The sequence below is a fragment of the Vanessa cardui genome, chromosome 7 (assembly GCF_905220365.1).
Source record: "Vanessa cardui chromosome 7, ilVanCard2.1, whole genome shotgun sequence".
NCBI lineage: Eukaryota > Metazoa > Arthropoda > Insecta > Lepidoptera > Nymphalidae > Vanessa > Vanessa cardui.
In genome coordinates this window covers 6,888,312-7,134,308 of record NC_061129.1, presented here as the reverse complement: position 1 = coordinate 7,134,308, position 245,997 = coordinate 6,888,312, and the positions used below count along the sequence as shown (strand labels likewise).

The window sequence follows — 245,997 nt, the reverse complement described above, 5'->3', positions numbered from 1 at the left end:
TCGTAGTATTCATTAATAATTTATAAATAAATCTTTACAAAAAAGAACCAAAAGGTACAGTCACGGTAAGAAAAGTTTCGTCACCTCAAGATTTATTTTCGTGTGCTCAGTATTAGCGATAATCTGCTTCACCGATCGAAAATATATAACACTGTAAGACATATTTTGACAATTCAGTAAAAGATATCATAAATCATATCTTATTTAAATTTTAAATGACTAATTATGCGATTAAATGATTTCATTCTATGTAAAACTATACTCCAGCCACATTCGATCTGAAATCTTAGTAAACAAACCATGAGTCAACATAATTAGGGTTGATACACTCTTAATAAAAAAAATAATTATTATAATTACAACTATATTCATTATAACACAGTTTCCTGTTTAAACACAAACATTTTAATTTAATACAGAATCCAAAAATTTTATTTAGCTGGTCAATACATAATTTATATGAAAATTAGCTTAAAATAAAAGTTTAAAAATAAATAAAATATTACTACAAAACTAACAACCCTATATTTTAATATTGACGTAAAGAAATCGCAGGTTTATATATATTATAAAACACTGTTTCAAAGTAATATAAATGAGTCCTGTCGTTTGGGAGGCGATAGATAAATTATAAATTTATAAAGCGAATTAGATAACTACGAGGTAATTTCTGATACCATTTTAAAATTGGAGGTATTATTTTTGAGATCTACATTATTCCAGATGATCATAAGTATTATAATTATAACCAATAATGCGCTTAGTCCTTTGTCTTAAATATTTTATTATTAATCATCAATTTTAATTTTTATTAACATCAAAAATAATTGTTGTATATATTTCTAAAAATGTTTTGAGCATCTGCCTGACGTTGGTTGCTAAGCAACGCTTTGTTATTAAACATTCCACATCGAATTTGGCTCCGTTTACAGGCCGTACAGAATCGAAGCTTGCGTATGATGACCGGTTACCCGTTCTACATGCGCAACGTCGATCTGCACAGAGACCTAGGACTCGACTCCATCACGAAAGTGATGAAAGAAATATCGATAAGATATTTCGATAAAGCATCGAGTCATCCCAACCCGCTCATACTCAATACGAGCAAGTATAGCCCTCAGTGGCACGCCAATGCGATGCATAGACGTCCTAAGGACGTACTATGCGCCCCCGTCGATGCTATCACATCGGCGAACTCTAACTGTCCCACCTACACAGTCAACACACACCGACCCCGCCGGCGGGGTCGAGGTCCCTCTTACGTTATTCACCGTCCGCGCTTAGGCGCGTGACGGTTATCCGAGCACACACTGTCCTCCCTCCAGACGTCGACGGCGTCCTAAGCCGAGGTCCGGCCTCACAGGAGGCACCCTTAGGACGCGCGTACTCTGAGCCCTTCAGTGGGCTCTCATCATCCGGCAGAGTCTTCTGTGACTTGCCACCCCGCCCGGTGACGCTGTAGAGGCCACTCTGGCCAACAGTAACAGACAATTCGAAAAAAAAAAAAAAAAAAAATTGGCTGGAGTATAGACGTAGTCCAAAGATGTTACACTAATTTGAACTAAGTTATCATACTATGTAAGTTTAAATTTAAATACAGGTGTCAGTTTAGTGCTTTAATTTCAAACGGTACTAAGAGTTTACGATTTGATGAAGGAATGAATTTGAAAACTGACAAAGTTTTCCTGCTCTGACTGTACATGTAGCTGACTATTGGCATTCCTAAGAGTAGGTGGGCATTGAATGTACAAACTTAATAATTAACAGAATTTGTGCCAACTTTGCTATGTAAATAAATTAATTTATTTAAATAAATAGTGTTCTTTAGCAAAAATGTTCACATAAAATTGAAATTTCTCATTACAAAGTACTTAAATTTAAAGAAAATTAAAACTGGCAGAGTTAGCAGTCGCAGTTCAAAATTGTCTTGAATAATAATAAACTCATAAATAGTGAACAGTTTCGAATTGTTGATCAAAGAAAATTTAATACTTTAGTTACCATAAAATATACCAGTAATTAGATAGCCATTCCATTAAATGTTAAGAAAACTGCTAATCTTTGATGGTGGGGTTTTTGTAAGGGTGATTAGTTCAATTACTGATGCACTCTATTATGCAAATATATTTAATAGTTGCGATCAGCCTGGTATATCTCCTTACCAGATTAGCCGGTAAAGTTTTTCCAATTTTAAATCTAGTAAGTTTTCAGACCCCAATAACCATAAGTAAATCTTAAATTTCAAACAATCAGCAAATATTTGATAAAAATACCTTAAATCAATTACTACTTATTGAAAAAATCTCCTTCATGGAAAACAGTCAATCAGTATATTTGGAGAGAGGCATTAGAGGGAAGTCAAGGACAGATTTGTTTTTTATGTATGATGTATTGCTGTTGGCCCTACTGGCCTTTACAGCGTCAACGGACGTTCGGGCGAGAACTAACCTTAGCCCTGAGGTTGAGGGCGGGGTTCGAATTTAAAGTTCGTCCTGAGGGTGTCTCCTATGAGATCGCACCTCGCCGCAGAACATGGGTGTGATTCTAAACACTGAATGATTCTACTGACGTCTCGGCCGCCTACGTGACGTCGCTAGTTTGAGTCCTCGTTTTCGCCGGCGGAAACGCTGTGAGTGTTAGGTGTGTAGTGTGGTTTTCCCTACAAATGGCTCGTTTGCGATAGTGAAGCTATCGTCTTCGTCGTTCAGGACGTGCATAGGTCGCCTGAGTCTATCTAGAAGATTACCTCTGCGGGAGGTGTATTGACATGACTGAGCAATCAGTGGATTGTTGTCTTTTTTAGCTCTCTCAAAGTACGCCGTGGAAAATTTCAAGAAGATTCGCGATCGAATCGATGTAAAGAACAGATTTTTGACCATTTCTATTTATTATATACATAAATTACTTGACCATTGTTTAGAAAACAGTTACAGTGCAACGATGCAAATATAACCATCTCCGATATAGACTATGGCTTAGTGTAAAGAATCTTATGTTAAATGATAAGTAAATTTACAATTAACGTTTTTTTTACAGAATTACCTAATATTATTTTTGTTTACATCACCTTATGCTATTTTATCTTAGATACGATATTTGGGTTGCAGAGAAAGGCTATTCGCGCAATCTTTATGATATCGCACCTTAGTTAGTTACATTAATCTAAAATAAGAAACGAGACAAATATTTAATATGACATTTATATTTTTATATTCTATTAAAATATTAACACGTATTTACTATTTCTGATTATCTGTGCGCTGTTGCTGTTTTGATGTCAAATTTATACTGACAAGTGACAACTGACAGAAGTTTGCTAATAAATGCAGGTATTTTATTACTGTACAGTGTACATATAGGTGCCTACTACCTGGTGTATTGTGTATCTTTATAACTTATTCTCATTTCTTTTGTCTCCTTGTCTTATTGCGCGCAGTTCGTTTCGTCTACTGGATAAATTAAGTATTAAAACATGTTGAAATTGTGTAATCAACCAAACTTTAAACCATGTAATCAAAAGTATGTCAAGAATACTTTTTTTGGTAAGTTCAAAGATCTTTTTATTGGTGTCCGCTTATGCTTATAAATAAATAACTGTAAACAATGATGTGTTGATGTTGCTATTTAAACAGGTATTGCAACTGGTATGGAAATTTCCGTTATGATTACACGTAGTTGAGCGCCGTTATTAAGCTTTATCTTTTCTTTGTTAGGTGGCAATGCTCAAATCGGAAAGCCTATTCACAATACGCCATCAGTAAAATATCCTCAAGTTGCGTCTCTCAAGCTGCCTACCAATGTTGTTAACATAAATGAAGCTGAAATGGCTAGATTTTCTCCTTTAAGGGAAAGAGATTTATTAGGACCCGTCATAAACGCTTATAACATAAAGCATGAGATGCCTGTATTTGATATAACTCTACAATATGATCCACATATTAATAAATATGACTGCAGAGGTGCTGTTAGTTTGTCATCATCCATGCAGAGTAATGTGCCAAGTCCATTTAGCAGTAACCACACTCATTTGAACATGCCAGGATCACAGTGGGGTCAAGGGTATAAGTATTTATCGGACCACCTGCAGAATGCTCATTATCTCACTTTAAGAAATGAATATCGTGGAAAATTGTACAATAAAGGTATAGTTTACAAATTTTTTTAGTCAAGGTTTTTATTATTTAAATGTTAATTTTTAATATTAAATAATTGTACAGAAAGATTAAACATTTTTACTTTTTAAAATGTATGTGCTTGTGTAAGTATACTTTTCAGTATTTTGTCAGAACAAAAATTTATTATAAGAATAACATTCATTAAAAAAAATATTATACCTATTAACTTTTGTTGCATCATCAATTATAAAATAAGTTTAACAAGACATTAATAGCTTTTTGTGAGGTATTTTCTTATCATTATTAATATACAAAACATAAATAAAGAAGATTTTTATTTGCTAACAGCTTAATTGCTTATTTAATATTGATAAGTTAATGTTAATTTCATTATGTATATTTGTCCAAAGCATAGTTATAACAATTGGAGCAAGAAACATGAGTACAGAAAACAGTCCTCCATTGAGTGCTAAAGAAAAATTAAAAAAAGCTGTCAAAGATTATGGTTCAACCGTTATAGTATTTCATGTAACAATATCTCTACTGTCTCTGGGTGGATGTTACATCCTTGTTTCTAGGTATGTGGTGTTGTAAATAATGGCCTGTTAAATTGATATATTTATATATATATATATAAATAATTATATTCATTTTAGAAATTACCTTTTATTTGTACTTATTATATATACTATAAAACATAGTATATATAAAAGTTATTGCTTATTTTGCCATTTAAGATTAAACCATAATTTCACAAAAAAATATGATTTAGATACCTGCAACTTTTTATTTTATGTTGTTATGTTAACAATATTGTTGTTTGAATTATATTTTAACTACATATTTGCATGTTTTTTTTTATCAGTTTTCATATTTCATACTCTTTACTCTTGTCTTCATAAAATAGATAATAATTAAAAAATGGTGCTTCATATAACATGGTATATAATCTTTTTATTATCCCAGCATTAATAAGTCATTCAATTGATATAACTTTAATCTTAAAATTGTGATACTTAATAATATAAAGTTTTATTAAAATTATACATGAGTGAAGTAAGTCTTTAAAAATAAAGTATAAAATGAATGGTTTTGTGTGTCAAATAATTTATGTATATTTTATTTGTTTCAGTGGAGTAGATGTTATGGCAATACTGAAGTATTTCAATATTGGTGAAGGAGCACTCCTAAATACAGTCACATCAAATGCAGGAACTTTTGTTATAGCTTATGGAGTTCACAAAATATTTGCACCTGCAAGAATAGCTATGACATTAACAGCAACGCCATTTATTGTTCGTTACTTGAGAAATATAGGTTTTTTAAAGACCAATAAAGGAATAGGTGGTGGGAAATAAAACTAATTATGATGAACATGTATTTTATTTACGTTTAAATAATATTAAGATTGGGGAATAAATATTTTACTTTATTATGATTACTACTTTTAATTGTATATTCAAAAGTAAAATTTGATAAAATCTTTTGTAACAATTTCAAGAAGAAGTTAACAAGAGTCTGAGGATAATACTTTCTTACTCACCTAGATATAATATTAGTTTATATAAACACTTGATTAATACAAAAATATCAGTTTTGGGTTTTTAATATATCAAATAATATACTAAATATTAACGATTATTTGTAAACATATCTATCATTACAAAAGAAACGCAAGAATTGATGCATATGGTATATGTATTATCGTGCCTGTGTCATGTGTGGAAGACCATAATATTTATACATTACACATAATGCAACACATATGATGCGAAATACTTTGACTTGTTTAGTTGTTAAGTCACAACTTAGGAAAAGAATGCGCATTTGCCTACGCAATATTTATTTACATTGGGCATTGTTTTTCATTAATTTTGTGTTAATTTAATAGAATGACCTAGAGGCTAGACCTCAGTCCAAATTTGTTCATGTTCGAATATGAACTCCTTCAAGCTTCCTTTATGATCATTTCTTTTCGGTTGCTTTGAAATAAGTTCCTATACGTAATTTATTTTTGAAGAAATTATCTAAGAAAACGTTAGGTTTTTAAAATATTTCGAGAAGTTTCATAATGATTTTTTTTTGTTTTTGAGACATGTTTATTACAAAAATTAGTACTATTGAAATTACTGCGTTTCTCTTCATTACTCACTTAACTTATTTAAAAAAATAAGTGAGTAAGATTTTTTACATGGGATCAATGATATTCTAATAAACAGATATGTTATATCCATACTAAACAACAGAAAAAAGTGTGCCGCGCCGGGGACCGTTTATTTTTACATTTCGTTAAAAGTAAAAAGGATAGCTTGATAAAAACAATAAGTAAAAGGGATAACTAGATGTTTTAGTTACGCAAAACGTATTACTACGTAAAACGACTAAAGGCAAACGTCCCAATTAGGACGTTTTCTAGCCTTCACTTTTTGCGCGTTAATAACATATCTGTTTACTACAACATCATTGCATGGGATATTATTTTTAATTAATTTTGTGGAAACTTTAAAGAGTCAAATTCGTTCATGTTACGAATAATACGAATTCCTACCAGCATCCTTTCTGGTCATTTTATTTCGGCTGCTTTGAAATAAATTCCTTGTTTTTATACATTTTTGAAAACTAAGAAAACGGTTGTTTTTAAAATAATCTGCAGAACAAGTTCCATAATGTTTTTTTTAGTTTTTAAGGCATTTTTGAGGAAACATAATTTTAAAAGTATTGAAATAATATAGTTTTCCGTCTCCTATTTTTAAATTTGGGCTGATAATGATTATTTAAATATTTACAAATATTAAGTGTTTATTTGTTTTTACAAATCAGAAGAAAAAAAATAGAATTTTAGTGACATTTTTTTCTAAATAAATTTTTGAAGTTGCATTTTTGACAAATTTTGAACAAAGCTAACATGATAATTCAAAAATAAAAAAAATCAAATAGTCACCCCTACCACCTCCTAGCGGATGTAGGTCGAATTACCAATATGTATATTAGATTCTTAGTTCTTATATATAAAATTGACGCTTTGTACGGGAGGAATATTAAGCCAATTTTTTGTACAATATATTTAATTAATCAAAGTAGGTATGCACCGTTGTTATCTATGTACCTACTTTTGCAATCTCATAGGTAGGTCATTGATCCCTTCACTAAAAAAAAACTATGGGGCGAAAATTAATAAATGTATAAAATGGTAATCTGTTAAAGAAAGGCTGGGTAGTACGGTGGATGTCGCAGACATTCCAATTGTAGCTCATCTAACTTTATGATAGTTTGCTGTGCAGTTTGTGGTAAACAAATAAATAACTGTTTTCAAAACTCAAATGTACCAGCAAAAAAAATTATAAATTTGAATTTCGAATTTTTCAACTCTGAGGGGATATTTCAGATCAAAGTGGCCAGACAAGACGCTAATTTCATTTTCAAGGACCCAATATTATATACGGATTAATATAACAGTGTTTAAACTTGATTTTTGTTATGGTTTTATTTCAAATGGGGTTTTAATAAAAATTTGATTGCTTGTCATTTATTTATTGTTAGTCGTTGTTTATTTATTTCACTGTATCTGTCATTTATTTTATTACATAATATAAGGTCAAAACAGTTCCCCGTGAAGTATACTATAAATCCTACCCTGCTGAAAATATTTCTTCACCATTCTTCCTTTCTTTCTATTCTAGTGCCAAAAACAAATCTTAATGCAGCAAGACCAAGAAAACATATTTATATTTTATTATTATAAAATTCTACAACTTAATATTTGCACTTTATTTAATTCTGTTGTTTTTTTAGTACGAAGACTACTTTCAAACGTTGAAGTAAAATTTATTTAAAAATAAAAACAAAACACAATCATGAAATCAGTATTCAAATACAGCTTTTTTCTCAATTTTAATGTTTTAGAGCAGCGCATTAATGGTGTTCTATGTTATAGGTAAACGCACTATTTTATATAAATGCGTAACAAATAATATGACTATCATAATATAAGTATCAAAATTGGTGATAATAACACTGATTGATATTGTAGTTTTATTTCAACGATTCTATACTATACAAGAATTAAAAATGATTCTGGAGCGAAAATAATTCTCGTACCTAGCAACACTGGTAACCTACTTATCTCATTAGTTGTACAATTTGTATTTTGTATCTAATATACATACTTGTCCATGATGGTTGTATGTGTATTCAAAGAGTTAAAATCCACTACGTTATATTGTAAAAGTTTACCATTAGTGTAATGCGTATGTCTTCGAGAATTATTGTTGTCAAATGTTTGTGTAATTAGTTTTTAATTGTAAAGAAAAAAAAAAACATTAATTGTTAAATCGTAATCCTAGTACCAATTAAAATATATATCTTAAAAGCAATTTGTTAAACAATATATAATTAAGAAATATTCTATTCCTCAACTCTTTTTGTTTTTACAATAACTACTACGTATCTACTATCTACTATTAACAAATGGGCTGTTTTCCATAATAATTAATATGAGCGAATTGTATTTGTTGCATCATTTTTAAATGCCGTAGGCTCTATATATTTTTTAACAATCCGAGAAAAGATACCAAAAACAAGCATATATTTGTATGGTTCAGTTCTGGAAATCGGTGAGAGGTGAATGCAACGTAAACCTTGTTACACTTTATTAAGATTAGTTAAATACCTAAACGTAACTAATAAAAAAATGTCAGTGCCTAATGTTCCCGTAGGAGACACTAACATATTGCTAAATTCCAACCTAGATCAATGGTAAATATAATTACATTTTTATTTGAATTTAATTACCTACATAAATGAACTAACAAAAAACCTAATTTAAAATTGACCATTGTGATACTGCTAGACGTCAATAACATTAAATATGATAAGAATGTCAAATGCTCAGCAGAGTGGGTAAACATGTAATATAATTGTTTATACTTACTGATAATACCTACATTTATACATTACATACATTTTTAAAGTAGTATTTCATTCATTACAATTCAAGTTAGTAGGTCTTACCAGTAATTATTTCTACTTAGCGATGTTTCGACGTATTTTTCTATTAAATATTTTTACATTACAATGTTTTATTTTATTATTTCATATAAGTATCACGAGTACCAATGGGTAAGTTTAGATTAAATGAAAAAAAAAAAACTTTTTTTTACTTAATATTATTTTCAAGGATGGTGGTGAATATTCGGGACCTTTTAGTATATATGTTTAACTATAAACCTACCTTCTTTTTTTAAATATGCTTTAAATCATTTATTTAAATTCCACCAATAGAATTATAATATGCAATTTTTGTCATTGTACTTATTATAAATTAATTATTTAGATTACTTTGTATGAATTATAGCAAGTATATGTATTAATATTAATTATTATCTTTCAGCAGTATTTCGGGTACCGATGAAAAGTACTTATTTGATTTTACAAAAACCGACGATGTGGATGGTTGGCAGGAACAATCTGATACTGTTCGTAGTGTAGGAATGTCGAAAGCAGTATTTGTGATACTTAAGAATTCTGAATTTAGAAGAGCAATATTTTTTGCCTTACTTAATCCTCAGCCAAACGGTGCAGGTTTTGCTGGTATACGAGCTCTTGGCTCATATGACCTATCAGGACTCACAAAATTAAGCCTCCTTTGTAGAGGACAAGGTCAATTCAGTGGATTTAAAGTAGTTTTGAGACATAAAGGATTAAATAATGAGCCCAATTATTCGTTCGAACAATATTTTCAGGTTTGTATCATTTTATAGCGACACATAAATCATTCTATAAACATTTTACCAACATTTAAATAAGTATTATTACTGATATATATTGTTTGGAAATTACAGGCCCCCAAGGACGAATTTGCAGTACGTACCTTACCATTCTCGGAATTCAAAGCTTATTACAGAGGGAAACGTGTTAATAACAACGAGACCTTGGATTTATCACAAGTGACCAGTATTGGTATTCAGATGTACGGTGGAGTTTATCAAACGATTAAACAAAAAGGACCAGCAACTTTAGAAATTGATTGGATAAAAGCTGAATAAACTTAAAAAATTGAAAATACTAATAGATAAAGTACTCGTTATTTAGTGTCGATTATGGTTAATGTAATTATAAATAATAAAAATATCATTCAAAAGCTGATTGTGTCTTTTAAATAAATAAATATTTAAAATTTAATTTAATCGATGTAATTTTACTGTATGAGTTAATTGTAAGCAAGAAATAATTAGGTACTAGGCTCTAACATTTTTTCCTTCCTTCCATTATCATTTTTAATATTCATTCAATTTACAAGCAAACAGAATTTTGTTCGCACATAATCACAATTATATTATATAAAATGAGAAAATCGAGATTTTCCTATCAAGCTGCACCATTGCGAGGTGGGTGACAGGTTTCAAGTTATGTTACAATATTTTCGATAAGTGGTCAATCGTCAAAATTAAAGAACAAATCATAGAAAGGAAAAAGGCTCCGTAATATCCTATTTGTGTAGGTTAGACTAATATAAATCATTTATAGTTTCACCCTTAGAAACCCAATTTACTTTTTATATTGGATGCATTATTAAACATCATTGCACTTTCGCACATGAGATTTTTTTAAAGTATAGCAGTTTTTTATTGAGATAAATTTTAATTTTTACAATATTTCAAATCTTGTATGAATGTTGATTCACGTCGCATCACTCTTTATAATTAGAAAACTAGGTTGATTAAAAATATACTTGGTAAGGTATTAAATTCTATAATATGTTTATGAGTAATTTGACCAAATTTCATGTTTCACTCCAATGAGAAAAAAAAACTTCAATTATGTTGAAATCACATATAATGTGTTATTATATTGCCTAAAATACAGAACACCACTAGATATCCTAAATAAAAATGTTAACTCAATAGTCTTTATTACATTTAAATTGCTTTGCAGTAAATGCTTAAATTGTACGAATTTATCGTTGTCGAGTTGGTAGAAGCAACGTAAGTGCTGTCATCGCGTCAGGAAACAAGGAGTGGTAATTGACGAGAGGCACATATGCTGCAGTGATGACGCGACCTGCAAACCATCGCCCGTGTAGAGAGTTGACCGATGCCACGGCGGTTGCTATGGTTGGGCATTTGCAATATACATTCCCCTGGGGGGAGGCTTTGTCAACATAAACATGTAACACACCTCCATGTTTATTGCACTCACTGATAACATCATCTCTGATTTCAATATCCCAACTTGGATTTGTTTCTCTGTAATAAAAGAAGAAGAATAAATAAATTATTTTATAATGAGAGATAAAAATATGATATTGTTGAATTTCTTTGTTTATTAAGTTACTGTTATATCAACATACAAATAATACAAAACCAGATTATGTCACATTAATTAATATTATAATTATAACAAACTTTTTTAAAGTAATAATTTATTAAATACATACGTGGCTGGGTCAAACATGTTATTGAGCATGAAGCATTGAGTTGCTATTGGTGGGGCAACTTGTGGTTGTGGTGCAACTAGTGTTGATCCTGCACCCATGAGCACAGAAGCAGCAGCTGGAGGTATCTATTGTAATAAAAAGTTATTTTATGAAAAATAATGATACATTTGGTTAACTTTTATATTTTTAAACTCAATAAATCTTTACTAAAATTTGAGCATGTATATTTTTTTTAATATAACTCGTATATTTTAATGCAACAAAGAACAATGATTGCTTTCTTTATAAACATTAACTTACTTGAAGCCCAGTGCCTTCCGCAAGTTTGAACATGAGTTGCAAACGTCCTGTTGCACCAAGATCGACACCAGCTCTGTCTAGCTCATCTGCATCAAATCGTGTACTAGATCCTCCATCAGTTCTTTCTGTTACATTACCTACTTTCATGGGTCTGCCTGCTAATTCAAATCCATTTAGTTGTTCCATAGCTTTTTTTGCATCAGCTGCATGATGAAACTGAAAAATAATTTAGTAATATATTTCCTTGAAAGATAGCTCAATAACTACAATTATATGATTAATATGATAATTACTGTTAGAAATCCATAGCCCTTGCTTTTTCCTGTGTCAGGATCAGTCATTAATTGAATGTGATCTATTTTGCCAAAAGGTTCAAATATTCCCCTTAACATATCTTCAGTGATGTTAAAATGTAAGGAACCAACATACAATCTCGTTGGTCCATTGCTAGTTTTTGGTGCCAAATTTGGCAATGTGTTTCCTACTCTATTTTTCTCTGCCTGTGTATGTTGAACAATTATTGGTACACCAAGTAATTTTTGTCCTGTCAGTCCAAGTGCCTACAATAAAACAATTATAAATTAAAGCAAATTCACAAAATCATTATAATAATCAATAGTTACGGTGGATTTTTTTTAAAATAATTACCAATGGTACAGACTCAGCATCCTTAAATTCGATATATGCTATTCCCTTAAATCTTCTTGTTTTGTTACATGTAATAAGTCTGACATCTCGTACTTTACCAACAGAGGAGAAAAATTCTTCTAAATCCTTGGCTCTAATACGTTGCGATAATTGCATGCAAAACACTGTACGTAAATCTCTCTCTTCAGGTGGCAAGTCATCAAGTTTTGGCTCAACGCCTCTAGATTTAGACCTGTATTCAGTCCTTTCTTTCTCATCACTACGCTCCTTTTTGTTTGACCGGCGGTCTCTACTTCGGTCGCGTTCTCGGCTGCGCTCTTTGTCCTTACTGTTACGTCTTTTTTCTTTTTCTCTCTCACGTTCTTTTTCCTTGTCGCGATCTTTATCTTTGTTACTACGGTCTTTATCGCGATCACGACGATCTCGATCTCGGTCTCTATCACGTTCTCTGTCCTTCTTGTCATCTCTGTCCCTTGATCGGCGCGAATCCCTATCCTTATCACGTGATCTTTTTCCATCCTTTGATCTGCTTCTTCTACAAAATTTAATATATTTGTTATATTTCATTTTAAATACTCAAACAACATAGTCCCAAAAACTTAATTAAATAATCAACTCTTACCGTCGACTGCTTTCCTTTTCTTTATCTCTGTGCTTATCAGAATACTTGTCCGACCGATGCTTTGAAGAGGAAGTGTTATCCTGTCACACAAAGCACAAGGTAGAAGCAGCGCCACAGCAACACACGCCGAGTGAATAAATAAAAATAGCATTAGTTTATTGAATAAATTGTATGAAACAAAGTGTGAGTTTTCATTAATGACATCATATGAAACAATGTCATTAGATGAAAATCACATATGTGGTTTGTTTCCTATACTACAGACGACTGCTTTCACAATCATTGTTCATCCTAGAGGTGGTTGTTCAAGTCGGTCCCTGGTCTACACTTACCATTTGGAAAACCACTGACTAATGATGTACACAGCGCTAACATCACACAGGGATACTTCTGTAAAAGATTTACGACCCATCAGCGCATGGTCTGTTTCAATTTTTAAATACTGACTTGCAATGCATTTTCTATTAAAATGTTATGTTTAAAATATATTTCATAAATTAATGTAAGATGAAAAAATTAAGTATAGTATAGTCGATACCTCATTTCGGTCAGGTCGGTGAAGTATGCTGGACAATTACCACAAAGTTCTATAAATACAAGAAATGATTCGCAAGTTTAATTTTGTTTTATAAATTTTCAGTGCCTACATAACTGTTCAAAGATGCCATTTATAATCTATTTTGGACATCTTTAATCAGTTTAACCCATGGAGTTAAAATGCTCACAGCACCTGATGCTTAAATTTCGCATATAGTTTATGATTTGTTATAATTATAGTAGGTCTACAGATTAAGTATGAGTTTATATACCATATAATGTGTTTACTAAATAATTGATACTGAAAATTGTAATGGAACTAGAAATATCTGCCATTTGGAGAATAGAAAATATTTTTTAAAGAGAAGTAATTTCAGTTACAATACCAAAATATATGTTATATATTATGCTTATAATATATGTATAGAAAATGAGTATACTTTGGAAAAGTTTATCAAGTAACTATTTTTTATAATTATGATATAGAAATTAATTTAATCTATTTGTATAATTACTTTTACTACATGACAAAATTTTGACCAAAAAATATAAGGATAGAAGAGATCTATTTGCTTACCGATTTGTTATACGGCGCTTCTAGCATAGCCTCAACATCTAAATCTTCAGCCATCCTGAAATAAAATTCGGCAATTAATTACCTGTGTTTTCTGTTCAATGTTTGTTAAAGAAACTACATAATAAAAAGGAACATACGTAATCGATTATATGTAATAATGATGTAGAGTTGTTTTATACTTTTACTTATTATCTCGAAATATTACAGCAAGTACTAAATTGTGATTTTGAGATCCAAGTTTAGGCTAATTTGCAAGTCGGTAAAATTTAAATGATAAATGAATGGGAATTTGATTAATATACTGAAAAGAAAGAACCTAAAAATGATGTTTCTGAAATAATGCCATGTTGATGTCAAAATTAGAATTACAAAATGGCGTACACATTGCTGGATTTTTCGATAGCTACAATGATATTATTTTTATTTAATTTGTAGATATTTACCTTAGACTATAATTGTCCGCTGTTAGTGAGACAAAATTGTAATATTTGAATATATTACTTAGAGCAATAATCTGTAAATAAAAAGTAGAAACTCAAAGCTTTTTCCTTTAAAAAAATATCAGTTCAAGGTACGCGTTGACGGCTGACAGTTGACAATTTGAGTGTTGGACTTTGGAGAATTGAGTGATGAGTCTTGCCCTCGCTTGACACTAGATACAGATAGATAAAATTGAGTAAAGAAGTATTTTATGTGATATCCAATTATCCATTTATCTCAGCCTCTCAGGTAAGTGTTTGCTAGTGTTGCTAATGACTCAGTACTGACTAATAAATTTTATGAATTACGACGAATGGTAACGAGGTATATTTTAATATTTAAGGCGATTTACATAAACATGCACGAATTTGTTTTGGGTAAATGTTTTTTTTTTTTTTTAATACAATTATACGATTATAATTTAACTGAAAATTGTTTGTATTTTTATTCGAATTTTATTGATATTATATATAGTTTAACTCGCTTTTCAGACTAGTTTACTGTTAAATTTTTTTGTTATTGTATGTATTTAAATTCTACGTAAACTTTAAAGTTTTATTATTATTATTATTAATAAAAATAATTATTATTAATATTATATTATTATTTATTAATTACTGTGTATCGTAAAATATAAATCAAATTACAATTCCCGATCCTAATATTTTGAACAGGTACAAATTAATTAAAATTAATATATTGAAATCAATTAATATTAAGGCGATATTTCCGAAAAAATAGTACTTAATGGACTCAATTAAATAAAATTACAATATATATAATGCCACATTGTATATACATATCATTACAGGATTGTGTCCCAATTCGATATTACAGCACTTTAAAAAAAAATTTAAAATATCTATTCATGTTATAATATAATACTAAATTATATATTCCAAGCAGCAATTATTGTGAGTTGACTCAGGCTGCAACAAAACAAATCAACTCTCAATGTGATAGTTGTCTGCTAGTACAACGTGCTCGTCAGTGGTGCTTCCTTGAGCAACTTGGTTCGCCCGGTGGGCACCGATAGCAACGACGGTCGATGTCTGCGGCATACATATCCATCTGGGGCGCACAGACTCAACTGGCTTAGGACATCAGCATTATAGACTACACCTCTCAAACCCTTAAAAATATATATTACAAGGACTAGCTCTCTCCTTACTCTCAGGTGCATGATATCCAACCAAACCTAAGACAAATAAAGCTGGGTACATCAATGGGTAATAAAGATACACTCCATACTGCTCCATATACAAGTATCTAGTAAATTTATTCTGGACGTGCTCCAAATTCATACTATATTTGGTTTCATATGAAACCTAAACTTCGATATGCTTTTTTGCAATATTTTACTATGTGATTAAGAAACGTTAGCTCAGTCCTAAAACTTACGCCCAAATCCCTAACCTCTGAAACTCTTGTCACCTGTACCCCCTCAATAAAATAGTCATTTAGAATTGGAACATGTGCGCGAGAGAAGGAAATCACCGCAAATTTTTGCGAATAAAATTAAACCGATTTTATTTACTCCATTTAACTACTCTATCTATATCTCTTTGCAGCCTCGCACAGTCACTGAGTTGTTCGACTGTGAGAGATAACTGAAGAACTTCTGCAAACAGCAAACATTTCGCATTCTTCACTACGTTTGGTAGATCATTGATCATTAAAACAAACTGCAAAGGTCCTAGACTGCTTCCCTGACTTACACCGGATCTTGTAACATATGGTTGAGACTGATGTAACTTGTGTTCCACATATTGTTGTCTGTCGAAAAATGTAAGTAAATGTGGGGTGAACCCAAGTGATGCTTACACTACATCGACATCAACACATTGCTATCTACTAAATCAAAACCTTTTTTAAAATCAAAGTACGCTACGCCAATTTGTCCTCCTCTATTAATTGGTACAGTGTGAGACATATGCGAGAGAACATTATTGGTAGTGATTATTCTCGTTGACCGAAACCCGTGCTGAGAGTCTGATATTTGGGCTTTCACCTTTGTATAAATACTTTTGTAAATAGTTGACTCTAGTATTTTTGCTGGCGTTGGCACTGCAACAGGTCTATAATTATTCAGTAGTGTCCCCACTCCACCCTTTGGTACTAGGACTACCCGAGTAAGCTTCCACAAAACTGGAAATATAGCTATTTCTTTTCACAGATTACAAATATAAAGCAAAGGCTTTGCTAAAACTGATCCAGAATCACTAAAAATATAGGGTGGTATGCCATCTGGCCTTATAGATGTTTTGGGCTTAAGCTATTTTCTAAAATAGCTTAAGCACGCTCTAGCGTACCTTAATTCGTTCAATGTCAGTCGGTCTAAGTGTACTCGTGTTGCTCCATTTTCTCCCCCCGCAGCTGCCACCGCCAACTTCACAATGAGCTCAGCTTGCTCTGTGCTATAAACTGAATAGAAGTAGCTAGCAAATTCTACAGCGCCTTGTTGAGATGTTAACGGTACTCCATTCTGTACTGCTTGCGTACCTCTGGAATTTTTTTATCGATATTATATAATTCCTGAATGATAATGGATCTTTCAGTTACTGACTTTGAACATGTTCCCCATAAATTCTGTGCTGTAACAATGTCATATTTTTCACTTTTCTCCTACACTGAGCAAACGTTTCGTAATTATCATACGACTTAGTCATCTTATAGTTACGATGTAGAAATGCCTTAGATTTAATATTCCGAATAATTTCACCTGTGTACCACTCGGGGTAAATGTACCTCGATGTAACAGTACTTCGCTTTTTTCTTGGTACACAGTTATTAATAATAGAATTAATAGTTTTATAAAAGTAGTTTAAGCTTTCCTCCAAATTTAATTGATACATAGGAGCAAATATATTATAATATTGAGCTAATAATAATATATTATAATATATATACAAAACTCTGCTCGATTTTGGTCTTTCATTAAAGCTACACGTGGAAACTCTTCAAGTATTCCCAAAGAAATGAAGTACGCAAATGCAGATAGTTCGTTTGTTGCTGGAACTGGAGAAGAAATTTGTAACCTCTTCAGAATGAAATTTGCGTCCATATTTACACAAGATAATTGTAACAGCTTTTACAACTTACCTCTTTCATCTAAAAACTCTTACCACCAATTTTCTTTAAGCTCTGTACAGTTTGATGAACGCTCGATTAAAAATATTTTGAAATCGATTGACCCTAGTAAAGGAGCAGGTCCTGATGGGATTCCATCCATTTTTATTAAAATGACCTACAACAATATTACGCTGCCATTAAAACTAATTTTCGAAACATCTTTCAGAACCGGAGTATTTCCGTCAGCTTGGAAAATTGCTAATGTTGTTCCCATATATAAGAAAGGCGACAGAGATTTAGTTGATAATTATAGACCTATATCCATCTTAAGTCATTTTGCAAAGGTATTTGAGCGTATTATATGCCAAATAATTACAAAGTATAGTTCAAATGTTATCTCGGCAAATCAACACGGTTTCTGTAAAAATAAATCAACTGTAAGTAATTTAGTTAGTTACATTTCAGATATCTCTAATCACGTTGATAATGGTATCCAGGTTGACGCGATTTATACTGATTTTAGTAGTGCTTTTGACAAGGTTGATCACACTATCCTATTGCAGAAACTAAAACATTACGGAATACATGGGGATTTACTGCGTTGTTTAGAGTCTTACTTGAAAAATAGATTACAACAAGTAGTTATAAACGGTTTCAAGTCTAAACCATTTGTAACGCATTCTGGTGTTCCGCAAGGTTCCCATCTCGGTCCCATATTATTTTTATTTTTTATAAACGATATCGAGAACTACATTTGTCATAGTGAATACTCAATTTTCGCTGACGATTTAAAGTTATACAGGCCAATTAAAACTATTCACGATGCAGAACTTCTGCAACGCGATTTAAATTCCGTACAACAGTGGTGCTATAACAATAAAATGATACTTAATGAAAATAAATGTCAGTATATCAGATTCACCAAAAACAGAAACATCATTTCATGTAACTATACTATTAACAATAAAGAATTAGCGGAAGTTGAAGAGGTCCGAGATTTGGGCGTAGTTATTGACAAAAAATTACAGTTCAGTAATCATATAAACAACATTTTAGAAAAATCCTTGAAACTCGTTGGTTTTATTAAAAGAACATGTCATGACTTTAAAAATATTCAAGCTATTATAACGTTGTATCGTTCCCTGATTCGTAGTGTTTTAGAATATGCATCACCAGTTTGGAGTCCAAGTTACAAAATTTATAAAAGTCGCCTTGAAAAAATTCAACAGGGTTTTACAAGATTTTTAGCATGTAAAGACAGGCGCTGTCCATATCGAGCAGACTATGTGACACGTTTAAAATACTTTAAGCTAGATACATTGGAGAAACGACGGTCTCTGAACGATTTAATGTTTTTACACAAGCTCATTCACAACTCCATAGACTCTCCAAGGCTACTTTCTCAAATAAATTTATATGTTCCGAAAACCATTCCTCGATATCCAATTAAAAGCACCTTCGCCATTCCTAGATATCGCACAAATGTTGGAAAATTTTCGCCATTAATTCGTTGTATGAGATCCTACAATGAACTTGACTCCCATGTCATCGACATATACGAACTAAGTAGTGATAGTTTTAAGAAAAATTTAAATACTGTTTTAGTTAGTAATTAATATTAATATTTAAAAATATTAGTGTTATTGGTAAGTCAAATAATTATAATATCCTTTTTGTTATCAAAGATTGTTTGTTATCCTATTGTACTGATATTTTTTTTTGTTTAAAATTTAGTCTCACAGATTTTATTAAATGTTTGAGTGTAGTGTTTAGTTACCCTTGTTAACATGTAAGTTGTAAAATGTAAAATGTAAATACCTGTAATGGTGTATCACACTGTACAAGTTTTCTTTTGTTGTTTTTCCTAAATATGATTTGTGAATATGCCGATGGTATTTCTAAAGCAATAAATAAATAAATAAATAAATATATACAATGATAGATATCGAGAAGTCAATATATCGTATATATATTCAAATTATTAAGTTATCGAATAAAAAAAACACCTCTATGTCATTTTAACATTTTATTTGATTTAAAAAATCAACATATTTTTTATTTTGGTACAAATAATAGCCATATAAAAAAATGTTTACATTTATCATCTGTATTCACTATTCACTGTAATCTGTATTGACTTATATACTCTTTGGTACCTATTGACTATTGAGGTACATTGAGTACTTTGTAGTTTGTTGTTGTTCGTTAGTCAGTTAATCACATTTCACAATATCATAATTCACATATTTAATATTTCACGGTTGTTTGTCTTAACAGTCTTAATGAATTTATAAAATATCGTCCGCATCAGTCATTCTAAGTAAATAAAGTGTTTTGATATTTTAAACATCACATCTATTTAAAAACAGTTTTGTCCTAGGTACCATTCTAGATAATAAATTCCAATTATGAAATGACTGAACATAAATAAATTACTTATTGTTACAGGTGAACGAGTTGTATCAAATATTTGTTTTCTAAAAAACCTATACAATGACTACAGCTGCTAGACCCACTTTCGATCCTGCTAGAGGTGGTCAGGGACGTGGTGAGAAGGATTTAAGTGCTATATCTCGTCAATATTCAAGTAGAGATCTTCCTAGCCATACAAAATTGAAATACAGGTATGTTACAAAAATCTACTAATGTGAAGTTGGTTTTTGATTTATATTTTTTAAATATAGTGTAAACTCTTTATAACGTTATCCTTTATAACGATAAACTCCCTATAAAGTTGAAGTGAGCACAAATTGGTTGGTTTGCGTTAAAATCCACATATTGAAACACTCTTTATAGCGATACAGCCATTCTCTATTACGAAGAAATGTGTTCATAATTTTAGACAGTGACTATTTATTATCCTGCTCACCCAATCATATCCAATCTTCAAAGCTAGTAGTTAGCATTTTCAACAATCAGTATCCTTTTAATTAAGATGAACAAGATGATCAAGTGGTCGAAACCGAATCACCAACAATTGTTGCTAAGTTGGTAGAATTTTTTTGTTGTTTAATCAAGCCAATTCCACCACATACATTAGGTATGAATAGAATACATAAAATAATACATAAAGTACTGGCATAACAAAAAACGACACACAAAGTTATTGGACTATATGTGTAAACAATAATTTATAAGCAAATTTTCCTGTTTCGATTATGATTTGATCGATTTGGTGTTTTTTTGTTCACTCCATATAACTCTCTATAATCTATATCGATAACTCTTTATAATGACAAAAAATGCTCAGTCGCCTGCGTTTTGTTATAATGAGTTAACACTGTATATACTTTATTTTACAGGGAGCAAGGTCAAGGAACTACAGAAGAGTTACGTTCAAGGGATTTCCGTAAAGAACTTGATGAAAGAGAAAAAGAAGTGAAAGGCCTTAATGCGAGAAGACAAACTGAACCATCGGTAAAACGGCTAAAAATTGATCAAGTGCCAGCTGCCAGCTTAGATGCTGATGACCCTCTAGAAGGAGATTCAACTGATTCTGATGACTCGGATGATGACACAGCTGCTTTACTAGCGGAATTGAATAAAATTAAAAAGGAGCGTGCTATTGAACAGGCCAAAAAGGTAATAGTATATTTTTTGTTAACATTATGATAAGGTTTGCCTATAAGACATATCTTCGTCTACACTGTTTAAGCATTATATTTTACTGTTGGTTACATCAGGATAAGAATTTTATCTAAATTACAAGATCTATTTAAGAGATATTTTTGTTTATAGTTTCAACATTTAGATTTTAGATTAAATTAGCTTCATGAACACTTAAAAATCTATTGAAGATAGTGTTACCACATGAGCGTAATTATAAATGTTCTTATTAGTGAATTAAAAGATTTTTGCTTAACTTTTATGACAAATATGTAAGGTGATTTTAATGTAAGTTATCATGAACAAATTTAAAAGTTTTAATAATTGACTACCTATAATTAAATTTTTAGAACATTGTAACGTAATTGTGGCGCACGTTACATGTTCAATTCAATTCAATTCTTAGTTTAATGGCTTTTAGTTGTGCCGGCAGGGCACAGATTATTTCGCCAATGTCACGTAGGATGGAGAAGACACGAATGAGATTGATCGGTACGGTTGAGACACTAAACTCAATTGAATTTTAAAGTCAAGAATAGTAGTATTAATTTCCTTGTTAATCCTTAACCTAGAACAACACAAACATTAAGAGTTAATAATAAGATAATTAAAAAAAATAGTTGTTAGTATTCTAAACTATATATGTAACAAAATATGAAAAATTGGACTATTCACAACTTAATTTTATTTAATTTGATATATTTACATAAGATTGAACAAAATGGACTAAACACAAACGTCAACAAACATTCAACATTTATAGGGCGAGGGACTTTAGGAGGGAGGATGTCATAAATGGGACGAAGAAGTTTAGGGCAAAGGAACAGGATATGGGTTGCAGAGCCTTCGTCTAGGCCACATTCACACAGCGAGTGATCACGAACTCTGATTTTTGCTAGATGAGTAGGTGTGCATGAATGGCCGAGGCGTAACCGACAGATGGTGGAGGTGACCCAACGGTCAGCGTGCCTGTGAGATGAAAACCAAGGTCGCCTCGGAATTTCAGGTTGTAACGCCGAATAATATTTACCCTTGACCAATTTTGATGAAACCCAAAAAGAATTCCAGGATTTAATCATTTCAGCTTTGGCAAGAGAAAGCAAATCCTGAGATGTGTTGGCAAAATGCTCAGATGTACCAGATTGGATAGCAATCTTAGCATATGAGTCTGCCATCTCATTACCAGATATAGCTGAATGGCTAGGAATCCAGACCAGCAGGACTTGTAGCCCTTGTTGATGACAGGACAACAGGGCCTCTCTGATCTTAAAAACGATTGAAAGTCTTGATCTGCTACGAAAAGGATTCTCTTTAATGGCTAACAGACAGCTTAGTGAGTCACATAAAATAATTGTTTGCTGAATATTGTGTGACAGGGCATACTTTACGGCTTCCAGTAAAGCGATGGCCTCACCGGAGAATACAGAGGTTTCGGGGGGACATTTAAATAATAGTGCTATTTTAAATTTAGGAATCCAACAAGCTGCACCAACGCAGCCGGTCGGCGAGAGCTTAGAGGCATCAGTATATATAGGGAGATGATTAGGCCAATTTTGATGAAAAATTGTTTGAAATTGGATATTAGCATCAGGGGAACCTTTTACGAGTCCAAGATTTGTTATTACCGGAGGATTATAAATAAGTGCTTTAAAGGAGGTGGAAAAAAGAGGATTAGAGGGAAAAGTGGTAAGTGGATGGGGGAGTTTGGTATACTTGAGGAAACTGTTTAATAGGAATGGGGATGCCGGATTATCTGGGTTACAAAGGTGGGATAGTTTGTTTAATCTAATCAGTAGAGGATGGGAGGGTAGCTGTAACAATCTGATGATAAAGCGGTCACAAAGATATTGCCTCCTTATCTGTAGAGGAGGGTCAACACACTCAACCTGCAGAGCATTAGTAGGGGTGGATTTCATCGCACCCAATATAATACGGAGACATTTATATTGTATTTTGTTTAATTTTTCTGAAGCTGATTTATTAAAAGGATCTAGAACGAACAGTCCATAGTCCAAATGACTACGAACTATTGCGTTATAGATCAATTTTAATGTATAAGGGTGAGCTCCCCACCAGACTCCAGACACTGCTCTAAGGGCATTAATAGATTTTTCACATTTCTTGGCTATGTAATCGGAGTGAGAAATTCCGTTCAGTTTGTAATCGAGAATTATACCAAGAAATTTTGTTTTGTCTACAAAGTTAATGCATTGACCCTCATAAAACAGATCAAAGGCAGGAATACGTCTTTTTTTCGTAAAAATCACTGCTTGACTTTTGGCTATCGACAGCGACAAGCCATGGTCACAGAGCCATTGGGATAGGTAATGCAAAGCAGAGTTTAATCGAAATGATAAATTTTCAACGGAACTTGATCTATGATATAAAACTATGTCATCAGCATACTGGAGGATGTTACAAAAGTTGTTAACAGACAAATCGAGGTCATGAGTGTATATGCTATAAAGCAGAGGACTGAGTACAGAGCCTTGAGGAAGACCTTTCCAGACGAATCTGGGGGGAAGTGAGAGATGTTGGTGTCTTACCGTTATTGATCTGCAAGTTAACAGATTACATATGAAATGAACTATCCTCGGTGGAATACTCAGCTGTTGCATTTTCTGCCTGAGCAACGGAAGAAGGACATTATCATATGCAGAAGATATGTCTAGAAATATTCCCACAAGGTACTCTCCTTTCGCAAAGGCAATCCGAATGTCTGTTGTAAGTATGCTTAGACTATCAATAGTGCTCGACCCCTTCCGAAAGCCAAATTGAGAGGGAGCAAGTATGTTTCTGCTTTCCATTAACCATTCCAGGCGATTCTTCAAGAGATGTTCAGTGATCTTTGCCAAAGTAGATGATAAAGCTATAGGTCTATAAGAATTGCAATCGGAAGGGTTCTTACCCGGTTTAAGAATGGGAATAACAATTTGTGACTTCCAAGATTGCGGGATGATTCCTTTGATAAAAACCGAGTTTATAATATTTAAAAAACAATGTTTAGCTTTATCATTCAATTTGGAAATAAAAGAGTAAGGAACGCCATCTTCCCCAGGTGACGAATCGGATAAACCATTTAGTGTACACTGAAGTTCGGAAAAAGAGAAGGGGGCATCCATTTCATCCAAAGTAGATGCTGGCGTAGAAATTAGAAAACTGTCCTCATATGGGACAAAAGGGGGGGCAAGCTTATCAGCAAAATTGTTAAGCCACTCAGAAGGAGTATTTGAGGTAGGGTTGTCAGAGTTAAGGCAACGGCGGAATTTTTTAAGTTGGGACCAGACTGCAGAGGAAGAGGAACGAGGGCTCAGGGATTCACAAAATTGAATCCAACTGACTTTTTTCTTTTTAGAAATCAGTCGTTTTAATTTGGCGTCGATTCTCTGATACTTGTAAAAATTATCCATAGACATACACATAGTGTATGTTTCTTCAGCCTCTAGTCTCTGTTCAGTTAATCGTTTGCATTCCTCATCCCACCAGGGGGTGGAAAGCAAATGATTTTTTGAGATGTGTTTTTTTGGAAAATGGAGATCAGCTGCAGTTAAAATACCATTAACGAAAAGGTCGTAGCAAAGGATTACATTTCGATAGTCTTGCGACACAAAGAGGGAGTCAATCATGTCGTCAACAGATTCAGCATATGTAGACCAATTAACATGCTTTAATTTATATTTTAATAAAGGATTTGGGTTGGAGTATGGGATGGATCGGTTATTTAAAGAAAGGAGGATAGGGAAGTGGTCACTACCAAAAGAGGATGATAGGACATTCCAGGATAATTGAGAAGCAAGGGCAGGAGAGGTTAGGGATAGGTCAACAACGGATTTTGGGTTTTGGTTGGGGTATACTCTACGAGTTGGTGAGCCATTATTGAGGATGCAGAGGTTTGCATCATCAAACATGTCCATCAACAAGAGAGCAAACGAATCACAAAAATGTGAACCCCAGGAGGTATGGTGGGCATTAAAATCCCCCATGACAAGGATAGGATGAGGGAGATTAGAGAAGATGGCGGATAATTCGGGAATTAAAGCGGGATTAGGATGAGGGATATACAGGGAGAGAAAAGAGATGTTGAGGGCTCTGACAGCAACAGCATTAATATGCTGGCTGGACAGGGATAGAGGGATTTGGGAAAAGGGAAGGGAGTGCCGAATAAAAATGGCACTCCCGGCATAACCATCACTCCTGTCATCTCTCAAACAGGAGAAGCCCGGTACCCGGAATCGGGATCCAGGGATCAACCAAGTTTCAGAGATGGCAATAATGACAGGTTTATGGAGATTAATAAGAGAGAGGAGTTCGTGTTTTTTAGGCCGGACGCTCTTGCAGTTCCATTGAAGGAAGCTGATTGGGGCCATTTTTAAGGATTGAGAATAGTTGACCTAAGTCTTGAGCAACGTTGGACGGTAAAGGGATATCATTACAGGTTGAAATAATGCTTAGAAGTATCTTCGTTAACATTTCCAAGAAGTTGGGATTGTTATTTACGGGGAGAGGAGTATTTTGGTTGAGAGCACAACCGTTGGGAGTAGTAGAGGGACAATTGCTAACAATGGACTGGTGAGCCTGTTTATCGTATCCTTTTCCAAGCGGTGATCTTGGGCGAGGAGTACTTATAACAGTCTTACGATAGGATCTGACAGGTGAAGGGATAGATTTGTTTGGGATAGTTGGAGAATATATAGGAGGGGTAAACATCTCTTTTGCAATCTCTGCATAGGATCTACGAACAGGAGGGGAACCTTGAGGATGCTTCTATATATGACACATTGTCTTGGGACATAACAATTTTTATGGATTGTTGGCGTGAAAATTCAGGACAGTCCTTATCCGTAGTAAAATGAACACCTGAGCAATGTAAGCAAGTGGCGTTATCCTTACTTACATCACAAGACTCACCTGTGTGGGATTTGGAGCACTTAAAACATCTAGGTTGTGATCGGCACTGAGTTTTTATGTGTCCATAACGGCAGCAGTTCAGGCATTGGATCGTCGGAAGTTTATACATTTCTACAGGTAGGGAAGTATGATAGGAAAACACTTTATTGGGAAGCATTTGCCCCCTAAATGTGATAACCACAGATTGGGTTGGGACCCATGTGACAACACCATCGGTAAAAGTTTTCCTGTTAAGGCGTCTGATTTTTAAAACTTCACCACATCCAGAGGGAAGTTCGAGTGATGTTGCTAATTCATCCATTGTCCAGTCCACGGGAATACCCTTAATCAAACCCATTCTAGTAATATTGAAAGTCGGTACAATAGCTTTATATTTACACATTTCAATAACAGGGTTTGCTAGAAAGGAGTTTGCTGCCTTGCTTGTTGAAAACTCAACAGATATTTTATTGCGTCCTACATTTTTAAGACCATCATTAATAATACCACTAATTTTGTGAGTATGTAGAAATTGCCCAAATTTGATAGCCCGTATAGTAGTTCCTGAAGCAGGATCAGAGACTTCCCGGGACACATGAACAATGAAAGGGCCTTTGTCACTGTCTAAGTAACTCTTAGGGCCTTCAGAGTAGGAAGGATGGGTGTAGATTGTTTGGATGGAAGGAGTTGCGGTTGTGGGATGAATTACCGTTTTTTTTATGTTGGAGTCGGAATTAATCGATTCCTTATCACTTTGTCGTTTACGAGAAACAGGTAAAGAAGGAGAAGAACAATTATCGGGAACTAAATCTACTGAGCCACCTGGATCAGGGGGTTCGGGAGGAGTATCAACCTCCATTATAAAACTTAAAAACTACAGAATATTAAAATACAGCAAATACTCACAATATGAATAAATGTTAGTAACACCACTAACCCAAATATCAACTAATAGTACTATTAACAGTAAAATACACTACAGAACTAAACGTAAACACTCAAAATCTCTTAACACGTGTGTTAACCAACACTAACGCAAGCGAAAAAACCACGTTACATGTTTCATCCATTTTTAAATAATTTCGTCAAAAAATATTAAATTTCTAACATAGGTTATCGGATGTCATCTGTCATTTGACTTTGACAACCATTTCTAAGGTTATGTTTATGCGTAATTTAAAGATACCGCTAAATTTGACATTTAAAATAAAAATGCACTTTTTATGCATTATGCGTTCCTGACCTAATTGTGATTTATTATCTTTATATTATCTTTGAGATGATCTTTGACATTTGTCTAAGACCTCACTTTCCTTCCGCCTTTTAAGTCGAAATGTGACGCTAAATTATTTTCAAAGTTTTTGTAACTTTTATTTGGTTTAAACTATTGAATATTGTTGAAAATTGAAGTTTTAAGGCACGATATGTCTTAATTTAAATAATTGGAAGTAAATCCACGTCGGATTACAAAAATTAATTTGGATATTTGTCGCCTCGTGGTAAGTCGAAAAACTTTCTTCGAAATTTGAATGTATTTCAATTGTTCGGTTTCGTAACAACGATTGTGGTTCTTTACAGGGAATCTTTAGAATATTTCCCATGATGCATTTTGTTATTTTTCGAAAATAACCGGGATTGACCGGGTAAGTTGTTTGGATTATTAAAGTGAAACTTTTTCGAAATTCGTGTTAGGTTCTAATTAGAATTGTTTCTCTTTTGCAGTTATTTTCAATGGTTATTTTCAATAGTTTATTTTCAATTGGTATTTTTCTACCATTATTTTCTACAGTTATTTTCTACAACTGTGTTATCGTGGATGATTCCTCGAATTATTCTCTTTGGCTGTATCTTCGAGTGGATTATTTTTAACGCTTTTCGAAGAACTTATGGACTTTATTTCTTTGGATATTTTGAAGATTAAATTTTGGAAACCGTAAAGGAAGTGAAAACTTTATAACATTTATTTAACTTCTGGATTTCGGTATGTAATTTTACATATTTATTTTTACCGCAATTTTGGAACTTCGTGGGATTTAGTATACATTTTATAATCTTATGAAAATTTGGCATTCAAACTTTTTTTTTAAAAAATAATATTTATACATTGTTGTAACTTTATTTACACCTAATTCTAATAATTTATATTTGAATATTTTTTTGGAGAAACTTTTAATAACATAACTTAGTCTAACTTTAAAATAATTTTTGTTAACTTTGAAAAATTTACAATTTATAATATTTAATTAAATTTAATGTATTTTAAATGGATGTAAACATCCAGGCGCCCGATTTTGTTACTCTTTAAATTTAAGATTTTACAATTGTTAAAATTATTTTTTTTTATATTCTATTCTTGTGAATAAATTAATTTGGAACATAGATTTGCCTTTTCTGTAAATCTACTTGTAATGTTGAAGGGTTATTTAACTGACTTCCGGTGCACTTTCTTTCGAGGATTTGTTTAATTTAAAAACCTTGTCCAGCTCTACCGCATTTTTAGTTTACCTCGAAGAAAATTAACCTTTTTAAAATTTAAATTTATTTTTAGTCAATTAATTATTACAATTGACACCCCCTTCAAATTTTACATTACAATTGGCGCCTCAGCCAGGGACTTGAATTACAATTACTGCTCTTGTCTAGTATTGAATATGTACTATGTATTTACATATGTATAATTTTTGTTAGAATAATTTTGTACTAAATACTAATGTTAAGTATTTATGTAATTTGAATGCCAAGTTTATAACTTTTTTATGTTTTGAAGTAAAGCGTTCCATTGTCAATTCTATTTTAGGACATAACCATGACTGACAGAGATGAATTAACTCTTAAACCATCTATTGATGATAGCGGTGATAAAAATTTAACACCTAATATAAATAAAGCAGAACATTCTCAGATGTTAGAGACGAATATTTCTCAGGCGAAGCCTTCTGCTTCTAATGATTTAGTAGACTTGTCGGCAGACATGCCACAATTTTTTAGTAACACTTTATCTATGAATAATAAACAACCTCAATACTATAAACGAGTAGATTTGTCTAAGTTTAAATATAAATTTAATGGTAAAACATGCGTACGTGAATTTTTGTTAACGTTTGAAGAATACTGTGTGAGTCGAGATATTAGTGATGACCAAATATTGCCATGCTTTACTGATGTAGTAACTGACATTGCTCTCAAGTGGTTTAGATCTATTCGCAGTTCACTTAATTCTTGGAAACATCTTAAATTAGAATTACTAAAGCGTTTTGACAAACTAGATTTTGATTATCGACTTGAATACAATTTAAGAATTAGAAAACAGAAACAAACTGAAACTTTATCAGATTTTATTATTGAAATTGTAGATATGTCAAATAGATTAACTTATCCCTTATCTGAACATACTTTGTTAGAAATAATGAAACATAATATGCTGCCAAGCTACTCTATTCATTTGGTAGGTCGTTCATTGAATTCTATTGATGATTTAGTAAAACTTTCAAATCAGATTGATGAATTTCGCATATTAAATAATAAATCTAATTATAATAACTCAGATTTCAAGACTAAGCATATTAATTCAGTTCAAACATTAACTTGTTTAAAATGTAAAGAAATTGGACATACTTATAAAAAGTGTAAAAAGATTCCAGGCACTATATGTTTTAAATGTGGTAAATTAAATGTTATCACTAAATTTTGCAATAATTGTACTCTTTTAAAAAACGAGTAAGATTTTGTCAGGCTCAGGTTCTTAATAAAGAATCAGTTGATCTGACAAATACTAAAATTTCTAGACCCAATGCTTCCGAAATTCGTGAAGACTTCTCTAATTGGTGTAATTATTTAAAACTATTTTTCTCAATAAATAAATTTGCTCCCATTTTGTTTACTAAAAATAGTGACACACGTCCATTTTTAAAATTTCAAGTTTGTGGTAAATCATTTACAGGTTTATTAGACAGTGGTGCTAATAAAAGCGTACTAGGTTGTAATAGTCACTTGCAATTCCTCAACTTAGGATTCAAACTTAAGACTAGTAGTTATAAAGCTTGTACTGCTGATGGTAGTTCACAAGACATTTTAGGTACTATAGATATTCCAATTACTTGTGACAATGTAACTCGCATTGTAGAATTCATGGTAGTTCCCTCACTAAATCCAGAAATTATTCTAGGATTCGATTTTTGGCTCGTATTTAATTTAGCTCATGAATTATTTAAAAACATAACTTTTGAAAATAAGAATTCAATAATTGTAAATTCTGTAACTTCTGTAGTTCAACTTTCTTCTTCTGAAAAAGAACAATTAAATAATATTATAAAACTGTTTGGAGAAATTTCTTATGAAAAGAAAGGTTTAGGTATTCATAAAACTTTAAATAAGTTAAAAATTCACTATTATTGGCCTAATATGTTTAAAGATGTAAAAGATTATATTTCAAATTGTGAAACTTGTAAAGCTTATAAGCACTCAAATGCTCCACCTTTTGGTATAATGACGAATCAAAAGATTGTTTCTCAACCTATGGTTATGCTATCTATTGATATAGTTGGTCCATTGCCAAAATCATATTCTGGACACAGATATATTTGCACAGTATTAGATGTATTTTCAAAGTATTGTTGGTTAAATCCATTATGTAATGCTACCACAAAATCCATATGTAGATTTTTAGAAAAGGATATTTTTCTCAAATTTGGTTGTCCAAAAATCATAATTTGTGATAATGGTACTCAATTTACTTCTAAACATTTTGTAACATTTTTGAAAAGCTTTAATATAAATAAAATATTTTATAATACTTTATATACACCTCAGAATAATCCAGTTGAACGTTATCATAAAACGTTAGAAACTTGCATAGCATGTTTTGTTCATGATGATCATAGAACTTGGTCAAAATTTTTATGTCATGTTCAATTAGCTTTGAATAGCAGTATTAATTTAACTACTGAGTTTACTCCCAATTTTCTTATGTTTGGTCGTGAAGTCATAATTGATGCTTCATTACATCGTTTCAGTAATTCATTTACAAATTTGAATGAACTAGAATTTGGTAATCGTCGAACTTATGCACAAAGTTTAGATTCATTAAGTTCAATTTTTGATTTAGTAACCAAATCTTTATTTAAAGCTTATAAAAAGAATGCTTTATATTATAATAAAGGAAGGAAAGTCATTTCCTATGAGTCAGGTGATATAGTTTGGAGAAGAAATTTCATCTTGTCTAATGCTTCTCAATATTTTTCGGCTAAACTTGCTCCTAAGTTTATAAAATCTCAAATAGTAGAGAAGATTTCTAATAATGTTTATATATTAAAAGATTTAGAGAAAGGTACTGTTGGTCGTTATCATATTAAAGATATTATTAAAATATAGTTTTGGATTAACTCTAAAATATTTTGTAGAGTTATATTTAGATTTGGGTTATTGAGGCATTTGTTAGAGATGATTGAATGAGAAGTATGAAAGAATTGGCCTCGAAGATTTTGATAGATGATAGTATGATAGGATTCCCACTCTAGTATGTTTTCTACAAATATATTTTTGCTAAATTTAACTTAGGACATTTTGGATTCCATATAAAAGTAATTCCGAATATTTCTTTTGACTCATAAGATCTTATACATTTTTTTTGTAATATTTTTAGAATATTGTTTTTACAATATTTTTGTGTTTATACTTTTGTATATAACATTTTGTTTGTGTGTTTTGTACATAACATTTTTTGCTAGTTGTGTAGAACCTTATTACATATTTTAGTAATAAGTTATTTTTGGTTGAAGTTTTATAGAAATAATCCTTCATATTGGATTATTTCCTATGACTTTAGTCCAGCTTGGTTCTGTTTTGGATATTCCAATTTTGTGAATTTTCCAATAACATTTTTTTTTGGAACAATTGTATGTTGTTTTGTTCTGTGCTCGGGAAGCTGGTGGAGTTGAGCCGGTCACAGACATATTTTTTGGTAACTTTGTTCTGTGCTCGGTAAACTGGTGGTGTTGAGCCGGTCACAGACACCCAGTTTTTGGAAGTTTTGTTTAACTGTGTTCGAAAAGCTGATGGTGTAGAGTCGGTCACAGTTAGAACTATTTTTTGTATGCTCTCGTGTTCGGAAAGTCGTATTGTGTTGCGTCGGCCACGTTAGTCATATCTTTTGTTTTTGTTTGAAACCATTTTGAGGTTGGTGTTCTTGGTATGCCAATTAGTGTATCTTCCGTAGACCCAACATTTTATTAAAAAAAAAAAAAATTATTTTCCATCTTTCGAGTAAGGTAATACTTTATAATTTCCTACTCTAAATGAAACAAGTTTTATTAGACAGCTCATTGCTTTCGAGTGAGGCTATATTGAGTCCTCATCTCCAAGGTTAAGGTGTTTGATAAATACTTTTACTTATCACATATTCTGAATAGAGTTAAGTTAGACAACTTTTTGCTTTCGAGTGAGACTATATTAGAGTTCTCATCTCTAGGGTACTGTTTAACGATTACTTTTGTTTAGAATTTTTTAGAAATAACTTTTGCTACAGTTTGGTATGGTTTGTTGTTTTTCATATTTTTCTAACGTAGAGTTACTATTTGTTATGTCTCTCTAATATTTTGATTGATAGAGTCGGTCTCTACCTCTTTTGTAGAGTCGAATAAAAGAGTCTCTCAGGTTGAGCTCCTCTTTTATTTTTTGGTTGGGGGGTAATGTAACGTAATTGTGGCGCACGTTACATGTTTCATCCATTTTTAAATAATTTCGTCAAAAAATATTAAATTTCTAACATAGGTTATCGGATGTCATCTGTCATTTGACTTTGACAACCATTTCTAAGGTTATGTTTATGCGTAATTTAAAGATACCGCTAAATTTGACATTTAAAATAAAAATGCACTTTTTATGCATTATGCGTTCCTGACCTAATTGTGATTTATTATCTTTATATTATCTTTGAGATGATCTTTGACATTTGTCTAAGACCTCACTTTCCTTCCGCCTTTTAAGTCGAAATGTGACGCTAAATTATTTTCAAAGTTTTTGTAACTTTTATTTGGTTTAAACTATTGAATATTGTTGAAAATTGAAGTTTTAAGGCACGATATGTCTTAATTTAAATAATTGGAAGTAAATCCACGTCGGATTACAAAAATTAATTTGGATATTTGTCGCCTCGTGGTAAGTCGAAAAACTTTCTTCGAAATTTGAATGTATTTCAATTGTTCGGTTTCGTAACAACGATTGTGGTTCTTTACAGGGAATCTTTAGAATATTTCCCATGATGCATTTTGTTATTTTTCGAAAATAACCGGGATTGACCGGGTAAGTTGTTTGGATTATTAAAGTGAAACTTTTTCGAAATTCGTGTTAGGTTCTAATTAGAATTGTTTCTCTTTTGCAGTTATTTTCAATGGTTATTTTCAATAGTTTATTTTCAATTGGTATTTTTCTACCATTATTTTCTACAGTTATTTTCTACAACTGTGTTATCGTGGATGATTCCTCGAATTATTCTCTTTGGCTGTATCTTCGAGTGGATTATTTTTAACGCTTTTCGAAGAACTTATGGACTTTATTTCTTTGGATATTTTGAAGATTAAATTTTGGAAACCGTAAAGGAAGTGAAAACTTTATAACATTTATTTAACTTCTGGATTTCGGTATGTAATTTTACATATTTATTTTTACCGCAATTTTGGAACTTCGTGGGATTTAGTATACATTTTATAATCTTATGAAAATTTGGCATTCAAACTTTTTTTTTAAAAAATAATATTTATACATTGTTGTAACTTTATTTACACCTAATTCTAATAATTTATATTTGAATATTTTTTTGGAGAAACTTTTAATAACATAACTTAGTCTAACTTTAAAATAATTTTTGTTAACTTTGAAAAATTTACAATTTATAATATTTAATTAAATTTAATGTATTTTAAATGGATGTAAACATCCAGGCGCCCGATTTTGTTACTCTTTAAATTTAAGATTTTACAATTGTTAAAATTATTTTTTTTTATATTCTATTCTTGTGAATAAATTAATTTGGAACATAGATTTGCCTTTTCTGTAAATCTACTTGTAATGTTGAAGGGTTATTTAACTGACTTCCGGTGCACTTTCTTTCGAGGATTTGTTTAATTTAAAAACCTTGTCCAGCTCTACCGCATTTTTAGTTTACCTCGAAGAAAATTAACCTTTTTAAAATTTAAATTTATTTTTAGTCAATTAATTATTACAATTGACACCCCCTTCAAATTTTACATTACAACATATAAATGAAACTGTTTTTCAACTGTCATTGGTTTTTAATAAAGAAAGTACAAAAAGCTAAAATACTTGAGACTAGGTACACTATATAAAACTAAATTTAGTGTGGGATTATATTTTTATGAGTTAATTTTCATATATCACTTTATCTTTACCCTAACTCCTTCTTTACCCCAAATAAATAAAAAAATAGATAGAAATAGAGGGCCTATTTTGCAGATATTTGATATGCTCTCCTGTACTCAATTTAAATTGAATAACTTATTTTGAATAATGATTAAAGATATGTTTTTATTAAAGGAAGCTGAAAAGAAACAAGAAGAGGAAAGAATAAGAATGGAAAACATATTGTCTGGCAACCCACTTTTAAACTATTCTGCAGCAGGACAGAAAAATGACTTAAAGGTGAATATTAATTCTGTATTATGTTAATTGACTACTCAAAAGATTTCTTTTTCTTTCATTGTTATTTAATCTAATAGTAATAATTTTCGTTGTGACAATTTATTTAAAATTATTATAACATACAAGTTTTTTGGTTCATTCTGATTTTGATGGGACTTTCACTGGCAGATAACTGATATAATAAGGAGTAAGTTAGGCTACAATAGAATTTTTTTTGTTAAATTCAAACGCATACAAGGTTGCGTAAGTAAGGTAGTTAATACTAAAAGAGAGGTAGTTTATTATGTTTTTTTTTTATGTGTATGTATAAATTTACTCTATAAGATATGTCCTTATTAACTTTTTATTTTTCTTAAACAGGTAAAACGGAGATGGGACGACGACGTCGTTTTTAAAAATTGTGCACGTTCCGAACCTGAAAAAAAGGCAAATTCATTTATAAATGACTCCTTACGGTCAGAATTTCATAAGAAATTTATGGAAAAATATGTGAAATAAGTAGAATAATTATTAATTTACCTAGTACATAATGTTGGACCCACAAGTTCATCTAGATATTCATTGAATTTGTAAATACTTTTCATCATGTCAATAAAAGTTTTCATTCATAAAAATATATTACATCTATTTGTCATTTGTTTCTTTTATTTCTTTCTAAGATTGATTATTGAATTTGTATAATCCTTTAAGAAAATAAATAAAGTTGTTTGCTAAGTATAATAAAAAGAAACTTGATGCTACAAAACACCCCCAATTCAATTTATATGAAATGAAAATGTTAATTTGGTTTTGATGTTTATTGCGGTAAAGTTAATATTCCACTCACAAAAAATAAATAATAAAAGTTATTTTGAAAGTTGGTTGTTTATTTTTCAAAAGGATTATGAATTAAGACTTACTATTTATTTGGCTTGGTATATAATGTTAGTTTTAAAATTAAATTTCACTTGTTCCTTGTAAAGGTAATGCTTAAATGAATTGTTATGGAGCCTAGGAGCCGACTCCTACTCTATTGACCAGCAAAAATAAATATAATAATAAAGAGGAAAGAACCAAAATAATCAATTATCATTAGTCGAGAGCTTGAGTAATCCAAGATATTAAACATGTTTTTTTGCAAAAATCGCGTTTTCAGCGTCAATAACTTAGTAACTCACAATATAGTGGTGGTATTAGTAAATGGAATGGTAGACTTATTCATATGAATTCCTTCATCACTTGGAATAGGTTTTGTGTGTCGGTTACAATATATCGGAGGGTTGGTCAAATGAGCCCGTGTAACTAAAGGAACAAGAGACAAGTGACAAAATCTTTATTCACATGATACGTTCGTTCGTACGTCCGTTGTTATAAAATAAGATCGGAAAATTACCTAATTTTATGCTCAGACCTGAGTCGCCAAATAACTTTAATGCTAATTGAATAAATTTATAAAACACATTTGAAAACAATAATAATCCAATTTGGACTCGAATCTCTAAGGCTATCATGTCTAAAGATTTGATTAGAGCTTATGAGTCTCAACAAGGTTATTATTGTTTCAAAAAATATTAATTTATGAACCTTATTTGTTGATTGTTTTTTTTTTTAAGTAATAAGTTTGATATTGCTGATCTTCTTTTGTGCAGTGAACACTCAGTGTTTTTCTTCAACGTCTAATTCGAGATAATATAAACTTAAAAATAAGCACAACAAAATTTAAGGTGCTCACCGGGATTTTCCGTTAAGATTTTCGAATTCTAACCACTGGTCATCGCGGTATATTTAATAAGGAATAAAATTATACGAAATGCAAGCTTAGCTAATTGACATTGAGTAATAAAATTAATAGTTTTTATTTAAAACCAATTAATTTCGTGTCTTACTTTCTCAATTGCTTGTGTGTGCTTTTGCACTCTGGAATATGTGGCATTGAATTATCTCGGTCTCGCAGTGATATTTCGTAATTTTATTAATATTTGAGTAATGTGCATTTAAAATACTCGAATTAATAGTTTAAAGTATTTGATGTAGTAATCGGTTAAGTACTTACTATAATCTAAATACTAAATAGTACGATTGGATTGAAGAATCACCACAGAGCATTCGTCAGAAATACAACTTTGTATTAATATTTTTAATTAAGTTAAGGTAAGTAAGTTTAACATTTTATGGTATATAAACTATGACTATTTCCGGACCCCAAAAGGTTTCGGTAAAAATTCTGGTATAACTTAGGTTTTGATATTTAGTAATGTAGTTGTAAAACGGGTTAAAGACTCAGTTGTTATAACCGAACGTTCGGGTTGTATGCAACTTTAACAATGTTGTATCATTCGTTTGCTTCTAATCAGCTGCTTCCTACGCCTACGATGCCATACTAATTGTGTAATGCTTCGAGCAAATTAAAACAAAATGAAGGTAAAGTACACATTTCTAGCCATACAACATAATATTTATCATAATAGGATATAAAAACAATATTTTTGTAATATATAATGGATAGGTTAAGTAGTTAGTGTTGTTGATTACGTAAGTAGTGTTGGTCTCGTTCTTTGCATTTTTTTAAATTGATAAACTTTTTAGAATTTATAACATTTGATTTGTTTAGGCTATCGAATTAATGGTTTTATTATAGTACTTGTTTTGTACTGTAAATAAGTCTTGTTAGTAAATTATATACCTAGCTAAATTGCATTGGATATTCATTTGTATTAAAAATAATAATATAAACGATAAATTAACTTGATTTATTCGGAGCTAAGTAAGCTTTATAAAAACAATAACTTGTATTTTTTTTTAATATAACTCATAAATAATATTTTAGTAATTTCAAAGGTATCAATTATATACCTAGCTAAATTGCATTGGACATTCCTTTGTATTAAAAAAATATATATAAACGATAGATTAACTTTATTATTTGAAGGTAAGTAAGCTTTATTAAAACAATAACTTGTAATTTTAATATTAGTACTCATAAAAGACAAATAATATTTTAGTAATTTCAAAAATATCACAAGATGTTAAAAAGCCTGCAAGAAAATGTCAATCTGTAAGAGGTACTCGTATCAGAAACTTAATACGGCCGGAATGATTGTTAAATTTTCAAATGAAACTTGCGTCAGCAAAGTTTAAGTTTGCACGTAAAAATTGTCTTGAAAAATAAATTTCTAATATTTGCAGGTTTTATTGGAAAGAAAATAAATTCGGGCATTACTTGTTGATTAAATAATTGATGGCTGTTGGATATGATCGGCATATTTGCCGATTGGCCAACTAGACTGGCTTGTTTGATCTTCTAATTATACGATTAAAATGTTGAAAGAACTTACAAAATACGTATTTTTCTCTTTTCTAAATATTAAAGAGTGATAAGTGATCATTGGTCCGCCAATCTGAGTAAGACCTGGATAGTCTTTTAATATTCTGAAGAATTTAATAGGTAATCGAGTGATCGAATTCACAAACTGATCAACTGTAGAGACAGGAATGCGTACGGCTGTTCGGCTGCCGCTGTGATGTTTACATTATTTTATACGTTGTATGGTATAGTAGGTGAGGGAGGGGAGTCTGTGGCGAGCGCGGCGGTCGGCGGCCCACCTTGAGTGGGCAGGTTCAGTCATCAGTGGCTGCGGTTAGGTCCCGTCTCGGGCGTATTTGCGCCTTGTGCCGGTTTACTCGTCAGTTCAATAAGCGCGTTCACGACGTACACTAGAAGTTAAAGCCAGCGAATATGACTGTTTTGAAGTCGGCGTGGTTGTACGCGAGTTATACTATACTTTTAATCGTCGGCTCGAATGCTGCACTATCTGGACTTTATATCGATAATGGTGTCGATCAAACTATTATACATCATTCCATGACGCGACATGAACGGCAAGCCGTTGAACACGAAATCTTAGAGCTTTTGGGTCTAGGTGAGAGACCTCGGCGCTCACAAGCCCCTCCTTTAGATCGCTCGGCACCGAGCTTCCTACTTGATGTATATAAGCAACTAGCGGAGGAACATGAGCAGGCTAGGCCAACTCGCAGCTCTGAGATGGCTCTCAGTGGTGAAGAACAACATGCCATCGATGAAAGTGATCTTATTATGACATTCCAGAGTAAAAGTAAGTATCAAGACTGTTTAAGAAGTAGTAGTATTAATAAAACGTATTCTTTGTTTATAACATGTGTTGTTAATATACTTTATTAAACAACATTGTAAATATATGTATGTATATATTATGCGTAATGAGTGTTTTCTCAGAAGGTTATTTATGTTTAGCTTTATCAGTGAGTAAACACAACTTCAGTCAGTTTATATCGTCTGTTCGTTAAAATTAATTAGATTGGGTGCTATTAATTAATATATAATGATTCTGAAATGACACGTGCAATTTTTCCGTCTAATATTTTTAAAATATATACTTATCTTTAATATAATAATACTCTTAAGAAAGGGAAAGCCATATATACTCAGATTTATGATTTGATTTCTTCATATAATCTAATTGAAATTTCAAATTATTTCTATATTTACGATTGAATTAAAATTAAGTAGGTATATCTATACGATGTAATAATACGTAAGAAATTCAAATAATAAATAATATTTTTTATTCGTTGTGGTATTGTTTAGACGTTAATTAAGCTTTTCGTTTGATACGATTGGAAGTCCTCGTCCTTTAAGTATCTAAAATTCTAAAAAATTATCACCAAATATTAAATCGCCAAACGCCAATATTTAGTATTGTTTACTTCAGAAGTTGGTGGCGTATTGTTAATGTATCTAAAGAATGAAGGCGGCATGTAATAAAATCTATATACATAAATGTAAGAGACTAAAAAAAAAACTAAATTTCGACGGAATTTAAACTACAGGTCTGAAATCAAGACTTTCAATCAAGATTCGATTTTAATCTACACATTTAAGAGATAATCGTATTTCTTTTCATACATATAGAATGAAAACAGATCATTTTTGGATGAATTATCACAATTTATAAGTTTTCAGTTAAGTTGGTTGGGACCCCAATGTAATAAGTTTTATGTAAGTAATGTAGGGAGGTAATACAAAAGAGACTTAAGTACACAGTACACACTTATGGTATAATTATAATACAAGTAGTCAGTCGAAAAAAAAACAACTGTTGTCAATATTTATTACCTTTTTGACCATTACCATGTTATTTAGGAGTGCGTAATCTTCACATTAAAACTGGACCCTGCAGGTAAAAATGAGTCATTCGTGAAATGCTTCGCATTCCGACGAGCAGGGTTAACGATTCAGATGTTTTTTTTAATAACTAGCATTTATTTTCTTAATATTATAAATTTGATGTTCGTTATTTAATCTTACCAGATTGTTTGAACAAATCAGAATGGAACTTGGAACAGATATAGATTATAGTCTAGATTATCCCACTTGTCACACATGAGCGAAGTCGCTGGCGGATACTATTATATAAGTGATAAAATTGATGATTATTGATTAATGATTTTTTTTTAATTAACAAACAATAGTTTCGTCATTTTTGAATCAATTCACTTTACGAATGATGTAGGTATATATTAATAAAAACCACTAAACTTTTTTTGGAAAATTTAATGTTAAACCTATAAATATACTAAATGTAAATGAAAACACTTATTTGGTAGCCCTACTATAGTTGAATATTGAGGTCGGCATTGGCAAGACAGTATATTATTTTATATTATCTACTGGATTCAAACATTTGCCGTCCACCTAATTGGTCCTTATTGTTCTATTAGCATGTTAAACGGGCTCTTAAGAAATACATTGTTTTAATATTTCTTTGTTGGAGTCTTTATCTCGTTTTACAAACTATTTAAAAAAAATTACTTTGGTATTATTATTACTGTTTATTTAAAGTTTTTACTTATTTATTTAAAAAAAGTAGGGAGACTGACAAATGTGTCTAAATCTAATGGAAAAATTATCCGCACTACCCATCGACGTGTGCACCGAGTAATAAGTATATAGGTACCATCATTGCGATAATAACCTGCTAAATTAATATATACTTGGTGTTAGGGCTTTCACTCATCAGATATTCTACCGCTAAACAACAATAGTATTGTTGTGTTCCGATTTGAAGGGTGAGTGAGCCAGTGTAACTACAGGTACAAGGGATATAGCATCTTAGTTCCCAAGGTTGGTGGCGCATTGACGATGTAAGGAATAGTTAATATTTCTTATAGCGTCATTCTCTATGGGTGATGGTGACCACTTATAATCATCTGGCCCATATGCTCGTCCGCCAAAATATTCCATAAAATAAAAAATAAATGTCATATTCCCAGAGGTGGACTAAAGAAAGTCAGAGGCAAGGGTTGTCAAAGCTGAATGGGGCTCATAGTTGTTTTCATTTTAAGAGCTTTTTATTCCGTTATTATTTTTAGGTAAAAGTGTTTATGTTTATTTATTTTAAATTCAACTAAAATAAAAAACCACAGAACATGGATTTGTATGATTAAAATAAAATACGAATTGATCGGCAAATATCGAAGTACACTAAAAAGTGCAATAACACTTAAGTGAAACTGGATTTGAAATTTAATAGAAGTTATTAAGATTAATAATAATAGATCCTGGTATAGCTTTATGGTGTCTCATTACTCCAAACCACCTCTTAGAATATGAAGATTAGAGGCCACTGGGCCACTTCATTCGCGCAACAATATCGGCTCATACGAAACGGAACACAGTAATACTAAGTATTGCAGTTTTCCTAAATAACGAATATGTTTTGATTGGGAACATACCCAAATTGCATGCAACAAGTAAAAGTCAGTTCATTCATTTAATACATATTTTATAAAGGCAAATTATATATTAATATATGATGTCATAAATTTGTATGAATGACAATATATACATAAATATAACCATATTTATTCTGTTGGAGCGTTCCTAGAAAGAAAGATAAATGAAATTTGTGTAAAAAGTTAAATACTTTGCTTTAATTTAGATTGGTCGTTATGTAAGAGGCAAAATTTTCTCCACCATTATCTGAATTAAAAACAAATAAGGTATAAAAAATTTGATGACGCTTTTCGGGGTTTAAATTTAAATTTAACGTTCAGTTAAGAATCACCACTGGCCCATCTCGTAGAAATTGAGACAAAAACAAATGTTTTTTTATTAAGAGGGACAATATAGGTACATGTATATACTACAATGATCAGGATTTAAGGATGAATGTACAATATAAAAAAAATATTAAAGCGGTGCGTTTTAAATGACAATTAATTTGAATGTTTAGATTTACATGGTGAAATATTAAATAATACTTAGTAAAATATAATTAAAACACTTTGCTATAAAAATATCGATGATCTTATAGATAAATATCCTGTTTAAATAATTTATTTAATCAATCAAAAATATATAGACAACGTTTTATAGTAATTTATGCCAAATTCTTCAACGTAAACACGTACACGTGCATACAGAGTCAAGTTACATCAAGCTTGGTAGAGGACACGCCACCTGCGACGAAGTATTTAGTAATTAGCATATTATTAGTATTTTCTCGTTGTGATGTTGACAAATCGATATCTTTGATTACCAAAGGATTATCATAGTACCTATATATATATGTCTGGAATATCTCAAACTCAAATTAGTAAAATGTAGTAAAACTGTTAATGTCTACTCATTTTTTTATTACTTTGTATCTTTGTATATGTGACAGAACACCATAAATTAATATATATCTTGTTATTACTAGGTATATAATTAGTTATATAGACAATAATTTCTAATGATGAAGAAACAAAGCGAAACTTTAATTTCAATCAAACACTAGAATCTAGAAAACAAAGTTAACTAAAATAGGGTGAATCAGTTGCAGCAAAAAAAATTATACTTCATTATGTTAGTATCTAAGACCATATAAAATACCACGAAAAATAAGCTCTAAAGCTTTTCCTTTAGAGTCCTTAGTCACATTTAAGGGCTGTTATTACGTTAGTAGCATCGTATTGTCGATAGTGTCTGACTAATGCTTATAAACAATTCCAGAACATCACCTGGGTGCGTTACGCCACGGACACGGAAGACATGTCTGGTTTGATGTCGCGAGCGCTCCCGGAGACGCCTCATCTCTTCTCACAGCAGAATTACGCTTGCATCAGGCACCTGTGCATACAGAAGACCCGACGGCATTGTACACGGTGGTCGCGCATCGAGTTATAAGTGTAGATAACTTGGGGTAAATATAGACGTTCTCTTTGTGAAAGTAATCTAAGAATTCATATAACTTACATTTCTAACTGCCAGACTTGTTATATGATATGTAGTATATGTATTATGAAACTACTATCTATCCATAGTAACAACGTAATATCCACTCAACTGATCGTCATTAAAATTGACATTATGTTAATGTGGGACTTACATACAGACATAGGCAAATAAATCGTGGAATTTACGGGATTTCTTTCCTGTCAATTGTCACAGAAACGGCCGCGAATAAGATTGTGTTTAATTTAGTAAACTAGAAACTGACTAATGAAACAATCTGTTGATTTCCAGAGGCATTGAAATGGAACGTATTGCAGCAGTGAACACAAGTATAGGCGCTGAAGGCTGGTTGGAGTTAAATGTTACGGGAGCGTTGGCAACGTGGCTTGGTGCGCCAGCTGACAACCGCGGTTTCTTTATAACCTTACATCCGCACTCGCAGCCAGGTCAATATTTACGGTTAATTTGTTTTAGGTATTAAATTTGTAAGAAGTCTTTTTTCCACCTGTTTGTAAGCACCACCAGGAGGTTGATGTGCTCGTCTACCTTTCTAAATTGATAAAATAGAGATCTTTCATGAAACATATATAATCTGCTTTTTATATCATATAATAAGGCATAATTATATAAAATTAAAGAAACAACCTTGTTTTTTTCAGAACGTCATGTGAAACCAGAAGAAATCGGATTAGCAGAGACCCACGGTCCAAACTCTGAAGGAAAACAACCTTTCATGGTCGCATTTTTCAAGCATGGGCCCAAGCTTGGTAGCTCTGACACTGGTGCTCGACGAAAACGCGAGGCCAGACGATGGCGTAATAATGGATATTCTGAAAACTATTTAAGGAATCCTTTAACAGGCTAGTCAAGATAATTTTACCGATTTATCTTATAATTCATAAGCTTAAAAAGCTTGTTTTCAGTTACAACTTTAAATGTAACGGAAATTTTGTGTTTAAAACTTTGTTTTGAGAAAAAATCATTGTTTTACAAATAAAATAAAAGTGTAGGTTAGTGGTAGCCAGTTTCTAAACTGGAACTTTTGAATTTCCAAGAATAAAAAGGCCTTATGTACGAAGCTGAACCTCTAATTAAGTAATAAAAATGTCTCACCAAGTTAATGCAATGTTTTGCACGTCTTTACTTGCAATTAGCAATATTTTCTATTTTTCAGAAACAAACCGAATAAGACGTTTATTGAAATTCCAGATACGTCGCATTGGACGACCAGAAGCTGCGAAATACAAACGCTTTACGTTAGCTTTAAGGACTTAGAATGGCAGGTAAGATAATACAGGGCTTAGGTTCGCTCACATTATCAAATAATAACCATTTATTATCTAAAATAACAAGTATATAAAACATTATTCAGAAAATTCTTCTCTGATCATGAAGAAGATGTACTAAAGTTGCGATGGCTCTGATATTGATAAATGCCATTAAGGAAAAACAGTTTCTTTCTACGGTCATGGCTTTGTCCTTTATGATATACATTTCCTTGTCCAAAATATCGATTCTAAAGCAATAGTAACAGAATCAATATACAAAATAACATAAATAAATTTGATTATTAATATATGTAATAATAAATTACATTATTTATTAAAATTTTCGAGAAATGATCATGTAAATGTCAATGTCAAAGTAATTTGCTTGGATTTCTATACTACGAAATAACGGACGTCTTTATACAGTCAGAACGAATTCGGTCAAAAATTGACAGCTAACTGACCTATTGACTTTCAACTATATAATGAATCACTAGGTCTATAATTATTGGTTTCTACGCAAGTGATTTGTTTCCAAGTCTAGGTTGTTACGCGAATGTTACGAATGTGTCGCCGTCTTATTGTTGAGTGAATATAAAGACTAGAACATAATAACATTATTATATAGTAGTAAACGAGCATATATTTCTTACTTAAAAAATGGTTCCATTTCTGAAATGGGGACAAAATATTTTTATTTATATATCACTTAAGGGTTGCGATGTTTGATTGGTTACAAGACTTTTGCACATAATACTAATAAAAAAATATTAAAAATAAATTGAATATAAAGATTGAAGGTCAAGCAACTTGACCTGTTTCATCAATAAATAAATAATTTATTTATTATAAATAAATCACGCTCGTTCTAAATGTAAGCTGTACCGAGCTAGCGTGTTGAGATGTAGAATAAATTTCCGCTATCATTCATTTTACGATGACATTTATAGGTTTACTAGTCGCCCGCGCTTTGCTAGCCTTTTAAGAATCGGTCAGGTGTTACCTATGTATAAAAAGTAAATTTCATCAAATTCGGTCCAATGGTTTTGCCAATGAAGAGCATCAGAGGCATTGATAGACAGACTGAGTTATTTTAAAAGGGTATTATAATATTGTTTAAATTTTATGTTATTTTCATTCAGGATTGGATCATCGCGCCTGATGGTTATGGAGCTTTCTATTGCAGCGGGGAGTGCAATTTTCCACTGAACGCACATAAAAATGCAACGAATCATGCAATAGTACAAACATTGGTTCACCTTTTGAATCCCACACAGGTTTGAAAAATATATTGTATGCTTTATATTAAATATAGATGTTAAAATAAGATTTAAAAATATTCAAGATATTTTACATGGTATAAAGAAAGTATCACTTATAAACAAAACTATGACAGCCACCATCGTGAAGGAAGCTTACGGTACCTCTTACGTTGTACCTTCTAAAAGCAAGAGTGTATTCACGACTTGTACTACAGTAGCAGTTACTACAAAAAGTACATACGACATTCGTCAAAGAGAATTTGATTTCGTCTTAATTAGTCAACTGTTAACCGTGTGATAAAACAAATACACATACGTTTTATACAGAGATATATAGATATCATACATCGAAATCAATTACTAAGTGACATCTAGGCTCGCTGTAAGAACTAGCGCGCACTGGTAACTTTTGTCACGGTGACTGTTGCGTCACTCTTGTCAAGTCCGTGAATATGTACAGATGCAGACACAAATGTCACGTCGTAATATGCGCGCACCTCCATACATATTCATGGACTCGACAAAAGTGACGAAACACTCACCCTGACAAAAGTTACCAGTGCGCGCTAGTTCTAACAGTATACTTGCCGTATCATTAATTAACCTTCAATGGAATTATTTTTATCAAAGCAATTTTTTTCCAGGTTCCAAAGCCATCGTGTGCTCCAATCAAGCTCTCTCCCATTTCAGTCCTTTACTACACGGATGATTCAAATGTGATATTGCGCAAATACAAGAATATGGTAGTAAAGAGTTGTGGGTGTCATTAATTAAATAAAAAAGTCGTGGTTTTATATACTGACAGCCAAAACTAGTCGTGACGTTTTAATACATTGAATTAGGTAGCTAAATATAGGTTATCACGTTTTAATTAAACAGGTATTTTTAAATTATAATATTAATGTCACAAAAATTGATGTGATCCGCTTTTAAATTTTATAAAATTATTAAAAACAGTGACAATAATAAATCAAGAATTTAATTATCATTAGTTATTAGTATCTCATGTTTTAATGTAATTGTTTTTCTAAACATGCATATTCAACGATATCATTGCTCCGTCCGCTTATTTGATAGAGTATTTAATGTTTCAAATATCATGAATCATTTTAATGTACCAATAAGTTAATCTGTCTGCCGCTGTATTCATTTACATCAGTGGTTCTCAATCTTTTTGTTATCATGTGGTCCAGAACACGTAAACTTATTTTTAATTTGAAATGTAAAAACTTTCTATAAAATCTTCAAATTTAAGAATCTAAAAGTACTGATATACGAGTCTGATTTGGAAGTATAAAAACAAAACTTATCAAACGCCCGAGTTATGGCCACCCGTCCTCAGATATGGATATAAGAAATTTTATTATATTCGTGTCATTTAAGGGCCAATGAATATTCAAACATGTCCTTTTGTACTTAATTCTCTTACGGAACACTTGTAATGTAATGTTTTTATGAAGCATAGTCGTTTTGCGGACTATGAATTGAGAACCACTGACTACAATATAAAAACTTGACCTTTTTGCTGTCCGTGAACACTTGTTAAGACAAGTTCACAATTAATATGCATTTTCAGACAAGTATCGTAAACTTATTCCATACGTTTTACTTTTTATATTTGTCATAATTAAATATTGTACTTTATTGTAAATTTAAAATGAATATCATTTTAATCCTGTTACATTTACAAAACATATTATATGTTGTTTTAAAATTGCATTCACAAAATAACTTAAATAGATAGTGACTGATGGTGAATGATGCTTTAATATTTATATAAAATCTCGTGACAATTTTCAGTATGATTAAGGTTTGTTTGGTATACGTGAAAAATCGATGTTCGAAAATATCTACTAACTTTTTAATATTCAATTATGATATTTTAAAACTACTGTTTTTAATTATTAATTTATTCAAATTCCGACGACAACAATGTCCGATTTTTATTAACAACTTTAGCATCACAATTAATTAATGATTCGTAAATAGGTAAGTTTTTTAAGAATAAGGTTGTATTTATGTAAAGGATCTGAATTACGGCAAATAAATACATAATGAGAAATATAATGTTTTTTTTTTGGTATCGACCTCATTCTGAATGAAATATATGAAGAAATCTGGCAAAATCGGCAGTGCCCCAACCAAGTCTCGAGCAAAACGGGCACGACCGTACCATCTTTTCTCGAAGCGATTCGCGGCTGTTTCAAACCCCCCTATACCTTCGACGTGGACAAAGCTAGTAGTAGTAGTTTACGTTTGGTGGAAATAACATGCCAATTGAATTAATAGTTTAGGAGTTACGGTCGATTAAAATTTGACCATTTTGTCACTCTCTGACTCACCGACCGATCATCAAAAATCTAAGGTACTTCTAGCAGACTTAAAAATTTGAAATTTTACACCAAGATAGGTCATTAGCCACATATAAATGAAAAATTATTAAAACATTAAAAATAATATACCATAGAAAACAATTTCATATTTGTCGTTTGGCAAGAACATTGTGTATGGATTTAGACTGCATTGTTAACTTTGTTCGTTGTTTAAGTATTCAATTGGATGAATAGAAAAGAATAATATAAATGTAATACATAGACTATAATTGATACAAATTAATACATAAAGTTCATAATTCATTAAATTAATAAATCTAAAACTCCATTTTATTGCAATAAATATTGTATGCGCGCTCGATGGATGGCGTTGTACCTGTCTGAATCGTGCTAAGGTAATTCGATAAAATAATTCGATAATTTTCATATGATATCTATGAAATTTATGATATATAACCTATGAAAAACCATTTCGAAACTAAAAAAATATTGCAGTTGTTTACGTGTTATTTAGTTTAGTTATATTCAGTTTGTAAGTTATTAGTTAGATGAAGTCCAAGAAATTATGAGGTCACCTAAAAAAAAGAAAAAATACACTTACAAAAAATAAATGAGATCCCACCAAGAACATTAAATGTGAAAAAATGCCAAGTCTCTTGATGCAGTCTTTCTATAGTAAAAAGTTTTGAGATCTCATAGAAGCCAAGTCCTATTCAAATTATTTTGTAGTTATAAATCAACATTTAATAATTGTATCAATAGTTTTCTTTATATTATAATTATAGTGATTTGGAAATGAGCACAAGAAGAAACAAATAAAACAGCATATTTGGAGGAGTTGAAAGTTACACATAATCTTATCACAGGTCTCGTCAGCAACATTTGCTCACAATTCCAGGCAGCAAGCAGCTTTTAATTTGTGCTTATATTATACTCCAAATTATTCTATTTTTTTACAAATATTGCAAAACTTAACGATTTTAACAGTGAAACTTCTGCAAAGTATATAAACAATAAAATAAAGTTATAAAATAATACGTCGAAATATAAAGATAACTTTAAATTATAAAAATTGAACGCAGAGTCGCCCGAAAGGCAGAAAAAAACGAGCTATATCTATCATTAATAATTGAAAAAAAAAAAACCTAATCGAATTTCTACGAACTGTGTACAATGGACTGATAAATAATACGCGATTGGTTAACTGTATATATTACAACTACTGTTAACTCATAACAGTACCTGTATAGAGATTCCCGAAATTATAATACAATAAACTATGAACTGTTGTAGGAGATGAATCATTAAAAACTCTTTCTTAGTGCTTATCTACGTTCTACGAGTTTCTGCAAACTCTTTCACTATAGACCCACTGGTTAAGGCTGTGCGTTAAAATTACATAATTATATTACAGGTTAAATAAAAATAAAATCACATGGAGTTATAAATTAAGAATTGAGAAAATTTTGTTACCACTTTTTTTAGATATGAATCCTATTTAGATAAACATAGTCATGTTTTTCAGTGACAACTTTTCTTATCAATATACACTCTCGTATTTTTTTCTCGTAACATATGATAAATAGTAAAATTGTTAATTTTGCTATAGGAATTCTCCGTTACGAATTCAAATTCCAATTTTTCAATATTTTAAGAAAAATCATTATGAAATAGTTAAACAAAATTATTGTTTCAAACTAAGATGCATAATAAGTTGTATGATTCAATTATTTATGTTTTAGTCGAAAGGTTATTTACTTAGATTTCGAAGAAGCCAATCGGTCGACTAGCGATTATCAGTGCTTGATAACGATTGAATCGTCATCTTTGTCGCAATACTTATGATTCCACGTATCATACACGATACCAAGCGTTTAGTCGTAGTATTGTTTGGGGTACACATTAAGCAATAGTATATCGTTGTGTTTAACGAAAAGCAAATATTAGAATAGATATGAGGATGTTAAAGCTATAACTAGATTTATCACTGTATATAGTGCGTGTTTATGTGTATGTGTGTGTGTGAAACTTGCGGATACGACTTTTAGTGGGGGAGGAGCGGAAAGTCGAGTCAACAGCTTCAAGGGCGCTGCAGCCTCCCGCGAATAGTACTGATCATAGGAGCTTCGCAGCCGGCTTCATTCACCCGCCGCCGTTCAGCTACACCGCACGTTACATATTTTTCTTTCAAATAAACAATGCATTCCGTTACGATAGACATTCACCACCTGTTATAAGTTTATTTATTTGTGAAAATCACCGACTTGAGTTACGCTTAAACGATGTGGTCTTTGATTTTACTGTCTATAATTGTATTTGCAGTGGCGGGCACCATCGGTGCACTTAAAATAAGTGATGATCAGGAGGAACAAATTTTTCGTAAGTGTTGTCCTAAAAGCCAAAGCTTAATTAAAGTGTCTGAAGTTAATGAAACATTAAGTGAACGCTATGAATGTGTTGATCGTGAAAGCTTAAAGACAAGTTATAACATTTTTAGTGAACCTCTTTATGTTAGCAGTCGTGTCGTTATCAGAAATGGTCTTCCAGTTGATTGTGATGAATTACAAGCGGTACAAATTAATATATCTGAAACTGAAATCTTACCCTGGGAAAATGATTGCTACGACAGACTCGTAGCTGAAATCGTGAATGGAACTTTAAAACAAAATGTACCTAAAACAGTAGCTATTACTTGTAATCGGACTGAGATACAGATTTTAACTGACACAAAATTAAAAATACATGAATTTCGCAAATGTTGTCCTCGGGGGCAGCGTTTTGATACTGTTTACCACGAATGTCGAGATGTTGCTGATTTTCCAAAAATTGATGAAGATTGGTTAGTACAACAACTCAATGTTAGCTCCGGTAACATATTTGAAATAGAAAATGGCCTTCGTTGTAAATTTGAAGAATTCGCTGTGGAGTTACGTGATAGTGCTTACTTATTATCAGTTGAAGGAAGTACTTTATTCGCTTTAAGTAGAAGTGGAGAAAAAGACGGCAGATTCATGCCAGGTGAATGGTGTATGGACCAAGAATACGGGACTGATAGTTTAATAGCCCAAGTGTGTACACGAAATTGTGACACTTTCAGTGCTTTTTGTATACGTAAGTGTTGTCCTCTAGGACAACACTTTAAACTCCGCCGGTGTGGAAGTTATATTAGTACTTGTGTCCCTAACGAAGATCAAGAAGTATTATTTAATATTTCCACATATACACAACCATTACAAGAAGATTATGAAGATTTGTTGGGTAAGTGTCAATGCAGCAAAATATTATAAAAATATAAATTCAGTTCTAATCAAACAAAAAATAGTCTAATATTTCCTTGAACTCTTAAACTTTGAATGTGCTTCATAGTAGTATAGTATGTAAAGGTAGTAAAATTTGAAGATATGTTTTAATATTAGCAAACATTTTAAATTTAAACACATTGACGCCAATAAATAAAATATAGATAAATATACACAGAGCCTTACGTATTCCCACTATTATGACTAAATATTTTGTCACAAAATATTACAGCTAATAGCGGCACAACTTTTCAAACATCACACCTGATATCCACGGTATAGTTCTTTTTCATTTCATTAAATAGACAATTTTTGAAACAAAAAGTTTTATCAAAATCCGCTCATTGTTGTGTTCCCCGAGTTTAAAGCTTTATGTACTCGCCGTGAAGTGTCAATGATTATATATTAGCAGTAGATTATTTTTTAGAACGATTTGTACTAACGCAGTCGAGAACAATATATCGTATATACATATATATAAAATTAATGTTAATTTAAAAAATATCTGTGTAAAGAAATGTATTTTTATGTATTTGTTTAATACTACAAGTGCAATACTGTGACTCAAATTTTCACGATCTATTTTTGTTATCTGTCCTTATTACCTTGTGACTGGAAAAAAGTAAACATAATTAATAATAATTTAATTTGAATGTATCGATTGATTTGATAGTGTTTTGTAAGACAGAAGTTTTCTATAAATATAGATAAACCATATAATAGATAGATTATATTTATGAATTATATATAACAATTATATCTATGAATTTATATGACAGAATCAGTAGAATAAAACTGTAGTTGTTTCTTAAAATATAAGATATAACCATTCAATGAAAATGCAGGTACCTACTAAACTGAGTGAAATACCCAAAAGGCTATTGTGCATTCTTGTTTTGAAGCTACGCTATGGTGAAAGGTAAAAAAGGCTTGTGTTCTAAAATCTAATGCTTTACTTGTTTAAGTACGGGTATTACCTGTTTAAATTTTTCATTGCATTATAAAAATCACAAAGTGCCTTTTGTAAGGAAAATTATATCAAAGTTATAATATAAAGTAGAAAAAAAAATGTTATTGATGACGATGACGATTTTCCTGCGTCTTTGCGACATAAATATATCACGTTTATGTGTTTATTTATGTGTTTGTTTCTAAGTTTTCTTCACTAATTAAATATTAAAAGGGAATGTTTTATACAGTAAATCGTTACAGAGAGGCGACTTATGGACGCAAAGTAAATAGATTTATAATTATTTACTAATTAAAAATTACAAAAAAATACCTTGATAATAAAAACGAATAACATTATCACTTATTATTTTTTTATTTCCATTATCAAGTAAATAGGCGATAAATGAAATATGGTAAATCGGTTTTATCAAAATGTCTCGAAATTAATTTGCAAGATCTACATTCTCTAATACATTTTTCTAAAATACGGTACTGAATTAATTATAATTTTGTGCTGAATTTGCCTTTCCTTTTGTTTTAGACGTGATGGGCATGAGAATAGGCTTGCAATGTCCCGCGGGAAGATATGGACTCAATTCGTCACTTCCTCAAGATCAGCATCGTCTAACTCGAGAGTCTTACCTGGAGACGCCCACAGCTCTTACGAACAACTATTGTCTAGAGGTGTTTGATCGGCGGGAATGCCCTGGCAATAATGATGTCATCGTCAGCGGTGTGCTTTGTTTTTTACCAGCTACACAAATCAAGGATTTTCGTGTTTCTTTTATAGTAAGTAATATGGAAGCTACGATACGGGGAATTCTAAATACCTATGTATTATAATGCAATTTGTAAATAAAAATAACAAACTCCTTGGATATTGTTCTTTAAATGAAAAATTGTAGAATAATTCGTCAAAACGTCAATCATCATCTGAGGGCACGGCATTGCCCCAGCCAAGTCTCGAGCAAAACGGCCAAAATTGCCAAGTCACTATCATTATAATATAAAGAAAACTATTGATACAATTACTAAATGTTGATTTATAACTACATAATCATTTGAATAGGACTTGGCTTCTATGAGATCTCAAAACTTTTTACGATGGAAAGACTGCAGCGAGAGCCTTGGCATTTTTTACATTTAATGTTTTTGGTGGGATAATTATTACCCTAAAGTCAATAAGCAGTTGCCTCAATCTCATGTCAATTAAATTGCTTTAATAATAATAATAATTCATATAGCATCGTAATAAAATGTAGTTTTTTAAATAAAACAAATGCATGATCGTTTCAATGCATAAACTGGTGTTTATTTCAGCATGCATTTATTTTATTTAACACGTGATTTAAGAATTAGATCACAACGTTATTCGGCAATGACATAATGGTTCACTTTCTTGTAATAAACAAAATCTTTAATCTTTGTTTGGATAAATTAATTGTTTTAATCTTTATCTTAACTTAGTATTTTTATTTCACGCACATTAAATGTTCTTGATATGATTTTTATAATCTTCTTCGAAACGAGACTATGTGGCAAAAAATTGAAAAACGAAGATCTTAAACTTTCCTATATTGCTGATGAAAGATTGCTTTGAGATAATAAGTATATTTACATTAAATCTTCAGGGGTAGATGATCAATGGGTTGGAGATGAATTGGGTTATATATAATATTGCTTATTTAATAGTGAATCAGTTTGAGCTGCGAGCGGACATGGATATACTAGATATACATTATATATGTAGGATGTTTGTTTCAGTAATCTTTTATTTATAATCAAAGCTGTGTATTTATAGTAACAGTTAATCAAAAACATTTTATAGATAAAATATATTTTTAATCTTAAGCTTGTATGATAACATTATGCATATTTTGGGATATTGTTATTACATGACATAAACAACGTTAAAAGTTTTTAATAAATTACATTCAGGAAAATGTAAATAATGGTTTGCAAACTATAAATACACAGTTTGATTCGGAGACGATTCATTCAATTTCTAAAGAATCTCTCCTTCTTGTAGCAGATCCATAGTAGTTTTTATATTACGATTTTTTTAAGTTATGTATACATTGTGTTTATAATATAAATAAACCATGAAGGCAAATGAATAATATGCCTTATCATTGACCGTTGTTTAAGCGGCTTTAAAAAATAAGTCAAGTTTTGGAATGAATGAACATTTTAGTAGAGTAATTCGAAAAATGTTAAGAATCATTTTACTTTGTAGATAATAACAATTTCGAGTATATGCCTTGCATTGACTTTGGTCGTGTACTGTGCTTTGCCGGAGTTGAGGAACTTACATGGACGTACCCTGATCTGTCACGTGAGCATGATGCTGCTAGCGTGCTCGTGTCTCGCCAGGGTGCAACATAGTGCCGTTACAGACTATCGGCTGTGCACAGCGCTTGGTAAGCTAACTTCTATTTATAATAATTATAGTCGTATGTTAAGGACCTTTCAAATAGACTTTTTTTCCATTCATGATTTAATGTAATAAACGTATTTTGTTTGTTATTAAGTACAGACAGAAGCAAACGGAATAATGTTCATAGATTATTTTCATAAGAGCAATTATTTATAATGTTGAAGTGTCATGTATTTTACATGAATATAAAGATTTATTCTCTTTTAATTGATAAATTTTCGAAGCAACATTAATCTCTTTATAATATATCGCTCTCGGGCTATAAAACGTAACGGCTGTAAGCTTGAGCTACAATAAGGCTCTATATATTTTTTATTTATTAAGATGGTTTATGTGCAGCTTTTTTAAATTGTGGTTTGAAGTTACGGGTTCGCCTTGTTAATATAAGAACAATGGTACAAACACTTATTGAATACAAATTTTGATAAACAAGGATGCTTACTTGGTACACTATACACATATTAAAAAAAATTTGGAGTCTGTATATGTTGATTTTATCATTATGCAGGTTAGGAATTAATTTATTAATTCAAGTAACACTTCAATAAGATTTGATATTTTATTTCAATAGCGAATTGATTTAATCTATGTAGAAAGAGATTCTCCATCTCTTAAGTGTACTGAGCACATTAATGTAAGCCAGTGGACATAACACAGGGATCATTAAACCAGCATATTAATGTTTGTTTTAGGTATTGAGTACATTTGCGCTCTTTTTATATTCGACTGCGAACGAAAGTAAGAGTAGGACTGTAGGAGTAGCCTTTAATTAACATGATTCTTTCGGATTCGATTTGACGTAGCCATCAAAGCGTTCTGAAGTGCTTCATAAAATACGCTCCTTCTATAACAAAAAAATATTAACTCAGGCGTAGTGTATGTCCAGACTAGAACTGAGTATGTATTTTAATGTCAGTTCTGATTTTACAAAGAATTACAACATACCAACATCAATGTTAATACATAAACTTCTATCAATTTTACTAATGGAATTCTACGAGAGATATTTTGGTTTGATACATTTCTTAATTTAATGTCATTGTTTTGCTTTCACGTTTTATTTATTCAAACAATCTTCATAAAATTAGCATAGGCCGTATTACAGGGACGGGCAATGGATACTTTATATTCAAGTAAGTCACTTAGCTTTTTTGGTATACAGAAAAATGTACTGACATTCTTATTATAATATATCGTGATTATGTTTTGAATTGGTACAGACACGTTTGAAGCAATCAATATATAAATATGTGTATATTCTCAAATTTAAATAACAATTAAAAATGTAAATACCATATAGTATTAATATTTGACATACAGAGTTATATTAATATACAACATACGTACGTACGTAGTTTAAGTATTTAAATATTAAACTTGTAATGGTTGTGTTATATTTACCATGACGCCATTTTCAGAGTACCTATCTTGTTTAAGAGTATACTCGATAATCCGCCTCAGCTTTGCAAGGAATCCTTATGAGGGTTATATATCCGAAATTATTTTAAATATTTATTGAAAAATGTAAAGATTATTAATAAATTTCGTAGAAAGCAAAGCTGAATATAGGCTATTTTTTAAGTTGTCTGAAAAGATGTGTAATGAAGCTGCGTATATAAATACTTATAGAGATAATATATGAATGTTACAAAATTATGAACAAAATACACATCTCACATGTAGCCTTCATCATAAAGTTGAACAAACTGTGTAGAACTACTGACCTTTTTCATCTGTTAAAATAAATGCGTTAATATTATGCAATACTATATACGTATATAAATATAATATTAAGGTAAATAACATGTGACAAAATCAAAGTGCAAAGAAATAAAAACCAAAAAATAATAACTAGAACAAAAAAAAACAATTAATTTTCAGCTTGTATATGATCTTTAAAGAGGTAAAAAGAATGTGAACGTCTTATGTATACTGCTAAATAGATCGACGAAACGGAAAAAAATGTTTAGTACCTACTTATAATTAACACGAAAAAGTCTTTGATTAGGATAATAGTAATCTAAATAATTAGACTGTTCGTTTATAGTTTGGGTGTGTTAGAAATAACAAAAATATAGTAGAAAATTTAAAGAATAAAATGTTAGCGCTGCAGTATTGACTTAGCTTCAAGAGGTTTTTGTAAAAAAATAAAATACACAATTACACTTGAAATCAGAATCACTTGATTCACAATAATCATAACTTTCCAATGACGAAACCAAAAATGATATTAAGTTAAAGAGCGCAATGATCTTGTGTTGTTTTTAAAATAGTATTTAATATTATACATTCCCATTAATATATGTATAAGTACATATGAAGTTATGACTGTAAAATATTGTCAAAAGATAAAAAGTCGCCACTACTCTCATTATTCATTGTCATTAAAACATTATCTTTTTATCAGAACAATTCGAGTTACTGATAGAGATGATTAATTATAATTATTAAGGACTACTACTTTAATACTAGAGTGTTTTACTTTGTGATAAAGTTGCAGAAATACAATGAGAAACAAATTTCAGTTTTAATTATTTCATTTATTATAGTTATAGAATAATTAAGCCAAAGCTTTTCTTTATTTTGATAACAAATCTATGAGATGGAAAAGATTTTTCCAATCTTGATAAATATTTTATAAAATTCAATTATTGTTGTAAGTTTAAAGAGATTGATACATAACATACTTTTCTAATACAGACAACATTTTCTACACATTGTAAACATGTTATAAACACGTAAAATGAAAATAATCCGTGGCATGAAGTGTTTGAGACCAAATGTATGTTATTTTACCGTTTGCCGATGATTTGTTCATTGTTTGTACAGGGTACGGCATATACTTCGGTTTTGTGGCGGCGTTTGCTTGGCTCAACGTCATGTGCTTCGACATCTGGTGGACATTTGGGTAAGATTACTGTGTGTGCTAAAATTATAATGTAAATATTAATATCTGAATAATATTGATTGAAGTTATCTTGTTAAAGGAATTAATCTAACCAATACCTCTTTATATAATCCGTATAAAAACTAAACACTTAATAAGTAATATGCATATTTTGAGGATTGAAAAAAAGAAACATCTCCAAAGTACTTTGTCATTAATAAATACAAAGTTTAAGTTTTGAAAGCTTTACGGTATACAGCACTTGCATAGTGTAAATAAAATTAAATCCTTTCACATTAATAAATAAATAAGATAGTAAACTATCTCGCTAGTATTAATTTGTGGCTTTCATTGAATATTTACCGTAGCGTGTAGAAATCAATGGCGCTTGTTTCATCGATACTTTTAAGAAATTGTTGGCAATATCGTTAGTTATGTGTTTACATTCGTCCGTAGAGTTTCTTAGTAAATCTACAGAACTTCTTCAAACGGTTGCGTTTAATGTATACGATGTAATTATAGAATTATGAGATGATGAAACACATACAAAGTTTGTTATAAAAAATTGGAACAAAATGAATATAACATCATTTATAATAATTTGAAAATTAGGTAACTATAGAAATTGCGGTATTTTATCAAAAAAAGTATCATCACAATCCAAATGTTCTCAGAAATAATAGCGAAAGCTATTTTAAATCAACTATAACAAGATTACTTAAGTAATTGTGTCATCAATTCTTAGTAGGGAGTGGGAGGTTCACGATAATCTGTTTTGTCTTTTTACACCCTTGTGCCTCAATGCCAATGTCTCAACCAACGCCTAATTCTAAACTAGCCAAGTGAGTGTTCTCTACAAATTAATATTTGTTTGACCATCGTCTACATTGTGCTATATTTTTCTAGCAAACAATGTTATTGATAAATATAATCTGTGTTACAAATATTACTTGGAAAATTAATCAAATCAAATTATGTCAATAATTCTTTTGTTTGTACTGTTTGATGAAACGAAAATCACTTCTTGAGAATGAAGAATGAATGAGAATATTTATACTGAAAATATCTTTAATAATCGTTTTTAAGAGGCCATGCTGTCCTAGCCTACCCTAGGTTTGATTATCTGTCTGTGAATGTAAACTGTTGGACAATCGATGATGATGTTCGGCATTTGTATTCCAACCGCCACAAGCCCTTTTACTTATGTAGTTCGGTGACATTCTCTCTCAAGATTGCCAAGATATCATGTCTTCACCTATTCGAGTAGCGTTTAGCTTACTTTACATTAAAACGTTACTTAAATCCAATTGATCTAATTATCTTGATTTATATTTATTGTAATTTTATATTTTAGTAATTTAATTTTATTAATCACAGCAATTAATTTAAAAATAACGTGGATATACCACATACATATTTTGTCCGTGTTTGTAGAATTGTTTAGCTGTTATTGAATGAATCATTTTCAAATGTCTTACTATTTGCAGAGAACATTAGACACTAAAGAAATATCTTGAATTAATTTATTTTGTTACTGAGTAAAGCTTTTATGTACAGAAAATTAATTTATCATTTTATTAAATTATAAAATACTAATTTACTGAGTTGGTTATACTGGTGTAATAGTGTTGCTTTTCACAATATTTTTTTAAACATATTACTCTTTTTCTTTGAGCGTATATTGTACAAAATTAAATAAAAACTACAACTTACTATTAAATTCCACTTTAACAATAATTTATATTAGGATTTTATTATATATTTTCCTTCAACGGGGCCAGCGATAATAGTATTATAATTTTTCTTGTTTAGCGATAGGTAGCTTTACTATATTTAACGTTACCTGTCAATAACTCTTAAATTTTGGATGTGGATGAAGTATTCGCCTAAAAATCATTTCATATGTTACAAATTTGCCCAACTTAGTTCAGCTGAGCATTACATTAGGAATGTATACTCCGTGGGGACAGTCATATGAAGTAATCATTAAAATGCAATTTAATTTCTATGTTCAAATCTCTCTCTCTCTGATTAGTGATAAAAAACATATTCAAAGTGACATCAATAATTCTATTTTTAAAGCAGTTTACGGTATTCTTAGCACGATCTTTTATAAAATTAGCATTTAATATTCGTGCATTTTAGTATGTATTCGTAACCAGATTTTATAGCATGAGATTTTAAAGAATAATATTATTTAATTATTGTAGTCAATTATGTATTTCAAAAAATCATGTGTCCATTCTAAGTATTGCACAATATAGCAGCAACTGAAATGGAATTAGTCATCTACTTTAATCCAATTTCATAATTAGGATTATATAATGTATAATGCGACGTGTCTATTGGGATAAAATTTTGCACGGGAACTTTTTAGGGAAGGTATGTTGGTATGAAGCACTAAGAAAGGATTTTTAAAATAGGAAGTTATATATTTATATCATTCATTTTCAAAATTTGATGCCTAAAAATGATATTAGACTCATATTGATATTGATGTTTTTTTTAATTATAAAAAAATTTAGCCATTTATCAATTTTCAAACATAAAAATGTATCTATAGGCAACTATGGTTAGTAAAAACCTGTATATAATACTTGACTTAATTACTCACAAATTTAGAGAAATTCTGCATTATTTTTTCAATGAGAGTACAATACATTTTTTCGCATATTATGTGCATACTCTTTTAATATGAAATAAATATATTATATTTGCACAGTGTATAGTTGAATTAAAATACAATGAACTATACAGACATTAATAAACTATTAAAATTACATTTAAGATTTTTATGAATGGTTTCCTTTCATACGTACTTTGCTATGAATATGAATGTTAAAACGTGAGTCATTTCTCACGTATATAAATAAAGAATCTGTTCGTGTGTGCTGTTAATGTCAGTCAACGTTATATTTCAATTAAACAACAGAAAAAGCTAAATATCTAAGTTTAAGTTAATGAAAACCGACATTCACTTTACTTATTAGCCATAAAACAGGCGGGGCTCTAATTAACAAACATCACTGTCAGTTGGGAATTTTCGGGTATTACACATTAATTTGTACAGGTCGAATAAAAACATTGAGCTAAAATTAAACCGTGTGTGACGTGAGGAAGTACGTATCATAAAATTAATAAATGCTAAAACATTTGGTATATGTTAACGTGCGAGCTCAATTGTTTACAGTAGCGATACCTTCGGCGTGAATATTCAGGTGAAGTTTCTTGCGTGTACTATTGCAGGGTATTCGTTCATAACCAAAACAAAAATATCGCACGTTGAAAGATACAGTGAAATATTTAAAAAGAACACTTGACTTATTATACGTAAAAGTTTAGTTGTAATCGACTTTATTCAGATTCATTTGATACATTGTAGGATGATTTGATGATTCGAATTTCGAATGATAATTCGATATTGCCAAAACACGGACGATTAGACGAGAAAAGATTGCTCCATCTTACATATTTAGTTGAGCAACGTTGAGCAACATTGAGCGACTGAAACTATCTTGTCGGTTTCATACAACACCATGAAATCCACGCTTAATAAATGAAATGTTCAAAATGGTTAATCTGCAAACTACCAGCAAATTATTTATGACCTCCGACACGAGCGATTAATTATTTTTTTCAGTTCGGCATTACAAATAAGTCTCACTTATAAATAGATATATTACTGGCTAAGAGCTCGTAAATCGTATAACAATAATGATATTACTTCACAGTATGAGAACGGTAAGGCGTAAATTTTATGAGTGTATATTATGAGTAGTATTGATTTACGGTTTTATAGGTTTGTGCTTACTGATCGAGGGCAATAATTATCTAATAACAACGTTAGCTTATCGCCACTTTTTCGTTATCACTTATTTGCCCGCTATCAGATAATTATCGCAAAGCTTTTCGTATCGTTGAGCGCTTAATATCCGTGACTCACGGAGTGGGGGGAGTGGGAGGGTTGTAAAATTATATTGATGTAATACAAAACGTACCCATTAGTTATGATTATAACGCCTTTAATGTTTTTTCTCGAAAATCTCGAAATCGGTATTTTTATTAATATTATAAATATGTAAAAAAATAAATAGTTTGGCGTATTAAATATGTCCTTACCAAAATATTTGCAATAGTAGGTATATAGATAATGTTTGTTGTTTGATGGTCTAGTGCTCAATCAGATATATTTTTATCGGTTAAATGAAAACCACATTTGCCTTCTACCAAATTAATTAAAAATAATAAATGGTATAATATACTTAATATTACTACTAACCAATATTACACAAAAAATCATAATACCATCGAATTAATTTTGAGAAATTGTAGGTTATTAGATGAATATTGTGTAATCGAGTAGTTAGTAGTTTACTTAGATTATTATAATTATTCCGGTATTAATGATTTTTCTAAATTTCAAGGACAAATTTAAATATTGTATGTATTATTTATCAATTATCAGAGTTTGGCAAAAACTAAAAAAAGTTATATTAAGCTTTGCGCCTGCGATCCCGAGGTTACGTCACAAGCGTTGCGAGTCCATAAATTAAGAAAAGAATATCCATCTTACGCTTACGCAAACTGATCGTTTCTTCTGCTTGTGTGTTTTCTGCGTATTTTATATGAATACATTGTTTATACATTTCAGACATGTTATAACAAAGATACGCTCAGTCTTTTCTAAAATAGTTAAACTTTTTTGACAGCAGGTACATGAGATTCCCTTAAATAAAAAATAGTACAATTACAAAACAATTATAAAATATATTTTTTTATAAAATTTGTATATTACAAACTGAAATTTATTTGCCGAATCTATAGGTACATATGTTTATTTTTATTGGTTTGGTTGAATTAATATCTTAATTTGCAACGAATGTCCGATTAAACGGTTAAAAATATTATTTTTAAGGAATCAAAGCTAATATATCTATGCTAATGAGATTTTGAGATGGGCCGCTTTGGGTGAATTAAATTAAGAAAAAAATCTTTATTTTCCCGTTACTACGGCGTTGTGTAAACAACGTATGCGTCATATGTTAGTGATGTTAAATCGTAGAAATTGCTGTCATAAACTTATGTTGAATTATTATAATTTTAACGATTTTTTTTTATCTTAGGAGTGTCCGTACGGTGAAACCTTTGCGAAAATCCGGTTCAGATCGACGCAGATTCATCTGGTATTCTCTTTATGCCTGGAGCATCACGATCCTGCTTACATTGACGATGTTCCTTTTGGATCGATACCCTATCTCTCCTGATTTGGACGCTAATATTGGGACTGGAGCCTGCTGGTTCGGGACACGTAAGTTTATATTATGAATATCTTAGTAGTTACATTATGATGTAATAAAAACCGAATATTTACTTACTAAGCCTCAGATGTAAATGTTATGAACGTATGTTCATTCGAGATTCCATCAACACCAGTTACTACGTGTACGGTACTAAATTTTTGATGTATATTCATATGAAAATATACGTTTTTTAACGATACGATTTGGTATGATAACACATTGATTGATAAACCATAGATGTCACGCTAAGTAAAATATCTTACCTAATGAATAAAGAAATTATTATAATATGCAATTGAAAAATTTACATATCAATTTTATCAAGAATCCATTATGTAAATGCTTAATTTGTTTTTATAATCAGCTTTATGCTCGGCGCCGAAGGAAAACATCGTGAGGTAACATGCACGTATTGGATGATAATTTGTCACAAATGCAAAAAAAATAGCTTAGCCTTTTAGAGTAGACTTTGGCCTAGCGATGGGATATTTGCAGACTGTTTCTTTTGCTTTACAATTTGTAACTTATTTTCTTCGTTTCTAGTTCAAAACACACATTCGGACTGGCCGCATTATATATTTTTCGTAGTACCAATGGGCTTGGTGACGTGTACCAATTTCGTATTGTGGCTCCTTACGGCACGACATTGCGCCCAAGTTAAATCTGAAGTCCATCGCCTCCAAGCTGGTTCGGTGGGAGACCGCGCAAAGAGAAGATTTAGAATCGACAGAGCCAAGTAGGTTTATTTTATTTCTTTAAAGTAGAAAATAAGCTATTAGAGTATGAAAATCCAAATTATATTGAAGTATTCAAATAATTATACATTATGTACTTTTTGAATTCAAATTTGAATTATCTTTTCGAAGCCAGAAGAATAGTATTTTTTTAGTCGAGGTTTATAGGTCATGTAAGTTTAATTAATTATTTATCACGCATTGATCACGCATACGTACAATGTAAATACATACCGTACACAGACCCCTTAGAGACTTCCCTTAGAGATATGTTTGGTTGTTAATAATATATACAGTTAGTTTCGTTATGATACGAAATACCTAATGTTTATCTTATTTTTATCTGTCATAGGCGGAAGGCTTTTAGCAGTATCTATTGATAACAAACTATGAGAAGACAAATTCCCAACATGTATCTATAATTCACGTAAATTTTATATTCTATCATAAATGATTCATATACAACTATAAAGACACGACAAGACAAAATTGGTACTAAAACCATTTAACCGTGTCGATCATTATTAATGGTCTCTTTGCTCGTTAAATTGGTTTTGCCGCCGCAGAAGTGACGTTACCCTGAAATTAATGCTTACTAGTAGAAGAAAACCTTTAACAAATACACAAAAACATCGCCACTTTTCTTAATGAAGAATATTTTTTTTACCTGATTTGAAAGTGTATATTATGAGAAGATGATATTTTGAATATTTTTTTGATTTTAAATAATAAATTGAATATGGAATCTGTACTATTAATGAGAATCAATTTTTGACGTAATTATGACTGATGGACTGACTCATATACCACTAAACCGATCGCAATTAAATTAGATATAGACGTTACCTCGCTGTTTACACCGCTATATAAATTAGGGTGTTAATGAGGAAAATAACGTGAACACCGGCGAGTCATGTTCTGTAGGTACTCATCAGAAGAAACATAATTATATCTTCATATCCACAAAGTCTAGACACCAAATATAGTATACAATGATAACAATTTCCTTTGCGTTCAAGTACCTAAGTCTAATGTCTACGTCTATGTGATTACGTTGATTGGTTTTGTGTGAGAATAAAGTGACAATAATAGAATACGTGATACTATAACAAAATGTAAAATATCGTGAGGAAACCCTCAAGGGTCTAATTTCAATAAATTTTTTGTATATCTAACATGTTTATCCACCAACCCGTATTGGAGCAGAGTAGTTTAATTGGTTTTAAACATTTCCACAAAGGAAGAGGTCTTAGCCAAGCAGTTTATAGGTTTTAGTTTTAAGATTTTTTTTACTTTTATGTTTTTTTTTTATAGATATATTCTTACTGGAAAGTTATGGGTGGTGATGGGAGCAGGCTGGGTGTCGGAGCTCCTCTCGACCATAGTCTCCGAACCACAATGGCTTTGGAATATCGTGGATCTCTTCAATGAGTTACAAGGCGTGTTTATATTCCTTATTCTCATAGTGAAGCCGAAGCTATATTATCTTATAAGAAAACGCCTCGGTGAGTATAATTCTTGTGAATATTCAATTATTATAATATAGTAAAGGATTGTAATGTGGCTTACATGACACAAAGGCAACAGTCATAAATAATTATCTATGTATGTTATTGTCTATGTTTTTTTTGTCTAATGTCTTCATTACTAAAGTAAGGTTTATTTGTAGAGGTGATAAATTAAAGTCTTTGCATAGCTCTAACGTACAGCAACAATGTATGAATAATTCATCATTTTGATTAATGGGGATTCTTACACGTATTTAGCATCGCAGAATGTTGTGATGAATTTGATATTTATTAAGCTTTAAAAAAATTTACATAAATTTATACTTGGGGCTTGGAATTGGATTACTCTATGTAACATATTTTATTTTAATAGTATATAGATTATTATTTATTAAGGATATATTTTTTACAGTTCCTGGTTATTCTCGGGCTCCGATTGACACAAGTATATATTAATATTAATCGCTGTTGTTATTTTTCGTTATTAATAGCTAATAATATGTGCTGAAAGCAATGTATGCGTAATATTTTTTTAGTTATTTTAGTTTTGGTTTCGTATTCATCTAATAATTTAACAATATAAAAAATAACTTTATTAATGTGGGCGATCTCATTGTTAATATAAAAACTCGCTAAACACCGAACATGATAACATAATATTTGTAACGCTATCACGAAAGTAATGCGTTAATCACACTGATTTATCTGGCTTTGCAATCGTATTATAATAACCGCGACTGCGATTATAATTTCGTGCCCTTACTGATACTTCACACCTACGCATTAAATTCGTAGTGATTAATGTGCATGGATATGTATTATTTAATGTTATATTAGTTCAGTCATAATGGCATATAAATGCATGAGAACAAACAGGTCTGATTTTTTAATAGTGTATAGAGGGTGCTTCGAAATTTTTTGTCTAAAATTGTCGATCTAGATTTTCCAGCTTCTTCCACCATCTTGAAATATAAATAAATGTTGGTCAATGCAATATCCAAAAAACAGCCTTTCAGTTCACTTGCATTTTAAAATGTATATGATGACTGGACTATATAAACATGTAACACAATTAACTTGTACTAATATCACAGGGTTGGAGAAGCCGGACACGCGGAACAACGCCACTTCATCAGGTCGAACATCCTCCACCTTTCTCTCGAGAACTATCAGTTCAGACGAGCGAACAAATTTGCGGATATCTTTACCGAATAACATTAAGCAACCTTAAAAACATTCATATTTTTTATAGAGTTCTTACCACATGACATTTGAGTATATTTTTTTTAATTAGTAAGGACACGTTATATCTAAGCAACGATGTTTTTAATTAGCATTGCCTGTTTGATTCTAGTTGCACGTTTTATTGATCACCTAATTTAGTGACAGCAGGTGAGCTGTATACTTACCGTATACTCTGCGTGCGGCGTCTGGAAGTATGTGTAATTGTAATTTTAAAACAATCATTATTGCGATAAAACGATGTCAGCATGTGCTTAATATGATATATTTTCATTCCCTGTATTCATTCTTGTTTAGTTTCAATAAATATTGTAAACGTATAGGTTTAGTAAGAGATCTAAGAGTTTAAGACAGGTTAAGAAATACTGTGATTTAAAAGTGTGCTTAGTTCGGATTCTCAACTACCTCTTGTCATACTTCGTTTCGGTCGGGCGTCCCCATTTAAATATATCAATTTAAATTTCTTATTTGTGGTCGTACTTGTTCGATACGTATTTTGTCATATATCAATAGATTCGCCTCAACAATATTGTCGTACAAGAAAAGATCGAGGTCGATCGATTAATCGGAGAAGTACTTTTCGATGTTTTGCTTTTAATTTAATCATATATCCCTTATTCGTGTGTACATCATTAGATACATAAGTCATTTTAGCTCGTTGAATTGCGTGTTCGAGTTGATTAATATGGAAGTGCGAAAGCATGTTATAAGTATACAATTTCCGCTAACAGTTATTAAATATAAAATTTGTTACAAAGTATCCTTATACGAATCTATAAAGACTCAAAAAATACACTTTAAAAATGTTTTACAATTAAATTTTCCAATCATAATTTTTCATTATTTTTAAGATTACTTATTATAGCATTAGCATTTTTTTGTTTTTAATTTAGCATTTGTGTAAGTTTCCGTTGTAATTATAATGTAAGCGAACGATTGAGTATTATATATATATTAGTATTCTTATACGAAATTGCTGGATTACCGTCTATGCCGTTCAGTGATTCTATTAGGGAGATTTACATACTTGTAGACTATCTAGTCATAGAATAAGATATGAAATGATTTAACGATATTGATCTTGCACAGAATATTTTAATGCAAATGAAGGTGTTATGCTTTTTATTATTGCAATGATTATAAAAAAAAAAATATAATAAACTTTATGATGAGAAAAATTCTAGATGTTTTTTTTTACTTCTCTATTTCTATGTCTTAACCATTTAAACAAATGTGTTTTTAATATCATGACATCCAGCCAAGCTGGCCGTGTATTGGCCTTCGGAGTTGTACTAGTAGTATCGTTAGCAATGACAGAAATGTCCACAATACGTAGTGTTTGATTTTTCCTTGTTATTTAAAGATTGACTTAGATGTATTTTTATATGTTTCTATGACGTCAAAAAATATTTTTGTCTACTAAATAAGTTTTTAGATCAAAGGAAGTCAAAGATTTTAAATATGGTATTTTAGAGAAGAGAGCTAAAACATTATTTTTTTTAATAAGATTATCCCGATGATTCCTCATGCTACAACTGTATTTTGACTAATAGATTGATTATTCCTAAGTATTATTTATATTTAGATATTTTGTACATAAATACTTCTATTACAATAATTTAAATAAAAAAAGAAGTTATGCATATGTAATTATTTTAATAGTATTTTAACACATCGCGGGCTACTTAGCACCATTCCAACAATTAAGAATATGACACATTTATTACAGTAGTCTATGTTTAAGTGGTCCCAATTAGGAATGTGTTTGGTACAGAAGAAGTTCTTTATTTCTAAAAAGGCGCATATACATTTAATATATTATTTATATCACATTGTATAAGTACCACATTATTTTATCTCGGATAAGAGGATATTTATATGTTAGCTTTATATATGTATATATATTGTTTGGAATTAATATATCATAGTGTTCGTGTGATAAAAATTCTTAGGTTTCGTAAACATCATGTCTGTGATATACGTAAGGTTTTGTAAAATTTAATTCCATATTGTTCTAATGTCATGTTCAAATAAAATTCTTATATAAACACTGGTAAATTTTATAACACATATTGATAACCTCAAATATTTGTTATATAATATAATCATTTTTCGAATAGCAATTTTTTTATATAAAATACATATTTATCTATTTGTACATTTTTTTTTCACTTTATTCTAAAAGTAATTAATTTAAATAATAGTTTGTAGATAATCACAATACTGTTTAGACTTACATGCTATATTTATTCTACTGCTAATTTCAAAGTGCATTTAACCAATAATGGTAACATATTCTGACTTAACTGGGTTATTTTAGCGAGCAAATAGGCAAATCGTCTCAAGTTGCCTATTTGCTTGCAAAATTCTGCTAATTATTTTAAAACATAAATTAATTTATATTCAAAATGAAATTTTAAATTGTGGACTTAAGTCCTTTTAATTTAATTGTAATAGTTTTCCGATATTAAAATAACTTGAGTATTTACATCGTCGGTATTTTTTATATAATTTCAATGGGTAATATGAGAGATGTCTTATTTAGTTGCACTTTGAATTCTATACGCTATAACAATAAGATACAATTCATTTATTCACATTAATAGTTTAAATTAAATAATGCTTTTAATAACCTAAGTTTTACTATGATGGAAAGTTTATTAGCGAGGTTTTCTCTATGCTAACAGGCAACTGCTTTATGAAGTATTCTTATTATCACATAGTTATAAAATAAGACTTCTGTTTCTGTCACCTTTCATCACTAGTGCCATTTTAATTTTACATTTTGACAATAACTATTTCATAGCTCATATTGTATTTTTTCCGACACTTTGTTTAAAGACGGATAAACTTTAAGGCATTTTGTAGACAAGATTTTTCCTTATCCTTATGTTTTATTCATATCAGGGCAAGATGTAATGTACTACTATTTTTAATTTTTTTATAAATTGAGGAAAAAACGTTGATAACATTAGCTGGAAAAAAGGATAGGATATGCCCAAAACATCTTCACAATCAAATATTAGGAATGAAATTGTAAGATTGTATTAGCAGCAATTTTGTGGCATTTAATACTATTAATATGGCGCATTCCATCATTGCAACACGTGCCCATAAAACAGCTTGTTTGAAATATTAAAGAGTCTACTATTATAAAATTTACTTAACAATGTGGACGGGAACTCAAGTATTAAAAAACGATATTAGTCTCATGTGCGATGGTTAGGTTGTACTGTGACAGGGTTGGGTGTACTGTACGCGTTGGGCGTTGCGGTCGGCACGGGTGAGACAGGAGGTGAGACAGAGGTTTGTACTTCTGCCTCCGCTTCTGCGTCTCGTTCTGCAATTTCTTCTTCGTCGATGATAGAAATATCACGGATAGACGGCCTATGTGATCGTCGCCAACCTGGAAAAATATAATAATTGTGTTATGTATAGTTGGAAATTTACAGCCAAAGATAACATTATTCGTTCTAATTATTTTTTGTGTCGACGCTTTCTGAATTTCAATTATATAAAAGTTCCCATGGAACTGATAGAATTTTTTTTTGTTCAATATTTTTACCTAGATTAAAGTTTATTAAAAATGCAACAATATATGTATATATGTAACAGATTTTTTTTTAGTACATTTTATAAAGTATGCAAAGTAAATAAATTGTTTATAAGAAATGATAAAAAGGTCAAAGTGTATCTGCGAGTCGCTTTTTAGTAACATTTCTGTATATGTATTAGTTTGATTACAACAATGATCGTGTTTAAAGTGGTGAACTGTGCATCTATATCGATTCTAATATTTTTATTATTTTGTCAAAAATATTCAATCGTAGAAGCCAAAGAGAATGTGAAGTTTATTGAAACTTATGGCCAGGAAGAACTGCAAGACATAGATCCTCCAACGTTTATTGACATATGGGAACATGTATTGAAAGACAAGGAGACTAATCTACCTGAAAAAAGTAGAACACTCGAAGATGAAAACAGGGTTACGAATAGTGTACAAAACAATAAAAGATTCTCCCGACAAACAAACAATGGATACTCGTCACTTTATCCTGTCTTGACTACACCTTACCCAGGCGTGCAATTTAATCCTACTCCGTATAGACAACCAGGAGGTCAGCAGTATGGAGCCTCACAATATACAAGTAATTTTAATAGCTATCCTGTTCACCAAAGCTACGGTACCAATAGCACTATTTATAATCGACAAACATTTCAAAATGCTACTTCTAATTATCCACCATATAATTCTGTAAGTTTTAGACCAGCACCGGGACAAAATGTATTTTATGGAAATGCATCTAATTTCAATACAGCTCAAAGGCCATACAATCAATCCAAACCTCATTATCCAAATACGTCAGTTGCTCCACAAACTAGCTGGTCTTCTAGGCCTAATTATTTCAATTATAATAAACAAATTACAAATCAAACAACGAGAAATCCTAACTACAACCCACTCGGTAATTTAATTTTAAACGGATACGGTTCGAATTATACGAACCATAATTCAAATCCTACTACCGGACGCGCATATTATTCGCAAAATACGACACCCGTAGCGTCATGGTTCAATAGGACCACTTCCAGAAATCCAGTTAACAATGGAAATTATCCTTTTAACAATCAATTTAATCAACGAATTAACAATACAATAAACCATTATCAACATAATGGGTCACGTCTAAACTATCCATTTTACAATACAACGAATACAGTACGTAATAATACAAATTTTGGGCCATATCAGTGGACAACAACTAATTCGTATAATACTACACGTTTTAACATTCCAAACATCCCGCAAACAGGATCGTGGTCAAACAGTTCAGTGCCAAGGAACCCGATATATAATCAAAACAATTCATTCAACAGAGGTAATCAAAATCAATGGTCTTATAATCAGTCGCTTGATAACTCGGGTAATGTGGATAGAAATCCGTATTATAATAATGGGCCTCGATCAAGTATGCCAAACTATCCCGTAAATAATTCCAGTTATTCACATCAATTGCCGTATGGTCCATCTAATTATCCTTCAAAAACAGATTTCCAAAATAGTACGAGATATAACAATATTCCCCACCAAAACAACTACATGGAGCCAAATCATTTCTTCTATACTCCAGGATATAACATATCAAGTTACGATCATCGTAAGGATTCGGCTCAAAAGTTTTCATATGCTTAGTTCACAAAGTTATATTAATATTAAGATGAAAAATGTAATATATATCATATGGTTTAAATAAATTGATGTTTATTTAATACACATACATGGTTACTGTGTTTTATTTTTGTGATAATGTGAAATGATAGTTTAAAAAAATAACAAAAAAGTGATCCACGTAGATTTACCTTCTAGTACAGGTGGCTTAGTAGTTTTCGAAAGCAGTCTTGGTCCAGTGATTGTGATGACAATGGCTCCGAGAGGAGCTGTGATGACGATAGACATAATACAGATTGTGATGATGACTTCTGCGTAGTTCGTAAGTTCTGTCATCGTTTCATCATCCACTGCCATTTTGCGCACTTCATCCAATGCAACCGGAGCTAGAGCAGCCTTAAAATAAAAATAAGTTACATTTAATAATACACATACATAAACAAGTAGTTCCACACCTGAATATTCTGGCTTTTGCTATTATATTTTATCTTAATTTTTTTTTATAAGTATTCTACGTAAACTAATTACTCTCTGATTAAAGTTTTAGTTTAAAGAATATTTATTTTCTTGTTAGAAACAAACAGTCACATGAGAAATGAATATGTAAAAAAGAAAAACAGTGGGTAAAAATATAAAAACACAAAAAGTGTTCATCAGGTTACAGACACAAAGTAAATAAATTGTTTTGTGTGCTTAGGTTAACAAGGTTATTCTATTTATAATCATTTTACATTATTTTTATAACTAAGCAATTCATTATTCACGTATCATATTTAACTAATAAACAAATACATTATTAGACTCGCACGTTATTTCCTGTAATTTCGAGTATTTAAAATAGTTGAATTGTTCTGGATTATTCAATTTTTTTTTCATTTTACAAGATTGGAGGAAACCTCGTGGTATTTTACAATATTAAGTTAATCTGGATCATTCAAATCAAGACAAATAACAGATAATTGATAATGAAACGTTACAGAATATAATGTCTAATAACTGTATTTAACTAAGCTGACTGTATTTTTAAATGTTGAAATAGAGTAACTACTGAGCTTTTTGTCGGTTCAATTCGGTAGAATCTACTTTCCGAACCGGTGGTAGCTTCACTTAATGTAGTTGTTAAATGACGATTCAAAAGTGCTTATAAAAGCCTACTTGAATAAAAATTGAATAAATATTATTTTGATTTTTAATAAAATTGAACAAGAAAATCGCTTTAAGAATATTCTCAATTAAAACTAATAAAATTGTCACTTTACTATAAATAAATTCGTTACGTATGATTTTTCTCGTATTGTTTAAGTTTTAATACACTTTTAAGTTTATATTACAGAGTCAAATCAGAAAAAAATGAGTAGTATGGTTAAGTAAGCAATATTGTTTTTTGAAACATACCTGAACAGTGGCTTTAGCCATCCACGCTAAGCCTACGAAAATCTTTTCCTTCATGTTAAGGTTACTACGGACCGCAGAGATACTGGTGAGAAGAGCACGGACGACAATACACGTGATGATGATACCACCACCCACTAACACTAGATGTGGAGGTAGGTCTGCAATCTGTAAATATAAAGACAGGTGAAGGTGAAAACCATGCTTCCTAAAACATTTAAAACCTAACGGAAATAGGTAAGGTAAGGGGTTTATTATAGAACCAAGGAAGGCACGTTCAAATCCGTGAATCGAATTTACTTCTCATTTCATTAAAAGGTAGACTACACATGAATAACACATTAAGTAAATAATAATAAAACTAAAATAATACCTTGATTGTAGGTTGAAAATTCAAAACTTTACATCTGTACAAACAACTGAGGTATATATGTAGTTATGACATGAGAAATAGCGTCAATGATCATTGATCATTATTTAATCGTTTTACGGAATAATATTTTGATGGAAAGCATCTTATTATTACTGCTCAGTTTTATATGAATGCTATTAAATCTTGCTTAGCTGTAATTTCCTATATTCGCAATTATTTTGGACCTTGGTGCGTACTAGCAAAAATAATAAACACTAACTAATTAAATGCAGTGACAGTTGGACTGAAAATTTTACTATATTTTTACATATTTCTAACACTATCCATTTTTTAGCATATCTGAAATGGCAACCAAATATACCAAAGGCTGGGATCTTAGGACGATAGATTATTAAATGATGCAACATTTAAAAATATACTTAAAATGTTCTTCTTAAATTATATCGTCATAGTTTAAAACAACCACAATAGTAATAGGGCTTATAAAGGAATATTATTGTAATATTACTTTTTATTGAAAGTACAATATACAAGATTGCATCAATAATGGTTTTATTACGGTTTGTTTATTTTATGATTGTATTTTCATCGTTATTTCGAAGTAACTTGGGTACTTAATGAATTATATTAAATTAGGAATTTGCATGGCAGTCTGTGACTAATCGTTGAGCTAATTATATTGTATCACCGATATCGTAGGTTTCAATATGCGATAAATGGAAAGAGTTGAGGTATATTGTGTTCATTCTTCTAGTAAAAAGTATTAGTAAAATATTGAATAATATTTTGCCACATTTTATATGCCTTGGGATAAATAGAGGCTATTACTTTAAGCGCATATTATTTACGTATTAATTACAAGCAAAACCTTTGGGCAAACATCAAGTTTTACAAACTGAAACCTTTTTCCAAGCGCGTTGCGTCTCCTAGTAAGTCCTATTGATTTTACAATTAGGAAACAAAAAGTCTCTTCATTTTTAAATATTTATATATGTTTAAATACTACCCGTAGTAATTTTGTGAGACATCTATTGTTATGTATTTTTATTATTTTTTAACACTGTTCAATTCAGTAACGACTTCGGTAAGTAAATAATTTGAAAAAGAATGGTCTCAGATCAAAAAGTATATCTCAAAATTTTGCCTCGATACTATCGAAGACAAAATACATCATGTATTAAATTGATCGGCTTCTGAAAATCTAATCTAAAATAAGATATACATTTAATTTAAAATTTTTATAAATATTTAATTGTTACATAAATCAGACAGATACGAAAAGTGATTCATTTTTAGAAACTGCCAATTTTGTCTGCAAACTTTTAATATATTATAATGTATCATATATAGTAATATTAAAACATGCATGTATTATGTAGTAATCATTTAGCTAACACTGGGTGTTTATTTCGAAATGTCATAATGAAAGTTTTTATTAAATTAATTGGATATAATATATCATTTGATCATTTATTATGATATCTTATATATATCTATGTGTATATGTTTGGCTACCATTGTTTTATTAAATATATATAGTTACTAGACTTTCATTTATCAGTAGCGGGTGACTGAAGGCCAACTCTTGTAATTAAAAAAAATAACGACTTGAAATTACTTTAAGTTGATCCACTTACAACAACTTGAGCGCCAGTGATGGCGAATAACATAGGTTCGAAGAACATCCAGAATATTTCGAATGCAGTGGCGACGGGATTATCATCAAGTTCCCATCCTTGCTCTACCCACTCCTTGCAGGCCACAAAGGCAAAAGCTATCACAGCTAGCGGTCCTGAAATAATAAATTAATATTTAATAATTTAGCAGTGAAGAAAAAGTGAATCAGCATGTGCCGAATGAAGATCTGACCACCAATCTGAATTGGAACAGCGTGGTGCGTTATGTTACTAGCAATCTTGCTTGTGTGCATTTTATAAATAAATTAAGTATATGAAAAGATCGCTTACTAAGAAAATGCTAATTAATTTATTAGTAAGTATAAGTGTGTCTCATATATGAGAGTTATAAATAATATCAAAATTGTACTGAGCTGTAAATTCATATGAAACATAGATTTTCTCCACGCCTCATAGATTAATTGGGAATTTTAACAGTCAAGGTTAACATTTTATTATTACAGCCGGTCATCCGACCAAACGTTTCGCGTCGATAGATTTTTTGGTTGCACATTTGGAATAAATGATATTATCTAAATTTTCCATTCAAATGGTGGAGTGCAAAGGACAATGCAACTAAAAAATTCACTAATTTTAGGCAAATTCACTATTTATACTTTTTAGAATTGGAGATAAACCTTTCGTATTTTTATTAATGTAAAATAGGTAAAAATAATTATTATGAAAGTACGATAGATATTATTACGATAGATGGAATATATCTATTAAAGATCTACAATTTCAAGAACATGTATTTACGTATCTCCGAGGCGGGCTTGCAAAACTCTAGTTACATTAATTTACTTATTGTACAAAATTTATAAATATAAAGTTTGTGTATATAACTTATTCTACATATATACTAATAATATCGCGGATGTATAGTCTAAAACAAATAGCGATTTGGTTTTAATACTCTACAGATTTACAACCCATTTATTCTTCCAAATTAAATTATACTTATATAAAAAGTAGCTATACTGTACTAACTTGAAAAGACAATAATAAATACAAAAATGAGAGGGTTTTGTTACACGCCGTCATATGCTATGTCTCCGTTCGTACTTATAACATGGTATTGTTCGAGTGAAAGTACATAGGAGGTAATCTAAAAGTGTGCATACAATCATGAATCAATCACGCTATACGCGTGTGTTACTAATGCTTCGCTTTTCGAAACTATATTCAAGTTAGAAAACAATATTAGATATTCCGCATAAAAACACTGAAATTGAAATATTATCGAGAACTTGCAATCAGCAATTCACATTTAAATTAAGTAATTTATTGGCAAATTTTTATTATGTAAAATATGTGTTAGTTTAATACAAATTAAAATTTACTCACCACCACCACCCCAGCCAATTTCTTCCGATCCGAGCACAGACATAAGACCTCCAGTAAGTAGTAACAGAACTCTTATCGGTACTAAGAAAGCATCATTTCTTTCTGGAATGTATTTAACAAGATATCCACAGAAAACGCCAAATGCAACACCTCCTATAACACTAAGTGGACCCTGAAATTACATAGATTTAGCGATATAATAGTGTAATGTACGGTATTTGATTGATATTAGGTAATGATGTAGTCTATTCAAATATACCTGAATAATATTCGTTGTAAGTGAAGCACTGGAAAACATGATAGATGAAACAATGCCGAAAATAGCAACACTGGCAGCATCATCGATACCCGATACTGCGAGTACTAGTGTTGGTATACCCTTAGAGACACCGTAACCTTTTTCTCTAAGACGGAATAAGCAAGGCACGATTACCGCCGGCGACACTGCGGCGAAAATCGATCCCAGGAGAAAAGCTGAAACAATTGTTCTGTTAGAAATAAGGTCAGCACACGACAGTTTATCTTGACACCATTAATGATCTTATATCGACTCACCCCAGTCCCAAGGCAATCCAAGTAAAAGGTTACACATAACGGCGCACAGACCGCACTCAATCGCCCAAGGTAGTAATGCAAGTTTAATAACAGTGAAGAAGAATTTTTTCATTGCAGTTGGATCCAGATCGAGACCCGCTCGTGTTAAAATAATGGTTAAGGCTATTTTTCTGAAATTAAGAATTTATGAAATTATTTATTTTTCATTCAATACATACATTCTTGAGATAAATGTAAACGATTTAAATAGTATTTTTTATTACAAGATAATAAGATCAATCATATTTTGTGTTCGGAAAAAGTATTAAGCATGCATTTAAACGTGTCGTTTAAAATATCGTTGGTAATATACTATTTTTATTGAAAATAGATGAAAGACATACAAACTGTGCGTAGTCATTAAATGGGATCAATAAATAAAAATAGTATGTAATGTACAAACTTTAGGTGTAATCCTCTAAATCGATTTGTGCGAGTGTATATAATTTATTTAATTTGAGGGCAGTACAAACGATACGTTGAAGGATAACAGTCACGCAAATTACACGTACTTACAATTTTGATAACTGATCTAATTGCATACCTTATGTAGGACGCGACGTGCTGATAATCATCATCAAAGTTGACAAAGCCGATGTTCTTCATGATTATCCCTACAATAAGCATCCCTATAAGCGGCGGCAGCGTGGTGACTTTCATTATAAGCCAGCCTCCGAAGTGCGCGGCAATGGTGAGGACGGCCAGCATGAATAGTTGGCCACCCGGCGCCGCAGTATCCCCCAATACTATCCATACTAATACCCATACCATTATACCTGAAAAAGACCATATTGTAGTTTAATTGATACTACCTGCTATGTGATTGCAGTCATTTAAAAGTAATTGCGTAAAACATATTATAGTTCTAAAGTATGCGCACAAATATAGATGTATTCATATAATACGCTGCGACGGCTTATCAGCACGATCGGAAAGAAAGCAGGCGCATAACCAACAGCTTTAGGTGTTTATTAGTATCATTTCTCAAATATTTGGTAGTTTTACACTTTGGAATTAGTTCCGAGAAACTAAGATTTATACCAGATTTTAGATCATTTACGGTTTAATTTTATATCAAATATCTTTAATCCCAATAGTTTAAAATACCCCTACAACAACAACAACAGCCTGTAAATTCCCACTGCTGGGCTAAAGGCCTCCTCTCCCTTTGAGGAGAAGGTCTGGAACATATTCCACTACGCTGTTCCAATGCGGGTTGGTGGAATATACATGTGGCAGAATTTCTATGAAATTTGTCACATGCAGGTTTCCTCACGATGTTTTCCTTCACCGCTGAGCACGAGATGAATTATAAAGACAAATTAAGCACATGAATCAGCGGTGCTTGCCTGGGTTTGAACCCGCAATCATCGGTTAAGATGCACGCGTTCTAACCACTGGGCCATCTCGACTCTATTAATAATAATACCCCTAATGAGATTTAACAAAACTATCAGTATAAAATACACAACGAAAGTGTTATGGCATGTTATAATTCAGTTTCGCCATACATGTTAATATAATTACGTTTTAACTTCGATTTGATAAATCAAAATAACGCGCAGTAAGAATTCAACAACAATTAGTATAAAAGTGTTCCGTATGCGATTTATACGTAAATAAATAAATAATTCAATGTAATAGAATCATAAGATTAGGTACTCACCAATAAGCAATATGGAAACGTTTTGAGCAAATCGCCTGTACGACGGACACAAAGGATAGGGGCATATTTTCTGCCAGTGAGGAGGTTCCCACGATGGAATCCCGGATTCTTCTGTGTGACACTTTTGACAGCACGCGTACCACCAGGATCTATGACGAGTACACGAATTAAATTGAATAGTAGATAATTTTATTATGATAAAATTCTATATTATTCGAAGGAATGTTTATTGATTTAATTCGGACAGTAATTTAGTACTGCTTATATAACGAACACATTGCGCACTCGTGTGAAACGAATGGATTATTGTTTTGTTACCTTTCGATGTGTTCACTTTGATGTGATAAAGCTTTCTTCGAATAAATAGAAGATGTTGTTGAGTATTTCTTATATCTTCCTTCGATGTGTGCTGGTCGATCTGAAGAACAAAGATGTAGTTAACTCGCGTCGTATGTCAATAAAGTGCCGTCTATGATGGATGTAACCGTGTGATATTACAGGTGTTCCTTTAAAACATATGTCTGTTTCACAAGCAATTGTATTGTGTACAACGTTCTCAATAAGATTCGATTTCTGTTCTAAATATAAATGGTTTTATTAAAAATTGGGTATTCTTAAATGTACGTCATTTTTCGATGACATTTATGCAATTCATCCTTGATAATTAATAAATTTCTTAATTTATAAATCAGATATTATTAATACATTAATAGCGAAAGGTCATAATGAAAATAACGTTTTTGCGAAAATGAGAATATTATGAACAATTCATTATACATATTATATATATTAGTTATATTTATATCGACTTTATTTCTATACTGAAATATATATAAATGAATTATTATTAGTTTGTTTCAGACAACGCTAAGAATTTCAAAGTAATTTAGGTCGTATAATTTTTCAAGTCTTCTTAATTATACTAAATGCTTTAAATTAATGTTACCCCATGAGGTGTCGATTTCTGCCGCCATGGCGTTGTGAAGGTTACTTTTGCGGCGCGATGGCCCTTCTGCTTGAGCCGATACCCGGCCATTCCTGTAAACATATTTCGTACTTAGTAAATGGAATAATTTACAATTTCGTTAGAAAATGATGCAACACGCTTTACGCTCAAATTTCAAGATATTGGCAACGCCCAATTACGATACAACTTTTTTAAAACAAATTTACTTAAACGATCACCGAAACCAGTTTTAATTAAAAATAACAAGATTCAAATTGGGGTCACAATTTTATTTGTCGCACGTTTGGGGGATCGGTCTAATATCGCGAAGTATGAGAATACCTTTATAATCTGCTTGATTGAACCGATTTCATAATTTCATGCACGAATAACTTAAAAATAGAAAACGTCGTAACCTTTAACATTTGTTATGGTGTTCGAAAGAAGATTACAAAATAATAATCCGTTTAGTTTTTTATACACAGAAAACTTAAAAATATCTTACACTTAAAGAAATCTTTAAAATAATGATAACTATAGGAGCAGTAATATTAATTCAGAAATGTTCGTATTCGATTCAAAATGTGTATTTTTGCAGTGGTGATAAAATTTAAGATGATTATGTATTCAAGGGTAGATAAAGAATTTCTATCGAGTTAGAAGGTCCTAGGCCATGCACTTGCATAAGGCCAAACAGCTTTGCCCATAAAAGCAAGTAGCATGTGACTACGAAGGTTCAAACCAATAGGACTGTAGATACCTGTATTTCTTGACCTTCTATTTATTCTATAAATAAGTTTAATTTAGATCACTTTTAGTTGTCAATCAATCAATCAATTTGTAGTTTTCTAATCTTTCAAATGTTATTGTATAGAATTTAGTATTATTTTAATAATAATCTTAATCATAATTCATTAATATTGGGAATGACAATTGTAAATACGATTCGGCTTTTTATCATAATTATTAGATAAAGCTTAAACATTTAAGTTAGTCATGAGAACAACAATTCTTACTAGATATGTACATTTGGATGATATGAGAACTCATGCGCGCATTTTTAAAGTGACAATATGTTGGTTTTAAATTTTATTTTTATAGCATTCAAGTATCGTCACAAGCTCATTATTATTGTAGACGCTTGTAATCAAGGTCACCTATGGTATTAAAGTTATAAATTATTAATCGTAATAAGTACCCTTACTTAGATATATATTTTTAAATCTGTTTGGTTATGTTTGATTGTTAATCGTGATATCTGATGATCACAGATGTAGTTTGTGTGCTCTGAGAGCTCTGTCTGGTTGATTTTATTCGGGAAAAAACAACTTGCTATTATAATTGTTAGGAAACATATAAAGTTGAAGAGCGTGCTTATTGTAGGTTTGTAACTTTACTTTACACATGGCGAAAAAAATAATGTGGGGTTTTAGGTTAGGAACTTGAATCTTGCATATTGATGCGCATTTTTTTTAATGACTATTTGGTAGTTTATACTTTTTTCGTATTTTTTGACAATTAAATTCTACAATAATTACTTTTTTATAGAAGAATATAACAATGTTGAATTTGATTAATAATAGTCGCAATCTATATTATTAAATATAAATCAATAGGAAAACACATTAACATAATCGTTTAGAGGTTAAAAATAAGAATCAATCAATAAAAGTAACTTTGATAATTAAAATAATCATTATTTACTATTAATATAAAAACTATTTGCAGTTTATTATTACATGGTCAATGTTATAACTGTAAATGTTATTGGCCAACCTGTAATACAAGGTGATGCATGACTAAAAGTTTTATCGCTAAAAACTGCGGTATTATGGGTCAATGTTGATAATAATAATTGTTTTATGTGGCGAATGTCATGGCGAATGCGGCTTACTGAAGTTTATCGGCTACTGTCTGTGTGACGGAAGGATTGTTGATAAGCGATAGACTGGCAACATGTCGAGTCACCACATCGTCAAGTCAATGGAAAGAAATAGGTACTAATCATATGTGGGTCACATTGGAGATATTATGCGTTCCAGTACGTACGTTATGTCGCCGGTACAGCAATACGTGCCGACATGTGAACGATTCTAAATGTCACGGTTGCGATCGCTTTATTAAATTTATATCAATGGAAATTAAACGTAGGGGATATTCACTGATGTAAAGGCTAAATTAGGTACTGGCCCAAATCTATTGTGAAGCGATTGATTTGTCATGTTTTCACTCGCTTTGATAGTTACATTTTTTGTTATGTTTTTTTTTTAATACTATGGTCGTTACCTTGTCTCCAGTGGAATAAAAAATTGACTTTGTTTTTTTTTTACACTTTAGTTCAAGATAATTTTACTTATTTACAATGATATATATTTAAAAATTGCTGTAGTGCATAAGTTAGCTAAAATGTCTACGCAAATATTAAAAAAAAAATACCAATAAAATATATAATTTTTTATGCTTCTTTTGTGGATATTTGCAACAGGATAAACGTTATATTTAAACTTACCAATGTCGGTTAGTTAGTGCGTCTGTTTCGAGCGATGAATCTGATGGAAGATAGCTGTCATAGTGACAACTTAAGCTGCTGTGAGACATCCTACATGGCACTCAGTGAGTCTTATTTAATAAACTAGGATATTAACGTGCGTGTGTTACAAGAAGCTTGCGCGGGGGCATGCCGTACGAGTCAGCACGCTCCACACCTATGCCGCGGCGAGTGTGCATCTTATAAGAGAAGGTTCGGCTGCGAGTCGAGCCGCCCGCCGCGCCTCACCCCGGACACGTGACTGCTTCGGTGCGCTCAGTTTCGCCGGCCGGCTCCTCGGTCATTGGCCGTGCAAAAAATGGCTTAACCACAAATGTAAACCCTCAGATATAGGAAGCCATACTTAAGCACCGCCATGAAGGCGCCTCTATCTTGCTGAAGTGTCGAGCTACTGAACAGTGAACACAGACTGAATGGACGCACTGACTGCGAGTTGACTGTTTAAAATTCCTCTTTAAACATTTGTAATACGACTCGTGTGACACTATACGCGCAACCACTGCCACTTGCTTATCTACACACACCGACACACGTTTCAAAACTTCGAAGTTTGGACTATTAGTTTATTTTATATCAATCGCCATTTTGGTAAGAATCTATCAAAAACGTATAAGTTTATATTTTGTACGCTAAGTTCAACGTTATAATAATTTCAACTGAAACTTGTAATTGGAAATGTTTTTAATTTTATAAGGAAGAGTCGACTGAAACTCATCGATTTATGCTGGCATATGTACGTAGCTGCGCAAGCGATAGAACAAATAATAGGAACTTTTCCATGTCGAATGGCCATGAAACTGAAATATAACAAAGACATCATATAATATGATATCGTACGGAATGTTTATAGGGTTCAGTTTAGTAGGGACCTACTCACTGACACACCATTATAAGTGTACGTTTACACATAATTTACTTTAATAAAATAAAATAAAATACCACTTAAAAAGCTTTCGTATATATTTTTATCAGATAAGAGTATTATTCCAGTCTCATTTAGATTAGAATACTACTATGAATCGGAACTTACAAGCATTATTTATTTATAGCACGAAACATGTCTACCGCAGTCTCGGTAAGATTGAGGTAGGGCTTAATTGCCATCGTATTTATAAATAAGATGTTTCCACACCATCTTAAGTGATTTTGTAATTAATTACAGTGAAAACACTGTCATCACTTTCATTATATTTTATATTTAGTTACATCTCATTATTATCTGAGTCATGTTTCTCATTTATACTTCACATAAAATTCAGATACATAATATTTAACGCAATGTGCTATTGTAAGATAGGAGTAGGGCATAGTTGGTAGGTTGAGCTTGGTAGTTATTTAAATAGCGGTAATATGTACCGGCTCGTACATTATCGTTATCAATAATACTTGCACTGTGCATTTTTGCAGTAAACTTTCAGTTGATTCATCTTGTAATAATTAATCATTTGTTAACAAATTAAAAAACGTGCACGATTGGTAGCCTGTTAATATTTTCTTTTTATTTACGATTAAATTTTTAAGGTGTTTTGGATTGATTACGTACACCGCGGGCGGTACAAAGATCTTTCTCTTCGGTGTTGAAGTAAGCCGGGTATATGTATGATTACTAATGTCAGGGGAAGTTCTCCCACATCTGTATCAACTCGCGAAGTAATGTAATAATCTCTAAATGTTCCCTTTTAAAGAAAGAAACGAGAATTCTTTTACCTTTTAAATGAAACAAAAATGTCAACTAATTAAAACATAAACAATTGAAATACAAAGAAAACCCGAACCATCCAAAAAATCGTGTAATTTCTGGGACAGAGTACCTACTATGAGAAGGTACCTACTCAATACACTCGCGTTATTACTTCTCGGAATTACTTGAATAGATGATTTGAATTGAAAACTTTAAAAACATTACCGTACAAATTACCTGAATTATGTTCGTATTTTTTTCTCTACCAGTGTAAAGAAAATGCATTTTTTCTCGGTTTATAAAAATTCCATACTAATAAACGAAACGATTGGTCACGTTCGCTTTTCAAATAAATAATACGGAATAAAGTGCTCCTTATTAATGAGATATAAGTTTACAATACAGTATTAAATAATGTATTGGAAAGAGTTTGTGGCAAACCGTGAAGTTATCATCTCATAATCATTTTGTCTTTTAAATATACAAAAATCATGTGTTGCTGAAACCTGGTGGTTGGGCTGTATGCAAGGCCGACTAAGTAGGTACCACCCAATCATCAATCATCATCAAACGTATACTAAAGTTACACAGTAATAGTCAGTATTGTAACTCTAGGTACACAGGATATCAAATTATGAAAAAAAAATATATATATATATATATATATATATATATATATATATATATATATTCTAATTTAAATAATATAGCTTATTTATATATTATTTGAAATTGTATGTGTATATTATTTGGAAGTAACTTCGTATTATTATTAAATGGTGATTGTTCACAATTACATTATACATTATTATATACCATTACACAATAGATTTATTTAATTGGAAAACAAGAAAACCACAAAGTGTTTTTAATTCTTTTTAGATTAGAAACAATACGAAAGTGAAATAGGTCGTAATATATCAATATTCAAATGTGTAGATATTTAGATCTATATTTTGTTTTAATATTCTTTCGTATTTGATTACTAATTTTATGTTTTCAGTCTCTCGGTCTTGAAAATTCATTTTTTTAACTTTAATTTAAGAGTATAAGTAAAGTAATAATTTTCAAACTGTATAAAAATGTTGTATCAGTACACAGTAATAGAATGATTATCCTTTTTCCGTTTTTTCCTCTGAAACAACCCTCAAATATAACTGCAAAAAGGTAACGTACAGCTTATTCCAACCATAAAAGGACGAAAGCCACATATAGTACGACACAAATTAGATGTAGCAACGGAAAATGCAATGGAATGAAAATAAAACCGATCACTGCCGGTTTACACGACCAATAGAAATAGCTCCCTATCGCGCCATTCAACGCTATTCGTCGCTATAGATTCACGCGTCAGAGAAAGCAAGTGCATGTAAATCGACGCGTCAAATTGACGAATATATTAGGTCATATGATATTACAAGTTATTACGTTTGTGTAAAGATCATATTCGCATCAGAAATAAATTTTGATAATTTGGGATAGCGTATTCAATTCGGATGTGATGGGTTTTACGAATTTTGCCTATGCGACATCTAAGTTGTGTCGTACTATACTTAACTATATTATTGCACATGAAAAGTTTTATGTTTCGATGTTTGCCACACTATCATTATAATGGTTAAAAAATAGGCATAGCAATAAATTATGTCATGAAATAGTTGATGTATTTTTAGTCTCAATAAATCAATTAGGAAATCTTGTGACTCATTTTATCCCCCTAACCTATTGTCGTGTCTCCTCTTAACGCTTGTTGTGGAGTAAGTGGGAATATAGGTTATTTCTTGAAACATACATTGCTAGTTAGTATTTTTTTTTCTTCTTAAAGTTATTATATAATTTTTGGATGAAGGCCTCTTAAAGAGTTCTTACATGTTATATTTGTATATACCGTCTTATCTATGGTTTTATAATATGTATGTATAAAAATACTGACTCTTATCGTAGATTTTATATTTACATGTCGTAGTAACTATAAAGGAATAGTTGTAGTTGCGACTTTGTCAAAAATGTCTGGATTGTCATAGGTTCTGAGTTACATTATTATGTCATGTGACGTCATCAGTAATCTAAATGGCCAGCATGTCTTGTTGCGAGGCGTTCCTTTTTCAAATTTTAGAGTAACTTTTCGTGGATGTTATTTTTGCCATATTTTATGTAAGTATATAAGATAGGTGAGATTCGAATCTTAAAACTTGATTATATTATAACTGATTAACTTTCAAATATTGTATCAAATAATATCAAAACCGAAGGAAAGAAAAACCGTTTAAATAGCCTTTATCAGGTCGTAATTTTTCGGAAGTTTGACATTGTGGCACGGATGGCATTAGATCGCAAAGCCGTCATCATCATCATCATCATCAGCACGACTATAAAACGAAAAAATCGAAACAAAAATCAAGATCTACGAGTGAATATTGTAATATTGTTTTTTTTTTCTGGACATATCTTGCCATCGAAAAATATTCTGATTCATCGCAGAATATAATTATTCTATCGGCCCTGTCCTACACGGCCGATAGAATAACAATGAAGATCGCGAATATTTTCCACTATTGGCAATATTTTTTTCCTCACTGAATTTCAGCCATGGTTATCGATAATGAAAACACGGTTGATGTCCTTTACAATGCAAGGAAGTGTAACACTACCAACTTCCGAACTCCTAACTGCTTTCTAAAATACCTTATCACCAAAGACTATTTACTATTGACTCCTCGCGGAAAAGTAATATTGACTATCCCAAAAGTAACTTTTGAACATTTACTTAATAGGTGCAAATAGATAATATAATTGTCTGAAGCTCGTTTCAATTTGTAAAAGGTCACACACATATACTATAACACACACACACACTTAGCAAACATGTTTAAATCAGGAAAAGAAAAATATATGTTAGGAAATGGGATAGTGATGGGTTATAAATAACAAAATTGATACCGTAGCCACATGTAACAAGGAAAAAAACTGTCGCCTTACAATATATAGGAGTACGTCTTAACGTAACATTAATTACATTGCCAGGACTTGTAATACAATAAATAGCAACAAGAGTTATAAAACTCGTTATGCCTGTTACTTGACTACATACAGTAACTTTTTTTTGTTACAGAAAGTATAATCTAGTTTTAATAAAAAAAAAAATTAAATTTATGTTTGTGTGCGATAAGTAATATACAGTTAGAGTATTTATAGATGACAAGAAAATACTTCTAAGTCCGTTTACAGTGCGATGCATACTCGTATCTGTATCCTTAAAAACACATAATACGGTGGTAGTTATTTTTTCGTATATTTATATAACTTTGTGAGACAGACATTTACATCAGTACAATTGGATCAATTTGAACATGGTGATGATGACGAGACAGTGTACGGCACTTCTAAAAGTTTTTCTTAATTTAAGTATCTATGACATATATTTAAAACACTCTGTTAACTATATTCGTTGTTGCCTTTTTCAAGTACGATTGTAGATGTATTATCGCTAATTTTGTGCACCAACTTATAAATGTTTAGTAAAAAATGTTTTTCTTGGCAAAATGGCACATCCCATACAAATATGAAAAATAAAAACATTTTTTTCCTGTTATTTTGTTATTAGAATCTGAATCGAATTGAGGCGACATTATTAAATATGGCATAGACTGAGCATAGCATCTAGACTGAAGAGGGATAATGAATTTGATTCCCCAGGAGCAGCTGGGAACAGTTAGTAGTAGTATAATGCACTGCCAAAGTAACACTGCACTGCATAATTAAGCAAAAAACAAAACTTTATGTAATAAGGACAAGTGATAATTATGAGGTTTTTTTCTTAAAAAATGTATCCGTATACATATGAAAAGCGCCTACTTAAAATAATTTGCTATATATATAAGATAATAAATTGCGATTAAAAACGTCATTTATTTACCTTTAATCTAAATTTTTATGACTACAAAAAATAAATATTAGGCACCGCAAAACGAATATGAATATATATTTCTGGTTTCTTAATTAGAAACTATTAATTAACCCACTCATTTGACATTTTAATTTGACATGTGTTTGGATCACATGATTGAAACTAATCGAAATGAGGCTTTCAAAACATAGACAGTCATAATTCATAGAATCTTAATGATATATAACGAGCCGTACAAGCACGTGACTTAAGTATGTATATACATTACGACAGCCTTGTTCGGTGAGTCATGACGTTTTGTTTCGTACGTGAACGAATATTGGAACGTCCAAATAAATAGACCTCCTGTCCCAGCTTGCTAGAGTTATAACTTAAACAGAACCTTTAAGGTGCGGTTTGTCTCTGCGGGTCATAATATATCGGACATTGAATACTGCCTTTCATAAAATACAGTCACGTGATGGTTGTAAGAGAAGGATGTAAATTATATAAGTTAAGCGTTATTGTGTTATAGCAATGAGTGGGTACGCATTCAAGTTAATATAAAGTGCGTAGAGCATAAAAATCGATCAGTCTGGTAAAAGTCGTTAAAGACCCGAGACGTACAAGATTTAAATACGATATCTTTTTAATAATAATAAATGCTTTTGAATAAGGAATGAGGATTTACGATGATCAATATTTTATTGTAATTGTTAATAAAAAAAACATTAAAACTGTTCTTTATTAACGTAGACTTTATGATGAGTGTCTCTAAAATTATAAAAAATATTATGTACATTTCTACTCATTTAAAGTATTCTGCCATATATGACTTATATGCGTCATAAAATTGATCATTTAAAATTTTCCAAATAGTTTAATTGCATTATTTAGGTTAATATATCAGTATGAGCGTTGAAATCTTTTACTCGACCATAATAACAATATGGGCGAAGAAATAACTTATCGTTAAAATTATTTTATAAAAGATCTTATATAACAATATTATCTTGTTTAGAATCTTTTTACAAAAGTTTGTGCGGGTAAGAAAAATATATTTGAGTAGATGATACATAAGTGTAATTATGCCTTCTCTTAGACATAGTAGGGTATTTTTTATATTTATAAACAATATTATGAATATTCCGGTACAAACTGATGAACAAATCATTATTTTTCCGCGACAGAATAAATAATTTCTTGTGTAGCGATGATTAACTAACAATGTATCACGCAATTGCAATCGTTTTATTTTAATGAAGTAAATTTGTAGAGATATTTTCCAAGCCCATGAGAATCGGGACATTAAACATCTTTTAAGAATATGGAAAACTATGAGCAAAGCGCCCTCTATATTTCGTGCTTAGTGGAATCTGCCTTTCAAAACAATTATACAGCCAATTTTGGTTAATTCTTGTAAAATGACAATTTATAAGTAGGTGTATGAACTTACTTTAAAAGAATGCGATTTGATATTGATCCACTGTTAACTTTGATTAACAAAATTACGATAAATCATTAAAAACTGGCTAAAACAAAAGTAATAAATATGTCTTTTATTCTGTATAATATTTTGAAATCAAACCATTTCAACCATATTTAAAACTTACATTCTGTGTTTTATTAACATCATTTGTTTAGTAACTAAAAAGTAATATATAACTAACGTTTGATGAACGCTATATTAAAATGTAATCTTAATTTTATGCAACAAAATGATTTTAAAATATTTGTTGAAAAACTGTGCATAGGTCATATAAACAATTTATAGATTAATAGTTACTATTTTATATTATAATTTTAAAATAATTATTTATTGATCATGCCATGGAATTTATTTAGAGGTTACCGTCTATGCAATATTTATGAATATTTCGTTTATGAAAGGTATATTGATGTACCCTTACAGTGTGATTAATTGATTACGCTATTAAAAAAAATCCTTTATATTATTTCAAGTAATAAGGCAATGTATATGTAGATCTTACCGTTCTAATGGCAGGTTTTCAAATAATAAGACAATGTATATATAATAACTCTTACCGTTCTGATGGCAGGTTTTCTCGATCCTTGCTGCCTTCGTCGGCCATTATGGAGACTTTTCTTTTACCGTCGGTAGAGGGAGCACTCGGGGTGATTGTAAACCCTTGATTAGATGATGGTTGGTCGGTTGGTCTCGCTATTCGTGTATCGTTGTTTTGATTTTTTAAATCACTCAGGTCGAAAGGGTATTCCTTTATCGCAGTCATTCGGACGCTTGTTTTGCGAACCTGTAATTACAACGTAGAAAGTTTAAAGGCAATTTAAATATACTCGATATTCGTAATTGTGAAATTCAAATTATGATCTTATTTCAAACTTTCGAACTTATTCAAAAAGTTTTATTAAAATAATGGTATTCTTCATAATACCGAACTAACATTTTATCATGCCTTTTTTGTTTTAGACTTTTTTGTTTAAAACAAAATGTGTCATTATTGGTATAACTTATTTTGGTTTTTATTAGTCGAATTAATATAACACATATTAGTTATAAAAACTGGATGGACGCAAAGCTGTGTTTATGTAATATTATGTCTAATGATTGTGTAGTGACCATAAGCTTTAAATTGATCCGTGCCATGAAGTTAACAAACAAGACGAATAAAATATTATACCGTACTACTAAACTATTTATTTTATTATCTTTTTGTGGTACTTAGTCGTACTTCATAAATAATATATTTAAATAAAAATTTACAAACTTAATAGCAATTCAAAATATTAGCAAATATAAGGGTATGTGCTTTAACGGTCTAAGCTATAATTTTTTATAAGGCGTTTTATTTTATTTTTATATCTATGTGATGTTGTAAATTTTATTTTAATTATAAACATTTCTAATTTTTAATGAATTAGTATTGTTGTTTACAATACTAATTATAAATTTATAAAATAAAACTTTTATGTTTTTTATATGTTTAGAGTTGGGCCTAAATATTTTTATGAAACAATTTTACCCTTCAATAATAATAATAAGACACTAACCGAAACGCATATATACGTATAATATTATAGATCTAAAATTTCAAAGAATTTTATATATTTTTTTAAAATGAAATAATTCTTAAAACCAAATATTTATAAATACAGATTAAACCGATTTATCATCTACCAAGTAAAAGTAAGCCTAGAAAAAACAAAACTAAATTAAAATAAAAAGTAAAATTTTAAAAATATTTTAAAAAACTATATATTCCTCTTTAATAACATTGATTGAAATTTTAATAATTTTGTAAAAGACTCTCTTCTTAAAATATTGTAAAATAAAAAGTATACGAAAACATTAAACGCACCTTGGGGTAACTTTGCACATTTTAACCGACCACGAGATATTTTTGAGCAAAGTTTTTTCAATCTATAATTCGCGCGCGCGCTTCTCTATTGCAGACTGAATACTGAAATAATGTCTATCTGTTTCAGCTTCGTTACTTCCACCGCAGAGCCTCGACAGTGTCTCGGACACTATATACTAAGTTAAGGTGTCCGTTCGTAACGATAATGAAAAACAATGAAACGTCAATTCGTTAATAACTTGTGAAGATAGACACTATATAATTTCAAATTCGCACAAATATATGTATATATGTAAATGTGAATTATTCAGTCATGACTTGATGGCGTCATTTTGTTGCTATTGTTTAAAAGCTATAATTATTTTAAAATGTATCCGTTATTATCAGTTTACTTTAATGTATTAGCGATATATATTTGTAATTCAAATAACATTATAAACTAAACAAGAATGAATATGATTTGTTCTAGCGCCTAGGTTATTTTTGGGACAGTTTTGCGTTATGCTTAATTGCTTATATTTGCTAACTTTATGCGTTAGGGCGTTTCAAAATATTTCATAGATAGATTTTTTGTTGTTATTGATTATAAAAGTTTGTTTTTAAGATTAAGCCTAAAATATAATAATTTTCTACGTATTTTATTGCTAAGAGATGCCTATACGCGATACTTTCCTACAACATTTTTACACAATGCTCTATCTATATCTTTTGTAGTGTACGAGTGGATCCTTTGCTTTTTATCTGTATGTAATTTATTCTTGACAGTGTAACTATGTATGTAAACGAATTAATCAAGGAGAAATCAACTATAAATTTACAGATTTTTCAAATAAATATAATCTTTTATACGTAATAGTTCTTTGTATGATTATGTTATAATATAAAAAATAAAGGTATTCAATAAAACATTAACGATAAAAAATGAATAGATAAAATGATATTGTCACAAAGGAACAAATTACTCAGGTACATATTTTTTGCACTTGTAAATTAATAGCAATAAATTGACATTATTCAATTTATTGAGACGTTTTAGTAATGATATCTAAATTGCTTTCGCACCTATATAACATAATAAACACTCGATTCTTCACTTCACATAACTATAACGCTCCAATAAATTGTACGTAAACAAACCAAATGTTGACAATAGTTGTTTGCGGGTAGCAGCCGGCTATTTATTTGCTTAAGTGGTCTCATCACAATCACATGATCACTCACGAGGAGCCGGCCACGAGTTCCCAATAATGAAGCGAGAACGTAATTCGTGGTAGTTTACTGAGACCGTACGGTGTACACCATGCCGCGCCGTGCGCCCGCGACGCCGCCGCACTGACGCTATGCGCTTATCGCTTCCCAACACAATTAATTAAATTGTTCAATGTTACATTGTTGTGGAATATCATTTTATTAGATAAAGGACGATGGCCTTAAAAATATACTCATCGAAAAGGACTTCATTAATTGTAATTGATTAAAATATAAAATCGATATGAATTTAGTAAGTATCTCTACCTACCCATTAAATTCCAAAAAGTAATTGTAGTTGTAAACATGTATATTTTCTATCTATGGTGTCTATGTATGAATATATTTGACTCTTATTAGTGATATTAAAATTATAAATTTATAAAATTTTATTGGTAAAAATGAAGATTAATTTTGTGCCTCACATATTTGTTTTACAATTGGGCCTCTGCCAAAGGTTTGGTTGGAATAGATCACTGTTTTAGAGATAATACCGTTTGTTGCACCCAATGCAATCTTATACATTCATACATAATTTACTGTGTAACAGTTTGAATTTTTGTTTGAATTTTTGTTTTTTTGAGTCTAATAAAAAATACACAATGGTGGCTCTGAAAAATTAAAATAACAGGAAATAATAATGAATTTTCACAATATCGCAATCTAATCAAAATATCGTTGCCGTTCTGTCGTTTTTGTATTCCCCTAACCCAACGATTTGTGCTCGGTCGAAGATGGATCAATATATAATAACTATGGGAATCGCATTATAATATAAAAATAAATAAAATTCCCATACAGTTACGATTAAGCTGACTTATATTATAGCTAGCAATATTAGAAGTTGGACTGGAATAGCCGACAATTTATGAAAAATCAAAATCAATATCAAAATAAACTTATTTAAGTAGGCTTTTACAAGCAATTTTGAATTAAGTGATCATTTTACAATTAAGTGCAGCTACCACCGTTTCGGAAAGTATATTACACCGAGAAGAACCGGCAACAAACTCAGTAGTTACTCTTTTTCAACATTTAAAAATACAAAGTCATTTTAGTTAATACAATTATTTGATTGTATCGCATCTAATATATGGTAGTAGAAACAAAAAAGTAAAGCGGGAGGCCCTCTAGTAGTTTATAAATCAGGTATTCTGATGAAATCACCGACTACCTACTTAATAGATACCTCGTCAGCTATATTAAATATATTTTCTATATCTCTTCCGCATTGACACCTAAACGTGACTACTTACTACTTTTATTGTACATATAATTATGTAATATTTACCATTATTTAGTGACTGCATAGATAATTATTATTGAAAACAGCGTTATTGAGTTAGCATCAATGGAAAATTGCGCAAGAAAGGATAAATGCGATGTAACAATGTCTTTTCAACGATTGTTAATATTGTATTCAAAGGAAAGTTTACAAAGAAACTATTTCTTAACTGCATATTGGTAATAATACAATATTTATTTAAATTAGTTGCTTCGTAGTGTTAATTATAATTTAAGTAAGTTATATTATTCAGTAATAATTATTATTTTCTAGGCATAGTTTGATGCTTTCATTATACGGATTTGATTTTATTTTAGTCCTCAAATGTTTTGGTTGTAATTCATAATTTGGATTTTTTATTACAATAACATTCCGTAATGCATCTATACTTTAATCTCCACAACTTAATTTCATATTGTTTTTTTTGTTGAGTTATTATCATGTATAAGATTATAATAGATAAATATATTAATAAGGCTGAAGAACAGTTATGTATTGTTTAACGCGCCAATCTCGGAAACTAAACTTACTTCTAATGTCAAAAAAGAGGATTCAAAGGTTTTTGTTCGTTATTTATTAAGGAATATTTTCTGACTTCAGTAGCAGTGCAGTATACGTAATGAGCATATTATATAACTGCCTGTATAACTCAACTTTATTGCGAATAAAGCCGCGTGCCACCAATATGAAATGAATGAAAGGGATTAACGTTGATGCATGTCATGCAGAAAATTGTTGGTTATATCAATAGTATTACTAGAAATAAATATATGATCGGCTTCATAATTATGGGTCAAACTAAGAACCTCCTTTTTTCGCGTCGATTAAAGAACTAAAACCTTCTCCTGAATGTAACAAATATTTTTCTGAAAACCGCATCCAAATAGCTTAAGTCAAACGCGAGATTATTGCGGACAAATATACATACATACAAACAATTGAACTGAGAACCTCCTTTTTTTAAGTCGGTTAATAAAAAGTATACCAACAGGAGCTTAGGCTAGATAATGAACCTTTTAGATGGGATTTTTTAAATAATCCATATTTCGATCCGAGCGCTGCTTTGGTTAACATGAGAGTGGAAGTATAAAGCGTATAAGTTTCCTTTCAGGTTCTTGTTGGATAAGAATAATTGTTTTCAAGTGAAAATAGTAGTTTTTAATTATTATCGTTATTAAAATCGACTTGTTAGCGGCGTTTATTTAAAGTGGAGGGGCGCTTCTTATTCACTGAATAGAACTATGCGATTATTATCTGCGAATGTATATGTAAATGGGCATTTACTGTAACATATTGACAATAAGCGTAAAAGTTGCATATAAATACAATTCATACAAATGCATGTACATGACGACAAGACAAACGTTTGTCGCAAACGGCAATTATTTACGCGCTTGAACAATTCCCACTCACTATAAGCTGTTGAAAGAATGGCTTTTAAATAAAATTGGTTTTTATGTGATGCTTTATCTATTTGTTGGTTACTTCGAAAATAAAAACTGAAATTCGTACTAAGCTCTCGTACTAGTAGTCAATAGTATTTAATGTATGTGTCTAACTTAATAGCAAAGTAAAAAATATGAATTTACTGATTATACTTAATGCCCTACTATTTATAATTTAGATCAAGAACTCATAAATATACATATATACTGGGACTCGTGTGTCAAATCTCAATATATGTGGGGTAACATTTCATTTTTAATTTGAACGACAAAAAAATTGCGATAGGAGTCCGGTTTACTCTTCGCCAAGCGTTTACAGTAACTGTTTTTTTTTGTATATGCCTTAATTTATATAATTGTTTTCAGTAATTATATAATAATATAAGCAATAAAGAAACATATAATATGTAGCAATAAAGTTAACTTTGTAACTTACGGTCAGTCACTAACTCCTTTGACGAGAGAATAAATAAAAAACTTATATAAATAATCTTAAATAATATTAAATATCTGAGTGACTTTACGTTTAAATGTGGTAATAAATATTCCAACTTGTTTAACGTATTTTTGATTCTTATTCTAAATACGGTAACGATGGCAAATTTATATAAGTCATCATTTATTTTTTATGTTTTAAATATAAAAATTGTTACACTGTTGTATCTTTAGTAAAAGACATGCCTTTGTTCAATTGTTCTGTAAATAGTTTAAAATGAAACTAGAACGAACTATGCAAACTATTATATAACACTAAGGGTTATAAACAGATTTTTTTGTATAATGTTGGAAGACATAAAAAACAATAAGGACGATACTATAATATCAGTGATTAAAATTACTTGGCACACGACTACCTACGTTATACTGTTATATTGTGCAATTTTAACGTTGTAAAATTTACGTAGTTGGCTAATTTAAACGAATATATAGATTCATCAAGTTCAGAATCAGGCTTGTATGAGTTGCATGAGTTCCTCGTAACTATTGTTTCGATTAACTTTAAATTTTGGAAAAGTTGTAGCCCTAGCGGCAAAGACGCTCATTGATAGGTTTATTTTTTATAATTCAAATGATATGTGGCGAAACAGGGAATCCGAGCGAAATGGGGAAGGACAGCTACCATTATATAACAGAGATGCTTATAGAGTCGCATTGGAAAATAAGTTATCAAAAATATGAAATAACAATATTTTCCTTAAATTTATTACAATAAATCAATCCAGTTAATTTATACAACCTTGAACTTTTCCAATTTGAAAAAAGAATCTTAAATATTTTCGGCGAATAAAGGATGTTCAAATAAAGTAATCTCTTTACTCAACTCATTGCTAGTGTCGTAAGTCTCGCATGTAGCCAAGGTAACGGAATTATCAGATAGTTTAAAATGTATTATTGTGCGTGTAGCACACAGTTTCATAATATGGCTTACTAAATAAACAACTATACGCAAAAAAGCCTCATTCGGTTTCTCAGACCCAGTCTCACATCTCTATATTCCATGTGAGGCATATTTCCAGGGTATACTGAGTGACTTGATCTTGGCATCATCATCATCGTAAATTTTAACCAGATCCTTCCTAATCTACCAGAGTTACTCATTAAAACAATCCTGGTCGGTCATTACTTTCGTAAGTAAGAAAAAGGAGTTGTATCATCCTTTCATCTGGTGTACTTTACTTTGCAAAGACGACTGAGCCTCGTCATTATATTCCTCCATTGCTCCAAATCTTTGGGTCAATTTGTTCATGTCTGACTGAATTTCAAAGGTCAGTAAGCATTTTAGGATGAGGGCCACTTCATATCGTGTAGTATGCGGCTGGGTGGTGGAACCGTTGGGATGGCTATTTTCTACTGTATATTTCTGCAGGATCGGACCATGAACAAAACAGCCACAAAGACAATCCATCGCACAAGATTAGCAAAAAGGAAACTTATTCTCCAAGGGTTTCACTTGTATGAAATGTTACACGTACAAGGTACACGAAACTCTGGGCGTTTCAGTCACAATCACGGACCCGCGAGATGATCGGTTTCTTGCTCAGCGATTTGTGGAACTTCTATTATGTTCTTTTAGGATGCAATGTAAAGACTTGCATATCGCAGATGTGATGATATTAATCATCCTCCGGTGATATTATCTGTACCCCGATGAGAACACTATTCTATTGTCGGTATAGTGAACGAAACTGAACTGATGCATAGAACTGCGTCATACGGATTCCACGAGATAATGAAGAGATTTAAACTCGTGAGAGGCATTATTCAATAAATCAAATGAATAATCATGTATAGTAATAAACTTGTTTAACAATATAATTATACATAATTAGCCTTTTACTTATACACGTATAAGTAAGTGAATTTAAAAATCTTAAGTTCCTGGTTTAGTCTCACTGTAATAATTTTATACGCAAAGGTATCAGAGACGGGTAGTTTTCTTCATATTCTAAAATACTTTTCAGCATTATACACACAGTTGTTTTAACAATTGTAACATTAAGTGCCATAATGAAGTATTATTGTACATACAAAAACCGATTATTATAATGTTATGTAATTAAAACAATATTAATTGTAGAGTTGTAGCTTGTCACTGTTGATAACAATTGTTTTGATTTTGAATATGATTCACATGGAAAATTATAATCTACATTAATATTATAAGTGTGAAAGTCTGTCTGTCTGACTTTCGCTCTTTCACGACCAACTAATTATATTAATTTAAATAATTGTATTTAACTATCATGACTTTGTATTTTTAAATGTTAAAAAAGAGTAACTACTGAGTTTCTTGCCGGTTCTTCTCGATAGAATCTACTTTCCGAACCGGTGGTAGCTTCACTTAATTGTAAAATGACGATTCAAAAGTGCTTGTAAAAGCCTACTTGAATAAAGTTTATTTTGATTTGATTTGATTTGAACGCTGAACTGAATTTGATGAAACTATATAAATAATATAAACTTGAACTTCAAGAAAGGTCATTTACATTTTGTCCAACCAACGCCCTAAAAGGCGAGCGAAGCCGCGGCGACTACTACTAATATATACTTCTTATATAAGAAGTGCTGTCAGTAATAAATTAATCGCAGATGATCTAATTTTGCGCATTCTGAAGGGTAAGCAAGAACCTACTGTTCATATAATAAGTTTTTATTTATTTTATACGTATGTGATTGTGGCTTGTGACGTTTGAAAATGGCATTATATGTATATAAGATATCTTGAACAACGCACAAGTTAAATTATTTATATACTGTAGTGTAACTTCTATGAATAATAAAAACACATAATGAATAAAATGAAAAGGACTTCCGTTTCGGAAAAAAGCTTCTCAAAACCGGTGAAAGAAAATCTGTGGATTTTGGTAATTTTATTTGAAACGAATAAAATATAAAAAAATAACCTCTTTTTTTTTTTCTATTTGGACCGTAACAGAATAAGTATACGTTGCATACTTATTCCATGATACAAAATTAAAAAATATATATTTAAACTTTTTTTTTCTAAGTATATAATAAACAAATTAAAACATTAAAACGAACGAGTTGTTGTGTACTTATGTACTTGACATAAGTAAGTCCTTCAGTCTATTATTATTATTCTTGAACAATATTTCAATGTTAAGTGTAACCAAATAGAAAAGCAGATAAAAATTAAGCTTCTACAATTTTAAATTACTATTTAATATAAAAGAACTGTAACGAGGTTGTTTCAAGTATTCCTTTTTTGTTTAATTAATCATTGTTTATAAAAATTAAGTTTGATTTTATCGAGGTAATAAAATAGATAATTTATAACTATATTATTGAGTAACTTTATGTATCTTTTATATTTCTAATTATTTAATTATGCATAAGTAACAGGTCAGGTATTTTAAGTATTCTTCAAAGTCTATAAATCTAATCATTCGTAAGAATAAGATCATATCCCAGTATTATCCGACGAAGGAGAGTAGGTATATGATTTCATTAGGCTATTCACTTATTCTCTCATAGCTTCTTAACTATTTATCATAATTTGACGCAAAAAAGACCCAGATGTTGGAAGCGTCGTGATCGTCTGCTATTTATTATTAGGTAAAGCGACCACGGCTATAACCCGAACACCATTAAATATTTATATTAAATTGAAATGTTAGAGTTTGTGTTTTTATTCGATGATAATAATTGAGTCCGGTTTGACATCTTATACGTGCTTATTATTAGGACAAATATTTAACGTAAACCTGTAAAATTGTGTAAATTTCACAAAGGATTTGTGACATCCTTAATTTATTTAACATACTTTTCATCCTGGATATTGTTTAAAAAAAATTTAAAGAATGCTTTATTATTTATGATAATATGAGATCGCCCAGTGGTTAGAACGCGTGCATCTTAACCGATGGTTGCGGGTTCAAACGCAGGCAAGCACCGCTGTTTCATGTGCTTAATTTGTCTTTATAATTCATCTCGTACTCAGCGGTGAAGGAAAACATCGTGAGGAAACCTGCATGTGACAAATTTCATAGAAATTCTGCCACATGTGCATTCCACCAACCCGCATTGGAACAGCGTGGTGGAATATGATCCAAACCTTCTCCTCAAAGGGAGAGGAGGCCTTTAGCCCAGCAGTGGGAATTTACAGGCTGTTGTTGTTGTTGTTGTTGTTATTATTTATGAAGTAAAGACGACAATAGTAAAAAAGACGCTGTGTTCTAAGACAAAAGAATTAATTATTGTGTTTACATAAAAAAAAAAACTAATCGCATTAGATGACTTTGAAATGGTTTCATTTAGAAGCAATAAATGTTAGGTGTTTATCCATATGAGATAAAGAACCCAGCGTAAATCGTATGTAAAATACAGATTACAAAATCGTAAACGACCCTTAAATAAGATATCAGACTTCAAAGTAACGTATATTATCTTCTTTGATACCAAATAGGGTCTTATTTGTTCAGAAAAACAAAAGGAAAACGCTGCTTTTAAAATAGATATTGGAAAATAGGGTATCGTATCTGTGACTTTCAACTTTACATAATTCTTAAAAATAAAAAAAATGATCAAAACGCGAATATACATCGTGTTTGTATTGCATTATGTTTTAAACGAGTTTGTGATTGTAGTATGTTGAGAGAAAAATATTGTTTTACCATTTCGGCATAAACCTATTTATTGAGACAAAATTTTAGGAAAAATGGACCCGAGATGATGATGTAAGCGAATCCTTTGATTTTTGGCTGATTTTTCTTTTAATCTAATTTCTAAAACTATTTTTTTCTGCAATAGCGCAAGGTTTTTTTCATTCGGTTTAAAAATGATATAAACCCGTAGGTTTTGGAGTAGTGATGTAATACAGATTCGTTAAACGTAAATTGACGATGAATCTTTCGTTCATTCAATCATATGAAGATGGGGCATGCAGAGCTACGATTGAATTAGCAATTGTATACCGACGCCTTTGTCTCGTAACCCGTTCCAGTAATTAAATATGGCATGGTTCAAGCAAGTGATGTGTGAACACGAGGACCGTCAATCAATAGCGAGGTTAATCTGATCCAGACGTTACTGAAATCGTAAATAAAGTTTATGCCTATTTTGTTTATCTATCGCTTCGCACCTCAATCCGTATGCACAGCTTTACCGCGTGGTCACGATCAAAATATTAACACAAGTTAACAAATTTAAACACTATAAGGAAAATTTCATTCGTCCAAATAGTTCTAATTGAAACCACAATTTTTGTATTATGTCAAAATACCACAATATTTGATGCAGTCACTTTACTTATTTGAATATTTTAATGTTTAAGTACAAATATACATATGGAGCTTGCAGGTTAATAAACGTTAAAAACAAACCATCTTGTATGCTGCTGAGTCAGTAACACTGTACACTGTTTCGTTTACGCACTCCGAAATATTTTATTTTTTATTAAATATTGGGAACGCACGGAAGATCCCGTCCAACTCTTTCAATACATGACAATGTTGTGTGCGCTTCACACTGATGCTCATTGTTATGACGCTTGCCTTGTCCCTGTCAATTATCCCAATTGATATGTTATTGAAAATAATCGAGTTTCAAAGGTAAGCGCTATCTTTCGTAATATTAACACAAGATATTTTCTAAGTTATGAAAATACAGTTAAAAAAAGTGCATTTTTTTCATATTAAATGTCTTATTTATATCTTATTTCTTATTAAAATAGAATTTCTTTAGAAGGCCTTTTGACGGTTAGTTTGACAAAGTTTATGGAGGATGATTACTTACTTTATTGTTATTTTATAAAAAAAAAACCAACGTTGCTATTATGATGAATATAATCAGTAATTTATGTAAATGTCATTGGATACCTCAAATATGAAATATACATAGGAAAATGGTATCAGTTTATCGTTCCTTTTAATTTCCTTGGTAATTAGCATTCAGATCTTGTTCCGAGTTATATCTTTGCGTGACAAATAGTATTTGAAGGTGATGTATTGAGAAATAGTTAACGTTGACTAAGAGTGGTCTGTTAAATATTTTTATATTATAACTAGCAAAACCCGGCAGTTGTCCTGCTCTTGTATGTACGAGTACCTTTGTATATCAATTGTCACGGCTATCGGCTATTCGGAACTTATGCGCTGCAGCGCCTTCTAGGTGTTAATTCAGGACTCCATCATGAAACGATTTGAAAAAATCCTTATTTGTGTGGGATATTTCCCGTTTTCCTTTTAATGTTAAAAAAAACGTTTCTTATATTTTTTTTATCTAATTAAATATCCATATAAATATGTATTACAAATGTGAAAGTTACTCTCTACCTTTCCATCTATTAGTCTTCCAAGGTCAAACACTTGAACCAAATTTGATTAAATTTGGTAGGTATGAAGTAAGATTCAACCCTAAGCCTGACCTCCAACCGACCCCTAAAACATAAGTGAAGCTGAGGGTTATAACTATTATATTATTAACGAAAAATTATCCATACCGCCCACGTATAACAATAAAATAAATATTTCGGTGTAGTCTTTTAATGTACGACAAACGGATTTTGTTCTTTGATATTTGTTTAATAGTTATGAAGTTAGCGTATATATTGAGGGCCGCGAGTCAAAATATCATCTGTGGGCCAATGTTGGTTGAAACTAATATATGTTTTATATTTGCTTTAACAATGAAAAATGCAGATCAGTTAAGTTATATCGTATAAATAAAATAAATCTACACATAATAAGCATCCCACAGGAATTAAGATTATATATTAATTCGGAAAGCAGAAGCGATCAAACGATAATAGCTTTCAATGATATTGTAATATTGAACTCTCTACTTTTAATCTATAGTCATTAGGAAAACTGAGAAAACAGAAACTTAGAAAGAGGAATTCCTTATTGGCAAACTATTTTAGATATTACTCCTTCATTGGAATAATTGTGTTGTTTATATTCTATAATTTTGAGAAACATTTTAAATATTACAAAGCGTAAGTAAAAACATGTGCAACCGGGATCAAAAAGGTCTTATGGTTTTTAAGATAGAGTTTAAGTTTCAACAGCAATTAAATAAATAAAATTTTAACAAAAAGAAAAACCGACTTCAAACAAAACAGTATTTTAAAACAAATTAAAATGCACTAAAAAGTAATAAAAATAATTGCATATTTAACATATTTTTGAGAGTCCTCCTAGGTAAAATGAAATGAAAAATATTAGACTACTTTAAAGTCGATTTACGATTATATAACGTAGTTATAGTTATTGTTATATTTGGAGCCGGTGTCAACAAAATACAAATTCTTTAGTATATTTAGTATCAGTATTGCACCCGTGAGAAGTCGGGGCGGATCGCTAGTTGATTATAATATTCGATTATGACAATTACATGAACATAACCACGTTCCGGAAGGTGATTCAAATATCCAAGTAACCCATAAATAAAAGATTCGACCGAGTATTGCTAACGTGGTCCTCAGAATTGTTCCGTTGCCTCCCGTTCCCTTAATTTAACATGGATCCTGTGCTCAGAATCTTACCAAACTTTCACCAAACTACCCTTAAAGTATATCCTTTATAATAAAAAAAGAATAAAAAAAAACATACAGAATACAGACGAATTGATAGCCTCCTCCTTTTTGAAGTCGGTTGATAAACTCATCTCTAAGCAGGTATGAACATTTTGTATCTTAAAATTTTATTTTATTTGTAAATATTTTTGATTCTATTTTTGGGTAATTTTGATGATATTCACCCGTAGTAAGAGAACAATAAATCTATTTCCTTAATATCATTACTTACTTCCTGATATTATAATGTCAATATAATAACGTGTATTATAATCGGGTCGAACTCCTAATGAAAACATTAGGCTTCACTTGCTTTGTATTGATGAGAGTGATATATTACAATTAGTAATGAGGAAAAATGTAAATCACCTTTTTTACGTTTCTTTAAAATTGACTTGTTTTTAATAAATTTAAATCAACCGTTCCATGGAATTTGAGTTAGTTATTGAACATAAACACCTGACAAGTTTATGAGGTATTGAATACAAAGATATATCTTTTACGTTTAATATGCAATGAAGATAATAATTTTGAAGTGATATTATTTTATAGTTTTTACTGCGCTACGGATAAACACCTCAAACTCGAAATGGAGTTTTAGTGCCTTATTATTGTCAAAAAAACGCGATTCATTTAATTTTTATTTCTTTACTAATACTAAATATATGTGTACTATGTTTGGAAGAAAATTACAGTATGATCGTAAATAATGAGGTTTGTGTTTAAAAACTCTTTTTTCGTATACTTAATATCGATAGTGCTACGTCATCAGTACTCGTTGGTGTCGTTAGAGTTGACTGGGGAATATATTAAGCGCTTCCAATGGAACTCGTAATCGTATCCCATCCGTATTGAGGCGAGGAACCATCCCACCGCAAAATCGTTATTGGAAATTTAACTTTCCGCATTGGTATTTCGAAACAACTGAATATGCTTGTTTCTGCGAGGGAATACTGAATACTACAAAGAGTATTTTGCTTTTCAAATAAGTCATATTTATTTATCTTGAAAAATTAAAGGATTTTTTTTTTGTCAGAACAAAAACGATATCTCACAAAGTCGAGGCTCGGCGTGTGCTATAAAGTACTCTATCTGTCCCGCAAATAACACTGTTGTATTTAACGATTGACATTTTTTACTGGTTTCAGTTGCAAATATTATTTTACGTAAGTTTTTGTGAAACAACTTTTTGACATTAGAATGATAACTATGTTAAAATTATTATTATTTGATTCGAGTGAGGTCTTTACTTATATTGTATTATAATTAAACAAAGAACAGTTAATATCCCAGCAGTAGATGGGCGAATGCTAATCTATCTATTGAAGGATCTACTTCCATTACAATTACTTTTATAATAATGATATGAAGTTTCTGTTGATAATAAATTGAAACCTTGGATGCATACGTATTATGTAAAATTTACAATACAATGTCAAATAAATAATCTATAACTGAATACATTTTATTTTTATTTACTAGCAATCTTGGAAGAACACTGAATATGATGATATGATTATTTGTTGGTTAATAATAAGTTTCAAAATCCAATATTTTGTATTACGACACAATAATGAAAATAATATATAAATGAAAACATATTTCGTTATATTCGTGCAATTAAATCATTTATAAAATATATATAAGAATAAATTACTTAAAATGAAATCGTAATACATTCCAGAGAAAAGGTATATGATGCGATTAAACTTTTATGAAATTAAACTTTTACATTAAATTTTAATTGTTACGTTTACAGTGTATTTAAATTAAAAACTGTTAGTAAATTAATTTATAAAAACTTTTAAACAATTAATTACTTTAATTATTTAAATAAAACCTAAAATTGTGCTAATAATTAAATTAGCTAAACTTGAGTTACATTCGTACTAAAAAAATAAAATTAAAAATACGAACCGTAAATAAATATTCAGCGGCACTGATCACTATGTAATACTAATGATATAATTCGTCAACATTAGTAAAATTATGTAGAATATATTGCACTTTATGCGTTAATTCGGTAGCTGATGTCGATAACGTATGAAACAAAGAGTAAAGACAGTGTAAGTGCGGTCCTCGAGTCACGAGGCTCGAGTGCCTGAGATAAGGGATAAGGGCGAGATGAGGCACGACACTGAAATGACCAGCGAAGTACTGTCAGCGGCGACAGCAGCGAGAGAACTCAGTGACCTACGTGGCGACAAGAAGCGAGACATTCTACATCGTCATAGGTATTTCACTTTTTTACGGTGTTTTTTTTTATGGAAAACAAGGTCTACGTTATTTGTTAAACGGTAAACTAATGTGTAGGTATTGTGATATTACGTTGAAAGATTTCTATCATTGATTCAGATAAAATGTCAGATATAGTAACCTTATTTCATCTAAGGATTGTTTTAAGACTGATCGTTAACTGATAGTTTGTGACAGCTCGAGGCACACTTTTGATGAGATAAAGTGATGTCCGATTAAATTACGGTTAGTTTGATATGAAGTATATAAAATAGGTTGTCATCTAAAAAAAAAGACTTATATAACAATCAACGATTAAGATTTTTCAAAAAAGGTGAATTTCATTAAACATTTTGAAGCATGTAAAAGAAATCTATAACTTGTTGTTATTCTACCATCATTTTAATAATCTGTTTTCAATAATGCAAGTTTCATTGTTTAAGCATTTGAAACTTATATACCTAAGTAAGACGTGCATTTCTCATGTGCTATATCTATTAGTATAGATAATATCTATTATAAGTGCGAAAGTACTCTGCCTGTCTGTTGCTAAGTTTGATGAAATTAGGTATAGAGCAAGCTTGGAACTATTAGGAAGGGCATAGACAAACATACCTGACGATCTATAAAACGCGAGCCGATAAATAGTAATATAAAAAAGTAACAATTTGCACAAATTGAATGTGCTATGAAATATGTTATTGTTAAATAAAAAGTATGAAAACGACTTTTAAATATATGTCTTGATAATTGAGCAGGAACAATTTGATGTCCCCCTGACATTGTAAAAGAATAGTATCAGAGCCGAGATAAGTAAACCGCTATTAAAGGTACAGCGGATGCATGATGGACGCTAGAGACGGTTGGACAGGATTTGGATAGTTTGCGATTATTGACCTGCACATTTACAAGTGATATGTATATATTGCTAAAATTTTGATTTGCAAAGAAAACTTGAAAATTAAAATAAAACTTTTATATTTCTTAGTTTAAACCTATCTTTTAATATTTTATTTTAAAACGTTATATAAGTATTACAATGTTTAAATCTTTGTATAATTGTATTGATGTGTGAACAGCTCACCTCTTTCTGAAGGTAAGTCTGGAACAGATAGCTCTTGTTTTGATAAGGCCGTCTGCGATTTAATTCTTTGACATACAATAAAATATACATTTCTATAATTTAAATAAACGTAACATTTTCTTTTTGAAATAAAGTGTCCTCACTAAGAATTTTCCGTTATTATCAAACGTTCAGCAAATTCAATATCGCAAATAAAAAATAAAACAAGTATGCACGTCGAATTATGAAGTATTTTACCTGACTTTATACGAGTGGAAAGTTTGGGTATAAGTTGATAATAGCTCAAAATGATTGATTTGTAATGTTTGCTTACATAACTTTATTTTTTATGTCAGTCAGTCAGTCAGTCTGTGTATTTATATTTGTAAATTATTACATTTTTTTTAATTATCATTTGTTAATAATCAATATACGTGTAACAGTAAAATTTCTTTACAATAATCTTTCTTTTCAATAAAAACTGTAAAGGTAAGTTTCTTAGTAATATATCTAGTAAAAAATTAGGTGTTGACGTCAATAGCCCTGTATCGTATTATCCGATAAAGAATACTACAATAACAAATGTTTATCTTATAAAAATTAGATTTCTCGAGATTTTTATTATCTGTCTGAGATTAATATGAAGTGACATGGATTATCAAAAGAGAAGTACCACGTCAAGAAGTTTACAACAGGCACTCGCCTTAATCACAATAACTAATCTATGATATTATTTATATTAATTATATTGAAAACTGTGATTTAGTGCTTATATGCTTGACACTGTCGTAGAGAAAAATTTACAATTAAATAAAAAATCAAATAATTTTGAATACAAATATCTCGCGAGCAAATGTTTTATATTGAAATGAAATTTTAAATTATTTGTTTTATAATAAAGATCTTAAAACGACATAACTGATGTTGATCGTTGTTAATACTTTTTTGAGATAAATTTGAAATTCAAAATATTATATAATTTCAAAATTCAATAATTTTATAGTTAGGTGTATTCAGAAGTAATCAGAAGATTTAAAGGAGGAGAGTATGTGATTGTGATTAAAATCTAAAGACCAAGAGACATCAAGTGCCCAGGCTTATAAAAGACTAAGCGTTATTATACTGCAATTCAGTTGGAATTTGTTTGACATGCATGCTTGACATGCATGCAATCGAGCAATCTATTAAATTGTTTTTGAGATTTAATCTCTGTCGATGTAAGCTCTACTCTACGATCGCTTAAATGCTCACAAGTACGTTGACGTTATAGTAGATAAGGAGGTTTTATTAAAAACCCAATGAAATTATTATAAGACACAAATTATATACGCATAATACAAACGAATTCCTAAAATTTACCACGGTACCTCTCACAATGAAATACGTTTTGTTATTGAAACATTATTTTCTTACATTATAATGAACTGAATGATGATATTGTGTGTGTAGAATTATTTTAAAAATATAACGTATTTTATAAGCTAGCTACGTGTCTCGACTTTACATGGGTAAGTAGGTTCTTACTTTTAGTTTTGAACAATGAACTATATATTTTTATAATAATGTAAAAAAGAGGAAATAATAATAACGGATGTAGTTAAGTTTAATTGTCACAAAGTACTAATCATTTTTAAAATAAAGAACATATTAATTTTAAACGTTTGTTGTTTGATAAATGTCGCCATTACACTTTGCAATTCGAATCGCCAGTTTTAGAACTATTATGATGAATTTAAATGAACGTGTGATGAATTGTAATTCAGGATGGTAATAATGTTGTATTCAAAAGCCAAGAGCCGAGATGACCCAGTGGTAAAAGCCGAGATGGCGATCTTAGGCGATGCTTTGAGGTTCGAACCCAAGCAAGCACCATTGGATTTTTATGTACTTAATTTGTGTTTATAATTAATTGATCTCGTGTTGGGTAGTAAAGGAAAATACCGTGAGGAAACCAATTTTTAATTTAGAAGCCTAATAATTTTATAAAAGATTGTCAAGATACCAATATTTATATAGGTTACAAACAAATACAATTATTCACAAATATCCCTTTTGTAAGTGGTAAATGTAGCACGGACGCATGCATAAGAATAGCTATACACGTAGGTATAAAATTGCTCTGTATGTAAATACATACATAGCAATTTATGTATGTACTAGCTGAACCTACGATTATACTCCGCGAAATTTATATAACTTTAAAGCTTATAAACCTTTACGGTAATTTTTCCTCCGGGGGTAAATTAAAAAAAAGTAGCCTCGAAATTAAAATTACACTAAATTTTATCTAAGTTGGTACAGCGGTTTAAGCGAAAAGAGGTAACGGACAGAGTTACTTTCGCTTTCATATTATTAGTAAGGACATATGTATATTATGTCTACATTAATTTTACTTTTTGTAGTAACTATGCACTGACTATCCCATTATTTATTAGGCACTAAAATGTTTGTTTTCCACAAAAAATAATACCCATATCAATGGGAAAAACGAAATATTAGTTTATTTTTATCAAGTTATAAAATTATTTGTAAAAAGCCTTAAACAAATAAGTTGAAAATTTTATGATTATTATCTTACGAATATTTTGTAAACAAAAAACGAAATAAAATCGAGAGGCTGTCACATGATTGGAGATAAATGATAAAAGACGAATTCTTTATAACGATAATTGTGTTGATAGCTTGTTCTCCCATATTTCAATTTTCAAAATATTCCATTACAAATATTCCATACGGACTAAAGCCACCTTTCCTTTTCAGGAGTTTGGAGCAACTTGCTGTTCCAGTGTGGGTTGGTGTATACACAAATTCATGGCACATTTTCATCCTACATGAAATACACCCAGAAAACATCGAGCTGGATGAGCGCTAGGTGAATTAAAATCACAAATTAAAGTAATAAAATGTTTCTTATCATTTTATAAGTTTATAATTTATAAAATGCTACCATACTGTTAAAATAATCTTCTACTAATAAGTAATAAAAATGTTAAATATTTGTTCTAGTTTATATTCTTAGTTAGGTGTTTCATATTAATTAAGTTCTAAATATTGGCTTACAGTTTGTCTCCAACTGTCTAATGAATAGATGTATAATATATTGAGTCAAGATTGTACGTTATATTGATCATATGTACATATTTACTTTTAATAATAGAACCGTCTGCTAATTAATAGGCCATCAGTTTAATTATACTAAGTAATGTGTGATTTTGTAAGGAGTATTTAATTTTGTATAATATTGAACTGGCATGATATCATTGGTAAAATTGAATAAATAACGAATCAATGATACTATTGATGGTTTTGTGATTAAATGGTGTTTTGAACATCGATTGAAGGAAAGTTAAAGTGGATATAGGTAGAGGTAGAAAAAATTGTGTTGTATTATGAATAAATACATATTAGTTAAGTCAACTGTTAAATAGTCTTCAGTATAGCTGAGCTGTTAGCAATTTGAATGGTAAATCTAACGTTTGTTGATTCTTATACTTTCTTCGATTGCAATAGACTATAGAACGATAGCCATGTATATTATGAACTAGGATTAAGGATTTTTTATGGGTAAATGAATTATATTACCGGTTGCAGATATTGATACGAAATTATTTTAAATTGACCAAGTTAGTTGCAGTTTCATATATTAGAATTGTAAAAGAGAAAAATAGATAATCAATAATAAAACAATTAGCCTAACTAACTATTTTTAAGTATGTGCAAAAATTAAATTATAAAAATATTTTTTTATCAGTTTTCGGATGATTTTATCTATATATCGGATAGATAGATACTGATATCCGAGATAAAAATCTATCCGAAACCGTAGCTTATATGTGTATGGTTTCAGTTATGGTTATGGCGCTCAATAACCTCCCCATTAACGATATTAGGTGGTAAGGTATTAAAAATAGACATGTCACAACATAAATATAAAGATAAATATTTTCGGCTTCTGAATATAGATGATGAATGTAAATATGAGCACTGCTTATGGCTCTAATCGGTCTTGTGACCAATACAATGAAATGCAAACGCCATTTGTAAAATGTTTCGCAGGACAGTGAGATTTAAATAAGATATTACTGTAGTTATTTCACTGGTTATAAGGTGTTATCCCCAAGGTGATAATATTTTTACAGGTCGATAATCTTTCTTTGTCACGATCTCGGTAATGTGATAAACGAATCACATGGTTTCGCTTCACGGCCGAAGTGTAGGTATTGACGCAGTCGCGGAGAATATTCGTTATTATTTAGTATTCAACACCATTCTTGGCTTCTCAAATTGTATTGTCGTAATAATTTAAACTTGTTTTTTTTTTAAAGGACTTTTCATATCTTTACAAGATCTTTAAATGCTATAAAAGGCCATAAAAACAAATACGTTACAAGTGACCTATATTATAGTTTTTTTTTCTGCTTTAATTTGTTATTTTTTTATGCAATAAAGATGTGTTATCAAATTGTTAGAAGGTGAATATTATTTTTATTTTTTTTATTTTATCATAATTATTAAATATATAATCTGTAGGTTCACCTATAATACTACGGATATAAAAATATAATCATTACCGCCGTTGCTGATCTGGATGTCCTCCCTGTACCACCAGTAGTCTCTAAGTGCAGTTTCACAGCAACCACCCCGGATCGTTTCGCCCGATGCTGAGGTGGCGACACCGGTGCACGTTTTCCACTTCGACTGTCTTGTTTGACTCCTTTTTTGTCTCGTTTGTTCACAACTTTATCTGGTTTTATTTTAGGCTTCTGCTCTTTAGGGTCTCGAGTTTTCATTTTGTTTCTAGAACATATATCTCAGGCGTATTGAACATGAAACCTCATAATGATATCATGTGTGTATCTCAATGTTTTAAAGCAGCCAAATCGCTAACGCAGATAGATAAAGCAAATTTGATCGGAAGTATTTTGAACTAACCATTGACAGGAATTGATAAGATATTTGTCGAAGGTGAAGTGGAAAGAGTACTGATAAAAAATAATACAGAAGTCAGCTGTCTCGACTACGTGATCGTGGAGGTCTTTTGTGTTAGCACCTCGACGCGATCACGTAGCTCAGCGGAGCCTTGAACCGCAGCTGCGACGATGCCGTGGTCTGGTCAGTTTCAGGATTTACACGAACACTTAGTACGTTTGCACATAAACGATTGCCGTAATAATTGCCGTGGACAATGTGTAAACACAGACGCCAGAGCCGGGTCGGAGCGCGCCGCGCACTACGCCTCTCTTGTGATGTTGTCTCAAATTAATTAAGGGATCTTGTGACACTACTAACCACGCGCTATTTGAAGATCGTTAAAGCTAATGCATATTACTATTAACAATGATACAAATTCTATTCCACTCTGATTGTTTTTTTAAAGCGTTCTGATATATATATATGTAACCGAGTTAAAATTTATTACTTTTGGAATTTTTCTATTATTTTTTTTCCCTATCTTATCAATAAATGTTATTTGCATTCATTTATTAAAGCAATGTTAATATAATATATTATCGCACTTAAAAAAGTAAACATCCTAAAAACGAATTTATTAAATTACCCAAAGATGATGTGATTTTTTGATGTGTTTGTTTATTAAATATAAATAATAAAACGCTTAGATTTTTAAAACTACGAAAGGGATTTAATATTAAATAGATGAAGTAATCCAAGATGAAAGTTTATAAGTATAGTGCATGTATAATATAGTAGAGAACCATAAACATATATTTTTTTTGCTTTCATTGCAAACCTCACGTTCAAAATAATTTTCTACATTGTACACAATCATTAAAAAGATCTTTAAGTAAGTCATGGATGGTATCTGTCTACCTTTAATGATAACCCAAAATTAATTTTTACGAGAAATAATAGGTTACTGGTGAAGCGATTTTAAGACAACATTAGTGCTTACTTAACTAAGTACCTACCTTAAATACACTATGCATTTAATACAGATTAATATGGCCGTGAACTGTTGAAAAAATCTGAGAACGTTACATATAAAACATTCAGTAGTATATTTAGTACCAGCTTTGCATCCGTTGAAAGCCGGGGCTGGTCGCTGGTTTGTACATACCTATGTGTCAATAAAATAGAATTGTCATTCTGAGATATCATAAAACATATATCCGTGTCAAATAATGGTTTTATTAGACATGGAAACAACTATCATTATTACTTTTGATTTTGTCGATGTAATATTTGAAAGGGGTAAAAATTACAAATATAATCATTGCCTCACTATAGGAAATATTCTAAGGTACCATTAATATTTGTTTCAAAGAAATCAATTGGGTCTATCAAAAGTTATAACTATTATATCTTTGGGTTCAAAACATTTGTTTAACGTTATTTAAGACAAATGTAAGTAAAAAATATTTTCACAGATCTTTAATATAACTAGCATTAAATAATAAAAGGGTTTCTACTATATAAAACATTTTCTAATGCGTAATATTGTTAGGTTTTATTATTTTTATGCTATAATACAAAATTACGCAAGTAAATCCACAGGGCACTACTAACGACATTTCCAATGTATATTTTCTTCTATATCTATACTATTATTGATATATAATTTAGTAAGCATTTAAAAATCGTATGGATAATTTTATGGCTTTGGTCAAAATTTGATGACAAGCTCGTGGCACTAGGATTTTGGATGATAAGAAAAAAAATCTTCGCAATATCGTATTAGCATATGTATGTAATAAATGTTCAACTATGTATGAGAAATTTTATTTATTTAAATTTTGTATCCAAATTTGATACTTATTATGCAAAAAATATGTGGTGTGTTATTTTAATACAGCTGTGGAAACCGTCGAAAAACGATGTTTGCCGTAAGGAAGACAGCTTGAAGATGCAACATAAGATTTGTCAGTTCTGCAGACATCGCTGTTTTTTTGTTTATTATCAAATTATAATTGCATATAGCATATCCTGGAGATACTCGGCCTTCCAGACAGCGTATTGCAGGTATCGGCACATTGGTGAACGTTTTTTATTACGACGCTAATATCTTTGGACGACGCGTCGTCGTCGGTGACCACTTATCATCAGGTTCCTCATTTTCCCGTCCGCCATTCTATTTCATATATTAATCCTTAGAAAAAATTATAACATACAACTTTATAATTTGTATTAAAATTTATTTTTTAAAATATTAGAAAGTTTTTCAGTTACTAAAAAAGTCGCGAAACGTAATGTCAGGTCGCTGATTTTGTTGTTCTTCTTTTTATAAAAATACAAATATCCACTTCTTAATTATACATATAACTATATAGTACGGCTTAGGCGGAAAGATAATATAATTATGATTACATTTTATCTAAGTGAGCTGAGATGGCTCAGTGGTTAGAATGCGTGCATCTTAACCGATGATTTCGGTTTCAAATCCAGGCAAGCACCTTTATATATATGTGCTTAATTTGAGTTTATAATTTATCTCGTGTTCGGCGGTGAAGGAAAACATTTGCATGTGTCTAATTTCATTGAAATTCTGCTACATGTGCATTCCACCAACCCGCATTGGAACAGCGTGGTGAAATATGTTCCAAACCATCTCCTTAATGCAAGAGCAGGCCTCATCTCAGCAGTAGGAAGTGTACAGGCTGTTACTTTACTTTTATCTAAGTAATTTACTTCGTGCTAAATGAAAAAATACAATACTGTTAAACATTTTCATAATAAGAGCGATAATTGTGCCAAAAAATTAGCTTCGGTAACTTTAATAAACTTGTAATGTTATTTTATTTTGTGTATAATCTTATGTGCAGTAAGAAACGGTTGGCATGATACGGTCACTACGGCATATCACACGTTGCGTTTGAATGAATTTCTTTATACAAAATTGGGTTTAGAGGATTAAAGTAAACAGGAAGAGCTCATTTGATCCAATTATTGTGAGAGTTTCATCTCGTAAGGATTTTGGGTGTATTTTGCATTGAATTTCTTTATTAATTTAATTATTTCTTTTTTTTTGTAATTAAGACGAGACAGTTATGCGTTGATAACACTTAATTAGCTTTTAAAATAAAGATACGTCTGTCAATTTATAACGATCTGAACAATGCTCTCGCTGAAATAGTTAACTGTTTGAGTTTCATTAACATATTGTTCGCAGTTAAAGACCATACTGTATAAATTCACTACTCCTAACTTAAGTGTAAGATTACTCATTTTATTTGTTATACAAACGTATTTTAAAACGGAGACTTAAAAGATGTAGAAACAACCGAATTTCTTGGTACTATCAACTTATTTGGAGAATCTAGATACCGCAAGCGGGCCCACCAAAACGTTGAAGTTTGCGCTATTGCCAAATTTAACGCCTACTTTAGTTTGTGTTTGAATGTGTGACCTTTATAAAACTTGTGTTTTATAAACCGTTTATCTTCTGGGGTCGATCAATCGAGGGTATTATCTACCGCGGTTAGTATTTTGTGCTCAAGTAGAGTTTACTAATTTTAAAATATTTATAATGATGTTTAAGTATGGATATGATGACGTCATCAAAGGTATAAAGAACGTGACAAGCTCGGCTTTCATACTATCTACATAATGATCTGTGATTTCTAGCCTACTAAAACTACCATAGATTATAAGCTGTAATGGAAACCTCATATTTATAGATTGCCAAGTAAGCTCTTTGCAACCTTCGGATGAAAAAGTGACTGTTGGCCGATGTCAGTTCAACACTTATTTCATATTATCTCTTTTGTATTTTAATTACTTCCTATGGTATTCTACTGTAGCGTGAAAGCGATATTATTATGATTTCTGTAGTGCAGCAGGGTTTCATGAACTTATAACTTGAGACTAAAAGTGTTTTTAACTCGTTAACATTAACCTAAATTTTGGTTTCTTACTTCTAACATCGGAAATGACGAATTATATTCATCCTCACATGAGATGAATTTTGAAAAATGTTTTCTCAGTAATTCCATATCTAGTGCATCTAACAGGTTAAGATTTTACAATGTAGGTATTACACCAAAGTGAAAAGTGTGCATTCTATGCCAGTCATTATCCATTTTTTTTTCAATTATTATTTTTCATATTTATATCTTCATAGGCATGTTTTGTCATGGTATATTGTTAATTTGTATGTTTTTGTTAGATTTACAATTATTTATTTTTTTTAATTTTTATGTCTGCTGTTATGGTTTTATGCTACTGATTAGCAGTTTTGTAGTATTGCAGTTGAGGTAATTTTTACTTTTTCATTTCGATTTTATTTTAATCATTAATTTAAATTTAATGAATTAATTTGTAATAAAATATATCTTTATTTAATTTAACAACGCCATCTAGTAGCGAATGTACTGACTTATTTTGTGTCTTACAGCTGAACCTCTTTGACATAAGATGTCGCTAGTAGAATATGAATGTTGACTTAAGTATTTATAATAAGCTAGCGACATCTTTGGCAAAAGTATTTAACTGTTTAGACATGCACGTCTCTTGTTTCTTTAAAGTTATTTTTGATAAAATATAGTTATGTTTGGTACCAATAGATGTCAGTAACCTATTGCAGAAAATAGGTTAACATTAAATATTGTATCGATTTTAAACCTTATGTATATGCAGTTAATAATTTAAAATTCGTAACATGTTTTTTTAATACTTAATATAAAAATGTGTATTTTAATTTATATTGCTACTGCTTTAGCTGAGTTCAATAAATTGCCGTGGCTGCCTTTTTCATGCTGTGATATCTTCGCGAATTGAGAACCGATATGATGCCTTGTTTTTACTTTTATTCTCGATATCAAACATAAAATACAGCTCATCAGGACTCGTTTCGTTAGCATATTTTATCTATACCCCAATGGTAATCAAACGATGTCTTTTTATCTGTGAACACATTATTTTAAAATATATTTTATGTGAGGCATGTTTCATTACTTACTCTGTCTAACTCCAGGGTCATATTGATAATATATATATTTATTATTAAATTCGCTACTTAGTTTAAGGAAACGGAAACGAGATGTATAAATGGCTAAAATTAAGTACTAAGCAGTACCATAAGCAACACCAGCCTGTAAATTTTCCGCTGCTGGTCTAAGGCCTCCTCTCTCTTTGAGGAGAAGGTTTTGGAATATATTCCACCACGCTGTTCCATTGCGGGTTTTGTGGAATACACATATGGCAGAATGTCTATGAAATCTCACACATGCAGGTTTCCTCACGAAGTTTTCGTTCACCGCCGAACACGAGATGAATTATAAACACAAATTAAGCACGTGAATATTCAATGGTGATTGTCTTGGTTTGAACCCGCAATCATCGGTTAAGATGCATGCGTTCTAACCATTGGGCAATGTTTGAAACAAACAATGTGATACTTTCAAGCGTACAAATTATGTTAAATACTTAAAAGTACACGTATATTTAAACTCTACTATATAGGCGGTTATTGATTAAAGTGCAAAGTTATAATTGGTATTTGTTTTACTAGGGAAACTTTGGACTATACTGGATCGTACTTCATCTAAATAGCATTCTAATTAAAGTACGCTTAAGGTTTATAAAGTAGTGCCAGTATTTGTTGTGCCCTGGAATTATTATATTAATTATATTTGACAATGCGAAAAATAAATTGTGAATTATTGTAATCAGTGTATATTATGAGTTTAAAAATAGTTATTTACTTACGAAAGTTGAAAATAATACATATTTTATTAAAAAATCCATCAAACGATTGTCACGTGATACAAAACGCTAAACTTTGCTTTCCTACTAAATGTACTACAGATTAAAATACAGGAAAGTGACGTCACCGACCCCATTGCAGCGCCATATTGTCCAAATAGCGTTTTTGCGCGCTATTTAAATATGGAATTTTTAATATTATAATATTTTTCAGCAAATATGTACTAGAAATAAAAAACACAACTTTTACTGGGTTCCTTAACTTCGACTAAATAATACTGAATGGATTTTAAAAACCAGTCAAATAGCCTATTGCATTGTGGAATAGAAGGTTGCCGGTGACCGAATATCATGTAATATTTTATTACCTGAACCTACCTAATCCCGTTACAAACTTTTCATCCACGTAATAAAAAAATTTTTTGGTTTTTAGTTGAAGTGTAGTGCAGACAAATAGTTGACGTCCGTTTTGATTTTTTTTTATCAAAGTTTGAAAAAAAAACAAATTTTATTTTTCAATTCTATTTTCGGGTTTAGGTAAAAATTGTAAACATATTTCATATAGAAATTTCGTATAAACGTATCATAGATTCGTGTTTCAAGGTTAACACAACAAACAACAACAACAACAACAGCTTGTAAATTCCCACTGCTGGGCTAAAGGGCTCCTCTCCCTCTTAGAAGAAGGTTTGGAACATATTCCACCACGCTGTTCCAATGCGGGTTGGTGGAATACACATGTGGCAGAATTTCTATGAAATTTGTCACATGTAGGTTTCCTAACGATGTTTTCCTTCACCGCTGAGTACGAGATAAATTATAAAGACAAATTAAGCACATGAATCAGCGGTGCTTGCCTGGGTTTGAACCCGCAATCATCGGTTAAGATGCACAAGTTCTAACCACTGGGCGATCTCGTCTCCGAGGTTAACACAATTTGTATTTAATACGAGTTTTTAGATATAACTTGAAATATTAATGTAGACGACATAAAAATCGTTTTTTACCGTTAGGGCGTTTTCTTGCCTCGGCCGGCAATAATTTGACCAAAAATTGTATGAGACATCTTATCTCAAAATTGTCCACAGAAAAAGGCGAAATTACAATAGCGAGATAATAAATATTCTTTGTTATGTTAGGTTTTTGTGTAATGCCAAATTGACACTAAAATATTTTTTATTTATGAACATTTTTAATATTATTATAATGCCTTTAAAGTTAAAATAAAAACACGTTTATAAACAATGAAGCGTAGTATTTAACTTTTTTTTAAAGAATCGCGGATATAAGAAAGTCTTTGCATATAAGAAATAAAAAAAAAAAAACAAATTAAGAGATGTAATAATTTTAATAAACGTCAACAGTTAATAGATACGAACAACATTTTTAGTCCTATTGTTAAAAATCATAATTCAATTTGGTTCCCTATATTTTATATAAGTAATTAAAGAGTCGTTTTAATTGTGTGGTATGTGATTTTTTATATACTGTCCTTTTAAAGTTTTATAGAATTTGATTACTTTTTTTATAATTTTTATACGTAAATTAGTTGTTTATTGTATTTGAGCAAGAAATATTCCTATGAATCAAGCATATTTCGTAAACAAGATTTTAGTAAAAAGTATAGAATCTATATGGCATCACATTTTATTGATCTAATCATTGTACATCACAGTTCTAGAGTATATACTATAGTACAAATTATTTACATTTTTTAAGATATAATTGTTATTTTTAAAGTTTTAAATTACGTATAATAAAAATATTGTAGCATAACATGATTTTGTCAACAAATAATTTCTTTATGAAATATTACTAACCTAAGTAATAAAATAAGATAGACATATATTTTAAGCAGCTCGGAATGCGAATGCAGGAAATGTTATAATTATTTATAATATATTAATAAAGGTTCCTGACCTTCGTAACAATATAATTGAACAGATGTTCATTTATATTTCGTTTATATTTTAATTTCAATAACATTACATATTTACTACATTACAAACGAAATCAGCTTCCAAATTATATAATACATTAGGTATTTTTAACATAACTTGACGTGTTATCTTTATAAGTTTTTGGTAAAACAATCTCCTTTTATAATACTATTTAATAAGACTAAGGCATAATTTATATAAAGTAATATATCAACAATTTGAATAACTATCTAATTTATGGTCGACTCTTCTCGATGGTAACTTTGTTCGAATTTTAATTTTAATTATATATTATAAATTTTAAATTAACCTTAAAACGACGATTCACATGGAATTGGCAAGTTATTAGCAAATATTTGTCTGTTAAAAGAGTCTCGTATCACGTTTAGGAACCTCTTATCTTCAAATAAAATGCTTAGTATTAAACTATGCAAATACATACTGTGTTAGTTTTATACTTACTTTATTAATATACATAAAATATTTGATTAAAATATAAATACCTTCCTACTTGTTTATTCAATGATATAACTGTTCTCTGTATTCAGGAAGTTTATTTTTGTAGAATATTTTTTTTTGTAACTGTTATCATTATATTACAAAATAACATTTCGTCTTATTTATAGAAGCATACAATTATTGCAAATACAATATTGTCAAAATTAAAACAAGATGTTTCTTAATTTAAGAAATAAAAACTTCGCATACAACTGTCACTTTAATGTATGTATTTTATTATAATAATAATATTAATAAAAAAAACAGAAATATATCTTTACTTTAACTAATATATATATTTTGTTAGCTTTGCTTTTTGGTAATGTTAAATGAAACTTTATTACGACTAGACTAGGCTTGAGTGTACTGAACGGTTATTTCAATATCTTATATAAAATACAACAACTATGTATTTAAAAAAAAATACATACACATATATTTTTTAATTTTATTGTCTTCTACATTTATACCGTTAAATAATTTACATCCGACCAGCGGAAAGTTATGTTATTAAAATGATTTTAAATAAAAGCTGATTTGAAAATGTACTATAATTATTTAATAAATATACTACTTAAGTAAGTAAAAGATTGTTTTGTATTTTTAAGTAAATTTTTCAGAGTCAGGCTGGAGAGATCGGTGCAGTAAATTTAAGAAAAGCAAAAGAAAAAAAGATCCATGTCTTAAACTCAATCCCTTCAGGAATATAAAAACTGATTTCAAAATCTCGTTAGTGTTTTCGTTTAGAAAGTAATTAAGTACTTATAAAACTCATGTAATTCACTAATCCATTTAGGTCTGTGACACGATTTATTGTTTAATTTAATTCTAACGACATTGCTCTTGATTCCTATTCCTATTCTCAAGGACATTATACATAAACAGACCCTCATGAGCAACTGCCTAATTGGATACATAAAATTACACGAAATGAAGATTTTATTATGTAAAATTTCTCAAGATGCTTTTATATTCCAATAGAAATCGTATAGGTACTAGATAGATTTTAGTACGAAGCATAAAACAAAATTGTGTCAAATTAAAATTTTGATATACAAATATACATATATACATAGTTCAACGTGTTCAATAGTTCATTAATAATTTGTATAGAAATTCACTCGTCCACTCCTTTCATGAATCCTGGCGTAGTTAGATAATATATTGCTAGATTTAATAAAACATCAACTAATTCTCATTAGTTATACATTATTAAACCAAAGTCACGCCACGATAAAACGCCACTTCCTTTTCGGAAGATCCAAATTTTCACTTTTCCGTATAAATTTTAAATATTGATATTTATAGACAATTGACTTGAATTTTCTCATAACCTGCTGTTTTCAGGTGACGCGCTGGATTTTCTCGGTGTAAACGTATCTGCAAGAAAAATAGATTATATGATAGTTTAACAGATACGAAATAATAGAATGTCATGAAAAACAAAAAATAACTGAAAAGTTTGGGCTGATATTTTGTATTTGAAATTCGATTACTATTATTTAAATTTAACTACTACTTTTTAAATAAAGAACTGATAAAATTGATTTCACTCATTTTGATGCATGTTACAAAATAATTGTTAATAAAAGTTTATATTCAAACAATGCGATAACTTATTTCGATATTTATCTAATTAGTTGTTTTTGATTATTAATATATATTGTTGCTACTTACTATTCTCACAGTCACTTTGAGTATTATTCAGAAGCATTGGGCCTAGATTGTTTGTGAGGAGGAAACCGATTGGTGTGGTGACGAGTATAGCTTGTACTATCAATCGCATCAGCTCTTCAGCGTATACCAAGTCCGGGCTTTCGGGACCACCAGACATTAATACAGCACTGATCGCTGTCGGACATAACACAGCCTGGAAAATAAATCAAAAATTGAATGAAACATTTTAATTTTAATAATATTAGTAGACAAATTTACGTTCCATAATGATAAAAATTCAATTAATGTTCAATATTTAAATAAGATATAAATTGTTTTTAAATTTCAATACATTTGATTTATATGATCTAAATGCCTCAAACGATCGTACTGAAATTTGGCACACGAATAGTATGAGAAATGGAAACGGCTAAAGAGTTTTATACTCATCGAACTGATGTATGTAATTTTCATTCAAGCAAAGCCGCACGGGCAGCCATGATAAAATGTAATATGACAGGCTGTTTCCAGCGGCTCCTTCGGCGTGTTTTTTTTTTAATTCACCTATATTTTTGTTAAATTTATTTTGATAGCCGAAGCTATGAAATTCATTCATTCGTTCGGATGACCACCGAGATGGCTCATTTGTTAGAATGCATTCATTTTAACCGATGATTACGGGTTCAAACGCAGGCAAGCACCACTGAGTTTTCATCTGCTTAATTTGTGTTAGTAATTCATCTAGTGCTCGGCGTTGAAGGAAATCGTAAGGAAACATGGTAATTTCAACGAAATTCTGACACATGTGTATTCACCAACCCGTATTGGAGCAGCGTGGTGGAATATGCTGCAAAGCCTTCTTAGCCCAGCAGTGGGAAATTTACACGTTGTTGATGATGTTCGAATGACAAGCACACAGACGGATACATACACATTTTATGGCAATGGAATATTTGTAATATACCTCGACAATGGTTTTAGGCGTCCATGCGCAACACACAAAGATCTTCTGTTTCAGAGTGAGATTCCAACATGCTAACGACGCAACCGTCAGTCTAACCGTCAAGCATATAAGCAGGATGCCTAGTCCGATTAGCATTGTGTCGGATATCGAACTGTGTACCTGTAATCAATTTAATTACTCCAGCTTAATATTTGCCGAGAGCACTCAAATAAGGCAGCCTCCATTATTAATTAATTCAATATTAACTCAATTATTATGACAGTATACTGATTATTGAAATATTTATTAGTTTATATAAAAAGACTACAAAGCGTAATTTGCTAAAACTGTACTGGAATTTTAAATGTAATCTTATATTATATGAAGTATTTCAATAAAAAAATAGTAGCGTATACTTTAATATCATTTATTTGGATATACTAAATTTTTTTTTTTTTTTTAATTTATTTGTCCGTGCCTGTATTTATTTTATATATAAATTTTTATTTATCATAGAGGCTTAGTTAAACATCTTATAATTTATTTTAGTTTAAATACCGTGTTTATATCACGAGTACAGATTAGTCTCAGTGGATATAAGCTATTGATCTTAAAATAATTGAAATTGAAAATGTACATTTACGAAGAAGATCATTGTAGAACATTCATCGTTACAAATTTAAAAAAAAGAACTGTTTTTTAAATCCTGTTAAACTAAGAAACAGATGAAACAGAAACGAGCAGATTTGGCTTTAATTCTACTAGTACTAACCACGAAGAATGTTCCGGTGTACGCAAATAGAACAGGCTCGCAAGCTGACCACAGCACGCGGTACACGGTAGCGGCCGGATTCTGGTTCAGTTTCCACCCTTTCTTCGACCAGTGTGTCGCTGCCGTTGCATTACACGCCAACACGGCTACGCCGCCTATGAAAAATAAAAGAATTGCTTTATCGTATCACAATAGGGAATAAAATATATTGAAAGTGATCGACATCTTTTATATCGGATATATTGTAAGTTGTAAGCGTATTTTATCCATTTTATTGAATAGATCGGTAAATAGGAATGAATTCAACAAAGCGCAAAATACTTTCAAAAGAAAGGTTATCTGTATTATTGAGCTTTATCTTAAGTCATCTGGTCACGTTAAATTTGGTATTTATAATTGTTCTTGTAAGATTTAAGATGATTTAGATGTACGATTTTTTTTATTTTCAAAATTATAAGTAAAAATGTGTTAATAGAAATGTTCAGCTTACCAGTGCCACCCCATCCAATAGAAGCGGTGAAAACGTTGCCAAAAAGTCCTCCGGCGAGAACGAATAAAACCCTCAGCTCAGTGACATAGGTATCCTTTGAATTTGGCACGTACTTCGCTAGGCTCCCAAACGCGACGCCTAAGGCTACCCCTACAGGTAGTGCTAATATCGCCTAAAACGGTTTTTCGGTTTACAAATATAAGTAAATATAGTATTAATTAATTTATAACTTATTTTTAATAATTATTACCTACAGTAAATACATATTTTATGTATTTGTGAGCTGAGATGGCCCAGAGGTTAGAACGCGTGCATCTTAACCGATGATAGCGGGTTCAAACCCAGGCAAGCACCGCTATGTATATGTGCTTAATTAGTGTTTATAATTCATCTCGTGCTTGGTGGTGAAGGAAAACATCGTGAGGAAACCTGCATGTGGCTAATTTCATCGAAATTCTGCCACATGTGTATTCCACCAACCCGCATTCTCCAAAGCGTGGTGGAATATGTTCAAAGCCCTCTCCTTAGTGGAAGAGGAGGCCTTATCCAAGCAGTGGGAAGTTTACAGGCTTTTACTTTACTTTACTTTACTTTTATATTAAGGAACAATTACAGTAACGTAGATTAAAAAAAGTAAAAGTTTTCAAATGTACCCTATATTAAGTAAAATTATATGTGGCCTAACAAGCTCTCTTATAGGTCTATTCGCTCAAGAAGGTGCGTTAAATTGTCGGCTTTTTAATAAAATAAACTCAACAAATAAAACCTAATTTGTATTTTTTTCGTGACTCTGCTCTTAGTCTTTCACGCACAATAAGACATCTCACATCTTGTAAGCATGAGCGTCACTCACTCATACTAATGTACACCAATAATACTATAACGTGGGGCGGCGCGCCTTCGTGAGTGAAGTCATACCTTAACGCTTTAGTTTATCCGTTAAAATAAAATAGCTTATGGTTCCTTAGTTGCTATAGCAACTTAGGACAATTTTAAAAATATTTCGAATGATATACACACAATAATCTTTTATGTTTAAGACGAAAGTATTTTTAATAGCATTCTCATATTGTCTTTAGATGTGGTAATGTCTCTAAAAATCTGATTTAGATTAAAAAACTGGTAACACCAGAAATCTTTTAATTAATACTATAGCATTGGTACCATTTTAGTGCTATATTATATGAAACTAAAAGTCTCATTAATTCCAGAATAAATTAATTACTACTTTTTTTGTATTATTGTATTAAAAATGTAATATTATTAAAATCGAATAAATGTTTTTCATGTTAGTTTAAGGGCTATATACAAATAAAATAAATATATAAATCATAAATGATATATTTTATGTTTTTGTTACTTACTTTTGCTAAGCGATAGCCTTCGTGAGTTTCATAAAACATATAGGTAAAAATCAATCCAAACGTGCCAACGCTCAAGGCTGTGTCTATGCCGCCTGCCGTGCATATGAGCTGAGGCCAGTTCACTTTTCCACCTGCATTCTTTCCGTGTTTCAACACTGAAGGCATCACCACAGGACATGATACAGAAGCGTAAATAGAACCCAAAAGAAATCCTGAAAAAAAAATCCTGGTAAAATTGTATGCTCTTGCAAAAAAATGTCAGGTTTTAATATTCAAAAGGTAAACGCTCAAGCTTGTAGCTATCATGAATATATGTACTATATGTGTATAATATCTGCGCGTATGAATGTAACGTTTAAACGGATCCTTTTTTTGTTCTTCGACGAGCATTCAATGTGCAAACATTAAATGTTAGCAAGGTAAATTACATTTTTTTTAATTTTATATTTAAAAAGGTATAATTTCCGTCAAGTTAAATATATTTATTAATTTTCTCTCTCTCACATGTGTTATACCTATTTTTAATTCAAGAGTCGTGCTTGATGTAAGGGAACATGGAGCTTTCCGCATACCGATAACGTGGAATAGAAAGTATATAAAGGTACACCATGTATTGAAAATCCATTCAAATCTTTTACAAAGCCATTTCTATAGAAGAATTTATTGATTTGGTTCTACCTTACATTGCGGCTGTTCTGTTTTGCATCGTGATCAATATAGGGGCTACGAATTACAACTTCATTCATTACAACTTATATATTATATATTAATAGGGTGAGCTAATTTTGTCCCAGTGATTGTAGGACGATATCTGCACATAGAAAATTGCTTATGGTCTCATTTTGAATAGCTCTAGACATAGATGTACGAAAAATAAAGAGGATTCTTAATTGAAATTTACTAAATTACAATTATTTTTAGATTTAACAAAGAATTATTATTAGAAATCAGAAAAAAAATTGTCATCGACAATTCAATTATTTTACGTTTATAATAATCGATGTCGTGATAAAAAGTGGAATTTAAAAGTATATATACTTAATTAATAGTTATTTAATTACTAAATGTGCTGTGTGATTTTAATGTACGAACCCTTTTATACAACAACATTTAAAATTGAAATTTGCTTTATTCTAGTAGGCTTTATTTACTTGAATGAGGTATATTTTGATTTTGATGCTTTATAGGCTCGTAAAGCACTATTGAATCGACAAGTTGCAGTATTTAGTTAAATGCAAAGCTTAATGTAAGCCAATGATTAAATAGGTTAACTAATATAGTCCCCAAAAACGTAATTAACAAATGGTAATAAATTATTTTCATTTAAATTTTACAGTTGGTGAAAATCGCTCAGCGACGCGTCGACATCATAGACGGCACTACATTTTTGAACAATCTATTTTATACTCTTTCCGTCTTATATTAAATATATTATTTCAAGCAGATATTTTCTTAATAAGCATTTGCCTTAGCGCTTTTTAATACCATACTATGAAGACAATGTGTTATTGTCATATTAAACAAGTTAATTACCTACTTTGATAATTTTCACACGTGTTCTTACTTCTTGCTTCTATAGGTGTCTTAATTAAGATCATTAAAATCTCTTATTATAAAAAATCAATAAACTTTTTAATGCATAATATTACAATTTAGTTTCACATGTATACATTTCAATAGAAATTTCCTGTTTATAATATAACACACGCATTAATACTATCAAGGAAAATAAACATAAATTGACAAAGTTTTTTAGTATTTGCAATAGAATTATTTAAAGGAAGGCCTTAATTACATACAAATAAAAATAGTTACTTTAGAAATCATGACCGCGTCGAATGGTGGCAAGACTATTTATTAGTTTTAATGATAAGAATTATCACGTAGAGAAAAACCTTATTCAATATTTGCATTTACTAATCCCTAAACATTTACTTCGAAATCTAAATAAAAAAAAATTTAATACATTTTTAATAGTGTTTGGTATTTATTTACGAATGTAATAATACATGTTCGTACTTAGTCCTCATAAAAGTCTAATAAGACATAAATGTACGCGGAACAAGTGTCGAGGAGAGGACTGTAAACAATAGTGAAATTAATACTGGTTGGCGACATTTGGTACATTAGACAAGTTATGAGCGCGAACGGGTTCCGAGTTACAGAATGCAGAATAATTTAAACGTTGTTAACATAATCATAATGTATATGACGACCTTACCGCTAAAGCTATTTTGAAAATATATATACTGACAGATTGAGATTTTCACCCTCTATTCAATTTTGTTATTAAGAAAATTTGTTTATATATTAATTTTTTGTGTACTTTTAAGTAAAATTGAAAAGTTAGTGTTTACGTTTGAAATATATCACAGTAGAAGACACGGAAACCGCAAAATACGAACAGCAATAATAAGAGCGAAGCATTTACTCTATCATTTAATAAATACGATATTTATTTATAAATATTAAGTTTCAATAGTTTAACGATGATTGCTGTAGAGTATTCGAGCTTAAGCTGACGTCTTCTAGAATGGGGATTATTTTCCCTATTATATTATATTTATACAGAAGATTACCCCTTAACTGGGGGAAGTTAGAGTTATTAGTTATTCCTAGAAAATACATAACTGCTAGTATTACTTTGAAATACCTGTGGTATTTTGTATAATTTCATTAAGTTAAGTGGCTTAGTTACTAAGGAGTTTGCGCGGGTGCCCTAGGATAGTTGATAAATTATGTCACTTGACAGATGGTGATTACTGAGTATTGTGTCAATGCGTGTAGACAATACGTTTTTTTTTAATTTCATTTCACTCTTGTGAAAATGCCAATTTAAGGTAAACGTTATCATCATAGTGTAATATAGGTACTTGTTATATATGTATAAAAATGAAATATTATGTCGTTTTACAAGTCATGAAAATTTAAGTCGATTGAAATTAGAAAGGAGATTTAAATGCGTCGAATTACAATAGTCATGTTTTTGATTCTATGTTTTTTATTTCAACGAATATCTTATTTATTGTTAGTAATATCGTATTTAATTATAAAATAACCCAAAACTGGTAAAAAAAGTTTTGCATGGTAATACCATCCACCCACTAACCCCATTGGAGTAGTTTTTATTTGCTTGATTTATATAAGTTCACTCTAAAGTTAAAAAAAAACTCTCTTAATTGGCATCTATGACATGGATAAAGTATTTAAAATACCTACTTTTTTGAACTCATACCTACAACGTTATTAATTACAGTGTATAATTATGTACTTACCCCAAATCCACGGTAAATCAAGAAGGAAATGTGTGCACACTGCTACCAGCACAACTTCTGTGCTCCAAGGTAAAGTCCCCAAGGCTAGTATTTGTTTCCAATTTTGTTTCATGAAACTGACATCCCAAGCCAGAGAACCTTTGCCCAGAATTATAACTGGATATATTCTCCTAAGACAAACAATGATTCTGTTATTAAAAAGGTCAAATTTACTTGACACTGAATATTGATTAAATCTTAATTATGTCATTGTTGTATAGCAAGTTTATTTCAAAAACATAATAGAAATAAATGAGTTCACGATACGTGATCGCTTGCGATGTTGTTTTTTATTCGCCTTTGACACAAACAAAATAAATGAAAAATATTTTATAGAATTTTGACAGTTTGATTACTTGAGGAGCTTACCTTAAGAACATATCAATATGAGGGAACGCTCGCATATCAATAAATCCAAGGTGTCGGGCGATGATGCCCGTGAGTAAGGCAGCGAGTGGTGGCGGCAGTGTGGTCATCTCTTGTAGGATGAGACCGCTCACCCAAGCGATTACCGCCACGATTGCCAGCCGAAACCATTGTCCTTTCACTCCCCAGCCGTCACCCCACGTGTACCACAGATAACCCCATGTTAACGCTCCTAAAATAGATGTAACACTTAACGAAATTGTATGGTTGTGATTTCGTCTGAAATTGATATTGTTGCTCATACTAGCAACAATATCCATTTACATTGGATATCATATTAATCGGGCGTCCATTATACATAGCATTAAATTAGTTTCGAGTTGTTATTATAATCATTTGTAGGTACAAGATACCTATCTTGCGCCTAGGTGATTAATGATGAACCCAAAACCGCTTTTTTTTTTAAATACAACTAACTTTTTGGGTGGTAGGGCTTTGTGATGTCTGTCTGGGTAGAGGTGTCCTTTATCATATATTCTAACGCAAAACAGTAAAACTTAGTTTTGCTAAGATCCGGTCGAAAGGGTGAGTGAGTCAGGATAATTACTGGCACTAAAGACATAACATGTTCTTAAGGTTGTCGGCGTATTGGAATGATTTATGTTACTTCAGGCGATTTGGTGATGACGATGGTGATTATCGATGTGTCAGAATTTTTTCCAATGTTAAATAATGTATACTAATATTATGAAGGTGAAAGTAATTTTGTCTGTCTGTCTGTTGCTTTTTCACTACAAATACAATGAATCGAATTTGATGAAATTTGGTATGAAGCAAAATTGAACTTGAAGAAAGAAAAAAAGCTTGTTTTGCCTAAAACATGACAACCAACCACCAACACGCAAGCGAAGCCGCGGGAAATAAATAGTGTTAAATAAAAAAAATGAAATTGGAGAACAGCAAATGTTTTTCCAGTCAAATGTTTCCGATATGTTCAAAAAAATATATTTACAATAAATTACTAAAAAGGTAACATTGTGAACAATGTTCATTTCATGTTTCATTTGACATTCATCGATTTGATGATTTTTGTTTAAAAATTTTCCTGAATACATTTCGTTTGACGTTACTTATAAATCATGTATTTGTATTTTAAAAACTGATTTGTTGCTTCAAATATTATTCGTTTATACTTAATACTATGCAAATTTATACGAAACCATCTTATTGAAATGGCTTCTAATTACAAAATCCGAATATTTAAATAAAGGGTGAAACAGTTATTTAGGGCTCGTGTTTTTATAAAACAGGAGCGAAACGCTTTCATTATAATATTTTAATAAGCTCTTTATAAAATATGAATAATTATATAATAAATATAAGTATTGGTAAATAAATATGCACTTTACTCACCTAATATAGTTAATGTAATGTAATGAACGATTGTCGGGGTTTTTGATGAGATCCATGATTTCTTCTTAGCGAATTCATCTTCTTTGGTAAGTTTATCGATATTGATTACAGGCGTAGATTGTGCCGATCTGTAATTTTAATCATTATCGATTAGAAATTAATAATAATATTTTTCTTTCCATATATCCAGATTCGCGCATAAAAAAATCTCACAAACTCATTATAGTGTCACCCTCGCCTCCTACACACGCGGTTCTGACTAGCAAACTGTCGTCTTCGTTCATGAGAATTTGATTTATTATTGTAAAACAAACTCGTGTAATTACTGCTCTTATAAAGATATGAAGAGCAATGATATTCTAATTTTACTCGTTTAAATAGAGACGCTCACTTACATTTTCTCTTCCTCCTGGTGTACGAGATAGACACCTTTATCGATAACTGTCACGGTCTGCTTATCTGAAATAAATCAGGTCGGATATAACAGAAAGGCTTTGTAAATAATATTCAGCGCACATTTAGATGCGCGCTTTAATTGATAACAATTCAGAGGGCATCATTCACGGCCACGACGCGACTCGACAACGTAACATCGAGCAGGTTTATATTCAGTATATTCATTTTGCATTCAATAAGCGGCATTGGTCATTATTTATCATCAAATGTATTTAGTTTCGCGTTGATCATTCATTTCGAATCTAAAAAAAGATCGTCTTTTAACGAATTGTAGATTGGTATCACTTTTGCATCTATTTTTATCCAACCTTTTGTTATTAGTTACTGATGTCGAATATTGGTTTTACAGTACGAATATTCAGTCGAATATACATAAAAAAATTAACGTTTCGTTAGTTTGGTAGCAATGAAATAGTTAATTAACAATTTCGAAAACATAAAAAGAATGATTAAATTTGAATAAAGGAATAATAATACGTTTGAATGTGCTTAAAAGTGCAAAATAATAATCTTTAGATATAAATTTATTCGCCATAAAAAAGCGAGGGGTGCCTTTTACTGTACTCATCTACATTTTCATGACTCGTTCGGAATGAAAAGCAAATGATAAAAAATTTAAGACAACTGTTATCAGTGTTTGTTAGCACTTTCTTCGATTTTTAACTTTTTAGCCTTTTATTGCGTCATTTAATTTGCGGTAGTACAAGCGCTGTTATTGCTGATAAGAAATATGTGGAGAGAATGATCGAATATTTGACATTCATCCGTAAAATAGGTAATCTTGTGTGAAGGGATAATTTTGCGTTGTTTTCAGCCCACCTAGCCATCAAGCTAGACATTGATGTATAATATTATTAGGTAGATATAATTAATCTTAAAATAAATATCTAATGTAAAGAGTAAAGGTTCTACATTGGATTTTCGTAACACGTCATAAGCGTTGAGTGAAATTGTACATAAATAAAAAAAGAGAAAAATCAGCAATTTAGACGAATATCTGAATGAATACGAATGTTAAATAAATTTTTCTAATTCGAGGACAAAGTGAAAATAAATATTCATCGTTTTTTTTTATTTTTTCGATGCAATAATTTCGATAAAAACTGATTTGAATCGTTTTATTTCATTTATTAAATCTCATTGCACGATTGTACTTGTTCCTTGGCGTCACGTTTAATAAAGTACAGATATCTGATAAATTAATTATTTTTTGTGTTCGTCATAAAATAAAATAACACAATATACGTAGTTATTAAGATTGCATGTTATCGTTCAACGTTCGATTTCATACGTAACAGATAATGTGTGATGTAAAATCGACTAAGTGAGTCCTACAATTGCGGATAGGAAGTTTGTATTTTGCTTTTTTTGTTTCATTTTAATCTTCTACACGTTCTGTTCGCCTTTTATTTTATAACCTGAGAGAAAATAACTACAATATTGTGGGCGACAACAATGATTCGATTTGATTGCGATTGTGTAACGATTTGTTAGTAGAATTATCCCCACAGGACCCGTTTTTAATTAGCATGTAATTATAATACAACTTTATTTTGTGAATAATGCGCCTACACTTCATCAACATACTATTATACAGTTGCTGTAATATAAATTCAATTAGACTTTACCATTTAATGGCCTTACGTATAATTCTCACTGTAAAAGATTTTCGTATCGCTTTTGTTTGATTATATATACGCTCGTATTGCAATATCGATCAGAGGACAGTCACTATTATAACAGTTACGATACGATCCCAATTTAAGTCCCATCCGAGATCGATCGTTTCTCCCAAAAATAAACCTTTGAATCGTAGCTGGGATACAATTCTACGAATTTATAAGGGTTGAGATTAATTTCCGATTTAATTACGATCCAGATCCGATCGATCGCAATTAGACCTTTTTCTCAATAAAAAGCGAACGGTATTTTTTTTAATTTTATTTGATATAGTTGCGAAGTCAATTTGTTAGTAGAATTACACCGAGGATCAAAATATCCATTTCTAGTTCAATTATTAACATTATTACTAGACGATGATATTATAATATGAGCATCATTTCACTGTACACTGCAAACGGACAATAATCTAACTGAGCTTAATAGTTATATTATAAACAACAGCTACTTTGTACGATTTCCGAAATACAATTTTAATAAGCAATAATATTAAAGCTTAAATAATTCGTTTGTATGTAATTCCATTTAAAAGTAATATGCACATATCAATTTCATTATTAATTTGTTTAAATTCTAAATGAACTCTCACGATGTAGTGTACTATATATATGTTGTATTTACTTTATATGTTATTTTCCTGAAACATATAGCCGTTTAATCTCATAGGTGATAAGCAGACAGGAGATATAATAACGTACCTACATGTCTGCGTAATTTTACGCGAAGTTTCTACTTTCTTACTATCATTGGCTGTTGGGATGTCTTTCTCACACGAACGTAGATAATCAAATATTAGGTTTTTAGGTGCTCTATGAGACACAAGAGTATAATATTACTGATCGCTCTATACCCAGGCAATCTAGAATTTCTTTGACAGATGAACTCAACAACTTTTTACTGGTCTAGCTTACAGTCGGAGAGTCATTCTCTGTTAACAAATGCAGATTATATAACCAGAAATAAGGAACCTTGTGTATAAAACCTTGAAGAATAGAAAGATTAATATTATTTTATATATAATTGCGAGGCCATTCATAACAAGAATAATCAATTCAGTTCAAGTATGACCCTTAACTAAGCACTCGTGGTGTTAGTTGCATTAATTAAGAATACGAATATACAATAGCGTATAAAAGTCAAATATTTACTTCCTCCTATTCAAGAGATTAAGGTAAACTTTCCGAGTTAAATTCGGCTAGTATCATGTGCTTTGTGCATACAGTGTACGTAAAACAACGTCATTGACTTTCAGTTTCCAAATATTGATAAAAGAAAGCCTTGTTAATACTGACTTATGCTTATTTTTCTACATGTCAGATGATTTCCGTTTTATTTATTTTTTTTTATTTGAAGATTCGATAAGCTTATTATTATTTTATTTTTTTATTTTATTTGAATATATTCGCAACTGCTTTTATGTTTTTATTACATAATATACAGCTCATTACCTAATCAATTTTCATATTTTCTTATATCATTACCATTTATAACTCAACAAGGGATATTTAATAGGTTTAGTTACAAATACAAGTGTAGGTAATAAGCGTTTGCTTCAGTGTAGATAATTGAAGCCTTCATTAAAACAATATTTATAATATAAATAGGGAGTAAAAGTTGTAAGTTGTAGTAATTTATATAAATGAAGTTTCAAATCATCTACAACAGTTAGCTTACTTAATTTTGTCAAGTCATTTCTTATTTCATCTCTTACATTCTCATCGTTTTTGTTATTATTTAAAACAAATAAACAATGGAAGACAGGAGTAAGCATAAAGCCGACCGTCGCAAGACGCAAGATAATTATTATTAGTAATGAGAAATTTTGGGATTGTTTTTGAGTGACGAGTAAAAAATATTATCACAATCATATTCTAAATGCGACAGTAGCTCGTTCATTTGTTTGTTTTTAAACTTAACGTCTTCATCACTCAATCGAAAATGATAAAAAAAATTTATCTACGGATATTGAAAAAGACAGAGAACTAAACGCTTACCTCATCATATGCGAGAAAAGTCGCCGTTGGTTACTGTTTAATAGCTAACAAGATATTGTAACTATCTATGTTATTTTTCAAATCAATGCCATACTATTGGGTTAAGTGGTATATATATTACTGACTATTTAAATTCTATATTTATGTTTGTATTCAATATAACTCGGTAAAGAAATTAGTAATTCATATGTAATTGCTTAAATGCCTATTAAGCCTATGGATGAAATTACTTTAGTATTATTTAGTTATACATATTTAATTCGATGGAGTGGAGATTTTAATTCGTTTCGTTATTTCCGATCCCGTATCGGAAGATATCTTTCAAAAGACAATACTTCGGAGTAAAATTGTCATTCAGAATCACTCATTTTTTGCACTGAATGCAAAATATTTGGTTGTTGCTATGATTATGCTAAAGACATTGTGCTTATATATAAATTACATATGTAAGAGCAAATGTAACTGAAGCAGTTCGCATATTGACCGAACTGAGCGTACCGCAGCAAAATGGGTCAAAGAACACATAACTCGGGAATAAGCTGGATCGAGTTTTTGGTCCAAAGATTTGCTTTGCGGACTATGTAACTAATGCCTTTAGTATTTATTTACATTTCAGAAACATAAAAAGTTGAAACAATTCGATAGATTTAATTTGTCAATAGTGGTTATAAGCCCGGTGCATAAGACTACATAAATTTTATAAAATTAAAGTGCCTTGAACAACGTTAGCTCGGTCCGATGGTGTTAGTGCAGTGTATTCGCAACATTATAGCTGAAATAGAGAAATTAAAAGTGTAATTGATATAAGAAGAAAACTCGTGCATTCGACGTCAGAGGTACGCGCATTCAGCACAATAAGTTCGTAACCGCATGTGTTGGTGTGTCGAAGCGTCGGTCAAAATAATAAAAAACATATAAGCGTATTCAAAACTCGAATGTGCATGAAATGGATAAAACACGTCGCGAAAGTTTAAACAACATCATAAATTTATTGAATAAATTAAGCGATTTACCTAAATCGACAAAAGAAATCGGACTTTCGTAAATTTTTATCAGGTCCGGATGTTTTGTTATACGAAACGGTATAAGTTAGTGTAATGTCTTCAATAATGAATTAGCAACAAGGCTATTTGACAGTTGTTTGTAATTTCGTACACATTTCTTCCCCATCTACACATTCATCCGGTCATCCATTCACCTAGCCACCCTTCTAATTATACCTCATTCCACGTATACCCATCCCTTCGTCGAGTCATCCGTCTATTCACACATTATACGACCTAACAAATATAGCTGTGTCTTATTGTAAGAGAGATGATATCAACACGGCCAAGACATGTCATGACATAATACAATTTATTGACACGAAAAAATTGTTACGTAAATATAGGAATACATTTTTGCATCGGCACATTTATAGTCATTATGTGATGCGCGATCTTACAAACACACAGTTTTTATAAAAAGTAGTTGTTTGCGTTCTTCTTTATTATTTACCACGCTATATTTATATAGTTAGTTTATTTTTTATTATAAAATAATAAGTATGGATAAGTAATATTTTGGAAAAGTTGTGAAATGTAACTTAACGATTATGTATGTTTTATTTTTTGTTGAAAATTATTAAAACATTTTTGTTAGATAGAAATACTTAATGTATAGTTTTTGTATGTTTTGTGTGTATATCTAATCGAATTCATTTTGGCTCGCTAGGCGTGTTTGAAAAAGTATGATTCCTTACCCTAACATTAAAAAAAATTACCAAATACTTAAGTTGTCTGCTTGGCGTGTCGGACGAAACAACAATAATGTTCCTGACATAGTAGATAGGAGAAGAAAATAAAGTCTTTATATAAACTACGCGACTCATTCGTTAATGGTTGTTTTACAATTCAAGTAATCCTAGAAACAAACATATTTCTATGTTTTATTAAAATTAGCTTCGTTCTAGTTATTTGTGAAAATAATGAAGAAACTATTTTCACTAAATGACCCGTGTAAATGAGCTGACGTATTCACAGGTATCATTTAATCATAGACATTATAACAAAAGAAGCCGAGGCCGTCTCGTCGTGTATAACAAATAGATTAGGGAATATTAAGTGACGCAATTTGAATACATATAGGCTTAGTCTGATTCTAAAACAAAAATATTTTAGAAATAAACTTGTCAATGTACTCTAAATAAAAGTTGTAGGTATTCGATGTTTTTTTATCTTTAACGATTACTCGACAACGGCTACGCTGATTTCGATTGGAATTTTAAATATTGTACAGATGAACCTGTATATAATATTTTTATTATGATACTGTATCTCCACATTTTTTTTATTTCCTCATTTATTTTGCCAACTGACTTTGATGTTTACATTATTATTATAAGTTTGTCAATAAGTTACAGAAATAATTTCTTTCATTTATAAGTTAAATAACTTCATTATGTCTGTTTAATAAAATCTTATCATTTTTATATAACAGTTTGTTACAAAATACTCCTGGTAGGTTATATTTATTGTAAGGAATACACATTGCAAGATAATATCTGAAATCTAGCAGCACCTAACCTGTCATGTCTTGTGGGATAGTCGCTTCATCTCTTTGAATTACTCTCTTAGAGTCGGCAAGCGTGTGGAACCGATATATGTAAACCCATTTAGGTTGACCTTAAGGCTAAAGTATGCTATTCATTGCTTACAATGTAGAAAATAGTTACATTTTTCAAAATATAGCACTTATAAAACATTTAAAAAGTAGCATTATATCTGATACAATATATTTCATTTTTATCGTTTTTTTTTTTATAATGAATATGAGACAACATCACATACATTACTCTGCTCCCAATGTAAATAGCTAAAGCACTTGTGTTATGGAAAATCAGGAGTAACGACGGTACCACAAACACCCAGACCCAAGACAACATAGGGCGGGAATCGAACCCGGACCTCGGAGTGACGTACCCATGAAAACCGGTGTACACACCACTCGACGGAGGTCGTAAAATACTATATTGTATACTATAAATATAGTTAAATATTAAAAAAAATCGTACGATAATATTAGTTTCAATTTAAACCCTTTCATATAGTCAGTTTAGATTATATAGATAGTATCGCTATTATGAATTTATTCAAAATTATAATTGTATTAAGGTTAACATGAAGGCCAGTATTGTAAGAAATGATGGGTTTAGATAAGCAATGGAAGATATTATTGTAATACATTTTACGTTAAAATATCAGTAAGTCGTGACACGAGATTCGTTTGTCCATATTTTGCAATGTAACTAACTATAATGTACTCAAATTTATTATAATCTTGTTAAAAATCATTATTAATACATAAACTATAGATAGCTTACGTATATCAGTCATTTTTTATGTTTTTATTAAATATAACATTTAAGATAAGAATAATATATGATGTGATATTCGTTTTAGTGCTTAATCCTAACTCGAAAGTCAGGTCTAGTCGCAAAGATACAAAGTACTTGTATTTATAGATTTTTTTTTATGATTTGTTATGTCGAAGTCGTTGTTTATTTACGTAGGTACTAAAAATACAACCAACGATTGCTATTTTTAATTGAGACAATGGAGTCTAAGTAGGCTGAGAAACGTCTTCAATTTATTAATATGCCACGCTAAGATTGACTCTTATATTTTTAGATGAAGAACTTAACAAAACATACTGTCGGAGTTACCAAAATTTTTCCTAACATTAGGTTTTATTGCCTCGAATATTGTATGAAAATATATTATGTATTCCCTTTTTTTGCGTTAAAATATTTTTACATAAAAAGGATAAGCCGTTGAATATTTTAAATAAAAAAATATGTTAAATATTAAAATTAATAAATGATAGTTTATTACATGGTCAAAGGGTTGCAACAGGTCATGGAAACTAGTAGAGACTGTTAACGGTTTAAGTCTATCGGTATGTTAACTTAAATAGTAATTCTCCTTTAATGAAATTTAATGTATATATATCTAGGAAAAAGTCATTAACTATTTGAATTTAATTGATAAATAAAATAATTTTAATAAATAAATAATTTTATAAATGCCATAAATTATTATTTTAACTATATAATGATAACTGCGTCAATACTATTTACCATAGAAATATTTGAGCAAAATTTTAAAATTATTTATTTTTATTTTATCCTTAAAAAAATAATATTAAAAGTTTAAAATTAAATACTCACTTTCTTGCATCGCCTTATGCTAAATCCTTAGGAAACAGCTTTCAAAAATTTCCACTGAATTAAATAATTAATTTTTAAGTGGTAAATTATTTGAGCGACACAAAAAGTTGACCACAGGAAATGAGAAAAATCATTTAAATGACCACCGGCCACTCGTGCGCAGGGTAGATGATGCCGCGCAGCGTACTGTCAACCGTGGACACGTCATGAGCCGAATCAATAAATAATTGTCGTTTGCCGCTAAGGTTCTTAGCTGCCTTGAAGAAAGACTTTGTAGTTGACGCTTGAATACACCAGTTTTTGCATACTATCATTGTGCCTCTCAGAGCTACTACGTCTCTTAATGTGCTCGTTTAATTCGATAATTATATTGCAAAAATTCAATATTTTTAATAATTTTATACTATAATTATTATAATAATTAATTTGATAGAATATGGTGTTTAATTAAATCATTGTATTTAAATAAAAACAATATTTTAATACTTGTTTTGTGTTGTTTTGTGTCTAATACTTTAAAACGAAAGTGAACAATATTTTTTTGTATTTTTTAATATATTTCGCACATAAATGATTCTTACTAATATCAAAATACTATAATATCGAAGTCATTTTTACAATATTAAATTGATAAAAAAAAATGATAAATATACTATGCATGTAGTCCAGAAAAGACATAAAACATCTTAGTTTCCAAGGTTGGTGGTGCATTGACGCTATAAAAAATGGTTAGTAATTTTTTCAGCGCCAATCTCTATATGATGGTGACTTTTTACCGTAACGTGTCCCATTTGCCTGACTTTTTATGATATGGGTAAGGCGACCTATATCATAAAAAGTCACTATAAAAGATCCTTGAAAAAGAAAAATTTTACGAACAAAATAAAAATGAATGCGCTAATTGTTCTTTTGTAAGCCATTAGGATTTTTTTTTTATTTAAAATATATTGTAGTTTATATGTTGTTTTACATAACGAACGTGTATATTCATTATGTCAATAATTGGTAATCTTAAATATTAATAATACATGTAAATTTTAGTCATCAATTATTTGCTCTGATGAAAAGTAAAATGTTTAATGATAAACAAATCAGAAATAAATTAATATATTATTTTTAATTCAATAATAATTTCTTTTTAATTGGAAAAAATACAGACGTCTTAATGACTCATAATTGGGTGGGGAGCTACTTTTAATCTTTACCGATTGCATTAAAATAGATTTTTTGTATTAATTCTCAAAAGTATTAAGATATGTTTATACTTTTATTAGGCTTTATCTTGTATTTATTCTTTAACGAGCTCATTGATATAAATAGAGTTAGGATTTCGATAGTACCTAATATGTAGATTAAAAATTGTAGCGCTTTTAATTCGTCTTTATTAATAGTCTGTTTGTTATCAAATTATGTTGTTGATAACCTTACCTCCGTACTGTGCACAACGAAATTTAAGGAAAAAAATCCTAAGATATGGATTACGGCTTTTGACACTAAAGGACAATTTGCAAATTGTCACGAAACAAAGGTTAAAGGTCAAATAAAGAAGATCCTTGGCCTTAATTTTTTGTATCTTACATTGGGTTTACTTGAATAAGCGTTTACTATGTGAGAAACATCAAATTATTTTCGAATAATATATTGGATCTATTTAGTACTATGTCCATATCTATTTTGATTTTTTGTTCCATCAAACTGTATTATATACCTATAGTAAATCATTTTTCAAAATGCGCTGTATTTATTTTTAATTTAGCGATGTAATAGTTTTTCAGTTAGAAAAACAGTCTCCAAATTTATTAGTATAGATTGCCATATGTCTGTTTGATTCAGTGATAGTTTTATTGGAATAAAATTATCCTGAAGCATAAATATAAATTGAGCTTTTGAAACCATTCGATTTTTATTTAATATATTTAGCCGTCGAAATACAAAGTATTTTAGTAGTGGACATAGTATAAACATGAACTGTAATATAATATTATGACATCGATTTGTATAAGGTTTTGTAATTATATTCCATAACCTGTTAAAGTTGTTTATATGTTAAGTTTACCATATTATGATGATATCCTTGGTTAAAAGTTGGTTTAAAGGAATGTAATACATACAGTTCTTTTTTTTAATTGTTTTAACTTTGTCTAAGTGTAAACAAACAAAATATATAAAGTCAAGTAAATCAAAAGAAGAAGGACGTAACGCATTAACAATACAACTTGATGTGCATACAATGCATGTTTCTCTATTACTTCCGAATTGTGCATGTTTCCGTACACACTTTTCCTTAAATATCACAAAACATGAGGTGAACTAAAAATACACATGTTAATTTAAAGCGGATTCATATCTCATGATGAGGCTTTACACGTTATTTCATAATGCGTTTAGCTAATATTCACCTTGGCTCTACGTTAAAATTGATGAATATTGAAATTGGTTAAATTTTTCTATTATGGGTTTATAATTTCTTTATTTGAGCGTAAATGTGACATGAAGACTATTTAGGATGACAAATTTAAATAACAACGTATATGAAAAGGACGTAGTTATTGTTTTGTTGGCTACGTCTTTCAGTTTGGTTTCCACAGAGCTATTTCATTCAAATTGATGAGGTCCATTACGTTTCTTTGTAAAATAATGTATTTATGTATGTAGTGGGCAATATTACTAGAATAGCTATCATTCATTCATTCAAATAGCTATAAATGTCATTCATGTAACGTTTAAAATAGAAAATACATATTTATTCATTTGTTCTTTACTTCAGTTCATCTGACAAAACGTGTCACATGTATTATATAAATATAATAAGACAATAAATATTCGGAATGTACAAAGTTGGAAGTGCAACAGGCGGCCTTGTCGCTACAGAAGCGATCTCTTCAAGGCAACCTTTAGGCAGACTGCCTATTGTTGATTAGTAGAAAGGGGTACTATAACAGTTTCGTGAACAAGACATTTGTAGATAATGTCGAAATATCGAGCTCAACCGTATAAACATAAAAAAAACATGGTACATATTCCGAAATTAATTAGTTTAATAATAAAAATAATCATGTTAATTTAAACTCTTATATAGTATACCGGTAGGGGTCGGAATGCGCAAAATTAGTAGTAACATCTAGAACGCGCGCAGAAAAAGTGTGAGTGCTTGGAGGAAGCATTGACGTTCCTCATAAAGTGTCGGAGTCTCGTGAACAAGACATTCGTAGATAATGTCGAAATATTGAGCTCAACCGTACAAACATAAAAAAATCATGGTAAATATCCCGAAACTAATAACGTTAATATATAGTTACATACTATAAATACATAATAAGGTTATGTAGTCATACGCTTGACCTATTTTTTTTAATTCAACTATAATTAAAAATTGAGTAAAGATGAGGCAGAATGTGTGTTTGACGTACTATAAGGATATATGTATGTGTAAAGTCAATTATATAAATGTCCATTTCTTTTTCAAATATTATATTATATGACATTTTGTAAACGCTCCAGTATAAATTCTTGATTTAATAAAGAATACTTAATATAATGAAATGGCAATGGAATTGCTCTGCATTAAATTAACTCTTATCAGCATAGCCGAGATTAGTACGAGTGACTGTACTGGCCCAAAAATTAGTAGGAGTAGGCAGAAAGTTGCTTAATCTTGTAAGCTATCCTATAGCAGTAAATACTCTTCTATGTTTTTTATTTTCTTTTTTACTTCATTCGTCGTTATTACATATCTGACAAAATATATCTGACAAAGTTATATCTAGCTCTACTCTATCTACCTATTTTTGACATTTGCGCATATTGATATATGGATAAAATAAAAGGCCGTTGTCTCCAGCCGATCATCAAAATAAGATTCTCACTGACGAAAACTATTATATTTACTCAGATGATCTATACATAGTGTATATTTTATAGATGTGTAAATTTTTAAATAACAATAGCCAGTGATCTTCTTCACGTTTTGCGTATTTATTTTACTGTACTATAATATAAAGTATTGAGCACTGTATATTTATTTCAATGAAAAATTTACATAATAATAATGAAGCAGGCAATAATTTACTTTCAAAATTCTTATCCCTTACTTCTGAGAAACAAATATGAATGCAACTCTTACTTGGCTCGTTTATTAAGTGTTCCAGTTTACGAGAGAATATTATTCTTTGAAATATTTTACAATATATATTTTGTATTACATTGTTTGTTAAAAAATATAAAATTTATTCTGAGAAAAATAAAAATGTCTCTCATTTTTAACATTTTATTGCGCGTCTATGTATTGTAAGGTATCTAGGGTATTATTTTCTCTAACAAAATCGGAGTGTTGCGGCGCAGAGCGTGTTTGCGGCTGAAAGAGATCTGTAACAAGGAAATAGGATATCTATTTAGTTAAACTAGAAACTACAATTTGCATACAGTTTATTTTATAAACATAATATGTAAAGAAAGTACAGTTTAATATCATTCGAATATATCGAGGGCATAAACATTTTAAAATAATGATTTTATATGAATTAATTTAATCGGCCGTTAAAACAATATCATCGGTAAAAAAACCGGTTAAATTTCTTAACGGAAGATTTAATTTTAATTAAAAAGCTAATATTATCCAATATGCATTATATTGCCATGAAACTCACCTTCTGGAACAACTTTCGCATCATTCGAAAGTAAAATGGGTCCCAAAACGGTCGTTAATATAGACCCTAATGTAGACGTTATTAGGATGGCAATAACGATCATATTCGAATGGTGCCTGGCGATCCACCTATCTTGAGCTGTAGTGCCCTCTGTCCATAAGGAATCTGTGGCCACTCGGACTAACACAGCCTGTAAAAGTAACAGTAATTTAATTTGTAACTTTCATTTATTTTCTTCACATTCTGTTTTAAAATTGCAAAAAGTATAGAGACTAAACTTTTTGTACTTTTATTGTATTTATATTAAGTATAAAATAATAGGTGTTTATGAAATATGAATGCGTTCTACTAAACAGTGTGATATGTTTAAATCCAGCGAAGCCGTAAGAGTGATTATGCAGTACTATTAACAAAAGTCCATTTAAATATTGTCTTTTACTTTGCACTGTTTGTGTTTATTCGTGCATTATATTCTTCGTTCTTTGTGTCTTAGTATTTAACCTGTTTAGATCCAAGGATTCAAACGCGAGAATAAAGATAACAGTTTTATGGCTAATAAGCCTAGACTTAATTTTGTAACACAGGTAGTATGCTAAGACAAACGTTACTAAGTCTTCGTATATATGAAAATAGTGCTTGTTTTTTACTGACCACCTGACGGTAAGTGGTTATAATCGCCCAAACATAAATTATAATTGTTAGAAACGAACGCCAATGCGCTACCAACGAAGATGTTATGTTTATTGAAACTGCAGTTTCACTAACTCACTCATCCTTAGAATTGGAAAACAACATAATATACTTAGTATTTATTTTGTTGTTTGGCAGTAGAATGTTTGATGAGTGGGTGGTACCAACAAGTTTTTCTTTGTATTGGAAGCCTTTCGTTGCGGATCCAATTGAGTTGAAACTTTGTAAAGTTTTTATTGGCACTCGCATGAGGGTTTATTGGCATTATAGCGGTAAATATACCGAGCGCTAATCGTATCCCGCTTTTATTTATTTATTTAACGCTATGAATCAAAATAGTCAATTTTGTAAAAATGACGTACTTAATGATAAAAGCAATATTTAAACGTCGAACATACACGAGAACAGTACCAAACCATTAAGATAATATTGAAATAAATTACACAGACAAACATTCATATTATCCATCTTTCATCGACATACATTCCTAGAATAAGTTAATATCCGTATCACAACGTAATACATATTTATTGACAGCAATTGTTAATGAAAATAGTAATAATTCGAAATTGTTGGTATATAAGTTTGGAAACTTTATACTGTAGTGTATGCCTTATTGAGGGAGCAGATGTTCCCAAAGTATCCACACAATGCAACATATTATCTGAATTTACAAACTGAAGCCCGTGTTTGCTGGATATTAAATCTACAATCATAAATTATGTTTGAAAACAAAAGAAAGAGAAACGTTTATAATTTTTTCGAGTTTGTGACGTCACATTAAGATAAAATGTGCGCTGTTTATGGAAACACTGTTTAGATATCGCAAAGACGATAAAAATCTATGCAGTAACTTCGCGTCACTTCCCCATATCTGTAATTGATAACAAGCTAAATGTAGCTGAGTGTTCAAATGAATACAATAACAGCAATTACGGTTAATAAAAACTTTTCTATACAATGAACTTTGATTACGATTAGATAAAAATTGTAAAGAATTGCTGCGCTTATTAGACAATCGCGATTGCAATTAAATTTAATACCAATTGTTAGTAATAAGTTTTCACGAATTTTACTTTCTGGAGTTTTTATTAGAACACGTGCGTCTTGAATGTTACGGATATTTTATAGTAAAAATATTATTACGTTGCAAGTCATTGCTTTTATACGATAGCTTATCTCGAAAATGGTTATACTTAATAGAAGTTAAGGCTTTGTGCAAGCACGTCTGGGTCCTTGTGCAAGCTTTGTGCAAGCTTCGTCCTATCACATATTTTTAAGCCTATCCTTATTATTGTTATGTTGCAATTTGAACGAATGAAATGAAAATGAAAATGAGCCAATGTAACTACGGGCAAATGGAAAAAAAAACATCTTAGTTGTAGTTCCAAATGTTAGTGGAGATAGGAGTGGTGAATTTTTCATTTTATATGTATGGACGCCCATCTTTTAGCCTGTCTAATTTTTTTTTCGATTAACTTCAAATTACGTATTTTATTTACTAGTGACAGCTTATGCTTTTATTTTTAGCATAGATAATTTTAAATCGTATGTAAGTAGGATTATTTCTTATCATAATTAACAACCTATAATTATATATTTTTTTAAATAATCAAATTAATTACATTTATTTATAGCATTCTATAAATAGATCGATTTGATTGTTATGGATCGATTTAATCGAGTGTATTACTGATTGTTTGTGTCATAGATAAAATAAAATAGTTATCATATTCATTTTAATTAATTACCGGCCTAAAATTAAAAAGAATTCATTAATGAATTGATAAAAACACTGATTATATCACAATTACATTATTAAAGGAAATAATACTGATGTGATAATGATTTAGTAAAAGATAAAATCACTTAATGACATGTATGTATATTTATACAGGGTTTATATTATTAAACATCTGCAGATGTTTGAGAGGCAGCTCTTTCCCAAATTACTGGCATGCGGCTCGTAAGTAAATTAAATTGGAGACCACTGGCGAGTCCGAACTACTTATAAGTCGTTAACGAAAAGGCCGTTGGAGTGTCGTATTAGTATCTCTGATGTAAACAATTTATATTTCTTTGAAACGACCGGGCATTTATTAAATGTAACTTTAGTTTAATGATTAATCACCGTCGCATGCAACAAATACTACAACGTATAAACGCAGTCAAATGCATCGTATTTTTGTAAAGAAACCTTGGACGCCAAACGATATATTTATAGCAATAAAGGTAATACATTTATAATGTGTGTATCAACTATAAACGAATATACAAATAATGATTGTTTTATTAAGTTTTTTACAAGTACCTCGACGATGGCTTTAGGTGTCCAAGTTATAGCGATAAAAATACTTTCTTTTACTGATAATCCATTAACGACTGCGACTAAGAAGGCGGCTAGCATTCTTATGATAAGAGCTGAAAGTATGCAAGCCACTATCAACCCGAAATCCTTCAGTGTTATTTCTGATACCTGTGGAATTAAAAGTTTTATTATACATATTTATAAATAGATATAGATATAAAAAAGAGAGGTTAATTAGGACATTTGGTTGGAATGTAATATTTTTTTTATATATTTTGTTTTCAATAATAGATATCACAAATAAGAAATAGTAACATCTGAGAATAATAAAAATATTATTTAGGGTTCTTATATTATTAAAAATATTTAAGTTATTATATATTAAATCGTATACATTAGAAAGAGATAAAGAGAAAGAAAGGAAAAGGTCAGCACTAAGGTAGAGACATAACGCTTTTCTTTAAGAAAATCTAATGAAGTTCTGTCAGATCGCTTTTCTGTAAGTCGTGTTACTTTAATAGACAAGAAGCTGAGACATAAAGGACGTAAATTGTAATTAAAGGGACATGCACTACTGAATTATTATGTGCTTCAATATGCCTCATGCGCAACACATTGTAACAGCAGAAAATAATGACATTTATTAATAATAAATAAATAAATAATAATATAACTTTATGCTCAAACGATAAGAAGTCATAGACCAGAAGTGGAGACGATTATTTTTTTTTAAATATATTAATTTAATCGTTGGTTTTAGCGTAACTTAAGTTCAGATACATAATTTGTTTCAGACAGCAAATTATATATTATGCATATAAACGGGTTACCGACACAGCGTCTGCGACAAATTAGTCTTTGTACTATCTCTGACACAGTGTTTATTTAAAGCACAGCGTAAATCAATTTTAGTATAATGTTCGGTTCACACTAGCGAAATGTGGCGATTATTTAGTGAGTACTATAGTACTATATACCTCGTTCTTGTTGGGTGTTGGGTAGATTATTTTTTATTCAATCACAAATGAAAAAAAAAAACTTTTTTTTTCAAAATTCGAACAAATTTTTAAAGGTTTTCTCTTTTGTCTCTTATTCATTTAATTATGTTAAAATCGGATGTTTATATTTTTATTTATAAATGTTTATATTAAATAATTATTATTATTAAGTATTATTGAAACTGAAGTAGATAACTTTTCTCCTCTCTTTAATATTCTTCTCTAATCATAGTAATAAGTTTGGATATTTAATTCGTTATAAATTGTACTTAACTGAAATTGCTACAAAAGACATGACAGGACATCTATAATTAAAAAACGGTACCTAATGACGTGAAAAAATGATACATTTTTGGTATTTAAGTGTTACTGGTATTGTAAGGGAGACCTACATATATCGCAAATTCTTAGTAAAATCTTTATACCTAAACGGTTTGAAAGTGGCACATCGTTCGTTGCACGTTCGGTACGACGGCGCCACTCTGCCAATCATGAAATCGCCAGTGTGAAATAGCCGTAAGCGGCGTAGTGCATCAACGTAACATAAACCAATTATGTATCTGCGCGTTCGTAACATCATTATAATAGACTATATTCATATATTCAATAATCTCATACTGAAAACTTTTCATAGCAGAGTCATAATACCTTTTCGTTTTAATATGGTACAGTGTTGTCTCGATGATTTGTTTATTTCCTTTCTGGTTTTTTTTTTTATTATTTCAATGTATGAGAATTAATCTAATAAATACCTCTAAGAAGTAGCCGCTAAGTGTGAACAGCATCGGTTCAAAAATTCTCCATAATAATTTGTATACTGCAGAGACGGGATTGTTGTTTATTGGCCAATCGCGTCGCGACCATCGTGTAGCTGCTGCCGCCGCGCAGACCATGATTGCAACGCCAGCTTCACACAAAAATATTTTATATTAAAAATATCATATAGGAGAGATTACACAGCCTGTACTTGAAAAATAAAATTAACAATTAATGATATTTTGAAAAGAAAATCTCTTAACGCATAACTAATACAGCTGAAGACAATTTATTAAAACATTTTTTTTGTATGCCAACGTTAGGCGGACTGACAAATAGACCTCTTGATGGTAAGTGGTCACCACCGTGTATAGACAATGGCACTGTAATGAAATAAAAACTAGCTAACTGATCCTTCTAACCGTACACAACAAGACTAAATATAGTGGCAGTAGGATATCTGATGGGTGGGCGTGTCTGACGGGCAGTACCTACCCAGATGGACTTGCATAAAGCCCTACCACCTTGTAGAACTAGAACTGTCGATTTTTTTAAGTCCAAACTGACTCTGTTTTATTTTACAAAATGACCCTTTGCTGTATATTTCGATGGTAAAAAAAGTAAAGTTTAAACAGTAAACAGCCTTTAAAGCCTAGCCTGTAAACAGCCTGTAAATTTCCCACTGCTGGTCTAAGGCTTACTCTCCCGTTTTGGAACAAATTCCACCACGCGGTTCCAATGCCGGTTGGTGGAATGCACATGTGGCAGAATTTCGATGAAATTAGACACATGCAGGTTTTTCTTCACCGCCGAGCACGAGATGAATTATAAACACAAATTAAGCACATATATATAGTGGTGCTTGCCTGGGTTTGAACCCGCAATCATCGGTTAGGATTCACGCGTTCTAACCAGTTGGCTATCTTAGCTCATCTTATTTCAGTGGAGGAATATGAAATTTGAGTTATTTATCCTCTTGCCTAATCAATGCTAAGCTTCAACTTATTTCACTATTAACGGTCTGAGAGTAACGAAGACAAATGCATGTTACTTTTATTGAATTATTTTAAACGATTTAAAATAGAAAACACTAAAAAACTGCAGCTTCCGTAAATATCACACAGCTTTGCAGAGGATTCCTTAGGAAGAAGGCTCGGATTATTTCAAGTTTGTGTTTCAAATTTATTTAGAAGTGGCTATTAATAAATACGAAATAACAATGCATATCTATGTTCTATAGAACAGATTACTATTCTAAGTATTAACGAGTTTATTTCATTATCTCGAATGGAGTTTTGTGGTGGATTATACCCGAATCCCCGTCCATAAAATGAGCCTTTGGCAGTGCATTTTACAAAATATTTAATACCTTCAACAAATATTTTTCATACATATTTACTGCATATTATAATTGTTATATTGTTTCATCGGATAAATGTTAATCCTCTCAACGTTCACGGCCGTTTTCAGAACAAAGCAGTTATTTCGAGTTTAATTAAAGGAACTTCAGGAATTAAATCGCATGAAACTCGCGCGCATAAAATAATACCGTTGATTGGGTGTAATTGAAATGAAGGCCGATTAAGGAGTATTACAATTAGTATTAAGAAGTACCACACTTGTCCTAATTGTTATAATGCTTAGATAATATTTCAAAAGGACGCTCAAATTAACTAGATTACACAAATTAATAATATAAATAAGAGAGTAATCGTGTCTGTCTGTTAAGCATCGACGACTAAAACATTGAACTATATCTGATGGAATTTGGTTAAAAGCAAGCTTAAACCACAAGGAAAGACCATACATAGCCTTTTTATATCTAAAACCTATGACCACCCCAGCACTTTTTTTTTCGAACATATTAACAATTTTTAAAGTTTTCTAAAAAAAAATGAAGGCTTTTATTTATATTATACTTTCATACTTTTAGCATATTTATTGTCAATTATTTGTTGAATTATATTATTTTGAAATGTGGGTGGGTTAAATACATCTCCGAGATGTCACCATCGAAACACAAGCGCTGTACATTTATAACGTAATGTACAACGTCACGTAGAGCCGAGCAACCTCACGAATATTACCAGAACTGTTACCGTCTGACACCCTTCATTATAAATGTTACCTAAACTGAAATGTATGAAACTTTAATAGCTATTCTATACAGCTACATCCAAAATATAATATATGTAATTGCAATTTAATAAGTACTGATAATGATAATCAAAAATCTGGCAAATTCTCGAAAAATCCAAAGGTTAATGATTTACTTTAATTGGAAATTCCTCGATTCAGCAATACTGAATTACAGATTTCTTTATATTAAGTTCAACATAATAAAAGTTACATATAGAAAAAAATCGATGACTTAAAAAATAAAATGATATCGTAAAATATTTAAATTTTCTACATATAAGCGAAATTGAATCCACATTGTACGAAGCAAGTTTTATGCGCTAGGATTACATTTTATGCTATTTAATATTAATGATTTGAAAATGTTATTAAGCGTTATAACTAATTTGATACGTAATGTATATATTAATTTAAAATTTTAATGATATGTTTATTTTTGGGACTGGTAAAAAGGTAAAACTATTTGTCACAAACTATTCTGTTCAGAAGGTCGTTTGGAAACTAGACACGTAGACTGTACTCCGGACACCTGGATTCACCAAGGAAGGAATATTAGGTTTTTGTCTGATATATAGTCTTAGTTTTGCAAACGTAACGTTGTTTACTCATATCGAGTCTGTTATCACAAGATGTTACGAATAAATTTTACATATATACTTAAGTGAAGTTTATATTTATTTTAAATATGTAAGAAAATATTTTTTTTCTGTTTTTATTCGCTGGTTACGTCAATGGATTAATAGAATTAATATAAAAAACTTCTTAACAAATCAAATTTTAGTAATTTTGACGAATTTGTTAAATCCAAGATTACGTTACTAAATATATATACATAAATTTCGATTTTTAAATAACTTAATAAATTATTTTTATGAAATTTCATTGGATTCACAAGAATTTGTATTGTTAACGTTGTCGTCGAATTACACTCTGAATATATATTACATGCAAATTTCTAGCTTTATTGTGTCGTGTGAATTCCTAAGTCGTTAGTTTTACTTGAAACTTACATTAAGTGTTATATGTATCTACCGAAAGTACCTTCACTCATTTTTAAGTCTATGCTTTGTTGACCTATATGCAGCTACATATGTAGCTACTTTTGCTTGTAAAGTAAGGCTAAACTGAGAATACAATTAAAGGAAAATCATCTAAAATAAATATTTTTAGATTTCGTTACTGAGAGCCTTTTTGAAACTAAAACTTAAAATAATAATAAAATCCATCCTGTTTAACGAAGTTATGCATCATAGCTCGTCCATAAAGTCGCGGATATTATCATCTAGTTATTTAGCTAAGTATTTTAGCTTGTTTAGCTCAAAATGCGTGCAATAAATATGGACTTTAGTGCTTATAACCACAATGAAGCGTTACTGACCGAGACAGTGTTTACCGCTTCAAGCTATAAAGTATTATGGATATTATTTCAATAAAATTCTTTATGGTCTTTAAAAATTCTTTGCTGTGGTAATGTATAGAATAGTTTTTTTAGTATGTAATTATAACCACCACCATTATACCATCTGTAATAATTGTTTTACGAGTATCCTTTATCTTTTCAACTTACATATACCGCCCCAACTGAGGTATCCTCCCGCGTACATGATGAAAACACCGCCAGCAAAGATGTGAAGACTTCGAATTGTTGGCGCATAAAAATCACTGTGGTCCGGCAGATAATCTGCCAACACTCCCCACGCGACACCCAAGCCAATGCCGATGAAAATTGCGAGCAGCGCCTGTCACAATAATGTAGCATAAATTAACATTTAAAATGACACGGCAAAATATTTTATGATATAATTTATTTAAAAAAGGTTCAAAGTTTGACAATGCTTGACTGACAAAATTGAGAAACATAGTAGTACTTATTCTCATATAAAATTATTTGTAAAATTTTATACTTGATGAATGAAATATTAAGTTTGTTAAAAAAAACTAAAACATTGTACTCGTTATTCATAATAATGATAGCAAAGAAGTAAGTCATTGTAAATAAAAAAAAAAAAACGTTACATTTTAAATAAAGAATGGTAAACAGTTTGACTATTTATTCGTTAATATCAATATCAAAAAATCAAAATAAATTTTATTCAAGTGGGCTTTTACAAGCACTACCTAATACATTGAGGTAATAATAATATTAATCCCAAACGCAGAATTATAATTAATGTGTCGATGTCTTAAATTTTTTACACAGTTGAAAAAAAGATAGATAAAGATAAAATGAATAGCTTCCGTAAACGTGACTTATAAAAGCAAATAAAACTGTCAGTAAATGTGACGTACAATCACAAGTCTTTAAGTAAATATTTATCTTTTCCATTCGCTTTAATTATTACCATACGGAACACGATAATTGTAACATTATGCCGTGATTTACAGGACTATTAGGTAAATGCTTTTACAATGCATATCGAGACGTGACGCCGCAATGTTTGACATGTATAATATCACATTGAAATGTTCGCGTTCGTAATCGTTAAGGTTGAAGATTAACAATGATTATTAACTTGTTACATCCTTTTTTATCATTCGTTTGATATTTTATTTTATATAATGTTTCAGCTCACTCATGAGTGGCTGTTTCTTTGATAGGTATCAGTATCCCTATATTATACATATTGTAACTTTTAAACGCTGATTGTATTGTAGGTAGAGACATAAAATGTAGGAAAAATTGCTTTTCGATTTAATTTAATTTACTCGACGTCAGACGAGGATGACGGGAATTTTAATCGAGGTTGGTTTCACGAGATTGTATTAAACGCATTATAGACTATCTGGCTACTGATAACATCCTATTACTACTTAGCCCATAAAAGCCAGACCAACGTCCGAAGTACTTAAGAGTATTAAAACTAAGAGCGATATTGAATATTACCTTAACTATGCGGTATATGGGCGGCGATTGAGAGAATATAGCGCTGTTGATAACTCCAAACATGCCCTCGGTAAAGGCTGTATCTAAACCGCCGGCGTTCGCAACCAATAGTGCTATTTGGTTCTTCACACCAAATCCCTTTGAACTGAGCGCTATGGTTGTAGGCACTACTACTGCTGGTGATACAGACGATAATATGGCTCCAAGGTGTATACCTAATTAACAATAAATATTATATACGTTTATTATTAAATAAATCTAAATACATATCATTCGTGAATTTTAGTGGGTATATGTGTTGTGCATTTATAAATGATGATTTGTTGTTGATGCCGTGTTCGATAGTGAACAAATCATAACGAAGAAATCTGCATTTATGGAAGGAAGATCTGAAGATCACACGCCAGTAGGTATATATCTCCTATTTACACATGTAATTCATGATGCAATTGCAAGATTAATATTAATATTCATTATATACGTCCACTTACCCCAGTACCAAGGAAACCCAAAAAATACGTGCGTGAGAAACGCCGTCGTCAAACACTCGATAATCCAGGGTAGTGTTGCCAATGTAAAAACTTTTACCGAATTATTTTTTATATATTTCCAGTTCCATGAAAGTGGACCCTTTGTTAAAATTATAACTGGATAAATACGCCTGAAAAAAAAACATCCCTTGTCGGATACTCCATCTATAAATATCTTTAAAATATAAATACTGTATGGAGATGTAATACTGTAAAACAGGAGCGAAACATCAGAAAAGTTATTTTTTGAAACGTTACATACAACGTTCTACACAAATTCAACTTTGACATTTTAAAGAGCTTTTATTATAAAAAGTCCTAGAAAAGTCTTTCATTTTCAAATACGTAACAATTCCTTGCTTTTACATGAAATTATTTCTTTTAAATATTTTGAAGTCCCAAACGCATTACTTAAATAATAATTTGTTATTATTTGTATTTGGATCAAGCAAGCTACGAAAATTTTATGGGATTAATGATAGCCCACGTATGTTATGATCAAAGAGATCGCAATGCTATTTAAACATCTATAAAAGAAAACTTTTGTCTATAAATCTAAAAGCTATGAATCTAAAAGTAGTAAAAAAATGTCATATGGTGTAAATGTATGTTTTATTGTTTATGACATTTCATAGACAAAAATATGTAAGGTATTTTTTAATTCTAATAAATATTGAATAAAAAATGCAGCATTATATTTAACTTTTAGGTTACGTTAAGAATTATAACAATTCCGTCTAAGAATAATAAATCATTCAACATCGTTAAGCAATCTGACGAAAAATTACGTTAGGTATCAAGTTATCGACAAGTTGGCATTGCGACGTTACCGTTGAATGTGATCGATTTCGCTTACAGTAGCCGTTCCCACATAAAATAGCTAGCGTTGGATATTGTAGTGCACAAGTGTGCAAACACAGATGCCGTCTCTAAAGGAAACTACCAATGACTGAACGTATTTTATGCATGAGAGTGTGAACACTACCCGAAAGCTACTTAGAGATTCTTCACAAAAAAAAACCTTTAAATTTTTTTGACACAGACTTTAAGCTTACAGCGATCTGTAGCCTTATAAGCTGGCCAGTACATCAAAGAGCCAGTGACTACGTCACGAATGCCGCCCATCACGGTGCTGTGACGTTAACGTTTGCCGCCCTGACATCGTCGCTGCAATATTGACACCTTGACTTTAGTGCCTATCGTGATCTGCAAGGCGTGTGATCAACTCATAAATATGTATATTCGATCATCGTACAATATGTTTGGTCCTTTAAACGTTATCAAGTAAAATAAAAAAGAATCTATCTCTTGTCTGATATGCAATAATGTTTTTAAGAGACATACTACTCACTCACTCGCTTACTTGTTCGATATTTAAATTGAAGAATGTATGTTATGGTGTCATTAAAATATAAAATAATGATTCTCAAGTTACTACTACTACTTCGTCGTCTATGTCTTATATAGGAATGACTTATGTAGTAGCAATATTGTCCGCACAGGATACATTCATTAAAGAGGGCACATTTTTTATTAATTATCCCGTACTTTCAAATAGGGGCACGAGCATAAACGGAATGAAAATGTGCTGAATCAATGGCTATATGTGACTTTCCTACCCACTGATTATTTTCTAACTTCGGGAAGCGACTGAGATTTTTTCGATCTGTTACTTGTGATTGGTCGAGAACAAGATTGGGTCTGGAAGACATGTATGATATAATACTATCATCTTGTCGGGGCAATTCTAACACGTGTGGTCACTGTCACTAGACGCTGTTAAACAATCACTGATCGATAGATGGACAATTTATAGGGGCAAATTGATTTATAGGAATTTGTATATGATTGTGTATTGGATTCTAGTAGGTGTAAATGAACATAGGAAATTATCGTACACGATCCTAAGAAATTGTGTTAATGAATAAAAAAATTAATTTAGTCCAAGAGCGATTTTAGCAGCCTATCAGTCTAAATTGTAATTGATTAAAAAACATGAAAGTGAATGTTACTTTGCTGTATATTTATGTATATTTTTTTCAATTTCGTTAAAGGATTATTAGTCAAAAACCCTTTTTATAAGTGGCGTATTTAAATAATTTACCTTAAATGAAAATCAAGTGCATTTGCTGAAGGATTATCCAAAAAATTTGTGGGAATGAAAATCCGACCCAGAGCACCTACTAGAGTCATTCCAACGACAGGGTTAATTGTTGTATATCTTTCTAACGTGTGACCGAAGACATATCCAATTACAATAAGAGCTATCATGGTAAAAATGTCCGATCCGGGTAATACTTTCTCCTTGAATACAAACCAAGATGTTCCCCATAGTAATATCCCTGTAACAAACGAAGCGAGAATTACACGCTACACAATAAATATCAATAAACGTATTCATGAGGAGTATAACATATTTTTATGTCCATTACGTAATTAATACTAGCTACGCCATCTTTGTACAATATTAATAACAGTGCAATAACAGTAGCATATTTTATCATGGCTAATCTTTTAAAAATTCATACGTTTTTTTACTTTACACTTTTTTTTTTTTAAATTAAATCGTGGGGAAACCACTGAGTCCATTTATATTTATTCTGATTACAATTCCATTTTTTTTAACTAGAATTTCTGTCACGGACTTTTTTAAGAGCTAAAAGTACAACGAAAACTCCTGAGAGTTATTCGTCAGTGAGATATACTCTAATAAAAATATATTTGATAAACTTACCACATATAATGACTGATGTGTATTGTTTAACTTCCGAAACTGAAGGTAACGTTGAGGCCATTTTTTGAAGACAACTATTTTTCCATTCATTTTTTTCGAATCGTTTTCTGAAAAAAAAAAATTAAATTTTCATTCGACCCACTTCTGGCGCGGAATCAACATGTCCTACAAATTTTATACGCTTAAGGCAGCGCCAGATATTCGAGTAAAAATTATATTAAATTATTAGGTACGAATATATTACTTGTTGTATATATATTGTTCTTTAATACAAATGAGGTTAAGATTAAATGATCGCGAATGAAATTAAATTAGTTGTAGTTCGCGAATTATTTTACATTTTTTCCATTGTTGGTAAGCGTAGTGGGTGTAGCGCGTGCGGTTTGAAAACCGGTAACCGGTCTTATTCTGCGTTATCGCCTTTCTTTATCGTGTCATTAAAAAAGAGTAAAATTAACCGTTACTGTATTAAAATGTTATAAGTGTAAATCGGAATAATGATTCAAGGCTTATTAGCTCACTAGAGAAGACCCTTTCTAACAGAAAGTAAGACATGGATATTAAAAATATGAAATTAATCTTGCTAATACAGAGGTAGGGTTTGTTTGTTTTCTTCTTTAATTATGAATACCTTACCACATCTATAAGATTTAGACTATGAGATGTGGAAACTTTACAGCGATAGTTTTAAGTTTCAAATAAAAAAGACTTAGTAAATACTAAGTATATATAGAAATCTATGGGCTTAATTACAATGACCGTAATATCAGCAATATCAGAAAAAAAATTGGAGATGGCTGTTATTTTTGAAATTTTATAAATTCATATAATGATATAGCTTTGGGCTTTGTAGATGTTAAACATGCTAACGGAAAAACATGCACGAGATTCTATCTTATTTTATTAATAAGTTAAATAAAGTATTATTAAGTTTGAAACAACTAATTTGAATTATTTTGACACAAATACCATTTCATTCGAATTTTATTCATTAATTCGATTTTAAATTTTCTATTTATTCTCGTTAATAATATAATTTACCCAAGCTGAGTGACTATTCGACTATTGAGTGATTAAGGGAAAGTATTTTTAATAAAATAATAATTAATGCAAAGTTAATAGAGTTCATATTTCAATAGAATGTAAGGGTTTTGACATTGTTCTACAATATCTTTTACCTGCTTATTTAATTTTTATAACGTATTAAAATTAAAATTGAATATTTTAGATATATTGGCGCGATATATATTACGATTAAGGATATTTTACTAATAAGAAGTATCAATGTTTTATCGTAATATATGTACATTATAATATCGTGATTAAGCGAATATTACAAACATAGTAGGAGTCTTAAAGAAACTTAATAAACAAAACTTACTTCTACTGACTGATATTCCAAATAGTGTCATTAAAAAAGTTGTACTTACTCACGTTTTGGAGTAGTTCATTTCGAATGTGACAGTTAATCTATTTTTTTTAATTTTGTTTATATCTAAAAATAAAACACAGAACACATTTATAAATGTTTTAATGATGTAACAGATCAATTAAATTACACATTTGAGAAAATAAAGTACTGTTGTAATTAAATTAAAACTCACCAATTTCAGAACATTCAGTAGCCATTGTATGCCCTTATGATTTTTTTGTTATCTCGACGCAAAGATCGCGCCCTTTATCGGGAGTACGACATAATTTGTAAACAATCAGCAATTTTGTCCTCACTATACACCCGTGTGTTCTCAGTTACAGTGTCTTTCATAATACAAGTTCACGCATGCGCATTGCTCTCAATTGATGTAATAGAAAACACATTAATCACTGGTGGTCGAATAATGAATAAGAGTGTATACATCCATAACGTACTGTTTGAAAATAATTACTGAGTATTATTCAACAAAATCGTTAAAGGTGAACCATATAATAATTGCTACATAACCACTGTTTTGTCTGTGCGTTTGTTTAAATTAAAACACTTTTATTAAAACGGTACAATATTAGTCAAATGAAAATATTTATTAATTACGAGCACGTGTGAGGAGCGATTGTACACAAGTAGATTACTGGTCCATGTTTGTGCAACCGACTTGGCGCAAATTCAATAGGATTTTTATTTTTAGTTTTTCGTGTCGCTAAACCTTGTAATTATTGTTTGAAATAATGTCTCGTGTCGAGCAAGTTATTATGCAATCAGATACGTAATCGATGCGTTGCGAAGCGTAAGCAAATTTATTACAAGCGCGTGTGTCAAACAAAAAAAATAGCGTCATGAGGGCCTGGAAGCTATTTTCTACACAAAACAAGCTATTAACCGCCAACGCTCCTCGTTGATGGGTACTTCTTAGCATCATATTAAAGAGGCACGTAGCCTTATGCTGAGTAACGTGCAATCGTGGACATTCTGTGTTCTCTTAAAAGAAAGTCATTCTGCTAGTAAACAATAACGTACGGTCGGAAGCGTTTTGCACGCGAGACCGGCTCTAGCTAAGTTGGCAAACTGTAGGTCTTTAAAGCGTGGGCAATTTTCTGTATAACAGTTACCGGATACTGGCTGCTCATTAACTATGAACGCCGTCATCAAGACGCTTCTTCAGTAGAAAAAACCACATTTAACAGAAGCACTCTCCACGAATAAATGCTCTAGCGAGGTGCTTTTGAGCGGACACGGCTACAAAGTGCATATAAATTGCGCTGCGAAATTGAAGCGGAAGATATAAAAGGAACTCTATAGTACACTTTTGAATGACAAGCTGAGGGCAACCCGCGTTGAAATCCACGGGCTCTATGAAAGAGCTCAGAAAAAGGTGTACTTGAAAACGGGAACGCATTATTGTTCAAAAGATTTCTATTACCAGTTACGATTTCTATGCAAGACATTCTACAGAAATTTAAATGGGTTTTAGCTGCAACGTGTTATGCTTAATAGATACCATATTTCACAGATTCAGATGTGTTCAAGTATGCCTTGAATTGATGCCTAAATTTATATAGAAAAATTAAGTTCATAGAACTAATTGTATTTCTTTAGCTTTTCAAAAAAAAAGACGATAGAACCCGGGCGCAATCTAATATAGGTTGATGGTGCGATGCTTGACATGAGTGCCATCTATGTACAAACTAAGCTTAACCTCAAACGGATGAGCGCATAGAATACTTGTATGTTTGATTATTTACTTTAATATTTCGTGAATTTCTATTGAAATTGTCATTAAGCTTCAATAAAACCTTATTGACGTCTTGACGAAGTGTTAACGTGTAATATTTACCAAACATTATAAAGTATCCACTTTAGATTATTATTATAAAAATATATCATGTGATTTCGGTAATTTGTAAATTTGTGGGTATGATAAATTATATCCGTGACTATTTAATTTACACATTGTTTATTTTTTAATTATCCCTGGTTTCTTTATTAGTTTTTATAAAATATATATATTTAATTTTATTTGTTTGTACTTTTCTTATACTTGCTTCAAAGTATTTTAATGACTTATGTTTTGATGAATAGGGACAAAGTTGGGACCGATGCTGATCTAATTCACGTGTTAATGTAGTGTCAATAAAATGTAATCCCCATGCACGTTACTTTATTTGTACTCCAATGAATAAATCATATCATGAATTAATATTTACTATTTTCGTTCGCTGGATTAAGCCTTAATTTAATTGAGCAAGTCTACCAGCTACAAACCAATGATTTTACTAGCGGCTAGTAAAGCTCGATCTGGGCATTATATAAATTTCATAGTAATAAAAATATTGGATGAAGCTTAATGCCTAGCTACTTTGTTAACGCCAGTATTTGATATTTATATAATCATAAAGTCTTGGGGCAAGTATACAGGTAGTTCCAATTCTAGAATGTCTCAATTGTTAACAAAGCCTTCTCATGCGGGAGAAGTTGTTGCAGCTTATAAGATGTCGAGATCATTTTAACATATGAGCTTAGAACGAGTAGGAAGTTTGTGAGTCGTCATTACTACTGCCTGATACAGCTGGTCGGCTAGCAGCTAGTAAGTTCTCTCAATGTCAACGATAATTAAGAATCAATTTGCAGACCGATATGAAATAGCCTTAACGATAGAACAGCTATGAGAATTTATTTTAACCACTTAATGAGAAATGAATAGCCTCGAATGAAAAAATAGTACTTCCGTAGCTAATATAAATTCCACCAACACGTTAATTATACTTTTCACTTTATTTTGACTATACCATGTAAATAGTACATTGTTGTATTAGTGTTGCTTACGGGTTATAAAGTTGTTAACAAGGAGTAATTGAGAAACATAAGTCAGAAGAAGAGAGATCAGAAGTATATCAATAATATTTTTTTTTATAAAAAATTAAACAGTGTTTCTATCCGTCAGCATAATAAATGTTTTTTTTTTTAATATTTTAACGAGACTTTAATATAAAGAGAGAAATGTAATAATACCGTAATTATTTTTAAATAATACAAAATTAATAAGAAAAATTGTCTAGATTTGATCATAAGTACCTACTTTTTGAGGTAACTTTAATCATAGTGATTTCTATATGTTAAAAATAGTCACTTTAATTATGTCACCATTCCATTCACCGTTATTCGTTCACTTCAATCAATCTTTCACATCAATATTCAATCAATCACATCTTCAATCTTAAATCACAGATTCTGGTCCTAACTAGGAAAAAGCAAAGACTCTAAATCAAAATACATTATAATGATACTAATTATGTATTTAAATAATTATCGATACATGTTTAATGTTTATATTAAAAATATTAGCACCGATTTGCGTAAAATATTTGTACAAATCATTCGATTTTATTATGATATACATATATTTTGCAAATTCATTTTTCGTGACGCTAAAAACTGGCTTATTTAAATATGTGTAACAACTTAATATTTCCCGATTGTTATTTCGTGTTTGAACTATGATGAATGTACAATTAGAATTATTTAATGATATATTTTTTTAACACTTTCATTATATATTATATTCACGGAACCGGTAACTATTTCCCGCAATGGCAGGCGCTTCCTCCATTTTTTTATATGGTATAAATAAATATTATAATACTGACAGTATCGTGCCATGCGATCTATCCGCCTGTATTGTGCCTATACATCTTAACCCACGCTTTCTTCCCTTTCTCAAGTCCTTTTCTCTTGTGTTTTATTTTTCTTAACTTCTGATCGATTTAAATAGAGATCATTTATATAATATACGTAGAAAACATTTGCAATAGTTTTATTGCGCAAAAATAACATAAAATTTTCGCTGTTCCTGATATGAGTTTTTAATGGTTTGGTTAAACAGTTTTCCGTTAAAAACACAATTGATTGAATGTTATAGAATTGATGTTTGCGATAATTATATTCTTTTTTTTTAATTCATTTTAAAACACCTGGCATTATTGCCTCCGCTGGTGATGAGATTTGCTGCTAGCATTCTTTTCAACATTCTATACCACGCGGTCAAGATTTATTCAGTACCTTTTTTAATTCATATTTGTTTATATTTAAGGACTTTATGTTAATAAAATTTTATTAAAAAACAAAACAAGCAAAATAGTCCAATCAAATGGTGTATGGATAAATGATAAAACGTAAATAAGGTATTACTGCAGGTTCAAATATATTCATATAGTCCTGACAAGGCAAACCCCAGATTTCATATAATTAAGTTTCGGCGTTTGACTGTCCAACTTAGACAACACAAGTTTACAATAATTAGTTTGGTCTTTGACTAAGACTTGTCAGACCTGAGGATTGACTAGCCAAAGCTGAGCGGCGAAGCTTCAGCCTTCACTATAATATATACCTAGTCAAGTAATTAATACAGTTAAGCTCAACCCGTTTGATTTCGATTGTATTGCTATTGTAATTTCATTAGTTTCCGTTTCATTTGTTCAACCGAATGTAAAATATTAATTTAACGTTAGATTAATTGCTTTCACTTTTTTTTCTACAATAATATTGTCGTTGTTATGTAAATTTTGACGTATAACTTTTTTATCATCGATTATAATATTAAACGATAATTTTAAATTTAGTATTAATAAGAATATAAATTTTACTATGATTTGTTTATTTTTCTGTTGTTCTGGTTTTTTGTGTTAAGTCCAAAGTTCTAAACAAAGTAGAAACATTTTCGTTCAGTCAGATATCAATCGTGTGTATCGGTTGCTATCATCAGACTAATTTAATACCTAAATTCTAAATTAATGACTTAAACAATCATAAATTTTACTATTTAATTTATATTTAGAATATCAGATAACCTAATATTATATCATTATATTTCACCTACTTCAATGAAGAATATTTTTAGCAGTCGTTACGAAAATAAATTAATGCTTAAATAATCCAGACTATAATATACATATAATCAGATAATCATAGGAAAAATTTAAAGGATTGATTGATACGTTATCTTAATCTCACTTCAATACAATACATTTATAATATACTAGACATATTTCTTTATTACGACGTATTGAGTCGTATTACGAATGTCATAATATAATACAATATAACTCATAAACCGTATTATATTATTACTCAAATTATTTTGTATTGTCGTTCAAACGGGAAATCTTAGCCACTTCTATGAGTAAACTTATTAATCTATTTACTGCTTTCCTTGTAAAATGTCTTAAGTTGTAAAAAATAGTAGTTTAATCAGATGATTAAACAAAAGCACTAAAGATATGCTGTTAGTTATTACGGTATTTTAAGTGTTAATATCAATGATGGCTATTACACATATATTTACTATTAATTATTCTGATAGAATTATTACAAGCATTTTTTAACTTGATGACGTTATCACCCTAACCAATCTCAAAGGAGAACTACGCAGGACATTTTATAGAGTAAGTTTTACTCAAATACAGGATAAATCTTTATTCTGTCACACGTCATGGGTCAGCAAATACAACACGACCAGAAAGAATTCAGAGAGCCAACAGCTTTACGTACTTAATTATTTTAGATTTTAGACAATACTAATTTCTAGGCTCTGGGCTACTCTTTCTCTTTTCTCGATTGAAAATCCATATATACGTATAGCAGAGCAACGAGGCAGTCTAAGATAAACTTATGCAGAGTCAATGCTTCCTATGATAAAAAAGCGTAGCGTTATTGTATTCATATATATGCATAATGTATATATAATATTATATGGAATTGTATATAATTAATTAATTTGGTAAAAATATATAGTGTTAATGTCATTATTCTCGGTCGAGACCTCGTTAGGAACCATTGGTAGCTTTGCAATCACTTTAATCAGTGAAATAAAAAAAAAATAGTGCCTGTACTTGACATTTCAAAGATTTATTACAGCCATAATCATTCTGTTATAATTAGGTTGTTTGGGTTCGGTGCGGTGGGTTCTACTCTGCCGGAAAACACACGGACGGCTAAATGTATGTTTCCGGAATTATATGCATCGATGAATTAATTACTAACAAATTTTGACAAGTAGCGGTGTACTATTTCGTGCTAGTTTACATAAATTTATTACGAATTAGTTTGAAAATATAGATAATTTATTTAAAATATAAGTTAATAGGTTATTATTTAATTTTTACGCCGAACAGATTCAATGATCACAATGAACATTATTTAAAAATTAAAAGAGAGAAATAAAATTTGGATAACTGTCTCTATGTGTCTTTTTTACTACAATAAGAGTTTAATTATAGTTTTAAGTTATTAAAATAAAGGCGTCAATATTTATATCATGTTACGCCGATATTTATCGTCGAATTTATTACTTTCGAAATTTTTAATATTGGTGTGCAAAAGAGAAAAATTTACTGGTTCGGAAGACGAAGCTTAATACAAATCTACTGTATTCGTCATAAAGTTAATAAACATTACGATGACATATCAAATTTTGAAATACAGGCGAGTCAATACTGTAAAATAATCGTTACATATTACTTATATACAATTTTGTTTATTTAAAATAAAATACATGCATTTTTAAACAAATACAACGAGATCATTTGATGTACGGAAATAAATATAGAAAAACGATATTTTTTTTAAAAGCAATTAAAAATTGCACACACATTTACGAATAACATGTTGGTATAATTTATACTAGAACCAATATGTGCTAAATTTCAGATCATTCGTTTGTGTTGAACTGGTTCAAAATCAATTGCAAGCTATGACCCACATTGGTGTATACTAACAAGCGTAGTGACGGAAAAATAAAGGGCCTGTAAAAAGAGAATTAAATAATCCAAATTGTTTAGTTACAGTTGATGTCGAAACATGAAACACGTTTCACATTTCGATTTCGTGCCGAATAATTTACTGTACGTCCAACTTGTCGTGTACGTCGTAAAACGGACATATTTGTAGGTAACTAATATTTAAGATCACGTGATTCCTTGGTACGAGTTTTGGCTGTGACCTCAAGTCGTAAACCTGATGCGCTGAATAAAAAAATCTTTTTCGTACATCTGTAATGTCTTTACTGTGTAAAGCTTATTATAGCAAACAGTCAGGTACGATATTTTACATACGTATAAATATAATGATTATAATTCTTATTAATTATATTACTTGCTGTGAAACGTATGACGCTTTTGCCGTTATGCACCCTCTCCGCTACCACTGACTGCCTCGCGTGTCCTTGCCTTGGCATTTTAGTATCGAAACTCTTTCCTTGTATTTGTTTTACTCTTTATTTACTTATTGGTTTCTTTCAATAACCATCAATTTCAATGGGGCGTTCACACATTCGTGGGCGTTTCTCGTTGCAGCATATTATTATTTACTCTCTTTATTGACAATTTTTTATTCTTTCTTTTATTCTATTTTTCTGATGGAAGTGTATTTATATGTATATGTACATATATGTTTTGGGTCGGCGGACGAGCAAATGAAACTCTTAATGGTATATGTAGTCATCACAAAAAAACAATGATGCTGGAAGAAATATTAACCATTCCTAACATTGCCTATGCAGCCACCATCCTTGGGAGTTAACTCACTCTTCATACTGGAACATTACAATACTGAACTGTTTGGCGGTAGAATATCTGATGAGTGGGTACCATCCACTCATCAGTCTAGTCAAACAGATATATAATATATAGATATAAATTGCATGTATTATTCTTACGATTGTACATAACTCAAGAGCCCTGTTGAAGATGAGGCCAATTTTTTTCACATTGCCTTCGACAGTAACGACTTATTCAGGGGCCTATACATAAGGCCATAAGGACTTTATTGGTTCTTGACATAGTTTTATGAGAGACATTTTAAGAGATTTATGGAATACCTTCTGAATAAATGCACCCGCTCTGTTATTCTTCCGCTAGACATCAATATTTTATATTGCGATTCGGTTTGAAGTATGAGTGAGCCAACAATGGCTCATTCTTATTATAAGCACAAGTGGACGAGTCGTACAATATCGTAAGGTCCTCTTACCAATACAGTCTGTTTATTTGCCTGCCTCTTTTCCTGCTTATATAATATTCCTTTGCTTGCTTGCAATACTACAATTGAATACTAGATCTTCTGAAATCCGCTCAGCTTAAATCCTTAAAAATGAATCATATAGATCGAACTATAAGTTTCATTTTTATTTTAGTATGGATTGTGTTATACTAGTTGAGAGTAAAATATATATCAGTCATAGTCAGTTAGGATAAAATACATACTTATGTTATATGTATAGATTAATTATTATAAATCTAGAACATTTCGAATTATGTGTCAATTTGACTTAATGTGTTAAGGTCACGAGAGGCCGCTGGATTTGGGTAGCACAAGAACAATCGTTGTGTAGATCCTTTTTTCAACAGTGTTCGACTTTCTTTCAGGCTGGTTTTATAAATATAATTTGGTCTAGACTTCTATATAAACCTAAAGAATTTGTTAAGCTATTTGAACTTATTAATATCAAGATGTATTGCATTGGATAACCCATTAATTGAGCAAGAAAGTTTAATTCGGGTAAAACCGTGAGAGTAGCTTGTATAAACAATGACAACAGACTTTTAATGTGTAGTGGGTTTATTTTCACCAACGAACATGAGATGAATTATAAATACAAATGAATAACACGAAAATTCAGTATATTTAATTTGCGTATTTTTTCGGCTTTTGACAAAATTTTCATTTATTAACAGACAAAACTACCATCATAAGTATAGTATTTCAATACGTTCTACGGTACGCCAGCCGAATAGGTCTGTATTTTTTAAATGTCTATTCTATTGTTAGATAACAAAGGGAGCCGTATGGATTTGTTTTAAGCCTCATACGTTATCTTCTTAAAACTTTTTATCACTGGCTTATCTTTATACGAGATTAGTTTATTCCTACACAAAGAAAATTTAACAAAAGTCTCCAATTAAGAGACGCCGAGATGTTCACTAAATTTTGTGATTCGTTATCCAGAGATTTTATTGAAAGTTACATTTTGGTCGCCACGGTATGTACGCAAGATTCTTCGAAGATCATAACCTCGAAGTTTATAGTTATTAATAACTAAAAATTTTAACAAAATGAGAGACCGACTTCAAACTAAACTTTTAATTTTTAGTGCATATTAATTTGTTTGAATAAAGATTCAAACAAATTAATATGCACTAAAAATTAAAAGTGTAATCACGTATTCAAAATATTTTTAGTGTTCTCCTCAGTAAAATAAACCGGCTCTAAATATAATTATTAATAGTTTTGTACATTATGTAATCGAAAATTGAGTTTTAAGTAGTCTAATATTTTTTATTGCTTTTTAACAAATACTTTTTGTGACACATAACAAGTTTCGTTAATAAATTAAATAAATATTATTTTTTTAAAAAATGAAAAACGGCTTAACGTCTAGAGAACGTAACAACGTTTGGCATCTCGGTAAAAGAGACGCGGTCTCACTCTCAAGGTGCGCCAATGGACGTAAGACATTACTCGTGAGCTATGGTAATGGTTCAAAAAATTCGGCTTTCATTTAAAAAAAAACTTATATAAAAAAATGTGTATGGATTTTATGTTAATACACGTGAAATTTTGGTTTAAATGTCATTGGTATACTAAGGAAAAAGTAGGTATTTTATCCGTCTCAAACTATTACTAATTCATAGTAATATTTCCAATAGATTAGTTTTTTTTTTAATTCCAGATCCATGAGAAAAGTACTACCCACCATGTCATATCATAAAAAGGTGAATTATGGAAAGAAAATAAATATTTTCCGCGAATTTTCAATAATGATTATGTGCGAATTTCGACCACGCAGTGAACGTTACTATTACTGAATGTGTCCAATACCATACCACGTACTTAACTTAAATTCATTCGAGATATTGTACGATGTGGAGACAATTTACATAATTCCGTGAAACTGTAATGCCGCTAGTGAAAATATAACATAACGGTTTTAATAAAATCTTGCCGTTTATAGATTAAAAACGTTATTTTTACTTTGATGAAGAGTTTAATTAGTCAATAAATATTTAGAGTAGATAAGTTAAATAGATTTAAAAAAAGACAAGAATTTAAAATACTTAACACAATTTACCGAAACAAAATTAGTTATGTCTTCGAATTTATCTTATTATAAATAAATAACCAAATCACAGATATTGAAGTAAAATACTTACTCAGTTAAGCTTGCAAGTCCAAAATAAAATACAATGGTCACTTTTTAAGAAATTACAGTACACATAAAATTTTTTTTTTTTGTATTTTACCTAGCCTTTTTTATATTATTTCTTCTATATGGATAAAGGAATTTAATAAATATATTTTATGTTTTGAATTAGGTATACTGGAACCTATATTGGAACATCCAAATATAACACTATATTACTATCGTATTTTTTGACGAAATTAGCAATATTTCTATCGTTAAGAAAATTGCGGCGAAATACGTTAATGATAAAAATTTTAACAAAAAGAAAAACCGACTTCAAACAAAACACTATTTTAAAACAAATGAATATGCACGAAAAAGTAATAAAAATAATTGCGTATTCAACATATTTTTTAGAGTCTTCCTAAGTTAAATGAAATGAAAAATATTAGACTACTTAAAAGTCGATTAACGATTATATCATGTAGTTATAGTTATTGGTATATTTGGAGCCGGTGTCAGCCACGGTGCCCTTGCCCCAACAATCAAAAGAAAGAAGCGACACGAGCCCCTTGATTGATCCAGTATATTATTGTGTAAAAGGTAATTTGTAAAATTCAATTCATTTGACTTAGGAAGACTCTAAAAAATATGTTGAATACGCAATTATTTTTATTACTTTTTCGTGCATATTCATTTGTTTTAAAATAGTGTTTTGTTTGAAGTCGGTTTTTCTTTTTGTTAAAATTTTATTTATTTTTTGATTTTAAGTGAAGCTGATGTTGACTAACTATTTTTTTTTAATATGGATAGATTAAATGTTCCGTTTATATGAGTCAGAAACTACTTCGAGGACAATTTCAAAGGAAACTTGCGAATAAAGCAAAAATAGACTTTCGAAAATGCGGATTTAATACGTCACGCGGCGTAAACTACAAGGATCCCTCGAAAGAGCTGTAATCGAACTCAGCAAAAAAACTTTGAAAAAGACCAACTATATTTCGTACATCATATGACATCACATCACATACACAAAATTTGATTAAAGATAGTAAGAAATTCTGCCCCATATCGCACCCTAACTGCGAGCCGTATAGGAGTTCCATCACTACATAGTATAAAACAAAGTCGCTTTCTCTGTCCCTATATCTTTAAATCTACGCAACGGATTTTGATGCGGTTTTTTTTAAAAGATAGTGTGATTCAAGGGGAAGGTTTGTGTATATAAAACATGAACAATATAGTAAAGAAACACTGATAATTTTAGAAGTTTGCGATGTGATGTCGTATATAAACAAATTCTGTAGTATATTTAGTATCAGTATTGCACCCGTGCGAAGCCGGGGTGGGTAGCTAGTTGATTATTATATTCGACTATGATAATTACATAAACATAACCACATTACGGAAGGTGACTCAAATATCCAAATAACCTATAAATAAAAGAGTCGATCGAGTATCGCTAACGTGCTCCTCAGAATTGTTCCGTTCCCTTCCGTTCCATTACTTTGTCATGGATCCTGTGCTCAGAACCTTACCAAACTTTCACCAAATTACCCTTGAAGTATATATTTTATAATAAAAAAGAATTATCAAAATTAGTTAACGTGATTTTCAGTTATTCACCTATTTGTCGCGCATATACATAATGCAAATTTAAGACTTATGTCGTTTTCACATAGATACCATCATCGGAAAAAAAAATAAAAAAAATGGGACCCCACGGGAAGCACTAACTTTCAAACAAAAAAAAAATTATCAAAATCGGTCCACCCAGTGAAAAGTTACAAACATAAAAAAAAAAAAAAAAAAATACAGACGAATTGATAACCTCCTCCTTTTGGAAGTCGGTTGAAAATATGTTAATTAATTCTAATACATTTCGTGATAAGCCCAACTAATTCTACGACATTTTATATTATTATTTATAGGACATGACATTGGAAAGCATTGTGAAAGTTTAAGATACGATTAAATGATTCGAGAAAATTGCTGTGTCGGAGGACAATCATCGCGTATTGCTCAGTGTAAATTGTGTTGGGGCTCCCGGGCGATTATAGGCATCCACTTAGAATATTGTCTTAAACAGCTGGTGCCCACAAATTGTACGATTCTACGATTGCAATGTAAAAAGCAGTGTTCTAAATTTAAATTTTCAAAACAAAAATATTATATATCATTTTTTGTAATTTTCTACACAGTGAACTGTTTACAAATAATCGTATATAAACAAGCATTTCGAGTTTTACTGACTGCCAGTCCTAGTTTACTTTTTTCAAATGAAATAAGAATTTTATTGACCTTCTATTCGAAGAGCCACCTCCTGAGTCTAACCGAAGACAGAATAAAACATCGAAATCCAACCACTAAGGAAGACGTCAGGTACAATCACAAACATCAATATAAAAAGTAGATTGATAAATATAAATATTACTAAAAACCTTTTTATTTATTATCTAAGATAATTATGAAGATACGTTTAACCTTTACTTATAATGGCAAAGGTCAAAAGAATTTATGCAAACAAACATTACGTATTGAACAAAACAGTCTTCTTAATAAAGTCTGTTATACGTACTATATATATTAATTAAATGAGTTTTTTTGTATAATTTTAATATTATACGAATACGAAAACATGACAATGTTTTATTATACTTACCCACGCTTGGAATTTAAAACAACGAATGGTTTAATCAAATGAAAAATATTATAATAAAATAATAATTAGGTGACTAAAAAATTTGAGTTTTAACAACAAACAATAATTTAGTTAATTACATTAAGCCCCATTATTGTTAAGGAAAAATGTCACGGAGCTTATCCTACTAAGCTGCTCCAATGTGGGTTGGAATATAATTTAAAAAATCCTAAAAAATAATAATAATTCTTTTATCGAGATGTGATAAGTGTTCGTATAGCTTCGTTTGTTCGGCGCAGTTTACAACTAGATTAAAAACTCCCTTACTTGGCTCTTCACCTAAATCACCTTTCGAAGAATTTTATATTAACTTTGGCTGAACCAGCAATAATATTATTTGTCTTGGCTTATTTAACTACACGTGTTATAAAGGTAGGTATATAATATTAAATCTGAGAAATGCGTACTAAAGCCAAAGTACATTTGTTCATACATTAAGTTTGCATATTGATTGAGTCTGGGAATGTTCTTGGAGAAACTGTCATGATTGTTAGTATCACAGTAACAGATGCAACAATCAAATACAAATTAATTCAATTGTTGACATAATCGATTCCATTACTACTTGAATTTCAATGTCTGATCAATAGATTGTTTCACGTAATTGCCGAAAAATTTGACCAACCAATTCATCATCCTCCTGTCCTTAATAATGTTGGGAATATTATTTGGGCTCGATTAGTAAAACTTCTTCTTTCATACTCCATACTTCTCTGTCTGACATAATTTCACAAGTAACATTATTTCTAGCCATGTCGTCTTTCACATAATCCATCGATCGTTTCCTTGGTCAGTCCTCTCCTCTTTATCCAACCACGTCCAGTGTTAGCATATTATTCGATACAAGATTTTATAGATGATAAAAAAGCATGGAGTTAATACCTGTTGACTTCCAAGCAGGAAATATTAATTTAAATAATTGTGTTAAAATTAACATGACTTTGTATTTTTTAAATGTTATAAAAGAGTTACTACTGAGTTTCTCGCCGGTTCTACTCGGTAGAATCAACTTTCCGTACCGGTGGTAGCTTCACTTAATTGTAAAATGACAAAAGTGCTTGTAAAAGCCTTCTTGATTTTGATTTGATTTGATTTGATTTGAGTGTGCAGTGTTCTAGAACTCACGACATGGTCCTCATACTTTCGCAGAATATGTCCATACTATGACAGCCAGTTTCTACGCAGCTTCTCTTCTAATGTTTTTGGATAGACTGAAGGCCGTCGAGATAATCGTTTCCTTCTACAGTTCTTTGGAAAGTAACACAGCGTGGACGTCCTCCAAATAGGTAGACCTGAAGATAATGGTTACCAGATTGGATACAAAAAGCGTTCAATCGGGGGTCGTTTTATTATTGACGCAAACAAGGAGTGCTAAAATAATACCGAGTAAATTATAGGTATATTTTACCGCTCCTCTTATTGATATAAAGTTTTATAATTTCACAGACCGAAGACTCAACGACGTAATTGTTCTTCCACCTCGCGCTCTCTGTCAGATGGGGGAGACAAGTTAAAATAAGTACAACAATAATTAAGGAAGGAGTCATTTGTACTTTGACACTCTTAGCGTAACAAATTATGTCTATTGGACTAAGAAATTAATTAAAAGAGAACCATTTATTAAATTTTACGAAAGAGCCAGGAATTTATGTTTAATATTGAATGGTATTAAAGATATCAGAGATAAAAACGTTTACACCGCTACCGGTGACAGGTAAAAATATGTATCGGCCTCTTTCTTTTTGTTCTTACATATAATGTTGAAGAAAAATTGTACTATATTGTATATTGAAATTAGTTGTGGTTTGAATTCGAAACCAAAATGTTTCGACTTTGATCTCTGTATCCGCTGGTCTTATATCACTCTATATAAATGTAAGTACAATTATAATTGAAATTAATGGTTTTTCCTTTTGTTTAAGTCTGAGGAATAACTTGTAATATACTTCTTATTAGCAAACTTTTCAAGTAGTAAGTTATCTCAACAAAACAGACGTGCTAATAGCAACTTAAGACACTTTTCGTATAGTATGTAGCCTCTATTCGAGTCTTTTGAAAATTAAAACACAACTTCGAAAGGTATTATATTTTAGAAACAAACTTTATGTATCGAGCTTTTGTATAGGTAATACAAACTTAAAAGGGTGTTTTATGTATTTTATTGTATCTTTTACGTTTAAGTGAACGTTAAAAGAGAACTCGATTTAATTAAATTGCCACTCATCCGCAAGTCGGTATAAAGGTCAGCAATTCTACTTAACGAAATCGTCGTTCAATATACATATCATACCTTTCTTCTAGATTTGGGCCGTGTATTCAATAATCACGCGTGTGATTTTTTGCTCTGCTAAATTCGATTTGAATTATATATTTAATTAAACATTCCAAATGATATCTTTCATTTATTTGCCTTTGTAATAATCGCCATAATACTGAAACGTACAAAAGTCTTATTGCCTTTACTAGTGAAAGAAGAAACGGTCCGTTTTTCATCCAGAGAACCGGAATTGCACTTCAATGGGGTTATGCTGCTAGCATTCTTGTTGCTGTCTCACACGGTTTGATTTGCACATTATAATGTTTCACTGCATTTTCAACCGACTTCCAAAAGGAGGAGGTTATCAATTCGTCTGTATTTTTTTTTTTTTTTTTTATGTTTGTTACCTCATAACTTTTCACTGGGTGGACCGATTTTGATAATTTTTTTTTTGTTTGAAAGGTAGTGCTTCCCGTGGGGTCCCATTTTTTTATTTTTTTTTCCGATGATGGTATCCATGTGAAAACGGCATAAGTCTTAAATTTGCATTACGTATATGCGCGACAAATAGGTGAATAACTGAAAATCACGTTAACCAATTTTGATAATTCTTTTTTTATTATAAAATATATACTTCAAGGGTAATTTGGTGAAAGCTTCGTAAGGTTCTGAGCACAGGATCCATGACAAAGTAACGGAACGGAAGGGAACGGAACAATTCTGAGGAGCACGTTAGCGATACTCGGTCGAATCTTTTATTTATAGGTTATTTAGATATTTGAGTCACCTTCCGTAATGTGGTTATGTTTATGTAATTATCATAGTCGAATATTATAATCAACTAGCTACCCACCCCGGCTTCGCACGGGTGCAATACTGATACTAAATATACTACAGAATTTGTTTATATACAACATCACATCGCAAACTTCTAAAATTATCAGTGTTTCTTTACTATATTGTTCATGTTTTATATACACAAACCTTCCCCTTGAATCACACTATCTTTTAAAAAAAACCGCATCAAAATCCGTTGCGTAGATTTAAAGATATAGGGACAGAGAAAGCGACTTTGTTTTATACTATGTAGTGATGGAACTCCTATACGGCTCGCAGTTAGGGTGCGATATGGGGCAGAATTTCTTACTATCTTTAATCAAATTTTGTGTATGTGATGTGATGTCATATGATGTACGAAATATAGTTGGTCTTTTTCAAAGTTTTTTTGCTGAGTTCGATTACAGCTCTTTCGAGGGATCGTTGTAGTTTACGCCGCGTGACGTATTAAATCCGCATTTTCGAAAGTCTATTTTTGCTTTATTCGCAAGTTTCCTTTGAAATTGTCCTCGAAGTAGTTTCTGACTCATATAAACTTCCGTTTAATCTATCCATATTAAAAAAAATTAGTTAGTCAACATCAGCTTCACTTAAAATCAAAAAATAAATAAAATTTTAACAAAAAGAAAAACCGACTTCAAACAAAACACTATTTTAAAACAAATGAATATGCACGAAAAAGTAAGAAAAATAATTGCGTATTCAACATATTTTTTAGAGTCTTCCTAAGTTAAATGAAATGAAAAATATTAGACTACTTAAAAGTCGATTAACGATTATATCATGTAGTTATAATTATTGTTATATTTGGAGTCGGTGTCAGCCAATAAAACCCTATAGTATATCTATCAAAAAACAATACGAGAATACTTTAACAAATATGTTTTTTACAAATTACCTTTTACACAATAATATACTGGATCAATCAAGGGGCTCGTATCGCTTCTTTCTTTTGATTGTTGGGGCAAGGGCACCGTGGCTGACACCGGCTCCAAATATATCAATAACTATAACTACATGATATAATCGTTAATCGACTTTTAAGTAGTCTAATATTTTTCATTTCATTTAACTTAGGAAGACTCTAAAAAATATGTTGAATACGCAATTATTTTTATTACTTTTTCGTGCATATTCATTTGTTTTAAAATAGTGTTTTGTTTGAAGTCGGTTTTTCTTTTTGTTAAAATTTTATTTATATATCCTCAATGTAAGTTATTTACATGTAATATTAATTTCAATATAAAAATCAATCAATGCTTGGAATTTAATAAACGCAAAGTTGTGCTAAACATTCTATTTGAAAATATTAATACCAATCGTTAGCAGTATACCGATATCATCGATCAAAAATGCCAAAATGTATCCATTTTGAACATTATTCCTTGAATTTAGCATTGATGGCCTACCTAAAATTCAAACTGTATTCTATTTAATTATAAAGTTTTATTATTTTCTATTTTTGGCTGGTGGAAATAAATTTTAGATATAAATCGGATTTTAAGATCATAAATTAAAATGTTTCTAACTGAAAATATCTATTAACTATTTTTTGGACAATTTTTTTGGTTGTTTTATTGGACAGGTTTCAAAAGCTTCGTATAATGATTAAAATTTTGTAATTGGAATTAATCCGCAATACTACATCTGAAAATGATGGGTATCTCGTTATGATGTGTAAATGTGATTCATCTGTGATTTACCTGTGCCGAGTGAATTTGAAGCACACTCTGTTTGACGCAAATAATAACCATTAAGACCTGCTTTACAGATGATATTTTTTTTTTAATATTAATAATAGAGATAGGTATAATGTATATAAATAATAGATAGTAAGTGTTATAAGTAAATCGATAATAAAATAGTATAATTTGATTTTGTGATTCAGTAAATAGAACTGAACATAGATTAAAACAGTGTTTAAAATATACAAATTGAACAAATAAAATACAATGAAATAAAACTAGTATTTGAACTATTAGTCAGAATAAAAATATGGAGATTAAGCGTCAGAAGAGGAAACGGCAAACGTCAAAAAGGATGAAAAGCTTTCCGAGATAACTCGCTAATGAAAGTGTAAAATTAAAAGTTTAGAAATAAAAAACAGAACTCAGCGAGAGATTTTATCTTCACAGTAATTTATTATAAATGTTTTATGTGTTATATTAATTAAACTTACTAAGTTAAAATATCACGAATGGCCCGATAAATAAATGACAAACGGTTCCGTTATCAAATGGTTAATAAGCCAAACTAACAGTACTCTTGTTAATTAGTTGAACCCATGGCAGAAACTTAGCGCAAATGACACAACTTTACAAATCGCTCAAAGGAAAAGCTAGAGACATGCGGGAAAATTACAGTTTCCGAGCAACATGCACGTCGACAGGGAAATTAACACTACTTCAATATCAGCGCGTTCAAGTTTGCTGTGACGCTATACACACGATGCAGCACAGATATATAAACTCATGATATTAAAACAACTGCTTATGACATTTTTATGAATCATAAAATACTAGATATATATATCCTTTTCATCTTACATAAATTTACTCGCGACCCGCCCCGGATTCACACGGGTGCAGCTTAATAACAATGAAATGTAGAGTGCGCTTTTGAATGTTTAATAGAATTTTATATTTATTTTATAATATTCAGTAGTGTGTTTCTATATTTATAATTATGTCATGATGGAGAAATTAAATCATTGTTCTGTGAAAAAAATTAAAATGGTTTGTAAAGGCTTAAAGTTTCAAATTTTGATATTTCTAACAAATAAACATTATATAAACATTTCACAGAGAATAATATTTTTCATATTGTATTAACGTTGAATACAATTTGAATACGATATCAAAAGTTTTCATTCGAATTTTATAATATAACATTCATTTTTAATCTGTATTAAATTCCCAAGACATATGCAATAATGTTATTCTGAATAAGGATTCATAATGAAAAATAAGTCGTAAAACTTAACGTTGATGACGTCTGACTTAGAATAGTTCTCATAAGCACTGAGCCAGTGCCCGAGGGATGGTGATCATTAATCATCCGATGGCTCATTTGACTAACAAATTAGTCAATTGCCTTTTTGCTGATTAAAATATATATAAGATCTTGTTATAATATTTATAAAAAACTAGATGTAAGTTATTTCTATTTACTCGCTTTAAATAATTTAACTCAGAGGCCGTCCACATAAAATCTTTTATAATTGGTTTTGGGCTACACATATACGAGATACTTATTGGAACTAAAATAAAAATGTCAATGAAAAAAGTTCACAATTTGTGTTTCAGTTTAATTCTCGAAACAGCAGACTTATCTAAAATACATTTATAGTAAGACCACTTGCACTGGATATCCAAGTAATATTTCTATAATCTCTAACGTGCTTCAATAATATATAAACTATATACGTATATAAGTAAAAGTACAAAGTTGTAATAGGTGCAACAGGCGGCTTTATTACTGACGCAGCAATCTCTTCCAACTCGTAAGTAGTGCATTAGATATAAAAATATGAGAAGAGGCATACAAGTAAACATTTTTTATCGAGATAAATATATGTGAAAGGCGGCCGGGCCAAAGAGTCACCGGTTGCTAAATGGTCATCACCGCCAATAGACATTGGTGCTGTAATTAACAGCCTGTCAATTTCCCACTGCTGGGCTAAGGCCTTCTCTCCCTATAAAGATAAGTTAAGGAGCATATTTATATTAGATTGGATTAAATTATATACATGTAGGTTACCTCAAGATGTTTTCCTACACCACCGAGCTCGAGATGAATTATAAACACGAATGAAGCACATAAAAATTTAGCGGTGATTGCTTGGGTTTGAGCCCGCGATCATCGGTTAAGATGTATGCGCGCTAACCTCTCGGCCCTATTGGCATGCACTGGCTCATCTCGACATATACTGGGCCATCTGGGCATCTACTGGGTCATCTTGGCATCCCCTAGACCTTCTCGGCATCCACTGGGCTATCTCGGAATTGGTGCTGGAAACGGTGCATTGTTGCAGATACATTCACGTAAAACTCATCTAAAGTATAAGCATTGGTCTGATCCAAAAGGCATCCTCTTAAGGCCCCATTCTGGATTCAACTTAAGACCAGTCAAGTTCAGCTTGGAAAAATATAAACTCAAATTTAACAAATCACAAAATCATTGGCGAAAGAACGATTACCTTGCAGAAAAAACGGACAGACTTTGATATAATAATATTAGCACAGCGTCGGCTGACTGGATAAGAGCGAAGAGATCGTTTGACGCGATGCTGATTGTTCTATATATTTACTTCTAACTCAATATTTAAAGAAAAATAGAGCGAGTGTCGGGTACAAAGAATAAAATGTTTCCTGTTTAAGACCACCGAGGTAAAACTCGACTTTGTTTTATCATTCTACAATTTTCTGAGTACTCTTTATTTCCGGTATAAAACTATCGTTATATGTTGATTTAGGTTAAAAGCTATCACTGCCGAGTGCTATTTAAATCCATCAAATACTTTTTGTATTTGTATTGAGAATAATAGGGTTTTATTATCGACATGAATGCGGAAATCAATAGCTAAATTTTATATCACTCAATTCTTTGTTTAAAAAAGAAAAGATATTTTAACTGCCAATGCCATTTTATACATTAAAGTTAAAAAAATCAGACGGTATATACAAACAGACGGTGTTGTAACTACACTTTTATGATTTTTGGATTTTTTCCTGTCATGTCGTGTGCTACATATTGTGCTACAAAATTTTGTGTCTTGCCAAATTTCATGATTCTAGGTCAACGGGAAGTAGTAGGTTTTGATTCTCTTTGCGAATAGGCGGGAAATGTGACATTAAGCTTTAGTATTTGTTATTCATCCAACTTGACTTGACAACTTGAGAAAAATAGCAAACAGACGGACGGACAAAAAATTATATAATATTCTACTGCTGGGCTTCGGTGATTCGTCGCTTGATGGATAGTACCACAAAACGGCTTTCTTCCAAGATGTCTTTCTTCACCATCAAGCATGAAATGAGTTGTGAACAATAATTAAGCGCACGAAATTTTAGCATTCTGACCATGGCGATTGTCATCATCGATCGACACATATGGACATCCCTCTCGAAGTATCAAAATTCTTAAAAAGTAATGTAAGAAAGGGTGTAATAAGCATTTTGAAAACAAAAAAATAATACATTAAAATAAAATAATTATTATATAATAATTATATAATAATAATAATTAAAAATAAAATAATTATTAAATTTCTACCCGTTAAATTACAATTACTGTAAAAAATATTGACAGATTACTAACTAGACTTAAGCTTAAGTTTTTTAACTTAAACACACGCACACAAACATACACACATACACACTCATACACAAATACAAGCCCTATAGACACACACACACACACACACACACACACACACACAGACACACTTGCACACGCACACACACACACACACCACCATATTATTACTTTTGTTTTGGTCTTATTCATCATTACTTATTTCTATTGTTTTAAAACATAGTAATGGAAGAACGGGCTATCCTAACGCAAGTATTAGTCCTTTCTAGTAATTCACTAGGTTTCCTAATCTGCTATAGATTAAGTAATCTATGTAACACAACAAACATTTTAATTTTAATGTATATTAAAGCTATAAAAATCGTTCAGCTACAATTTTTTTTTACACACAAAGTCCACAACTAGACACTAACACTTGTTTAATTAAACTTTATGGAGATGTCAACAGTTATTGAAATGTTTGCCAAGAAACTGAGAGATTTGATGTTCGTGTTAAACCCATAATTATAAATTCCATAAATAACAATTATACCTACGACCATTATTAATTAAAGGCTAATAAATATAAAATCATCTGTGATTAATGTAATTTATTTTATTTAATTATTCTTAATAGTTTGTAAATTAAAATGTTTGTTGAATTATTCACAAATTACTGTTTCAGTTTTCAGTAATATGTTATGTTGTTTATATTATTGAATATTTTTAATATTGGGGAAAGCTTGTATTTTAAATTCTTTTGATATTATTATAACGAAACTGGCGTACAGCTTTGTTGAATTCATCACGTAATGCAACTATATTTCTGAAGAATATGAAATATTAATAATGTATATGATATAGGTTATATGGTTTCCAATAAGAATATATATATGACTGGTTCCTTGGTCTAGAGGCTATAAGATCGCGGATTCAAATCGCTGATCGAGGTAATAAATATTCGGAAGAGCTGACGGATCTAAAAGTCGGAAGTGTGTGCACTCTTGTGCCTCGGAAAGCACATAAAGCCGTCGGTACCACACCAAAACTTTCCGGCCGCGTCAATTCGCTGTTTCATTGGATTATGTATGAATTAATCCACAGTTCAATGAACTGGTATAAGTTGTTGAATCACAAATAATTGCTTTAAGAGAAGCTACGAGAACATCGCTTTTTATGATATTGATATATGAACTTCATCATATATTAATATTAAATAAAATTCAAAAAATTCTAATTGTGATTCGAAGATTAATAAATAAATAAACACACTCACTCATAGTGAGGGAATAGAGTGCTCAGTGTTTGTGAACTCACTTAAGCACTATAAAATTGTGACATACGTAGTTAAATTAATAAACTCCTTTGAGAATTATCATATATTATTACTATTTTAGAGTCTATTTTATTTCAAAAATATTTATATTTACTGTGGAGTATTTTAATTTACAAGATATAGATTTAAATTTAGGGTCGTGACTTAAAAAAAAAAACACTTTTAAATATAATGCTTTGCATTAAACCTTTTTGGTACCGATTTTCTCTCTACTATACTAAGGTTTTATTTTTAAGGAAAACATCTTGGAGTTATTACTACAGCGGTGATCCAGTGGCATTTGGTGGACATATATAAAGCTGAACGTGCACGAGTTTTCCTTAAGATGTTTTCCTTCAACGCCAAACACAAGATAAAATGTGATATTGCATTTACAAAAGAACATAAAACAATAACAATTGAACAAGAAGTAAACCCAAAGACATGAGCGATACATGACATGACATGACCACATATAAAAGGCTGTATATAAAATAATAAGAATTTAACTTAGTTATCTGTGGAGAAAGAAATAATATTTAACATTAATTTCATACACATTGAAAATGTTATGTCACTAGGGACAACAGTTCGAATTTCAAAAGTAAGTTCACTGTAGTTAGATCTTGTCTTGTAAGAAGCAGTAAATCTATCAGCGTCAATGCTCATTTGATAAATTGATTTATTTTGATACGTAAATATTTTAGCAAAGAATTTGTTTATCGTTTTAAAAGCAGTAAATTTTCAGGCGCAGACTGTTTTTTTTTGTTTTTAGCATGTATCTAATTCCGTAAATGTAAAAAAGTCTTTTGTCATTCAAATCACTGTAAAGATATAATAATTTAATAATCATTCAAAAACATGTTTACTCATTCACCTAAAAATTTAAAAAACCTAAAATCTAAATGCTTTTTCTACAATACTAATAATGATAAAGAATTTGCTTATATTCATTATGTAATCCCGTAATGGTGTTGCTTCATTTCAATTTACACGAAATGTGCAAAATGACAGCCCTTGACTAAAGTAATTAAAATTGAAAAAAATATTGGAAGAGCTCTTCTGCGTGCAACATTCGATGTAGAAAAAATAGGTTAATTTGGAGACTTTTAAAAATAGTTACTCCTTAAGCATGTATATTTTTATTTTATTTGTATCTAAAATGTAATTCCAGAACAATATTTTAATAATACATTATTCTGGAAACATTATTCTGGAAAACTTATTGTTTGATAAAACTACTTATTTAATATACACGTAATTTAAACTAGAGAACGTTATCAGTTTTGGGAGGTTTTAGTATATATTTCAAAAATGTTTACCGATGGTTTTGTGAAACTAATAACTGATTTGTTGCTGAGTACTTTATGTCCATTACTACTTGTACTCATGGTAACGTGTTTTCTCAACGATTCATTATTATTTAAGGCGAGACAAATAAATAAACAAATTCACTTTCGAATATTAGTTAGGGTATTATAAAATTCATCTCAATAGAGCTTCATCAATAGACTGGATGCTGTTTTTAGCAAAAAGTATGATCTCCTTTAATTGGTGTTGATTATAATTAAGAGCTTGGCACGATGCCAATTTGTTAGTTCCCATACAGTCTGCCATTTTGTTACGTCTATTTGTCAGTATTTTATATTTTATATATTTTGAAAGTATATTTCGTGTTTAATAATATATTACACATTGTTGTCTAGCAATCCGTATTCGTATATGGGAAAATAAATTATTATTAATATTTTTTTTTATATAATGTATATAATGCCACGCATAAATATTATGATATAATTAGTATAGCCAAGATATGTGCATCTATACTTTAATATGAATTGAATTTGTTCTCCTGAAAAACTATAGCCATGCCGTCAATCTCAATGGAGACATGACAACTACGTAGGTTTTATTATAGTGCAAAGCTGTGTTCGAAAACATAGGTGTCTCATAATCCGATGGGACGGCACATTCGCAAAGAGTTCAGGCGCAGGACGGACGGATTTACGTGATTTCCGAGATTCAGAGAGTACATTAGCAGCAGCATTCTATCTGAGACAAAAGAAAAAGATAAATTATCTTTAATGTGATGTTAACCTTCCTTTGCATGAAATTATAATTTGGCTGAGCCGCGGCAAACTTATTAACAATTAATATTAAACAAACTTAATTCATTTTTGGCTCAAAGAGAAATTTTCTTGTATTTTTGTGATAAATTATGAAGGTCAAACAAATTTAATTTAAGTAAAGTAAATTACTAATTATTATATTATAATAAAGAAATAATGAAGCCTCTGCGTGATAGGCTGCTTCATTCGATTATAGGACTAGATAACTTTTTACTGAAAGTTCTTATTTCTGTGGGTTAAAGCCGATTATAAAATAAAATAATTTCTGGTACATAAATAAAACCTCGTGAACAAGACATTCGTAGATAATGTCGGAATATCGAGCTTCGACGAATAAAAATAAAAAACATGATAAATATCCCGAAATTAATAACTTTGTTAATAAAAATAACCATGTTAATCTAAAATCTTACATAAATAAAACCATTTAATAAAATGTCAATCGAGCAATTTTAAGTATTTTTAGTACAATTACTGTTATGACGTTGGCCTATTTTTTGTCAGTTTCCGTTTTAAAACGCAACAAATTACTGTTGTTAAATTTTGTTTTGGAAGAGACATTTTTTTTGGATGAGATATGTCTAGATATATTATTACTTGCAAGATGGCGTCAGACAGGAAAGTATGCAAGAAAACGACAATGCTAAACCCCAAATAAAGTTGGTATAAGGCAGGCGGATAGAAATAATTAAATTTTGATTGAATTTATTTTTCTGATTTTGTTTTTATTATTACCTCAATGAAAGTAGAATTGGGATATATTTACATTTTATTCAAATTTACTTCAGCTCGTTTACAGAATTCGAATTTGGACAACAGTTAGCTTGATAATTCCTTACCCTAATAAGATGCTTTAAAATATTATTACAAACCACTTGAAATAAAACGATAATATATTGTAAAGCAAAACAATTCTTATGACAGATGTCTTAAGATGGTACAATTTTCGTTTCTTTTCGTTTATTTGGTTTACCAACAATTTATAACATTTAAATGTTAAATCAAACGCAGTTTTAAACCTATAAACTATTGAAACAAAATTATAAGCTAATTATAGATACCGTCCGCATGCAGTAATTATTAAAATAAAATTATACAAAAATAGTAAAAAATAAGTTATAATAAACAGTATACCTAAAATGTTAAAACATAAGTACTGCGCTGAAAATGTAAAACAATCGTAGTCGATAATTTAATTAATAGTGAAGCGTAATGTTATTATGGAAAGGCTTTTCTGTTATTCTGTCTGTGCAACACGCGAGAACCACTAGTTGGATTGAATTGATGTTCGGCATGAAGATAAACTTAGGTAAATTAAATGTATTCTAAAATCAAGTTAAATCTGAAGATCAAATGTTATAAATATGTATAAATAAAATATGATTTTTTATGGTATTGTATATTAAATATTCGGGAGAAATAATTGGGTGTTAATTGATTTTCAATATTCTTGATTTTCTTTATTATTTTCAATATTGATATATATTAATTGGTACAAAAATGTTTGTTTCTTATATGTAGCATCTTTCTTCTCTCGCTCTACGCTCTTGCTCGCAATATTTAGCAGTGATTTCGTTATAAGGGACGGAAATGTGTAACAGGAATCGCTCGCTATTTTAATGTTCGCCGTTTGATGGTACCATTTTCTTTTGCTTATTACTAACGAGGGATGTTCCTAGACTCGTTTTTTTTTCTTTAAATGTACCCATATACTCATTGTATAGACTTTTCTAATTGTTATTGAACTTTTTTAGTACAACTTTAATTAAAAAAAATTAATACACTTTCCAATGAAAAAGATACTATCGGATTCTATGTTGTTTATAAATACATATTTTGAACATAACCAATAATATTTTTAAAATTTGTTATGTAGATTTATATTAAACAAAAACTAGAATTTAATAGAGCAGGTTTATTGTAATTTTTTCTAAACATAATTTTGTATAAAACAAACGTTTAGGAATAAAAATAATTACCTTTTACACATCCAATTATTAATTTTGATTAAAAAAGTACTAGAAAGTCAAACGCGTCCATATTGAAAATTTTTAATTGGTTTTATAAGTGTTATATTGTAGAGTGGATATATAATGGATTCAGTGAAAATGCTATAATTGTGCACGCGTACACGGCGGCCATATATCAACGTCGAAAAAATGAATTTGTGGATATATGTTTTACCATGAATATAAATGGTTTTTCATACGCTAAAACAAATTGCTTTGTAAAACTAAAATGAAATGTATGTTTAAATGAAACTTTACGATTCCACAAATCCTCGTCTAGTTTTTATAAATATTTTTATTAGGTTTTTTTAGAAGCTGTCGTATTTTTTTAGAGTTATAAAAAGTCAAGGAATTATTCAGTTTATTAATTTCTACGAATTCAGTGAAATAAACTTAAGTGTGTTTATTTTATTAACAGACTTGTTAAATACGCTAAAGCGTCGACTTTGTAAGATATCGCTATTTCTATTTTGTATTTAATTTTCTGATCAGATCCAATCTGATAATTCAATTTGTACGGATTCTAGTTATTTCAGTATTCGCAAACAACACTGGATATCAACTTGGGAGTGCAATCGGAACGCCAGATATATGTATGTACTCAGCCCAAATCTCAAGGCACTTCAAATTCAGAATATTATTAGCAGCAGCTTCCGTTACGTAGAGTTTTCGTTACAAACATTTTATAAATAAAGAATTTAAGTTATATTTCGTTCCGTTTTTTTTTTACATCGAATTTATAGCACTTATATGTGACTCAAATTTAATAATAAATATTATTTATAAGAAAATCATACAATGAAATAGATTAGAAGAAGCTTAGTGGACGAAAGTAGCAAATATAAGGCTGTAAATTATTAGGTACTGGGTACAAATCCGGAATAGAAGCACGAAATAGTTATTAGATGTCTCATCAAGAAAATCACGGTCTGCAGCTTAGAAGTTAGCAGTGCTCATACTCCCGTGCCTTAGAGAGCACGTTAAACAACCTGAACATATTCCGGTCGTATTGGATTTGCCGTCCAATCAAATAATGAGAATGAGCGAATTTTAGTGCACTTGTGTTTGTGTAAACTTATACACTATAAAATATATTTTATCACGTCTCGGATTGACATCAATCAACATAATTGATACCATCAAACATATGAATGACCTTTAAATGTAAATTTATAAGTGTAAAGGTGTTGTTAGTTCTGTTAATTACCTACAAAATGTGTTCGTAATATAATTTTGTTATAAAAACAAGAAGAGTAGTGACTGCAATGATAATTAATTACTCTGTTAATATTAATTATTTCATTAACAAACAAAAACAATTTCACTGAAAGTATGTTTGCGAGTTGGATATGTTGATGAAAATATTTTGAGCTACATTTTGCCGTGTTTATAAAATCATGTGTAAGTAACAGCTTGTTAATATGCTGCTGCTGGGAAAAGGCCTTCAGAATGGATGTGGATGAAACGGAGATGGATATAGAGGTAGAGGACGACCAGAGATGGCTGGATTGTTTGAAAGACGATATGTTTAGATGTAATGTTATTTGTGAGATGACACCCGACAGAGAAGTGTGGAAGATGAAGACATGTTGTACCGACTCCATGTAGAATTGGGATAAGGGCAGGTGGGTGATGATGATGGAAAAAGACCTTCTCGCTCTTTTGGGGTGAAGGTTAGAAGCTTGCTTCACGACGCTGCTCAAATGTGTGTTAGTAAATATACGTGGCAGATTCTCATCCACCACGTTTCTACTCCATGTTTACCTGAAGAACAGAGCCAAGGAAATGTAAACAGAAATTAAGAGTTTTCGTAATAACGGTTATCAGACAGTTAATAGAACACGTGGTCTTAACAAAATGCAGCAGGTTCAAATTCGGAATACTTACTGGTTATGTTTAAATTGTTTTTTTTTCTAGTTTGTGGGAGAAGAGGATAGTTGTGAGGAAAATTCCGTCACATAACCAGCTTAGTAGAATGAGCTCCAATTCTTTTCCTGATAAATAGTAGGCGCAAAGTTATAGAACATGAACTATTTTGAATGAAAGAAAGTACTTTTACCTGAAATACATATGCAAATTATTCTATACAAGAATGTAAGAGAAGAGATCATTCGAATAATTATTATATTAATGATATTAATTGTTTGTGGTTTTGCACAAATTAATATGTGGTCTAATAACGTGGTTACAAAAATAATAATTCCAATTCCAGCATGTTAGCGCGTAGCGAAAACTACGTTCAAATAATATGCCTACATAATCTCTGCAACAGCGTTTTGGTAATACCTCGACATCATTAGGGAACCGGAAATATACCAACAAATTTAGAAACATTATATCCCTTAGTATAAGTAACATTAGGTTTCTAACACACCCTTCCAACATAGAACATTACTAAGTATTAGTGATTAGCAACAGAATACGTAATGGCGGGTGATTCTGATTAAACTTATTACTATTGTCAACTGCAAGTAAGGTTCTCATCACTTCGAATGCCGTATTCTGGATTAATATACAGCTTAATTTAGCTGTTCTGCTGTCTTCTCACAGTAACAAAAAACGAAATAAAATAAATATATATCCATAAAATAATATATGTATGGTACGAATGATGAAATAGTATAATGTAATCTGATTATAGAATAAACAGTTTTAATTTTATGAATAATATGGAACACACAAAAATATCTCAATCAGAATACCACCATTTAATGATCTTAATAGCATTATATTAGAAATGTAAGGTATTCCATAAAACGCCAATGCGCCACTAACTAAGAGAACTAGGAGGCATTTCTTGGGCCGGTTTCGCTGACTCACTCACTCTTAAACTAAAACGTCAAAACTTTGTAATGAATGGTGAGTGGATGCCACTATACACGAACAAAACCTTACAATCGGTAAAGTTATTTACTACTGTTTTAAAACTAAAACAAGTTTTTTGTTTCTCTACACAATTAAGACACTATTAAGAGATGGTTTAACAGATTCGTAATCAATGGAATATCCGGCAACGAGTGTACGACGCCTCGTACCGCAAATCAACCGATCGGCCTCGCCTCTACACGCACCGCTGGGCTCGCTTTGTTTTGTTTTCAATTTCGAAAAACGAGTGAAACAATTCAAACAAGACTGCGTTAAATTCAACTCGAACATTTTATGATATTTTCGAATTTCATATTTTATCGTACGATTTTTTCAGGTAAATGTGTCCGGGAATAGTTCATATAGTTTCATTTATTTTAATTTTGATTAAACAAATCAATGCATTTATTTAATTTTTAAACAATTTTATATTAATTATAATAAATTTTATATCTTTCTTAATATATTTAGGAATTATTAAATAGCGGAGTTTGCTGACACAAGTACTATAAGAAGTACACTGGTAGAAGAAGTACAATTTGAGTATTTAGCTAGAAAATGTGTTTATAAATGGTTATTTATACTTATCCCTAGTTTTAGTCCATTAGTTCAAACATTTATTTATGATGAAAACTTCAATCGATTTATCCAATAACATAAAAAACTACTCTATTAATCATGAACGCGTGGAATGGTGACAAGAATGATAGCAGCATTTCCCTGTTAAATCTCAAATCCGATTCTCAAAACCAAAACTCACTAGCAGAGGCATTAATATAGGATGTTTTGTTTAAAAAATGTTACTGCCCAATTACTCCAAGGTATTGCAACTTGTAACTGCGAACGACACAAAAATATATTAAAAAGAAAAGGTGTCATAATTAAAACAGGAATTTATTTTTAAATATTTTTTACTTTGGTCAATTATTTTACATAGGTATACATTTTAGGTATAGGTATATATATATATATATATATATATATATATATATATATGATATAGTCCTAAATTCTAAAATCCTTCACATCAAATGAAATACTGGTAGTTATCTATTCATACAATAAAATTTGAGTGTCTGTTTGTGATATTAAAATAGCCATTTTTTAATCAATGCATATGTATAAAATTGTAAAAAAATGTTATTTTGGTATATGTATACAAGGTACATATACCAAAATAACATTTTTTACAATTTTTGTCTGTCTGTCTGTGGTTGTTCCGGCTAATCTCTAGAACGGGCTGGACCGATTATGACAGGACTTTCACTGGCAGATAATTGATATAATAAAGAGTAACTTAGGCGACAATAATATATCTTTTTGTAAAATTTAAACGCGTACAAGGTCGCGGGCATAGCTAGTTACATACTTAAACATTTAAATTAGGAATGTTATATTAATATAGAAAAACCTCTTTGTTTAGAAATTAATAAAGTCTGTGGCTGTCGAAATTAGCTAGAAAACAATAAATGTGAGTTTATTATTTTTATTTCGGCATTGTTCGTAATTCGACTCCTATGTGAATACTTCTTAATTGCCTCGTATTCAATAAGGCTTAATCCTGAAGTCAATGAAAAATACTTATTAAAATTTCATAACAACCATTGCGGATTGATAGACACATCGTGGCATATTTACAAGCATTCGATAATGTTTTTTTATATAGATATTCTATGTATTTTCTATCGTTGTTTAATATTTTGCAAGATCATTCTCAAAATGATGATTATCTCCTTCATTACGTTCAAATAACTAGCAGTAAATAATAAAGTGTCTAATTAGCCAGAACGACATAAAATTACCAGTTTCCCGCGGTTACATAATTAATATGCGCTATTTTGAATTAACTATTTAGAATGTTATAATGTTTTTTTATGGTATAGGTTGGCGGACGAGCATATAGACCACCTGATGGTAAGTGGTCACCATCACCCATAGACAATGACGCTGTAAGAAATATTAACTATTCCTTACATCGTCAATGTGCCACCAACCTTGGGAACTAAGATGTTATGTCCCTTGTGCCTGTATTTACACTGGCTTACTCACCCTTCAAACCGGAACACAACAATACTGAGTATTGCTATTTGGCGGTAGAATAACTAATGATGGGTGGTACCTACCCAGATGGGCTTGCACAAAGCCCTACCACCAAGTAAAACATATATTGCTACATTTAATTACGTGTATACGTAATTATTACGGTATATTTTAAGAAAGTAGGTATTATAGATAAATGTTATTTTAATAAAATAAAGATAAAAAAATACTTTATTATATTATTCGTAGCTAGCAATCAGTCTTGATCCTTTATTCCATAAATCGTATCTCTTTGATGTAATATAAAGATTGATTTGATGTGATTTGATGGATGGTTTATTATAGAATGGAGATTTTAACGAATAACAAGAAATAAGAATAGCAAAGTCCATTTGAGTCTAATTGAATAATATTGAAACAATATTGTCTTTCAATGAACTTTAATATCGTTATTTTATTTATTGTTGTATATCAAAATGCTAGCTGTTATCTTGCTCGTTGTTTTGCTGTTGCTTCGCTCGGCATAAATAAAAATGGTGAAAGATAAATAGACTTGAGACGCACCAAAAAATAAAATAAGGATTACACTTTTCTTAATTGGAATAATCTTTTTAGAAGTCGAAATTAAATTGAATGGAACCGGTTCGAAACGTAGCTTCTAACGAGAAAATCTGAAACAGAAAATATTTTCATCCAAGTTTTCTTTACCTATGTATAATATGATATTTCATAGGTGATAATATGCTTTTACTATATTTTTTTATAATTGAATCTGGGTGACAATAACTTAAGGACTATATTGAACTTTGCGCAATCCGTAACGATACAATTTTTAACATCACACCATCGTAATAGAACCTTCGAACATCACTACAATTTAAAAACAATTGATTCGACTGCAGACATACTCGAAATTCAATTTTAGATGTTTCATTACACACGAACGCTTATCAGGAGATTTAAACGTTATGCTTAAAATAGATCTTAGATTGCTGTATTACAGACGAGGCCTGCGCGTAAAACCACGCGTACTCAAGGAAGGAAACGGAAACTTTGTAATACAAGTTGAACTTTACTTCTTGTAAAACAATGTCATAGTTTCTATCACAATAATCAATATTATATTGGATGTACAATGTTGTCAATATACATATATACAATATGTTATGTCATTGTAAGTATCCGAACGTTATCAAAAACAAGCTTTAAGAAATAGCGATTGGCTGAAATAGGTCTTTTTGAAGAATTATTAAATTTTCTGTCGGCCACGTTTATAAAAAGTAATATAAGGTAATGTAAAATAAAATATTGAACTATAAAACTACTCAAACTCAAGATATCGAGCGATATCAATATCCATTATTTATCCAATTAAAGGCGTGGATAGATGAAATGGCTTTATTCAAGTTACATTGTTTCCCTTTTTCTCGTTAATTGTTACCGAAAAATATACTATATATATAGTACTTTCTGCTCTTCTTAAAAAAAATAAATCAATCAGAACTAATAGAAAATAATGTGCTCTAAATTTCACAAGAATGAGTTGAGTCACTATGTTTCTTATGTTAAGGAAATAACACAATGCTAAGGGTTCATCAGCTTATTTTTGCTAAATATTACTTTCAACATTAAGAGCCTGTAAATTTATACTGCGTGGCTAAAGCCTCCTCTCCACCTGGGGAGAAGTTTTGGAGCATATTTCATCACGCTGCTCCAATGCGGGCTATTACACATACGAAAGTAATTTTATTGAAATTAGACACATGAATGAATTATAAACACACACAGTGGTGTTTGCCTGGTTTTGAACACACACTCATCGGTTAAGATGCACGTGTCCTAACCATTAGGCCGTCTCGTCGTCGTCGTATTTTTTAAATATCTCGATATACTCGTTGTCACGGACCGCCTAATGAATTAGTATAGGGCGAGAAGTTGTGCTAAGCGGACCTGTGAATACTTTTCACCCTAATTGTAAAGGGAGACAACCTTATACCCCTGCTGGGTGTAAGGTTTCCTCACGGTACATTTATTGATAATGCCCTATCGAGCAAGGTCATCGACGTTTATCAAAACAAATTATTTACAAGTTTAGTTTTCTCTTTATCTACTGCTAATGTAATATCAGCTAAACTTTCCTTTACGACGCATAAATATTTATGTATCATTACTCGTGAAATCTAATACAAAACTTTCTTTGATTTTAGAAAACCTTTGGTTTGTTTTAGAAGAAGTATGATTTAATTTTATTTTATATTTTTAGACATTATAGAAACAGGCTTTTTGTAAAATAATGCAATTTGTTGCAACCCGTTACCTAATTGACTTTCATTATTCATATCCATTAGTGGCAAATTTTCCGAGAAGGAATCTAAATGGTTTTAAAATTTTCTATAAAAGTTTTTATGTGCCCATCATATTGAAGGAACATTATTACTAAAAATATACCTGTTATCGCCGTCTGAATCGGTTACTTCGGAATAGTGCATTGGACAGTATAGACGTGTCTTTGTTGCCTTAGTCATTACAAATTATATTAAGTTATAAGTGTGTATAGTATTGTATTGTGTTGATTAATAAAGTAGATAATATACCTATATATTATAATATCTGCGTAGTTTCAACATATTAGGGTCGCGCAGTGAAAAAAATATTTATATATCGTAGGAAGTTATACGAAGTGTATAGAGTAGAACCAGTGGTCTCAAACCATGCATGCATTTACCGATTTTTATTTGATAAACGCATTCACCAATGCCTTGAGATTTAACGTGTCGAGAGTCTGTATGGGGACGGAAAACAAATCTATCAACAATATGATTCCCGCAAAGGATAAGTAGGGCTGACGTCCGACCGCAAGAATGTACCAATCTTTTTCTTGCAATGCTATAAAATAAAGTACAACGCCCGACTCTCAAAAAAATAATAATTAGGGCATTTAACATAGTGCAGGTAAATCATGAATTAATTGCCATTCTATTAATCTTTTTTTATTTTGTATTTGTTAAAGCATTATATATAAGCATATCTGCTTGCAATGAAATCTCTAATTTTCATTTCCAATTTGCTACTGAAGCTATAGAAAACCTCCGTAAATATCGGCGTATAAAATTAATATTGAATGCGAAAAAGTCAAGGTGATTTGCGTCCAAAGAACATTTAAGTCAAACTATTTGCAAGTAAAATTAAGTCAAAATCTTGCAACAATAAGAAGGTACAAATGAGTGTTTACAAAGGCGATGGTAAAAAGACCGCACAATTTCGAACTGGAGTGGCCATTACCCGCGTCGACTGTGGAATAGAACGTTCGCAATTGCATTGAAAATGTCGCTTTTAATTTTTACAAATGCAAAGCGTAAATTCGCATTTGTAGATGGCACGTTAACTACCCGCCTAAAAGCTCTGGCAGCATAAGTCTCCGGCTTTGTTGTTCATACAAAGCAACCGCTCACACGTGCCCTAAAGAAAATTTCTCTCCACAACACTCTATATCCTGTATGAAGTCAAAACACGAATCGATTTATACAAATTAGTTGATGTGGAATAAATAAAGTAATCATTTTTATTTAATTCTCAATAAGATATACGCTGAAAAATCACTTTGTTAAATACATATATAAATTAATGTTTGATGGCGAGCTGCGATCTCTTGGGCATCCGCGACCTGCTTCTTTATATTACTTGATGTATTACGCCGCTATACTCTGACTTTGTAACATGGCAATGATTTATTCTAACGTCGTAGACAATCCCATTGTAGAAAACGCGGTGTCGAGAAATGTGCGTCACTTGATTAATGTCGCTGCAATACTACATTTATTTATAACGTTACGTTTTCTTTAAATGTCACTTTCTAAAAAGGACTTTATTTATATTGAAATATTTTTTACAGAAAAAATTGCTATTCATTTGTTTTTCGTAGTCAGATTCAAGGATAACCAAATAAATGTTTTAATTACAAGTAAAACCAACCAGGCGTATCTGAGGAGTATTGCGCTTTTGTTCGACGTCTCCAGAATTAAAAGTGGGACAGCTACAATGAGAGAGATATGGGAGGGGAGGCGAGAAACATTACAATAGGAATATGACGGGTCGCATAGTGTCTTTTAAACTTCAGCAGGCTGCCAAGAACTATACAATCTGTCGAAGATTCACCTCGATTCAATTCAAATATCAACGCCATTTAAGTCGCTTAGATAAGAATATGATTTTTATTCACTTATTATTTTATTTCTCATTTCACGTAGATTGACTTAACCTCCTTGTATTATCTGTTTTAAGAGAAAACATCTTAAATATCCGCTTTCGTCACTTGTGAAATATCAGGATTTGTAGTTTTCTTTTTGGGTAATTGAGAATTAAAATTCATAAAGTTTTTTTTTTAATATGAATTATGTTCTATCTTTAAGTTCAACTTAAAATTTCACAAGAGTTAATAAAAACGGCCGGCAATCGCAACGTTGCTACAAAATTGATTTTTATTATTTAACGTTCGGTGGAATTCCACCCAAGTGAGATTTTATCATCAGAGTGAAAGCCCGGGTGGTTTTCGAATGTATTTCGTATTTATTATTTACATCATACTATGTGTAAAGGAACACATTGTTAGGAAACCTTCTGGGGAATTTTAAAGTAAGAAATGGGATGGATTTTGTTTCGAATGCGTCTCTTAGCTTAGCTTTGTAATGATACATCTTTGCCAAATATACGGAATTTATGCGACATCATTTTTATTTGGAACAATAAATGATGCAAAGTATAAGTTATATAAAACAATTAATCGAGTTATATTTCAAAGATACTTTTAATACAAGAATTATGCAATATATATAAATACGCGAATGTACCTCAGATACATGTCTAAATTCGAATGTTACTATTTATCATAAAATTTGATGTACAGAATTTGGTCTGTAGATCCCCAAACTTTGAATTATTCAGCAGAAGGAGTTTCAAACTTCGCTATTTATCGTATTCAGTGAGAAAAAAATATCCCGAATGCATAAATTCAATTGGGGAGTTAGCCAGTAATAAAAAAGTTAAAGTTTTTTAACAAAGTAAAGAAAAAGTATGCAAATCCAAGAAGCGATAATTATTGATGAATATTAATCGATTCATACATTATTTACTTATATTTTAATCAACTTATTTACGAGTATGTATAGATCTAGATTTTAGGCAATAATATAATTATTTTAAATAATTATGTAAAAAGCGTGGAAAATATAAGAATTATAATAAATAATTAATTAATGAATTATGTAGTATTGATATAAAATTTAAACTTTTATGTAAACCAAACATACTAGAATTATAATTGTATGCACTATAAACATTGATTAAAAAAACCACATTTTTTCGCATTTAGTGCACACAGCGGTATGCCCTAGCACTTTTAAATGAACATTTTATATTAGATGCAAACGTAGCTTGTGAGAAAATATTGTATCCGCTTGTATGAATATGGCGACGGCGTTTTTTAATATGAATACTATATCAAAGCTTATTCGTACAAGACTAGGAGTCGCGTAATAACGTGATACCTCAAATAACTGTGGATGAAAAAGTATTCTTCATCGCAGGAGAAATTATGAGGGTGCTTGCGTGAATATTAATATATCGACGAGAAAATTTTAATATTTGACGTAGGACAAGAAAGTAAAGAAATTTATGTCCGCAGTACCTTGGGAATTTGGTTTGAAGGTACCGGTGAATGTATAGCTATATTAACGCTTCATCCTGGGAAAGATATCAAAGATTAAATTGCTGGTTATAAAACGTTACATTAAAGTGAAGCATTGTCGCTAGAAATAATAAGTTATCGAGTTAGAAAAAACTTATGGACACTTAAAATGTATTCAATATAAAAAAAAAAACACTTGTGTGCAAATCACACGCGGTAGAGTGAAACTTAATAATTTAATTTAAACGATTATAAAAAGGTACCAAAAGTTACTTTAAATAGAAATATGATTTTCGTTATTTTTATGACTGGCTAGTAAGTTAGTATTGACTTTTTTCAACCAATTAAATCACACAGGTTTCGATAAGCAAATAAATCTTCTTTAAAATTAATCTCCTATTCAGTATATACATATAATAGGATATATTTATTAAACAGTTGTAGTTGTTTAAATTACATTTCCACTAAAACCAAAACAGTGAGCAAAATATTTACAAGTATGTTGAGTACCAAGTGAAGTTAAAGAAAAGCTTGAAAGAAGTCACTACTGACGAATTAACATACATTCGAACCCACGGATACTCCTTAAGACTATTCCAACCAGCATTAGATGAAGACTGACTAGATTGCGTCTCCAACTAAATTCCTAATTACTTGTTTTAGAAGCGCTGACCCTCCTTTACTCCAGGGCAGGGTCTAATTCCCAGTGCTCGTATGATCGTAAATCCTTTTGAGAATTGTTGGCAAGAAATCCGTTTGGAACACGACCAAATTTAAATATCCACTTCTAAAATCATAAAGATCACATTATCTGTGACAAAGCACACTGCATTATCTGCTCTTGGCTAATGTGGATCTCAATATTATCGAATGATTCTAGAATTGATTGTTGTCCAAAAGTATTTGAGAGTTTTTCGTCTTTTTTTAACGCTATTGTAACAAAACTATGTATTGCAATGTGACTAGATATTTTACCTTAGTAAAAGAATATAGAATTTCAAAAAATGTAAATGGACTTTTTTAACTTTCTTTGTAATTTCCCTTTTATTTGCGAGAGAAATTAACACTACCCATTACGGCTACGCAGGAAGGTAAAAAGATAAATTTATGCGTTTTTAGCGTAAAATGTTTGTCTAACCCAAATCAGATATGACCCTCGAGAAGTAAAAATAATATTTTTTTTAAAGTGTGATTACAAACAAAAAATTTTAAAATCTTTTATCAGCGTGCTTTTTTTTAATAAAAATTAGTAATTAAAGGAAGGAAGTTGAAAATACAAAACAGCTTAAACTTTTGTCTCTTCCTTTATTGAATTAGGAAGAAAAATAAATAAAAGCGTAAAGCTTACAAGGGAAATATAAAAAGCATACAGTATTTAAATTAAATACAAAATAATCAAATTATATATTTTTTCATTATTTGTATGAAATCAAAATTATTGCTGTAACGAAATATTTCTAACTGTTTTGGAAAGTCGTGATTAATATTTTATATAAAATCTCAATGAATATTGAAATGTTAGTGTGACATGGTTTACTTTCGCCGGTGGTTTTTTCGAACTGATACGACTTGTGAAAACTTTAAGAAATCAGCATACTTTTTTCAAAAGGCCAGCAACGCACCTGTATGTCCCCCGGTGTTGCAGATGTCCATGGGCAGTGAATATCCCTTTCCATTACGTGAGCCTCCTGTTCGTTTACCACCTATAATATAAAAAAACAACTTATTTGTATTTCACCAACTTACAAGCAATTTTGATTTTAGAGGTAGAATATACATTTTAGCAACAGTAACTTATTTTGAATGAACAATATGTCAACAGAGTGACATCAAATATAATATTTTATTTTTATCTAATAAAATATATATAATATGTATAATCGAATAACCGAAAAATAAGCAGAAAAATAATACTTTGTATGTGAATAAGTGCTATCATCAATACAAGCAAGAAAATATTGCGTATCAATAAAATAGTTTTACTATTTATATTAATTAATGTTAACAAATAACAAGAATCTATAAATAATAAAAGATAGAAAGACGAAGATAAACGTGTATTCGTAGATGACAGAAAAATAAACAGAATAATAATGTTATGTTGCGATACGAAATTACAGCATATATTTTCCATAACAGCTTCTAAATACGTATTCGTATTTCGCGATCCAGTTTGAATAACTGAACGGCAATTTATATAAACGTCGTTTTCTTCAGTTAAGGGTACTTACTTGTTCATTATAAACTGTAGCGCTATTCTGTAAGAACACATTTCGTATCTCACTTGTGAAATGTCGAAAACGAAATTACGGTGATACGCTATTTTATTTGTGTGTTTAAACATTATAATTATTAGTTTCACAGTTTAGGTAGAAAATCTTAATTCAGTCAGCAAAATAACTTTATATTTTGTCTTGTGGGTATTCCTATTTTTTTACATTTATCTCTATGGTGTAAATTTTAATTATATTTTTATACATACATTTCATAACTTTACGTACGTACGTACTCTGGATGTTTCTCAAAGTACTTAAATCGAAATCTAACATGTTGTATTTAGTGGTAATTCGTAACTTTTCGTGCTATGTTACTGCGTATGCTCATATTCGTTCGGTTGATAGGTGGATAGGACATACAATATCAAATATCGTTGGAAAATATAATAAATACCAATTATACATAGTTTCGATAATTACAGCTGTACATAGAGCTAAATAAACATATATTACTTTAATAATAATATAATCTTAAGACGAATGAACGGGTAAGTTCTGTTCATCTATTTTGCCAAATTCATGATTCCGACTCGTTGTGTAAAAGCTTTTTTGTCACCTTTATAATTTATTGCCCACACACATTTTTTCATCCTGTGGAAATCTTCAGAAAGGCATCCAGGACCCTTGGGTGTTTATGTAGGATTACTACCCACAAAGCCACTGTAATGGCCGTCCTCGACTCGGATCTTTGCTCAGAGGGCGAAAGCGATGTCGCCCCCAGCACTCATAGCGCCCACACACCAACGGTAACCATGACGAGGTTTGATGAAGGCCATCTTGCGTTTTATACATGTTTAATTAATATGAAACATTTATAGCTTACCTTCATACTACCAACAATACGATATAAATAATGAAGCGATTTGGAATAAATGAAAATAATTTCAATTAAAAATTCTAAGGGTGACTTTTTTTACCGTCGATCACGATCATCGAATATCAACTTGCACTCGAACGTGAGAACGTAAATGCACTTGATTGGTTGTTTCAATCGTTTTGTGAGTGCGAGTTTCAAATTTTGATAGCTCGAGAAGTAAATCGAGTAAACGCAACTCTAATTCCATTGAAAATTTGTAATATGGTATTTTTGGAGTAAAACGAAAGTGAGAGTAATTTTGAAGAGATAATTTTCATGTATTTATTGTGAGATCGATAAAATTAAGGCGGGTTGATATTTTTCACTTAAAATGTCCTGGCGGCTGCTGCAACACAAGCCATTGATACAACACCAGTGTTGACTCCAAACCAACACCATCTTTAAATCCATTATTACACCTCACGGAGATCACCTATTGGTAAACTATTTCTTAATCACAAATGTTCATTTTTTATAATATTTTAAGTAAATTGAATATCAAAGTTAACAAGATATTTCCCTCGCAATAATGGTAATTGATATCGCGAATTTCCAATAAAATATGAATGGGCAATTATAATCAATTTCCTAGAAGTTTATCTTGAGAAATCCATCTTGATTTCTAAAAGTACGTACTAATCAATTAATAAAATAACTAAATTCTAAAAACATCTGAAAGAAAAATCATTTGATTAGTAATTTTAAGATGATTTATATAGATAGTATTGTTGTTTTAAATAGAAGTCAGATGAGTTTACACGGATTCGTTACTAAATTTTGATCTAAAATCTATGTCATTTGTCAAACGTTTCACCTGGGTTCGATTTGTTTCCATATACATATACATATTTATGTCTACCGATAGGACTTTGATGTCAACTTGTCCGACGACCGCTCTAGGTCATAACTTGATAACCGGCATTAAGTCCCGAGGGCATGATCTGTTTATCTCAGCCTCGCTTCTAAGCTGAATATAATTTCAGACCATTTTAAGTATATGTACTAGAAAATACAAGAAGCCTTGTTATTGGGCAGACATTAAAATAGTTATTTAATTACATCAAGAAGTTTAACAGGAAAGCAGATTTAAATTTCGAATACAGCATTAGTATTCACGTTTTCTTATTTAAATAGTAGAAAATAGTAGCAACCGGCAGTCACAATGTAGTCGCCGAGAAAAACTTATCACAATACATTAACTATCGCTGGGTACCTTATGAAACCTTGGAAAAGTACAAATTCGGGTCAAGACCTTTTCAATGAAAATAAACTTGACAAATTGATTTATTTTTCATATAAATACGCTGGGGGCATTTCCTTATCTTTTTTCTTCTCTCGATTATATGAATATATATTTATGTTATTTAACTAGGTATAAATACTTTCTTGATGTGCAATTTAAAAACCTCTCAACTAAATTTAATTAAATTAAGTATGGAATAAACTTTTCCAGTTTATATCAGCTTCAATTATGTATAGGGATTAAATATGTTAAGAAATTCTCACATTGATATATCGAAATATATAATGTACTTGTCATTACACACTGCATAGAAAATAATTTATTCGAAAAGTATTCGAGTGCGGTTACTGCCAACGAGTATCAGGAGCTTATAAATCAGTCTGTATACATCCGGCTTGCGGCCATACGGTAAATATACAGGAACTTTTCATACATCCGATGGCATTCTGTTAAACGGGACATTTCACACCCATTTCAAAACCAATAATACACAGCTTATAAAGAAAAGCAGTTTTAGTGTGTACTGCCGATATGTACATTTAAAAAGGTTTTACTGTTTAACATAATCAAAAAAAAAAAAAGAAGAAATATTAACTTAGTATTTTCGTGCTACGTATAAACGACAGTTATTAAAATGAATTAAATCCGTTAAATATATATTTTTAAATTTAATTTCAGAATTACTTTTATTTAATAAATGAATTTGCAAAAAGTTGAGACAACTGTCTTGTATAATATTACGTATTTCTAAAATAAGTTGTCGACTTTATCCACCTCATATGTAAATTTAACCCTCATACACAATTGGTATGAGGGTGAAACCGTATAGAAGTTGGTCTGCGGCAGCGCTATTTTGTGGTGAGTTACAACATACATAGTGATTAGTCAAATAATGTCGAAGTAAATCTCAAACCGATGTACCTTTTATATAACATAAGTACCTATACTAACTTCGTATACGTATCGCAGTTGTACTAAATTCGAGATTATGAGTATAAAATAAGTAGCAGCGGGTATATTAAGTTGCATCATGTCCTAAAATGGTAAATTTCTTTTGTAACTTGTAATAAATATATGAGGAGGTTGCATACATATAAATAGTACTTTTGCATTTTTATATGTAATAATTTGTTTTATTTTATTAACAATAACAACTGGCTAGCCACCTGATTGCAATTGATAACCACCACACATAATCATAATAATCAGAGCCGAGATGGCCCAGTGGTTAGAATGCGTGCATCTTAACCGATGATTGCGGGTTCAAACCCAGGCAAGCACCACTATATATATGTGCTTAATTTGTGTTTATAATAATTTATCTCGTGCTCGGCGGTGAAGGAAAACATCGTGAGGAAACCTGCATGTGCCTAATTTCATCGAAAATCTGCCACATGTGCATTCCAACAACCCGCATTGGAACAGCGTGGTGGAATATGTTCCAAACCCTTCTCCTTCTCCGATCCTCCTCTCCAATCCTTAATGGAAGAGGAGGCCTTATCCCAGCAGTGGGAAATTTAAGGGCTGTTACTTTACTTTACAAATAATCATTGACGCTGTAAGACATAATAAATATTCCTCACATTAAAAACAGCTGGCTGAAAAAATCTTCAATAATGAAAATATCGTTGTTGTTAAACGGTACACTAATTGACGAGTGGGTGGTACCCGATAGTCACAAAGCATATAATAATAGTACGTCGTCATATGTAACAAAAAATACTTGAACTTCTTAATATACATAAGTTAGTCAATTTTATTATGATAATATCCTTTATTTAAATAACGTAATAAAGAAATTCTACATTAGTTCCAGCTGTTTTGACGGAAGATAAAATACCTTGAGGGCAAATGTGAGCACGACATTACGTGAATATCACTAATAAGTTATTCCGTTGTATGTCATTTGCGTACGAATCATGAGAAATGGCTATAGTATAGTTGGATTCTCTGTAAAGTAACATCTAGAATTATTTTTAATATATAATCTTAATAAAGAATATGATTATAGTTGAGGCGATTGTACTTGAAGCACATTTGTTTAATAAAACAATTCTATTTTTCAGTTTGTTTATTAAAATTGATTCTTTTTATTTTGTTATAGAAAGGACACATAAGTCTTTCTATTCATTTAAGAATATTCAGTTACATTAATTATGTTATTATTCTTTTCATATAAATTTTACGTAATATTTCCGCAGACATTTTTAACTTTACCGTTTCGAAAATTTAAATTGTTTGTAAAAAATACATTGGTAGAAAAAGCATATTATTCGATACAAGATTTTATATCGAAGTTGTTATGGGATTAATTATCAAAAAGAAACAAGATTGTTTACAAATATTTAGTAGATTCAAGTCAGTCGAATAAAATCGTCCAGTCACAAGGCAATATAAATTATCTGTTCAATATCATATCTGTTATTTGATCGCCGATAAGTAAACTATAAATCACATGCTAAAACTAGACCTACTCTTTTGCTTGGGTTTGTGCAAGTCCTTAGGATAGGCAAAACTCATTCATTACGTATTCTACCGTCAAACATTACTTAGTATTGAAGGGTGAATAAGACAGTGTAACTCTGTACAACGGATAAGGCTGTTGGCACGTTGACGATATAAGGAATAATAATAATAGTTTGTATTTATTAAGATGCCAATGTGTATACATAAGTAGTGACGACCACTTACTGGGCCTACATGGCAGCTTATCGATCTAAATATATGTATATTTAATAGTTAAATTAGTATCCAAGGACTATTTAATACAATATAAATTCGTTTATCATATTGAATGAAGCTATATTAAATATATTATTTTAAGCACGTATCATTGCTTTGTTTATTCACACATCTTAGCACATTTGCAAACATTATTGTTTATTATCAGTCAATATCGATAAGAGCTTTTAAACGATACGTTCTCTATAAATCAACATATAATCAATATCTTTAATATCACTGAAAGCTATGCGTGTACATAAATTTCATGCGAGATGGAAATGTTCTCAGCTTTGAAAGACATATTACATTTTTAGCAGTTGTGACATATGAAGAAAAAAAATTTGGCATGATATTTCCTTATATGTTAATAATGTATGTTAAGGATATTGTTTTATGAAAGAGTAGGTATGGATCAAATACAGCTAATGGACGAGATACGCACAGTTCGGCCGTTTGCTGAAATATGCAGACGACTACGAGACTACGAGATGCGAAGAGTTGCGCTTCACTCCGCACACGTACACGTCAAGTTATCGCCTGACTTTTTATAGTGCTCGGTTTTTTCAGCGTCCGCACCTCACGTTGTTTGAACGTGTATCCGACTGTAATTTGCCTCGGTTTTCATTTCTCGAGTATTGTAAAGATAAACCTTGACTTCTTGTTGCTTTAAGAGTGTTTTTTTTATGTGAATGTTTCATATTGACGCGCCTGTGGCAGTTTTACCCCCTCGTGGGGCATATGCACTGTGTATGCCATGACGACAAATGACATGACGCTCTTTTTGCCTTAGTTTCCTCAATGCCGCCACTAAGTTCGATCTTTTGTATATGTGGTGCGTTAATAACATGCAGTTTTGCTATATATTATTATAAAAAAGTGTATTCATTTTATTTCGTTTATACTAAAATTTAAAACCCAAATACTACATGTAAAAGTTAACAAATAATCGCATACTTCATAGCGTAGACTTCAACTGAACTTAATGGTCCAAAACTGAGTCTCCCTAAAATGTATGTTTATTAATTTTGCCCCCTATTTATTTAGTGGTTTCATCAACGTTTTACATATGACAGCCGTAATTTATATGTCTGTGTAAATCTATGTAATGAGATTACTAGTACTTTATTAGTAGTATCGTTTACTTAAATAAATTATATTACCTCTCAAAAATAATTGTTTGCTTTATAATCTTCATCTAATTTTCGAGCTTTGTTTAAATAATCCCATTGATTTTGCAGAATAAAATAAATTCCTCAATTTAATGCCCTCGTTGCGTGATAGGTAATCATAACTCTTAAGTCCGCTATTTTATCGTATAAATGGAGGCTTTTAAATAATGTAGGTCTTCATTAAACTCAATTACTTCGTCTATGGTCCCTTTTAGCAATCAGATCCACGCTACTGGAAAGCCATTTTATGCCAACATTCCTTTCATTGAATTTCTATGATTGACGTGAATATCGGAGGTTTTTTTAAGTATTTTCTCTGTCGTCATAGGCTTTCTATTTTTAGCCGAGATTTAATGTTGAAAGGTCAAGCGTACTGTTATCATGACATGTTATTCTTCACAAAATATTTTGAGTTCAATTCTTGGTAAGGACCGATGTGTATTTAAGTATTTAATACATGAGTGTATCTCGGGAAAGGAAAGCGTCCTTACAAAATATGTATGTGTGGTTCTGCTGTATCTGTTTTCACCAAACCATATTAGAGCAGCCTGGTCATATGATGGGGCTGTTATTTGTATTTAGAGCCGAGTTGGCCTAGTGGCTACAACATTTGCATCTTAACCGGTGTTTAATGGGTCGATCCAATGTAATCAACGTTGAATTTTCATGTGTGTGTTTATAATTTATCTCACACTCAGCGAGAAAAACGTCGTGAGGGTGATGTGTCTAATTTCGAATAAAATCTGCTATATCTGTATCCACAGCATTGGAGCAGAGTGAGGAAATACGCTCTAACTCATCTCCTCAAAAGAGAGGAGGGCTTAGCCCGGAAGTGGGATATTTACAGGGTTACTATACTTGAGTTTATTTTCATGAATATTTATGAGTAGGACGCGTGTATTAAAGTAGTAATAAATTTAAAAACTTAAACAATGTAAACCCCTAAAGCGAAGCATGGATAATATTCCCATAAAACAAGATTAGCTCTAAAATGAATTTCCTGGTCGTGATATGCTCAGGTAAAATCAACAAAGTACTATTTAAAAATTTATGAATACAACGTGAAAGTAAATAAGGTTTATTAAGATACCCCAGCAATTCGTATCAGCTTACGTTTAGACTAATGGACTTAACGAAAGCATATTATTTAGAAAGATTGTTTGTTTATTTATTTGGCAAATAAAAATAAACAAAAAATTATATCAAATTTCTTAAATACATTTATTTTATAAGTACATATACAACTAAATATTAAAAATAGCTACTGTACAAATCATGACCGTGATATTTTGGCATGATTACTGGTACAACTCTAATTGCAATTCTGATAATCTTTATGAAAAAATATTTTAATAAAGGTTTTATAATTACATTAGGAGTTGCCCGCAGCTCCGATCGCGTTTCAGGGATTTGTTTTCACGTGTGAGGCAAAAAATCGCCTGTCCCTTCTTGGAGTTTAAATTTGCTTCACACCAAATTTCGGTTCGGTTCATTGGTGTGGTGAAAGAGCGATATAGACAGACAAACAAACAGTTACTTTCACATTTATAATATTACTATAGATTGTACCAATACATGTTGGAAGATTGACACCAAACTACGTACAAAAAACTACTCAAACTTTTGTAATGTCTTTTGATGAGAAAATTTACACGGTGGTAAATATTTCGTCGTATTTGTCTACGAAATGTAGAAATTCTCTCGATGTTTTTCTTCAAATCCATTTACGAGGCATATTTTATACAACACTCCTAGAAGAATTTCACTTGAAATGTATTGTTAAAAACCGTTTTTTATATACTTATCAATTTCATCCTTTCAGCTATATGGACAAATCTTTCACCCTGTTATTACGTATATAAAAATAGCAAAGTACAAAAAAGCAATAGCAAAAAAGCAATAGCAAACTGATTATCAGTCCTACACTTCATCGCGATTCGACGAAAAGGTTTGCAGCTAATTCCACGACGCTGTTCCAATGCGGGTTGGTTGATACATTTATGCCAAAATTTCATTCAATTATCAATTGAATAATTGATTAACGATGATTTATATTTTTTTATCAATTTTGGAAATATACCATAAATTAAGAACATAAAAAATCACTGGTGTTTCAATCCAGGCTTGAACCCGCAATCATCAAAGTTTGCATGGTTAGGAGTGTGTTACTCAATCAGGCCAGACCTCCTGTACGGATGTTAATGAAATTAAATACTGAGATAATCTGGATAATTATATAGTCTGGAATATTATAATCTTGGAAAGCATATAAAAAATCACCTGACATTTTAACCCTCTACTATATACCTAACCCAACGAAAGTAGTGAGTTTATAAACCACTAGTACGTCATTCCAATCAAACTCTGTAACTCAAATTGAAGTTATCAAAATTGTTTTACACGTACGAGTAAATACAAAGACGATACAATCTTCACTTCTCCACTTTATATGTATATTAGCAGCGGGTATGAACATAAATTAGTAGAATGTACTTAGTTTAAGATAGAGCGAGCTACAAAAGCTTGCGGTTGGTGGCTTAAAATATGTCTTGACTTGCAACATTACCTAGCAAATTATATATTACAAGTATTTCTTGTAGCAGCAACTAAACGAGCTACCTGTGAAACATTGCATCTTTCATAACATTCGCAGAATCTTAAAATGCAGTGAACTATTTGTAGATCTTTCGAAACTTAAAATGTATCAAACTACAGAAAAGCACCGAATCGCCTAACTGAAGGAAAATTCGTAGAATTTAAGAACATTTCTTGCATTCGTCAAATTCTGGCAATACTTACATTTCTACTTGCATTTAAGTCGAAATGGTTATTTAATGAAGGTGTTTAATGTTATTATTAGTTATTACACGCTTATCACGTGTCCAAATGCTACTTCAGCTACAAGTGTTATGTCGCCGTATTCTTTTATGAGGCTGTAATGTTGAGGGCTTCTTCAGGTATTTCAGCAGTTCCTTAAATTAACAACTAAGAATACATTACAAAAGTATATTTAATTCGCTTGTTTTAAGAAGATTTTTATTGCTTTCTCTTTTTTCATAGAATAATAGTAGTCGCACGCGGCTTTGCTCACGTTTTAGGGTGTTGGTTGTCATGTGTCAGGAAAAAAGTAGCCAATTGCCTTTCTTGAAGTTTGCTTTATACCAAATTTCATGAAATTCGGTTCAGCGATTTGGTTGTGGGAGAGCTACAAGCAGATAGACAAAGTTACTTTCAAATTTATAATATTAATATACATATATAAAAATATTTACAACATCTAAGAAATATTGAAAGCATACAAAAATGTTAACAAGTATTCATTATATAACACTTCCACGAATTTGTATTATGTGTGTAAATACACCATTACTCACAGATGTTAGTTTAACTAAATTTATAACTATTACTAACTTCCGTTACGTAAAACTAGCATTTACCTTTTCAGTACTAAATATTAGTCACTTTGAAATACGATTCCACATTATTTACGTTTCGATCTAATGAATGAAATATCACATATATTTTACAATAATTCGTTAAAGCATAATTTATATTCGATATAACTTTTGAATTTCTTTCTGATTAAACAAAATGAATATAAAGCTTTCCGTATAAAAAACATTCAGATATTATTTTGTAATTCCCTTAAGATGTAGTTCCTAATATTCCGTGAAATTGTCAGTGGCTTTCAGTTAAATTTTAATGGTTTATTTCGTAAAAAACTTTTATTTGCCACAATACGTTTCATAGTTATATTTCATCATTGCTCTAGTAGACTATATTATAAGAATCAGAAGTAGTAATTTATTAAAAATAAAAATCTACCGACAAAACACTCTTATTTTATGTTTTATCGAAATAAAGAATTTAACAATAACTTCTATTACACTAAATAGCTGACAATAATAACAATTAGCGCAATACTAATTATCTAACGTGCCAACAGCATGGCGACCGTCTAGCGCGAGATGATCAGTGGACCCTAGTTTTTTAGTTTTTTTTCGAATTAACTGTTTGCAGTTGGCCAGAGTGGCCTCTACAACGTCACCGGGCGGGGGGACGAGTCACAGAAGAATATGCCGGATGTTGACAGCCCACTGAATGGGTCTGGGACCCTAGTTTTGGAATCTTATATTGCCTGTAGCAGGTAGGCTGGTGTGGTAGGGATGACTCCTTACAATATAATACATATTTTAAATGTAATTGGCTGGTGTTTGTTTACAAAAGAAGATGATATAAGTCAGGGTCGTGTTTCATAATTCTCACTCTTACCAATATACTTATTAGTAACTCACTAAAAATTACATTCCGTATTAAATCATAACGTGACAAAAGGCATTTTGAATATAAAGCTAATAAAGCATAAATTGATCAAATTACGCAGATGTTACGAGCCCGGTACAATTCACGACTCGGTGTAGAATTGTGGTTTGAACATTTAGTTTACAATATCGACTAATGGTGAGTCGAATCGAAATGGACTTTTAATGAGAGTATTTGCTATTATTTATTACGATGATTAAAAATAAGTTTTCCTTCACTTACTATAATAATATAGTCGCTTGTTAAAACGGCTGGATCTTTTTTTTAGGAAGTAGTGTAGGTTGGCGGACGAGCATTTGGGCCACCTCATGATAAGTGGTCACTATCACCCATAGACAATGACGCTGTAAGAAATATTAACTATTCCTTACATTGTCAATGTGCCACCAACCTTGGGAACTAAGATGTTATGTCCCTTGTGCCTGTAGTTACACTGGCTCACTCATCCTTCAAACCGGAACACAACAATACTGAGTACTGTTATTTGGCAGTAGAATAACTGATGAGTTCGTGGTACCTACGCCGACGGGCTTGCACAATGCCCTACCACCAAGTTTTTTTTTTATGGAATAGGTGGCAAACGAGCAGGAGGCTCACCTGATGGAAAGTGACTACCACCGCCTATGGACATCTGCAACACCAGGGGGCTTGCAGGTGCGTTGCCGGCCTTTGAGAAAGGAGTAGGCTCTTTTCTTGAAGTAGGTCTGTTCTGTGAGTGAACCCGGGACAACTAACAAAATGTAATTATTTTTCGGTCGGTAATGATGCTCTTGCGGATAGGACGTCAATCTGTTGACGATTCATCGATTCGATCATGCGACTAATCTCTCGACAATCAAATTGCCGTCCCTTCGGATTAAGAGAGTATCGGTGTAGAGAACGTACCTGTGGACCTTAATGTATCCAGTCCAACTAGTTAGTTTTTGAAATTTCCTATTTGTTTTTCTATACTCTTTGTACTATATTAAAAAAATTAAAATGTGAAAGAAATACAGAAATAAATGCAGCATAAAATGCTGTTAGTGATATTTTCACACAACTCTGGGTGAACTGACATTAAATAGTTTTTAGATTTATATGTAAATAAATATGTATATACCATAATTGCTTTGTTTAACATTATTCAGCTTGTGTCCATCCTATAATGGTTATTTATTACTACGATGCTGTCTGACGCTGAAACATCATAGAAAATTAAGTGTCGGTACTACTTTGGAACATCTCAAACGCGTACATATGTCGATGTTAATACAACAACCTTATATTATTAAAAAAAAAATGAGTAACTCAAATAAATCGTTTGTTTTTTTCCTATAATTTTTGTAAGTAGTAATTAATAATTGATTGATGGATGTATGAAACGGTAGATTCCGTTATAATAAATGTATTGTATAAAGGAATATAATGAAAATTAAGTACATCTATATTATTATGGTTTCAAATTTGTTCGATTCAGTAACTTGACGTACACTATCAAAGTGTTCGAAATTCAAATATCCCATAGATAAAATACAATGTTATATTTTATGCCAGTATTAAAAATATTCATCGATAGTGGACACGCAGTTGCATCGATATTGGACGACGGCTAGTTAAAAGTTAGAATCGCCACCCAACCTTCATATTCCCATTGTTACCTCCCACCACGAATACCTCTTTCCGTCTGCCCGTTTCATTGTACCTGCTCCAGTTTTTAATCTGAGACGTCGAATGAAAGCAAAATATTCAGATATGTCTAGTTAATACTGGCGTTATTGTAATCGAACTTTAATCAAACCATATTCCCAAGCGTGGGAAGAAAAATATCTTAATAAAAAGTAACTTAGAGTCATATAGTAATGTATAGCGAATATATAAGAATAAATAGCTGAAGTTCAATGTGATATATATATATATATATATATATATATATCACATTGAGATATATATATATATATATATATATATATATATATAAGTGTCAGTTAAAAACAAGAGACATAAATAATTTAATGGATAGAGTAATAAAGACTGTGTAAATGTCGTATTTGGTGTATTATAAGGGAAATTACCGATATTAAGCTAAAATATACACTCGGCTGACAAGAGAAAGTTTTTGCGGAGCACGTGTGAGCGAATGCTTTGTACGAACAACAAAGGCAGAACTCGCATTGCTCAAGCTTTTAGGCGGATAGTTATCCTGCCACCCATAAAACGCAAATTTACGCTTTGCAATATCAAAAATTAAAATAAAAACTTCACATTTATTCGTTTATATTAAAGCGACTCCAAAAAGTTATTACTTAATTCAATTAGGCAAGATTAGCTGTACCGTGTTTTTTCTTTTAATTTTTTGATAAATTAAGCACTTGTTTTACATAAATCTTGACTACTTTATAAACATGACTTTCAAAAATATGTGATATTTTATTTACATCGACCTAAACTAATTAATTTTACGACCTCCGTGGTCGAGTAGTGTGTACACCGGTTTTCATGGGTTCCCCACTTCGTGGTCCCGGGTTCGGTTCCCGGCCGAGTCGATGTAGAAAAAGTTCATTAGTCTTCTAGCGCTTTAGCTACTTACATTGTGTTCAGAGTAATGTATGTGATGTTGTACAGTAAAAAAATTAGGTTAGAATACATATTTATTGTTATATAATACAGTGAACCCCCGATAATAATCTGACAAACGGTTTGCAGTATCGGACTACCGAAACCATCGGATTATAGAGTAACACTGGCTAAGAGAAAAACCCCCAATAGTCCGGAATTTTTTACAAAGAGTAACTTGTAATCCGAAAAATTAGTAATTATATGACTTATAATGATAAGATTCTAAATATTATACTCTGAAGTGTAAAGAAGTGGTAACTATCACATGTAGGCAAATTGAAACTAAGCAATCAGAATTAAAACCAAGAACGCGTCGAGCATAGTAGTGGTGGTGGTAATGAAACCTGTTCAAAAATGCATTATCTTCATAAGAAAAAAATGTAAAAAATTATTCAATACTAATAGACATGTCGTATTACAGGGGCGACTGATTGGCCAGGGGCCGGTTTGACGGGAATCCACTGTATGTAGATACGTTATTAAGAAGATTATTATTAAAATCGAAATTTGTCTTTAAGTACTAGTATTTACGTGTTATTAAAATATTCATTACGATACAAGACCATTATATGAAGACCTGTGGTTACGACTTTGTTCACATGATAATGAATGTAATATTAATGAAGATAAGAGTTTTTAATTATTTTTGGTACCCTTTTGTTTAACGGAATAAAAGCTTTTCATTAAAATCCATCGAGTAGTATCTTTCTCGTGCGTGTATTCGATATTTAAAAATATTGCAATTATGACCTTCACCCGATCGTAATGAAAATAATGTTTATATTCATAGACATATTATATGTGTGTACTATTTCGCTTTAGATGATTCCAATAAAATTAAAGAAATCTAGTTTAAATGAGAGCCAAATTTCCTATCACCTCGATTTGTTTAAAAAGTTAGTGACCGATTCAAATGAAATTTAAATTGAACAACGAGAATCCAAACATTTAGATCAGTGTTTTCAGTGAAAAATATAACTGTATTTTTACTCCAAGGTTCGAATGTTTCTTTAAGCAATCCCGTTCGAAATCACTTCACACTTTTGTAACTATTGTGTCTTTCATGCATATATTACCTTAAGAGCCTCAAGCAAGGTGGCGTCTATATTAGGTAAAAAATAAGAAGATGAATCTCTTTTTTTTAATAATTAATCTACAATTTGTATTTTGTTTAAAATCTTTTCTATTGTATTCTCTATGTGTAGTCTAAACATTGTTACCTAATTCAGTATACCTTATTATAACAAAAATTGTTCAACGTAAAACGATTCAAAGTATATATCCGTTGTTATTTATGCTTACAGTTTCGCGGTTTCCTTTTCAATTAGTCGGGTGAACAAAAAACTTAACAAACAGATTATGTTACAACATAAAGAAAATTAAAATAGTTATGAAAAGTAGAGCGTCTATTAATTCTTACTTCTCTAACAGACATTTAAAAAAGTTAGTTAAATAAACAGCGTCGACGAACCTTCGTAAACAGATTCGAAACTACTTAGTTTAAGTCCGGCCGACTTGAAAATAACCGCTTAAGGTATTTAAATTTTCACGAATTTTCAGTCGAGCTTGGTCCAGTAATGAAGATTTTAAATATTACATTTAGCGGTCTTTGTTAAACCGCCCCACTGTAACGAGACTCTGAAATTTATTATTTAAAATAGATGTGTATATATTTTGCATTTCTATTTTTAGAGTAATGCAAACTCTATCTTTGTATAAGTAAAATTCGTGCTAGTTTAAATTATTATATTGTAACTCGTGTGTCTCCCCGAAACTTCGCGTTTATTCAAGACATTTTAATTTCGAAAGGTATGTCAGGTTTTATTTGCATTTAATTTCTTTGATAAAATCTTTAACAAAATCATTAATATCGAATAGTTTATACATTAGAAAATTTTAGTTAATTTAGTTTATACATTTGAAAAAGCCGTATTACTTCTCTGTAATTTTTACTTGTTCCCGCTCTCAAAAACGACTTATTTTTTATATCGTAACAATGTAATAAATTGTAATCAAGAATACTGTCTTTTTTCGGTACATACGGCTGAAGTATTTCAAAATGAGACCATAACCGATGTTTTACGTTCAGCTCGTTCCATAATCACTAAAACAAAAATCGGCTTACGCTATTAATAAAGATATGAGACATAAATACAGACGGACAAATCAACGATAAAAAAGTTAATAGCTCATTTATCGGCATTACGTTTCTATCCAATATATTTTGAGTGTTTTAGGTTTGTAATTACATTAACTCGCATGTCAAATAAACACACATTCACACAGCAATATATTTTTCTTATAAAAAACTCTCAACGCTTCCCACGAAGTTGGTAACAAGACTAGTTTATTTTACAGAAACCAAAATGTACGAAATAAATTTTGCATACTATTTCTCTGATACTATTTGTGTACATAGGATTGTGAATATGCAGATCATTCCAAGAAGATGCAGACGAATCCATCTCAATACCCCATGGGATCGTCTATTTTGAATACACACGTAGTTTGTCACATCTATTGCTCTCGAAAGTCGAAAACTGAATTTACTCTACAAATATGCAAACCGATTGACTTGTTCGTATCTCGGTAACATTGTATTACATATTGGGTTTTATAATAATTCGTTTCAATATCATAAACATTTTTTTTAAAACAAGGTACTTTGCGGAAAACAGTTCATATTGCGAATAGCGGGTACATTTTCAAATTGATGCGACGCAACATTCCACTGCCTTCGAATCTGTTAAGCCATCAGTAACTCGCTAGAGGTCACTAAAATTTACGAGAATTTGTTCGACTGTGGCCCCAACTACATAAAGTATGAAGACTGCAGAACAATAAAAATAAATCACCGGACGTATCGTTCTACATCCGAGTGCTATAAAATATAAAGTGTTTTTCACATAATATTTCAATGTTTTGAGAATGTTTCTACAAACTAGAGGCATATGCTTATTATAAAATATATTGACCAACGTATGCTTATTATATATTATATACTGAGGAGGAGAGGAATTTACTGTCTACCAAAAATAAGCGATTATATCCAGTCTTTTCCTCAAAGTGCGAACAATTAAAAAAATGGAGTACTATTTATACTATGTACTCCTTATAACAGGTAGGTGACACTTAAATTGGATTTTTTATGGGGGATGAAAATGGACCATCTAATGCATGTCGTCACCACCACCTATAGATATTGGACTATATTGTATGTTATTGATACCTAAGCCAGTCTAAATACAGGAATAATGGTCATAACATTTTAGCTCCAAAGTTCAAGGAGCTAAGATGTTATGTCGCTTGTCTGTAGTTACACTGGCTCACTCACGTGTTGCTGTTAATGGATAGAATATTTGATATTGGAAAGGTACCATCCAGAAGTATCCAGATTGGCTTGCACAAAGACTAACCATCAAGTAACTTTGTATCGAATAATGACGCTTTTAACGAGTTAGGAATATGGAAATCGATATTTAGTCTCTAATTATTTTTATTACAATTCAAAGACAGACATTAAAGTTTTTAAATAATACAACATCTAAGATTGTGTATCTTAGGATGACTGAATAAACCTACTAATTAAATAAGTAGGACGTATGAATAAAGCAAAGTAAAGTAAAGGCCTGTTAATTTCCCACTGCTGGGATAAGGCCTCCTCTTCCATTAATCCAATCCAGTTCCAATGCGGGTTGGTGGAATCCACTTGTGGCAGAATTTCGATGAAATTAGACACCTGCAGGTTTCCTCACGATGTTTTCCTTCACCGCAGAGCACGAGACGAATTATAAACACAAATTAATATAATAATATGTGTACATATAATTTAAAATATAGGAATTTATTAAAAAAAAACAGAGAGAGACATATCCCATTGGGTACACACTTAGTCTTATTTATATTTTATTTGTTATATTAACTGCTGCTCTCTTAGTAATAAGTTTGCCAATATCGATGTCCCGAGTTCGAATTCCAGGTCAGGTCATTAAACAGTTATAATGTCAAGTTAGTAAATTATATTATGAGAGGAGTCCGGAGTTACATAGTTGGCGATGTTATGCTCTCGAGTCGTCCGCGGCGCAGTGACTTGGATTGTAGTAATTATGACTGGAGTGAAGTATTAGAGAGTGCGTTTGTGTTTCACAATACTAATCAATTACTTGGGCTCAAGCACTGTCAGTAAATCAACGTTATGTCAATCATGTAAATTCTGATAATCAGAAAGCAATAAAGGTCACAATTTTATAAAAACAATTGTTTAACGTCTTAATAATTGGTGAAATATTCTTTCCTTATGAATTATTTATAAAACAGTTATAAATGATGAAATTGTATGTAGTAGTTTCTTTTTAGCTTCAGTTTATTTATTTTTTTAAATATTTAAATACAAACTTCCTCTCTTGGCCTCTTTGTGATAGGTGGTCAGATAAGGTATATTTTACTTCTAGTCCCTAATTCATCTCAATCTGTCTGGTGTTTTTCACGATTAAGTTAAAAACATCTAAACTAAGAGATTTACAATGTAAAATATAGGATACGTTCTGGCTTACCATTTTTTGTTGCACGCAAAAAAGTTGACTAAATAGTATTGTATTACGTACTGTAATCAAACTCTTCAAATGGGGTGGTATTCGATCAACGACAAACATTTTTTATTTCGGCCACTCACGATCGGATATTGGAGCGTACTAGTGATCGATAGTGGTACAAAATGACACCTACTGAATAATTTGCTTAAAAAAATCTTGCTATGATATTCCTTGTGCCGCAATCATTTAAAAAAGATTATTTGCTAATGATCATCAAAAGTGCATGTATTTTTTATTTTAAATATCATAAGACCTTGTTACATTCAATCCTGTAAAATAACAATTCAAAAGAGGCTACTTGCAAAATACAAAAATGTGTACCTATTTTTAACGTGTATATTTAGTATTATTGTACAATAAATAATTCGTAATTAACAAAACTTCAGCAGGTTTTAAAAGTAACTGCTTAAGCTTAAGTAAATACTTTCCATTAAATACTTTTTGTTATAAAGTAACCACCGCTTGGTATCCCACAGTTGGGTGAAGGCTCTCCCTTTTAAGGAGCTTACTACGATCCTTTTGTAATAAATTTTCAATATAAATTTATCTATATTAATTCAAACCTAAAAACCAGTCTCCTGTCAAATGATTATCTACAATTCCTTGACAATACCCTACAAAGACCCTTTCATGCTTGGACGGCATACACATGTTCGCTTGGGGACGTAACGACACTCGAATATTATTATGTTTGTACAAACTACAGACCTGGATTAATATTATACTTGTAATTGAACCACGTTTTATATTTTAAATTCAACGTGTATTGCACGAAGATGATTAATAATACGAACAAAGTTCTTGAAGCATTATTCATTGTTCAGATACTTCAGCTGTATGCAGATATTATTTAATACTATACTATACTATAAACAATAACTTTATAAGCCATGGATGTATGTTCACGATAACGAGAAGTCTCTACGGGTTGAGCATAAATGCCCTTCTTTTTTTATTTGTCATTTTTTATGTAGAGCATTATTTATTTCATTTTCAATTAAGGCAAGGCAAACTTACCATTGACTGCACTGAAGCAGTGTGGTATAAATGGTATAAACCTCTAAAAACATTTCCCAGGAACAAAAGGCATATGCGCAATAGTTACATGTATGTACATTAATATGTGCAGGCCTCTAATTTAAGCCGTCACAAGAGTATAAAAGTACGTTATAAATAAATTCATGTACATTTTATTGGTAATAAAAACCAGGAATTCCTATACACAACCTTTTTTCCTCCTACTATCATTCATCTTTTCTTACCCTTATTCCATTTATTTAGGGCCGGCGCAGTGTATTTCCATTCATCTATATCTCTTGTTTAATCTTCAGTGACTTCGTTCTTGTCAATAGATACCGTGTAAGGGACACGGTATCTATTCACTTCTGAAGGCGCTCCCCTCCACGTTAAATTATTGGCGTGCATTAGTATGAGTGACTCTTATCCTTACTAGATATCTTAGTGTGCGTGGAACGGTTGACATTGCAGACGATTAACGACAAAAAAATAATACAAGAAACATGTTTTCGTAATTGACTAGATCTGAATCATTGATTGGAAATACACATTCTAGGAAGCATTACCTAGAAGAAATGGCAAACAACTCGTATTTTTCTTATTCGTTTAACCTCTTTTTAAATACTAGTTTTTATTAATTACACTTAATAAGTTAATTTCTACATGACATCCGTAACATAAATGGTGAAATACACGCATTTTTTGTGTAAAATTTGACACAGATTGAAAGGCTTCATTAATACCTGTTATATGTCCATACAGTAAGAAGTGATTTTTGAAAGAAAAAAATCCTTTCTGTATCTTGAGTTATTTTTCAATTCCTACTAGAAAGTTTGTGTAGAACTTGCTAGTTTTTCACTGTTGGCAATTATGAGATAAACAATAAAACGATTTTTTATTAACGATTAAACGATTCAGGACATGAAACCCAGTGCTCGTCCGTAGGTGAACTCGTAATCTTCGATTAAATTTTATGTACTCTATCTAAGGCATCTCAGCTCTTCCACTATACCTGTATTATGCTTCAAACATATATGTATGTATATGAAATCGAGCGCTATTACAGGCAATTAATTTATACTTTCTAAAGTTGACTGGTTAAGTATTAAATAAAGGCATAAAAACGATGCAAACTGTACCCAATCACAACCGCTAAATTAAAACGTACAAATAGCGCGTCAATTGTTTCCGTGCAATTTGTTTGAAACTGTATTCTCCTAAATATATTTAAATATCAAACATAGATTATTCCAAAATATCCAATATTGCTTTTCACGTCCAGAATGTCAATTTAGAGCGCACATATTTGCAGAGCAATCGTTCAACAATGACGGTAATGAGCATCTGTTTATGAGCGATGACGTAATAAGTGGACGCTTACAGTCGTTGAATGCCCGAGAGCCCTTCACACAATTTACATTGAGCAATATTCGCCGATGTTCAACTTCAGAGGACTCTTTCGAATCATTTAATGCTTACCCAAATTGCTAAAATGCTTAACAGCAACAATATTGGAAAGAAATGTAAAGTAGGTACTTTCGTCGTCCAAGTACTCCCTTAGTAATAAATGATGTGATCATTTGCGACCATGGACTTTTCAGTGATCATTTTATCATTATCTATTTGAGAGTGTAACGTTGTAACGCTGTTTGTCAATTTCCTATTAAATGACAATTATCGAAACGTATTGTACGCATTTGAAATTGTTTATACTATTTGTAGAAACCTCTTTGCACGTGCCTAAACGGCGACATTAAGTTTCGTTTCAAACAGTCGCAGCGTTTTAGAAATACCTATAAAACGAATAATAACAACCTAATTATTTTGATGTATTCCATTTTCAAAACTACCCTTTGTATTTTAAATTATAATAAAAGTTTTAGTAATCGATACTGTAACATAAATTTAACAATTATATCCACTGCAATACATTTTATAGATGAACAATATAATTATGATTTAATTAGTGGACGTTCATAATTGGTTGTATTTATGCAGCATGAACGTGCAATGAAGCAAACATTTTTCAATTAAAATTAGAATTGTCTGATGAAATGTTTTTAAACACAATATTTTGCATTCAAATTCGGAATAAAAAACGAGTAATTGTAAATATTGTGCTCGAGATTTTTCTTTCCACATCATGAGAAATATATTTGACTATTTTTAGTTTTTAGCAGCACTAGGAAGAGACTGGGTATTATCGCCTATTCTTGGGAAAAATTAAATTCCTCTCCACCTCAGTATTCAATGCTCGTAAGGCATTTACTCACGATTGTAGTGGAGCATTAGATAGTACAAGAAGGTTTTTGAAAATAGAATTTTAAATTAATAAAATTTATTTTTCTAATAAAAAGAAAAAAATACAGAATTTTTAATATAAACTTTAATTTCTTTTTTTCATTTTGAAAATTTAATGTAATACTTATTAAATATATTTGTAAAATTTATTGAACTTGTATCAAAAGTATTGAAACAAAACCTGTTAAGAATAAAATCGTGGTAATAATACAATCATTGTTTATTCTGTAGCAATTGCTGTAATACGTATACGCCACATGAGTACCAATAGGAAGATGTTGTTGGCCATAAATCTTGGCTTACAAAGTACTGACAATATTAACTTACTACTTAAGTTGTTCAACGCTTCCCTTACCTTTTTCTTATGCAGTTTAACAGAGTGACAGCTTAGCGACCGTTGTAAGTTGTAAGGCGCTGAAGAAAATTAATGGCTTCAACGTCTAAATCCTTACGAGAACACGCTTGCTCGTTTAATCCGGCTAACACGTGATACAGTGCCTGACTCCGGTCTCCATCACGACGGTGAAGTGAGAACCTCAAGCTCACCTATAAATTTTAAAGTCTCTCTGTCCAATTCGAGCACTATTTGAAATTAAAGGTATATCTTGCTTAACTGTGATTTATCCTAATAGCACTGGAATCGATCAGCTGTCGTAATAGAGAAAGAACTAGGTTTTTATTACACCAGTGATACTATTTTCATCATAGACCGTGCTATTATTATTAAACTTGTATCTAAGACACATTAAGATCTACAATATGATTGGGAAAAAACAAAAGAGAGGTCAAATTAAGAAATGGGAAGATGACCTACCTACCTTAAGGTTTGAGAAGGCTAGTACACGTGACACAGATGAATATAAGAAACCAGGGGAGTCTTATTTCGAAAGACAACCTGACCAACGAACTGCTGAATAATTGATTGCATATACCACTTAAATGAATTAAATTTAATAAACTAATTTTAAAATTATAGTATTATTAGTTATTCATAAGTATTTTGGTCAGCGAATAACAGCTTTTATTATTATAATATACACTTTTTAAAATTTACATTTTGTTTACTAATATCTGTATTATCATTTTCTCCTCTATTAATGAATATGGATATTGTTATGACGTACAGGGCTGAGTATCCGCGAATAATTATTCTGTTTTTACAATATAACCAAAAAATATGTATTTATTTGTAATCCAGCGAAGTGGCCGTGTGACTGTTTCTTTTATTAATGATAATATTAGTAATATCAATGCTTATTTTCAAATAATAATTTATATTTTGTCAATCTCATTAAACGTGAAGCTTGAAGTATCAAAGTCTCGATATTCTCCAACCTGACAACCGGCCGGTCAACTTATTTACCAGGAACTACGAAGTGTGTTTCGCGGCTAAATCGGCAACTATAATGAACTCTCGTAGTTTTGATTGTTCAAACCTCCCTCCAATTTATGTAGTACTAGTACTCCAACATAACTAACGGACCAAGACTAGAGTCCTTGACAGACTTCCATTAAAGCGCTAAAATCAACATTGGATATTTCAATAAGCGTGCGTTCAATACGCTATTTGAAATTTCATGTACTATAGATAACGTTATATTTTGTGTTCTTGAAATTAAATTAATAAGTCTTCACATTAACGACAATGTCCACTTGCAAAATCGATGAAGTAGTACCTAAGTACTACCATTCGAATCAGCATCGTAATGATGTTGATTAAAACACAATCGCTTCTTATTTATTCATTGACAAACTCATTCGGATTCACAATTATCCGTGATAAAGATTTGTATTCGATTATTTCCTTTTTGAGAAACAAATCTCTTCACGTTTTTGGCGCTAAACCCGTCATAAGATTGACATTTAAATTAATAATATAAATAAATGTAAATCGTCGATAAAAACGTTTACAAACATTCCCGTTATTAGCGTAACAAATAAGTATTATCATAGAAAATTCGGGACAATAATGATCTTACATTGCTGGTGCTAAAGTTGCTGAGGGCGCTACGAAGGCAATAGTTTTGTACAAATGGGTAATAAGTAAACTACCGCTAACACACAATGATATTCTTGGGAAGTTAATGTCTCCATCGAGTCCAAGTCTGCTATTTGTAGAACAAGAGTTCTATTCTTAGCTCAGTACAGTATATAATATCAGTGTATTATATTTGGGGTGTTGTGGCTTTGCATGGGATTTTATTTTTCATTCAGTTCACGTCTATTCTTCAAATCAAATCAAATCAACTTCCTTTATTCAATTTAGAAGCATTACACTTCCTTATTGATTGTCAAATTAAACTGTCAACGGTTCGGAAAAGTAAATACCCTGACCTGAGAAGAAACTCAACGGGGATTATTTTTTTTCAATTTGTGACCATTTACATATTTATACAATATGAAAAGGAATAGACAGGAGGCAATTATTGCATTCCCAAAGTAGGCTATAAATAATTTACTTACTAATTATATAATGTTGTAAAATCCTGTTGTATGTACTTCTATGCCCCACAAAATATTTACCAATTCTATGCAGTCAAGTAACTGGAGTTACAAGTTATCTGTTTCTGTTGGACCAATGATACAAGTACCACATTTTTTAACAAAAAACATAAAATTATATATATTATATACCTACCAGTACAAAATTTTCTTTTATTTACAAAATTTTCATCCCGGCCACGCACGGGTGCAAAGCTGATACTAAATATACTACAGAATTTGTTTATTGACGACACCACATTAGAAAATTCTAAAATTAACAGTGTTTCTTTACTAAATTGTCTGTTATAGGTCCATATAAAAATCTTCTGTGGTAGATTTTTGACTATCAATAAGAAAGTGTAAACACAAATTTGAATAAAGGTTTTTGACTTTGACTCTGACTTCCTCTCGAATCACTCCACCTATTAAAAGAAACTGCATCAAAATCCGTTGCGCAATTTTAAAGATGCTTAGCATACATAAGGACAGACACGTATATGCGACTTTGTTTTATACTATGTAATGATAATAATGACACTAACTAAAATTCATTTTTATTCTTGAAATGTCGAATTTGTTTGTGTACTGTAATAAAAGTGCTTTTTAATTAGACATTTCTTTAACATAAGGAAAGTTAAATTTACAAAAATATAAATAATACAAAATTGTATTCACAAGTCAAGTGTTAAATTGTAACAGAATTATCTGTAACTAACAAATAAAACGATCGCCGAAACGAGCATCAAGTACATTGTTCGTGTTATAGCTCGCGAAATCCACGTTGTCTGATTTATAAACTTACCCAACGGCGCTAGTTTCACGAACAATTTACTACCAAATACCTAAATACATTTTATCTATACTAATATTATAAGCGTGTATGTAACTTTGTGTTAAGCAAGCTTGAACCCTAAGGGTGATACAGACTAATTTTTCATGCCTTACACCTGACGACCAAACCATTGGTACTTAATATAATGACTGTGACTTTGTTAAAGATAATTTAAAACAGATGTACCTATTATTAACTATAAATACAAAATTGTACAATTGTTTAATCAATTTTTTCTCATATTAAAGAAAATAACAAAATTAACTTCTACTAAAAATATTAATAAAGTTTTGTATTAATAGTTATTTTACAAGCATTTTGTTAACTAAATATAGGTATTCTCTTATCCCATTTCACTAATTACAAGTACAAAATATAAAAAGATCAATGATCAAAAGGAATAGCATTCCCATTATTTACAGCCATAGGTGATTTATTATCATTATGTGGTTACGTTACGAAACATATATAAAAACAAAATGACATAAACCTAAGATATTTAATATTTTACTAGTTACTCGTCCCGACTTCACACGGGTGCAATGAGTATCTATTTACAGCTTTAATCTTTCTTAAAGTTGTTTATAGACCCTTGTAATCGCAGAACAAAAACTAAAATATTGAAATTTTGGCCTTTGTCTAATAAAAAATGCACGTATACCCATGTTATAAAGCTTCCTCTTAAATAAATCTGTGTATTGATGAAAACTTGACATTATGATTAAATGGATAATATTATGTATTAATTATACTAAAATGTCGGCGACATTATAATTATTACGGCCATTATCTGACTCACGAGTTACGGCTATGAGATAGCGTATATGTTTGCATTAATTACATTATCACGTCCTTACAACCGAGATAGCAATTGTTACAAAATACGACAAAATGACACTCAAAGATGTTACAACCCGATCTATGATTTCTGAATAATGTAATTAGAGAGTGTATGCGCCAAATCTTGCAACTAAATTTTGAATCAGTTCTCACACGAAAGGGTTACGACATTGCACTTAATTTTGCTATTGATAACGATACATATGCGTGGTTTAAATGAAAACTTTTTTTTAAAGGTTTTTGGAACAAAGATCCTTTGCGTGACTTACAGTGGAGTTAATGGCATAAATCGTTACGCAAGGAAAAAGCGTTATATACCACCTCCAGGTGATATTTACCTCTCTTTCTCTTCCGCCCTGTCTTTTTCTTTCGTATACGTTTCATTTAAAAGTAATTTTTGGTATTTTTTGAATCAAAGAAGAATTTAAATAACAATTTTATTTCATTAATTATTCTCAAATGTTTTAATTTTTTTCGTCTACAGATAGCAAAAGCTACGTACTTCATTCCAACAAATATACACCACGACACACCTCGTTTATTTCTTTATTACTTCGTAGAAATCTTTATTTAAATTGAATCAGCAATAAAATGTAACGAATTTCTTACTTATAAATTTTGTATTTTTGTAAGGTTTACATCATAATCATAATATGAGATCTAATGGAAATTAACGTAATTATTCGTGTTTATAACTTCAACTCCAGTGATAAGCTCCCACTACTAACAATCCCCAGGACAAACTAACTAATTCTCGTAATACACTATGAGCCCGTGCACTGTCTCCACTTGTGGAGCCGAAGTACCTGTTTCATTGTCTCACACGAGCCTGGGCGAGTGACGAAATGCAATTCAAATATGTCTTCTCTTCATATCTAACTCGAATCTTAGAACTTGTCAAAACTTGTCACACACGTGCTCATATTCTGGATGCGATATTTATATATTTGGATTTTTAAACTAATTACAAATAAAAGACATAGGCTAATTTCTTGTCTAAGATGTTACTATTTACTAATTAGAAGATAAATTATAATGAAAGCCTTGTAATTCAGAAAATTTAAAATAATTATTTTCAAATATTTTTAAAAAGTTCATGTTTTTTTTAATAGTATGGGAATAAATATTTCAAAAAAAAAATATAATTGAATTACTCCATTATTGGCATACCAAAAAACGTGAATGTTGCCAGTATATAAAATAGGACGGTATTATTGGTATTTTTGGTAGTTAATAAAAGCGATGTATAATTTCACTTGTAAACATTATTTGTGTAAATTATTTAAATTCTTATGAATGTGAATTCATGTTTTGAATGTGTTTTCGGTATGTCAGTTTTATGCTTATTATTAAGATCTTAGTATCTGAGCATTATGATTTTCCTAGGCGTTTATCCTCTTGGAACGTCAATTTCACCAGCTCGATGATATAATTGTACATGCAAAAAATCATGTACTTACGGTTTAGTTTTTATGGAGTGCATATAAACATAACATGTTAAATATTGAATATTGTAATACCTGTATTCTTTCTACAGGGACAAGTATATCACTTTCAGTGTTTTGTATTTCTGATTCTCGAACTTTTTGCGAGACAAAAATATACAGTACAAAGGAACACCCTAACAAGATAAACGATGTTTTTTGTGTGCCTATTCCATGCTGAGTTTGTGTGGGCAGGATGAACACCTGTTTTCTAATTTTTAAATTCATAACATCTCTACTAGTCAAACGAATCATTATTGTAAATAAATATACCAGTATATAATCTCGTTAATTGAGCACCAAACCTATTTTGTGTTTTTTTTTTTTGTTTATATTTTCTATTGTTTCGCAATTCTAAATACGTAAATTAATATTTGTGATTATTGGCATGAAGTCAAAATAAATTAAAATTTTACAAAGTTAAACAACTATTTATTTGTACATAAATCGATTTCGATTCGGTTAAATGATGATTTAAAAAAAAAGTTTTTCGAAATATCATATGTTGCTATTATTTATTAATTAAGTTTCAAAATATTACATTCTATATCATTCGCATCAAAAACAATCAAACAAAAATAAACGTACACAAATTCCATAACTTCGAAATTCCCATCGAATAACAATAACATTAAAAATAATTGTATTTAATTCCTTTTGTAACATATTTTGTAATTTCGATTCAGTGTGCTCGTACATCGTTTTTATTCAATTAAAGAATCTTTATAATACTTAAGTATAAGTTTATGGTATATTGCACCGCGTTTTAATACTCCGTATAACAATGTTACTACTGAGATTTCGAAGATAGGTGAAGATGAGTTGTTTATTTAATTACTAGCGACCACCCCGCCCCGGCTACGCACGGATGCATTGCTGATACTAAATATACTACAGAATTTGTTTTGCTAAACATAACATGATAAACTCCGGAAGGGTTATCAGCGTTTCTCAACTATGTTTGGCATTTATTATACATATAAACCTTCTTCTTGAATCAAACTATCTATTGAAAATACCGCATCAAAATCCGTTGTGTAATTTTAAAGATCTAAACCTATATATAACATATATATAGGGAAAGACGGCGGTGAGCGACTTTGTTCTATACTATGAAATGATGATAATAATGTACTAAATGGCATGTATATATTGTATAAAAATGAGATGAAAAGTGCAAGCCGACAACAACTTGTAAAGCAAATGTAACTAGAGAGAATTTTTTAACGAAAAACTTGCTTCTCTTTTGAAACACCATTTTAGAAATACCCGCCATATTTTATAAAACGGCGTTTTTACATTTTTCGCTTACTAACGTCTGCGTTTATAATTTCCACGTATACAGAAACAAGTGAACGTCGAATTTCATATTGGCTTTATAATAATTAATATAATCAACAAATATTATTTCAGGAAAGCTAATTAGTTGTTGTTCTTTTTGACTGTGTTCTCTTTGTGTAATCCTTTCTTTATCTGACACGTAGAAAAAGGTCGCGAAATTTTTCGTCGCTTTTACAATTACCTCTTAAAAATTCCAAATCCTGCCACTAACAAAGTCTCACGAACATAATTGCATCATTCTTACTTAGTCTTATTAAGTTTGATTATATTTATCGCTAAATATATTCTTTTAACAATGCGCTTCAAAATATATTTTAAACGATATATGATATATTTATAAAGTTTATTCGAGTTTCCAGTCATTTAAATGCAAAAGAACAAAATCTAGCATTGATTATTTAAACATTATTGATATTCATATTTTTCGCGTTAATTAGCGCCAATGTCGTACTAAAAGTACTGATTGCCAGCTCCAAAGGAAATAGAATCCAACCGGATACTTTCACCCTTGAACTAATAAGGCTTACTTCATTACCCATTTATAACTTCAAAATTCTAAGATTTCATCCATTATAGGTTAGTGATTAAATGGATTTTTTAATTCAAATTTTTGACGCAAAAGAATAATTAAAATCCCGTTTCTAACAACAAAAGCCGACAAGCTGTATAAAGCCCTCAGGGAGTACGTATACGTGAACATGGTAATATTCAAGTCGGAAGGATTATTTCTCAACACTAATACCATTTTGTAAGCAATTTCATTAAAATTTCTACTGATTACTTTATGTTAAGAACATCTTAGGAAATAACGTAATTAAAGACGAGGAAGATACACATATATACATATAACTATATATGTAACTATCATACCTTTCTCTAACTCGTATTTAAAACTACAAGTAGCTCCCGATCTTTGTTACTATATAAATTGTATTTCGAACATTACGGATTCTTAGCAAAATATCTTTAAAAAAACATGCCACGTAAATTCAAACACCGAGGTATTTTATGCCATATTGGCAGTTTTAAGAAGCATTTTGTTCATTTTTAACGTCTGAAGGCTTTAGAGTATAATAAAGGCGACGTTTTGACATGAATACTCTTCCAAATACACCCAACATAATAACTTCTAATACGAGATGCCTTAGTGGCTTACCGTGTCATTTTTCTAGCGTGCCTAACACAGCGTTAAAACGCTTTTGCTGCACGAAAATGCTTCAAATATTCATAAAGGAAAACCATATAAGAGTTTATTTATGAGTGTAAACTCCAGGTAAATTTTTACTCTCAGATATTTATTCATTTTGTCAGTTAAGCTTTACAAAATCAGGCGCTTTCCGAGCACTCTGAGAGACCTAATTGACTCTCGCAGTTTTTTTCTAGAGAATATAAACAACTGATATAGTATTGCGATCGCTTGAAGCCGGTTTCGATTGCAAACTGGCGTCTTTAGTTAAGTAATTGGGTTCACGAGTTACAGAAATCCCTCGGGCGAAACGTCGATCATCGAATTGTGACTTGTTACCTCAAATTATCGTCTAACACGCCTTCGCTTAATATCAGATTCGATAATGTGGAAATTATATCCGTTTTTTTTTTAAATTATTTACAGACTGATAAAGAAGAAGAGACGAGATGGCCTCGTGGTTAGAACACGAATACGAACGAGAAAATGGTGGTTCAAACCCGGGCAAGCATCACTGAATTTTCATGTGCTTAATTTGTGTTCATAATTCATCTCATAAAGTAAAGGAAAACATCGTTAGGAAACCTGCATGTGCCTAATTTCAATATAATTATGCCACATGTGAATCCACTAATCAACATTGGAGCAGTGTTGTTTAATATATCTTAACTCTCTACAAAGAGGCCTTAGCTCAGCAGTGGAAAATTTACAGGCTGTACTTGTTGATTAAGATGAATAACCAAATGATATTACAACCTGATGATGGTCACGCCCACCATTTAAAATGTTTCTTACACCGCCAATGAGAAGCTAACCGGTTCAGAGATGGTTTCCCCTTATGACTACAATAACATACTCATACTTCAAACCAAAACAAAACATTACTTTAATAAAAAGTGAATGAGTTGTACTCAGAGCACAAAGACCCCTCACGGGTTGTTTAGTCTCAAGTCTCTATTATAATAAATTGAATATTGATTTTAAGCGTTGTTTTCTTCACGAGCTCTTTAAGACTAATAAGCAATTAGAACGTATGAAAATAGCTAAGTGAATAAAATGTACTCTTATTTTTATAGATAATTATTAAATATTCGAAACATTTCATAAATAAATCATTGTTCGAAAAACATTTTAATTTATTTAAGATATTTTTTAATAATAGATCTACAATATTTCTTAAAAAAATCCGTATATTGTAGTGTAACAAAAAATAATATTACACCAAGCCTTTGCAGTTGGATGGACACATGCAGTTGTTGATAGTTCAACATTTATAATGACGTCATCATAAAATTTTATATACAATTATATTACAATCGATTTCACAAGATTATACACTATCGAAACATTTTGACCAACATAATGCTTACAAATTATATTTATCAAATTAATTTATGTAGGTTAAAATTAATCGAACTGTATAATTTCCATTTCATTATAAACACCAACTTATTTTTGAAGATATATTTTAAGTTAAATCACCGTTCTTAATATTTAGACAGTTTACAATCTCGCGCGATAGATAACAATCTAAAAGCATTTATAATCTTACGGTGATGTGTATATTGTTTCTAAAACGTTTTCATAACTGATGTGTAATTTCAAATCACCAGGCACGAATTTGCACATCATTAATTTAACTCCCTAAGCTCCAATTACAAGTATTTAGTGTAACATAATATTTTACTTATTGCGTTATTCACGCTTCATACACATTTTAATACATTATAGTCATCCACATAATGTTTCACACACATACACATATCCTATTATATACGTTCCATTTAAGGATTGAAATGTTTACAACATATCTGATATATATTATTTTATGTCCTTGATGGTAAGGCTTTCTACTTTTTTCCAGCTTTGAGTGGGCCAACGTAACGACAATAATAAGAGATGTAACATCTCAGTTCCCAAGGCTGGTGGTATAATTTCAATGTAAAAATTGATGAAAATTTCTTATGGCTCCATGGTATGGTGAACACTTACTATCCGTCGGCCCACTTCTCGTTCGCCTACCTATGCCATAAATATAATATGGTTTTTGTTTATGGAATAATCACAAACATTAAAGGAGTGCTTGCGATGAGAGGCCATTAGGCAAAACACTTTAGTTTTGCTCGCATTAATATTAAGCTGTCTGGTAACTTTCTTTTAAATTCAATATTGAAACACATAATTACTTCATACTTAGATAGTCTGATTTTATTTTAACTTAGATGATTTTTTTATATGTTTACATTAATTATGTTGAATTAGTAATGAACAGCGTTACAGAAATTTAATATACAATTATATTTAACTTAATTGATGCTGAACATATGATTGTAATAATATACATAATATAAATATTTTTGTTCAAAAAATGATTAGAATGAAAATAGAACCATTATATTCGGTATAAAAACACAAGGTCAGTACATATACTATATATTATGTATTGTAATAAAATAAGATATCAGTTATAAATTATTTTAAATAACTGTAAATAATTCTAGGTTGGGAGTAATATATTAGTAGGTATACATTAGTCAATCAATCAATTAATCAACAGCTCATGTTCGTTCATTGCTGGACATAGGCAGAGACCTATGTTTGAGAGCCAATTGCACGCCACTGTGATCGTTCTTGGGCTACTCGCATCCAGCTATACATATACTATTCATTAATATCTGTGAAAAATTACGTCCTCATGATATTATTGGTTTATTCATACTGCTAAATATCGCTGATTAGAATCCAAAGTTTAAGTCACTAATCAATATTAAAAAGTAACTAGATTTTACTGTTGAACTATTCACAGTTACAGCCCCGGTTTTGAAGATTGAGTGCGTTCATATATTTACTTTACTTGAAAAGCGAGTAAAACCCTTCGTTCCGTTATTTGAATAGTATATTTTCCTCGAATCAATGCCTGTCAAAATGTTGTATTGAAATCATTGACAATTGGAATAACTTGGTTATTCGTGATATTCGTTAACTTCCTATGTATGTAAATTTTGACATATTAACCCCTGAGGCATTCAGCCGTGAGCGCCACAATAGCCGCACTTCCCACTCATGTGACAAACAAGTTAGTTAACTTTACACAATGATATTGTTCGGAAGTTCGCGTCTCTTGCGCGTCCAAGTCTGGATACTATTGATATGGCAGCCGTTTCAGATTTGTCCTCTACCTTGTTAAACTTACTTCGCCCGAAACTATTAATGCAAATATTGAATATTATATATACCCTTTATTAAATTTTAAGTTCATATACTTAACAAAAGACTGGCATCATGATTGTGAATTAAATGTTAAAGCTAAAATAAAATACCCTCAAATGAGAGACAAATAAAACCAAAACAATTTACAAAGAGAAACTTTACTTATAAAATGTTATATTTAAAAATTTTAAAGTACATAGTTATCAATCAATGTACAAAAATGACGCTTGTGCTCTACTAAGCTTACTAGTAGCGATATGCAACATTGAGAAAAAATATCTGGAGCGAGGTCTTTGCCATTAAGGACCTAAAATAAACATTCAGAGCGAGGCCTCGTGAACGAGATCAGTGTTCCTAGAAACAGGTTAAGGTTTGTTGGTAAGGTTTTATCTAAGAAAATTTAGGCTTACATATATAGACGCCAATCTCTTACCGACCTCTAGATAGTAATCCGGCTGGAGCTAGCTTCTCAAGAAATGATACGAAAGGAGCTGATAGAAATCAAACGTATTATTTAACGAGTATTTATTTAGCTCTTAATAATAAACAGACATAGTTTAAACAGTTAAGTAAATATCGTCATATTAATGATGGGCTTTGTGCAAGCCCGTCTGGGTAGGTACCACCCACTCATCAGTTATACCGCCAAATAACAGTACTCAGTATTGTTGTGTTCCGCTTTGAAGGGTGAGTGAGCCAGTGTCACTACAGGCACAGGGGACATGATATCTTAGTTCCCAAGGTTGGTGGCACATTGACGATATAAGGAATTGTAATATTTCTTACAGCGACATTGTCTATGGGTGATGGTGACCACTTACCATCAGGTGGCCCATAAGCTCGTCCACCAAACTATATCATAATTTTTTTTTATAAAAGAGTTATGATGGTTCAGTAGTTTTAAGACGTGAATCTTAATCGATAGTGAATTAAGCAATTAATCTCGTGCTCGGGTATCACTGAATGTCATGTGAAAAAATGTTCATGGTGGTATGAAGGTTTTCTCATTCATCTACCAGACCACCTGCAATGTGCAGTGAAGTCCAAGTCGTCTTCTTGTCAAGGACAGGTTACTAGATCTTGACTTTAATTTTACTCTGATGGTGTAACAGGAAATAATCTCTCGCATTTCAAATGAACATTTTTTAATCGAAAATTTGAGTATTAACATATTTGTATAAAACAAGCGCAACAAGTCCACCTACCAATGTAACCCTTAAATATAAAGTAACTTCTATTTTAATCAATGAGTTAGGAGACCTGCTTCACTCCAGTGAATTTAAAGCACAAAGATTGCATTCTTTCGCGCCAACGCTACATACCTGCTGACCCTTAAAATGCTGTACAACTTCCGTTGTTGCCGTAATTGGATTGGTTTCTTAGAAAGAAAATATACGTTTGCCTCCTGCAGTGCACTGACCGCAATAGAAGGTACAATGAATCTTTGCTTTTTCAGTTTCCTCGCTTCTCCAACTCTACTAAGTTCGAGAGGATATTTAACCGTGAATGGTCTGGTATAATAATCAATACTACTTACTTAGATATACTTTTACCTTTCTTATAACATCTATTCATGAATATTTGGCCGATTTTACATTAAATCCAGAAAAGATAGATATAACTTTAAGGTTTATTTTTAATATAATAAACTAAATTTACAAACAACTGCTTGAAATACAAAGAATAATTGTATTTGTTACATTTCTTTATCCACCACTAAAGCGAATAGTTTTGTTTTCCTCTAAGTTGCCACAATTGCTTCTCATAAAATATTCAATATACGATCATACATCGATTTAAAATTAATATAATATCGCAATGCTAAAGCTCGTATTTAAATTGATGTAACTTTAAAGTCGAATCCAGAAGTTGATTATTATTTATTTTATATCTACTATAACGGTTTATTTGCGTGATATACTTTTAGATTGAAGAACAAATATATAAATACATATTTATATTTTGTATCCAAATAGTTGATCTAAAATAAAGTGTAAAAGTATATAAGTGTGTTTTACCCTTCACTGCCGAACACATAAAATAGTAGTTGGTGGGATTTATGCCCTAATGATTAGAACGCATGTATCTTAACCGATGATTGCGGGTTCAAACTCAGACAGGCACTACTGAATTACAATGTGCATAATTGTGACATTAGAATATAATTCTATAATCATTTCAAAGCCTTCTCCTCGTGTTTTACTTTGACTTTTATTTGTATGTTAACTAGCTAATGATTATGATACATACATTTAATATGTTATATGCATACAAAAATATTGTAAACACATATACATATATTAAAAAAATACTGTACAATACTGAGTTATTAGTACAGTATCTATTTTTTATATATACATAATTAAGTCCTCAATGTGTAGCATCCATTAAGCATCCATATAAAACTTTACTTTTAAAGGTTTTATAGGTATGTACAAATGCCAGCTTAAAAAATTAACTTGATATCGCTAGCAGCGCTATTCGAGTTGTAGGTGGTGTCTTTAATAGAGTAATTGGGTTTGGTGTGAGGTCGATAGATACGGATACCGCCTCAGGCTGAATGCTCATTGAGTTATGACTCGCCACCTGAAACGTACGGGCATTAAACACAACTATCACACAAAATTAAAGTGAGCTAAAATGTTCACAAAGAAAATACTAGTACATATTACTAACATCTTTATTATTTATTATATGACTATTACGTATTCGGAAGTTTTTATGACACAACAAATTCAAATAATTATAACAAATTTTAAATTTAGAAAAAAAAATCAATTTTTATTTCGAACTGAGAGTAAATGTTGGAACAAACAGAGCACTCGACATGAGACGAGCATTAACTTAAGTCATATTACTAGTACATATTACTAATATCTTCATTATTTATCATATGACTACTACTTATTCGGATGTTTTTTATGACACAACAAATCTAACAAATTCAAATAATTATAACAAATTTTAAAGTTGGAAATACATATTTTTTTTAATTTCGAACACAGTAAATGTTGGAACAAACAAAACACTCGCGACAGAAGACGAGCATTGAACTTAAGAAAGTGATAAGTCACATGGGGTATAATAATCATAATACCTTGTCAAAGTTTCCAACTTATTACGAGGGAGTTATGAAGTGAGTTCTTGTTGAATAGCACTGCATTAAAGAAGCGAATCATATATTTAATATGAACATTTACCTTAAGTATGAGATTATTATTGACTACGATTGATTTAACTTATTAAACTTGGATACTGTATACAACTTTAAGATAAATAAGAAATATTTTTCATATAATTCATATTCATATATACAATACTCTTGCATTACTCTGTTTATTGGTGAAAACCGCATTAAAAGTTCCGGTCCGTTGCGTTGTTTAAAAGTTCTAAGCGTATAGACGCGCGGAAGCAATTTTATTTCATACTATAAGGAGATGTTACTTATCATAAAAAATGTAATGTTAATTTATATTTCTATAAAAAAAACTAAATGGGAGCTTATAAAGCTGTTTTTATAGGCTATTTTTTTAGTTAACTCATTATAAAATCTCTATTTGAGTTGACACTCCTAATAAGTGGGATCGTAACTTAGGCATTCGCTCAGGTTACTAAGTAAGGATATCTTAAGTGAAAACTCTAGCTAAAGCTTTATTATGTATCTTTATTTTCTTTTATCCTTCTTCTTATTATTATTTATTTCTAAGAATGGGCGAATATGGAACCTGGTAGTAGCACTGGTAGTTTTTCATATAGCGCCGAGCACGTGATTAATTATAAACAAATTAACACACAGCACATTCAATTTCAATTATGTTTGCCTGGGTTTGAACCCGCAATCATCGATTAAGATAAACGTTTTCTAACCACTGGGTCATCTCGGCTCTAACCTGCATATGGATAGAAATCTGCCATATAGGAGGCCGAAACCGGCTACGGTACATTTCCTAGGTAGCACAACTTGACATAGATAAGTAGTCAACTGCGCTGTGAACAATGTGATTTTGCTTGCAAGCTTACTCATGTCTATACTCATATATTTACAAAATATAGTTCGTACATCTTCCGTAGATTATTCTAGAACAGGCGATTATGTCGCATACCTTTCTTGAGCTTGGGACTAGGCTTTAATACCAGTAATATAATATAGGTAATATTACTTTCATCCAATTTATAGACATTGGAAATGTAATAAAGATTTTATGGCCAACACCAAAATACTTCTAAATATACTTCTCTATATGTAAAATGAGTACTTTCATTTGTGTTTGTGTATTTCTTTAGCGTTTTCGAGAAGTTTTTATGAACAATTGTCTTTAAATATCGATTATAATTTAATCTACAAATTTATTATTTTCAGCCAATTTAATCGATATTTGTTTCATTATTTTTTCTCTTTGATTTATGTCTATTCTCATTCAAATCATTTTCCGTTGAGTAATTATTTACATGATTTATTATGTTAGTTATATAAAACGCCTATGTCGAATTAAATGATTCGACAACGTTTAAATCAATTATCGAGTAAATTTAGTTGTTATTGCGTAACACTGAATTAGTTATTAATTTTTACATAATACAATAAATCATGTAAATCATTATACAACGGAAGTCGTATGCATAATTAAAGATTAGTTGTAATTACGTGACGTCTAATAATGAGATTATTCCGCTTATCTTAGATTAAGTACCAACAATTTACGATCCGTAACTAAATACGATATTATACGTGAAATCAATTCCACTAGAAATGTCGAGAAGTGTTGTAAAGGTTATTTAATAATATGTTACTGACTCTATTCTATTTCGTCCATTCTCGCTTTGGTTCTGACGATGTATAGCATAACTTAAACGAAATTCTGTGCAATTTCAAATCCAGTTAAATATAGCAACTGCTACTGCCATCAACTTGCTCCTCACGTTGCTGTAATTAAGGAAATGTAATTCTTTAATTCATTTATATGCAGAATTCATATTCATGTTTTTTTAAAGTAGCTAATGCTCTTCTTGTCTTGTGACAGTTCTTAAAATTGATGTTTAAACAACGATTCTACCTATATGCGTGAGATATATATGTAACTTTATTATAAATAATACACATACACACATACAAGATACACATATATACAGGGATATGCATAAACCCATAGATATCAAACATAAAAGAGATAATATTAGTGAAAATAAAATCACTTAATCTATAGCTGTAGGGCTTTGTAAAAGCCCGTCCATGTAGGGTACCTAATGCCACTACCACCACCTGTCATTCTACTATTAAACAGCAATGCTCAGTATTGTTGTGTTCCGACTTGAAGGGTAAATGAATCATTGTAATTATAGGCACAAAGGACGACTTAGTTCCAAGTTACTGGCACATTAGCGATCTAAGAAATGGTTAATATTTCTTACAACAACATTGGTATTGGGCGGTGGTAGCGTGTATATACACATAAATGCATACAATTCAAACTCTATTAAATACATGGTGCAATAAAAGTATCACTCATTTTTATATGCATACTAGCAATATGTAGACGAAGTTGTTCTGACTGTTTATGTAAATACCTAGTAATTGTCAGGTTATGGGTTTGAAATAATAAAAAATAGAAGTTGAAGTGCTGCAGCGCTGTATAATATAGAGATACTAAAGTAAATAAATAAAATTTTAACAAAAAGAAAAACCGACTTCAGACAAAACAGTATTTTAAAACAAATTAAAATGCACCAAAAAGTAATAAAAATAATTGCATATTTAACACATATTTGAGAGTCCTCCTAGGTAAAATGAAATGAAAAATATTATTAGACTACTTAAAAGTCGATTTACGATTATATAACGTAGTTATAGTTATTGCTATATTTGGAGCCGGTGTCAGCCACAGGCACACGCTTCAACAATCAAAAGAACGAAGCGATACGAGCCTCTTGATTGACCCAGTATAATATCGTATAAAAGGCAATTTGTAAGAAACATTTCTTAAAGTATTCTCCTATTGTTTTTTGATAGGTATAGTATAGGATTGGCTGACACCGACTCCAAATATAGCAATAATTATAACTACATTATATAATCGTAAATCGACTTTTAAGTAGTCTAATATTTTTCATTTCATATTACTTAGGAGGACTCTCAAAAATGTGTTAAATATGCAATTATTTTTATTACTTTTTGGTGCATTTTAATTTGTTTTAAAATACTGTTTTGTTTGAAGTCGGTTTTTCTTTTTGTTAAAATTTTATTTATTTTTTGATTTTAAGTGAAGCTGATGTAGACTAACATTTTTTTCTTAATATGGATAGATTAAGCGTGCCGTTTATATGAATCAGAAACTACTTCAGGGACAATTTCAAAAGAAACTTTTGAATAAAGCAAAAATAGACTTTCGAAAATGCGGCTTTAATACGTCATGCGGCATAAACTACGAGGTACCACCCTCGAATGAGCTATAATCGACCTCAGTAAAAAAACTTTGCAAAAGAGCTATTCGTATGCTATGTCGTACATCATATGACATCACATCATATACACAAAATTTGATTAAAGACAGAAAGAAATTCTGCCCCAAATCGCACCCTAACTGTAAGCCGTTTAGGAGTTCCGTCAATACATAGTATAAAACAAAGTCGCTTTCTCTGTCCCTATATCTTTAAAACTACGCAACGGATTTTGATGCGGTTTTTTTTAATAGATAGTGTAATTCAAGGGGATGGTTTGTGTATATAATAAATGAACAATATAGTAAAGAAACACTGACAATTTTAGAAGTTTGCAATGTAATGTCGTAAATAAACAAATTCTTTAGTATATTTAGTATCAGTATTGCACCCGTGAGAAGTCGGGGTGGGTCGCTAGTTGATTATAATATTCGATTATGACAATTACATGAACATAACCACGTTCCGGAAGGTGATTCAAATATCCAAGTAACCCATAAATAAAAGATTCGACCGAGTATTGCTAACGTGCTCCTCAGAATTGTTCCGTTCCCTCCCGTTCCCTTAATTTGTCATGGATCCTGTGCTCAGAACCTTACCAAACTTTCACCAAACTACCCTTAAAGTATATCCTTTATAATAAAAAAAGAATCATCAAAATTGGTTACCGTGATTTTGAGTTATTCACCTATTTGTCGCGCATATACATAATGCAAATTTAAGACTTATGTCGTTTTCATACGGATACCATCATCGGAAAAAAATAAAAAAAAAATGGGACCCCACGGAAAGCACTACCTTTTAAACAAAAAAAAATTATCAAAATCGGTCCACCCAGTAAAAAGTTATGAGGTAAAAAACATAAAAAAAAACAGACGAATTGATAACCTCCTCCTTTTTTAAGTCGGTTGATAAAATAATCTTACCCATAAAAATGTTGGCCACATTAGATAGTAAGATGTATAAGTGTTGAAGACTATTCATATAAAACAGTATTATAGATACGTTGATCAAAACTCGGAACTTCACGTGAAATAAGCATGAAAATCAATAGCATATTAAAACATATTAAAATTATAGACCCTAAAATATAAAATATTAGCATACAGTGTGGGGACTGTCGGAGTACAATGCAAAAAAAATGAGCTTTATCGTTACTGCTTATTATTTGCACTGAAAATAAAATGATGTGTATGCGTTTCTATCTTAAAAAATAATATTTTATTTACTACCTTTTCATGATATTCAATATTTTTCCAATAATCTAAATATACATATACCGTTTATACTTTTCCACGCGTTATTCTGTGATAGAATTAGTCTTTGTTCGACCTCAGGGTTTAATCCCGAGTCTAGTCCCACACCAAGACACGAAACCGTGGGCGAAATCTAGTTTTTGAAATATGTCGTGACTCGATTGTTAGGTTTTTTTGCACACTATTAAAAAAATCCCGCAGGTAATCTCGAGCTCCAAGATTATAATTAGACCGGACTCCTCCAACACTTTTTTGTAAAATGAAAACAGTTTCAACACCTATAGCGTTACACCAAAGTATTATCTCGTAAGTCAAACTATGGATGATACTTTTTATTACAAACTTCCAAGGAAAATTAACTTCATATACATTTCTCGAGGATATAATATATTACGCATTATAAAGAAAAACTCTTCATGACATTTACAACAACAACAACTGTAAATTCCCACTGCTGTGCTAAAGGCCTCCTCTCCCTTTGAGGAGAAGGTTTGGAACATATTCCACCACGCTGTTCAAATGCGGGTTGGTGGAATACACATGTGGCAGAATTTCTATGAAATTTGTCACATGCAGGTTTCCTCACGATGTTTTCCTTCACCGCTGAGCACGAGATGAATTATAAAGACAAATTAAGCGCATGAATCAGCGGTGCTTGCCTGGGTTTGAACCCACAATTATCGGTTAAGATGCACGCGTTCTAACCACTGGACCATCTCGACTCATGACATTTAGTCATTAGTAATATTCGAAATACTCGTCGTCTTAACGAATGTCTATTGAAGTATGTTAATATTAACGTCACATTGCTAGTTCTATCTGTGCCGGAATTTGCTTATTAAACATTATACTCATATCAGGAAGCCTTCAAGCGTATGAAGGTACCAAATCAATATAGCTCTGTATCCCTAGCTATATTATATACATTAACTCTATGAAATACCGCCTTAACGAGTAGAGCTAACTTTAATAGCAATGTTACGCATAATTCTTGGAAAATTTAAGACCTAAATGAAATGTACAAATAATTATCACACAGTTGGTCGCTTACTTAACTAACATACCTATAATTTTATTATATGTAAATTAAATTACACCTTCCAATATTTAATTAAAATTATTTGTTTGTAAGTATATTTTAATTGAAACAAATGTGTATTTGCTAATTAATGAAATGGATATTATTTTATGGAACATTTTATGCATGAATGCATACTCTGAATAAAAAATAAACATATCACAACTACAGCGATCGGATCGCCTCACATTAGAATAAATCAGAGAAGAATATTCCCTGAGTTTAATTTCAAACCTCCGTGGATGGACGAAGATCGTAGATCGGAGAAGCTATGCTGACGTTATATTTTTTAAAAAACGGTCTCGGACATGCTACTCCGTTATATACATAATGTGAAAAATGACAGCGTAACTACGCCGTACCTAATTGAACTAAAGGTTTTCTTATAAGGTTGTTTATCCGAGATCCTAGATACAAATATTGCTCCGGTATACTGGAGTTTATAACTCTTGTGTCATTTATATGAAAATTAACAGTATTTACACTACCGTAAATTAAAAACAGATGGATATATTTAAAAGTGAGTAAAAAAAATTTTTCATACAAATCCCAATCATACCAAATACATTATCCGTAAATCACAATGTTTAGTTAAATAATTAATTAATTTCCACTCTCGTGTAGTTTATAAATTAAAGAGTATTTAATTGAAATACAGTATTAAAATATTAAAAATCAATATTACTGTATGCTAGACAAAATAGGTGCAATGTAAATAATAAAAACAATACATACTACTAGTTCAGCAAGTCACGTTAAATTAAACTCGTTTGTCTGTGAAGACTGGGAGGTAGATCTTTATGTACAATGTAATACATATTACACGAATAAATAGATGCAATATCTGTGTTTTTAAACAGAGAGTTAATATGTAAAAACAAATGAATACGATATCATTTGTTTCCGGCTACACCTGACGAATTCTCTAAGTTATTTTTATTTATTTAATTCGATATGTAAATCTTAAACGTATTGGCTATCGTGATGCATATTATAATTTCCACTAAATCCTTGCAACCTAAACAGCACAAGTTAAACTCGCGTGTGGAGGGTTCCATACTATTCCGTACAGTTTCCCGTGAGAATTTAGTTGGATTTTTCATTCAGGTGTTGCAACTGTAAACCATGAGTACGACTCTGCATTTAGTATTTTTTTCAAAGAGCTCGTAATTTAAGAGGGAAAATTGAGAAAATGTAAAAAAATGGTGAGTAATTTTCGTTAGTCAGTCAGTATATTATAAACTGTGCATTTTACAGCAAACAACCTTAGAAATATATACTTGTTATTTTTTTGTAATTAACAAATACGAAAGGAATTATATGATCGTTTCTTTCGAAGGGATGTATAGATCCTTTTAAATAAAACAAAACAAACGATATAATTATACAATTGATCAAAAACCTAACATATAACATATGTACTAGGTATACTTAATATAACTAATTACAAAAATGGTTGGGGTTAACTACGAAGTCCACAAGTTTAATCCGAATAAATAGATAAACGGCCTTTAATTACTACAAGCGACCTTTTCCCGGCCTTTCTGTTTATCTCGAAACTATTAGGATAATTTTGTATCAAGCGGCGTGGCGGTATATCGAATGTATATAATACTATTTTTAGTACGACATACATATCTTATGATTCTATATACGGATTATCTATGTGTCGACAAGCACAAGCTCACATAACCCAGAAAATATTATGGGATATAACCTAAGCAAGCAGACAGATATTTTGTATTAATAAAGGTGTAAATAACCTATTAAGTTTACATAAAAGGGTGTTGTAAAAATTTCGCATAATAAAGTAAAGTAACAGCCTGTAAATTTCCCATTGCGGGGCTAAGTCCTCCTCTACCACTTAAGGAGAGGGTTTCGAGCATATTCCACCACGCTGTTCCAATGCGAGTTGGTTGAATGCACTTGTGGTAGAATTTCGATAAATAAGACACATGCTTCCTCACGATGTTTTCCTTCACCGCCGAGCACGACATAAATTATAAACACAATCAAGCACATATATATAGTGATGCTTGCCTGGGTTTGAATCCGAAGTCATCGGTTAAGATGCACGAGTACTTACCACTGGGCCACCTGAGCTCTCAAATTTGTCATACCAACGAAAAATTTCAATATTTTTTAAATACTATTAGATAAGTAATACTATTTATTTAAAGAGAAAAAGCAGCAAGCCCAGTAATCTATTAGTTAGTGTTCTTCCACGCTTTTATTCAAATACCTTTCAATTGTGTAGTTTAAGATACAATTACTGGTAATTGAAAAGTTTAAAAGGGAATTTTTATTAAACGAAAATGTTTAGTGTTATTTATTCTAAGACTTAATTCTACTGGATAAAGAAAAACAAGTTGAACTTAAGCTACCATTTTTTTTATTATTATACCTAACTGGCCATGTATACAATGTGTTATCGAGCAATTACAAACATCGTACCAACGAAACCCATTCAACTCTCTTGAGTATTTGATTCTTTTGAAAACTTGCCTTGCCGCTATTTATTTACAAATTTCCATCCTTGAAATTTGAAAAATGACAAATATCCGTGCATAATTTTCACCATACTTAAATTATTTTCAACTCTATAAATTTTCAAAAACACTATGACTGCTTTCGTTCCCATATAGTAGTTAAATAACCGATGTCCATATTTCTAAATTTAAATACATTAAACTTCCATAATAACAATCATCCCGAAATCTACACTTTTAGAACTCTTTTCTCTTTTACTTAAAATAACAGCCCAAATACCAATTTCCCTATCTCTAATATAAAAATAGTGCACTTTTATACAAACTTTCATCCAATTTCACCAATAGAAGATACTGGTAACTATTTCTTTCTCGTATTTAGAAATAACTAAATTTTATCCCGAAAATTCAGTAGAAATTTTAAATAAGTCAATTCAGTCAATGATTTATATTATGTAACGAATAATACATTAATATGATGTATATTTACTAGTCAGTCTTTCATAAGCGCTCGAAATTAATTATAAAAAAGTAATCTTAAAGTAAAATGTTCATACAAAGTTTAAAAAATAATAAAATCTTCATAAAATTTGTATATCATGTTAGTAAGATGCTGACGTGTACTGAAAAATGTTCCCCAACTTGGTTGTTATGAAAGCGCGGCTAATACAGCACAAAGCTGTCTTTGATCTTTTATTACCCGTATTTTGCATCTTGAGTACGCTCCTGCACGCTACGGTGACTTTCGGATCTTGTTCGGAATCTTAATGTTATTCTATGCGATATAAGATCGTCTGAAATAACCACTCTTGCATTAATGATCATTAATTATATCAAACAATTATTTAGAGCGTAAGTACTAGTGTTTTTTTTAATGAATATATTTTTTATAATAGCGGTGACTTAGGTAACGACACAACTCTTTTAATCAAATCATATACTAGAAATGAGCTGAGCTGAGATGGCCCAGTGGTTAGAACGCGTGCATCTTAACCGATGATTGCGGGTTCAAACCCAGGCAAGCGCCACTATATATATGTGCTTAATTTGTGTTTATAATTCATCGCGTGCTCGGCGGTGAAGGAAAACATCGTAAGGAAACCTGCATGTGTCTAATTTCATCGAAATTCTGACACATGTGCATTCAACCAACCCGCATTGGAACAGCGTGGTGGAATGTGTTCCAAACCCTCTCCTTAATGGAAAAGGAGGCCTTATTCCAGCAGGGAATAATTTGCTTTACTTTACCTACTTTGTATACTAGAAATATACATACATATATTATGTACATAAGTAGAATAAATATAAAAAATGGTGAAAATTTTCGATACACCATGTTTGTGAGAAACAGTTCATGAACTAAACTTACACTAATATACTTTTAATGACATGGCACCTATGGGTCATAAACAAAGCAATTTTTCTCGATAGAAAATATAGCAGTAGGTACATTCAGGGAACAAAGTGACAAATTTCATAATCGTCTCGGTGCATTTACCGTGTACCTTAGGCTAGTCAAAGTTCTCGACCCAAAGATTATGTTAGGTGATCTTTGTTTAGCATCCAAAAATGTTGTTTTATGGCCTTAAATATGCGTGGAAGGTAATAGTGCAGCTCCGTCTAACAAAAACATGGTAAATATCCCGATATCAATAACTTTCATAATAAAAATAACCATGTTAATTAAAAATCTTGTGACTAATTATGTTATACTATATGGAAAAACATGCTAGCGTTAGAAAATGCCGCTTGCACATAATATAACATTGTTTTATATGGCTTACGGTACATACACGTATCACGTGAAAGTAATGATCTAGTCTTTGTGCTAGTTCAGGTAATCGAGCAAAGGATGCCTGGGGAAAACTAGCGTTAAGGTACGTTGGTGTTATAGTATTAAATAAAATGTATAACTATGAGGATACCAAAAACATATATAAACAAAATAGGGATGAATTTGTCGCAGGAATTGTTAGTTATACTGCGCTTGCGTATAAGGAATTATTATGATAAACATCATTATAATAAACCATATGAGTATATTGCAGACAATGGAACAAATGATTTTCTATATTTTGTTTTTTCAACCGACTTCAAAAAGGAGGAGGTTATCAATTTGTCTGTATTTTTTTTTATGTTTGTTACCTCATAACTTTTCACTGGGTGGACCAATTTTGATATTTTTTTTTTGTTTGAAAGGTAGTGCTTCCCGTGGGGTCCCATTTTAATTTTATTTTTTTCCAATGATGGTATCCGTATGAAAACGACATAAGTCTTAAATTTGCATTATGTATATGCGCGACAAATAGGTGAATAAATGAAAATCACGTTAACCAATTTTGATAATTATTTTTATATTATAAAGTATATACTTCAAGGGTAGTTTGGTGAAAGTTTGGTAAGGTTCTGAGCATAGGATCCATGACAAAGTAAGGGAAAGGAAGGGAACGGAACAATTCTGAGGAGCACGTTAGCGATATTCGGTCGAATCTTTTATTTATAGGTTATTTGGATATTTGAGTCACCTTCCGTAATGTGGTTATGTTTATGTAATTATCTTAGTCGAATATTATAATCAACTAGCTACCCACCCCGGCTTCGCACGGGTGCAATACTGATACTAAATATACTACAGAATTTGTTTATTTACGCCATAACATCGCAAACTTCTAAAATTATCAGTGTTTCTTTACTATATTGTTCATGTATTATATACACAAATCTTCCACTTGAATCACACTATCTATTAAAAATACCGCATCAAAATCCGTTGCGTAGATTTAAAGATATAGGGACAGAGAAAGCGACTTTGTTTTCAACCGACTTCAAAAAGGAGGAGGTTATCAATTCGTCTGTATTTTTTTTTTATGTTTGTTACCTCATAACTTTTCACTGGGTGGACCAATTTTGATAATTTTTTTTTTGTTTGAAGGGTAGTGCTTCCCGTGGGGTCCCATTTTTATTTTATTTTTTTCCGATGATGGTATCCGTATGAAAATGACATAAGTCTTAAATTTGCATTATGTATATGCGCGACAAATAGGTGAATAACTGAAAATCACGTTAACCAATTTTGATAATTATTTTTATATTATAAAGTATATACTTCAAGGGTAGTTTGGTGAAAGTTTGGTAAGGTTCTGAGCATAGGATCCATGACAAAGTAAGGGAAAGGAAGGGAACGGAACAATTCTGAGGAGCACGTTAGCGATATTCGGTCGAATCTTTTATTTATAGGTTATTTGGATATTTGAGTCACCTTCCGTAATGTGGTTATGTTTATGTAATTATCTTAGTCGAATATTATAATCAACTAGCTACCCACCCCGGCTTCGCACGGGTGCAATACTGATACTAAATATACTACAGAATTTGTTTATTTACGCCATAACATCGCAAACTTCTAAAATTATCAGTGTTTCTTTACTATATTGTTCATGTATTATATACACAAATCTTCCACTTGAATCACACTATCTATTAAAAATACCGCATCAAAATCCGTTGCGTAGATTTAAAGATATAGGGACAGAGAAAGCGACTTTGTTTTCAACCGACTTCAAAAAGGAGGAGGTTATCAATTCGTCTGTATTTTTTTTTTTTATGTTTGTTACCTCATAACTTTTCACTGGGTGGACCAATTTTGATAATTTTTTTTTTTGTTTGAAAGGTAGTGCTTCCCGTGGGGTCCCATTTTTATTTTATTTTTTTCCGATGATGGTATCCGTATGAAAATGACATAAGTCTTAAATTTGCATTATGTATATGCGCGACAAATAGGTGAATAACTGAAAATCACGTTAACCAATTTTGATAATTCTTTTTTTATTATAAAATATATACTTCAAGGGTAATTTGGTGAAAGTTTGGTAAGGTTCTGAGCACAGGATCCATGACAAAGTAGCGGAACGGAAGGGAACGGAACAATTCTGAGGAGCACGTTAGCGATATTCAGTCGAATCTTTTATTTATAGATTATTTGGATATTTGAGTCACCTTCCGTAATGTTTATGTCATTATCATAGTCGAATATTATAATAAACTAGCTACCCACCCCGGCTTCGCACGGGTGCAATACTGATACTAAATATACTAAATAATTTGTTTATTTACGACATCACATTGCAAACTTCTAAAATTGTCAGTGTTTCTTTGTTATATTGTTCATTTATTATATACACAAACCTTCCCCTTGAATCACACTATCTTTTAAAAAAAATCGCATCAAAATCCGTTGCGTAGATTTAAAGATATAGGGACAGAGAAAGCGACTTTGTGTTATACTATGTAGTGATGGAACTCCTATACGGCTCGCAGTTAGGGTGCGATATGTGGCAGAATTTCTTACTATCTTTAATCAATTTTTGTGTATGTGACGTGATGTCATATGATGTACGAAATATAGTTGGTCTTTTTCAAAGTTTTTTTGCTGAGTTCGATTACAGCTCTTTCGAGGGATCCTTGTAGTTTACGCCGCGTGACGTATTAAATCCGCATTTTCGAAAGTATATTTTTGCTTTATTCGCAAGTTTCCTTTGAAATTGTCCTCGAAGTAGTTTCTGACTCATATAAACGGAACGCTTAATCTATCCATATTAAAAAAATAGTTAGTCAACATCAGCTTCACTTAAAATCAAAAAATAAATAAAAATTTTAACAAAAAGAAAAACCGACTTCAAACAAAACACTATTTTAAAACAAATGAATATGCACGAAAAAGTAATAAAAATAATTGCGTATTCAACATATTTTTTAGAGTCTTCCTAAGTTAAATGAAATGAAAAATATTAGACTACTTAAAAGTCGATTAACGATTATATCATGTAGTTATAATTTTTGTTATATTCGGAGTCGGTGTCAGCCAATAAAACCCTACAGTATATCTATCAAAAAACAATACGAGAATACTTTAACAAATATGTTTTTTACAAATTACCTTTTACACAATAATATACTGGATCAATCAAGGGGCTCGTATCGCTTCTTTCTTTTGATTGTTGGGACAAGGGCACCGTGGCTGACACCGGCTCCAAATATAACAGTAACTATAATTACGTTATATAATCGTAAATCGACTTTTAAGTGGTCTAATATTTTTCATTTCATTTTACTTAGGAGGACTCTAAAAAATATGTTGAATACGCAATTATTTTTATTACTTTTTAGTGCATATTTATTTGTTTTAAAATAGTGTTTTGTTTGAAGACGGTTTTTCTTTTTGTTAAAATTTTATTTATTTTCAACCGACTTCAAAAAGGAGGAGGTTATCAATTCGTCTGTATTTTTTTTTTATGTTTGTTACCTCATAACTTTTCACTGGGTGGACCGATTTCCATAATTTTTTTTTTGTTTGAAAGGTAGTGCTTCCCGTGGGGTCCCATTTTAATTTTATTTTTTTCCGATGATGGTATCCGTATGAAAACGACATAAGTTTTAAATTTGCATTATGTATTTGCGCGATAAATAGGTGAATAACTCAAAATTGGTTGGAACAATTTTGATGATTCTTTTTTTATTGTAAAGGATATACTTTAAGGGTAGTTTGGTGAAAGTTTGGTTAGGTTCTGAACATAGGATCCATGACTAATTAAGGAAACGGGAGGGAACGGAACAATTCTGAGGAGCACTTTAGCAATACTCGGTCGAATCTTTTATTTATGGGTTACTTGGATATTTGAATCACCTTCTGGAACGTGGTTATGTTCATGTAATTGTCACAATCGAATATTATAATCAACTAGCGACCCGCCCCGACTTCTCACGGGTGAAATAC

At 30.9% G+C, this 245,997-nt stretch overlaps 9 protein-coding genes across 31 annotated transcripts; 5 read left to right on the top strand and 4 right to left on the bottom strand.

The window, feature by feature from the left end:
* Positions 1–3,282: 3,282 nt before the first annotated feature.
* Positions 3,283–5,489, top strand: LOC124531228. Its single transcript, XM_047105727.1, has 4 exons — positions 3,283–3,542; positions 3,714–4,142; positions 4,531–4,693; positions 5,248–5,489. The coding sequence occupies exons 1-4, from the start codon at positions 3,473–3,475 to the stop codon at positions 5,471–5,473; spliced, it is 888 nt and encodes a 295-aa protein (XP_046961683.1). The 5' UTR covers positions 3,283–3,472; the 3' UTR covers positions 5,474–5,489.
* A 2,799-nt stretch (positions 5,490–8,288) lies between these two features.
* LOC124530796 lies at positions 8,289–10,259 on the top strand. 7 transcript variants are annotated; one of them, XM_047105101.1, is made up of 4 exons: positions 8,289–8,392; positions 8,717–8,735; positions 9,508–9,856; positions 9,956–10,259. In XM_047105101.1, the coding sequence occupies exons 1-4, from the start codon at positions 8,359–8,361 to the stop codon at positions 10,157–10,159; spliced, it is 606 nt and encodes a 201-aa protein (XP_046961057.1). In that variant the 5' UTR covers positions 8,289–8,358; the 3' UTR covers positions 10,160–10,259. The 7 variants fall into 7 exon arrangements, with proteins under 7 accessions (XP_046961057.1, XP_046961056.1, XP_046961058.1 ...); XM_047105100.1 differs by having other exon boundaries at positions 9,505–9,856; XM_047105102.1 differs by having other exon boundaries at positions 8,344–8,362; positions 9,505–9,856.
* Positions 10,260–10,931: 672 nt separating this feature from the next.
* LOC124530795 (RNA-binding protein 39) lies at positions 10,932–14,859 on the bottom strand. 6 transcript variants are annotated; one of them, XM_047105092.1, is made up of 10 exons: positions 14,678–14,859; positions 14,235–14,289; positions 13,659–13,707; positions 13,453–13,510; positions 13,121–13,200; positions 12,499–13,033; positions 12,144–12,410; positions 11,851–12,066; positions 11,551–11,675; positions 10,932–11,359 (listed from the first exon to the last, which is right to left on the bottom strand). In XM_047105092.1, the coding sequence occupies exons 4-10, from the start codon at positions 13,453–13,455 to the stop codon at positions 11,071–11,073; spliced, it is 1,515 nt and encodes a 504-aa protein (XP_046961048.1). In that variant the 5' UTR covers positions 13,456–13,510; positions 13,659–13,707; positions 14,235–14,289; positions 14,678–14,859; the 3' UTR covers positions 10,932–11,070. The 6 variants fall into 6 exon arrangements, with proteins under 6 accessions (XP_046961048.1, XP_046961050.1, XP_046961047.1 ...); XM_047105094.1 differs by having other exon boundaries at positions 13,453–13,707; XM_047105091.1 differs by lacking the exon at positions 13,659–13,707.
* Positions 14,860–19,938: 5,079 nt separating this feature from the next.
* On the top strand, positions 19,939–35,568 carry LOC124531026 (protein CWC15 homolog). Of its 3 annotated transcripts, none has more exons than XM_047105420.1 (5): positions 19,939–19,957; positions 20,235–20,410; positions 21,089–21,368; positions 34,830–34,934; positions 35,295–35,568. In XM_047105420.1, the coding sequence occupies exons 2-5, from the start codon at positions 20,280–20,282 to the stop codon at positions 35,430–35,432; spliced, it is 654 nt and encodes a 217-aa protein (XP_046961376.1). In that variant the 5' UTR covers positions 19,939–19,957; positions 20,235–20,279; the 3' UTR covers positions 35,433–35,568. The 3 variants fall into 3 exon arrangements, with proteins under 3 accessions (XP_046961376.1, XP_046961375.1, XP_046961374.1); XM_047105419.1 differs by having other exon boundaries at positions 19,950–20,106; XM_047105418.1 differs by having other exon boundaries at positions 19,951–20,166.
* A 2,947-nt stretch (positions 35,569–38,515) lies between these two features.
* LOC124531238 (protein 60A) lies at positions 38,516–47,749 on the top strand. Of its 2 annotated transcripts, none has more exons than XR_006966506.1 (7): positions 38,516–39,025; positions 42,946–43,135; positions 43,459–43,613; positions 43,827–44,027; positions 44,342–44,450; positions 45,578–45,712; positions 46,342–46,485. XR_006966506.1 is itself a non-coding variant. In XM_047105737.1 (7 exons), exons 1-7 carry the CDS (start codon positions 38,650–38,652, stop codon positions 46,465–46,467), a joined length of 1,257 nt encoding a protein of 418 aa, XP_046961693.1. In that variant the 5' UTR covers positions 38,517–38,649; the 3' UTR covers positions 46,468–47,749. The 2 variants fall into 2 exon arrangements, 1 of the variants encoding a protein (XP_046961693.1); XM_047105737.1 differs by having other exon boundaries at positions 38,517–39,025; positions 44,377–44,450; positions 46,342–47,749.
* A 2,127-nt stretch (positions 47,750–49,876) lies between these two features.
* Positions 49,877–67,566, top strand: LOC124531358 (probable G-protein coupled receptor Mth-like 3). 2 transcript variants are annotated; one of them, XM_047105902.1, is made up of 9 exons: positions 49,877–51,288; positions 52,822–53,069; positions 54,517–54,700; positions 57,547–57,625; positions 62,728–62,912; positions 63,448–63,640; positions 64,953–65,143; positions 65,559–65,591; positions 66,241–67,566. In XM_047105902.1, exons 1-9 carry the CDS (start codon positions 50,313–50,315, stop codon positions 66,375–66,377), a joined length of 2,226 nt encoding a protein of 741 aa, XP_046961858.1. In that variant the 5' UTR covers positions 49,877–50,312; the 3' UTR covers positions 66,378–67,566. The 2 variants fall into 2 exon arrangements, with proteins under 2 accessions (XP_046961858.1, XP_046961859.1); XM_047105903.1 differs by lacking the exon at positions 65,559–65,591.
* Positions 67,567–68,024: 458 nt separating this feature from the next.
* On the bottom strand, positions 68,025–111,293 carry LOC124531356 (sodium/hydrogen exchanger 9B2-like). Of its 5 annotated transcripts, none has more exons than XM_047105897.1 (13): positions 110,888–111,293; positions 89,714–89,940; positions 79,553–79,644; positions 78,925–79,024; positions 78,607–78,755; positions 77,485–77,716; positions 76,902–77,071; positions 76,606–76,820; positions 76,347–76,518; positions 74,961–75,115; positions 72,954–73,118; positions 71,750–71,954; positions 68,025–69,794 (listed from the first exon to the last, which is right to left on the bottom strand). In XM_047105897.1, exons 1-13 carry the CDS (start codon positions 111,104–111,106, stop codon positions 69,598–69,600), a joined length of 2,298 nt encoding a protein of 765 aa, XP_046961853.1. In that variant the 5' UTR covers positions 111,107–111,293; the 3' UTR covers positions 68,025–69,597. The 5 variants fall into 5 exon arrangements, with proteins under 5 accessions (XP_046961853.1, XP_046961855.1, XP_046961854.1 ...); XM_047105899.1 differs by lacking the exon at positions 110,888–111,293 and adding an exon at positions 104,936–105,159; XM_047105898.1 differs by lacking the exon at positions 110,888–111,293 and adding an exon at positions 100,827–100,844.
* Positions 111,294–118,304: 7,011 nt separating this feature from the next.
* On the bottom strand, positions 118,305–138,282 carry LOC124531082 (sodium/hydrogen exchanger 9B1-like). Of its 2 annotated transcripts, XM_047105537.1 has the most exons (11): positions 138,069–138,282; positions 130,127–130,190; positions 129,732–129,859; positions 128,322–128,550; positions 127,914–128,083; positions 124,639–124,850; positions 123,275–123,446; positions 122,785–122,939; positions 122,034–122,192; positions 121,091–121,283; positions 118,305–120,793 (listed from the first exon to the last, which is right to left on the bottom strand). In XM_047105537.1, exons 1-11 carry the CDS (start codon positions 138,076–138,078, stop codon positions 120,741–120,743), a joined length of 1,545 nt encoding a protein of 514 aa, XP_046961493.1. In that variant the 5' UTR covers positions 138,079–138,282; the 3' UTR covers positions 118,305–120,740. The 2 variants fall into 2 exon arrangements, with proteins under 2 accessions (XP_046961493.1, XP_046961494.1); XM_047105538.1 differs by lacking the exons at positions 130,127–130,190; positions 138,069–138,282 and adding an exon at positions 129,945–130,089.
* A 4,037-nt stretch (positions 138,283–142,319) lies between these two features.
* On the bottom strand, positions 142,320–157,835 carry LOC124531081 (sodium/hydrogen exchanger 9B2-like). 3 transcript variants are annotated; one of them, XM_047105534.1, is made up of 11 exons: positions 157,358–157,835; positions 157,188–157,248; positions 155,754–155,860; positions 155,124–155,361; positions 152,981–153,150; positions 152,490–152,704; positions 151,173–151,344; positions 147,463–147,617; positions 145,716–145,880; positions 142,715–142,904; positions 142,320–142,433 (listed from the first exon to the last, which is right to left on the bottom strand). In XM_047105534.1, the coding sequence occupies exons 1-11, from the start codon at positions 157,380–157,382 to the stop codon at positions 142,336–142,338; spliced, it is 1,596 nt and encodes a 531-aa protein (XP_046961490.1). In that variant the 5' UTR covers positions 157,383–157,835; the 3' UTR covers positions 142,320–142,335. The 3 variants fall into 3 exon arrangements, with proteins under 3 accessions (XP_046961490.1, XP_046961491.1, XP_046961492.1); XM_047105535.1 differs by having other exon boundaries at positions 157,184–157,248; positions 157,358–157,829; XM_047105536.1 differs by lacking the exon at positions 157,188–157,248 and having other exon boundaries at positions 157,358–157,830.
* Between the last annotated feature and the right edge of the window lie 88,162 nt (positions 157,836–245,997).

What these genes read in the sequence shown, in the direction of transcription:
- LOC124530795 (XM_047105089.1), bottom strand. Translation starts at nt 14,288, where the DNA reads ATGGCTGAAGATTTAGATGTTGAGGCTATGCTAGAAGCGCCGTATAAC. An exon ending in ATGCTGAGTCTGTACCATTG is followed by an intron (nt 12,411 to 12,498) that starts GTAATTATTTTA and finishes GTTTTATTGTAG; the next exon opens with GCACTTGGACTGACAGGACA. An exon ending in AACATGTTTGACCCAGCCAC is followed by an intron (nt 11,360 to 11,550) that starts GTATGTATTTAA and finishes CTTTTATTACAG; the next exon opens with AGAAACAAATCCAAGTTGGG.
- LOC124531356 (XM_047105897.1), bottom strand. Translation starts at nt 111,106, where the DNA reads ATGAAAACTCGAGACCCTAAAGAGCAGAAGCCTAAAATAAAACCAGAT. An exon ending in TTACAACGAATATTATTCAG is followed by an intron (nt 76,519 to 76,605) that starts GTATATTTGAAT and finishes ATGTAATTTCAG; the next exon opens with GGTCCACTTAGTGTTATAGG. An exon ending in AATTGGCTGGGGTGGTGGTG is followed by an intron (nt 75,116 to 76,346) that starts GTGAGTAAATTT and finishes TTATTATTTCAG; the next exon opens with GACCGCTAGCTGTGATAGCT.
- LOC124531081 (XM_047105534.1), bottom strand. Translation starts at nt 157,382, where the DNA reads ATGGCTACTGAATGTTCTGAAATTG. An exon ending in TACTGAATGTTCTGAAATTG is followed by an intron (nt 157,249 to 157,357) that starts GTGAGTTTTAAT and finishes TTTTATTTTTAG; the next exon opens with ATATAAACAAAATTAAAAAA. An exon ending in CACATCAGTCATTATATGTG is followed by an intron (nt 155,362 to 155,753) that starts GTAAGTTTATCA and finishes CGTTTGTTACAG; the next exon opens with GGATATTACTATGGGGAACA.
- LOC124531228 (XM_047105727.1), top strand. Translation starts at nt 3,473, where the DNA reads ATGTTGAAATTGTGTAATCAACCAAACTTTAAACCATGTAATCAAAAG. An exon ending in TGTCAAGAATACTTTTTTTG is followed by an intron (nt 3,543 to 3,713) that starts GTAAGTTCAAAG and finishes TTTCTTTGTTAG; the next exon opens with GTGGCAATGCTCAAATCGGA. An exon ending in TGGAAAATTGTACAATAAAG is followed by an intron (nt 4,143 to 4,530) that starts GTATAGTTTACA and finishes TCCAAAGCATAG; the next exon opens with TTATAACAATTGGAGCAAGA.
- LOC124531082 (XM_047105537.1), bottom strand. An exon ending in CACCAGGAGGAAGAGAAAAT is followed by an intron (nt 129,860 to 130,126) that starts GTAAGTGAGCGT and finishes TTAAAATTACAG; the next exon opens with ATCGGCACAATCTACGCCTG. An exon ending in AAGGCTATCGCTTAGCAAAA is followed by an intron (nt 123,447 to 124,638) that starts GTAAGTAACAAA and finishes AAACCGTTTTAG; the next exon opens with GCGATATTAGCACTACCTGT.
- LOC124531026 (XM_047105420.1), top strand. Translation starts at nt 20,280, where the DNA reads ATGACTACAGCTGCTAGACCCACTTTCGATCCTGCTAGAGGTGGTCAG. An exon ending in CATACAAAATTGAAATACAG is followed by an intron (nt 20,411 to 21,088) that starts GTATGTTACAAA and finishes TTTATTTTACAG; the next exon opens with GGAGCAAGGTCAAGGAACTA. An exon ending in GACAGAAAAATGACTTAAAG is followed by an intron (nt 34,935 to 35,294) that starts GTGAATATTAAT and finishes TTTCTTAAACAG; the next exon opens with GTAAAACGGAGATGGGACGA.
- LOC124531358 (XM_047105902.1), top strand. Translation starts at nt 50,313, where the DNA reads ATGTGGTCTTTGATTTTACTGTCTATAATTGTATTTGCAGTGGCGGGC. An exon ending in ATTTTCGTGTTTCTTTTATA is followed by an intron (nt 53,070 to 54,516) that starts GTAAGTAATATG and finishes TTTACTTTGTAG; the next exon opens with ATAATAACAATTTCGAGTAT. An exon ending in TCGGGCTCCGATTGACACAA is followed by an intron (nt 65,592 to 66,240) that starts GTATATATTAAT and finishes CTAATATCACAG; the next exon opens with GGTTGGAGAAGCCGGACACG.
- LOC124530796 (XM_047105096.1), top strand. Translation starts at nt 8,740, where the DNA reads ATGCAACGTAAACCTTGTTACACTTTATTAAGATTAGTTAAATACCTA. An exon ending in AATTCCAACCTAGATCAATG is followed by an intron (nt 8,871 to 9,504) that starts GTAAATATAATT and finishes ATTATCTTTCAG; the next exon opens with CAGTATTTCGGGTACCGATG. An exon ending in CGTTCGAACAATATTTTCAG is followed by an intron (nt 9,857 to 9,955) that starts GTTTGTATCATT and finishes TGGAAATTACAG; the next exon opens with GCCCCCAAGGACGAATTTGC.
- LOC124531238 (XM_047105737.1), top strand. Translation starts at nt 38,650, where the DNA reads ATGACTGTTTTGAAGTCGGCGTGGTTGTACGCGAGTTATACTATACTT. An exon ending in TATGACATTCCAGAGTAAAA is followed by an intron (nt 39,026 to 42,945) that starts GTAAGTATCAAG and finishes AAACAATTCCAG; the next exon opens with AACATCACCTGGGTGCGTTA. An exon ending in ACATCCGCACTCGCAGCCAG is followed by an intron (nt 43,614 to 43,826) that starts GTCAATATTTAC and finishes TGTTTTTTTCAG; the next exon opens with AACGTCATGTGAAACCAGAA.